Raw genomic sequence first — 288,358 nt, 5'->3', positions numbered from 1 at the left:
ACAGTAAAAACATGGTAAAACAGTAAAAACATGGTAAAACATGGTTAAAACATGGTAAAACAGTAAAAAACATAGTATAACATGGTAAAAACATGGTAAAACAGTAAAAAGATGGTAAAAGATAAAAAACATGGTAAAAGCATGGTAAAAGAGTAGAAATATGGTTAAACAGTAAAAACATGGTAAAACAGTAAAAAACATGGTAAAAACATGGTAAAACATGGTAAAACATGGTAAAACAGTAAAAAACATAGTATAACATGGTAAAAACATGGCAAAACAGTAAAAACATGGTAAAACAGTTAAAACATGGTAAAAACATAGTAAAACAGTAAAAACATGGTAAAAAAGTTAAAACATGGTAAAAACATGGTAAAACATGGTAAAAAAGTTAAAACATGGTAAAACGGTAAAAACATGGTAAAAACAGTAAAAACATGGTAAAAGAGTAAAAACATGGTAAAAACATGGTAAAACATGGTAAAAAAGTTAAAACATGGTAAAACAGTAAAAACATGATAAAACATGGTAAAAAATTTAAAACATGGTAAAACAGTAAAAACATGGTAAAAGAGTAAAGACATGGTAAAAACATGGTTAAACAGTAAAACAATTGGTAAAAACATGGTAAAACAGTAAAAACATGGTAAAAACATGGTAAAAGATTAAAAACATGGTAAAACAGTAAAAACATGGTAAAAGAGTAAAAACATGGTAAAACAGCAAAAACATGGTAAAAACATGGTAAAACATGGTAAAAGAGTAAAAACATGGTAAAAACATGGTAAAAGAGTAAAAACAGGGTAAAATAGTAAAAAACATGGTAAAAACATGGCAAAAGAGTAAAAACATGGTAAAACAGTAAAAACATGGTAAAAGAGTAAAGACATGGTAAAAACATGGTTAAACAGTAAAAAAATGGTAAAAACATGGTAAAACAGTAAAAACATGGTAAAAACATGGTAAAACATGGTAAAAGAGTAAAAACATGGTAAAAACATGGTAAAACAGTAAAAAACATATTCACGGCTCTGGATGGAGGGGTGGATCTACTGTCATCATGCATTCTGAACTAGATCTAATCTAGAATAATAATAATACACACTTCAGCAGGTTTTTAGGAAGAATTTCCTCTTACAGCAGTTGGTGATAGTTGGTAAATAAGTTTGGACACTGACCCCATGGTTGATTAAGTGTCACAGAAGTGTCCTCTAGAATGATAAAAGTGAAATGAAGAGCAGTATTAACTGCACTTTACACTGGAGAAAATACTGCAATACATTCTGATGCTGTGTCTGAAAAATTGATAATGTGTGTAATGGTTGCCCTTCAAAGGGAAAAGGTTCCCATTATGAAGTGCCCTCTATGCCCCATATACTTCCCAATGGATGCTTTCCAGGTGGGAAATGCTTATACGCTGCTGTATATGGTACCAATACAGAATATAGAGAAGTTTTCCTCCAGTGGACAGAATGATGCAGTGCTGTAAAAACTCAGGAAATGAGATGCAGTGCTCTACAGTGTTCCCCTCGACACAACCTCTAGAGCAGACGCTTCCTGTGACCACAGTTTTTCCTCTAAACACTGCGCCTCCATGTACAGCTGCTAACAAATCATTTACCACTGTCAAACATTGCTGAACATGGAAAACAGTGAAAACATGGTAAAAACATGGTAAAATAGCAGTATCATGGTAAAATGATAGAAACACAGGGCCAACTATAAAATATGCTAAAAACATGAAGAAAGAGTAAAAACAGGGTTAAACCCTGTAAAAAAAAGTGGTAAAACTGAAAACTGGAAAATGGTAAAATTATAACAACATTAAAAAATTTGTGAAAACAGTAAATCAGTGAAAATATTGTAAATAGATCATAAAATAGTAAAAACATGATAAAAACAAGCTAAAATAGTACAGATATGGTAACAGTTAAAACATGGCAAAATAGTAAAAACTGAGTAAAATGGAAAATACATATTAAAATGATGGTAAATTAACAATGATAAGGTAAAATGTCAAAAAATAACGTTATGAAATGGTGAAAATGTGATAAAAATGTGGTAAAAAACAGATTATAAAATGGCACAACATGTTAAAATGGTGAAAATTTTTAAAAACATGGACAAAAGTCAACATGGCAAAATAATAATAATAACGTAATAAATAAATGATGTGATAAAAAAATGTGATAAAAAACATGACAAAACAAAAGTAAAAAATGGTCAAATAATATTTTGTAATTATATGTTTATTAGGTTTTACAGTTACATTACATTACAGTTGTATCAGAACAGATTTAAAATATCTTGTCATATCAGTATCAGAGGGAGTTTAATATACAGTAGTATATGAACTGAAATAGATATAACAAAATAAAATAATAAAAAATAAGAGTAAGTAAAAATTAAATGAAATACAGATAAAAAAAAATACAGATCGCCCAGTATTTTCCAGACTGATTATCAAATTTTACAGAATTCTTTATGACTATTGTGGATTTCAAAAATGAGTTTCTCCAATAGAAGAAGATTTGATACCTGTATCCGCAACCTATCGAGTGAAGGAACATTTGGAGATATTTACAGCAGAAAATTGCATTTTGTGTCTAGATATGATAAAAATCCAGGCAGATAAGCTTCATTCTCATATTTCTGCACATTTAATGCAATGCTGACTGTATAAATTGAACGATTTTTTGTTGTAAAACAACAAATTTTTTACAACTATATTTTTTTCTTATAAGATTTGAAGTTGTATTTTAATCATTTTAGCATTTAAAATATTCAATTATATATTTCAATTAAAAACAGCATAGTCCACAAGAAAAAAATAAATAAAAAAGAAGATTTCCTTAATATCTTTGTAGAAAAATGAGGTTTTAGCATAACTCTCCTGCTGCTCAAAGTGTCTCCTGAGATAAAGAGCTTGGAAATCTCTCTGGAAACATCTCCTCCTGATGTTTACAGCATCACCTTATAATACTGTTCCATAGTTAACAGGTAACTAAGCAGGGACTCATTAGGAGCTAATTAATAATGCTGCCTTAACACCTAAATCACTCCTATTAAATATTAAGGAGCTAAATACCACACTAGTGTTATCGGGAAGAGAATTAAAGGTAGCAACAAGCTAGCTAACCTTACTGATGAGCTAAATTACATGCTAATGTTACACGGAAGAGAACTAAAGCTAGCAATGAGCTAGCTAACCTTAGTGATGAGCTAGCTAACTTTAGCGGTGAGCTAACTAACCTTAGCAATGAGCTAGATAACCTTAGCAACAACATAAATACCACACAAATTTTACAGGGAAGAGAACTAAAGGTATCAACGAGCTAGCTAACCTTAGCAATGAGCTAGCTAACCTTAGCGACAAGCTAGCTAACCTTAGCGACAAGCTAGCTAAAATGCTAATGCTACCAGGGAGAGAACTACCATTAGTGATGAGCAAACTAACCTTAGCGATGAGGTAGCTAACCTTAACGACAAGCTAGCTAAAATACTACTGCTACCAGGGAAAGAACTACCATTACTGACAAGCTAGCTAACCTTAGTGATGAGCTGTCTTACCTTAGAATCGCAATAGACTACTAAAAGTCTTGGTCTTGACTCGGACTTGACGTGTCTCGATCTTGGTCTTGACTTGGACTCGGCTTTAATGGTCTTGGCTACAACACTAGGGAGTACTGAGTAATTACTCAGTAGATAGTACAGAACTTATGATTATATTAATGATTAACATACATATTTTCTTGAGAACTAAATTCTTACCAATTATGTCTCATTTATAGTAACTACTCATTAAGTACTGCTGACATCAACATCAACTGCTCAGCTGAAAACTAAATCAACATACTCCAATATTTAAGCCCTAGGCCATCAGAAATCTACAGTAAGGCAGTTTTGCATTGGGCTTTTGAGCACTTTTATTGTCTAGTTTATATTATGTCTGTGTTCTTTTATCTTTTTTCCCTTTAAACATTGCATTTAGTGCATTTGGTGCATTGTTTTGTACTTCAGACTAAAGGAATGAAGATAAAGTAACTATGCATAAATCCTTATTATACACAAACTATGTGGATAATAAATCCAGATTTATCATGTCACTTTTTGAGGTAATATCCACTTTTTCCATTAACACATTTTACACTTTTTTTTGTTTTTAATGTACATTAGAATTATAGGTAAAAAATGATGTGTTAATTAATAGACCATTCATTTTGGACATACATTTTGCAAGCGTACTGATCATTAACAAATAAGCAGACCTGACAATGATTCAGATATCAATACAGTCTTTTGGAACATCAGAACAGAAGGAGCTTTGCTCATTTTTGTAAACACATTTTTTAGAAAAAACGAGCATTTGCTTGAACATGACAGCAGAACCGATAGTGGTTACAGTTGCTTTTTGCCTTTGTTCCCTGCAACCTAGCCTGTCACAGGCAATTGCAATCGATAAGCGATCCATATTCATTACCAGAAGGTTAGGTGCACACTGTGCATGGAGCACACTTATTTGTTGCTGTAGGCACGCACCGATTATTTTACTGGATTAAATCTTTTTTTGAAACTAAGGCATTTAAATACATCAAATATTGATGCCTACTTTACTTGTTCGTTTTGGGTAGTGATCTCCTAAAGTGAGATACGGCTTGTTAGTAGTGCAGAGCTTGAAATTGAAGTCAACTGTAGGATAGAGATAGCCTGATCCGTGTTTACGAATATTTTTCCCATTTAGCTCAAAGAGTTGATCGCTGATATTGATCAAGGATGGGGCTGAATGCTACATTAATCTTTCCAGGTGAAAAATGAAAAATTGCTCATTGTGCAGAGCTTCTGTAATGTTTCAGCATTGTCTCTGAAGATGAAATGCACTTTCCTTATTGGAATCAACCACAGCTACACAGTTAAACAGTTACACAGCAGCACTGCACTCTAAAGCTAGAAGTGAAAACGCAACCAAAAAACTTTCTGACTGTAGCTGCTGTACTTTTGGTGGTGGTTAAATGTGGTCCTCACTGTTTGCTTTTTTTTTGTGGTTTGTTAGCTGTACTGTGTTCTGCTACTCACTGTACTGGGCTGATGGATAGACTCTTGAGAGGGGAATCTAGTTAGTGGTGTTCCAAGTCTTCACTTTGCTTCCTGCATGTAGCATATATGTTTTACTCATTCTACAAATGTTTGAGTTTAAGGCAGATACAGTAAATGCTGAGGAATACAGCAATAGAGCAGGCACAGTTGAGTATATTAATTACTCGTTGTAATGGGGTGCTGATTTGTGCTCGAGATTGGATGTTACAGGAAATCAGTCAGATATTTTTGCAGAACATTAGTCAATATTGATAGTCGATTGATCATTTTGTGGTCATTTATTAGTTCAGGGTTATAATGTTTGGCATTGATTGCATACCTTTTAAAAACCATTGTATAGTTTACCTCATGCACCAGATTCTGATCTACATTTACCGCATTTACTTTAGCTTTTTCTCACTTATTTTGTCTTATTCTTCCTTTGACTTTCCTTAACTTCTCCTTTTTTGTCTGCCCCCTAGTGTGACTCATATTTTTGACAGTTGACAAGTCCACTGAGATTCACAAGAACAGCATGAAAACAATGCAACATGCAAAGTTTATCAAGGCTAAAAGCTTTTGGGATATTGTTTAAAGACACTTTGATTAATACATTAAAATTAACCCTTTATTTTTTATAGATGAAGATTATGATTTAAAAAAATTAATATTGTTTAATAGTGGTCTAATGGCTGCTTTCAACTTAAAACTGTCAAGGATTTGGCAGGGGTTATTAGGAATCTTGGGTATTTGGTTGGAGTTTGTGTTAAGTATGAAGTTTTGATGGTCTGTAATCAGATGTTTTACTTGCCACAGCTGGTTAAATTTTTATAGGCACAGGAGGCCTGTTATACACTGAGATGCCAAAGGTCATTAAATAACAGTCTGTAAATTAAAGTGTTGCTTCGGGGAACAGCTTGGGAGATGAGCAGGTTGTGAATAAGATTGACAGTAGGTGCCGGATGGATGGGGAATTCACTGACAAGTGGACATTTCTTAATCTACAGTGGAGTTCCTTAATGCACCATAGAAGGCATTACCATCCCCAGTGGACAGGACATTGGATAGTGATTATTGTGACCGGCAGCAACTGGCTAGAATTGACCATGCATACATGCGAACATGGTAAAAGTCGTGTCTCATAACTTTTGGTGTCTTAGTGTAAGTCAGGGGTTTTAAGGGTATAGTAAAATAGTGGAGTCAAAAACAAACGAAAAGGATATGAACAGAGATTATGACTTTTGACAGATGTGTGTAATTCTGCTCTCTCTAAAAAAAATACTATGAGAGTTTCTGCTAATTTTAAAGTTAATACCCATTAAAACTTCCTCTATCACATGATACTAGCAATGCTAGGGGAATAATGGTCTGGATAAGGCTTGTTGTACTCCTTTGAAATCATTTTGGAGTGAGTCACCACACCTTCTAAACTGCTGCTAAAGCCACAGGACACTGGACAGCATGGAGGAGACAGTTATAGAGTAGATTGCTAACTGGCAGTTCTGATATATTAGCTACATATGCCATACTGGCTAGAATTAGCTTGAGGGATGGGCAGGTGATGGATCACCATAATTTCCACCCAGAGAGAGCAAAGCAGTTATGCTGTCTGGGAATTATGGCTACAGATGGCTGTTGGTTTAGGCCTTGTGTACTCCACACAACTTTTAAAGTCATAGCTGATTATAAACACATCCACATAAATATGCTATCCACCCAATCACAGGTTTCTGACAGGCTCAGGCTTTTGCCCATTCAAAGGCTTCTGCCAGGCATAGGCTTCTGCCCATTCCCAGGCTTCTGCCCATTCACAGGCATTTTCCAATTTGCAAACTTCTGCCCATACACAAGCTTCTTTCTGCCAGGCACAGGCTTCTTCCCATCTACAGGCTTCTTCCATTCACAGACTTTTGCCCATCCACAGGATTCTGCCCATTCACAGGCTTTACTACCCATTCACAAGCTTTTTTCCACTTACAGGCTTCTGCCTATTCACAGGCGTCTGCCCACGCACAGGCTTCTGTCCATTTACAAGCTTTTTCCACTTACAGGCTTCTGCCTAACACAGGTATTTGCCCACTCACAGGCTTCTGAACATTCACAGGCTTCTGCCCATCTACAGGCTTCTGCCCATATACAGGCTTCTGTCCATTCTTAGGCTTCTGCCCATTTACAGGCTTCTGTCCATTCTTAGGCTTGTGCCCATTTGCAGGTTTTTGCCTATGTAGAGACTTCTGCCTATCTACAGACTTCTGCCTATTCAAAGGATTTGCCCATTTACAGACTTCTGCCCATCCCAGGCTTCTGCCCATTTACAGGCTTCTGCCTATTCTCAGGCTTTTGCCCATACATAAGCTTCTATCTGCCAGGCACAGTTTTTTTCCCATTCACAAGCTTCTGCCCATCTACAGGCTTCTGCCTATTCACAGGCTTCTGCTTATTCATATACATCTTCCAGGCGCAAGCTTCTGCCAGACACAAGCTTCTGCCCATCCATAGGCTTCTACCAATTTACTGACTTTTGCCCATACACAAGCTTTTTTTCTGCCAGGCATGGGATTCTGCCCATTCACAAGCTTCTGCCCATCTACAGGCTTCAACCTATTCTCAGGCTTCTGCCCATCTACAGGCTTCTGCCCATTCACAGGCTTCTAATCATCTACAGGCCCATCCACAGACTTCTGCCCATCCACAGGCTTCTGCCCATCTTCAGGCTTTTGCCCATCCACAGGCTTCTTCCCATTCACAGGCTTTTGCCCATCTACAGGCTTATGCGCATTCACAGGCTTATGCCCATACATAGACTGCTGTCTATTTACAGGCTTCTGCCCATTCTCAGGCTTCTGCCCATTCACAGGCTTCTAATCATCTACAGGCTTCTGCCCGTCCACAGACTTCTGCCCATCCACAGGCTTCTGCCCATCTTCAGGCTTTTGCCCATCCACAGGCTTCTGCCCATTCACAGGCTTTTGCCCATCTACAGGCTTATGCGCATTCACAGGCTTATGCCCATACATAGACTGCTGTCTATTTACAGGCTTCTGCCCATTCTCAGGATTCTGCCCATTCACAGGCTTCTAATCATCTTCAGGCTTCTGCCCGTCCACAGACTTCTGCCCATCCACAGGCTTCTGCCCATCTTCAGGCTTTTGCCCATCCACAGGCTTCTGCCCATTCACAGACTTTTGCCCATCTACATGCTTATGCGCATTCACAAGCTTATGCCCATACATAGACTGCTGTCTATTTACAGGCTTCTGCCCATTCTCAGGCTTCTGGCCATTTCCAGGCTTCTGCCCATTCTCAGGCTTTTACCCATTCTTAGGCTTCTGCCAATTTAAAGGCTTCTGCCCATCTACAGGATTTTGCCCATCTACAGGTTTCTGCCCATTCTCAGGCTTCTACCCATTCACAGACATCTGTCCATTTACAGGTTTCTTTCCATCTAGAGACTTCTGCCTATGTACAGGCTTCTGCCTATTCTCAAGCTTCTGGCAATTCACAGGCTTCTGCCCATACATAGACTGCTGTCTATTTACAGGCTTCTGCCCATTCTCAGGCTTTTGCCCATTCTTAGGCTTCTGCCCATTTACAGGCTTCTGTCCATCTACAGGCTTTTGTCAATCTACAGGGTTCTGCCCATCTACAGGCTTCTGCCCATTCTCAGGCTTCTGTCTATTCTCAGGCTTCTGTCTATTCACAGGCTTCTGATCATCTACAGGCTTCTGCCCATTCTCAGGCTTCTGCCCATCTACAGGCTTATGCGCATTCACAGGCTTATGCCCATACATAGACTTCTGCCCATCCACAGGCTTCTGCCCATCTTCAGGCTTTTGCCCATCCACAGGCTTCTGCCCATTCACAGGCTTTTGCCCATCTACAGGCTTATGCGCATTCACAGGCTTATGCCCATACATAGACTGCTGTCTATTTACAGGCTTCTGCCCATTCTCAGGATTCTGCCCATTCACAGGCTTCTAATCATCTTCAGGCTTCTGCCCGTCCACAGACTTCTGCCCATCCACAGGCTTCTGCCCATCTTCAGGCTTTTGCCCATCCACAGGCTTCTGCCCATTCACAGACTTTTGCCCATCTACATGCTTATGCGCATTCACAAGCTTATGCCCATACATAGACTGCTGTCTATTTACAGGCTTCTGCCCATTCTCAGGCTTCTGGCCATTTCCAGGCTTCTGCCCATTGTCAGGCTTTTACCCATTCTTAGGCTTCTGCCAATTTAAAGGCTTCTGCCCATCTACAGGCTTTTGCCCATCTACAGGTTTCTGCCCATTCTCAGGCTTCTACCCATTCACAGACATCTGCCCATTTACAGGTTTCTTTCCATCTAGAGACTTCTGCCTATGTACAGGCTTCTGCCTATTCTCAGGCTTCTGGCCATTCACAGGCTTCTGCCCATTCACAGGCTTCTGCCCATTTACAGGCTTCTGCCCATTCTCAGGCTTCTGCCCATCTACAGGCTTCTGATCATCTACAGGCTTCTGCCCATCCACAGGTTTCTGCCCATCTTCAGGCTTTTGTCCATCTACAGGCTTCTGCCCATTCTCAGGCTTCTGCCCATCTACAGGCTTATGCCCATACATAGACTATTTAAAGGCTTCTTCCCACCTACAGGCTTCTGCCCATTCTCATGATTCTGCCTATTCTCCGGCTTCTGCCCATTCACAGGCTTCTGTCCATTCACTAGCTTTTTTCCATTTACAGGCTTCTACCTAATCACAGACTTCTCCTATTCTCAGACTTTTGGTCGTATACAGGTATTCTGCCTATTCACAGGCTTCCACCCATTCACAGACTTCTGCCCACTCACAGAATTCTTCCCATCCACAGGTTTCTGCCCATTCATAGGCTTTTCTGCCCATTTACAGGATTCTGCCCATCCACAGACTTCTGCCCACCCACAGGCCTTTGTCCATTCACAAGCTTTTTCCACTTACAGGCTTCTGCCTATTCACAGGCTTTTGCCCACTCACAGACTGATTCACAGGTTTCTACCAATTCAAAGGCTTCTACCCATTCACAAGCCTTTCTGCCCAATTATATGCTTTTGCCAGTTTACAGGCTTTTCTGCCCATCTACAGGCTTCTTTCCATTCTCAAGATTTTGCCCATTTACAGGCTTCTGCCCAATTACTGGCTTCTGCCCATTTTCAGAGTTCTGCCCATTTACAGGCTTTTGCCCGTTCACAGGCTTTTCTGCCCATCTACAGGTTTCTTCACTTTCTCACTCTTTTGTCCAATCTTAATCTTTTAACCATTCACAGGCCTCTGCCAATTTATAGGCTTTTCTGCACAATTACAGTCTTCTACCCATTCACAAGCTTGGGCCCATCTACAGGCTTCTGCCCATTTCTTGGCTTCTGCTCATTCACAGGTTTCTACCTATCAAGCATTTTTTACATATGTCATGGGTACTGGGTCAAAATGACAAGCCAGATTAAAGCTATAGCCACATATAGAAGTACTAGTTAATCATGTAGTACTGTAGCATAGTAAGATACCTAGGTTGTGTAACAGCTTGAGCAGACTTGAACTCCAAGGGCAATGTCACCTATATATATATATGCCCGTGCTGAGGCCTGGAGCCCTGGGTCATGTCGTGAGCTTAGTGAATGTGAGTGATGCAGGACAGTGACAGCACAGCCTTATGTCAGCTTGGCCTGATTTCAGGAAGGAAGATGACCAATGATCTGATGAAATGCAGTGTAGTACTGCAATATGCAGTCTCATTTGAATATGCAAAAACATACGTTTTGGGTCTATCCAAAAAATAGGATAGGACATCCAAAAGCAACCTTTCAGATTGTAGGTTGCCCTGGTATTATGTGACTGGGAGTGATATATTGTGAGCTAATTGACTCTGGTGTTCTGGGCATATTGACTAAGAAATTGACTACTCAGAAGAAAGTTTATTGACATTCTGCAGAAAAAAAGAAAACATTTCAGACAAAGGCATTTTAAGGCCCTTCGTCCACCCTAGTCGTATTGTTTTGCGTGCTATAAAAATATATATTAATACTCAAATCATTTTGATTAGAGAAAAGTAGGGTAGACATCAAAACAAAAATATGAAAGCACTGGGGAATACCATCTACTAGTCTAGTTTATGTGTGTGCCGTGTTTAACTGTGGGTGTTGTCACAATGCAACTTTTCAGAGAATGTAGTCCATGTCCCAAATGAGCAAGCCAGAGTCAACAGTGTCCAGGAAGTAAACAACAAAGGAAAGGCTAGACAGTGATGGAAAGAAGCAGTAAAAAGAAAAGAGTAAACATCCTTCGATTCAAACTGATAAAGCTGTGATTAATGTCTTGAGATGCCTAAACAACAAACTGTGCACTATCAAAAAGCAAGCATTATTTGTGTGGTGGATCATTCTCAGCAATGCAGTGACACTGGCATGGTGGTGGTGGTGTGTTAGTGTGTGTTTTGCTGGCATGAGTGGATCAGTCACAGCAGTGCTGCTGGAGTTTGTAAACTAGTACTAAAGTATGACTAACGCAAACTGTGTAGCAACAGATGAGGTTCTTTCCAAGACTTTGCATTATATAAGGTGGAGTAGCTCGGTAGGAGTGTATATGGGCGTTTTCACACCAGCACTATTTGGTCTGGTTAAATCAAATCTAATCAAATTTATTTGTATAGCGCTTTTTACAACTGGTGTTGGCACAAAACAGCTTTACAGAAATGTAATCACAGGACAAAGAGTCAGGCAAAAGATTAAACATAGAAAATACATAATACAGAACCCCCAGTGAGCGCGGAGGCAAGGAAAAACTCCCTCAGAGCTGCAGGAGGAGGAAGAAACCTTGGGAGGACCAAGACTCACATTTAAGGGGGGACCATCCTACCATTGGTCAAATGGCTTTTAAATTAATTTTAAAAAGTCTTTCATACATCCACATAGGTTTTATATATTCAGGAGTATAGCAGCGCCACTAATGGCTTATAGAGTGAGATAGAAGATGAGCGGCTGATCTGTGGTGGGTGGTGGATGGAGAAGAAGGGTCTCAGGGGGTCTCAAGGGGTCTCAGGTTCGTGTGTACCCTTAGAGGGTTGTCATACCTGTAGTTAGTTTCTCTGGTCCGAATCAGTTGATAAGTTATTTAACATGAAGCGTTTTCTCCCTTTGTTTGGTCTGGTTTTACACAGGCATAAACCTAAACGCACCAAAATGCACACCAATAAACCACGTGAGCAGGCTTTGTCCTCGGATTAGTCAGAGCTGTCTGGCACGGGAGTAAATATAAATATACAAAATAAGCAAATATAGCGAGAAGATTCTGTGTTCAAGTGTGTATATCTGTGCTTTAAACAGAGTCACGTGGCTGTGAGCAGTGAACGCAGCACAGACTGCATGTGCATGGACACGGCGTTTGTCCATATCTGTGTTAATTAGCGTTATTTGGCTAATATATTAGTATAAATTGCGCCTTATCAGCAGTTTAGCTTAAATAAATGGACTGTATTTAATAGCTGGGTCGGATTGAGACCAGATTACGTTCTCACTACAAGCAAACCTCTTGAGAGGTTCTTTTGATCCGCACCCAAGTGCGATTACTTTTTTCACACCTGCTCAATTGAAACTGCATTTAAGTTACAAATAGACCAGAGTTCATTTTAACCGGACCAAATAGTGCTGGTGTGAAAACGTTCTTAGTGCATTTCGATTGAACAGGTGTGCAAACAGTAATTGCACTCGGGTGCGGATCTAAACAACCTAGTGGAGGTGGTCTTGTTCCGGTCCCAAACAAACTCTGGAGAGTTTCTCTTGTGATGAGAATGTGATCCAGACTCAATATGACCTAGGTATCAAATATTCTCCATCTATTTGAGCTAAACAATGTTAATTACCACAGCTATGAACAAACGCTCTGCTACTCAATGCTGCTCAATGATGTTCACTGCTCGCAGCCGCACAACTCGGTTTACTACATGTACATGTCTGCGCTGCATGTCCCATTGAAAACCCTGTTTTAAAGCACAGAGTTTCAGCGTTCAGTGTTAAAGCAGTTTCACACTGTACAGATATATGCACTGGAACACAGAATATTCTTGCTTCAATTACTTTCTTGCTCCTGCACCAGACAGCTCTGACCAATCAGAGGACAAAGCATGTTTGCGTGGTTTATTGGTGCATATTTTGGTACGTTTAGGTTTATACCTGTGTCAAACCAAACCAAACAGAGGGAGAAACGCTCCAAACTTATCAACTGCTTCGGACCAGAGAAACGAACTACAGGTGTAAAAAATTCTCTTATAGATTGGACAGTGAGTGAACACAGTGTTCTGTGGTGGTCCTGTGTGGCCCTGACCATTGAAGAAAAGCAAAAAGGAGCAGGTGCTATGGGGTAGCTTGACTTCTCAGTTAGGGTGCTCTACAATTTAGAGTTTTTTTATGAATGAGCTAGTCTATACAGTTACAGTAATTTCTACTGCAACACTCCTGGTGCTCACTCATAAGCACTACCCACTCCACAATGGTTACAATGCCAGTTTGTGTTGAACACAAGGTGTATTACTGAGCTCATGAGATAGGCTTGTGATGCATGGCTCAGAAGCCAGCCTACATAAATTCTAAATATAGATATATATAATTTCACACAGTTATACTATGACCCATGTTTGCACACAAGCAGCAAGCAACAGACACAGCTTAATTCATATTTATGCTGCATATTCTGAAACCACAAACTCATTTCCCTGTTATCAATAGCTTTACTAATGAGTTAACATTATTTCATTCCATAGACCCATTGCTATTTAAATAAGCATCACTTATGATCAGGAATGATGCTTTACATTCATAACAAAACACAGAAAACAAAATCATGCACTTACTATTACATATCTTGTCTATTGTCAAGCATTTTAGCCTTGCTATTTTTGAGCCACTTGTTCCCTGCCTCATCTCCATCCTCTGGCCTTTCTTGGTGCAGGTCAATCACCACAAGCATTGTGTCAGTATGTTCATCATTATCATCATCACCTGAGGCCCAATGCAAGCTTATTATCACTATTTTTTTCCTATTAAAAAAAAAAAAAAAAAAAAACAGAAATAAACATAAAGTCAAAAGGTCAGTGTGTGCTGCACTCATTCAGATCACTTGTGTTGAACTGGCTTTAATTTAGTTTAAAATCAGTTATTTTTGTCATGAATGCAGGGATTTACACATTATTATATTCACGCACTTGTGACGCGCCCTTGGGAATAGGGGCACTTTAACAGAAGCTTGGTTGGCTGGAAGCGAAACGTGACAAATACAGGAATCAAGTGAACTAAAAACATACCTGTTTTGACAACATTGCCCTCCACCACACCCAAAACAAACTTCACGCATTGTATTTTAGTATTTTTAGTGTTTTAGCGTCTTTTAACAAGTACATGAGACAGTCCCGGTCAGCCTACTATTTTGAGTTAAGTGAATGTTTGAGGCTACAGTGCAGTACATTCAAACAGAGCTCTTTGAGTTCAAACAATTTATAAATATTGAAAATAGTGTGTTGCAATTGGCAGCTTCTTTTTCATTGGGTCCTGGCACAATCTATTTGCATAGAGGGTGTCCCCCATTTTCTGACACTCGCCATCAGTGTGTAGTGATAAAAAATAATTTTGTAAATAAAATATATAACTTCAGGAAAATCTTAATTTAACAGCTCTGGAAAAAAAAATAAAGACCACTTAAAAATTACGAGTTTCCTTGATTTTACCAAATTGAAAACCTCTGGAATATAATCAAGAGGAAGATGGATGATCACAAGCCATCAAACCAAGCGGAACTGCTTGAATTTGTGCACCAGGAGTGGCATAAAGTTATCCAAAAGCAGTGTGTAAGACTGGTGGAGGGGAACATGCCAAGATGCATGAAAACTGTGATTAAAACCAGGGTTGTTCCAGCAAATATTGATTTGATTGATTAAAACTTTATTTTCTCATATTTCTCATTTTCTATAAATAAATGCTCTAAATGACAATAATGTTTTATTCAGAATTTGGGAGAAATGTTGTCTGTAGTTTATAGAATTAAACAGCAATTCACTGTACTTACTTATTAATTAATTAATTAATTAATTAATTATTGTATTACAGGAGTTTTTACAGAGGTAATCAGTTACAAGTTGAGTTTAGTAAACTTACTGGGGGTTTTACAGTGCAGAGCATTGCGGAGGTTTTCAAAATATGGCTGGATTGTCAGTTTCAGGAGATAATGACACTTATAGAATGCCTCTGAGCCACGTCACACTACTGGAACTAACCGTGGAATAATGTTAAATAACGTGTATCTAGCCCAAGGGCTACAACTGGCCTCGAGCTACAGTCAGCAGTAATTCTGCAGCAATTGGAATCATAGTACGTGATGATCTCTCTCTCTCTCTCTCTCTTTCTCTCTCTCATCAACTTAATGATATTCCCTCCATAACAGCACACCTGGGAGTATAGCAAAAGGCCATGTTCTCGAATGCACCTGAAGATTCTTTGGTTATGCAGACCGGGTCGCAGCAGCACCTCTTTGAAAGCCTTCCGCTGGTTTGTTTACACCTGGTGGTATAAGTGTGTGTGTGTGTGTGTGTGTGTGTGGAAATGAGCATCGCTATGTGCTACTGGACCCCCACCTTCCTCTCTCTTCTGCTTTTTAAGCATGGTAATACACCTCATTAGTGTGAGTTATGGCAAGCAAGCTGGCCTTGGCAATTACAAAAGTGTCTTTGAAATTAATGTGATAGTTGCCGTCTGTGACCCATTTTGACTCGCGCCTCTTGCCGCCAATTTAAATGAGCCGGCTGGGCCGAGTCGCCGGTGCAGGTACCGGGAGTGCGAGTCGTTGTGACTTCTGTGCAGATGAAGGTTCACGGGGGTGCGCAACATAAACTGGGACTCTGCACGAGTCCCTGAGTCTCTGTAGCCAAGGTGTCTTTTATAAATTATGCACGGAAAATAAAAGGAAGTATTTTGGTTAATGATGCATGTTAATGACACCAGTACGTCTCAGAGCTGTCCGAGGCCGATTAGTCACACACACACACACACACAAGGAGGCTTATAAGTATTGAGGTTGTTTGCGGAAATGAAGGGATCACTGAAGCAGTACATGTAAGCTGACTTCAACCCGATTAGATGTAATTTTCCTAATGTTCCTTTCTTAATGATGGTTTAATGAGTTATGAAGTATGTTTACGTGAGACCCTACTGTTGCTTTAATGAAAACTGATTTTGGTTTGTAAAATTCACTGGTTAAGCATTTTGCCTTGTTGTTTTAGCTGGCTGTAGTTTCAAGGTTAATTTGTTTTATTTATTCTATGCAGTAGTCATATTGTAGGACACTTTTTTCATTCAAACTTAAAACTAAAAGTAAATTGAGACCCTTTTTGTTTTCGATGACATACAGCACCCTCCATAACTATTGGCACCTGTTAGAAATTCGGCTTTTAGGAGAGAGACGGCTTCAGAGATGACTTGAGTTTATTCTCGTGCAGACAGATAATCTACACGGGCACAGCTTAGTTGGTTGTTGTTCCCTCTGTGTATGTCTGACTAGTCCATCTGACTTGTCTGTCTGTGTAAGACTATCTGACTGACTGACTGAGACTAAACTACTAAGACATTTCAGTAGGACTTTACATACAGTAGAAACTGCTTTGAACACAGCAGGGGGAGAAAGGGTAGGGGTTTAGGTAGGGTGTTATCATTGGGGGTTGATGGTTATCAGATGGTCGTCACGTGGTCGTCGCCATGATTTCAAATTACCATACAAATGACTTATAAAAAAAGAAGGCAATGTTGAGACAGATGAGCATCAACTACCTTCAGCAATGATATCAGTGTAAAGGGGAATAGGGGGGATAGGAAGTGAGTAAGTTTAGAACCTAAGGAAAGCACAATTTGTAATTGACAAACTCTCAATGTTGAAAACTTAATAAAAGTACAATTTGTTGTTGACAGAATCTCTCACACCACTGGTTAAGAAGTGTTCTTTTGATACAAATAAATTCTTTTTTTACAAAATAATATACAATGAAAAAAGAGAACAATCTAAGCTTAAATTGAGCTTTAACTGAAATGAAATCATGTGTGCCACTATGTCACCAGGGCCAGGACAAAGTGAGACAAGTGCTGATTTTTATAAAACACAGGTATATTGGTAACACAGACCCCAAGGGATTGGTGTACACAGTACAACTAGTGAACAACAGGGCAGCAATAAATAGCAACATACCAGAACGTAGTGAGCCAGAAGCAGGGTCGGTAAATGGTGAAACAATCAGGAGTAAAGGGATAAGGCAAGAGAGTAGCCAGAGGGTAACGCAAGGTGGGTAACTAAAGATCAACAGCAGAACAATAGGGCTAGAAAAGAGAGTAAACTAAGAGCAGAAAAGGGTCGATAACAAGAAGGCAAGAAAGCAAGAAAAACGCTTTTTAACAGAGCTAGAAAACTAGATGATACTCAGCAAGGAAACAGAGAAGACATTTATTACAATTATACAGGTGACATTTATACAGGTGAACACAGGTGTGGGAAATGAACAATCAGAATGTGGGCTCTATCTTGGTCTCATCTGACCAAAGCACACGATCGCAGTTAACCTATTAAAATGCCTTGTCTCGTATACAGGCTACAGGTATACGTGACACAAACCCTTCTTCTCTGCAGTAAAATTTTTTCTTTACACTCTGAATATTTGAGGGCTTTGAATGAAATCTCCTACAGGTAACTTAGAGAAGCTGCCTCTTTTCTGTCCAGATCAGCAACAGGAAACAACCTAAATTCTGCATGTTTGAAAATAGACGTAAAAACTAGACAAACATAATGAAACTAAAAGTTTGGAGGACAAGAACTGTTTGATTTGTATTCAGGAAAATATAGATTTTAAAATGAAGTTCAGGAAAGAGCCAGTTTTATAATTGTATTCATTCTAATTTGACAGTTGCAGATTTGCTTAAATATATATATATTTTTATTTTCTATTGCAATTACAATTATGCTTTTCTGACTTATCTTTCTTATCAAACCTAAAAGTTTTTAATGTAACGCTTGAATAGAATTCCTCCAGATTTAATGGTGTAAAATTGACGAAAATCCAGGCCTTTTAAGGGGTTAAAGTCCCAGTACTGCTTTTCAAACTCCATCCGGTTTACACTTAAGATTACAACTCAGAAAAGGCTTTAAAATGTTTTTACTGTCCTAGCTTTCTTGCACATGGTTAAATACCTGTACCAGTGAACGCTAAAAGGGCAGGTTCATTTTGTTCATTTATAGTGTTTATACTGGTACTGTCTTATGTCTCACGTATGTCTATATCTGTGACCTTGTTTAGTGTCTATTTCATTCTTATGTTATTTATCATTTCAATTAATTGTACTTTATCCTATTATAGCTTTACGTTTTTCGCTGTAACTTTGTTTAGAAGAGTAACGCAATTTCAATTCTCTGTATGTCCTGTAAATATGCAGTATTGGCAATAAAACGACCTGACTGGACTTGACTAGACTTCATGTACCGATAAACTATTGTCTACACAAATCAATATTATGCTGGTGAGCTCCACAGAGATTAGGTTTAAAAAACACCCTTGAGGATTCCTTTAAGAATTTGTCCCACCGGCAGCCATTGTATCTCCGCAAGGAGGTTCAGTGATGCGGTAAATTATTCAATACAGACCCTTCAGAATGAGAGTTTGGTGTCAAATCACAGCACGGAGCGGACGGCAAAAAAAGCAATTTGGTTCAAAACTACACAACCTGCCCTACAATTTCATTAGACCTGCACAAAAAGAGGAAACGGTATTGAACTGTTATTTCAAAGACTGCTATCATTTCTCCACCCAGAAATAGCAAAGGGCATCAGAGGGGGCTTCTAAAGCTTTACTCAGAACGCGTCTCAGGTGAACGGCGCTGTACAGGGGGAATAAACGGCCAAAGCAAAGGGGAAGTTCAAAGGCAGGCTTGTAAAAACTCGCAGGGCCAGCGTAAAGAGAGCCGCAGTGTTAGCGGCGTGTCCCAGATGGCGAAGACATAAATCAGGCCATTTAAACAGCAACATAAACAGAGACAAGAGTGATTCATAGCAGAGGAAGAATAAAGGTCAGTAGGAAACACAAGACATGAACAAAGAGCGCTACAGCCCCAGTCATCACTCTCAGCAAAGCCGTTAGCCCTGCACCTTCTGTGTCAAAGAGGCCATGTCCTGTATTTTTCATGTGTTTTATTATTTTATTATTTCAGCTTGTGACATTTTGTTATATAGTTATATGGAGCAGAAATCAGTGCACATAGTCAGTGTACATGACTACTTTGAATAGACCCAGTTTTTTTTGTGTGAAAATAAACAATTGTTGCTGTGCTGATAAGGCTGATAAGGCCTCAAGTGATTCCATTATGGTCCAATGTTGCCTCAGGAAAACATGTTTTTTTTTTTTGTTGCTATTTTTATATACTTTTTTAAATATATAGGAATACACACTTTGTAAAATCATTGAATATACATCTTTACTTAGCAAAAAATGTTGCTCTAATTTTTTTATGATTATTTACAGGCTACAAATCAGGAAAAAAATTGCACTTTTATTAGAGGAAATGGGACACTTTATAGTTCTATAATTAAAGAACTACTTTAAGTAAGTAAAAGGCTTACTGAAAGAAACAACAATTAGGTGATCATAGACAGGTTATGCTTTATCTCTAAACTTCATGTTCAGATGTTCACATAAAAATTGTATTCCTTCTAATAAGGTCTAATATAATGATTTTTTTTTATTCTGGGGTTTTAAAAAATATAAATTATAAACTATATATAACATAAGGCACACCAGATTAAAAGGCGCATTTTGTGACATTAGTAAGGAACAGTAGTGTTGCCCCATGTTTTACTTCTAATTTAGCAGGTCTAGCTAACAAGCTAAGCTAATTTAAATAAACCAAACTTTAATAATAATAATAATAATAATTTAAAAAATCTTCTAAAGCCACACGAGTGCTGTATGCTAATCTACAGGCTGATAAGGCCTCAAATGATTCCATTATGGCACAATGTTGCCTCAGGAAAACATGCTTTTTTTGCTATTTTTATATATATATATATTTTAAATATATAGGAATACACATTTTGTAAAATCATTGGAAAAACATCTTTACTTAGCAAAGAACGTTGCTCTAATTTTCTTATGATTATTTACAGGCTACAAATCAGGGAAAATTGCACTTTTATTAGAGGAAATGGGACACTTTATAGCTCTACAATTAAACAACTACTTTAAGTATCTATAAGCTTTGTGGAGCTGAAAAAAAAAGGCTTAAGGATAGAAACAACAAGTAGGTGGTCACAGACAAGTTATGCTTGATCTCTATATTTAATGTTCAGATGTTCACAAAAAAAATGTATTCCTTCTAATAAGCTCTAATATAATGTTTTGTTTAATCCTGGGGTTAAAAAAAAAATTAAATTATAAACTAACTATAACCAACATAAGGCGCACCAGATTAAAAGGCGCATTATGCCACACTGTTAAGAAATAGGGATGTTGTGCCATGTTTTCCTTCCAATTTAGCAGGCTAAAAAGCTAAGCTAATTTAAATAAACCAAACTGCAATAATAAAAAAAATCATTTTTTTCTAAAGTCACTCGAGCACTGGATGTTAATCTACACAGATTTCTCTCCTGAAACTGTTTATTTGGGTGAGTAAAGCTCTTCTGTTATTTACAGTAAGCTTAGATTTCTAGATTTCCACTAAGACTGGGTGCAGCAACATTAGCATTAGCAGCTAACCACTAGTGCTAGCCACAGACAGCACTACACTAAGGGACCCTGAGTGTTCCAGTAAGCCAGGGTACTATAAGCTAGCAATTCTTACCACGTATCTTATTTTATCAAGGTAAACATGCAAGCTACAGTCTGATTTACTCACCTCTGAACGGCAAAAGAACTAGTGCTTAGCGAAGTTAGTGGCAAATGCTAAAACTGTTACAGCAGTGCTAGCCAGGGTTATCAGCAGGCTACAGGCAGATAATACTCACCTTGGAAAGAGAAAAAAAGAGCTAGTGCTTAGCATGATTAGCAGCTAATGCTAATACTGCTCCAGTCTTACTTTTTGGTGTTGGAGTACTAAACTAAAACTCCTGTATAACGCTTTACTGCTCCTTACAACCTGACTGGTAAAATTCATACATAAGATGCACCGGATTACAAGGCGCACTGTCAGTTTTTGGGAAAATGAAAGAATTTTAAGTGCACCTTTTATTGTGAAAAATACGGTACGTGAAATATACACGTACACATGCATAATGTACAAAATACTGTTGGTTTAAACAGCATAGCTTCAGTAACCACATTTTCCCTTTTGTCCTTTGGGAACGCTATGACACAGTTTCGTCTGAACACTGTTTGCCTTCGGCATCACGTTGGAATTCAGATCAGCAGTGAAATGCAGGGAAAATGCTAAACCTGCGGACCACACGCGGCTTTAAACACATTAACTGATTCATTTGAGTGTAATAAATGGAATTAGAGTGGGGAATGTTGTGACATGGCTTTAATATGATAAAGTCCCTTCTAACATCTGCTTCCCTCTCAGTGAGTGTGATTTAATTAGGGCCTGCCACGTGAAGGAACACGCGGTCCACCCTCTCGCTGAGTGAGCTGACTGAAAGTCCATCAACCAGACTGAAAGTGAATGATGTTTCCAGTGACGGCCGCAGCAGGAATGGCAGTTCTCTGGAAGAAGAAATCATTAAATAAACATGAGAAAACTTGGAAAACGTTATGGTTTATTTTGTTTAAATTATATGCATGTATTTTACTGAAAACCAAAAGTAAACCGCAGTGTGTTTCTTGATCATTTAGCCATAGTACTCCATTTATTTGCCTATAACTATGTGATGCGGGTGAGTGGTTGGGGCTGTTGTGGGAATGGGAATTTAGCCAGAAAGCCACAGTAAAGAGCCAGTGTCCCCGAAGCAATTATGACAGAACGCATGGAATTCCCTTGTTCTGTTTGAGAGTCTGTGGCCTCTAGTCCAATTATAAGTATTTTGTGTGCGTTTGTGAGCGCATGAGCCGAAAGCCACTATTAGTTGTGCGCTGGCTAGACAGTACTACTTTAAAACACACAGTGAGCTCCTCTTTCGGGTATTTATCTTTAGAACCTACACGCACAACACAGGACACAGCAATCTATTACTAAAGCAATAAGCCACAAGAGGCCACTACATTTATTTTACCTTGACTAAGCAATAAGTCAGGAGAGAAACAATAGCTTATTAGTGGTAAAATCAGTGTGAAACACGAGGCCTCAAGACACTTGCATTTGTAAATGTTTAGCAAAATACATTAAAACAAATGTTGCATGGATTGAAAAGTGAAAAAACCTGCAAAGCTTAGATTCGCCGGGCCCTGATAAGTCATTATCAGAATACTGTGCCCTCTAGGTTGTGCTTTTTAAATGATTTGGATTATTTAATTAAATGGCTTTTATTGCCATTTCAAGTACAACAGTACAAGTAAGTACACAGTGCAACAAAATTACATTCCTTCATAACCACAATGTAAAGTGCAAACGTGCAGCAAATTGTGCAACAATTATGCAACAACTAAAATGCCTGACCCAAAAAAAAAAAAAGTCGTCAGCCTTTATTTTTCTCTCGCGCATCATCAGATGGCCAACTCAGTGTCTAGCAGCCACACCCTCATTTGTGGATCTAAGTCAAAGAGCCCAGCTTCTGAGGGTGGGCTGTATAGGCGGCAGCCGGAGATTATGTGCTCGGCTGTCTGTTCAGGTTCGCCATACTCGCATGCCGCACTATCCGACAGGCCCCACTCCTTTAAAGATGAATTGAAGCGGCCTACTCCAGTGCGCAAAGATTCAGGGAGGTCCACAAATGCCATGGCAGGTCTTCTCCTTTTACCACACCTCCTGGGTCCTTAATGTGTTGTTGGATGCGGGAGGGCCCAGCCGTCTCCCACATCCGTTCCCAGGATGATGCCAGCCATGCGTCCCTGGACAAGTCCTCAGGAATAGACTGTAGCGTCTCTTGTGCTGCCTTGTTGTAGAGATGGCGAGACATAAGCCTGTCTGGTGGAGCTGGTGTTATTGTGGCTTTGTGCAGGATGTGCCAGTCATATCTAGTCAAACACACTAATATTCCGTTTGACTGCCTTTAGCTTTGATTGACTGGGTGGAGAATGTTAGCCAAAGCTGGCATTTGATGAAAACATGGGTTTGACCAAGAGTCGCAAACGCGTTGCAACTTCACGGCACAACAAGGTGCCTGGCGATAAAATCACTGATAAAAAAAAAAAATAGTAAAAACCAGCAGCACTTGTTGACTGGAGAATTTCCGATTTATTAGCAGCACAAAAAGAACCAACGCGTTTCGGCGCTCAGGCCTTTATCTGGGTTAAAAGACAAAAGTTAATAACATTCCAGCTTTTAAAAACACACACGATTACAAAACAACCAATGAGAACACTCCAAATACTAAAGGTCACATGATCAGCCAATAAGAGGCTGGCAGCTGAATTGCACAGAGGAAGCACTTCCACTCAAATCTTCTTAAAAACCTTGTTCTGTATCAAAGATATATTTTGATCTTGTAAAATACTTGAGAAGGTCTTTAGGTTGTTTAAGTAGGTGGGGGTTATGGGTATAGTTCAGCCTCTTGGTGTTGCGCTGCAGGGTGGAAAATGGTCTCCACCTGTGGGCTACCAACTTATGTTCAAAATAAAGTTTTGTTCAAAGTGGATTATGGCCTCGTTGCCTCATTAATCTATGTCCAATGTCTATACAATATTGTTAATATTATATTATATGTACCTGTTTATGTTATATATATAGTACTGGCTCTTGCAAACTGTGATGAATACATTGTGAATAACCAGCATTTGAGCTCTTCCAAGCACCAAATAGAAAGCAGCTGGATTTCCAGAGTCTTTTCAAACTCTTTGAGTGTAGATTTGGCATAAGTGGCACTACTCTGGAGCTGAATTCAAAACATGAGTAATATGGATATTAAAGTGTGCAATTGCAGAAAGTGCTGAGGCTAGACTTTTTGGAACAGCTTGCAATCTGTAGCCGCTTTCATCCACTTGAATTTCAGCTCATTGTTGTTGTTGTTTTTTTTTTTTTCAACTTTATCGATTTGATATTCAAACGTATAATTGCAGTCTCCGCTAGGACAACAGTAGCCCTGAATGCAGATAATACACAGGAAATGTGCTGTTGTTGTATTCTACTTCAGCTTTATTCAGTAAAACCCTGTGATAAGTAACACTAATTAGAAAAAGCAACAGCCCTTCAACCCTCACCCCCTTTAGCCGAGTCTTGCTTCTCTCTCCTCTCTGGGCACCGGGTCTGAATGAGAGTACTTGAGATGAATTAAGAAGCCAGAGGAGGATGCTCTCAGTGGATTAGCGACATGCATTTACAGACACTGCAGGAGCGAGTCTGAGAGAGAGAAAGAGACAGAGAGAGAGAGGGAGAGGGGAAAGAGTACATGCTGGGTGCCAGTTTATTCTTAGCTCCTATCTTTTAAGTGCTTTTTCTTTAGCAAGCACAGTGTAAACAGTGTAACTCAAGCAGAGGTACCCGTGGCAGAGTAGCTGTGTGGCTACTACATAATGTAATGTTTTCTAAGCGTTCAGTCCAACTATTAGAAAACAATTTGATTCTTCTAATTTACAGTGGTGTGAAAAAGGGTTTGCCTCTTCCTGATTTCTTATTTTTAAGCGGCAGCCCATATTATTTTGTTTCTAACCTGAAAAGAGAAGCATTTCTGAGTGGAGAAGAGATAAAATATTGTGTTTATTGGTACCAGTGTGCTGAAACAACCCTCCCTGCTAAGCTTAAAATATATTTATTCTAAAAACTTTTCGCGACAATACAAGTTAAAGACAATACAAGTAAACACAAAATGCAGTTTTTAAATGAGGTTCTTTATTATTAAGGTACAAAAAAAAATACAAACCCACATGGCCCTGTGTGAAAAAGTGTTTGCCCCCTAAACCTTTTAACTGGTTAGGCCACCCTTATCAGCAACAACTGCAACCAAGTGTTTGCGATAACTTGCTGTCAGTCTTTCACAGTGCTGTGAAGGAATTACGACACAGAGGGTTTTCAAGCAGGAACAGCTTTTAAGGTCATGCCACAGCATCTCAATAGGATTCAGGTCAGGACTTTGACTTGGCCACTCCAGTCTTCACTTTGTTTATCTTCTGCCATTCAAAAAATGGACCTGCTGGTGTGTTTTGGATTGTTGTCCTTCTGCAGACCCCAAGTTCGTTTTAGCTCTTTGGGTGTAAACTGGATCGTGAGAACACAATTTCGTTCCACCTCATGTACCACATGTGATGCGAATGACAATAAAATCTCCTTAAATCCTTGAGTTTGAGGTCACAAACTGATGGCTGGACATTGTCTTTTAGGATTTTTTGGTTGACAGAGGTTCCATTCATGGTTCCATTTATTAAAGCAAGTCTCACACATCCTAAAGCAACAAAACGGCCCCAGACCATTACACTACCACCACCATGTTTTGTGTAGGTATGAGGTTCTTTTGTGGAAATGCAGTGTAGTGTTACTTTAGGTCAGATGTAATGGGACACATAACTTCCAAAAAGTTCAACTTTTGTCTCGTCAGTTGAGAAGTCTTGGGCATTGCCAAAAGTCTTGGGGATCACTACGATGTTTTCTGGCAAAATTGAGTCAAATGTTCTTCTGGCAAAATTGAGGCTTAATGTTATTTTTGCTCAGCAGTGGTTTTCGTCTTGGCACTCTGCCAGGCAGACCATTTTTGCCCAATTACTTTCTTAAAATGGAGTCCTGAACAGTGAGCTTAACTGAGGCAAGTGAGGCCTGCCGTTCTTTGGATGTTGTTTTGGGGTGACCTCTTTTGTGACCTCTTGGATGAGTCATTGCTGTGCTCTTGGGGTAATTTTGGTCGTCTGGCCACTTTTCAGAAGGTTGCCCACTGTTCCACGTTTTCACCATTTGTGAATAATGGCTCTCACTACCAGAAAGAAAGAAAGTTACTTTCTTTCTCATTTGTTCCTGAATTTCTTGGGATATTGACATGATGTCTAGCTTTTGAGTTTTTAAACACTGTGTGCACTCACTGTTCACTGCATTACACTGTAAAAAAAAAAATAATAATAAGAAATAGTGGTGCCAACTAGAAATCTTTAATTCAGATAATTCATTTTTAAATGTACTGGTATAAAAAATTAATCAGCCAAACAATTTACTTTATATTTTTAGTTGGTCTAATTTAAGTTATTTAAAATGTTTTTTTTTTGTGGGATTTTTTAATCAATTGAATTTAGTAACTGGGAACTAGGAATTAATTAATCTTTAATATTATTTGGTATATACTGACATGCCAAATGATTGTATGTGGCCTGGTAACCAAAGCAGTAACAAAAGCAGTGCTGCAAAATGTGCAGTAATTCTGATTTTTATAGTCATTCATTTTCAAATTAGTATCGAGGCCATATGGTGCCCAATTTCTTTCTCAGTTTGCAGATCAAATGTCCCCTTCAACAATCTGTGTATCTTCAGTGCTAGACGTGCATTGTGCAGACTGATCAGAGGCCCATTAATAAACATTCCTCGAGAGACAGGTGGTGGACTGGCATCTAAATTAGTGAACCACATGTTCCTCTGTGCTTCACTTTTGTGCTGTACTTTTTGAAGTAGGTTAACTAGAATTGATTATATATATTTTTTGGCATATGCTTTCTACAGGGGTTCAAAATCTGACAAGTGTGATGTTCAAACGTATATCAGTACTTATTAGAGACACCAATCACTGCAATTACATCTGTAGGTCTTTTGGGGTTTGTCTCTTCCAGCTTTGCACATCTAGAGACTGAATTTTTTGCCTGTTCTTCTTTGCAAAATACAGGTAGCTCAAGCTCAGCCATTTTAAATGAAGAGTAATTTTTATTTCTTACCACAGATACTCAATAAGATTTAAGGCAGGGCTTAGTCACTGTCTTGCTGGAACTCTGTAAACCCATATGTTGTTTAAACTCAAATGATTTAAGTCTGGTTTACATACAATTGGACATTTCTAAACAATACTCAACTATTTTGAGTTAGTTGAAACTTTGTGGGCACATAAACATTCAAACTGAGATCTTTGAGTTGGACCAACTTATAATAACTGAGTTCAGTCTGTTGCCATTAACAGCTTCTTTTCCATTGGCTTCTGTCACAATCTATTTGCATACTGGGTGTGTCCAACAGTTTCTGACAGACACTCAGCATCAGTGTAGTGTAGTGATTCCCCCTTCGCTACCTTAAAAATAAATCAACTTCCCCTTTAGTTGTAATAGCTTGATGTTTTAATTTATGCTAACTCAAGTTTTCATTCCCCATTACTTTAAAAATTGAGCAAACCGGCTGCCTTAAAAAAGTTAAGTAAACTCAACTTATCTGGTCTTACAGTATAACAAAAATAAGAAAGTTCAATCAACTTCCCCTTTAGTTGTAATAACTTGATATGTTTAAAGTAAACTCAACTTATCTGGGCTCACAGTGAAGGTGAATCTACTTCCCAGTCTCAAGTCTTTTGCAGCCTCTAATAGGTTTTTTATCCAGGATTGCCACATTGCACCCTCTAATAAACACCCCCAAATGATTGAGTTCTTTGAAGGTCATTAAGGAAAATCTAACATTTTGCATGGTCAAAATTATTCAGACTATTTATTCTGCTATGATCCTTATAATTTAGCTCTGGGTGCCTCCCATTTATTTTGATCATTTTATCTTCATTTTCTCTTCTTTACCTTGACTGGAGTTAAATTACACATATTGAACATGATCTGGAACACACCTGTTTATATAATGTCCCAAAGGTAATAATGAGATCAGAGTAAAAAAGCACAGAGCCATAAGGAGGAAAGAGGGATAGTAACGTTAGAAAACATGTCTTTGGTTGTATATAGACCAGAATTTATACTGCTATGAAATAAGGAAGTCAAACGATTATCAAATGACTTCACTCAAGTCTTGAAGAACATTTACTCAATATAGTACCATTGTCATTATGTATATTTCAAGTAATACTCTAAAATTAAAAAACAAATGGCTATTTGGTTGTATATAGACAAGAGTTTGGAGTCCTATAAAACATGAAAATCAAAGGGTTATCATATCACACTACAATTTGGTTTAAAGGAAAGTAATCTAGAAAATATATCTATTCGCTCATGCAGCTTTGCCATCAGCTGCCGGTGCTTAGAGGGAGCAAAATTGGCTCTGCTCCCTCTGGGGTGGGTAGATGGCGCTCTCTCCCCATCACACTTAAGGTGGCGCTGGGCGGCACGAGGCGTCTGTGAGCGGATGAATCGGAACCTTCGGTTTTGCATAAAGTTTGCATTAGTTTGGAGTCATATAAAACCAGCAAACCAAACTGTTATCAAATGACACCATTAAATTCTTGAAATATACATTTCATAATATTAATGACATAATTATCAAGTGATTTTACTGTAGCATTTTAGAGTAATGGGGGACCAAACGTAGGAAAAATACCCATTTGCTTTTGCACAAAATATAATTTGACATACTGAATTATTATGTAAGCATTTGAGCTTAGGGCATCCAAATGGCTAGTATCAAAATGGCTAGTGGCCTGATGTCCTGCTTACTCAGGAGAAGTAAAATCTCTGCAGAATTTCACCCATCACAACAGTACTCCACCAGTCTGAGATTTTTTTACCCAAAGGTTCAATCTTGGTTTCCTACAGAAAATACTGTTTTTCACAGTTTTAATGTATTTTACATACTTTTTTCCAAACTCCAGGCAAACTTTGATAGGTTTTATGTTGAGAAAAAAAGGCTTCTGTCTGACCACTCTGTCATAAAGCCCAGATTGGTCGATTGCTACAATGTTGATTGACCTTCTGAAGTTTTCTCCCATCTGCACAAAAGACCTTTGTAGCTTAGCCAGCTCCAATTTATTTTTTTATTTATCTCAAGGTTGCAACATAACAAAATGTGAAAAAGTGAAAGAGTAGTAAGACTTGAATTGACTTGAATGTATTGTATTTACATCCTTTATATATAAAAAATATATAGTTGCAACCCGAGGGAATTAACTGACAGGAATGATACTTGGAAGCTTGGTGGAAAGGTTTGATACTGTAAAACCTGTACATGACTCATGATTCAAGGACTAAAGCGCCCTGCTAGATAATAGAGGTCATGCAGAGACCAGCAACAAAAATGTTCTGGGAGATCTACCCAATCCACAGAGACAAAGAACCAACAAACTGTCTGATATAAGCATGTTAGTGCCAGCACCATTGGCAGATGGCTGCATGACACAGGACCATGCCCAATGACTCCCATGACTCCCCTTTAACCACACATCAACATCACCAAACACTGCAATGGTGTTGCAACAGTCATAAAGAGTCATGGCGTGACTCAGAATAGTAGTGGATCATCTTTAGTGACGAGTCCTGCTTTTGTCTGGTGGAGATGACCAAATAATTTGAGTGTGAACGGTCTGCAAAAGTATTCACACACCTTAAACCCAAAGTTTGCCTTACAACCACAAACTTAAATGTATTTTATTGAGATTTTAAGTGATAGACAAACACAAAGTAGCACACAATTGTGTGTGTATTTTAATCAAAGAAACTCTGAATTTCTGATGTGCAAAGGCCAGATTTGTGGAGTGCATGGCTTATGATAGTTGTCCTGAGTTGTGGATTTCTGCAGCTCCTCCAGAGTGACCATGGGCCTTTTGGCTGCTTCTCTGATCAGTGCTCTCCTTGCTCAATCTGTCAGTTTGGGTGGACTCTGGCCATGTCTTGATAGGTTTGCAGTCGTAGAATGCTTTTCCCATGTTTGTAAGATAAATTGAACAGTATTCCTTAGGATTTTCAAAGCGTGGGATGTTATATAATATTATATAACTTAAACCTGCTTTTAACTGCTGTTTAATGCTATTTGTTTACTAGTGTTCTCTAACAAACCACTGAGACCTTCACAAAACAGGTGTATTTATATTTATACTGAGAATAAACTACACACAGCTGGACTCGATTAACTAATTAAATAATTAGTGCTGTAAATTGTGACAAAGTGTTGGTAATGCACTCAAAAACTGTAATGCAGGATTAAAGTTAGCATGCAATAGAAAAATACACTGGCAAAAGGTAAGCAGGGATGTTTTGTCTTATCTTTATTATGAACCGAAAACACAAGCTAACCTTCCCCTAATATCAATTTTATTACAAATAGTAATATCAATTGACTAATCTTATTTTAATTTATTTTTTTATCTTAAGCATAGCAATTTAGGGATTTTAACAAATACAAATGTGAGTTAAAAAGGAACTTTGGCAAGGTGTTAAGGTGCTATTTTGAAAGCACCTTAAAAAAGAGTGTGAAGCTGTATAAATCACTGGAAAGAGTTAAAATGAACTGAACATGAAATGAGTTAATTCAACACTTGACTTTTTTGCTGTGTATATTGCCTTTTGTTATGCTTGAGACACTGTTTTAAAGCATAGGTCAGTGCTGATAAGTGGGCTCAAGTGTATATTTTAAGAGAACTCCTACTTGGTTGATGAATGATGTACAATAACTCAAATTAATGGGAACAGGAGTCTCAAAACTGCCTGTCTTCAATAAGTGACATGTTTACAGGTAATGATTAATGGACTCATAAACCTGTTGTTGTTTTTTTTTTGTTTTTTTACAGTGATGAGACTGGAGTACAAGGACAACTGGTATCTGGACTCGGCACCTGATTGTTTTTCTGGAAAGATTCCACAGAGCTGGTTTTGACCCGTGCAGCCGTTCTTCACATGCTGCTGGATTTACTGTCAGCTCCATCTATCTTGTGCTGGAACCAATGCTGGGAAGCTCATTGGTCACAGGCAGGCTGCATCCCAAAGTCATGTGAATTGATCCAGTGTGCTAATAGCATGCTCTCTGCACCACAGCTCTGGCAGGCTCCATGTCTCTCACTGGGTTTGGCAGGATGCATCACATCTGCTTTTCTACCACTCTGGTTTCTAAGCCAACCTTTGAGAACTAAACAAAAATACAAAAAAGGTGGATTATATGAAGGGCATTTTGGTTTTTTTTGTTTGTTTTTGTCAGTTGAGGGTTCTGTTTCTCCTTTAACAGTGACTTTATGTTTATTGTCCATGAGAAGATTAGCTTGAACCACTTAAATCCAACGCTTGCTTCTTCACTAGCGTGGTGACGTAACCATATCAACATACATGGGGTTGGACAATGAGACTGAAACACCTGTCATTTTAGTGTGGGAGGTTTCATGGCTAAATTGGCAGCCTGGCCAATCTTCATTAATTGCACATTGCACCAGTAAGAGCAGAGTGTGAAGGTTCAATTAGCAGGGTAAGAGCACAGTTTTGCTCAAAATATTGCAATGCACACAACATTATGGGTGATATACCAGAGTTCAAAAGAGGACAAATTGTTGGTGCACGTCTTGCTGGCGCATCTTTGACCAAGACAGCAAGTCTTTGTGACGTATCAAGAGCCACGGTATCCAGGGTAATGTCAGCATACCACCAAGAAGGACGAATCACATCCAACAGGATTAACTGTGGATGCAAGAGGAAGCTGTCTGAAAAGGGATGTTCGGGTGCTAACACGGATTGTATCAAAAAAAACATAAAACCACGGCTCCCCCAATCAGGTCAGAATTCAATGTGCACCTCAACTCTCCTTTTTCCATCAGAACTGTCTGTCGCCACAATAAATTATTGTGGTCTAAAACCAGATGTTTCAGTTTCATTGCCCAACCCCTGTATATTGCATAAGCAGGTCCCCCAGTCCTGTGAGGGGAGAGAGCAGTAACATAAAAATGATGATAACCATTGAATAATTTTAGTTTAATGTAGATTCAGTGTATTATTGCCCTTTTCTTCATAGCATAGTATATTTCTTCACAGTATGACTTTCCTGTTCCCATGCCTGTCGAGTTTCGGATAAAAAAAAGGGAAATTTCTAACCGTCGCACCAGCCCAACCAAGGTTCAGTATCCATTACAATTTAAGACAGATTAACAAGTAATCTAAAATAACCACCTGTGAACCACTTACAAACTACAATAAGGTGATCAGAATCTGATTGGCTTACCTTTTTGACACTGAAATGCTGTGGACATTCCTACATATGTCATTCTTATGTTTACATGAAGTCTTCAATTTTTTGGCAGGAATGACCTCTATCTCCTTGCATCCATCCATCTCTCTGATTTGTTGTTCCAGGTATGTTCCCACTGTCTGCTCTAACCTCGCCAAAACTGCCACTTGCAGCAGCCTGGGTGGCAGTTCTCGCGAGGTTAGCGACGTTTCAGTTTTGGAGAGGCACAGGGTGTTTTTTTTTATTGTAATACAATACAGGAAATTTACGGGAAAATACTAATACGGGAGGACAGCGGGATCGAGGGGTAAAACACGGTAGCTTCCCCGCCGAAACGGGAGACTTGACTGTTCTAGTTCTTTACTAAAATTGACTGCCAGGCAGGCAGGTAGCTAACATAAACATTACTCATTCATTCTGTTGCTAGCCTAGCCTGTTGCCAGGTTACACTGTTACAAGTACATGACACACAGGCCCAATTTATCCAGTGTAAATGAACACTTACTGTTGTCTTGTTTTTTGTTTTTGTTTTTTTTTTTCTTTTTTTTCTTCTTCCTCCCCTTTCTCTGCTTTCTTTTTTGTTTTTCTGAAGTTTCATGTTTAGGCGATTGATTGGTTTGCTTGCTTTGTTGCAACGGGCCTGTTAGTATTAATCACTCGCTACTTTCAAGATCTTATTCGAAAGCACTTAATAAAACACCTGTATTTTATACTAAAACTTTATTAAAGCTTTAGTAGTAAAGCTTCTATTACTCTAACTAGGTCTTGTTCTTCTCCACGTGTTTTGGATTGCTAAATAATCTCTACATTCAAATTCTAGGAATTGAGAAATTATGTATTGCAAGCAAATTGTTGAAACAGCTTTATTGTGCATCTTATTTCTGGCAGTATTCGAGCTTAACCGTATCTTGAATTCAGGGTTTATCAATATAAGCTTTAGATATTCTAAGTGTATGACTAAGCACTTTTATAAACTGCTCTGGAGTCCAGCTCTGCTAAATGCTGCAAATGAAAATATATACTGCAAGCACAACTTTCTCTGAATTGATTCAGGTTCAATTTTCATCGTACCACAGTAACTGCTTCAGTGCCTTCAGTGCTTTTTATTAAGGAGTATTTTTTTTCTCCTTATTTCTTCTCTTCTTGTTATTTTTAGTAGCAGCAGTAGTAGAAAATAGTAGAAAATGCAGCAGCTGCAGTGTCTGTATGCATTATCACTGGTGTTCCTGAAATAATCAGCAGGTATAAAAAAGATAAAGAATAATAAAGCTGTTTTCTTCTATTAATATTTAATTCAGTTGGGCCTGGAGTCATACAGGATTTAAATGACATCCTGTGGCACATTTGCCCAAAGGGATGGCTGGACAAACATTTATCTATACATTTATATATACATTTATCTCAGCACTGTAATTTTAGTCGCAAATTCACCTCAGTAGTGCTATTCTAATCACAAATGTAGCTACCTCAGTTGTAGTCGTAAATTCACCTCAGTAGTGCTATTCTAATCAAAAATGTACATAAGCAGGGCAAATCTCATCATTCTGAAAGGCAGCCATCACTTAAAGCTCTACCCAAGCAGAACTTTCCTTCACTGACGTCCAGTAGCATCAACCTCCATCAGAAATGCTGTAAAATCCTGACACTGGCCTACAAACACAAAACTCACAATCTCCTCCCTACCTGATGACAATGAAGTTTTTTTAAAGGTGGTGGTATGAACTCCTTGTTTAGGGGCTTTTTTAACCTCCTAGGATCTGGCTTGCACATGTGTGGACATCACATTTTGCGTTATCTAGACCACAGCACTAAATTTTGCTCTACAAAGGCCTGGTGTCCTCTTATGAGGCCATTATACTGTCACCTAGTGGTGGCAGGAGAATTTAACATGTTACAGTTTCGATTTTGTTCAGAAAAGCACTTCAAACGAGCCATATTGTTCAAAGGGGCACACTTGTTTTTACTACAACCTCAGTTGTAGATGTAAATTCACCTCAGTAGTGCTATTCTAATTGTAAATGTACATAAGCAGGGCAAATTTAGTCAAAAGTGCTACTCATGTCACATTAGTGAAATCCAGTGTTGTGCGTGAACGAGTTCAAAAGAATGCGTTCATTGAACATGCTCATTTTTTCATGAACGTTGAACTGAACGCAACACATTTTTAAATAAAGAACTTGAACGTGAATTAGTTCATAGTATGTGTCATGAACGGCAGACATCACTGAAAATGAACGTTGGCTAGTTACTAACATACTGGCAAGGACCGCAAGGGCGAGAGAGAGAGAGATACAGAGAGATACAGAGAGAGAGAGAGAGAGAGAGAGACCAATGACAGGAGTGAGAGAAAGCACTGCAATTTTTGAAAAATGGCTATTTAAAGTGATGGCACGGAGACAGACACCGATTCTCCTTATAACCTGGTAAGAAACCCACAATTGTAGTGTCATGAGCAAATGTCTACAATGAGCAGTTTCAAAGAACGTTTAGTGATTTCTAGCTTGTAGTGTAAAAAAAGTATTTATTTGAATATCTCACGAAAAAGTAAAATGAACTGAACTTTGAACTAGTTCAGAATTAAAATTGTGAACTTTGAACATGAACTGTTCACTTTGAGCATGTACGAACTGAACTTGAACTAGTTCAGAAAAGCTGTGAACTGACACAACTCTGGTGAAATCCACGAAGAGTAAGGCACCCAATGGGTTTCGTAAGCAAACATAAGCCCAGGCTAAGTTAGCCAGTTGCAGCTGGGGCTGTAGATCCTGCACATGCTTAGGTTGCCAAACTGCCATTCCAGCTGTTGTAGACTGGTGTAGACATTCCTGTAAACCCCTTGCTGTGTGGGTGAGCATTATCCTGCTGGAAAATGCCAGTTGGAAGCATTGGGAACCATGAGAAACAACACATATGGCTGCAGGATGTTCTGCACATATTTTATGATCTGTTTGTGTCCCTCGTATCAATGTTGAGTGACCAACCCTTCTATACAACAGCTACCCAGATAATCACACCAGTAGATGAGGCAGCAAAGGCACAGCAACTGCAGCAAAGGAACAACAAATAAAGCAATTTGAACAGCAAAATCTTGTTTGGGTTGTTTTTTTCAGTCCAGATCTCTCACCAAGAGGCATGGACACAGATGGCACTGGGGATGGGGGTGACATGTCCCCCCCAGATTTATAGTGACCTCATCCGAAATTTAGCATCTACAAGCATAAACGTTGGGGTTTTAATTTAATTAACTGTACGTTTGTGGAATTCTGTGTTCCACAATGCCCTCGTTTTTAAACTAGGAAGCCTTCAGTTCAGAGGTTACATTGTTCGGAGCTCCGTGTTCCAGTTCCAATGTAAATTTAACGCACCTTCTCAAGTCCGGGGTTCTAAGGAGCTGGTAACTGCCTGTAGACTACAGACACAGGCAGTTACCAGCTCCTTACGGTACGTGTCCACTGGCACTTTTTTCAACGCAATCCGCTGCGCTGGATCTCCTTGCTCGTTTTTGAATTAAAATGAAGCAACAGAAGTAGACAGTCATAAGTTTAATATTTTTATTTTTTTACCAACCTCACTGTAACCTATAGCTCTATAAATCCATATTCTGCCGCTTTCAGCTTCTCTTCTGTGGTTGAAAGGCGCCTGTTCTGTGTGTGTGTAAGAGGCTTGTGTGTGTGTGAAGACGCAGCCTGCTCTTCCCTCATTGGCTGGACGCAGCCTGCTTTTCCCTGATTGGCTGGACAGGACACAGTGCGGCGGCCGGATTTATTTGAATAAAGTTGAGCCGGAGGGCGGAGCTGCGTTAAACGCAACGCAACCCGGCATGCACCAAGGCATGCAGCGGCTCTCTCCATTGATGTTATGTATGATGTTATTATGATGTTATTTTAGTAAGCATTTGTTCTGGTTCTTATAATCTTATAATCATTTACATGAAGGCATGTTTGTGAATCATTTCAATTTTATTTTGTTATTTTTTGTTATTTTGTTATTATTATTTTTGCACATAGGTTCTTTGATTTTTTTGTTATAATACAGTTTCTTTCAGTTTTTTTCAAGTTTCTGTGCTGAGATTGAGATTTTTCATCTTGTTGACATCAACATATGATACAACATATCATTGTGAATTATTTTCACATTGAAGGGTAAAAAAAAAGAGTTTTTAATATGATATGACACAATATCTGTCTTATTTGCAGTCGCTATTCCATGATAGTTAGCTAAATATTGAATTAATCCAGCATGCCCCTTTAGCACAGCGCTGACAAGGGGTTAGACAGCCATGGCCCCGCCCCCGTAGTGAAAATCATGAATCTGATCGGTTAGATTGTCCTGTCACTTTGCTAACAGACTCATTACTACACCCTTCTCAAAATCAGGAGAAGGGTCCACGCAGTTACGTGGGGGCAGAAGCCATTTTAAGAAGCTTTGATTGGTTAAAATGTGAAAACCGGTAAAAATTGGTTAAAACCGCTGTCAGTCAGATAAGAGTCCTGTAGCAACTGAAAAACACAGACTAATGCTTTGAATTAGTTGCTGTTTTTTATTTTAATTAATTTATCAAATAAATTCTTACACTTACAATAACTATAATATATATATATATTTCCTGATAAAAAATCCTGTAATTATTTACATGCAATTATTGTCACCTCTTCTCTGAAGGGCTAGAAGGGCCTTACTGCACACTGCTGGTATTTATTTAACATATATAATACTATATTTCATGACTATAAGATGTTATGATTTTAAAGACTATTTTACCTGGCACATTATACTTTTTTCAAGTAAAATATTATATGCAAATGCAGGATGAATCTGAATTTTACACGCTGAGTGAGCAGTGAAAGTTCTTTGGGCCGAGTTAGAGATCTCCCTCTGCTCTGAGGTCCACGGGAAAGTCTGTTTGTGTTTCTGTCTGTAAAATTAATGGGGATTTTTCACACCAGTCAGCTGCACCGAGAGGCTAAATCCCATTATTTCCGTGCCTCAAGAACGCCCGAGACCGAGAAAGAACAGGGGGGAAAGTGAAACGGCCATTTACCGAGGCAAGCGGAGGGAACCCGGCTCCTTTGTGGAGTAGATATTTTTAGTTGAGGCTGGCGAGTGCCAGTGTCGATACTGTGCTCACAGTGGTGAAATCAGGACCCGAGCGCCAGTTACATAAGCACATTACAGCGGTTCATAGCCACCCTCCATTTCCACCACATAGAGCACTGCCCCGAGCCTGTCATTAACCTTGACTATGTGTTTTTCCAAACCAGCCCATCTTTAACCACTGTGTATGTGTGTGTGGGTGGGTGAGTGTATGGACTGTGCTGGGACAAGGTCTGTCCCAACACAAAGACTAGATCATATCACATATCTTCATTAAAAATAAGAATGCACAGTTTTTTTTTTTCCCGAAACTATACAAAATTAATCACTTGAGTAAAGGCCAATTAGGAATACAGAATATTAAATACAGCTATTATTTAAATATAGCATAAAACTTCTTAAAATCTGTGTTTGGTAGATTATTTCTTTATTGTAAGAATACTTCTGGGCAATACAACACAAACAGCTTGTTCATTTCTCTTTTAAGTGCTGTGAGGAACATGAATTCGTGGGATGCACCCATGAAAAATTTGCCAAATCTTCCCTGCCAATGCCATTTAAAAGAGAAATGAACAGGCTTTCCAGTGGTATAAGATTTATTGCCAAGAAGCATTAACAAAGAAATAATCTACCAAACACAAATTCACTTCCTTAATAATCTTAGAATTATTTACCTTAATCATTTACATTTATCTTAACTTCTTAATATTCCAGCAGGCAAACCAACAGAGCACAATACATTTACCTCAGGAGCGTTATCCTAATCATTTATGTATTTCAACAGTGCTGTTCTAGTGACACCATTAGCTAGCTTGCTACCTGAGCGGTGTAATTTTAGTCGCCAATTCACCTCAGTAGTGCTATTCTAATCATAACGTGGTTGCTTAAGCAGAGCTATTTTAGTCATAAATGTACCAGAGCAATGTGTTTCTGATCATAAACTTAACTAAGTCATGCAATTGTGGTCATAAATGTACAACAGCAACGTGTTTCTGATAAGGAACTTAACTAAGCCATGCAATTGTATTAGTAAATGTACCTCAGGAATGCAATTCTGATCATAAATGTACTCAGTTAGTGTATTTCTAGCCATAAATGTACCTCAGTCATGCAATTTTGTTCAAACATTTACTTAAGCAGTGCAAATGTAGTCATAAATGTATAACCTTAATAGTGCTTCCTGAGTCACAATAGTGAAATCCACACAAAGCAAGGCAGGCTTTGGTTTGGTAAACAAACATATGCTACAGCTAATTTAGCCAGCTAGCTTAGCTAGCGTTACTGCTCAAGCCCTAATCAGCTCTTATTTTTTAGCTAAAAAAAACTGACAGTTTGTGAAGAGGAAGGAAACTGACACCAAATGTGGCACTCCACTCTTCACTTAATTTAATGTGAGTAATGTAAAGTGTAATAAAAATGACGAAAAACCTGCCATCTCTGTCCTGCATTATACACAGCACCTGCTGAGGGCTGGGGTGTGAGGATGCACTGAATATTTGGCAACAAAAGCACTTTCAGTGTAACTGAATTAGCTTTAATACAGAATAAAAGCTGATTCATCATACTGCAGTCATATCACAGTGTTTACTGTAATGTTTACCGTACTGCACTGCTCTGCTGTGTTTACTGTACTGTAATGTTACTCTAATATTAGGAACATGTTGCAAATATTAGGACACTGCAAAATGACTTAAAATACTGCACATTAGCCATTAGTTAAACCCCAGAAATGCTTTTATTCCACTCACAGCATGGTTTCAGTTTCAAAAGAGGTAAGAAAGGTCCAGGGAGTCCTCTCTTTATTTAAATAAATAAGTAAATAAATAAATAATGAATCCCATTTCCTGCATGCTTACTCCGAACATGACTCATAGCACCTCCAGCGAACCTGGAGAAGGTTTTAAGCCAACGTGCTGAATATGTGTAATAGTGACTCCTTTCCGTGCAAATTAGCAAGCATTAGCAGTTTTAATGCAGTAAGTGGGTGGTTAGCTTAATTAGCAGGGGGAAAAAAAGGTACCAAACTGCTTCTGGGGTGCTAGACCTTAAGTAGGTGGGGTGGTGTTTATAGTACAGGAACACATCTGTACTATGCAGTCCTGTCAGAATAGTATCATTGTTGTCACACACTCACTGTTAGCTTCACCAACTACATACAGTAAAAGCATTATGTAGTTCTATAAATACAGACTGTAGTCCTCTATTTCTCGCATTCTCTACATACTTTATTATGCTCCTTTTACAATGTTCTTTTCAATGCTCAGCACCCCACTATTATTTGGGTGATGATGTCATTCTCATTACTGTATGAGTGGATCAGCCACAGCAGTGCTGCTGGAGATTTTAAACGCTGTGTCCATATCTGCTCCTCTGTTGCTACACAGTTTGTGTTGGTCATGGTCATCCTGTAGTCCTTCATCATTGGTCACAGGATGGTGCCCAAAGAATGCTACCCATAGGATGATGCCCACAGGATGCGTTTGTCTGTATGCTGAGCTTCCTGATCCACTTATAGCAAACAGCACAACACGTACTTACACAACACCACCATTCCAATGTCACTGCTATGCTGAAAATGACCAACCGCCCAAATAATACCTGCTCTGTGGTAATCCTGTGGGATCCTGACCATTAAAAAACAGGGTCGGTAAGCAGAGAAACTACAGGCTTCAGAAATACTATAGCCTGGTATTATAGAAATTCAAAGTGCTTCTACATGGCCAATGGAGCTGATAAAATGGACAATGAATGCACAAACATGCTACAGAATGCAAAAGCTACCGAATTTTCTTAAGCCGTTTAAGGGCTCTGTCACTTTTTTCCAAATTAGCTATTGCTGGCCATCCTATGTACTGTATTTGCTTAGCATTCACCACATGTTAATTTTAGCTTATCCTAAGTAGCAAAACACAAACAAGCTTGTTCATGCTTAACTGTGAAAGAAGCACAAAATTCATTTCTTGAAAGTACTTACATCTTCCCTCATCTGCTGACTTGCCATGGACCCACCCTGATCTACCACAGATCCCTCCCTCAGACAAAGTCTACTGGCTAATCCTGCTGCGTTCTGCCTCTGCAGTCTCTCAACCAGCAGAACAAAATGGCATTTCTTCAACTGATCTTGTGGATGGGCTCATAGAAGCATATACAGGGGTTAGACAAGTACATTACATTACATTACATTTGGCAGACGCTTTTGTCCAAATCGACTTACAAAAGTCAAGTACAAAAGTAATAGGAATTAAGATAAACCATTTTAGATAGGGCTTAAAGGAGGTCGAATGGAAATAAAAGGATAGAGAAGTAAAGGAGGAGAAGAAGGAAATGGGTTTAGAAGTAGTTAGTGTGTTAGAGGTGTTAAGAGAGTAAGTGCTCTTTGAAGAGCTCTGTCTTCAGGAGTCTCTTAAAGATAGCGAGAGATTCTCCTGATCTGGTAGTGGAAGGTAGTTTGTTCCACCATTGGGGAACTCTGTATGAGAACAGTCTGGATTGCTTTGTGTGAGTGTTTGGCAAAGCAAGGCGACGTTCATTGGAGGAGCGCAGCGGCCGGGAGGTAGCGTAAGCCTTCAGGAGTGAGTGCAGGTAGGAAGGAGCCTGTTCTGTCATCACCTTGTAGGCGATTGTAAGAGTTTTGAATTTGATGTGAGCATCAACTGGTAGCCAATGGAGCTCAATGAAACTGAAACACCTGTCATTTTAGTGTGAGATGTTTAATGGCTTCATTGGACCAGCCTGGTGGCCAATCTTCATTAACTGCACATTGCACCAGTAAGAGCAGAGTGTGAAGTTTTAATTAGCAGGGTAAGAGCACAGTTTTGCTCAAAATATTGCAACGCACACAACATTATGGGTGACATACCAGAGTTCAAAAGAGGACAAATTGTTGGTGCATGTCTTGCTGGCGCATCTGTGACCAAGACAGCAATCTTTGTGATATATCACGAGCAACGGTAATGTCAGCATACCACCAAGAAGGACCAACCACATCCAACAGGATTAACTGTGGACGCAAGAGGAAGCTGTCTGAAAGGTATGTTCGGGTGCTAACCCGTATTGTATCCGAAAAACATAAAACCACGGCTGCCCAAATCACGGCAGAATTCAGTGTGCACCTCCACTCTCCTCTTTCCACCAGAACTGTTCGTCAGGACAATAAATTATTTCAGTTTTATTGTGCAACCCCTGCAGATCATAGAGCATCTGATTAACAGAAAACGATGGATGGATTTGTTTTTGTAATTTGAGGGTTTATAAGGGAAGTCGAGAACCAAGTGGGAATACAGAAGCACGCAAAAAAGTGAGTTCTGTCTAATAAGTGAAAGTGGTGCACCTTTGAAATTGCTTAAGGACCATGTTCTACCCCTCAGGGTGCATTTACATTGTTTGTGTCTTTGTGGGGAAAAAAAAAGTGCTTTGTACAGAAGCTTTTATACTAACAATGCGGAAAGCCCACTGTTGACTCATTTCGAAAACACTGAATATGTGCTACCATACCGGGTTAATGATTGTTACGGCCTGGAAAGCCAGACCAGTAACATATGCTAGGACGACACCCGCTCACGCATTTTTAGCCCAGACCAAAGATGATACCAACCACAGAAATACAAGCCAAAATGATTTATTTATAATAATCAGTAGCATTTACGTCAGGGATAAGAAATGCCTAAAATAACAAACAAACAAAACTAACTTAGAAATTTAGAGCTCACTTACCTAACAAAAAAAAAGGAAATAAAAATACATAAATCTTCCCTCCCTCCCTAACTAACAAAACACAGGAGAAAAGAAACCCCCTCCCAAAGAAACAGGCCTTATCCCCTACAGTGCTACCTTGGCTTTTAGTATTATTTGAAGTGTATTTACAGAAGTAGTATAACAAAGTTAAGTAACATATTTTAGTTATCTAAACAGCTCCGTTTTGACTCACGACAGCACAAACAATCAGAATAGTACGACAGGTGGTTTGGTCTGGGCGGCGTGGTGGTTGAATGGGTCGGGTGTCGCGCTGCACTCCACATCGGCCAGCGCTTTATAGTGACGCAGGACCAGGATCAATTAATCAGCTCCTCCCTCTCACAGGTAACCTGCAGGACTGATAGAAAGAGTGAAGGAGAGCGCAAAAGTGAGGTAGCTTAGAAAAAGGAAGGCAACAAAGAAAAATATAAACATCTCCCTCCGTAACACCCCCACCCTTTAGAGCAAACTATGTTTGAGACTAAACCTCTCTATAAGCGCGAGAGAGCGCGTCAGCAATGACATTCTCAGAACCCTTTTTATACCGGATTTCCAAATTAAATCCCTGGACCAGAAGAGACCAGCGCATTAAGCGATGACTGGAATTACGCATACGGTTCAAAAATACCAGCGGGTTGTGATCCGTATATACAATAACCGGCAAACTACTAGACCCAACATATACCTCAAAGTTTTGCAGTGCAAGCAACAGTGCCAATGCTTCTTTCTCAATAGTGCTGTATTTCACCTGGTGTTTATTAAACTTCTTGGAATAAAAAGAAACAGGATGATCAATACCATCCGCATGCTCCTGAAGCAACACCGCCCCAGCACCTACAGCGCTAGCATCCACTTCTAATTTGAACGGGCGTGTGAAATCAGGGGCTGCCAACACGGGCGCAGTACACAATAGCGCTTTAATCGAATTAAATGCAGTAGTACACTCTACAGACCACACAAACTCCCTTTTTGTACTCAGCAGATCTGTTAACGGGGATACCACACTAGCAAAGTTTTTGCAAAACCCCCTGTAATACCCCACCATACCCAGGAAGCGGCGCAGCTCTCGTTTGGTGGTGGGCGTGGGAAAATCAGCGATGCTTTCCACCTTCGCATTCACAGGACACACTTGTCCCTGTCCAACCCGTTTTCCCAAATAAACTACAGAAGCTTTCCCAAATTCGCACTTAGCCAAATTTAGAGTTAGTGATGCCTTACGTAACCGGCCGAGCACTGTTCTAAGCAGCTGAAGATGTTCACCCCATGACGAGGAGAACAAAATAACATCGTCCAAATACGCCTCACAGTGGTCAACACCAGCTAAGACAGAATGCATTAAGCGTTGAAAGGTGGCAGGGGCATTTTTTAAACCAAACGCAAGAACGGTGTACTGGAGGAAATTATCGGGGGTCACAAAAGCAGATACTTCGGAAGCTCGGGGCGTCAAGGGTACCTGCCAATACCCCTTTAGCAGATCTAACTTGGTTACAAAACGAGCACCCCCAATCCTATCGACACAGTCATCCATCCTAGGAAGAGGATATGAGTCTGTCTTTGTTACTGAGTTCACCCGACGAAAATCTGTACAGAATCGGGATGTACCATCGGGTTTAGGCACTAACAAACACGGAGAGCTCCACGGACTAGTACTAGGTACAGCCAAACCGTGTTGGAGTAAGTAATCAACTTCCCCTTTCATAAGGTTTCTTTTATGTGGGTTAACACGATATGCATGCTGTTTAATTGGACGGGAATCACCAACATCAATATCATGTTGCGTCACAGTGGTTCTAGTAGGAATGTCAGCAAAAAGATCCACATGATCTTTTAAAATGTCAGTGACATCCGTTTTCTCAGCCTCGGACAAATAAGACAAGTACGAATCAAGATCAGATAAAATAACTGAGTTTTCCAACCGTGCGCAAGAGACTGGAACATCACGCATCACAATGTCGTCATCTTTACAATTATAATCAGGATTAAAAGTAACAGTCGCAGCTGGAGTTACCTTCAAATCACAGTCAGGCATGTTATCTTTAGCACTTGCCACCGCGCTATTGCTCTCTCTAGATACATACCGTTTAAGCATATTAACATGACAGACACGAGTTTTCTTGCGCCGATCAGGTGTACAAATGACATAGTTGGTTTCACTCAATTTTGAATCAACAACATAAGGACCGGTAAACCGAGCCTGTAAAGCAGAACCCACAACTGGTAGCAACACAAGTACCTTATCACCCTCACTGAACGTGCGGGGTACAGACTTTTTATCGAACCTCTTCTTCATTTTCTCCTGAGCTGAACCCAGCTGTGTCTGAGCAAATTTACAAGCATGCTGAAGACGGTCACGAAACTCACTAACGTAATCCAGCACGTTTGTCGGCACATATCTTTCAGACAACAACTCTTCGCGAAGAAGCCGAAGTGGACCTCTAACCGTGTGCGCAAAAATTAAGTCCGCAGGACTAAACCCTAACGACTCTTGCACGGTCTCCCGGATCGCGAACAGCAACAAGGGAATACCCTCATCCCATTCCTTACCTGTATCTAAACAGAAAGTGCGCAGCATGGATTTTAATGTCTGATGGAATCTTTCCAAAGCGCCCTGGGATTCAGGATGCCATGCGCTAGAGAACTTATGCTCAATGCCGAGCTGTTTTCGAATCTGCGAGAACACCTTGGACATAAAATTTGTCCCCTGGTCAATCTGAATAACTCTCGGCAAACCGAAAGTGGAAAAGAATTTTACAAGAGCTTTGGTCACAGCTTTGGCATTAATTGTGCGTAACGGTATAGCCTCGGGGAATCGCGTGGCCGCACACATTATAGTTAAAAGATACTGATGGCCCGACTTAGATTTTGGCAATGGCCCGACACAGTCCAATATTATACGCTCAAAAGGCTCACCTATGGTGGGAATAGGATGTAATGGAGCAGGAGCTATGTTTTGATTCGGCTTGCCTGCAACCTGACAAACTGAACAAGACCGACAGTACTCCCGAACGTCGGATTTCAGCCCCGGCCAAAAGAAATAACGAAGTATGCGCTCGTACGTTTTATTAATACCCAAATGACCGGATAGAACATGATCATGGGCAAGAGCCAGGATGTGCGAACGGTAAGAAGCAGGGACAACAAGTTGGTGAGTTGTATTCCACTGACGTGCATTACTTTTGGTTGGTGACCATTTTCGCATTAACACCCCATCATCCCAATAATAAGCCAAATTACAGCGATCGATATTTTCTCTCTCTACCACAGAGTCAATACACTTAGTTAAAGAAGGGTCTAATTTCTGAGCTTGAGCCAGTTTTTCTTTGCCAAAATAAGCATTAGAAGTACCGTGCCCTTCAGAATTCAAAGAAGGTTCAACTTTGTGTGATGGCAATTTAATTTCACATTCCACAGTCTCCTGTGGTGAAAGCATGAACGTATCGGCCAAATTAAAATCATTATCCAGCTTACGAGACTGTGCGCGCGTCACAGCACATGCAGGAAACACCGTGGGAAATTTCTGAAACAATTCAGAGGATTCACTCACATTTCCTTCCGGCGAGTCAACCACAACAGGTAAAGGGAACACTTTTCCCTCAGCCAAATCATTACCCAACAACATGGTTACACCATCCACTGGCAATTTGGAGCACACACCTAATTCTACCCGTCCTGTTACGAGCCCTGATCGAAGGTACACGGTATGTAACGGGACCTTCATGCAGCCCAGCTCCATGCCGCGTACCAGCACGCTTACCCCACATGACGAGGAATCAGAAAAATTCAACACACTATCCAGTATAAAGGATTGAGCGGCCCCAGTGTCTCTAAGAATAGTAACAGACGTCCACTCACTACTGTCACAATCAAAGGAGACGAAACCATTTAATAAAAAAGGTGCGTAACTAGGATCCGCTTTACCAAAATCGGCTTGTGGACCAGCTGCTTTCTGCACAAAGCCAACATTTTTAGCACCACTACCACCTCTCTTGGGAGTTTTCTTACTTTGCCAAGCCTTGCAGTCTGCAATAAGATGACCAGGATCCAAACAATAAAAACACACTCGAGAATCACCTGAACTATCACTTTTTCGTGCTGTATTTATTTTAGTAGACGCGCTACGAAAAGTCTCGACTGGAACACTACTCTTTTCAGCAACACGGCGCGCTTTCGTTTCCCTTCCTAACGAAGGAGAAAACTCGGTTTTGTGAGTCAAAACAAATTCATCAGAAAATACAGCAGCATTAGCAACTGAAGTAACTTTTCGCTCATTTAAGTATACAACAATATTATCCGAAATACACTCCTTAAAAGACTCTAATAAAATCAGCTCCTTTAGCTGTTCCATGTCACTGATTTTACTTGCATACAACCATTTTTCAAAAAGGGCTCTCTTTTCATGAGCGAACTCCACATACGTTTGGTTGGCAGTTTTTACATGGGCTCTAAATTTTTGTCTATAGGCTTCTGGTACCAACTCGTAAGCTCGTAAGACCGTAACCTTCACAAGATCATAATTTAAACTTTGTTCAACTGAGAGAGTAGAGCACACCTCTTGCGCTTTCCCAACAAATTTGCTCTGGAGCAACAGAGACCAAACTTCTTTTGGCCACTTTAACGCAGCAGCAATGCGCTCAAATGAAGAGAAATAAGCATCTACTTCAGTCTCTCTAAACGGGGGCACCAAGTTAATGTACTTGCTAACATCAAAAACAGCAGGGGTTGCAATACCTGTTGGCGTTCCAGGATCCATAGCAGAAGCGTTTACAGAACTTGGGGAGCTAGATGCAGCAGGTGCAGGAGAAATTAAAAGCCTCGGTTTTGGGACGGGTTTAACAGATGACGCCACCTCTAACTCAAGCCTTTTCAACTGCAGCATACGATCAGTTTCAAGTTCAATAGCCCGGAGCCGAACTAACTGTGTCTCATACTCCTGCCTTTTAACTTTAAGATCGAGCTCTTTAAGCTGTATAGCTAAAACAGCATCAGCCTGAGATGTTACAGGAGCAGCAGCAAAAAGTTGAGATGGCCCTACAGCCGGTACGTCTTCCCCCGGAGGGATTACCTGTTCCGGAGAAGCGGCTTGATCCAGGCCAGAACTTGGATCCGACACCGCCGCAGACGCTTCTGACCCGCCCACCCCAAGGACCGCACGTGCAACTGATTCAAGCTCTGCAGATTCTGGCAATACCTGCAGCTCCACCAGCTTAGTATAAAGCACAGCTTGGATCACGTGCTTTGACGCTCCACCAGGTACAGAAACTTCAAAGAAGTCAGCAATCCGCAACAAATCCACCTTACGGCACCGTTGGAACTCCTCTATAGAAGGACAGAGAGTGAAAGTGGTCAAATTAAAGGTACCAGAAGCCATAATTAACACTTACCTCTACCGCCCCACACCAAAAAAAAAACTGCCAACCAAATAAAAACGCTCATACAACAGGCTCAAAAGGCGTTTAGACGAGCCCCCAATTATGTTACGGCCTGGAAAGCCAGACCAGTAACATATGCTAGGACGACACCCGCTCACGCATTTTTAGCCCAGACCAAAGATGATACCAACCACAGAAATACAAGCCAAAATGATTTATTTATAATAATCAGTAGCATTTACGTCAGGGATAAGAAATGCCTAAAATAACAAACAAACAAAACTAACTTAGAAATTTAGAGCTCACTTACCTAACAAAAAAAAGGAAATAAAAATACATAAATCTTCCCTCCCTCCCTAACTAACAAAACACAGGAGAAAAGAAACCCCCTCCCAAAGAAACAGGCCTTATCCCCTACAGTGCTACCTTGGCTTTTAGTATTATTTGAAGTGTATTTACAGAAGTAGTATAACAAAGTTAAGTAACATATTTTAGTTATCTAAACAGCTCCGTTTTGACTCACGACAGCACAAACAATCAGAATAGTACGACAGGTGGTTTGGTCTGGGCGGCGTGGTGGTTGAATGGGTCGGGTGTCGCGCTGCACTCCACATCGGCCAGCGCTTTATAGTGACGCAGGACCAGGATCAATTAATCAGCTCCTCCCTCTCACAGGTAACCTGCAGGACTGATAGAAAGAGTGAAGGAGAGCGCAAAAGTGAGGTAGCTTAGAAAAAGGAAGGCAACAAAGAAAAATATAAACATCTCCCTCCGTAACAATGATAATGAAGAGAAAATTACAGTAATTACAGCAGCAGAAGGGTGTGAGGGCTTGTTAAGGCTGCTGTAGTGCTACACAAGGCCTACGCTGCTCTGCAACACACCCCAGTGTTAAATGAACTCTGACAGTGTTCATTCATGTGTAGTTGAACTTAAATGAACGCTGCAGCGGCTTTTCCAATACTGCAGGTATCATTCCAACCCCGGACAATGGGTTTTGCAGTGTCGGCAAGGATCTTTTCGTAATGAGTTCAGAACGTGGCTGACTGTGGGCTTTGATTGCATGTATGTTCGTTCAGCTCGCTAATTAATTTATGCAAATTACCCTCGCAAACACATTATGAAGAACATGCTGTGAATAGCAAATATGAGCATCAAGGCATATCGATACGAGATGCAAGGTAAAAAATACTGTATAATGAAGGGGTGGGAAGAATCTCTTTGCAAGTTACGATTTGATTAGATTATGATTCAGAGGTCTGTGATGCGATTATACAACGATTATCGATGATTTACAAATTATATCTAATTTGTGATATAGGATTTCTTTAGGTGTTCGTGTTGCATGACTACTTGGTACTTTTAAAGTCAAATATATATATATATATATATATATATATATATATATATATATATATATATATATATATATATATATATATCCATAATGATCCTTTCAATTTAATAGGCTTTTTGGCATTATTTCTATTTAATTTAAAAAAGCATATTTATTTCAATTAATCAAATGATTAATACAAATATATAGAATTATTGTTGTTATGGTAATGGTTAGGCAAGCTTCAGCCACAATATTGAATCCAGCAGAAACAAGAAAGTAGGTGATTACAATGTTGTGGCTGATTTATGTTCGATCCGCATATGAATAGGTATATGCAAGATATAAATTACTGGAAGGTTACAATAAGGTTATAATCAAGAGGAAGATGGATGATCACAAGCATTCCATCATCAAACCAACCTGAACTGCTTGAATTTGTGCACCAGGAGCGGCATTAAGTTATCCAAAAGCAGTGTGTAAGTGTGGAGGAGAACATGCCAAGATGCATGAAAACTGTGATTAAAAACCAGGGTTATTCCACCAAATATTGATTTCTGAACTCTAAAAATTTTATGAATATGAACTTGTTTTCTTTGCATTATTTGAGGTCTGAAAGCTCTGCATCTTTTTTGTTATTTTTGCCATTTTAAATTCTCTGCAAATAAATGCTCTAAATGACAATATTTTTATTTGTAATTTGGAAGAAATGTTGTCCATAATTTATAGAATAAAACAACAATTTTCATTTTACTTAAACATATATCTATAAATAGCAAAATCAGAGAAACAATGTTATAAAATGCAGTTATAGCAGCTATAGAGGCAAAATGAGAAGTAAGATAGAGACTGACGAGCAGAGATTTAGATGTTTAAGTGGAATTAAACAGCTGTGATCGGTGTCGGAGGAGCTCCTCGGGCACAAGCCCCGCAGGTAGAGTCACTTCAGGATATATCTGAGTGGGACAGGCTTATAGCAGCGATGCAGATCGGGCAGAAACAATAACAGACGTGCTCTGGACTGAACCAGGCAGCGCTTACTCTGCAATTACTCTGGCAGGTAACCATTCATTTCCTATGCGAGGGCGCGATTTGTAGCTGTTCAGGTTTGTTGGTCATCTTGCATCTCAGTTATGTATTGTGGGAGCTACATTTACTCACCTCCTGAGTTCCGCATTTTGCATTCCGTCGTTATTCCGTAGTTGTCCAACTTTTAAAGCAATGTACCATCAAAAGCATCAAAACAAAACATAAAGGTACTTTCCAAACTGTTATTATTGCTTATTGTTTCTTGTAAATGCAGTATGCCTACTGAGACGTGTTGGGACGCTTCAGAAAGAGTCTACATGCCTCCCCCCCTTGAACCCTAGGCTAATTATTTAGCTATAATTACAAATACAGAGACGACTGTGAATAGTGGAGTTCTGCAGGGTTCAATTGTAGGACCTATGAAACTGTGAAGAACTGAAGTGTTGTATGTAAACTTATATGCAGGTTAAACATTAAACAAAAACACGCCTGATGACTTGAAAATTAGAGGTAAATTTGATTTAATTTACACTCTGAAATTCCTTGCATACCACCAGTAGTATGCATCCCACCGTTTGAGAACCACTGATTAAGAAAACCCATTTTTTGCAGTTTTACTAAAATCAGAATCGTCACCGTCCGAATTGAGATTCAACTAAGATTTAAAAATCTACCCCACCCCTAATGTAATGAATTAACACCTTCATGTATTGATCTAATTGGTTGCATGTAGGAAACAAACAGTAGCTCTATCTTCACAGTCTGGTTGTACCTGCTGGCTAGCTAACAAGCCAGTTAATAGAATATGACCTTGTTAATGGCTTGCAGGTGATTACTGTTAAGTGCCAAAAGCCATAAGATAGCAATATGCAAAATATCACATCATAAAGTGTCACCTCAGATGTCACCTCACGTGTCACCTCTGTAAGTTGTTTGATGTTATCTTGTTGGTGAGGCTGTAAACTGGCCAGTGTGCTCATGGCAAGGCAACATGAATGATCAGCGTTCCAGTGAGTTTCTTTAAGAATGAGCCATTTAAGGGCTCTGTCACTTTTTTTGCAAATGAGCTGTTGCTGGTCACCTCATGTTTGTTTGCGCTTCACTCTTGCAATATGTTAATGTTTGCTTGTCCTAAATGACAAAACACTAACAATAACGTCGTTACTGCTTTTGGATAACTTTATGCCACTCCTGATTCAAAAATTCTAGAGGTATAGCTTGGTTTGATGGCTTGTGATCATCCATCTTCCTCTTGATTTTATTCCAGAGTTTTTTTAATTTGGTAAAATCAAAGAAACTCATCATTTTAAAGTCATCTCTTATTTTTTTCCAGAGCTGTATGTGTGTGAAATGTGCTTCTTAAGTTTCATACTGGAGCTATAAGCTATAAGATATCTCATTTACTTAATGGACATTCATAGTTAAACTAATTTTCCCCACCTGTACATGGTGGGGAAAAAATCTGAAAATGCATCAAAAGCCATAATTTTTTTCTGAAATAATTTTGCCTTCTAAATAATATAAGGATAATATGAGGATATGAATTGAGCCATGCTTAATATGACTAGGAAAATGAACTAACAAGGTCAGATAAATCAAAATCGAATTCAGGTTGGCCTCAAGTAATTGCTTAAATAGCTTATGTCATTTCAGTGTGTATTTTTTGCATACTGAAAATCAAACTAATCAGTAATAGCTTACAGAACTGGAATTGCTAGCAAAACATATGACACTTCATATTAAAGTGTCAATCTGTACATTTAGGATATTTTGGGATTGAGAGACATTTCTGGTTAGAATGTGTAATTGCACACCAGAGCATGTAAAAGAGTATGATTAATTAATATGTATGTATTTTTATTTTTCATTAATTTATGAAATACTGTTGAAATGTGGAGAGCAATTACATCCAATTAAGCTAGCAGACCACTCTCTGTTTCTAAAATGAATATATACAGCTCTGGAAAAAAAAGAGACCACTTTTCTTAGAAGTTTCTTAGATTTTACCAAATTGAAAACTTCTGGAATATAATCAAGAGGAAGGTGGATGATCACAAGCCATCAAACCAAGCTGAACTGCTTGAATTTTTGCACCAGGAGTAAAGGCATAAAGTTATCCAAAAGCAGTGTGTAAGACTGGTGGAGGAGAACACGCCAAGATGCATGAAAACTGTGATTAAAAGCCAGGATTATTCCACCAAATATTGATTTTTGAACTCTTATAACTTTATGAATATGAACTTGCTTTTTTTGTATTATTTGAGGTCTGAAATTCTCATTTTCTGGAAATAAATGCTCTAAATGACAATATTTTTATTTGGAATTTAGAAGAAATGTTTTCTGTAGTTTATATAATAAAACACTAATGTTCATTTTACTCAAACCAATACCTATAAATAGCAAAATCAGAGAAACTGATTCAAAAACTAAAGGGGTCTCTTCATTTTTTCCAGAACTCCATATAAGTTAAAACAGTTTTAAACATGGCAAAGATAGCCGTGGCAGAATACTGATACCATTATTTACAATGTCCGTTCCCTATCCAACTCTATTGCTTTCAATTTAAAAGAAAAACATCTCAAGGACTGCTGCTTTAACAAAAGAGTTAAACAAGAAAGAACTCAGCAAGCGAGAGTGTTAGAAAACAAACATCCACTTTTATTTTTGCAAATAGAAAGGGAACATTTTTGTACAAACTGTAAACTAGGTAATGTAATAAATCTGTTGGGTTTTACCTTGAATGCTCTTCGAACAACAGCAGCACGTACATTTGAACCTTGACGGTGCTTTCACTGCATTTACGAACCGACATTAAAAACAGCACATGTATTTGTTTGCTCTACTCACATTTAAGGAATCTTAAAGATAAAAAAAGCACTTGTGTTCACATCTACATTTTGAAACATTGTACAATACATTTTTCATTTTTCTTCCATTTATGTTACATTTAGGTCTCGCGGTGCTTTGTCGAATAGCTGATGAAACGGGTAGCATTGAAAATGAACCATGAAACCAAAACCAAACCTCCTGGGGTGAGCGTACAATGAGCTCCGGAGTGTGGCAAGCACGTGACTGATAAAGCTTTTTAAAGAAAATGCTCTGCGCCAGTGACGGGGAATAGGAGCGAGCTGGTGAAGAAGAAAATAAATAAATAAATAAAAGAAAGAAAGAAAGAAAAAAAAAGCGGGAGAAAACAGCCATCCTCCCACTGAAACGCTTCTGCCAAAGCTACCACTTGTAAATCTCAATATGAGCAGAGAAGAAGGCATTCGCTCTGAAAAGGAATGGTTTCTGGTTTGTAAACACCTGCAAAATTACATGTTAAAGCTATCGTTCTTTGGCAAGAAAAGAAAGGACGAAAAAAAAACTGGCTGTCTCTAATTTATTCCCACCTAATTAAATGGATTTAGAAAAAAAGAAAAGAAAAAAAAACGTGGTCCTCAGAGTCTTGATTAGGATACCGCAGTACAAGCAGGAACGACAACACCTGGGACTGTTTCAAATGCCATGCCGGTTCATTTTAAATGCTAATCTTGACCATTTGAAAGAATTGGGCTTCTTATTTTTCTCATGATTAACTGAGTAAGGGCAGGGAATGTAATATTTCTCTCTCGTTTTAGTTTTTCTTGTTTTTTTTTTTCGTGCTCATGTTTTATGCGAATTTCCGTTGTGAAGGTCCTAAAAAGTGCCTCAAGAATAAGTAAAGTAAACCAAAAAAAAAAGAGAGTGGGTTACAGTGATCCATCATTTGCTTAAAACATTATATATGAGCTGTAAGATTGTGAAGAGGCTGGGGGTGAAAGGGTTATGGGAAGTAAACAAGGATCTTAATATCTCCATAACAGCTCGGGGTGAACCGGAGGGGGGAAGGGGGGAGGGTGGTAGGGGCGTAAACAAAAGCGCAAATAGAGCCTTTTGGAAAATTGCCTGTGGCAAATAATGTCCAGTTTTAGAAGCGAAAAAATATGTTGACTTCCGCAACCGGTCCCTTACGGCCCACGCTCCCCCTCCCGCCACCGCGTCACTGCGTGACACCCGGTGCGACCCTACATCATTGAAAAGCACACAAACAGTGATGCTTAGCAGTCTGTAGTCTGTAGTTTCCACTCGCTGCATGCATTGGGTGGGAGAGACGTAGAGATGGAAAGAGAGAGAGAGAGAGATAGTGAGAGCTGTGGGAGAGGGACAAAGAGAAAGAGAAAGAGAGAGAGAGCGATAGTAGCAGCAGGAAAGAGACAGACAGGGCCAAAATGGCAGAGGGAGGTGATGTCTGTGAGCTTTAAGGTTTTGGCACACTGCACAGAAGGCAAATTCTGACAGATGCCTGGGTCTCATAAAAATCTTGTATTGCTACTCAGAAAAAAATCACTCAGAGTGGAAAAGACTTGGCAAAAAGGGGCAACGGATGCCAAAAAATCTGCTCTGTCAAGTGGCATGGCAAGGCAAGCCGGCTTATTGCAATTTCTTATGGAAACATACAAGCCTGTGTGTTCAGCACATACAGTCCAGCATGTGTGTGACCTCTGCAAATCCATGTTCGCGGGCAGCTCTCGCTGCATTCATAGGGCCCGGAATTAACTTAGATCTAGGCCACTTGCATAACCAGGCACAAACACAGCTCGCCGAACGATTAGAAGCAATACGCCCTCAGCAGCCCCCTGTATCTCTGCACTGTCCCTGCTTATGTTTACTCATCTGGGCAGAGGTAAAGAAACCATTTGTTTGTTTGCGCGACGTCTCGCCCCTCCTGCTCCGGCATCCAATTTACTGGGACTAATTTACTGCCCTTAAAAGGTTGAATCAATGTATGACTCATTAGAAGTCAGTTGTGTTGCGTGAATGGGAGTTTAAAAAGTAGGCTCTCCGCCACCACAGCCACGCCGCCTGCGTACCACGGAAGAACCGAGGGTCCAAAACAAACAAGGGAAAAAAAAGAGGAGTGAATGGAAATAGGTTTGAACAGAGTGAATGAAAAAATGGATTTGCTCAATGGCTTAGGTCTGCTTCAGTGGAGATGCTAGTGGACTCGCCCATATCCGACTTTCCACTCGCACAAGCAGATGTAATCTGCAACATGAAGTTTTGGCGGGTTCTCGCAGAGGTCACAGCGAGTCAATTGCGTTCCGGATGGATGGGCCGACATGTTGCAGGGACGCACAGTGATTACATTTTTCAATTATGTATTGATGGCATTTGGCTCTAACCAAGGTCACTGTTCTCGCACAAGGTACTGTCAGAAGTCAATACCTGTGCAAATAGCAGCACTACGGACACAGTGTACATACAGCATGCGTCCGCATCAGGCAAGCAGGATAGCAAACGTGACCAAATGTCCATCCAATATCCCATATCCCATCCAACTGAGACGGTCTCCTCTGGGAGATGGCATTCGTCTGGTGTGGCAGGCCAATCAACATGGAGAGGGAGGGGGAGTGTGGAACAACTTGGAACTTGTTTTGTAACCTTTCCTTCAATTTGACAAGGTGAACAACAACAAAACGACAACATGAGGATCCTCTGAGGTCCTTAAAGCATCTCACAATCTTACAGGTGCCAATCAGATTACAGATTTCTAATGGAGGGCTTGCACTGGCACTAAAACTAAAAAAAAAAAAGATGAGAATGAGGATAAAAAAAAAACGCTACAAATGTTTGTTTCCCTAAACCAAAGTACCTGATAACATCAGCTGATAAATCCAATTCCAATTGCACAGAATCTTTGTGACCTCAGGCTCATGTCATAGCAATGCACATTAAGAAGGAGTAGCTGAGCGACGCCACTGCTCTCCATGAACAACAGGACATCTGAGCAGGCTTGCATCTGTCGAAATAACATTAGCACAACTAGCAGCATATGGAGCTGTCAACTGAGCCAACTCTGATAAACAGTGAAAAATAAAAACAACGCTATATACACATTTCTGTTGACAGTAATGCAAACCAATGTCTCTACTTGCGAGCGGTACATAATCTATGTACAGAACTCACCTACAAGTTTTTTTAACTACTATTCTAACACTCCAACATCCATTTTCCATCAGTTTGAACAGTAAGTTGAATAGTGTTTCTCTGCCAGGACTGAACTGGCACGCATATGTGAACACACTTGTGCACACAAATGCAACAGAAGTGTGCACATATGAATGCGTTGGGTTATTCAAGTTATTTAGCGTATACATGACTAACCTGTCAACTTCACCAACTCAATGCTGTATTTTGCAGATAGTTATCCAGATAAAGTGCCTTCTATTTGAACATTCTTTAAATCTTCACAATTTTTTTTATTATTAATCAAGATGTTGGTTTTAAGGTTTTCAGTGAAACTCAGTCTTCAGATTTTTCTTTTTTTTCAATCCCAAACTCCTTTTAAACCTGGAAAGTTTGTTTCTTTGTGTACTTCTCCCCCTTTTTGTCAGTCGCTTGTATGTCCCATACAACAAAGTTCAGCAAGGTATGGATTTATGCTGTCCATTCTGTGTGATGGGATTGATCTTTTCCAGGGAAATGTCAGCATCGCTGTCCATGTTGCCTGACATGGAGGGAGAGAGCTTCTCCAGGGTCTTAATCCCAGAGTCATCTTCCTTCTTTTGCGCTTCCTCATCCTGGCACAGAATGCTGTGTGGGATCACATAGTTGCTGTTGTTGCCCTCTTTGGGGATGTGGCCCTTGGGCTGATACTGTGAGGCAGGCTCCGAGGCTCCATTGTTGTTGATGCTCACAATCTCAATGGAGTTGCTGCCAGGGCAGAGCTGGTGGCAGCCAAGCAAGATGGAAAACGCCTTGCGGAAGTCGGCGTTGAAGGCATAGATGATGGGGTTTAGTGAGGAGTTGGCCCAGCCGAACCACACAAAGACATCAAAGGTGGTGGGGCTGATGCAAAGGAAGTCGGCGCTCTCTTTGGGCTCGCAGAAGGGCACCATGCAGTTAAGGATGAAGAAGGGCAGCCAGCAGCACACGAACACGCCCATGATGACCGAGAGAGTCTTGAGGACTTTGGTTTCACGCTTGAAGGACATCTTGAAAGAACTCTCGGAATCCATGCCGCCGCTGTTGCCCATGCTGCTGTGGCGGTTCTTGGCACTTTCGGCCGCTCGCTCCAGAGCAGAGATCCGACGGATCTGCTTCTGGGCGATGCGGTAGATGCGGGTATAGGTGACGAGCATGATGGCCACGGGAATGTAGAAGCTGATGAGGGAAGAGGAGATGGCGTACGTCCGGTTAAGGCTGGCGTCGCAGTTGTCAGGGACCTCGTCGTAGGTGCCGTTTAGCTCCGTGTAGCTTGTGCTCTGAGCCTTGTGCCAGTTCAGCTGCACAGGGATGAAGGAGATGAGCACAGACAGCGTCCACGCCAAACTGATCATGATGAACGCCACCTTTGGCGTCATTTTGCGCTCATAGCGAAACGGGCTGGAGATGGCCCAGTACCTGTCGACGCTGATGACGCACAGGTTCAAGATGGAGGCAGTGGAGCACATGATGTCGAAGGCCACCCAGACGTTGCAGAATTCGCCAAAAGGCCAGAAGCCCATGATCTCGGTGGCCGCCTTCCATGGCATCACCAAGATGGCCACCAGGAGGTCGGAAATGGCCAGCGAGATCACAAAGAAGTTAGTAACTTTGGAGCGCAGGTGGCGGAACTTGGTGACAGCAGCACAGACCAGTGTGTTTCCCAGCAGAGTGGTCAGGATAAGAAGCGAGAGGAAGCAGCCGGTCAGGACGCGCTTTGACGAGCCACGCGGCGATAAATTGCTGTCAAGGACTGTGGAGTAGTTCACATCCATGGCTTTTTCATTGAGTGGCAGCGGCAGTCACCCCATAATTCCAATACTCCAGAGAGTTAGGGATTACACAGGAATCGGAGCGGCAGCATGCGGCTGAAAGACTTGATGACCAGTGCGACCCATCGCCATGCTCACCGTAGCAGTCATTTTGCAAAAGACTCCACATCATTATTTGAACATTACCTCCTCCGAAGCAAGAAAAAAAGGGTATCCCATGTACAAATCTTTAAATCTCACTTCCACAATTAGCATGGTTCCACCATTAAAAATGTTCTAGAACTTAATAAAAGAAACTTGCAAATTTGAATCAGTTACTTGCCGTTGCTGATGTTGTTTTATCTTGGCTACAAAGAAATTATAGAGTTTTCTCCTTGCTGTTTTCATGTCAGTACCTTGTTCTCTTGCAGCTGCTGATGGATTTTACAGCATATTCTCCCCAACATGTTAAGCAAACCCAGGCAGGCGCGATCATTAGCCTTATATATGAGCTTATCGATACAGTCTATTGATTGTGTTGGTGCGCTGGTCTGATTCGTCCTCGTTAATGACCGTCCAAGCGTGTCTGCTTGATTTTGTCCAGTTGTGGTGGATGTTGTGGTTGTTCCGGCCAGGACGGGTACCCACCGGTTTAGGCATCTATAGGAGGACATCTATAGGACAAGAGTATACAAACTGATTCCCCTGTCTTCTTTTGGCATGAGTTGCCCTATAAATAAATAAATACATAATACATAATAATTAAATAAAAATATAAGAAAAATAATAATAAAAGATTAAAATATCACTCTGGTCCAGATTCTCGCGCGCAGTCAGAAGGGAACTGTTGCTATACTTCAGACATAGTGCGATCGATTCCGATGTGAAACGACCCGCGCAGACGCTCCGTTCTCACGTTTCACTTTGGGTTGCCAAAAAACGCATTTGCCTTGTCCTAAAGTGAGCATCCTCTCCAGGCTGGAACCTCATATGCGAAGCTCATCTATTCCAACAGATTATTCATTTTTCCCTTTGTTAGGTTTTTTTTATTAGCAATAAATTCCTCCGTAACTCGTCATCGTCCCGTTCGCATTACCCGAAACGCACCCAGGCTCCTCTTCGAGGGGCATCCGCCGCTTATCGCGTGTGCGTAATGAAGCGCATCATTGCGCATCACTGCGCGCAGCGTTCTTGAAAGGTTCTCTTCGTTTCCTCTCCGAAAACGGGCTCTTTACTGCAGACGCAAGGTCCTTCTCGGTGCTGACGCGAACCGAAACGCGTCCTCTAAACGCCGACTGAGTCAGACTGGCGACAGGCTGCAGTCCCGCGCTGCTCTCGCTGCTCTCGCTTTACTCGTTTCCCCCTCCTAAGTTTCCCTCGAGCGTGATTCAAGTTTAGAAGCAGCCTCGCGCCGCTGTCCTCCCAGACGGTGCTGACGCGTCAGTGTTGCTTTGGGTGAGGAGGATGATGATGGTGATGAAGATGGTGATGATGATGATGGTGATGATGATTATAGGCGTGTCTAGCCCATTTTTAGGGGTGCTCAAACACCCCTAATTTAAGTCCCAGCACCCCCAAAATTAAAATAAAAAAGTCGGGTTTCTGGTGTTGACAGATTTTTGATGTTGGACTATATTATAAGCTAAAAAATAAATATAGCAAAAAAAAAAAATAAAAATAAAAGTGTATGGCTAAAGAATATTTTTGAACAACTTCTAATAATATTGCAAAAGGGTATCATGCGTTTGTGCGCCCAACAGCTTTGAAAAAAAAATAGGCGACCCCCTTACTTTCTGAATCAGTATTTTATAAACTACAGACAACGTTTCTCCCAAATTCCGAATAAAAATATTGTCATTTAGAGCATTTATTCGCAGAATAAATTTTAGTGGCTGAAATAACAAAAAAGATGCAGAGCTTTCAGCTTTCAAATAATCCAAAGAAAGAATTCATTCAAGTTTTAAGAGTTCAGAAATCAATATTTGGTGGAATAACCCTGTTTTTTTTATCACAGTTTTCATGCACCTTGGCATGTTCTCCTCCACCAGTCTTACACACTGCTTTTGGATACTTTACGCCACTCCTTGTGCAAAAATTCAAGCAGTTCAGCTTGGTTTGATAGCTTGTGATCATCCATCTTCCTCTTGATTTTATACCAGAAGTTTTTAATTTGGTAAAATCAAAGAAACTCATCATCATTAAGTGGTCTCTTATTTTTTTTCCCAGAGCTGTATTAACTTTGTATCTGCTAAAAAGATAATAAAGAAAACAAAAGACAGGCAACTATCAGAAAAAAGACAAACCTGTGAGACAGCTGATTATCATAATTAGTGAGTCTGATCTTAATCTAAATTAAGATATAAATTAAACATTTTCAGACATTAAACTCTCAAAATCAATATTTTGTTTTGATTTAATTGATTTTACAAAGAGTACGACCAAAACCTTTTTTTATTAAAAATAATTTTAAAAAAGTCTACCTAAAGTTATGGTTGTGATCACAGAATTGTCCAAGATGATGATGATGATGGTGGTGGTCACCAAAGCGTAAAATTGAGTGGCAAAAAAATAAATCACGCAGCTGCTCACAGTAATTTCAGTTTATATATTTGAACCAGGCACCATCATATTATTCGTTCTATCCAAGCCTCTTCTTCTTTCACGTGATCATGGCTGTGCAGATATTATTCGGGGATAAACTATGGCTTAGCCGCTTTTGCTCTGTATTATTTCCATACGTGTAAATATGACGATCTTGCGCTTAATACCGCGCTGGGTGAAATATAAGAACTGTAATTATTGGAGCATAACGTGCCCCAAAAGCCACGTCGGACCGACTCGTATTTGCATATAAAATGGCTCAATGAGGCCATCTACTGGACTAGACCATATCCACTACAGGCCCATTAGATTAGATTCATGAATGAACCTTCTCTGGCTCCATGGAGAAAAAATAACATTGTCAGATGTTTCATACAAGACTACCATTCCCATTATCTGAAGCGAATCGCCCCCACACCGTACACTTTTTTCTCTTTTGTTGTTGTTTTTCGTTTTGTGAAGTAGCTGATGGTTCATGACTTCTAGCCTCCCAGCAGTGTGTATGTTAATGACAGAATACAAAAATATAAAAATAAATAAATAACATTTCTCCATGAGTGTGTATGTGCTAAGGTAATCCATGTAGACAAGCAAGTGCAAAAGTCCTGGCAGCTAGAACACCCACATCTCCTTTTCGGATGAGAATGTGTGGGCATACGCTTAGCACGAAAAAAGCCTTTGGGAATATAAAATGTGCCTGAAAAGAAAAAGATATAAGGGCAGTCGAATTGTATTGTATTGTATTGTAGCACATACTTAAGTTTGTTGCCCACTTTTTTTTCTTGAACAGCTCTGGAAAAAAATAAGAGACCACTTAAAAATTATGAGTTTCGTTAATTTTACCAAATTGAAAACCTCTGGAATAAAATCAAGAGGAAGATGGATGATCACAAGCCATCAGACCAAGCTGAAATGCTTGAATCTTTGCACCAGGAGTGGCATAAAGTTATCCAAAAGCAGTGTGTAAGACCGGTGGAGGAGAACATGTCAAGGTGGATAAAAAGTGTGATTAAAAACCAGGGTTATTCCACCAAATATTGATTTCTGAACTCTTAAAACGATGGGAAAAAAATTAATATGAACTTGTTTTCTTTGCATTATTTGAGGTCTGAAAATTCTGTATCTTTTTTACTATTTCAGACATTTCTCATTTTCTGCAAATAAATGCTCTAAATGACAATATTTTTATTCGGAATTTGGGAGAAATGTTGTCCGTAGTTTATAGAATAAAACCACAATGTTCATTTTACTCAAACATATACCTATAAATAGCAAAGTCAATTAAACTGATTCAGTAACTGAAGTGGTTTCTTAATTTTTTCCAGAGCTGTATGTATGGATGGATGGATGGATGTATCCATTTACGTGCTTATTTAATCATGAAAGTAAACAGCTTCACAACAATAATTCTCAAATTATGGATGGTTTCACTCTGGACCCCCTCTTGATCCCCTCCCCCTTTATTTCCCTCCCCTCTCATCGATATAATCAGGATGAGATTAAACATGACCAGGTCTGCTGGCATCCTGATTAAAAGGGTATTCCAGCATTTTCAGCTAGTATTATACAGCCGATTAACACAGATATTGCATTGAATTTCGGTTCTTAGAAAAATGGGCACACAGTGATCATGTTCATAATAGGAGCCAATAGGTCAGTAGGCCATGGTGCCTGTTATTTGGCTTGTATTAGAAATATATTTTCTGTTCTTTTGATAATGAATGTTCTACACAATTTCTCACTTTTCACAATGTTTTATATAACAATGTAGTTGGCCTCTATACAGTATAACATTTCACACATAACTACTGCCTTTGTTTTCATGGTAACCATTTAATTAGAGCAGTCTATTTTTTAACGCCCTTTTGTATGAGAAAATACCACAACATACAGTATTTTCTATTAGAATAAGCATATGTTTTTTTGCATAAAATGTGGCATACTGTTAAAGTGACAGAAAAGTATTTCTAAAATATTATATATTGTATATAGTGTGGCAGTCACCTTTTAGAGTGGAGGAATATGTTGGTTTCTATATTTGGTTACTACATGTTAGATTTATTTAAATATAATGTCATGTTTAAATAATCTATTATCACTACTGGATCAATATAAAATAGACAAGGCAACATATTTGATTGGAACAATATGTGTGATATACAAAGATACATAATACAAATTAAAGAAAATATTATTTCATGCTCTAAAAACGTGTAGACAAACTTATATGTGTTAATTAAAAACTTTTATTTTCTTTACAAAACCAGCACTAAACAAACGTGTTTACTGAGTTTTATATGTTAACTACTTTTCCTTTGAACCTGCATGTCCATGTGGATGTAATTTCAACCCATTTGCTTGTTGCTTGGTAACATGGACAATTCTAGCCAGACAAGGATGGTCACGATCATTCTCTCCCACTGCACTGTCCACTACACTGTCCACTGCACTGTCCACTGCACTGTCTACTGCACTGTATTCACAGTACAGTGTTACACTGTGGATTGAGGAATGTAAAATGCCTGCACAACTTCAGAAATGGAATGTCTCATCCATTGTACCCACTATCACGCCAAGTTATTTATGTTGCCTTGCCATGAGCACTTTGTCCAGTCTTCAGTCTCGCTGACAAGATAACACAATACAACTTATACATGTGTGGACATTTCCAAGCTGTCCCCTAAGGATAACACTTCTATCCTATAACTTAATTTCAATGCATTACTCGAAGGTTAGTACTCTTTAACATGTTTTACTACACCAAATTTTACATTTTACACCAGAGTTCTCCTTTAAGGACTGCTGCTTCAAGCACAAGCATTAAGTCCATATCATTTGGAAGTTTGAGATCAAATCAATGAATGAATCATCATCAGCATGAAATAGAAATGTGATAATATGATATCTCCTGGCTGACTGGCTGAACAAACATCCTAACCTGCTTCAGGGGACTCTTCAGCACCACCTGCTCCGTCTGACATGCTGCAGCACCTTGGAGAGCGTCTCCGCCAGAAGATCCATAGCTACATTTCGGCAGGTGAAACAGAGAAGAATATAATGTTATATTTGGCTCGAGGGTCCCTTAGCAGCCCAGCCATCTTACTGTTTGTATTCAGGACAAGGCATTGACATCCATTGGAGGGGATTTTCAAGCTTATTGATTTGCTGACATAGTTGGTGAGTAACCGCCATGGTCTTGGCTTCTGGCCCGAACCCAAGGTGAGCTGTAATTTGTTCCCCTGATTGCCACTTCACTGCAAGCTACATACACACACATGCTCAGAACAGAACCGCCATTGTAAAGGATTAGGGTAAAGAACTGCTTCATTTCCTCCATTGTATTAGAAGCTTTCATTCAGTACAGCGAAGAGAATAACTTGTGAATGCCAGCAAAACAGAAAGCAGCCGTGAAGCCTCTATTACGACCTCAAAATGAAAAGAGAAAGCTTCTTTTTCTCCACCTCACTCAGTCTAGCACTCGGCTTATCCAGCTTATTCAAGGAACACAGGCAGACTGGACGGACCTAATGGCTCATTTTCTCAATTCACCACTCATATTGCAAACTCATATTGCCGTTGATGAGCCGCCTCCCCGGAACACAGGTGTGAGACAGCTGGACAGGTGTTACTGTCTGTTCAGAGACATGGATATACAAATTTACAATATCAAATCCTGACCTGACCTGTCTGGTGACCTTCTCTAGACACAGTCTGGGATTTACTGCAGGAACATGACTTTTGACCCATTCGCTTGTTTGTTCACATCAATACCGTATTTAAGCAATAAAATGCTGTTCTAAATTGGTCTAAATTATTGTCATTTAGAGCATTTATTTGCATAAAATGATTAAAAATGGCTAAAGTAACATAACAGATGCCGAGCTTTCAGACCTCAAATAATGCAAAGAAAACAATTTCATGTTCAAAAAGTTTAAGAGCTCAGAAATCGATATTTGGTGGAATAACCCTGGTTTTTAATCACAGTTTTCATGCATCTTGATATGTTCTCCTCCACAAGTCTTACACAATGCTTTTAGATAAATTTATTCCACCCCTGGTGCAAAAATTCAAGCAGTTCAGCTTGGTTTGATGGCTTGTCATCATCCATCTTCCTCCTTATTATATTCCAGAGGTTTTCAATTTGCTGAAATCAAGGAAAAACATCATCATTATGTGGTCTCTTATTTTTTCCAGAGCTGTAAAGGGCTTTTCTAGAAACCCAAGGATGCTTTACAATCACGTTTTTTTACACACAACTATTTATACTCAGCACTCATCCACACACCGCTGAGAAGCGGCAGACAATAGAACACAGCATACTCTCACCCGGAAACAACGTCCACTTTCCACTGCTCCCACTCTGTGAAGACTGTAACTACATAACACATTACTGTACTTGTACTTTCAGTACTTGAGTAGTACTGTAATTTTAGAATAAACTACTTGCAGCAATACTTAAGTACAAACAATGTTGAATACTTAAAGAACACTTTAACTTCTCGTACTTTTGCTCTGAAAGTCTGGGTCCTTAGTGCTTAATACATTTCTATCATATTGACAATTCTAGCCAGACACAGCCGATCACGATCATTGCCCCCACTCTGCTGTCCACTTTGGGTGGTAACTCCATCTATGATTTATTCTTGGTACACACGGGTGACTTGTGACAATCAATGCTCAGATATCTTTGGAAATTAAATGTCCCATCTATCTGGCACAGACAATCAAGCATCAAATGAACTCACGCCGTAATTAAGGTCGGTGAGCACTCTGGTTGCTCAATAAAACTGGTCTGGTTTTAGACCACAATAATTGATTGTCCCGACAGACAGTTCTGGTGGAAAAAGGAGAGTTGAGGTGCACATTGAATTCTGTCGTGATTTGGGCAGCCGTGGTTTTAGGTTTTTTGGATACAATCTGGCTTAGCACCCGAACATTCCTTTCGGACAGCTTACTCTTGCGTCCACAGATAATCCTGTTGGATGTGGTTGGTCCTTCTTGGTGGTATGCTGACATTACCCTGGATACCGTGGCTCTTGATACATCACAAAGACTTGCTGTCTTGGTCACAGATGCACCAGCAAGACGTGCACCAACAATTTGTTCTCTTTTGAACTCTGGTATGTCACCCATAATGTTGTGTGCATTGCAATATTTTAAGCAAAACTGCTCTCTTACCCTGCTAATTGAACCTTCACACTCTGCTCTTACTGGTGCAATGTGTAATTAATGAAGATTGTCCACCAGGCTGCTCCAATTTAGCCATGAAACATCCTACAATAAAATGACAGGTGTTTCAGTTTCATTGTCCAACCCCTGTATGTTTGCGTCAGATGATAAAAGTATAGGAAAAAGAAAGACAGAGAGTGAAAAGGGGGAGAGGCAAAATAAGAAAGCCTGAGAAACAAAGACAATGATACATGCCTTTACAAAAAGAAGATGCCCCACCGACAGAGACAGAAGCCCACTTTCTTTAGTCATGCCCCCAAACAGGCAAAAGTATGTCTCGCTGCAGCCTATAGGAAGGTGGGCTTGTACATCCAACTCCGCCCTCTCCTGTGCTCTGTTCATTCAAGGCACTGTATGGCGATTAAAATATACATATAACATCTATATTATTCTATAGTTAAAAAAATATATTTGAAATTACTATCATTGTTTTTTTTCTGTGTTGGCTGGATAAGTATATAGTATATTTGGTGTAATAATACAGCTACTGACTGTAAAGCAGTAATAAAATCATGTGCTTTTAATTATAGATTGCATTGCAAAAAAACAACTTCTTACTTTTAAAATATATTAATCCTTCTAAGTCTAGAGACTGACCACGTTAAGTACATCTTTATGTTGAAGCACATACACTGCCTCACAGTTTATTAATGTGGGCAGTTTCCTGCTGTGAGATGCATTCCCTATTCCCTATGATGAATTGTGGAGTTTATAGTGCCTCAAAATTACCTTCTAATCACACCTCAACTCGGACACTCATAGAAAAATGGCCGACAGACTCATTAGGCAAGGCAAGGCAAGTTAATTTATGTAGCACCTTTCATACACAACGGTCATTCAAAGTGCTTGACAAATAAAAAAATACAAGGAGAAGTCAAATTACAAAAACATGTAAAAGAATAGCAGTAAAAATGGAAATAAAAACTAAAACAGAATAAAACATGACTGATTCAAACATGATTAAAACAAAGAGAAGAAAACTTAAAAACATGTAAAAGAACAACAAAGAATTGGAAATAAAAATACAATAAGAATTAGAATTAGAACCAAAAACATATACATTTAGATCATAGCCAAAGCCTTGACAGCACACTGAAAAAAAATAATGAGTAAAATGTACTTAACACTTTTTTCGCAACTTTCTGCATTTGCTTTTTTTAAGTAAATTTAATTTACTTCAACTCGGTTTCAAGACTTAAATGTAAATAAGTTAACTGAACTTTAGTCAATCCTTTCTTTTAGTAAACTTTACTTAATTTATTTTTGCTGAATCAATACTTTCTTTTAGTAACCTTTACTTTTAGTTTCTGCGTACAATATTACCTAATTACAATTAATAATTTATACAATATTACTCAAATAGTTTATGATACATCTATTACATGCCATCCATGTGCTGAGACAGTGTAATATGTGTGTATTACATGCCATCCATGTGTTGAAGTTACTTAAATTTAATTAAATTAAATTAAATTAAATTTACTTGAAAAAAAGTTGAGATTTTGTTTTCAAGTAAATTTTACTCATCATTTTTTTCAGTGTAACGGGCCTGGGTTTGTGGCATAACTGGGGGCCAGGCTGGATGTGGGGCAGAGTTGAATTTCCAATTCTGACTTCCTATAGGCTCCAGCGAGAGGGTTCTCCAAACAGAGCCACTCAATGCTCAATCAGACCAATCAGGCCCAGCCCTGGAAGTGCACCGGCACACTAGTGCCTGAAGGGGGCCCGAAGGGTCAACACAACAGTGTCATGAATGCTCAAAGGACACGTCATTTAGTGTATTGTGACCGGCAGTGTCTGGACACAATTGTGTGTGTGAACAGACAACATTTAATTCAGCTGATTGGCGTAGCGTTCTTTAGCTTCCATTAGACATGTCAACGCCATTGGACATTTGGTTACTAATTCCTGTATCATGACAGAAGCACGTCTAATCTATATTAGCACACAATAAAATGACATTTTCTAGAATAAAAGCATGCTTTTTATTTCTTACACTATTTTTTACTTGAAAGTATTTTTTACACATGTCAAAAGCCACAGGATTCTCTTTTTTTTTTCATTTTTCTCCTGCCAATCAGTCAAGCTTTAATGAGCTCTTCACGAGTGATAAACTGAAACTGTCCCAGCTTTGCTAATTCATCACTTGTGCAAGGACTGGTGCTACACATTTGTCAGCGCACCACCCTTGTAGCCTCCACTGCTGTGGAATATGAGGAGCAGGAGAGAAGGATGCATGTTGACAGACATAGATTGAGTGAGGGGTTGCTATTCATGCGTATCAATGTGATGGTTATAACACATATATCACATTATGTATAAATGTACTTATCCTCCTAAACTTACATTTTTGCAAATATGTAAAGGTGAAATCCAGTGTGAAATTGACTTTTGGTGTAGTAAAACATGATAAAGAGTACTAATCTTTGTTGAGTAGCCCACATCCGTTCTTCCGCAGCTTTCTGATGAAAGGCTAATGAAAGGCTTATTTATTTTTTTTGAATAATGCATGTGCCATGCATGTAAGCAAGGAAGAACCTAATGGTTGCCCCAAAATATGGACTTTCCATTTTGACCTACACTGCTTTTTTGTTGCAAAGTATTCCTTCAGAGAAAAGTTTGAAACCAATTTGAACAGTCTGAACCTTAGGTGAGGTCACATTGTTGGGCTCCGGAAAGCGAATGATATTATTAATGTCTTGCATGCCATATCGATCATGCAGATATTACCATAAAAAAAGAATTTGGAAAGAGAAAGGCAAGCACCAGAAAAACAAACCACTGAGAGGTATGGGGGGACCCAACAGCCACGATTGCGGACATTCAATGAGCAGTAGTTGTTATTATTGTGTCAGACAGATGAACAATGCAGGACTGCATGCACACAGATCAATACGAGCACAGTCCTTAACACCTTCAGCATTGTTCTGAGACACTGTGCTTTGTGCCAAGATAAACTTGTTTTTAAAGTTTTTTGTCCAGTGTCATACACAGCATTTTCAAACAGGGACAGGTTTGGTGATGCTGACGGCATAGAATCTGTATCTTCAAGGCAACATCTTCAGACAGCAGCTTTATGCGGATGAGCATTGTCCTGTTGGACTAGCACACCAGAGCGTGAGTTTAGAAAATGTAGGGCCACTGGTTACAGGACCTTATTAACGTAATAGCATTTTCAATGAGGGACAGGTTTGACAATGTGTATGGCATAGCATCTGTGGATGACAGTCATCTCAGCATGCCCCTTCCGAACAGTGGCTTGTGGCTTTAGAGTGACCCAATATCCATCCTTGCGGACATTCAGTGAGCAGCAGTAGTCATCCTGTTGTACCTGCCAGCACCATTGGCAGACGGCTGCCCAAATTCAGGACTGCATGTCCACAGATCAATACGACGACTGCAGATTGCACACTCTGTTGCGCTATTCCAACAGGACAACGCTCATCCACATTCTGTTGCTGCCTGAAGAGTTTGCCTTGAAAACACAGATGCTCTACCATCCACATTGCCAAACCTGTCCCCGATCAAAAATGCTGGTAACCTTTATCTTCCTTCCGAATAACATTGCAACCCAACAGTATCTCTCATGCCTAATATTGAGTTTGTTTGTGTGTAGAATGAATCTCACAATCAAGATCATCAATCTGGGCATTAAAACTGGCCCTTCCTTTACATGCCAGCATCTGAAAGTGTTGAAAATGTCCTACAACAAAGCATGCTGGGATGATCTGAGGGCTCACAAATCATCCCAGCATGCCTCTTTAGTGACCCAACATCCATCATTACAGACATCCAGTCAGCAGCAGTAGTCATCCTGTTGTGCCTGCCAGCACCATTGGCAGACGGCTGCCCAAATTCAGAAAAGCATGCCCAGAGATCAATACAATAACTGCAGATTGCACACTCTGGTGTGCTATTGCAACAGGACAATGTTCATCCACTTTCTGTTGCTGCCTAAAGAGTTTGCTTTGAAAGCACAGATGCTGTGCCATTCACATCACCAAACCTGTGCACGATTGAAAACGTTGTCTGTGGGATGCTACTGGACGTGCCGAAAAATCTTATTACCATTTATTTTTTCTGGTAACTTTTATTTTCCTTCCAAATAGCATAGCAATCCGACAGAACCTCATGCCAAAATTTACTTTGTTTTTGTGTTGAATGAATCTCAAAATCAAGATCATCAATCTGGGCATTGAAACTGGCCCTTCCTTGATGTGCCAGCCTTTGAAAGTGTTTGAAAATGTCTTACACCAAAGCGTGCTGTGATGATCTGAGGGCTCACAAATCATCCCAGCATGCCTCTTGTTGAAAGAAATTGTCAGCATGAATCAACTGCTGAGGGGAGTCTAGATCTCATTTATTTGGCTCTTGCTAAAACCTCCCCTCTGATGATGTGGAGTATGGTTTTGGGTTGTTCGGGGAGGATTTTGCACAAATAAAAAGCCCCAAATTTGTGTTGCCCCCCATCAGTAGAAGCAACACAGAGCTTATGGGTTGAGATGTGCCGCACCACAAATCCTCTTTATCATCATCAGCATGAATCAGACTCGGGGCAGGGTTGTGTATCAGACAGGCGGGGAAGGGGTTAGCGTCGGCTGCTAATCCAGCTATTGAAAGCTGCCAGAGGATAAGGAGTCAAAAAGCGTCCTCAGCTCTCGCTAGCGCTAAATGGTGGGGTTAGTGTGAAAGGACTGGGTGATAATCAAAGGCTCTTTGATGTTCTTTTGAGGTGGGTATGACTGTGGATTTCTCAATGCTGCTAACATTCTGGAAGCTAAAGTCTCAGCTATGAGATTTGAGACACAAAGAGCACCTTAAGCAATTAAGAAAAAGGGGAAGTTGAAACTTTCTCTTATACTCTATAGTCTTCTGGGTGTGTTAATTCTGGTTATAGTTTAGAAAAGAATTATTTTTTATCAATTTTTCCCCAATTTACAAGGCCAATTACCCAACCCACTTATTAAAACTCCCCCTATCACTAGTAATGCCCCAACACCAGGAGGGGGAAGACTAGCACATGCCTCCTCTGATACATGTTAGTCAGCCACCGAGTTGCAGAGTAGCCTTCTGATACATCAGCTCACAGATGCCTTGTGCTGAGCGACATCACCCTTTGGACTGATGAGGGGAACGAAAGCTATCTACCCACCCAGATAGAGAGAGTAAGACCAATTGTGCTTTCTCTGGGATCTGGTAGCTGATGGCAAGCTACATGAACAGTATTCGAACCAGTGATCTCCCAGTCATAGTGGGAGAGCTTAGCCCGCTGGACCACTCAGAGCCCTGAAAAGAAGGATTTTTATAATTCTAGTATAAAAAGAAATGTTCCTAAATCAGGGATGCCAAATTTTGCCAATTCACACTTTTGCATCCCTGATATTAGCCTAATATAGCTTATAGGAAATCCTTAATAATATTGGAGCACACACAGTAGCCCCCAGCAAGCTTGGTTGCTTTCTTTTTTGTTGGGGTTATGTGGGAGAGGGCTTTACTTATGTTGTTGGGGTGGAGGATTATGGGTGTTTATGTGTTTGTTTAGATAAACAAAATTAGAAGATGGGGTTTATTATGTTTATTGTTTATTCTCTCGTTTTAAGAGAGAACCCCTGCTTGTAGCTGGTTATGCTCTCTCTTTGTTTAAAAAAATGCTAATGCTAATGGGACGAAGTTCATGGTCAAGTTCATCATCAGATGAATTGATTTTTCTAATAGAGAAGTCTTCTAAATCGGCCAAACTTCACTGGAACGCAATTGGAGGATTAATCAGTAAAATCTGGATTAATGATATGGAGGGGCACTCTTTAACATCTTTAACACAAATATGCAATTGCTGGTCCAGAATGTTTAATTAGTATAATAAAAAAACAACAGCTGTAGTGAAATTCATCCAGGAACTGTTTTGGAGGGAAACGAAAGGTCATTAAAAATGTGTGAAAAATAGCAGGTGTGGTGTGAGAATAGAGCTAAGTGGGTAAGTCTCATGGCCAAAGTGTGAGACTTGCCAGACCTACCTTAGATGTGCAAAATTATTGTACAAAATAAATGCTTATAAAACAAAAATGTTGTACTTAGGATCAAATAATTAAAATTAAAAACTAAAATTTGACAATGTATATAGTATTTTTACTTATAGAAATACTAGTATGGATGACTAAGATTTATGCATAGTATGTTTTAAAAAGGTTTTTAACATATTATACTTCTTTTTACACAAGCTAGAATAGAATTATGGACTATACATAACATGTTTATGAAGTTCGTTACAATAAATCACTCCTTAATAGCTCTATTCTTGCCCGTTTCAGTCCCTTTCAGAATGGGCCTTTTAAGGGCTCTGTCACTTTAATGCAAATAAGCTGTTGCTGTCCATGCTTTATGTACAGGGGTTGGACAATGAAACTGAAACACCTGTCATTTTAGTGTAGGAGGTTTCATGGCTAAATTGGAGCAGCCTGGTGGCCAATCTTCATTAATTGCACATTGCACCAGTTAGAGCAGAGTGTGAAGGTTCAATTAGCAGAGTAAGAGCACAGTTTTGCTCAAAATATTGCAACGCACACAACATTATGGGTGACATACCAGAGTTCAAAAGAGGACAAATTGTTGGTGCACGTCTTGCTGCGCATCTGTGACCAAGACAGCAAGTCTTTGTGATGTATCAAGAGCAACGGTATGCAGGTTAATGTCAGCATACCACCAAGGAGGACCAACCACATCTAACAGTGGAGGAAGCTGTCTGAAAGGGATGTCCGGGTGCTAACCCGGATTGTATCCAAAAAACATAAAACCATGGCTGCCCAAATCACGGCAGAATTGAATGTGCACCTCAACTCTCCTGTTTCCCCCAGAACTGTTTGTCGGGACAATAAATTATTGTGGTCTAAAACCAGGTGTTTCAATTTCATTGTCCAACCCCAGTATATGCTATGCTTAACATGCTTAACTTCCATAGAAACACAAAACTGTTAAAGAAATTATTTGAAAGTGCTTACATCTCCCTGCTTGCATCTGCTGACTTGCCGCGGACAGAAGGTACAGATCCCTTCATCAGACAAAGTCCGCTGGCTAATCCTGATGTGTACTCTCTGAGGATCTCAACCAGCAGGCTAATAGAAGAATGTGATTCCTGACACCAAACTCTTGTAAATTGATTCACATAAAAAAGATGGATGGATAATTATCTAAGCACTTGGAGTGTTTATAGGGCTGTCAAGACCCAAGTGGAAACACAAAAGTGAGTTTTGCATAATATAATCCCCTTTAAATTAGTGGTGGCAGTCCAGATACTGAAGTAAGCTATATCTGTTTCCTCCCCCTCTCTCCCAACCCACCTGAAACAATTAACGATCTAGGGTGAGTTTCCCAGAGAGCAATCAATCTTAATGACAGGCGTGAAGAAATACGAAATCAATTCAGTGACAGTTTCCCAAAGAGCTTCGTAAATCTAAGCTAAAGCTTTAGGACACTTTCTCATTTATTATTTATTTCAGAATTAAAGCATTAAAAAAGAGTAAAAAATTGTCCTGTTGGAGCGTCCAATTGTTTTCAAAAGATTACACTGTTTAGCTGATGGTAAGAGATAATGCATTATGAATTCTGGGGGAATTCTGGAATACTTTACGGTCAAAAGATATTCATTCTTTGTTTCTTCTAAAATCTAGGGTATTACAAGAGTTTGTTCTGCTTTGTTGGAATAACTGTCTCTAGTATCTAGCGAAGTCTTTCTACTGGAGTTTGAAGCATTGCTGTGAGGATTGAGTAAACACATAGTAAAAACATAGTAAAACATGGTAAAAGATTTAAAAATGTGGTAAAAACATGGTTACAGAGTAAATCATGGTAAAAGATAAAAAAAACATGGTAAAAGATTAAAAACATGGTGAAACATTATAAAAGAGTTAAAAACACATTAAAAACATGATAAAACAGTTAAAACATGGTAAAAACATGGTAAAACAGTAGAAACATGGTAAAAGAGTAAAAACATGGTAAAAACATGATATAACAGTAAAACATGGTAAAACAGTAAAAACATGGTAAAAACATGGTAAAACAGTAAAAACATGGTAAAAGAGTAAAAACATGGTAAAAACATGATATAACAGTAAAACATGGTAAAACAGTAAAAACATGGTAAAAACATGGTAAAACAGTAAAAACATGGTAAAAGAGTAAAAACATGGTAAAAACATGACAGAACAGTAAAACATGGTAAAACAGTTAAAACATGGTAAAAACATGATAGAACAGTAAAACATGGTAAAACAGTTAAAACATGGTAAAAATATGATAAAACAGTAAAAACATGGTAAAAGAGTAAAAACATGGTAAAAACATGATAAAACAGTAAAACATGGTAAAAGAGTAAAAACATGGTAAAAACATGACAGAACAGTAAAACATGGTAAAACAGTTAAAACATGGTAAAAATATGATAAAACAGTAAAAACATGGTAAAAGAGTTAAAACGTGGTAAAAACATGGTAAAATAGTTAAAACATAGTAAAAACATGGTAAAACAGTAAAAACATGGTAAAAGAGTAAAAACATGGTAAAAACATGGTAAAACAGTTAAAACATGGTAAAAACATGGTAAAAGAGTAAAAACATGGTAAAAACATGGTAAAACAGTAGAAACATGGTAAAAGAGTAAAAACATGGTAAAAACATGACAGAACAGTAAAACATGGTAAAACAGTTAAAACATGGTAAAAATATGATAAAACAGTAAAAACATGGTAAAAGAGTTAAAACGTGGTAAAAACATGGTAAAATAGTTAAAACATAGTAAAAACATGGTAAAAGAGTAAAAACATGGTAAAACATGATAGAACAGTAAAAACATGGTAAAAGAGTAAAAACATGGTAAAAACATGATAGAACAGTAAAAACATGGTAAAAGAGTAAAAACATGGTAAAAACATGGTAAAACAGTTAAAACATGGTAAAAACATGGTAAAACAGTGAAAACATAGTAAAAACATGGTAAAACAGTTAAAAAAACATGATAAAAGAGTAGAAACATGGTAAAAAGTAAAACCACTGTAAAAGAGTAAAAACTGCAAAAACATGATAAAAAGGGTAAAATCATGGTAAATTTGTAAAATCATAGTAAAAACATGGTAATAGAGTAAAAACATGGTAAAAACATGATAGAACAGTAAAACATGGTAAAAACATGGTAAAAGAGTAAAAACATGGTAAAAGAGTAAAAACATGGTAAAAACATGGTAAAACAGTTAAAACATGGTAAAAATATGATAAAACAGTAAAAACATGGTAAAAGAGTTAAAACATGGTAAAAACATGGTAAAATAGTTAAAACATGGTAAAATAGTTAAAACATAGTAAAAACATGGTAAAACAGTTAAAAAAAAACATGATAAAAGAGTAGAAACATGGTAAAAAGTAAAACCACTGTAAAAGAGTAAAAACAGCAAAAACATGATAAAAAAGGGTAAAATCATGGTACATTTGTAAAATCATGGTAAATGGGATGGAGTGCTTAGACAGACTAGTAGCTCTCCAGTCAAGAAGACTGTTAAACTCAACTGCAGAACAGTTGATCTAAAAGCAGGTAGACCCAAGAAGAAATTACATTTTTGACTCACATTCTTTGTCTACACTGCCTGGCTAAAAAAAAAAGTCTCCACCTGGATTTAACTAAGTAAATGATGTGGGGTTAAAGCTGCAGTTTGTCAGGTTTAGGTTCAGCAACAGTATGTATGTGCTGAAAGAATGAGGTCAGCTGACTACCTGAATATACTGAATATAGACCAGGTTATCCCATCAATGGATTTTTTCTTCCCTGATGGCACGGGCATTTTCCAAGATGATAATTTCAGGAATAATGGGTCTGTAATTGTGAAAGAGTGGTTCAGGGAGCATGAGATCATCATTTTCACACATGGATTGAGAGTTCACTACAGAGTCCAGACCTAAACTCCATTGAGAATCTTTGGGATGTGCTGGAGAAGACTTTGTGCAGCGGTCAGACTCTACCATCATCAATGCTGCTGCAAGATCTTGGTGAAAAATTAATGCAACACTGGAATAAATTAAATCTTGTGACATTGCAGAAGCTTACTGAAACAATGCCACGGTGAATGCGCTGCAATCAAAGCTAAAGGCAGTCCAACCATTTTTTTTTTGGCAACATAATTTAGCCAGGCACCAGAGATTCACTATAATCCAAATGTACTTCTTGTTTGTACTCTATAACTCTGTATTGGTACTAGATAATGATAATAAAGTTAAATTAAACTGAAAATGACCAAGCAAACTTTATTTATTTTTTTATTTTATTTCAAAAGGTCAGTTTCCTGTCTGGCTTTAACACTGGATAGAAGCCCAGCAATCTGACGGACAGCTTGACCAGAAAGAGGTGCTATATTGGGATACTTGTTCAGCTTCCAATGCTTTGTCCTTCAGCACTTAAAGGACACTGCTAATATTTTTGGCAAATAAGAAACTTAGCGAAGCAGAATCTCTGCAAAGCCACTCATAGCAGCTGCCAAGGGAGCTAAATGCCCTTTCCACAACAGTACATACAAAGCACCTGCTCTGTAGAAACAGAGAAAGCTATCAGTATGCTGTGAGAGTGCAGGAGAAGTAGAGAAGTTTCTGGACTTCTGGGATGCCAGTGATTTGCAGAAAATTAAGCCCGAAATTAAGAAATATTATTTCAGAGCATATTCACAGTCCATATTCGTATTAGAGATAAGAGACCCATACTTGAGTAAAAGTGCTCTATCAAAAAGGTGAGTTAAGTAGAAGTTGGAATTTTATTAAGTATTAAGTATTGCTGCAAGTAGTTTATTCTAAAATTAAAGTACCACTCAAGTACTGAAAGTAACAGTACATTATTGTATTATGTAGTTACTTTTTTACAGAAAGTAGTGCTAAGTAAGCAGAGAGAAAGGCAGAATGGGAGCAGCTTGATTTATTCAATGATGAGCAGCTTCATCAAACCCTGTGACAGTGCAGAGCATCTAACTCTCTTGTTTTAGTGATAATGTGGGTTTGAAATGTTTTTTTTTAATAATTTTTAGTTATAATTGTAACAAGTAACGATGCAGCACATAAACAATGTATCAGGTGTATTAAACTCACTGTAAATATGTAGTGAAGTAAAAATATATATATACTCCAGTAGATAGAGATTCATACTTAAGTAATTAGTACATAAGTATGGTAGTGAAGTAGTTCTACTTATTTAATCTATATCTTTGGTTCCTATGCTTGAAATTATATTTTTTGTGAGCTTTTGTGACATTTAGGAAAGATCAGTGTGATATTTGACAGTAAAACATTTTGACTAAATAAAAAAATGGAATATTGTTTGTAAAACCTCATTATTTCATTTTTTCCGCAACCCATAAGGTGGGCCTTTCTTTGTCCCTGTGGGGTTGCAAGAGTGATGCTATATAGTGTATGTGACTGAAACTCTTTAAACTTGTCAGATTTCAGTTGAAACAATGATACTGAACAAACAGAGCCAGCCCAAGCCATTATTGGGACCTAAGCAGAATTTCATTTTCTAATAAATGTTCCCTTTTCAATACAGAGTGGTTAAACACAAAGTGCGACATATTAATTTAACTATTTGAAAGTGACATCAGCAGACAAGACACAAACCTCCCTGAAATCAACTTTTGCAACTTGGGATGTCTGATCTAATATTGATATGCTAACTATGAAAATAATTGTAAAAAATGCATTTACATGTGTAATTCCATTTTGTTTGCATTATTCATATTCATTCTAATTATTATACTTTTTTGTATATATATTTTTTATCATGATATCTTGGTGCTCTTAGGGGCCCCCTGGTGGCATGGGGGCATTAATCACTTGCATACTTTGAGCATGCTTTATGCCAGCTCTGACAACAAACTATGAACTGAAAAAAAAAATGAACTGAACTTTAATTTGATTAAATTTGACCAAGGTAGAGGCGCAATATTTCTGCTTCAGCACTATGCAGCACTTTAGGGACAGTGGGAAAAAAATGTGCACATACTGTTTCTTTGTATTTCTCTGTTGGTTTGACTTTAAGAGGTCACATTTTAAATTCTTTTTTTTGGGGTGTGCAAAATATTTTGTACTTTTAAGGGATTGCATAGTAAAAAAGAAACTTAAGAAATTGGTTCTCATTTACTATTCCTTTTATTTTATTTTTGTTTTTCATTGGTGTCCCTCACAGTTACTTAATTATCTGATTTTGCCATTTTTGTACCTCGTAACAAAATAATAGCATAATCAAACCTAATTTTGTTACAAGATGTAAAAATGATCAAATTGGAATTTATAAATAAGATTCATATTTTTTCTTACCAAAAATTCATATTGAGAAATGAAAACTACAACACTGGAAAAAAACTGATTAAATCCCATTTCTTTTTTTTTTTACTGTACTAAATGAAAAACAAACAATTAAATGTTTCTATTTTCAAATTTTACCACACATTGTTAGTAAACTGAACTTTTTATGAAGCTTTATGCACTTCACAATCTTGGACTACCAAGATGATGTAATGCTATACTTGCAAATTCCCCTTAGACCAGTTTTTCCTAGTTTCCCAGTTTCCACGAGAAAAATTCACTTCACATTAAAGCACATATCACAAGCCAAAACATGTTGCCCGTGCTGTAACGCAAGCGTCTGAAATGTGCTGCAGGGGGCTGTCCCTCAAACTGAGAAATGTGTGTCGCTTAGGGCAGAAGCACTGACTAAATGGCATAATACATAATAATACAAAACTAGCAGCTATATACATCCTATTCAGTTGCGATTACAGTTGTATAGCTGCGGCAATAAAAAAGATGAGGACATGCAGAGAGTAAAAGGACTTAATCCCATTACACAGGAATAAAATATATATATATATATTTTGTTGTTGTTGCATTGGTAAAGCAAAGGCATTGGTATATGGCTTTACGTCTCTTTGAAGCAATATCGTCTCATCCACACTATTCTAATTTTTTCCTGAAAATGCTCCATGAAGAGACTCATTAGAGCCTTTGAACAATACTGCTCAGATTCTGTTAGATGCCAATGCATACCATCAGATCCTATTATAGATGAACACATGAGTAAATCAGTAGGCTGGCAAAGGAAATGAGTGAATGCATTAGTCTTGGACTCTCATTGGCCGGTTGATGGAAGGCTGAAATGGAATGAAATATTGTAGCCAGAACAGAACTCAAAGAATCGAAGTTGCGTCAGCGGCGCAAAGAAGCAGAAAATGCCCAACAATTCCTGGAGATCAGGATTTCAAAGCCTCTGGAAATTTCCCACCATTCAATAAAGCCTGAGACTAGAGGGAGAGGAAAGTAATTAATTTCTCTGTCTCTCCGCCTGTTCTCAGCCTGCTAATGTCTTCCACCTTATTGTAGTAAAGTATTATGCAGGCGAAAAAAAAATGTGACTGCCATTAAAATTGACTTACAATTAGAGGCTCCCAGCGACGACAATGGTGGTGGGGTCTTTTATTTCCTTCAGCCATTATCTCAGCAGACAGCCGCAAATCCCAAACAGCCCATCATTTTCAATATGGCACTGAAACTACAGCGCCGTCGTTCCCATCATTAAATGAAAAAGTTCAATGAATACAGAGTCATCAGTGCCACTCCATTGCCTCCACGAAGGACTCCTGGCAGCTTGGCGTCTGATTAGAAAGTCAAGATAATTAAAAGTTTCACAATGCAAACAGTGTGTCTGGTCATCTCATCTCTCTGGATCATCTTTATGAGTGTGCCAATTAGAGAAAAGTCTTGTCAAATCTGTGTAAATCATCAGATAACTCTAGTTATCTTCACCTTTCAACCAACATAGACATATAAAGACACATATTCCTTGTTGAAAATGATGAGTTTCTTTTTGATTTTATCAAATTAAAAACTTTTGGAATATAATCAAAAGGAAGATGGATGATCACAAGCCACCATCAAACCAAGCTGAACTGCTTATTTTTTGCACAAGGAGTGGCATAAAGTGCCAAAAGCAGTGTGCAAGACTGGTGGAGGAGAACATGCCAAGATGCATGAAAACTGTAATTAAAAAACAGGATTATTGCACCAAACATTGATTTCTGACCTCTTGAAACTTTATGAATATGAGCTTGTTTTCTGAAATATCTGTGTCGTTTTTGTTTTTTTGTTATCAATTTCTCATTTTCTGCAAATAAATGCTCTAAATGACAATATTTTTATTTGGAATTTGTGAGAAATGTTGTCCGTAGTCGCTGTTTAAAAATTACTCAAACATTAATGGAACACATAAGGAATCATGTAGCAACTTAAATTTGCAAAAAAAATACTCTGTGAAGCATTTAAGTGGCTTTTATCTGGGGTAAAGCGCAGCGACTCAGTTCCGTCTTGTGCTGATCAAAATCGCCCTAGAAGTGGTGTGGGGGGAAAATGGTGCCACCTACCCTTTCAGAGAGAGCAAGGCCAATTGTGCTTTCTCAGGGCTCCGGCAGCTGATAGGAAGCTGCATGACCGGGATTCGAACCAACAATCTTCCTATCATAGTGGCAGCGCTTTAGATCACTGGACCACTCGGCACCCCCAAAGTTTTTTTGTTTTTATATAAGATTAACATTTATCTATATTTATAATAATGTGTTTATTTTGAGTAAATCTTAAAAAAATATATATATATTTATATATATATACGTTTTTTTTAAGATGCTCTGGACACAAATGGCACATTTTACTAATATTAATCCATTTCAACAGTGGCGGGGAGTATGGGGTCAATAATTACAGTAACAGGTCATGTACAACGAAGTTGTTTTAAGAAGAAATGAATAGAGGAATACTAAATATATTATACTGCAGCCTGTGGATCAAAAGCTTCTGCGCCATTCTTATCTTCATTGTTCTCTACCATACATTACTGTGAGGCTTAACTCTTATCTGCATGTGCCACTGTGCGTTTCACAGATTATGGGAAGAGAAATATTAAAATATATATATTAACTTCAAAGCTTGAAGCATGGGCAGTGCTTAAGAGTACTATATAATGCCTCATTCAGATCGCTGACAGCTCCACCCACCTTCACTCAGTCAAATCTCTTTCAAATCCTCTCTGTCTAATGCTAAAAGCCTTTGATGCTCAATGTGAACTCTCCAGCATGAAGAGCAGCGATGTACCGTCACAGAAAAGCTGTTAAAACAAGAGAGCTAGAGACTCTGATATTCTGATATTTCACAAACAACATGCGTTTATTACCTTTACAAAGGGTTTTGCACAGAGTGGGGTGAAAATGTATTTGCCCCTTACAGATTTCTTCTATTTTTGCTTTTTTTGTAATTCTTACATTAGTAAATATAAAAAGCACTTTTTAAACCTTGATTTCATTTATGAGTAAAAAAAAAAAATAATCCAAACCAATCCAGCCCTGTGTACAAAAAAAGTGTTTGCCCTCAATACATTAACTGTGATTAATTACACTTTTTGGAAAGCTGAGTTCAATTTCGATACTAACCACAACCAGGCCTGATTACTGCCAGTCCTGAAGAATCAATAAATCACTTAAAGAAACACATTATGCTGTGATTTGAACAAATACAGTTGAGAATACAATGTCATTAATTATCTTTCAGTCTGAAAAAGTTTACAAAGTTATTTCTAAGGCTTTAAGACTCCAGCGGACAACAGTGAGAGTTATTATTTACAAATGAAATAACAACAAACATGGAACACTGGTGAACCTTCCCAGGAGTGGCCGGCACCCAAAATTATTCCAAAAGGGCATGGACAACTCATCCAGAAGGTCACAAAAAAGAACCCAGAACAACATTTAAAGAACAGAGTTTTTGGGATACAATAGTTAATGAAAATGAAAAGGAAAAATAAATTGAAGTTAAAATTTTTTTTTAAAAATCTCAAATTTGTGAAGCTCCAGATTTCAGGCTGTGCGAGATAGTGGGATCAAACCCTCTGCCTGATCTAGCTAGGGCTACCAATCGTACGGCTTTGGGCGTTTCACTGCTCTCAGCCAGCAATCCCCGGTCTTTTCTATCTTCTGCTCAATTTGTATAACATCTTTCAGACCTCAACCCACACAGTTCCACAAATCAGTGGTGAGTGGTGAGCTTTGAGGTCGACTCGCCTCTTAGATCACAGGCTGTTTTGAGATAAAACAGGCTCCTTGTGTTACTTTCCATTAAACTTGCACAGACAGCACTTTGGAAACCTACATATATTTTCAATAGCCAACAAGAACACGTATTGAAAGTACAGAAACTATCGTGATTATTTATTTTTTACTGTACATCCTGTATATTTGCACCCTTGGACACTTTGTGACTTTACTGTACATCCTGTACATTTGCACCCCTGGACACTACACTACGCACCTAACTTAAATACAATACTTGCACAGGTTTATGTTTCATATTTGTCATAGCTGCTGATACCTGCTATCTCCTCTACTTAATTTATTCTTTTACTGCACTACCTCATATCTACGACTGATTACTTCCACACTTTGTATAGTTTTTGTATTTTTATATTTATGTATATGTTTTAAGTCTCAGTTTAGAATTTTATAGTTTAGAGTCTTATTTTCCTTACTGTGCTCTCTTATCATACTACCCATATTGTTTGTTTCAAGTATCTATCTATCTATCTATCTATCTATCTATCTATCTATCTATCTATCTATCTATCTATCTATCTATCTATCTATCTATCTCTCTATCTATCTATCTATATATTTCATAGAAAATGACATAATAGTATAAGGCAAAACTTCTCCATATTCTTTCACAGAAAATGATAACTTGCTTTTACAGTCTATAACATGAAAGCCAAGCAATTCACCATTAGCTCTGACCTGCTGTAAAAGTTACCTTAGTAACTAGTTGTTTCAATACACACAAAGGTAGAAAAAAAAGTGTATAACAAATCAAAGTCAAAGTCAAAGTCAAAGTGGTTTTTATTGTCATTTCAGCTATATACAGAGTACACAGTGAAACGAAACAACGTTCCTCCAGGGACCATGGTGCACATAAACACAGTGTAGACAGAACAATAGTGCAACAGTACAAAAGTGCAGACAGACAGTACAACACAATACAGACAAAGAATAATAAATAACAAGACAGTGTGCAAATTATGCAGTGTGCAAAAATGATCAGTGAGGTAGTAATTACTCTATTACACAGTGTGCAATAGAGTCCAGTGAGGTAGTAGGGTTTTTAGTGCTTTCCGTTTTCTGGGGTAAGTGGGGTAAGAGTGTGTGTGCATGTACAGAAAAACTTGTGTAATTGCAACAAATTTTGGGGGGAAATAATTCAGGGTGCCAACACTTTTGGCCATAGATCTATACTATAAAGCTTGTTTCTCCTGATAACAGCTGCCACAGAAAAACAGAGTGGAACATAAACAAAGAATGTCAATTAATTGCAGTAAAATGTATTATTCTAAATATTAAGAGAATAGCAATGGTACCACTGTGAAATTCTCAAGCCCTGCAGCCTCTCTGGAAAAGGAACACGGATGCTGTTTGATGATACCTGCAGTGTCACTGAGGCTGTGTGTGGTGCATGTGTGTGTGGAACAGCATGTCTACTACTATCTGCCAAACACCTCTCTGGTCGCTATACTACCACTTGGACTCCACAGCCCACCTCAGTTTCTGAAAATAACTCACCGCCTACATTCCACACTCCACCTGCCTGCTCTTTTTGTTCAGATGGGGAATGTGTGTGTGTGTGTGTGTAAAACCTGCTGCAGAGCTAGTTTTGTGTGCATATGTGAGTACATGTTCCTCCCACAACCAAAATAGGTCACAATCAGTGGATCTTTATGTACAGAAGGAAGACACAGGCATAATAAGCCTTCGTCTCGCAGTCAGTGCTTCACTGTCGACCTTGAGCTGCTGCTGCTACTGCTTCCAGCATGGAATTCCCAGAGCTCGTCAGTGAATTCATTCAACTTCCTGCCAAAGAATATAATGAGGGTATAGTTGATGGCAGAGGCTGTTCATTTACAGCAGGCTTGTTTCTAGAAATACTAGAAATTAAATATAAAAAAAATCATAGTATTCATAGTAAAAAGTATTTGCCCCCCTTACAGATTTCTTTTAGTTTTTGCTTTTGTGTCATATACATATACAAATTTTTCAACTTGTCAAACAAACTTTAATGTCAGACAAAGATAACCTGAGTAAATATAAAAAGCACTTTTTAAATGATAATTTTATTTATTAATGGGAAAAAAGCAATTCAAACCTACCTGATCCCCCTCTATGAATTAAAGGCCAATTTATACTTCTGTGTCGAACCTACGCCGTAGCTTACACATATCCAGTGAGAATGCACTATGCTGCAAAACACGTTTATACTTCTGTGTGTGTATCATTGGCTGTGTGTGGCTCTGCAATTTAAACCGTGAAGGCGGGAATGTGTGGCCAGGAATGCGAGGCCCCACGGACTAATCAAAGTTGTGGCTGTCCGCGGATTCCGGATGTCCATGGATTTACATTTCCAGGGAGGTGCGCATCAAGCTACGGCATAGGCTATGATGTTCAAATTTAGCCACAGCTAGTTGGAATGAACAGATAATATAATTAATGAGTTTCACCAAAATGACTCTATTATTATAAAATGGGTTAAAAATTAGTAAAAAGTTTATATTTTTGAAAAAAGGTTAAAAAATATTTTCATTTCTTGCTTTGACGGTCCTGCAGTATGTGTGTCCCTCTGCTGCTGCCGTACCTCCACCAGACGAGTGAGAGCTCCGAGATGGATGGTGCGTAGCTGCTGCGGTTCCTCTCTAAAAAAAAAAAAAAAAAAAAAAAAAAAAAAAAAAAAATATATATATATATATATATATATATATATATATATATATATATATATAGTCAAAAACTTTAAAACACTGTTCTATAACTTTATAAAAATATCTAGTGCTTTATTCAAGAAATGCTAACTTTAGCGAGTTGTTGTCTAGACACATGCTCCGCACGTGCGAGCTGTGTTATATAATTCATGCTTTCAATAGTAAAATGTGAATTAAGCTAATCCCTTTTTATTTAATTTTTTTTACAACCTCAGTGTGTTATACCTGCAGTACATTGCAAGATCTGAAGATTTATTTGGTTTAAAATCAGGTATGTTTCAGGTATGTTGCTCCCTAGATTTTTCCTCCAAAAATGCTTTATAAATATTTCTACATATGTTATGAATGAATTCTTCTAATCCTGTTGTGCGATAAGATAAAAAAAAATGCTTTCGTCTGTAAATTTTTTAATTACTTTTCTAAAAACAGTACATTGCAAGATCTGAAGATTTATTTGGTTCAAAATCTGTTTCAGAATAAACAGAGTGCAAAGAAGCCCTGGTGTGAGACCCATTCAATGGCAAACAGTGGTCGTTACACTAGCCAAAACCAGGCCTGACCTTTGGGAATCCAGCGGACCACAGTGAAAGCTATTATTCGCAAATTGAAAAAACATGGAACACTGGTGAACCTTCCCATGAATGACTGGCCTACTAAAATGACTCATAAAAGGGCATGGACAACTCATTCAGGAGGTCACGAAAGGACCCAAGGGAAAGTGGTATCCATTAGAGAATTCCAAAACAAAACTCCTGCTGATCAAAAAGAACACGAAGGCCTGTCTAAAAAAAAAATTCAAACAAACATCTTGATGATCCCCAGGACTGTGGGAAAATGTAGACGGACATGACAAAGGTGTCACTTTTTAGAAGGTGTGTGTCCTGATATATCTGGCATAAAACTAATACATATTTTCAGAAAAAGAACATTATATTAAAAATCATATAAATGAAGGTGTTGGAATGGCCTAGTCATTGCCAAATGCTGTGGCATGATCTTAAACAGGCCTTTTATGCTTAAAAAATTCTCTATTGTGGCTAAATTAAAACAATTCTGTAAAGAAGAGTGGAACAAAATTCCTCTACAGAGATGGGGAAAAAAACATTGCCAGTTATCACAAATGCTTGATTGTAGTTGCTGGAAGCTCAACCAAGTTAGAATGTGTTTGCTAATTTAAAAAATGTAAATATGATAAAGCATAAACTAAAGAAACATGTAGGGGCGCAAATACTTTTTTACTGCACTGCACTGATCCAGAATGCAGCAGCATGTCTCGTCTTCAACCTGCCAAAGCGGGCACACGTCACCCCACTGCTCATTGAGCTCCATTGGCTCATTTCCTTCTTCCCCTCCTTCACTTCTCTATCCCCTTATTTCCCTTTGACCTCCTTTAGGCCCTGTCTAAAGATGTTTTACCTTTAACTTCTATTACTTTTGTACTTCACTATTGTAAGTCGCTTTGGACAAAAGTGTTTGCCAAATGTAATGTAATGTAAACTGTAGTTCCAAAACAGAGGATTAAACTCAAATGCTGGTGTCGCACTAGTTACTTCAGTTTTTACTAGACCGGATCTGATCTCACAGATCAAATAACGTTTCGCATTTTGAGTCACGGACAAGAGCCCATAGTGACATACGTGGAGACACAGGCCCTTTAAAATATGTTTAAAGATCCTTATAGCATTATGTCCTTCACTTTAACTAATGAAGTCCCTAATTGACTAAGTGACATTCAGTGAACAGTTGGAGAGCATCGCTACAGGACAGTGTGTGAGTGTGTGTTCCTTTATCTGACCTCATTACCTTTTTGTTGTGTAGTGAAAACTTGAAAATAATGCCTTTTGTTTACAAAAAAAAAAAAAAACATCTCAGGGAGAGTAGAATTTTTGTATAAATAAAACTACATATGTTAAGATGTAGGCCGAAATTGAGCTTCCCCTCCTTGAAAGACCAGCATCCGCCACTGCTGCATACGTAATGACTGTCAAAACTTTTCACACCTTTCTCGAGCTTTCTCAGCGCGTTACCAGTGATAAGACGCTGATTCTGAACTAAGTTCAGCGTGTTGTAGCGCATATTTATTCTGTGACATGTACACACAACAGTATATATTTAATCACTTATTTGCTGAGCTTCCTTTGCAGTCTTAGAGCAATCGCCACTGGTATGCAGATGTAGAAGTACTAGGGTTTAAAATATTTCTTTTGAAGTTGAAGTATTAACTCTTTTATTAGCTTTTTACTCAAGTAAAAGTACATATTTCAAAACAAATAAAAACAATGTAAGGGAAAGAATGGCCATGCTACATTGCATTAACACCCTCTTCAAAACACATTTTTCTAAAAGTCATAATGATTGTTACATTAAAATGTAAATGAGATGCACTAGGCTCCCTGTTTCAGCTGCATGTATGCCCATTGAAAATTAATGCATTTGAGTACAATGCAGATTGTACTAAATGTCCCAAGTAATAATTTTACTATTAGTTGGGACATATTGAGAGATTGAGTTCTCTTGTCTCTTGAGTCTCTGACTGGATCATCTTCATACTAGGCTACATACATCGCCTATTAACCAATAGGGTGTCGGAATGATATATTTTCATACTTTTCATCCAACCACAATTAGATTCACTCTGTCTGGATGGAGAGATTTTTTCTGGACAGGGCTTTTTAATGATGAGAAGCCAAAATGAAAACAGGCTAAAATGTAATAGGAGTTACAAAGCTATTTTTAAAATGTAAGGACATTTTTAAAAATGTAAGGAGCAGAAATAAAAAGTCGTCTGGGAAAAAAAAAAAAAAAATCGGTAAAGTATAGAAAAACATAACTTCTATATTCGTAAGGTAACAAAGAATTGGTTACTTGACATCGTTACTTGACACCTCCGTGTAGGAGTGCTGGGTTAGTGCTAGAGATAAAACTAGCTCCTTTTAAAAAGTGCATTGTACTTTTTGCCTTTTAGATCTGTTCCAACCCGTTTAAAAATTAAAATGCTTTAATGAAATGTTTTATGCTCCATAGAACCAGTCCTGCTATGTTAAAATACAGGTTATGAAATTGATTTTGTAGCACTTATGTTACATCAGGATTCAACCCTTAAATTATTACCTTATATGCCCACAATAGGAAAAAAAAACATTAAATGAGCTGCTCCCTGAATTTAGCAAATTCAATGAATGAATTTGGTATCAATATTTAGAAATGGGTATGGGCTCTTATGGGTTAAAAAAACATTATAATACATGACAGTTATTTTTTTTTCCCAGACATGTTTAAGACTGTTAATAAAAATGACTAAACATTTAGAGAATAATCCACAGACCCATAACATTTATCCACGTCAGCTTCAAAGTAAAGCATTGTACTCCAAGTAGTCTAGATATCACAGTGAAGTGCACTTTTCACTGGTTGTCATACAGTTCTCTTGGGAAATACTCTCATTGATAGGCAGAACATTCGAGTACAGCTGTGGTCTGATAAACACTGCAGAATAACCTCTAGTGATACATTGCCCTCTTCTGCCAAAACGCAGTTAGTACAGCTCTTAAAAATACAGTTTTATACTATAAATGCCATTATGCCATGAATAAGCTATTTCACATCCTGTGGTTGAAAAAACAGCATCTGTGACGCTCAGATAAAAGAATGAGACAGGCCAAGACGAAAAGATCCATCATCACGCAGCTTTAATTTATTAAACAAATACACTACATGATGACATTACTAGAGTGAGCTGGAGTGACCTATGAAGAAGAATCAATGGTCATAACTTCTCACACACAATTCTCAACCAAGCTCGAAAAAATGTGGTCCACTGCTGTACAAAGTGATCAGCTGTCTCCTTTCTCCTGCTCGAACTGACCATCGCCACTTTATCTCTGGAACAGTGTTCTTCAACGTTCTACAAGTGGAAAAAAGAACAAAATTCTTAGTGGACCTGAAATTAAAATACAGCTCTGGAAAAAAAAATAACAGACCATTTAAAAAAAGTTTTTTTTTTTAATTTACCAAATTGAAAACCTCTGGAATATAATCAAGAGGAAGCAGTTATCAAACCAAACTGAACTGCTTGAATTTTTGCACATGCGTAAAGACAAAGTTATTCAAAAGCAGTGTGTAAGACTGGTGGAGGAGAATGTGCCAAGGTGCATGAAAATTGTGATTAAAAAACAGGGTTATTCCACCGAATGTTGATTTCTGAACTCTTAAAGCTTTATGAATATGAATTTGTTTACTTTGCATTATTTGAGGTTTGAAAGATCTGCATCTTTTTTATTTGGAATTTGGGAGAAATGTGGTCCTTAATTTATAGAATAAAACACCAATGTTCATTTTACTCAAATATACCTATAAATAGCAAAATTAACTGAAGTGGTCTCTTAATTTTTTTTTCCAGAGCTGTATTTTGACATACTTTATATTGCCAAAAGTATCTGCTTGCCTGTATTGCTTTTGGTCATATGAGGAGAAATTCATTTTATGAAGCTCTCTATTTTATGAAGCTAGTTTGACGGCCACATTAAAGGTCTGTAGTGATTGACTCTACAGAAAGTTAGAGAGACCTCTATTCTATCACAGTGAAAAAAAATAGATATATTCAAGTATTGCAATATTTTTTTTGCAATACTGAATCTTTTTTTAAAAACACAGCATTAACATTTAATTATTAGTTAACTGTAAACTGTAACTGTAAGTACAGTAGATAGCAGTGTTGTACTCTTTAGTTAGATTTCACTGTTCTGATTACATACAAAAACAATCAGATTTTATAAATGTGCTTTTCATACTATAACATTTTTTATAAAATGCAAACAATTTAAATATATCATGTAACTTACTGTTTTGCAATAAATCATGATATATTAATTCATAACCCCTTAATACATACTGTATCGTAGTTTTTCTCAATACACAGCCCTAATGCCTAGGTGCTTGGTTTATACACCTGTACCCTTACAGAGATCAATAAATTGGACTTGTTCAATTTAATAGATATTGAGATTGTTTTGTTGTACAATCTCTGATCAGAAAAAGTGAAAACAATGCAAGTTCAATTAAAAACTCAGTATTTCTTATGTAACATTTCCTTTTATTTCAGTGCAATTAATACAAACCCAACATACTTAATGTTTTCTCAAGTCAAGTTTATTTTAATCCTTGTTAATATACATTCATTCCTGTATTTTAGGCCTGGGATACATTCTAAAAAAGTGGGGGTGGTAAAGCATTTACCACATTGTAATGTTGCCAATCTTTCTCACAACATTTAAAAAAAAAGATGTTTTGGTACTGAGAAAATTAAGTGATGAGGTTTTTCTCAGATGATATATTGTCCCATTTAATCTGCAAACACATCTTAAGGTGTACTTTTCTATTTTGGACAAATCAGAACAGGCCAATCAAATACCGGTGTCCGATTTTCTTACACATATTTGTAATGTGTGCAGCATGTGGTTTTGCACTGACTTAATACAAAATTTATTAAAAACCTAGTTAGATCTTGAAGTTAGCATATGTTGTGCTTTTATGCATTAATGCAGTCATTACAAAAGTGTACTGATACACCCTCATAACAGACCCTGGCTTTTGCACTTCTGGCGCACATGTTGCTCCAGAATGTTTTTTTTTTTATATTTCTGTATGTGTTCCTGTATAGCTTTGATGTCTTCAATATTAAATTTACAATGTAAAAATCATAAAAATTTGCTAAACACATTTAATGAGAAGATGTGTGTCCAAACATTTGACTGGTACTGTATGTAAATAAGCAAAAGGTTATTTTTGGTCATGTGCTGCAAGCCTGAAATACAAGAATGATTCTATATTAAAATGAAACTAATTTGAGTAGAAAAAAAAACTAAAATATATTGGGTTCATATAGTCTGCATATAGTCTATATATATATATATATATATTATATATATATATATATATATATATATATATATATATATATATATATATATATATATGTATAAAAATATACACACATATAAGTACAACTTTAAATTAGAAAACGTCCAAAAAATATATATATATATATATATATATAAATATTTTTTTTTTTTTTTTTTTTTGTTTTCTAATTTAAAGTTGTACTTTTGTTTAAATATACATGAAATGTAAACATTTAAGAATTTTGCCCACAAGCCAAATATCAAATAACCTTCATTTTTCTTACAGTTTAGCAGTTATGTGGGAATTAGGTAAACAAAAAAGCAAAAATCGTACTCACTCTTCCTTTAAGTAGTTCCCTAATATTGTATTTTAGCTTTCGGATGTGTTGAGCCATGTGATGGTCAGTTGTCTTTATCAGCAGAAGAGTTTTCTGAAGATTTTGGGCCATTAATTCTTTACATTTGCAAAACTGCTGAAGAACAAAACAGAAAATATTTTCAAACTGTTAATAATGAGTGATTCATATTCATATCATATTCATGATTCATATTTTCACACTTTAACATATTAATGAATCAGAGCTTTTTAAAACTTAAACTTTAGCTATTTACCCCACCCACCATACCATTCCCCCCATCATATGCCGTGCTTTCTACTAAGGCTGTACAACACTGGAAAATATATATTACACATATTATTGCAATATACAGCTCTAGAAAAAAATAAGATATAACTTCAGTTTCTGAATCAGTTTCTCTGATTTCGCTATAACTATATGTTTGAGTAAAATGAACGTTGTTTTATTCTAAAAACTACAGACATTTCTCTCAAATTCTAAATAAAAATATTGTCATTTAGAGCATTTAGTTGCGGAAAATGAGAAATGTCTGTAATAACAAAAAAGAAATAGGCAGAGCTTTCAGATCTCAAATAATGCAAAGAAATCAAGTTTATATTCATTCATTCAATGTTTTAGGATTTCAGAAATGGTGAAATAACCCTGGTTTTTATCACAGTTTACATGCATCTTGGCATGTTCTCCTCCACCAGTCTTACACACTGCTTTTGGATAACTTTATGCCGCTCATGGTGAAAACATTTAAGCAGTTCAGCTTGGTTTGATGGTTTGTGATCATCCATCTTCCTCTTGATTATATTCCAGAGGTTTTCAATTTAGTAAATTCAAGGAAAATCATTATTTTTTTCAGAGCTGTATATTACATGATATAGAAAATACATGATTTTTTTTTTACAATGAGACTGATGTGAGGTAAATCATATTGGACAGATATAATCTGCTTCTGATAGATTTATCACGGAAAGTATGAACAATGCTGCAATGATACATTTTATGGTAGAAAGTAGAGCTGTGCTTAGATATTGAAAATGCTTCCTATCAGCTGATATGTAGACTTTTTCAACTTACATCACTATCACCCATCAGAAAGTTTGAGTCACTGCCCTGAAAAAGAAAGACAAACATTACCAACCATTACAATCACGATCACCATCACAATTACAATTACTTTCAACACATTTTCCTCATCGCTGCTCTACATTTAGGCCATTTGGAGCTGTTAAATATTGCAAATTATGAAGGTACATTACTTACAACGTTAAAGCTGAAGTTTCCTCTGAGAGATTCAAGATTGTGGAGTATTTCATGGATTAGTTCATCCCCTCTAGCCATGTCCTGCAATGCTAAGCAAAGGAACAAAACACCTTTATACAATGTGAGCATCATGATTGAGTGTCCTAAGCTTGCCAAGCACATCAAGCTATTTATATTCTAAGCTTGCGGTGGGGAAATTTGATGGGAATCAGTATGACTTGCAGTTCTTATACGTGGCCTGTAAATCTAAAGTGCATTGAGGGTGTGAAAAATCATAACCAACTTATGTAAATTGCATGTGGTTAAGGATCCGCTTTTAATGTCTAACGTGGGGATCAGATTACTGACAGCTAAACAGTAAATACAGTAAAACGAAATTCATTCTTATTATCAAGTGAAATGCGTGACTTAAAGGGGAAATCCCAACAGTTAAGGTGTGAATATTCACTGCGAATTCAGTAGTTTGGGGCAGAATGCTTAATTCTTTGGAAACTTGTCAAGTGACATTACTAGTGCATCTAAAAAAATGTAATATCATTGGAAAGTTACTTGTAAATTACTAGTACTGTTACTTCATTGACCATCAGTAAATTTTACATTTCATTTAAAAAAATCAAGAGAGCAGATTCTGAAGGAAGAGGTGAAAGGAACGTAGTCCAAGCTGCTTAAGGTCTAGTGTGAAGTTTCCACAATTTGTGCTTTGTGATTTGCTTTTGAACATTTAAAGCACCACTCATAAAGCTTTTCTACTGGCAGGCAACCGGCACCGTTCTAGTTTGCGAACCAAATTTTGAACCGGTTCCACCAACAAAAATCGGTTCCAGAACCAGAAACGTTTGTTCGTAGTGAACATTTTTGGGCATGTCTGTTTGCACTGCAGCTGTGCAACGCCCTCAATGCCCCCATTTTGCTCAGCCAATTACCCAAACCACTCAATAGGACTCACTAGTGATGCTCCAACACTAGGAGGATGAAGACCAACACATGCTACCTCCAACACATGCTACCTCCAACACATGCGAAGTCAGCCACCGCTTCTTTTAAAACTGCTGCTGATGTAGCAGGGCCAATTTTTCCCTCTGAGTGCCGGCAGCTTGATGGCAAAGCTGCATGAGCGGGGGTTCAAACCTGCGACCTCCGGACCACTGGACCATTCGGTGCCCCCTTGGGCAAGAATTTTTAACCAGATAAAATTAACCCTAATGCGGATTAAGGTGAGTGTTGACCCAGCCCTTCTAAAACAGCCCCAGTGTATTATGCCAACCTTACACCTAACGATTGTTGCAGATAAATTTCGGAGAGTCCGATTAAATCACGAGAGTCTTGCTAGAGTCGAGCTGCAGACGAGTTGCGGCCGCATCTTCTCGATCGTTAGGTGTAAGCTGGTTAGGACTGAAAGTTTTAGTCAGTCGGATTCGCGTCTTGGTGTTCAGATGAACAAATTGTGCAAATTGTGACGTGAACAATGTCAACAACCAATAGGGGAGCTATGGGAAGCTGCAAGGCAAGATTCTTTTACGTGACTGTTTACAAATGATTTTTTTTTTTAAAAGAACGCATTTTGCTGTTAATATGACTTATATGGTTCTTACTTCAATATGTACAATATTCTAAACACAGGTAGCACCTTAATGTAATTAATTTTAAAGTTATTTTATTGTGCACTACTTTGTCTTCTTGTGCAGTGTTCATTTTGATACAAAGAAGATTAATAAACACACACTTTGCACAAATTATTTCATGTATTGCATTAATTCTATCTAAACAAAGGCAAATGTACAACAGTGAAACTGTAATTCTTTGCAATACAAGGATGTAACAAAAAAAGGGGGGGGAAAGAAGCTTATTGTTAAACACAAAATGTATTCTATTAAAAAAATATCAAGAACTAACAGTGTGGCAGAAAAATAAACTGTTGATGGGGACAAAAGCTGTGAGTCTCTAATAAATCACAGTATTGATATACACATTATTTATAACTTAATATGCAATATATGTTGTATATAAACTCCACCAGAAGCATGATGGGAAATAATCTAAGAAAGAATCTAGTTGCAGTCTTGCAAAGATCCCCAGTCTTTGTCAAATCTCAAGTCTGTGACTGAAATGTCTGCGGCTGAAAAGTCTGTGACTTGTCTTGAGAAGGTGTCAGACTGTTAAAATTTTAAATTTTTCTTTTCAGTCTTTTCAAAGTCATGTAGTGTATGGACAGCATTACCAGCATTAAAGAAGTGTGATCATATTAAAGAATTAACGAATACTAAAGGTGCGTTTTCAATTAAGTATACCTTAAATAAACTTCCATAAAATGTATTTTTAAGAAATATGCTTTAAATTAAACTATGTGTTGTTTGAAAGTATTTATAGTGGAATTAAATACTGATTAAAGTGCATTTTAGTCCAGTAGCATTAAGGTGTGCACAATATGTGCATCTAAACGCAAAGTAGTACATTAACAATATACTTCAAGTGTATTGTGTTTGCAGTTGTACAAACAATTAAAAAGCAATTTAATGCTTTATGGTGTGTTTAAATATAGCTTAATTATAACTGAAATATATTTAAATTGACATAAGTTGTTCCAAAACAGTACAGTTAGTATGTATTTTAGTTTTAAAAGTATGTACTTCTCCAGGTTATGTATACTTAATAAAAATATACTTAATACACTTTTCCTTTACAAGAGTTGTCTTTAGATGTGAGAGAAAGTCAGAATTTAGTCTGTTAAGTCTTTTCAGAGTCTTTCCAGTCGTGTAGACGTGCAGTGTATGAACAGCATAATTTAGCTATGTAGCAGGTTATTAACTGTCCACCACAGGTTTAGACCATTAGTTACATAACCTAACTGAACACAATTCATTTAGCTGATTAACACAGCCAATAATACTCTACTTACAGAAAACCCACAGCACCAGCAGCAAGAGGTCGCAGAGTTTGGGTATTTTGGAGGCGCTTTCATGCTTTCTAAATGTCTAAATTTATTATAATGGCCCTTTTCGAGAAGCCCTTGCGGAACGGGAGTTTGTTGAACACCATAAGCGCAGGACTTTAATCCGTCTACATTTGCTACAGCTGTTTGCTCTGGGCGCTGGTGCATTATGGGACATGTAGTCTTCAGCGTGCCCTGGAGCGTCGCGGAAGAACGTCACACCGACGCGGGAAAGCGGCGAGTCCGAGAGGAGAGGACTTCAGCACTAACCACGAGAAGTAACTGCGCTGTGAACGTATGAAGCGTTTTAAAATATCATATGATATGATCTGTGGGGCGTATTTGGCGTTAGAGCTTCATGAGGGAGTATTTGGGAGCTGGAGGGTTAGCTGGAGCTTAGCTAAGTTAGCTGTTTAGCTAATAATTTGGGTGCTTTTCGCTGCAGCAGTTTGTTTTTGTTGTGGTTGTGTTGACTAGCCGGCAAGTTAGCTGACTTAGCTAACCTATATTTAACTAGTTAGTTAGCTTAGCAAGCTAGTTAGCGTTAGCTGACTTACCTAACTTTGCTCTAAACAATAAAAAACAGTAAATACGAAGCTCCTGTTTAGTTAGCTAGCTTGGTAGTTAACCTAGCTAACTTAGCTAGTTAAAGTTTTAAGGTTAACCGTTGACTACCTATTTAAACTGTTTAGTTAGTTAGTTAGTTAGCTAGCTTACTTAGTTGAATTGCTTGGGTTTCTCTATGTGCTTCCTAATAACGTTATTTGTCTGCTTCACGTTTCTGTAGTAAGTTAGCAGTTTACAGTAAGTTACTTGTCAAAAGTTTGGACACACCTCCTCATCCAATGTTTTAAGTATTTTATTTTTTCCTACATTGTAGATTAATACTTAAATCATCCAGACTATGAAGGAACACAAGGGATTATGTTGTAACTCAAAAGTGTTAAAACAAACCAAAATACTCTGTGAATCATTTATCTGGGGTCCTGTCAACTTACAGTTTTTGAGGCTGGTAACGTTAACTGATAAACTTATCCTGTGCCACAGAGGGAATTCCTGGTATTCCTCTTTTGGGGTTGTCCTAATAAGAGCCGGTTTAATCTTTTTTTTTTTTAACTAGACTTGTGACTACCCTTGAGGATACTTTAAAAATTCTTGAAATCTTTCAGATTGTCTGACCTTCATTTGTTAAGTATTTTTTATCTTTACTTAGTTAAATTGTTCTTATTATAGTATATGTATTAGAGCATGACTTAAATAGAGTTGTGTACTGTAAAGCCTACTACCAACTCTACCTCTTCACAACACAACTGGTGCTTTTAAACACTTTAAGGCAAGAAATTCAAGTAATAAACTCTTAACAAGTTCAGCACAGCTGTTAACTGAAAGCTGATAATTCCAGGTGACTCTGCCTTATAAAGCTGATTGAGAAAATCCAGCCAAGATGTGCAAAACTGTCATCTAAGCAAGAGGTGCTACTTTGAAGAATCTAAAACCTAAATCATAATCTGTTTTTTTTTTAACACTTTTTTGTTTACTAAATAATTCCATATGTTTTTCTTTACATTTTGGATGACTTTTAAAATTAAACTTCAATGCAGAAAATGTAAAAAAACCAAAAACAATTTAGGATGTATCCAATCTCAACCACAAACTCCTTTTTATCAGTGGAAATTGTTGTGTTCTCTATAATAACCAACTTTCCAAGTTTGTGGCAATAATATAAAATGCAAATTAAACAGCAACTGAGTCAGTGGTTCATTTATCAGTTTATTTTTTTCACTGAAGCTAAATTAGCAAATAGAAATTTGTTAAAAAATATATCTTTTTTTCCATTTAGTACAGTTTAAAAAAGAGGATTTTTTTAGCCATTTTCCCAATTTTCTATTTTTTCTTTTATGACCATCAAAATCTGAATGTAAAAATGTAAAAAAAAAATATTTAATCTTTAGATTTATTTAATTTAATTTTCAGGTTTTTCCATTTTTTTGCATATTGTAACAAATATCTGACAGTATAATCGAACCAAGATGCGAAATGGGAAAAATCTGAAAGTTGAGTTGACACTTTTTTTTTAAACATTAAAGGCAAACAGGTTCCACTAGGCAGAATTAAGTGGCTAAAATAAGAAAAATGTTGCAATGTCTTGTAAACTTGTCTAAACACATGTTTCTTTTTTCTATACTCTACATTAGCTATACTGTACATTCTATCATTGCTTCCTGATTGTTGAGCTTGCTTATTGCATCTTTTGTTTGTACATTGTACATTTTTATGTTCACATAGAGTACCAGTCAGAAAGTTGGACACACCTTAATATCAGTGACTTTTTATCGTTTAAAAAGTTAAACCTATAAAGAAAAACAAATAGTTATTTAGTAATGAAAAAAAGTACTTTAAGAAATGAAGCTCAGTCAATCTGAAAAATTTCAGGCACTTTGAAAATATGCTGAAGTGTAGATGCAAAGATCATTAATAAAGTTGATGAAAATGGCTCTCGTTAGGAAAGAAAGACCAAGAGTTTCTTTTGTTGCATAGGATACATTTATCAGAGTTACCAGCCTCCAAAACCATTAACAACACCACATATTTTAGTGTAGTATTTAACACATTTAAGTTGATGCATGTTTTAAGTTGAGTAAAGGATTTCTTATATGTTCCTTCATAATCTGGATGACAAAAAATTAAAACATGAGAAGGTGTGTGCAAACCTTGGGCTGGTACTGTAAACCAAAAGTAAATTTGCTCAATGTAGTCAAGTAAATAGTGACATATCTGACTTTGAAATGTAGTAGAGGTAAAAACAAAAAAAATATCCCCACAATTTACAAACTAGTAAAGTAAATGAGTTAAATAGGTATACAATAATTACCTAAATTTATTTTTTACTGCCCAACACTGTGTTAATACACTGAGCTGTAATTCTTTTACATCAATAACTATAAATACTGAACAGTATTTAAGGGCACATGTTTTACATGGTTAAGTTACTAAAGTATCTAGTTTTTTTGAAACAATATTTAATCTTATGCTTAAAGACCTGAGATAAAAATATTAGTTTGCTCACAATCTAACAGGAATTGATACTGTAATTGAAAGTGATCATAATAACGATTTTCTTTTACATTTTACTGCAGGTATAAAGAGCAAACATGTCAAAAATAGAGAAAATGAGCATCCTCGGAGTGAGGAGCTTCGGCGTAGAGGACAAGGACAAACAAGTGATCTCATTTTTCAGTCCTCTGACAGTGCTGGTCGGTCCGAACGGAGCTGGCAAAACGGTTAGTACCTCTACTAGCTTATTAACTGTTGGCCCTTTTTTTTTTACTCTCAGATATCCTGTCATTTCTTTGCACCTTGCAAATTACACCACTGGCCTCCAGAAAGATGGTGATAAAGATAAAAGCTGGGAGACAAGTGTTGTGACCTTTATCTGTTAAATGAAAGTGCAATATTTACTGAAATGATGATGATAATTTTTCACTCTTCTTCACACTCTTCTCCCTCCACTGAAATTTCCCTACCTGTAAGAATGACAGTGTTGCATCTGCTTCTCTCTCATGAGAAGCAGATGTTGAACTGTTTTGCTGACAGGGTCAAAAGCTAATGCATTACCATTTATGGGTCTAAGCAGCTTCTCAGTGGTGTTGAGACCTGTAATTTGATTGGGCCATTCCAGAACACTGCTACTTCTTTTAGAAATGATGCACTATACAGTGTGTCATCCATTTTGTAGTGTTGTTTGAAATCTCAACTAATCATTTCACTGCCAAAATGCTGACATGCCAAATAAAGTCATCATGTCAGTGTTTATTGTGGTAGGACTGTATAGGTTCAGGCTAATCTTTGAAGTTCTTCCCCTCTTACATTTCTCTTCAGACTATCATCGAGTGCCTGAAGTATGTCACTTCTGGAGATTTCCCCCCTGGAAGCAAAGGGAATACATTTGTTCATGATCCAAAGGTAAGAGGTTTGCTGAATAGCAGCTCAGACATATTTAAAAAGTGTCAAGTAGCAAATGAGCTTAAAACCAGCAATTTCTCTGAACAATATTGACTAAAGTCTGATCATTCTTTGAAATTAGGCATCAGCATTAACAAAAGAACACACAAATAAACAGTACTGTTCTTATACAGCTCTGAAAAAATATGAGAGTGCTAAAAATTGATAAGTTTGTTCGATTTTACCAAATTGAAAACCTCTGCAATATAATAAAGAGGAAGATGGATGATCACAAGCCATCAAACCAAGCTAAACTGCTAGATTTTTGCACCAGGAGCGGCATAAAGTTATCCAAAAGCAGTGTGTAAGACTGGTGGAGGAGAACATGCCAAGATGCATAAAAACTGTGATTAAAAACCAGGGTTATTCCACCAAATATTGATTTCTGAACTCTAAAACTCTTAAAACTTTATGAATATGAACTTGTTTTCTCTGCATTTTTTTTTCAAACATGCAAATTTTTTGTTATTTCAGCCATTTCTTATTTTCTCCAAATAAATGCTCTAAATAACAATATTTTAATTTGGAATTTCGGAGAAATGTTTTCCATAGTTTATAGAATAAAACAACAATGTTCATTTTACTCAAACATATACCTATAAATAGCAAAATCAGAGAAACTGATTCAGAAAATGAAGTGGAATCTTATTTTTTCCAGAGCTGTATGTGTGTATATAACATTTACAATTTTCTAGGATGCCCATGAGACAGATGTGCGTGCCCAGATTCGTCTGCAGTTCAGAGATGTAAACGGCCAGGCTGTAGCTGTTCAGCGATCCATGCAGAGCACACAGAAGGGCAAAAAGGCACCCGAGTTTAAAACCCTTGAAGGAGTCATCACCAGAATGAAGTGAGTTTCAGGAGAAGAATTATAGTTTCTATTTGGTGTTTTACTATTTGATTCAAGATTCAAGATTGTTATTCTCACGTCACAGAGTACAGGCGTACATGTGAGTGAAAAACTTGGGTGCAGATTCCCACCAATGTGCAGAGAACAATATTTACAAGAAGAATAATAAAATAAAATATAATATAAAATAAGATATACAGATATCTTTACAGTATAAACAATAAACACAGTAGGGGTGTGCCATATTGTATCATACACAATAATATCGTCAAATTCTTTAAATACCGTGAACGATATTATACCCTAGAATATCGTACCATATCGCCCATCCCATTTCCCATTATATAGCTGCTAGAGTATCATTTATTTTACTTTAATTCTGGATACATGGCGATATTTTGAGTACATTATTAGTATCATAACATTCTGGATAATTGACCTTTGTAACAAATCTGATAAAACTCTTGTATTTTTAATATCTCACTTAGGGGTGTGCAGTATTATATTGTATGTAATAATAAAATATATTTTTCTATAATAATTTTATAATAATAAAATATATTTTTTCTTGCAGTGTATAGTGTATTTTTTTTTTAAGTGTTTTGTCATATCGCCAAGAGTATCGTTATCGCGAAAATACCATGAAATATCGTGATATTATTTTAGGGCCATATCGCCCACCCCTAATACACAGTACACTCAATAACAATACACATAATAACTTACACTATAGACAAATATTGCACGGAAATATGTTAAGAAAGACTGAATAAATAAATATATGATGCTATGTAGTTATGCAGATATCTAGAGTATGTGTGTGGAAGTGAGGAAATAGTCCAGTAGGTGACAGAATAACTATGAGTAAGTGCAGATAAGGATTGAGTTGAGTGGAAAGTACAGGGGGCAGAATGCTGTATAATATGGGAAAGTCTGATAGATGCAGTGTTTTGGTTTCGTAGTGTGCTGCATTGATTCCTGCATTTCAGGCCTGCAACTTATTCCAAAAAAAGTTGGGATGGATCAGTGTTACCATTCCTTTTCACAAAACTCACACATTTCACCAAAATCATGTTTTAACAGAGTGATTAAGTTTTAGGTGCTATTTTGGCTTATTGCTCCTGCAAACAGTATGTAACAGAACAGTGTAATAGTTGTTCAAAGTTATCTAGATATTCTATATTGGGGACAGAGGAGGACTGCAGACTGGCCAGTCTTTAATGTGTAATATGTGGAGCATGTGGTTTTGCATTGTATTATTGAATATTGCATTGATGTTTCTGAAAAGATGTTATCGAGAATTCAGCAGATGTGTATTTTTCTGCTTTAATGCTGCATCACAGAAGTGTTATTTGCAATTTCCATACTGTCCTAATGCTCACTCCTTTTTACCTTTACAGTTTTAATTCATGCTAAAGCATTTGTAACATTTAATAAAAATAACCCATCCCTACATCCATTCATTAACCCCTTAACAGACCTTGGCCTGTATAGGGACAACAAGCGTAGGTGATTAAAAAAAAAAAAAAAACATTTTCTCTGCAGTAAAATGCATTTTATTTACAATTTGGAGACTTTTTGGACATTAAATGATTGATTTGCATTCAAGAAAAAATTTATTTAAAAAATGAAGGAAAGCGCCAATTTCATGAATTTGATTAATTCAATTTTGACTTGCAGATTTACTTCATTTTTTAATATATATATTTTCTATTTTACAATTACTTTTAGGATTTTCAGTAACGTTTCAAACATGACATAGGCGTGTAATATCAGGCAGAAATTTGACATAAAGGCCTGCCTGTTAAGGGGTTACAAATGCAATGGAAATGAGTTTAATTTGAATTGGTTTGTTTTCACAGGCATGGCGAGAAGGTCAGTCTGAGTTCTAAATGTGCAGAGATCGACCGTGAGATGATCTCAGCTCTGGGTGTTTCCAAAGCTGTCCTCAACCATGTCATCTTCTGCCACCAAGAGGAGTCCAACTGGCCTCTCAGTGAAGGAAAAGCACTCAAACAGAAATTTGATGAGATTTTCTCTGCCACAAGGTAATGAATGATCTAGCAACAACAACACACATGTTGGGTATTGAGAATAATACATATAGCTTATACATTTATTTTATATTATGAATTTTTTGAATGAAGTCATTCTCTTTAAACAATTGTTTTCATTAAGGTACATCAAGGTGCTAGAAACCCTGCGGCAGTTGAGGCTGAAGCAGTCCAACACTGTCAAGTCCTGTCAGATGGAACTGAAGTATCTGAAGCAGAACAAGGAGAAAGCTCAGGAGATAAAGGATCTACTGTCTACTAAAGAAGGCCAGCTAGCAGCTTCTAAAGAGAGCGTGCAGCGCATCGAAAGCCAGATCGACCCACTGGAGGTTAGATCGCACCCCTTAAAAACATAGTCTAAAGCAGGGGTCGGCAATAGGCGTCTGCAGGCCAGATGTGATCCGCAAGCATAAAACATCTGGCCCGTGAGGTTGTTTGAACTATAATGAACGGTAATGAAAAAAAAAAAAAAAGAAAAAGATAATGCTTCTCTGGCGAACTTTAGTTTACACGCCTCCCCTGTCTCTCTTTCGCCTTCAGCATGACTATAGTTTCCTCTCGTTCTTGGACTCTCTATCTACTTATAAGGCATTTTTTCCTAGCCGTGTCCCAATTCACTAGCTGGGGAAGTGATACTGCATTGGACCGCAATCTTGATGACAGGGGTTCGATCCTGCGTGAGGAGCAGTGTGTTTGTTTATTTATTTTTTTTCCCTTTCTTCTTGGGTTTACCTGCTTCATTTTCCAAAAACATTTTTTTTTGTGGCCCGCCACGTAATGGCTTGGAAAAAAAACTAATTGCAGACCCCTGGTCTAAAGCATTGGTCAATGGGCTCTTTCCTCTTTTACCTCATACTAACACCTGATGTTCCTTATGTTATAGTCAGGCATTAAGCTAAACTGTGCAGGAATGTGAATCACCATAAGAAGAATTAGTGGACAGTGTGATGCTTACATTTGTTTATAACACATAGGGACTGCAGTGCTGTGAACATATATGCGCATTTTGCGTGACTGAAAAAAATGAGCAGTGGGACAGGTCAGTACAGTGGATGATGTGAAACACAAATGAAGACCAAATACACAGAAAAGTAGAACATAATTATGCTGAACTGAGATTTAGTATAGGGAAAAGAAAAAAAAACACAAAATCAAATATATAATTGTAGTTTAAAAAGAAAAAGCCTGTTACAAAAAAAAATCTAAATTGGTTAATAATAGCTGCCCATATATTAATGGTTTATCTGAAGCTCCCTGAAGTCTAGTGCATGATCGTTCATGAATAGCAATTGACCCAGTATTGGAAATCCAAGTATGAAATAAGGGAAGAGTGGGATTAAACCAGAACTGTAGAAGAGTTTTTTTTTTTTTTTGTAGCTGAAAGAGTAGCAAGGAAGAGTTTGCACTGTGAAAGAGAGAGCCGAAGTGTGCATGTTGTTTGATCTCTCATTTAACCATGCCGTCCCAAGTTTGTAAGTGTGCTTGCGGCCACTTGTTTGTATCAAGTAATTAAACAAAAATGTGTAGATAATGTAGTTTCCATTCATATATTGAGAAACCAATTATTGTTCTTGAAGAAGTACTTTTACATACACTTTTTTTGAATAATGCGATAATAATAATTGTTTATTAGAGTCAAAACTCTTGTTCTTGCCGTGGCCTGTACTGTTGTCTGGGGGTGGCGGTTTGGTGTATTTGGTGTGATTTGTCCAGGACAGGGATTAGGCCTAGTCGTAGACTATGTGCTATGTAGTTAACGAATATGCTTACTCCTTGTTTGGGAAAGTGCAGAGGTCCTAGGCAGAGAAAAATATATTTATTAACTATTAGTCTGGTCTATAAAGAAAATATGAATAATATAAACTATATAAATAGCATTAATACTAAATACCGTTACTCAACTCCAATACATTAGCTAACAGATGCCTGTGCTCACTCACATTACCTTGGGAATGATGTGGGGAGAGAGTGCCATCTACCCACCCTCAGAGAGCATGGCCAATTGTGCTCTCTCTGACTCCGGCTGCTGATGGCAAGCAGCACGACTAAGATTATTGTGTAATTGTTTCTCATTGTGTATTCTTTCTCTGCATTTTCAGAATCGACTGAATGACATTGATGATAACCTTGGCAAAGTTATGAAACTGGATAATGACATCAAGGCTCTGGACAGCAGGAAGAAACAGATGGAAGATGATAATCGTGAGTTAGAAGAGAAGATGGAACAGGTGAGTTTTTATTATTTTGTTATTATTTTATTATTTTAATATTTTTGTTTTTCAAAAATTTAAAACAATGTACATTATGTAAATAAATGTATTGGAACACATCTCTTTTAAGCATGAGCCAGTGTGTCTTTATAAACATTAGTGAAAGAATAAACGTTTCTGAGTTGTATTTTAATAAAATTGGAGTCATTTACAACTTTTAAGACAATGTAAAGTACCAGAGTTCCACACCTGCTGTTAGAGCTGCTGTTTCAGAGCTGCAAAGGATAGGACATCAAAGAAGCTCCTATAGGTGGGATGTATGTGTTGTCATAGCAGCCAGATCTAAATACCAGCAGTAGCAACAGGAAATTGATGTTTACATTGCAATTACGCCTTGCAGGGGAAATCATTGTGCAATTTTCCATCTGTTGGTAGTTTTTCAAAGCAATCTCTTATCTTATCTCTAATCTGCTTGCTTGTTTCTGAAACCATGGTCTGCTTTTACACATGCACAAATGAAAAAAAAAAAATCCAGAAAATTCACGCACACCGGAAAATCCGATTACTGAGCTAAACAGAGCATGTTGTTGAAATGATATCGCTCTGTTCTTCTGCGTGTTTCTGTTTGCACTCTTAACTTTTGTGTGCATTAGAGTGCCTTTTTTTAAAACCTTGATTTGTGTGTCCTACGCGTTTGACATTTTTTGACAAAAATCTTTTTTTTCTCTGTAGTACGGAGACGTTTTGGTCTGTGTGTTTTTGGTATTTAATTTCGATACCCAGCCCTAGCTAAAACCCCATACCAGTATTATTGTTCATCTCTAGTTTGTGCAAGTGTCCATTTGCCTAAAAAAATCGACAAAATGGACATAAAATTCAAAAATTATTACAAAGATGAACAGTTTTAAGACTATGGTGAAGTCAGTTAAAGGCCAGATTGCCTTTTTGTTAATGCTTTTCATAATCGTTTAAAGTACTTCAGTACTACCTTCAGTATTATCATTTATTATTTAAACTCTATATTGCTGCCGTCCTTGGCCAGGTCTCCCTTGTAAATGAGATTTGTAATCTCAATGGGATTAACCTTGTTGAATATAGATTACATCCGTATACTAGGAAAGTGAAGGAAACGCAGGATGGTTGTGCAGCTAAAATTGCTCCCATCGTTTGCTATGGTGGTTTCTATGGTGTTGCTAAATGGTTGCTAGGTGGCAGCTATTACATTAAAAAGTAAATAACATTTAGACATTCCACATGGCTCCTATCCAAAGCATCTGCTCTAGTTATATATACCAATTCTTCTGTTAATTTTCTGAATTCTGCACATTTATTGTTATCTATAGGATCTAACCGCAGTGCGTTCAGCCTCTAATGTTCATATTGCTGATTCACAGAGCAGTTTAGAACAATTCTTCCATTCTTCCATTCCAATTTGTGCTGTGATAAAATGTTATTCCAGCTGAGGGCAGTGTAAGTCCTTTTGTTTAAAAGTCCCATCAGTATGCTTATGTTCAATAATAGAGGTAAAATGTTTAATTAATGCTTATACTAATTTAATATTGTCTAGCACTAGTTGGCTAGTTGTCTTGTTTCACTGTTTTTTATTTTCCCTGCAATTGCACACTAAAACCATGGTATAGACAGACAATTTAGAGTTATGACCACTTATGACCTACTCTTTTTTCCCCCTTTCATTCTGTACTTCAGTGGTCAGGTCCACACAGGATATACCACCACAGAGCAGCTATTATTTGTGTGGTGGGCCATTGTTAGCACTGCAGTGTTGGTTATCCTCTAGGCCTTTATTAGTGCTCACAGGATGCTGCACAGAGCATGCTATTGAATGTTGGATTATTCTCAGTCCAGCAGTTACACTGAGCCGTTCATAAACTCCAGCAGCACTGCTGTGTCTGATCCACTTAGATCAGGCCAAGTTGCAGTAGTATATTATTGAAATGAATCAAATCCTTAATTCAGTGTTTTGACATATCAGCAAGTATCTTTATTATAAAATACCCTGAAATACAGCTCTGGAAAAAATCAAGACCACGTCAGTTTCTGAAAATACAGGCATTTGTTTGAGTAAAATGAACATTGTTTTTTTTATTCTATAAACTACGGACAACATTTCTCCCAAATTCCAAATAAAAGTATTGTTCTTTAGAGCATTTATTTGCAGAAAATGAGAAATGGCTGACTTAACAAAAATGATGCAGAGCTTTCAGACCTCAAATAATGCAAAAACAAACACAAAGTTCATCTTCATAAAGTTTTAAGAGTTCAGAAATCAATATTTGGTGGACAAATCACAGTTTTTATGCATCATGGCATGTTCTCCTTCACCAGTCTTAAACACTGCTTTTGGATAACTTTATGCCTTTACTCCTGGTGCAAAAATTCAAGCAGTTCAGTCTGGATTGATGGTTTGTGATCATCCATCTTCCTTTTGATTATATTCCAGAGGTTTTCTTTTTCGTAAAATCAAAGAAACTAATAATTTTTAAGTGGTCTCATTTTTTTTTCAGAGCTGTATAGTGATATTATTTTAGGGCCAAGTTCCCGCCCCAAATAAAAAATAAATCTAAATAAGTATGATCCAACAAAGATCAGCTGATTGAGGGTGAAGTCGTGTTTTAATTTATATGCTGAAGAATCCTCTAATAATGAGTAATAATTGTAATTTGAATGTATTGATTGATTGATTTTTTTATTATTATTATTGCTTTGATGTGTGTAGGTGTTCCAGGGTTCAGATGAGCAGCTGCAGGAGATGTACCAGAACCACCAGCGTACAGTGAAGGAGAAAGAGAGGAGGCTTACAGAATGTCAGCGTGAACTGGAGAGAGCAGGTCGCGAGTGCCAGAGGATGAACCGCATCAAGGCAGACCTGCTTGTTGAACAAGGTAACTAATCAGAATGGTTGCTAGGTTGCGTTTGCTTATCTAAAAAAGATTATTAATTATATTATTAATGAGCTAATCTGTTTTTATCTTTGTGGCTCTTTAAAGGTCGTCTCCAGATGGAAGCAGACAGGCACGCATTACACATAAAGAACAGGGATGCTCAGGTCAAGTCTCTGGCTGCGTATCTGGAAATGGAGGGCTATGAGAGGACCCCCTTCAGTGAGAGACAACTCCAGAGCTTCCATAGACAGACCAAGGAGAGACAGGACCAGGAAACCGAGGCCCTCAATAAGATTATGGTAGTTTTTTTAAGCAGGTTTTACTTCTTTTAGAACATTAAGGGTGACCCTCATTTTCAGTGTAGTCGAAAACTGAGAGAAGGGTTAGCAAGGACAGGGATTAACAGAGAAAATAAAGTAATATTAAATGAACAAATTAAAACTTGAAATAATTTAATGAAATTAACAAATGATTTAATTATCAAAAGAGGAAAAATTAAGTCACAAATATTAGTTGATAAAACTAAAACGACAGATATAGTTCAAATAAAAATGTAAAACTTGTGTAAGTCATCTTTTAAAGAATTAAAAATGTTTATTGAAGACTTGTGAGGGACCCTACAAGACACATAACCCAACTATTTCAAATATGAGGCCACATCACTAATCAAATGGACAGTGTATCCTCTGCTAAACTTTTAGTTTGAACAGCAGTGGGGCCTTGAGTACCTTGCTTTAGTGCAAAATCAGGACAAGATTTTCAGTTCTGAATCACTAAGCTTTCAGTAAGTAGTAAAAAAAAAAAAAATAAGTATACAAAATTCAATAAACTAATGGCCACCACTTACCTTTTTTGGTAGTAGTTTTGAAAATAGTAAAATGTATTTAAAAATGGAAAAAGCTATGGGCCACCACTCACAAACGCAAATATTTTTAGTTTTATTTTAATGTTGTATTTAAAAAAATGATGTAAGGGGTCACCACTTACAAACATGTTTCTAATATTATTTTAAAATATATATATTTTTCTAATTTTGTAATTTAGTATTGAAAAATGAAAAAGGCTGCTGGCTACTACTTACAAAAATCTTTTTGTCTTTTATTTTACAAAACAGTACAATTTAGTATTTTAAAAAAAGAAAAAAAAAATTACTATTATTTTTAAAATAGTAAAATTTAGTATACAAAAGTTGAAAAAGCTACTGGCCACCACTTACATACATATTTTTTTTATTTATGTATTTTAGAAAATAGTAACATTTTGTGTTAAAAATTAAAAAGGCTACTGGCCACCACATACAAAAATAATGTTTACTTTTTCTTTTCTTTTTTTACAAAATAGTACAATTATTATTATTTATTTTTTAAAATAAATAGTTTTTACTTTTATTTTACAAAATGGTACAATTTAATATTAAAAAAACAAAAGGCAACTGGTCGCCACTTACAAACATTTTTTTATTGTATTTTAGAAAATAGTAAAATTTAGTATTAAAAAATAAAACTGGCTACTGGCCACCACTTACAAAAATATTTGTTACTTTTATTTTACAGAATAGTACAATTTAGTATTTTTTTTTTAAAGAAAAGGCTACTGGTCACCACTTACCTGTTTTTTTTTTTTTTACTATAATTTTAAAAATATTAAAATTTAGTATAAATAAGTTTTAAAAGCTAATAACCACTTACATACAATTTTTATATTTTTGTATTAAAAAAAATAATACATTTTTATTATTACAAAATGAAAAAGGCTACTGGCCACCTCTTACAAAAATATTTTTAAATCTAATTTTACAAAATAGTACAATGTAGTATTTAAAAAAAAGAGAAGGCTACTGGTCACCACTTGCATTTTTTTTTTTACTATTATTTTAAAAATAGTCAAATTTATTATACAAAAGTCGGAAAGGCTACTGGTCACCACTTACATACATTTTTTATAATTTTTTTGTATTTTAGAAAATAGTAAAATTTAGTATTAAAAATAAAAAGGCTACTGGCCACAATTTACAAAAAAGAAATTTACTTTTATTTTACAAAATAGTAAAATATAGTATTTTTAAAATAGAGAAGGCTACTGGTCACCACTTACAAACATGTTTCTGCTTTTATTTTACAAATAGTAAAATTTAGTATACAAAAGTTGGAAAAGCTACTGGCTACCACTTACATATATATTTTTTTTACTGGCCACTGTTTTTCAGCCATATTTCTCACACTTACCGAAGCCAATATAAATATATATTGTCAAAGAAAATTGTTGACAATTTGAACAAATATCATTATATTGCCCACCTTTGATCTCATCATGGATGAATCTTTTTTTTCAGACTGACATGCAAGAAAAAGAGACCCAGAAACAACAGAGCATCGATGAAATCCGTGATAAGAAGACTGGCCTGGAGAGAACCATCGAGCTGAAGAGAGATATACAGGCCAAGAAGCAGCAGGAGCTCAAGAACATTAAATCTGACCTGCAGAGACTGGAGGGCTCTTCCACCAGACTCCAGGAGCTGGAAACTGAACTTTCAAAAGCGGTGAGCGATTTACTCGTATCTCTATTTCTGTCACTGGTAAAAAAAAATTAGAGTAAACAAAAAAACAGCATCACTCTAATGTAAAAGTGTGTTTTTCATAGAAAGAGTTCATTTGGATAAAATAAATATCAAAACAAAAAATTGAGAAGCTATTTAGAAATCTGGACTACATTTAGTAGAAGTGATGATTACTCTGTGCAGGAGCGAGAGCTGGATAACGCTGTGCAGAGCTCTACAGTGGACAGTCTGAAGGCAGAGGTGCAGGAGCTACAGAGAGAGAAAGCAGAGCTGGACCAGGCCCAACGCAGACTGGACCAGGAGATGGAGGCTCTGAACATGCACACCACAGCACGCACACAGATGGACATGCTGAAGAAGGATAAAGTGAGGACATTTGAATTGTGCCTTTATGACATGCTTCTATAGTCATAAATAATGTGAGATAAAAGTTTTTAATTGAGACACATTATAGAGTAAAAATGAAATGTTTAAAAAAAATTATGATTGTGAAGGGCTGGGCAATTTGTATTTTTTTTGTTGTATTGTGATACACTTTCCTGATCATGTTATGGATATTGTGGCAATTAGTCCTGTTTGTTTGCATGACAGACAGCAGGTTTTGAATGTAAATCACTCTAATAGGTATGGAAAAAATATCTTAATGGCTGTTTTTAATAATCTGTTGCTGAATATTTTTTTCTGCAATACATTTAATGTATCATTAAAATGTCGTGTCACCCAACCCTATGTTTGTGTTTGATTTTGGAGTCTAGACGGATAAAGAAGATCAAGTGAGGAAGATTAAGTCCAGGCACAACGATGACCTGGTGTCTGTGATGGGTCATTTCCCTAACAAGAGGGAGCTGGAGGACTGGATCTACAGCAAATCCAGAGAGATCAATTCTCTCCGAGAGAAACTAGGAAAGCTCAAGTGAGTCTATAAAATAAATGTTTGATTTCTAATTCTATTGTTCTATACAGTTTGAATATTAGGAGCATCTACTTCTTTGTATTTTGTTCATTTTTCCACTGACTCTTCTGACAATATAGGAGCACTTTTTAGTCTGTAATGATTATCCAGATCTACGTAATTTTGTTTTCAAAGTGTACTGTATATATATATATATATATATATATATATATATATATATATATATATATATATATACAATTTGTCCATTATTGAGGCAAGATAGTACATTAACATTAGCCACTAACCACAACGCTAGTGGTTAGCCGCTCATGCTAATGCTCCAGCCTTAATGCTGGAGTAAATCGTGAATATTAGCTTACTTCAAATAAACAGAAGCCCTTTACTCACCAAAATTGCCTGGGAACAGAACTGCAATAGGGGAAGGTTAAGGCTGCCTATTCACTCAGCTGCTCATACAAGGGTTGGTCCCCAAAAGTGACAAACACAACAAATTTACATATTCTCTCACTAAACATCAGAACATTGTGCATTAAAATGTTTTCTGGGATTTTAAAGTGGCAGTCTGTATTATTTTCTAGTTTCTAAGCTAAAAGCAGAAGCATTTCTATGTAGAGAAGTGACAAAATATTGTGTTTAATTGGTACCAGTGTGCTGGAAAGACCATCCCTGCTAAGCCAAATATATTCGTTCTAAAAACCACGTCAGGCATATTTACGTACTTGCGTCACAAGTACAGCCTTTAAAAGAGGATCCGGCTCGGTTTTACTGAATGCAAGCGGCTGGTGGAGCAATGGAGACGTCAGAAGAGGAAAATCAGAGCTCAGAAGCTCATTCACTCATAGTAAAAACAAAGTGTGTAGTTGAAGTTTATGACTGAGCGCTCTCTCTCTCTCTCTCTCTCTCTTTCTTTCTCTCTCTGATCATATGGAATCGGATTCATCCGCTCTGAAAGGAGACTGCCTGAAAGGAGCCAGGCTGTCTAGTTTTAAAATGATATTTCCGCATTTTCCTGCAATTACTTATTCTCACCAGAGAGGACCCTAAATCCCAAAACCTACGGACAACAGCTTTAAAGAACATTTAAATCCCAATTTAGCTGTCTCTAAGAGTTCTGTTGCATTGAAGCAATACAGAAAGCTAGGGACAGAAGCTGTACCCTCAGAAAGCAGGTTTGGAGGATTTTTCATTGTATTCTTTATTATTAATTTTTTCCATTTATTTCAGCCATGCTCTCTGTCTCTTCTTCTTGTGGATGTAGCTTGTGTTTTAGTATGTTTTACCTAACCTGTTCAAGTCACCTGTCAAGCACACACAACTCAAACCACAACTGTCTGTTCTCTCTCAGCAAAGAGCTGGCATCCAGAGAGCAGAACAAGAGTCACTTCACTGCTGAGATCCGACGCAAAGAGCAGCAGCTGGCCAGCTATGAGGAGAAGCTCTTCAATGTGTGTGGCAGTCAGGACTTTGAATCAGACCTGAGCAAGCTGCAGGATGACCTGGACAAGTGCTCTAAGCAGAGAGGTATGAGCATCCAGGTCAAATGCATTTTAAATTTGAGATCTGAGTAAAGAAAATAAATCTTACTGCTAAATGTGCTGATAAAAGTAAAAAAAAAAAAGTTTTATTCTTCATTCCCTACCCTTCATCAGCTATGCTGGCGGGTGCTACAGCTGTGTACACCCAGTTCATCAGTCAGCTGACTGAGGAGGGTGAGCCCTGCTGCCCGGTGTGCCAGCGCATCTTTCCCTCTGAGGCGGAGCTCCAGGACGTCATTAACGACATGCAGTCCAAACTGCGCCTGGTTCCGGACAAACTGAAGAACACAGAGCAGGACCTGAAGAGGAAAGAGCGCAAACGGGATGACATGATGGCTCTCAAACCTGTCAGGTGAGACTTTACAGCTTAAGTGGTAAAGTACCTTTGGGCAGATACACAGCCTGTGACAAAAAGTGCAATTTTGCCTTTCTCCACAAGGGAGCATTTAAGACCAAATAATTTGCAGCCTACCACTTTGAAGCATTAAAAAAAACTCTCCACAAGCATTAAAAAGGGTCTGAATTCCAATATATTGTTCATATCTATTTATTCAGTGACGATTTGTTATTTTGCCTTTCTACAGCAATTCGGTGTGCACTTTTAGACTCAATATGTTATAATATATTAGTTTATCAAAAACATAGCTTTGAATGTTTTGCATAGTCCCTTAATTTTTATGGCCAAAATGTAATTTAGACACACTATAAAATGAAATGTGAATTTTTATCTTTACATGGGAAAGGTGCTGCAATATTGTTGGCATTAAGTAAAAATACTGTAACTAGAAAATGGTTGCAGCAAGAACCTCCAACAAAAAAAACTGATGTTGGAGTTAAGATTCAGATGATTTAAGAATAATTTTATTAAATACTGTGATAAATGGATCTCAATCTTCCCGATTGGTGAAACAAGCAAACTAGCACTTTGAAGTAATAAGCACTACGCAAATATATATTTATCTCCCACAGGGTGGTATGTTAATTGGGGGGGGGGATAAAATTAAATGTGAATTTTAAATAAAGTGAATAACTCTGAACAGACATTACAATTAACACTTCATACCAGTTGATAAAATATCAGTTAATACTTTTATTTTTTGTGCTTCCCTTATTTCAATGAGAAACCAACAGTTTTCTGGTACCCTCATGTCTACAAATGCATTTGTGTGCTCTGCAGTTGGCTAATGTTCAGCTCTTGATTTAAGCTTGTGTCAACCCAACCTGATATGACCGGAAAGGAAATTGAGACCGTTTAACCAAATCTAGTCAGTTTGAAAACACATTACTAGCCTCATGCTATTCTCTTACCATTAATAAGCTATACCTGTCGTTCTCACCAGATGATCACTCAATCTCTGCACAAATATCACAGTGTCTCTCAGACATATCCGCATGGATGAAGGAACATCACCTCCAACTAAACCTCTCAAAGACTGAACTTCTGGTCATACCAGCAAAACCTTCTATTCAACACAACTTTGCCATAACCATCGACTCTCTCTCTCTCACCGACAAAGGTTGCTAGGAACCTGGGTGTCATGGTTGATGACCAGCTTCTCTTCACGCACCATGTGGCCTCAGTTGCTCGATCCTGCCGCTTTGCGCTTTACAACATCGGAAAAATTCGACCGTTTCTGACGCAACAGGCCACCCAACTCCTGGTACAAGCTGTGGTAATCTCACGCCTCGACTACTGCAATGCCGTACTAACTGGCCTCCCGGCCTGTGTAGTAAAACCACTACAGATGATTCAGAACGCAGCAGCACGTTTGGTCTTCAACCAACCAAAACGGGCACATGTCACCCCGCTGCTCATTGAGCTCCACTGGCTACCGGTTGCTGCTCGCATCAAATTCAAAGCGCTTACAATCGCCTACAAGGTGATGACAGTACAGGCTCCTTCCTACCTGCACTCGCTCCTGAAGCCTTACGCTACCTCCCGGCCGCTGCGCTCCTCCAATGAACGTCGCCTCGCTTTGCCAAACACTCACACAAAGCAATCCAGACTGTTCTCATACAGAGTCCCCCAATGGTGGAACAAACTACCTTCCACTACCAGATCAGGAGAATCTCTCGCTATCTTTAAGAAACTCCTGAAGACAGAGCTCTTCAAAGAGCACTTACTCTCCTAACACCTCTAACAAACTAACTAATTCTAACCTCATCTCCTTCTTCCTCTTCTCTACTCCTCTATCCCATTATTTCCCTCTGACCTCCTTAAGGCCCTATCTATAGATGCTTTATTTTTAACTTCTATTATTTTTGTACTTAATCTCTTCTGTTATTTGCACTTCAATATTGTAAGTCGCTTTGGACAAAAGCGTCTGCCAAATGTAATGTAATGTAATGTAATGTAATATAGAAGATAAAAGTGAAGCCAGGCTGCATCCTGCAACAATATAAAACAAATACATATGAAACATGGCTGAGGTAGATAATGTTTTTGTGATAATGGTTATCATTTTAAAACAATATGACAAACTGTTTGTGAGTGTTCAAAAGAGTCTGATATCGATGTGCATCTATGTGAAGTTTACAGGGGTTTGTAATGTTAGCTGTTATTTTGCAGTATAAACTAACACTTACCACCCCTCCTCTCTTTCCCTCTTATCTCCCTCCGTACTTTTCCTTCTCTCTCGCTCACACTTGCGCGTAGTGTTCGCACACTTACATATATACTGACTCAACTGTTGTTCTTATCCTAAAGCTTCTGCAGATTCTTAGTTAACAAACTTCAAACCATCCTGAGATATTGTAATAAATTAAGAAAGACTTTAGTCTGCCAGGCCTAAACCACACTACACAATTCTTTTTGTTTACCTTCTAAGAATACAGAAAAATATAGGCATTTATTTATTTGTTTTTTTTTATCATGTTCTAAGGGTGCTTTCACATTTGTTGTTTGGTCCAGACTTGCTGACTTTTAAGTTTGGGTCTGAAATAATGTAGTAGGTGTAAAAGAGGCTGCGAAAAAAGGTCCAGATGAAAGCAACAGAGTTTGGTCCAACCCAGAGAGGTGTTATCTGTCCAGATCTATTAACCCTTGGTCTGGTTCATCTGCAGTGTGAAAACACTTTTCTAGATGGTATATTCTTTCAGACCAATTACAGAAAGTTCAAAGAGGGAAAAAGTGCCAAAATCCGCCTCCCCTTGGTGTGCAGGTGCGTCACGCAGCAGTATGGACACAAACATTTAGACTGGAAAGTACTTGGTTTACTGTAACAGTATATTCACCCTTATTTATAAACAGAAATAGAAGAAATCAGAGGATAATCTTTTTCACTCATTCTGCTGCGGGTGGTGAGTGTATGCGAAGGGAAGACAGAAAGCTAGAATTCATCAAAACACCTGGAAAAGCAGCTGTAGCGATTAATCACAGAATATTATTGTGATGAATCTGATCAATTCTTTAATAATTTATATTTATCGTATCTTATTTAATCTTAGCTAGTTTAATCTACCTTTCTGTCTTGTCTGATCTCTGAGGGCGTTTTCACACCAGCACTATTTGGTCCGGTTAAAACGGACTCTGGTTCGTTTTTACCTTTAGTGCGGTTCAATTAAGCAGATGTAAAAACAGTAATCGCACTCGGGTGCAGATCAAATCCGAACCAAGACCAGCTAGAGGAGGTGGTCTTGATCTGGTCCCAAATGAACTCTGGAGTGGTTCGCTTGTGGTGAGAACGTGATCCGATCTCGATATAACCCAGCTATCAAATATACTCCTTTTTTAAGCTAAATTGCTGATAAGGCGCAGTTTAATCTGATATATTAGCCAGATAAGGCTAATTAGTTACCACAGTTGCTGTCTCTCCTCAATGCTGTTTACAACAGGTGTGAAAACACTCTGTGCTGCATTCACTACTCATTTCCACAAATTTCTGTTTACTACATGAACATCTGCGATATATGTCCTATTTAAAACACTGTGTTTAAAAGCGTAGCATTTCAGCGTTCTGTGTTATAGCAGCTTTAAACTGCACACATATTTGCAACATGCTTGTATGCTTTATTGGTGCGTATGTTGGTGCGTTTAGGTTTGTGCCTGTCTGAAACCAAACCAAACAGGGAGAAAACGCTCCAAATAAAGAACTTATCCACAGATCCAGACCATAGAAACCAACTACAGTTGGTCACTCTTCTCTGTGTTTCTCTTTTGCTCTTGTCCATTGTGTCATCACATGTCTCAACTTCCTGTGTCCATCATTTCAAATTAAAGGCTCTCTGATTTCATGACACATCATAAAATTATGGAATGTACAGCTCTGGAAAAAATTTAGAGACCACCACAATCAGTTTAGCTGATTTTGCTATTTACAAGAATATGTTTGAGTAAAATTAACATTCTTGTTTATTTTTCCCAAATTCCAAATACAAATATAGTCATTTGTATTGCATTTATTTGCAAAAAATGAGAAATGGCTGAAATGACAAAAAAAGATGCAGAGCTTTCAGACCTCAAATGATGCAACGAAAACAAAGTTTATATTCATAAAGTTTTAAGAATTCAGAAATCAACGTTTAGTGGAATAACCCTGATTTTTAATCACAGTTTTCATGCATCTTGGCATATTCTCCTCCACCAGTCTTGCACACTGCTTTTGGATAAATTTATGCCTTTACTCCTGGTGCAAAAATTCAAGCAGTTCCGCTTGGTTTGATGGCTTGTGGTCAACTATCTTCCTCTTGATTATATTCCAGAGGTTTTCAATTTGCTAAAAACAGAGTCTCAATTTTAAGTGGTCTCTTATTTTTTTGTGTAAACAGTACATGTGTGTCTGAGTGTTCTGTTAACTGCTTGTGTGTGTTCTGTATACACAGGCAGTCTCTAGCGGAGCTGCAGGAGAAGGAGCTGCCTGAGCTGAGGAATAAGCTGCAGACTGTGAATCGTGAGATAGAGAAATTGAAGGGGGACATCGAGGAACAGGAGAGTGTACTGTCCATGCTGATGTCTGAGGAGGACACGGCCAAGGCCTGCCTGCAGGACATTTCTCTCATGGACCGCTACCAGGTCTGACCAGTGTCCTGAGCTTATTATACATTGCAGTTTTAGAGAATGTTTGTCTAGTAGGATACAAATGGGATTGTGACATTTATTTATTATTTATTTTTTATCCAACCCTGCTTGTGTATATAGTTTGCTTGTCTGTTTATTGATTGTTTTTATAATGATATATTATTCTTGTGTTTAGTTAATGTGTGTGTATGTTTATTATATTGCAGCTAGACCTAAAAGACGTGGAGAGAAAGATAGCCCAGCACGCTGCCAAGCTTCAGGGAGTGGATCTAAACCGGACAATGCAGAACGTCAGCCAAGAGAAGCAGGAGTCCCAGCATCGTTTAGACACCAGTAAGACCTTGGATCAGTGTTTCATATCAAACCAAACCATCATTATCAGGGACCCCCAGAAATTGCACTTGCCTGGTCAGCCTAAAAGCAAAACTGTGGACAGATTTAGGGTCTCAAGAACTGTGAAAAAATGAATAAAAAATGATTTTGAGCAGTGAAGCTGACAAGAAATTACATTCTTTAATGGCTTCCTAAATTACTTATTTTTCCTTTTCGTAGATTAAAGACTTTTTTTGTTTAATTTATTATCGTAATAATAATAATAAGTAATAATCTGGAAAAAAATCGAAATATACAATTTTGCATAAAAATTCTTCAAAATTACTTTGTATAAAATCTGTTTTCAATCAACACTAAAAAGGTGTTCTCTTTGTTCTGCGAACATTTGCCATTTTGTAGGTACAAGGTTTATGGTAACATGAGCATAAATAGTTTTAGATTAATATAGTTTAATTATATGTAGTTGTGTGGTTGATTTTTTACGTGTAACAATCAGATTCATTTTAGGTTATGTATACACTTCCCCTTTGTTTCAGATCTGCGAACATGTATGCATTTTTGCGTAATGGACATGCATTTTGACCTAGTATTCTTGTACGATTCCATGTTATAAAGTGTGCATATCCTTTGATCTTGCATTTCACAGTGTCATGCCAAGTTTGTCTGTTGTCAGTGTGTTCTCTTTTTTTTATTTTTTATTATTGTAGCCAGTTAGCAAGGACGCTAACCCAGCAATCTGCTTATGGAGCCATCCACTATTTTCATCCATGCTTCATTTCCTTCCAAATTGTCAACACGAATCTCACTCTTGCTCTCTCACACACACACACACACACACCCACAAGTGCGTTGTGTGGGTCGGCAGGTTGGCAATTTCAGGGTTGACAGGTCTGATGATTGTGTAGATGACCAGTAGCAAGAGTTAATTCTTATCTGCTTCTCCCACCACAGCCTGCAGTAAGATGGAGCTTAAGCGCAAACTTATCCAGGACCAGCAGGAGCAGATCCAGACTCTGAAGAGCAGTGTGAACGAAATCCGTTCAGAGAAGCTCCAAATCTCCAGTAACATGCAGAAGCAGCAGCAGCTGGAAGAGCAGTGTGTGGAGTTAAGCACTGAGATTCAGGCTCTGCACAGAGAAATACGGGTAAAGCTTTATGAGCAGTAGAGCCTCTGCTTTTTTACTTTAAGATGGAAAAAGATGGGGGAAGAAATCATAATAGTGTGATATATACTCACATGCCACACGTTAACAGCAACAATTGTCTGGTCCCATTATTTTGGCCATATCATATCATAGCTACAGAACACTGCAGAATATTCATATGAGGTCTCCGGCATTGAATAGGGATGTTCACACAGACAATCACTCACACAAAGCCACCCACTGAGCACATCACTGTAGGTGGTAATATCTCCTATGACGTATCACTCCATCTCCCATAATTCACATAGTCTTAGCCAGAGCCAGTGTTATACCTCACTCACAAGATAACACCACATATCTTACACAGGTGCTGTTTTTGTTTTCACGGGGTTCCTTGAGGTAGCACCTTAATGATCAATATTAGGCCTGTCCCTGACTCCACTTTTGTCAGTTGAATCAGATTCTGCCTTTTAATATAAATATTCAGCAATTTATTCATGTATTCTTTCTTTATTAAATTTATCTATCAATCAGAAAATTCCTGTGCAAGTGCTGATTTCCACCACATTAAGAAAAGCAGCAGTTATTGAGAAAGTAGTCAATTTTTAAATCTAAATGAGATTGATAATGTTAAAAAGTCTTCAATTTATTTTCTGCACACCTGCCTTTATTATTACCTTTATGGTCGATATTAGGGTTGTTCCTGACTCCAATTTTGTCAGTCGAATCAGATTCTGCCTTTATTATAAATATTCAACTATTTATTCATGCTTTTTTCTTGCATAATTATCTAGAATCAGAAATTGATTCTAGATAAGATTGATTTAAAATGCTGCCTGATTTCATTACTGGCCTTCACATGAATTTGTGAAATAATTTGACAGACAGCATGCACATATTTGTGGTGCTGGTTAAAGCAGCATTTATTAGAAAATAGCGTCCACAAACTTTAAGGCATATAGTGACCGCTCAATATATTTCTATTTCTGTCTCTAAGAACGCTTGCACAATAATCGAATAAGATTATTATTATTTTTTTGGTCATTATTTATTATTTGTGTTCTATAGGAAGCGAAAGAGCAGGTGTCTCCACTGGCGACCACTTTTGAAAAGCTTCAGCAGGAGAAGCAGGAGCTGATTGAGAGGAGACGACAGAAGCAAGTGGAAGGTCAGGAAAAGGTGAGTAGCTTGGCTGCTTTTCTTTTCATTAGGCTACAGCTACTATACAGATCAGGCACCTCGCACAAGGGTGTCTCGGGTCCTTAAAAGTATTTAATTTGTTTAGCTAAAAAAAGTCTTATATCTTCTCTTATATCTGAAACAAATCTCCCAAAGGGCTTTCTCTTCCACAACACAATTCTGTTTCGTATGCAAGTTAGAAAGACTAAATTAAGATGATACTGCTGGCAAGGGGAAGTGTTTAAAATGTAAAGAATTTAAAAACTGGATTTCACACTGGACCTTATTTACAGTTCTGTGTTTTGTTGTGCAAAACTGTTCATTTGTTGTTATTAGAAATATTGGTTTGTGAAAAAACAATACAAAAATCAAAAGCTTAGTGTGAAGTCTCTGAACTTAATACTGGAGTTCTGTGTATTTTGTCATTACGTAATTGAGAAAGTGGTCCTATTATTTTCTTTGAGCAATATTTTAAAGGTCTATAATTCAATTCTCCCAAACCAGCAGATACCCTGATTGCAGCTTTTAAGCCAAAAAAAAAAAATAGTGCTGGGCGATATAGGAAAAATCGTATATCACAATATGAAATGTTTTATATCACGATAACGATATATATCATGATGTCATGTTAAATAATATCATTGCTTACTTTTTTCCGACTTTATTTTAAAGTGACATTAAACCAAACTTTCTCAAATGAGAATTACTACCTATTAGTGCAGCAATATCTCAAATGAAAACAGATGAGGTAGATGCAGTAGCAATTTTTTTCTAAAGAACAATGCGTCTCCATTTATGCAAAGTGACCACGCCAATACATTTCATCATAGCCTGCTTTATATATTTGCATGAATTATTGATGAAATTACTGTAGAAACGATAGAGACGATAGAAAATAAGTAGCACGATAGACACTCCCCACCAAATATCGTCCCCACGATATTTTTCGTCATATCGCACAGCACTAATATCAACCATATTTCATTGCATGTTTAATTTTACCTTGCTGTAGTGAATGGGATTGTTTCTTGTTATTAATTTGTTTTTTAAGAATTGCATTAAAAGGTAAATAAGATTGTTTTCTGGGATTTAAATGCGCGATTTTGGCTATAACTGGAAATATCTGAGCAAAACTGTGCCGGAATGAGGTGCACAGCTTTTCACAGGAGCTGTCTGCCGCTGCGTTTACAAGCACATGCCCAGCCATGTGGTTACCACGTGTTTATTCCCGCTCCTTTTAGTAAAACAGGCCGGGGAACCTTGCACTTATTTTTTGCCCATTTTTCAATTGCTTTTACTGTTAATTCAGGGAGGTGTGCAAGGCCACTTATCCACACAGGCACTGCTGATGTAACTGCTTGATATTCTGCCAGCTCCCCTCTCTACCTTGGAATTTCTGTTTTAGAAGCGTACCCCCCAGCCTCGCTATCGTTTCAACACGAGCGCTGAGTGAAAACGGCGCATAGCAATCAGACACTTCTAGGTTTATCTAGGTGAAACAATTTTTACAACTATTTCCTTTATGTTCAGTGTATATACTGTTTTTAGTATATTAGTAAACACTAGTGAAATCACTGTATTTTTATTAGTGAAGATTTAACAGTGCATAATTGAACTAGCTAATGATCAGGTCACATTAGAATTGACTGACATTGACTCAACATTAAGGTCAAGTGTGCAAGTAACATAAAATCCTAATCTGCAGGATCCCATCTAATCTTGCATCATTGCATGTGTTGTCAGTGCTGCTTGAACATATCAGCAGAGAGCGGTGCAGGAGAGCACAGGAAATGTTGCTTTTCTTGGAACATATCTGGGCCCTTTTTTTTTTTTTTTTTTTACTGTATTTATAAGTTTGTTTTTCCATGACTTTATACTGGACAGGAAACAGCTAGCCAGTGTTCTTGATAAAATATCAAAATGTATCAAATGTAAGTACTCTTGTTTTTTTGTTTTTTTTTCTCAGGACACTGCCTGCCTGTATACACAATTGACAGTGTCTGTTATGATGACAGTGAAGCTGCTTAGGTTTGCAAACTAACCCACAGTGATCAGGCTGATAACTGAAATAAATGAATCTGCAAATAGAAAGATGTGTGTTTTTTAACATGGTAATTTGCTGCAATGCAACCCAGTATTAGCAAAACATGAAGTTGTTGGATTTGTTGGAAATTAACATTGAGATAATAAAAGGGGGAGTGAAAGGTAGGGGTGGGCGATATGGCTCTAAAATAATATCATGAAATTTCGTGGTATTTTCACGATAACAACACTTTTGGCGATATGTCAAAACACTGAATTAGAAAAAATATTTAGAATTTTATTATTGCATGCAATATGATATGGCTAACTGAGATATTAAAAATAATAATTTTATCAGATTTGTAACAGTAGTCAATCATCCAGAGTGTCATGATACTAATAATGCACTCCAAATATCTCCATATATCCAGGATTAAAGTAAAATAAATAATACTGGACATATATAATCTGTCTCTAGTAGATATATAATAGGAAATGAGAACGGTGTGAATTTTTCTTTTGCTAAAAACGGCAAAAAAGTAGTACCCTGATGTGATAATTAGGGGTGGGTAATATGTCACGATATTTCAGGGTATAATATCGTTCACGATATTCAACATTTTTGGTGATATTATCGGGTACGATACGATATGGCACACCCCTAGAGAAAGGGATTAGTAAATGTACGTTTTGGCATTATGAGAGATGCTGTTCTGATTTGAGATGGTTTCTAAACAGTGCTCACCAAAGATTGCTGCTTCTCAAAAAGTAAAACGATGTGGGTGTTGGTATGACATTTACAGATTTGCAAGTTAATGTATATTACAATTATGTGTTTATGGTGTCTTAAGTTGTACACTTAAAGGAGAACTCCGGTGTAAAATGGACTTTTGGTGTAGTAAAACATAATAAAATGGCACATCTCCATTCTCCCACAGTGCTCCGAGATCCAGAAATGTTAACAGTTTGTCCAAATACCCTTCAGACTGGGTGACACGGGGCATAATTTGCCGCAATAAATCGCTTTTTTCACTGTTATCCAGACTCAAAGTTGCTCCACAACTTCTTGCTAGAATCCGGAGAGCTCTGACATTTAAAACAAGGCATTATTAATTTCCAAGAAAAAATGTACAAGAAACTTGGCATGTAAACCACTGTTTACATCCCGTAACGCTAGCTTCATCTCCGAGCGCCGCCATTACCCTGGCGCCGGCTGCTACACTATGCAGAGTCTATGTAAAATTGTTAAAATTTCTGGATCTCGGAACGCTGTGGGAGAATGGAGGTGTGCTATTCATCAAAGGTAAGCACTTTTCTTTTCCTGCATTGGATTTAGTGCTGTTGGCCAAGTCAGGCCAAGTCCTTCAGATCAAGAAACCTAGAGCGAGTTTCCCAGACAGAAATTAAGCATAGTCTTATACTACACAGCATTTTAAATAGAGACTAGGCTTCCCATATTTTACAGACTATAAGGCAACACTAGTAAGGAACAAAGGTGTCAGCATGTTCCCCTTCTAATTTAGCAGGTCTCGCCATTTGGGGATGCCTAAGTAAACAAACTGTAATTCTTAAAAAAAAAAAAAAAAAAACATTTTCTTTTAAAGTCAAACGATGGATTTTAATCTGTATAGATTTCCCTCCTGAAAACTGTTTATTTTGGTGATTAAAATGTTTCAGTTTATTTAAAGAAAGCTTAGGTTTCTAGTATTGTAGCTCAATTAGCATCAGTGCTAGCTGCAGTTAGCATCGATTAGCACTAGTAAATGCTGCCCCGAGTGTTCCAGTAACCCAGGACGCTATCAGTTACTGGTTCTTCCTACGTATTTTGTTTTAACAAGGTAAACATGCAGACAACAGTCCGAAATGTTCACCTCTGAAAGAGCTAGGGCTGTGGTTAGCAGCTAATGCTAATACTGCTTCAGCCTCATTTCTGGAGAAACCTCATTAAAACTCACTGTACTTCTACTCACTACTCATTTGTTTTATTTCAAATCCAGTGTGATGCCATGTAGAGCCCGAATGATTGAGAATATGTTACTGCTCAAATATTTATGAACCTAACTGTTTATAATGCCTTAGAAAAAAAAATGAAAAAACTGTACACACTAGTTTACTCCCTTTGGAGTAGTTTTTCAGACAGGATTAATGCTTAGTGTTGCGTTTTGAATGGATTTTTTTTTAAAGAGAAAATATAGTTTAGGACTAGGGTTATGAATATCAGATGGATGTTATTGGATGGATAAATGAGACGTTTCAGCCATCAATGCAGGTCTTCATCTTTAGGAGGCTGTGAATTTAAGTTTTATAATGCAACACAACACTATTTCTGTTGTGTTTGTAACACTGTTTAAGCTAACTTCTCATTTTCCTGCAGTTATTCAGTTATTGTGACACCCTCTATAACTGAACATATTAATATACTACTGATAGTGAATATTTATTATCACTGTGGTTTTAATCTGTATCAGTGGATTCACTATCACACGGAAAGTTCTGACTCACGTAAGCAGTTTTCTGTATAACCACATGCTCTTGCCAGTCTAACCTGTTATGATAAGAATAATGTGGAAATGATGCTTTAAGATTGATCATCTAAAAATACATTTGACTAAGCTAATTGGATCCGATCTTTGGGTTTCTATAAATAATACAGCTTCAAACCAAGTGTGCTTTTACGTAAAAATTAATAAACACCTGCAAAATCAATGTAATTTTTAAAGAACAGTTTATATAATAAGACATTTTGGGATCTATTACTCTGCATCCATTATTGTCCTCCTTTCACCCTGTCCTTCAATTGTTGGGACCACCACAGAACAGGTATTATTTTGGTGAAGGGTTATTCTTCGCACTTCAGGGACACTGACATCATGGTGTGTTAGTAGTGTGTGTTGTTCTGGTGTGAGTGGATCAGACACAGCAGCAGTGCTGCTGGGGTTTTTAAACACCTCACTCGCAGTGACTGCTGGACTAGAGGATGTTTCAAACTATGGCAGCTGAGAATCATGTTTATTAATAGCACCTACACAGCATTTATTATAACCCTTTCTATATAAAAACAGTAAATGAAACATTACAGTGATACAATAAAATGTGGTGGATTACCGTATTTTTCGGGCTATAAGGCGCACTTAAAATACTTATTTTTTCCCAAAAATCGTCATTGCGCCTTATAATCCAGTGCGCCTTGTGTATGGACTAACACTAAAAATAGACCGTTCACTCATCGTGCGCCTTATAATACGGTGCGCCTTATAGTCCGAAAAATACGGTATATAGTTATTGCATAAATGTGATGTTTCAGTTTAGAAAAATAGCACGTTTTTTCAAAGACCAGCATCGCTTTAACTTAATATAGAACAGTAAATGAAACATTACAGCGATGCAATGAATATGTGGAGAACATAATTATATAAATATTTAATAAACATTTATGAAAAAATGTTTTTAAAATGCACAACATTAACAGTGTTCAAAAACTAGCCTTCTTTTTTTAAAAGACCAGCATCACTTAACTTTATACAAAAAATGCTATACATGCATTTATTTATTTTTTTGTTCTACCTACCTTTTTTGTGGTCAGTAAGAGAAATCTAACCTGTTTTGGGTTTGACAAGTGCATTAAAGTCAGGCTGAATATCTGATGTGAAAATGCAGAGGACAGCACACAAGTGATCAAATCTGTTTTATTAACAACTGAATATAAATTTTACCTAAAATGTGGTATCCTATTACTCCAAATTTATACAGAAATATCACTTGTTACATATATTTTAAATACATGAGAAATAGAACTTCATGGATTTAGTGGTGTGATATAATAACCCTTTGATGTTCATGTTTTATAGGATTCCAAACTCTTGTTTTATTTTTCAGTTTTATAAGAGGAAACATACATAATGACTACAATTGACAATGTTCTTTGAATTTTGTGGTATCATTTGATAATGCTACAATTTGATTTGCTAATTTTATAGGACCAAATATTTGAAAATAAAATGTTACACTGTTCTACAGATAGGTAGTTGTTTTTCTGGTGTATACTAGTTTATTAGATCTGGTTAAATCGTGTTTATTTAGCTGTAAATCTAGTTTCTGTTTTATTTTCAGGCTCTGCAGGAGAAGTGCAAGCCTCTACTTGGCTACTGTAATACATAGTTTAAACGCTCACACAAATGTACTGATTTGTTTTTTTTATTATTATTATTATTTAATTAATTTACCAGCAATCTCAGGTCTGACCTAGTGGATGGCAGAGGGTGCACAGATACAAAAGAAAGTGAAAAAAAAACATTAATAATGCCTGCATGTATGAGTGCTAACTGTTTTTCATAACATATTTTTGTATCTCACTTCAGATCACTGCCATCAAGGACAGGATTAAGAGTTTGTCGAGTCTTGAAAGAGAAATTACCAGGTATATTGAAGAGGGAAAAAATGACTACAAAGAGGTATGAAAATCAGCTTGAATCCTAATAGACTTTGTGAATATTAGTGTGCATTGTTTAATGTATATATTGTCATATTATTTCTTCTTTTTTAGCAAAAAGAAGCTGAACTGCAAGAGACAAATACCCAGCTGATTGAAGCAGAGAAACAGCGAGAGAAGATCAACAAAGACATTGGCGATATCAGACAAGATATAGACACTCAAAAGGTATGGAGACCTTTTTTTAATATACTGTATTTTTTTTTTTTGCACTACAAGATCAGGTGCATCTTATGTATGAATTTGACCAGTCAGATTGTAAAAAGCAGTATTAAAAAGTATCATTAGTCTGTAGTCTGTTTCTAACCCCTGCTAGCACTGCTGGAGCGGTTAGCCACTAATGCTAATACTCCAGCCTTAGTGCTGGAGAAATTCGCTATTCTAAGCTTTCTGTACATAAATGAAAGTGCTTTACTCACCCAAATAAACAGTTTTCAGGAGAGAAATCTGTTTAGATTTACATCCAGCGCTCGCTTGACTTTGAAAGAAAGTCTTTTTTTATTAGTTTTGTTTTGTGTAGCTTAGCTTTACTTAGTTACGGTACAGAGTGGCCACGGTTCGGTTCGTATTGCGGTTCTTAAGCCACGGTATCGGTTCGGTTTCGATATATATCAATATTAAAGCTTAGATTCTCTGCCCGAACCCGCCACATTCCCACCACATTCCTCGGGCCGGGTCGAGTCGGGCTCCAGGAACTAGTCTGTGATATAGGCATCTGTTTTTTTAATGCTATTTTTATTTTATATATATAGAATATGAGCGTGAGGGAGATAAAAGCACATGTTCTTTAGTGAAACAGGAGATACAGTACTTGTTGTGAGTAGCTCGTACACCAGAACACCCCACGCGGTGGATAAACTGATAAATCTCTCTCTCTCTCTCTCTCTCTCGCACTCACTCATAGTTGATAATTTTGGTTCGTACGCTCTGTTAGTGTACCGTGGTCCATTTGGGTGTATCGAACTGAACAGGCCGAACTGAAAGGTTCAATAAAATACAGAGGACTGCCTTATGTATGTAAATAGACGAGAAAAGAGACGTTCATTGATAGTGTGCCTTATAGTACTGTGCGCTTTATAGTGTGAAAAATACAGTAAAAAAAAAAGAATCATATTTTCCAAACTCTTTTTTATGTAGTTGTGAATGATGACTGTCTCCATCTGTCCCCTTCTCTTTTTTTCCTCATAGGTCCAAGAGCGTTGGCTACAGGATAACCTGACCCTGAGAAAGCGTGTGGAGGAGCTGAAGGAAGTGTCCAAGAAAAGGGAGGTCCTACTCAAGGAGATGGGCAACATGAAGGTCATAGAGTTACGCAGGTAAGTAGATCTTTCAAGAAGTTGCAGAATATTTCAGGTGATCTGTAGTAGAGATTTAGTTGTGCTAAAGTTAGGCGTGGTAATGATAGAAGAGTTCACAAGTTTACAAGATGAAAGATTGTGTGAAGATATTCTGTGACCTGATGAACCTAAATAGAGTGCTGTAAAGGTTCTGTGTGTAAATGATGTACAGTGCATTCAGAAAAAAAGCAGTTAAGACTCTCAATGAGTCTGGTGAAACCATAGACTGTATATAGCTGGACAGAGCATCGTCTCTCAAAAGTGAAGCCACCACAGGTCGGGCGCCCCCTGCTTTTCGGTTGCAGAAAGCCGTGTAACCCCACCCATTCCCATAGGTTTCAATGGCAAAACAGACAACTTTCAGTCACATTTTTGTTATAATATACTGTAATTCTACCTCCATTATTTAAATGCAGCAGCTAGTGTAGCCTCTGCTTATATTGTCAAATTTTTATATCCCCACAGAATTCGTTTTTAAAAACGCTATTGAGCTCTATTCAAAAAAGGTGTGGTTATTGTAAAAGGGCTGGTTATGGGCAGGACCAATAATAGACCGTCAGCTCCGCTCCGCTCTGCAGTCTGTGACCGCTCTGCAGCCCTCAGGGGCGGGGTTATTTAAATGAGTAGGCTGTCTCTCCACAGTCTTTCTCCCTCCTCTGGACTCTACTGCGCAGACTCGGGTTTCAGGATCACCAGCATGGCGGAAGATTTTGGCTTCATTTTCATTGAATGAATGGGAACGGCGACACAACGTCCATCTTTTTTTTTTATAGTCTCTGGGTGAAACAATACATATCACAATTCAGGGGTAACAATTTATATATGATTACTGCAATACTGTAAGCAAAATTCTTGTTACAGAATCATAACAATTATTGTGACACATTTTTTTTTAAAATAGGAACAATGTCATTGTATAAAAACAAGTTCCATCACATTAATTTGATCATTTTAATTAATAAACAATTACAGAAACATTACTACAGCCTACTGTTGGCTTTGGCTGTTAGCTAGCATTGAGCCGCTAGCTGCATTCCGATGGTCTGAAGTCAATAATTAAGAACTTAAGTCAACTATAGCCAAAATCCACATATCATATCAAACAACAAAACCTACTAACACTAACCAGCACAGTGCCACCCATCTGTTATCAAAATAATAGCGCATAATTCAGTTTGGTAATTGAGTGCTTCTGCTAAATACCTTAAATGTAAATGTAAATTAATTTGGGTTAATTAATCAGTGAACATGTAAGAAATTAATTAGATTATTTAAATTAAAAAATATATATTTGCGTATAAAAAAAAAACATATCACAGACATGGTATAAAAAGTACAATAATGTCTAAAATCTGCAGTCATCATGTCCATAAAATATTTTATGAAAACAGACATGGTATAAAAACACACAATAATGCCTAAAATCTGAAATCAGGACAGTCGGATCTTAAATTAAAACTGCAATCTCAGTCAGGGTTAAAACACAAAAATTGTAGTGGTCAGTTTACACTGTGGGCAAGGGAAACGGATCAGGTAGTGATATACTATGGCAAAACCTAATATTGTGAAGTGTATTGATGTTTTCTTACACTCCTAGTTTGTGTTTTTAATTCAGTTCTATGTTTATTTAACTATTTTGTGTACTGTTTTGGCCTCAATTTTGTTGGGTAAATTACAGTTAGAATTATAACTATAAAATCATAGGCTACTTTTCTCATTTTTAAGCAGTTATTAGAAGTGTCTGCCGTTGTTTATATTGATAACAGAAGACCATATGTCTGTTCATTAGTGAGCGCCGGGAGTTGGAGCGGAAGGTGGAGGATTTGAAGAAGAACCGCAGTGTGGCTTTAGGCCGTCAGAAGGGCTTTGAAGAAGAGATTCTCCGTTTCCGAAAGGAGCTGCGTGAGGACCAGTACTGTCAGGCTGAGGACAGATTCCGGGACAGAATGATCGTCATGAGAACCACTGAGCTGGCCAACAAAGACTTGGACATCTACTACAAGGCACTGGACCAGTAAGTGGATAAACAAAGTTACTTAGATATTTTTTTGTTTGTACTTTTTTATTTATTGTTGTATCTCATTGTTATTCAATTGAAGTGCTGTGTATCCACTAGAACCTGACCTTATATATTATAATACAGAGCTGTGATTCAGTTCATTATATTTATATAAACAGCTCTGGAAAAAGCTGCACTGCTTCATTTCTTTTTTTCACTGGACATACAGCTATGGATAAAATTAAGTTAGTTAATTAGTTTTTCTTTTCAGGTTTTGCTGTTTATAGGTGTATGTTGTCCGAATAAATCAACAATGTTCAACATTTCTCCCAAGTTCCAAATAAAAATATTGTCATTTTTAGCATTTATTAGGCATAACCAACATGGAGAGCTTTCAAAACTCAGATAGCGCAAAGAAAACAAGTATTATCAATTATTTTAACAAGTAAATCATATTTGTGAAGTTCAGAAATCTATATGTAATGAAATAACCTTGGTTTTAATCATAGTTTTCATGCATTTTGGCATGTTCTCCTCCACCAGTCTTACACACTGCTTTTGTTAACTTTATGCCTTTACTCCTGGTGCAAAAATTCAAGCAGTTCAGCTTGGTTTGATGGCTTCAGATCATCCTTCTTCCTCTTGTTAATATATTGTTGTTAATTCAATAAATATTTTTAGGAAAGTTGTCCTAGTATAAAAATACACCCTCATATGCATAAAATCTAAAATATTGTTTTATATAGTCATAAAAGATTAAAACACTGCTGTGTACACTGTTTGAACTCAACACTAAATCAGGCACTGTTTAACAAATGTAATCTTTACATGTAAACTTTTCATTCAAAATGTTGATAATTAATACAGTAATACTAAGCATACTAACACTGTTTTTTACACATACAAATTCTGTATAGCCAAAGATTTGTATTTATTAATTTATTTGAAATATGTTCCTGACATTCTGGCATAAAATCTGCTTAGTTTTTTTGTTCTTAAGAAAAGGGATGAATGACTCATTCCTACTTTATCTTATTAGCTCATCAAAGCTTGGGTTTTGTGGTAGAAGTGAGGAGGAGGGGACGTTCCACATGAGATGACAGTCCCACATGTGATGACAGTCCTACGTGACACCACTTACACCAGGGGTGTCCAAACTACGGCCCGCGGGTCATTTGCGGCCCGTTTCCTTTTTTGGAGCGGCCCGCGATGTATTTTAGAAATAGAATGAAAGTTGGCCCGCTGTTAAGCAGGTTTTTATATTGTGAGATTCAACGTTTAAACGCTAGGTGTCAGAAACTGCCCAAAGAGTCTAAAAAGCGGAGAGAGTGCTCAGTTGTAGCGCAGAAAAACAGGCCGAAGAATCCAAAAGGGGCGTGAGTGTTCAGTTGTAGCGCAAAAAACAGGCCAAAGAGTCTAAAAGCGGAGAGAGTGCGCAGTTGTAGCACAGAAAAACGGGCCAAAGAGTCTAAAAGCGGAGAGAATGTTCAATTTTAGCGCAGAAAAAGGGCAAAAGAGTCTAAAAGTTGCCGTAAATAAGAGTTTAATATTAAGAGACATCATGAAATGAAACATTCACAAGATAGTACGTCAAGTAAAATGGTGTGTAAATGAAAGTAATCAGGAAAATGTATTATTTAAAGTGGTATATTTCATTATTTGTGTCTGTGGCCCGTGACTTCAAATATATTTCTCCTTCTGGCCCCCAACAAAAAAGTTTGGACACCCTTGACTTACACGGACAGTAGTACTGGGACACACCTCTTAATCAGTGAATTCATGCGTTTCAGTTTGTGCCATTGCAACGATCGATTACTCAAGCAAAATCAATTACCAAAGTACCTAGCCATGCAGTCTGCCCATGCAAAAATGATTGAAAGTATGGGTGTTTCTTAAGAATTGACTGAACTTCCTCTGGCATTAACTTCGGCACTAAAACTGTGGGTTGGTAGCTTTGTTGTGGACGTTTCCATGGTTAAGCAACTGCATTAAAAACCTTACAACTGTGTAAATCACACCAACACTGGAATGAAATATAGACCCTCTTAGTTCCAGCTAAGAAACATTTTTAATGCTTCAATGTACCAAGATATTTTGCACAGTTTTATGCTTCCAAAAAACAGTTTAAGGAAGACCCTTCTCTGGTCTAGCATTGTCGCCCCTCAGTGCATAAAGCAATCTTCATAAAGACATGGTTAAGTGAGTTTGATGTGGAACAGTAACATCAATAACTCAGTCAAACATCTTTGTTATGAACTGCTACAGAAATTGGTCCCTTTCATGCAGTTTCTGAACTCACAAATGCGCTTGTAGATGAATTGGGCAGAACTTCTCACAGACAGACTCCAATGTATTAATATAGCTGTAAAAGGGGAACAACTCATCAGTTTTGCCTATGGATCAGCAAATACTGGGTGCATATGTAACACAGGCCTTTGGCCAGTTGTTTGGCAAGTGGTCTTCTGTGCTTTCTGTAAATCTTTATGGTCTTGTACAGAGCAACTCATATATCAAATTGAAAGAACTACGAAAAAGAGCTAGCACTTATCAAGATTAGCAACTAATGCTAATGCTGCTCCAGCAGTGCTAGCCAGGTTTAACAGCAGGCTACAGGCCAATAATACTCACATGTCCGGTAAAAGAGCTTAGCACGGTTAGCAGCTAATGCTAATGCTGCTCCAGCAGTGCTTGTAAGGTTTAACAGCAGGCTACATAGGCCGATAATACTCATCTCTGGACGCCATAAGAGCTAGTGCTTAGCGTGGTTAGCGGCTAATGCTAATGCTGGAAAACTAAACTGAAACTCCTGTATAATTCTGCGCTTCAGCAGAGTGGCTTTACTGCTCCTTACAACCTGAATGGTAAAATTCATACATAAGACACACTGTCGATTTTTGGAAGTGTGCCTCATAGTGCAAAAAATATGGTAAGTTATCCTTTGAAGAAATTGTCCTCTCTTTTTCATCCTAAAATTGTAAGTTCACCATTAAAATCTATAAGGCTTTTTCACCAACCCACTCGCCAGATTTAACATAATATCTTCCATTCACCTATATTTTATTGATAGTTTTTTGTTTAATTTATGAGGACAATGGGCTTTATCACCCATTATGTAGTCATCTGTAGATTTTTTTTGTTAGGATTTTCTCAAGATTTTAGGAAAAAATCACACATTTAAGAAAATTAAGAAAGATTTATATCCATGGAGATTGCAATATGTTTTTTTTTTTTTTGTGAATATAAACTTTTTTATACAAAGAAATTGATATAGGATATGTCGCAAACCCACCATCACTATTATCCTGTCCATTCAGTACACTCATCAAAATTCCAAGTACTATATGGCAACTATATGAAGTTTGGGTTTATTACCCATGGAACCTAAAGTTGCTGCACTGACCTGAGGTATTTCTAGCCCTGAACATTTTAGCATTTCCCGCTCATAATACAACTGATCCAACTAATAATGAGCAAAACCTGCCTGCCTGATGTACACTGACAAATACTATCATGGCTATCATACTATTGAGTCATGTCCCATGACTTTTGCTATGTCCCATGGAAGCTGTGATTTAAAAGTGTATAAGTGGAGTTTCAGTAGGACAGACTTGATTGTGTTTTGTGGTGAACAAAATGTTAGCTATAATGCTAGAAGCAGTTTAATTTAGCAATTTTGTGTTTCCAGTTCTGGATGGCAACTCTAGGATGCTTTTTGTGAACACTGTGTACTATTGCACTACAGTACATTTCCTGAGATGATTGTAAAGAGGAAGTCTAAGCTCGCTTCATTGTTGGCTTAGATTATCATCGCCCAGTTTCTAAGCATGAGATTACAAAAGCATGCGTGGTGTCTTTCAGCACAGTCTGTCGTCATTCGGTTTACCGTCATATTCATGTAGAGTGCATCTGCTTGGATTTAAGCTTTGGCGGGTTTTTTTCCCCCTCAACATACTTTTTGTTAAAGCTCTTATGCCCACACCTTGCCCCAGGTTTTCTTGATATTTCTACACTATGGCTTGGACAGCTCAGACCTAACAATTCTAGTCTTAGACAGAGGCGGTCCAGACTTAAGCAAAATTCTGATACTCTGAACTCTGTGAGCAAATATCTGATCAAATTTGACAGTTGCACCTTTTTGACACTGCACTACTATTCTCCCTCGTTTGTTGGCCAAGGAATAAACAGACTGATACAGAACAAAGTGAGGTACTCTAGACTGTAACTTAAAGAGGTTACTGCTTTAAAGTGCCTCGGTTTAATTTCATGTTGTAGATTCATAGGAACTTATTAACTTATTAATACATTTAACACTGCACAAGTCATTATTTACTAACTAAGTACTATACAGCTCTGGAAAAAAATAGTTTCTGAATCAGTTTCTCTGATTTTGCTTTTTATAGGTTTATGTTTGAGTAAAATGAACATTGTTGTTTTGTTCTATAAACTACAGAAAAAAACTCTCCCAAATTACAAATAAAAAAAAATGTCATTTAGAGCATTTACTTGCAGAAAATGAGAAATGGCTAAAAGTCAGAAGTTCAGAAATCAATATTTGGTGGAATAACCCTGTTTTTTAATCATAGTTTTCATGCATCTTGGCATGTTCTCCTCCACCAGTCTTACACACTGCTTTTGCATAACGTTATGCCTTTACTCCTGGTGCAAACATTCAAGCAGTTCAGCTTGGTTTGATGGCTTTTGATCCTCCATCTTCCTCTTGATTATATTCCAGAGTATATATATATATAATTATAATTTGGTAAATATATATATATATATATATAAATATATCATTTCAATTTGGTAAAATCAAAGAATACTGCTTTTATCACAATGTTACTGTCACTGTCATTGTATATGCTTATGTAATAAGAAAATTTCATTTCTGTTCTGATGATGTAAAAGTAAGTTTGCTTCGTGCCTACTGTACTCCTATGTATGCAGCCCCACTATGGGTCAGCTACAAAAAAGAGACCCTGCGTAAACTTCAAGTAGCATACAATGACTGTCTGAGGATATTGCTGAAAAAGCCTAGGAGTTGCAGTGCTAGTAAACTATTTTGTGACTCAAGACTAAGTACAGGCTCTCTTCAGGGACCTAATGTTTAAGTTCATGTGTCGTCTGAATAAGTCTCAAAACTGTATTATAAGGGTTCTCACAAGCCCTAGATGCAGCTCTGTCAGATATCAATCATATATGTGCAAGCATTGGTATGGCTGCCTTTTAAGCTGTCATGACTGATAGTATGGTTGTACATGCTTATGATTCATGCTTATCATTTTTTTTTCTTTTCTTATGTATATGTTGTATGTCTTCCTATTGGGCCTAGAGCCTGTAATAAAGTTTAATAATAATGTTCATATGATATTTACCCTTGTCAGGCAAGTCAGTTTTTACACCTGTTGGTACGGATTTAGTTTTAAATGCATAGGTGAGTTAATGTGATTTTTACTGCAGATAGCTACCAAATTTTGTGTAAATCACATATAGGAGTGCCTTCTCACATAAAAATAAATTTAAAATAAAAATCTAGTGCCCTTGTTTTTAAGAGTGTAGGGGACTAAACTCTCATGTGACTTCCCTCAGAAGCCTGTTGGAATTTTTTCAAGGTCTGAATGTTGAGTCATGCAGTGCTTGAGGTTCTCCACATCTGCCACAGACTTCTTACAACTCAACTGATCTGTGCTGAGATACCAAACACATACCCAACACATCTAAATGCCTACCCATGTGCCTCCCTGATAATGAGATAAAGTATTTAACATGTCAGTTTTGTTAAATCTGGATTCATATTACATGCGTTATTGATGTTACTTGTCTGGTAGTTTTACAGAAGTTAAACCTTTTTTTTTATTTAAACCACTTTGTTTTTATTAGAACAGTACTACCTCATCTCCTCAATGGAAATGGACCATAATGAAAATCTTTGGCCAAAACCAAACAAAATTAAACATTTTGCCGAATGGCATAATTTCATTCATTTTTGCTATTTTGTAATCACTTAATCACTTAAAACCCTAAATCACTTGAAAACCCTAAATATAGTGTCTTGCTTTTTAAAGAAAAAGGTATTATAAAACTAAAATTGGAAAAATAATTTCTTGATTATTAAACATTTTTAACATTCCAGCAGACAAACCAACAAAGCACACTACATAACCTCAGCTGCTATTCTAATCATTCATTTACTTCAGCAGTGCTACTTCAGCCACACATTTATCTGAGAAGTGCAATTCATATCATATTGAGTCTTAGTCAGTTGCAAAACCATAAAAAGCCTAGGTTCAGAGAAAACATTGCAATATGATTTAAAATAAGTAAATCATTTTGAAAATAAATTATTAAATCTTTTCTTTCATTTAGGCCACTAGCACCATTTTGGTTGCCAAATACTCAGTGCATCCCTACTTCTCGTTTATATTGAATTCCACCAAAAGGATGCTTCAGAGTGAGGAAAGCCAGAACATAGCTTAACACATTTATAGAAAGTCTGTCTTCATGGTGTATAATCGTTAATCGTAAACTCCCCAATGCAATATGAATGAATGAATGAATAGATCAGGTATTTTATCTTTCACTTGTGTATATTTTCTCTTTTTGAGACATGGGTGCACACATCCAGAACAGCAGAGAGGCACTGGATCTCCTCTGGTCTCTGAACATGTTAGACATAGCATGCACATAAAGGACAGAAAGTAAATTGCTGCTTACAGGATTTTGTTAGCCTGCTTGTCAACTCAAGCCAGTAGTTTCTCATGAGATAGCATCACTTCACTTTCAGTACATGCATATGGTCGGAAAGACCCAGCTCAGATGTTTCATGTACTGATACACTTAAAAAAAAAAAAAAAAACTTGCTGCACAGATTTATTTGAAAAATAAACATAACCATATTAGGTTTCATAAAGAACCATAAGTTTTTTTTTTTGTAATTTAAAAGTTAATTACAATTACAGCTCCTTTAAAAAAAAATAAAGGAGTTATAGAACTAAAATTGGATCTTGTATGAAATTGCTCAAAGAACCCTTTGTAACATTATCATCACTATAAGAATAGAGTAGATTTTCCCCCTAAACAGTCACTGTAGAACTTGCAGTGGTATGAGGTTTTTATGGTAGGTTAACTTGTAGTAGTGTATTAATAGTTTTTCTGAGCTGGATTACTTGCTGATATTTGTTGACCCTGTTGATAAAACCTGTGTTCAATTAGGAGGTATCCAGAGTAATCCCACACTGCTGATGTTAGTATTGGGGTTGGTGATGATAAAGGCAGTCTAACTTCTGTCTGCCTTTTTTTCCACTGCTCGTTTGAATATAGCCCCTTTTCTAAGACTAGTGGTGACTAGAGGTGGAAAAAGATGAGTATGCATGATGATGCCGATTTTCCATTTGCTTGTGTTTTCAAAGACCGTATTAATCAAAGACCCACAATATTTTACGCATGCATTTTTATTCCATGGTATTCTGTAAAACCGGTTACCGCTGCATCTCTAGTTTTGATGCTTAATATAAAACAGCCTGTTCTGGTTGGCCAGCAGACTTTCTGAAGCTGTGATCCAATATGATTAGTTTCTCTGTAAAACATGTTTTACACAGTGATAAAACTCTTGTATCTGGATGGTACAAAAAAATTACTAGAGCTAGCAATGGCCAAAAATCTGTTCCACAAATTGGGCGATATAATAGAGATATAAAACTGGATAGAACTACAATTATCATTTTACATATTACAAAGCACTGACCTGTTAAAGAGAGAAGTATCCTATTGCCCCATGTAATCAAAGGTGTTTTTGGTCCGGTTTCATTTTACACAGGGGGATGAAGTAATGTAATTTTACTAAAGGACATCTGTATTATTTATGACCGATTCATGGATAAGAGATCTCAGCATAATTGACTGAGATGGGAGCGGATACCTGACATAGAGCGGGAAATATGGCGTAATTTTATTGTTGCATGATCTTTTTTTCCCTATCAAAGATATTATCATTGCTTAAGGAACACTGACCAAACTGTACATTTCATTATAGAGAGTGTAAAAAATATTCCTATTTAATGCATAATGCAATTAAATGCCAATTAAAGGTAATTGCATACTATTTACCATCATGTAGATTCAAACAAGATATTGTCAGGATATTGAATATTACCTGTGGTAATTCTAATAGGTTTTGTAGCACTTTTATAACGGATGGTTAATTGAAAAATTGGCATTGAAATCTCTATTCATGCAGGAGCATTGAAACTACTTTAATTGTGCATTGTGTTTGCCTTAGGTATGAAACATCCCTGATATTTGAGATATTTGCAGAAAACATTGCACAAAAATAGTGATTCTGTCTTGTTTTTTTTTGTGATTGCTTTTAGAACAATCATGAAGTTTCACAGTATGAAGATGGAAGAGATTAACAAAATCATCCGGGACCTGTGGAGGAGCACATACCGTGGACAAGGTTTCAGTCTTATAGAAATTATTTATTTATTTGTTTGTTTGTTTGTTTGTTTGTTTAGACATATGGTGTTCATATAGATATATTAATAGACAACAGTGAAAACACACATGGACATCCATTTTTATCAGTCATATAATAAATGAATGAATTGGCTAGTTGGTCTTTATACATGAACCTCATAACCATAATAGATCTGAAAAAAAAGGTATGATCATATGCACTATATGTCTAACTTAAGTGGACATTCAGCTATTATAAGTGTACAAATGCAAGCACAGAGCTTATGTAGTCCCTATAGTAAAGTATTACCAATAGAATAGGACTTTTTGGACCAAATAACATAAACCCACTGGTACGTAATCGCTGACATGGGCTGGAGGAGTATAAAGTCACCTAGCATTAAGCTGTAAAGAAGTGGAACTGTGTTCTCTGGAAAGATGGTGCTCCATCAAATACTTCAATAATACTTAAATAAAGTATAAGCTCTTTCTTGTTAATACTTTTGAGTTCAGAAGAAACAATGAATGAACAGGTGTTCCAATACCTATGTTCACAAGGTAAAGCATGTAAGCTTTATTATTTCTTCTTTGTTGTGTCTTCTCAGATATTGAGTATGTGGAGATCAGGTCTGACGTGGACGAGAATGCCTCCGCTGGCGTAAAGAGAAGAACCTACAATTACAGAGTCGTGATGGTCAAAGGAGACACAGCTTTAGACATGAGAGGACGCTGCAGTGCCGGGCAAAAGGTGTGCTGTCTAGCACTTACGTAGGGAAAACAATCTGTTTTTATAATTTATTCATTAGAGATTTCATTTGTCTCCTCACTTTTATTACTTTGCACAGGTGTTAGCCTCCCTCATCATCCGATTGGCTTTGGCTGAGACATTCTGTCTGAATTGCGGCATTTTAGCACTGGACGAGCCCACCACCAATCTGGACAGAGAAAACATTGAGTCCCTAGCCCACGCCTTGGTGGAGTGAGTGTGGATTTTGTGTTCATGTAGATAGAGTATAATCTACATTTCAGAAATAGAACACACTGATAAATATACAGTAGTTACTATTCAGAGTTTTGTTGTGTGGCAAGCTTAAGTGCATTCTATTTAATCACATACATAATGTACGGCTCACGCTCTAAACATACACTAGACTGTGTGTACTGGAAATATGTCATAGCAGCCATTACCACCCACAGTGGACAGCACAGTTTGTTGTAATGATTGTGACTGGTAGCATCTGGCTAGAATTGTCCATGCATACAGACAAGCAACTCTGGCCGAAATTCATATTCATTCATACAGGAGACTTCAGGCAAACATCATGCAGGTTAGAGTTCTTCAGCTTCTATGGTACATGGGACACTACTATTTTTTTTATTTGTTCTGTGTAACAGATAAGCAGGCATATTTATATTCATATTTTAGTCAATTGAAAACTGTTTATTTGGGTGATTTAAAGAACTTCCGTTTATTTACAGTAAGCTTAGATTTATTAGGTATATTTCAAAGCATTAAGCACCAGTATTGGCCGCAGTTGTTAGCGCTTGGCGCTAATAAACGCCACCCGCCAGCGCTACACTGAGACTGAGGAACCCTGAGTGTTTCAGTAAGCCAGGGTGCTATCAGCTAGCAGTTTGTCCCACATAGCTTGTTTTAACACAGTAAACATGCAAATTCCAGTCTAATATACTCACCTCTGAATGGCTAAAGCACTAGCACTGCGGTAGGCGGCTAATGCTAAATGCTGCTCCAGCCTTAGTGCTGGAGAAACTTTACTGACACGCCTTTATAACGCTGTACTTCTGCAGAGTGGCTTTACTGAAATTCATACAAAAGACGTGCTGTCAATTTTTGGGATGAAATTAAAGAATTTTAACTGTGCCTTATAGTGCAAAAAATACGGTACTTGCAGCATAATCACAGTATTACTTGTTTAACATGAAGCATGTTTTTCTCTTAATCTTGTGGCAGAATCATAAAGAGTCGCTCTCGGCAGCGCAACTTCCAGCTGCTCATCATCACCCACGATGAGGACTTTGTGGAGCTCCTGGGCCGCTCCAACTATGTGGAGCACTTCTACAGGATCAGGAAGAACCAGGACCAGTGTTCTGAGATTACCAAGTGCAACATTTCAAGTTTAAACACTTACCTGCACTGATTTCAGTTCATTTGAGAAAAATAAGCTTGTTAAAGGGTTGAAAAGTGTGTTTATACATTTGAGTATGAATACATCAGAGACTGATAAAATACCAAAGTGCAAAATTAAATGAATGTTTATTATAATCACTAATCAAGCAAATAGTACTCACTCTGCACTTCTGATAAAACCATTTTAGGGTAAACGAGAAGATAAATGTGTTTGGGTTTATTGGTTAGCTCCATGTTTACCAAGTCAGAATCAAATCACATATTTATATCAGATTTTCGGTTCTGATTAGAGCAACATTTTTCAGGGGCTTCCTTGTTTTGCTGTTTTTCTTGTGGGGTCTCTCTTATCTTTCATCGTTGGTTAAACTCCTATCGACTCATCTACTATAAACTCACTTCAGCACTCGAAGTGCATTGATTAGCAAAGCTTAATACTGTGGAGGTTTGTTGAACTTTAAAATCTTACATTTCTTGTAAATTAGATGCAGACATTTGCATCTGATTAAAAAAAAAATAAAATGGGTTCCTAAAACCTGTGCTCAAACCTGGTACTGAAGGCACCTTACTCTGCACATTTCAGAGGATTCCCTGCTTTAATATGCCCACAACAACTCTTAAAGGACGTAATAAGCTTAGATTAGTGGAATCGGGTGTGCTGGGAGAATGAAAAGTAATATACATTGTTGGTGTATATTAATTCACTTCTTCTGTAAAATTGTTTTGGAGATCTACGTTTTTCTCTGGACAGTGGCAGCATGCAGGACATGGTACTACCTCCAGGACCAGGGTTGAGAAACAGTGTTTCACAGAACAGAACCAGCCACTAAAAGGTTTATTTCCTAGTCAGAAGCGGTTTTTGGCACCTTATATAGCAGTATTTCTCAGTCCTGGGCCTGATGCCACCCAACCCTGCACATTTTAGTGAATTTCCAACTTTAACCAACCCTCTGCAACTCTGAAAGTGCATGTTAATGATCAGATTAGTTGAACCAGGTGTGTTAAAACAAAGGTAAAGCACTAAAATGCGCAGAATAGGGTGCCTGCAGGGCCATGTTTGAGGATCAAAGGATTAAACTCGAACAATTTAAACTGGTCGATTTACACTTCCTTAGTAACATTCTATGCATAGTTTGAATATATGCAAATACAACATTGTTGTGTAAGACTTAAGTGCCATAGATAGATCAAGTGCTTGTAAAGCCAGCAACTGGTTTAATTAATTAACTAAAAGAAAACAAAAAAGTGAAGCCACTCTCTTACAGTGTAACATAGTGTGGTTTGTTTGTCTAAATGTTGTCCTATGTCTTGTTTAGCACCATACACAGCAATACACTTGTGTAATATTGCCTTTACTGAAAGTTGAAACTTGATGCAGTTTCTCTGTTGTAAAACTGTTAAAAGCTTTATAAAAACTATTATAATGCTTGAGAGTCTCGCCTTTACATGTTCATTCCGTATCATTTGAATCTGAAACTGAAAAGATCCATATACTGTGGTTTATTATTTATTATACTGTATTATTTATTACATAATTTTCTCTCATGATCTGTTTGCTTCAGCTCCTTCCACAACATTGCTTTTGGGTTAAGGTCAGGGCTTTGGCTTGGCAGACATGCCAAGTCTCCTGGAAGTTGCGGGAGTCTACCGCATATCAATTACAGCTCCCTGATGCCCGCAAGTCAGATAAAATCTCACGCAATCTAGCACACGCACGCAGGCGCTAAAAACTTTTTCTTACCCCATCCGTGTGTGAAAGAAAAGGAAAGGGAGAGAAAGGTGCTCCCCGTGTACATATTCATGAAGCACCTGCAAAACAGAGAGGTTCTGATTGGCATGTTCTCTGCAAAGACTCTGCGAGTCAGCAAATCAATTTTTAGTGTGGGCGGATAGTGTTTTTTTTTTTTTTTTTTTTTTTTTTTTTTTTTCTTTCTTTCCTCCTCTCCTTGAATCGTTTAGTGGCTCCCATCAAAAATTATTTCACTACTCCAGGTCAGGTAAAGGGCATGTTGAGGTTAGCTGTCCTGGCCCAGATGCTGCAAAACAGGCCCAAATCATGATGCTACCACCACCATGTTTCATGATAAGATAAGAATTTTATGTGGAAATGCAATGTTCTGTGTTCTCTTGATAGTGGACTTGTGAACATTAATATTATCCAGTGTGAAAAAGGCCTTCAGTTGCTTAGAATTACCATGGGTTCCTTTGTGATCTGCAGGCTATTTCACACCTTTGTCTTGGCATGCTTTCTGTTGACCACTCTTCGGCAGGGTTATAATAGTGTTGAATTGAAACATTTTCAATTTGATTAGCATTAACAGCACTTCTTCATGATCTCATCTTCTCATCTTCTTCATCAGATCTGTGTTTTTGGAATAATACAGCACATCCACATAAACTATTATTTAAAAAATACATATACTTTTGCCACTCATAGGTCACAGTAAGTTCATTTTGCTTATTGAATTAATGATGAAAGTATACACAGTGGGGAGGATAAGTATTTGATATACTGCCGATTTTGCAGGTTTTCCCACTTACTGGAATGGAGAGGTCTTTGGGAATGGTTCCTCCCAAAGTTTCTCCTACTTCAGCTCTAAGGGAGTTTTTATTGTAGGTACAGCTTAACTGTGAGAGACAGAATCTAAAAAAAATCAGAAAAATCGTATGATTTTCTGAATTTGTATGATTGTTAAAAATTGTATGATTTTTAAATGATTAATTTGCACTTTAATGTGTCAAGTAAGTATTTGATCACCTGCCAACCAGCAAGAATAAATTTTCCTTTAAGAAGTCTCATATTCTGCACCCATTACCTGTATTAATCTCACCTGTTTGAACTCGTTACCTGTGTAAAAGACACCTGTCTACACACTCAATCAATTACACTCCAACCTTTCCACCATGACCAGGACCAAAGTCCTATCTAAAAACACCAGGGACAAAACTGAAGACCTGCACAAGGCTAGGATGGGCTACAGGACAATAGGCAAGCAGCTTGGAGATAAGCAACAACACTGTTGGTGCAGTAATTAGAAAATGGAAGAAACACAAGATAACTGTCGATGTTCCTCAGTCTGGGGCTCCATGCAAGATCTCGCCTCATTGGGTAAGGATGATTCTGGGGAAAGTTCAGAAATCAGTCCAGAACTACATGGGAGGACCTGGTCAATGACCCGAAGAGAGCTGGGACCAGTCTCAAACTACGCCGTCATGGATTACAATCCTGCTCTCTGTAAGAAGCATTTCAAGGTCCTGGAGTGGTCTAGCCCGTCTATAGACCTGAACCCAATAGAAAATCTTTGGAGGAAGCTGAAACTTGATGATCTGTATGGAGGAGTGGGCCAAAATCTTTGCTGCAGTGTGTGCAAACTGCATGATCTCGCCTTGTGGGGTATGGATGATTCTGAGAAAGGTCAGAAATCAGGCCAGAACTAAAGGGGAGGACCTGGTCAATGACCTGAAGAGAGTTGGGACCACAGATTACCCTTTGAAACACACTACGCTTTTATGGATTACAATCCATCAGGGCACACACGGGTCTTCCAGCATGACAATGACCTGAAACACAAACAGTCAGGACAGTTAAAAAGTGGTTCTCTGTAAGAAGCATTTTTAAATCTTAGGAGTGAGCTAAAGCTCGATGATCTGTATAGAGGAGTGGGCCAAAATCCCTGCTGCAGTGTGTCAAGAACTACAGGAAACGACTGACCTCTGTAAATGCAAACAAAGGTTTTTGTTTTGTTTTTCTATTGTATCAAATACTTTTTATGCAATTAAATGAACAATGAATAACTTGAAATCATCTGTCTCTGACAGTTAAAGTGTGCTAACGATAAAAATGCTGGACCTCTCTATTTTTTGGAAGTGGGAAAACTTGCAAAATTGTCAGTGTATCAAATACTTATCTTCCTCAATGTAAATGACAAAAATGATAAGAGTCTAAAGGTTTTAGGTCAAATTTATGCATGAAATCTGGAAATCGGATGTTCTTTAGCCATGTTTGTGCAACTAGTGTTATTGGTGCACATCCCATGCATGTCTTCACAGCCAAACATGGTCAATAGATTGTTGTAGTTTGTCTCATCAGCACACTCAGGCCTTTCTGAAACCAGTGCAATCTTTTTTGGCAAATTGTCATTTTACTTTCTATTCCGCTATTCAGAGAATTCAAAGCATCGCGACCAACCACATCAGATCAAGATTGAAAGATTATTCAAATCTGCCTCAAGACCATCGATTTTGCTTGTCTGTTTTTAAACGCTTACAGTGCAAAATGTCTGATTCCAAGAAAGAAGCAAACGGCTTTTTTTTGTGTGTGTGGGCTGCCTGGCTTTGTCTGTGTGCGTATGTATATATAAATACGCTACGAGCAAAGGATACAATCACTTCAGTTAGGATCAAGCACCAGAGGAGACCTTCCTCCTGCTAAGTTAAACTTAACCTAGCTTTACGTTTCCAGCCAAGATGAAGACTGTGTTTGTGCTTCTCGCTGTTGCTGTTTCATGTGTTTTTGCCAAATCCAGAACAGAGCTCAGAGAAATTAAGGCTTCGATAGAGAGAGTCAAGAACAACCTGCCTAAGGTAAGATGCATTATGTTTATTGCTTCTTTTTTGGAGTCAAATTGTAAAATACAGTGCCTAGAACTTGATTACAAATATTTGTTTTTTGTTCTTGAACTAGACACACGTTGTATTTGTGATTGAACCTAAGCACATAAATTGTACGGTAAGAGACACAATTTTGCAAAAGAATGCATGTGATTATTTTTTTTTGTTATGCCTTTTTCTGATCAACACTGCTAAACTGAAAAATATGTTTACATTGATTAATGCTTGTGCATAAATATGTGAATTTCTAATGCAAAATACTGCTTTATGCTTATTTTTAAGAATGTTATTCATCATTTAAACAAAAATTAAAGTAGAAAAGTTGCTAGATTACCGACTGATCTCTTGAATTCTATGTTTTAGGATACATTTTTCTGTCAAGTTCAGAAAATCCTGTCTGGAAACAACGGTGTTTCCAAGCTTCCTAATTTCTCGGATGTTGACATCTTGATCAGAAAGTTGAAAGCATATAACAAGCACCCTGTGGTATGTGTCCTATGGAATATAACATTACTTCACTTAAAAACACAAATGCATAGTGAATTGAGTATAGATAATTTGTTTATCACCACTAGGGTCACCATAATCATAGTTTGAAGATAATGTTTAAGTAGCAGAAAGCTTTTTTTTTTTTTTTTTTTTTTTTTTTTTTTTTTGAGAAGTAGGTCTCTATTTTTTGCACTTTTGTCTAAAATGCAATATGTTCCTTTCTTTTAGGAAAACTGCACCATCGAAACCACTGGAGAGGAAATCGGGCTATTTCAGTTTCTGGACGGCGTGAAGACATATGTACAAAAAGCCATCGCAAAGTCCAGATGAACAGAGCTCTTCTTTGAGATGTTTTTTTTTATTTCTAATTTATGAAAGGACATATTTAAATTGACTTGGATGCCCCTATCAGATGCATTTGTATTTATTTTGTCCTTGTGATGCTTTATTTTGGCAATAAATAAATTGTAAAAAAAATATATGTATATATTTTTTTTCTTTTAAATTTTCAGTTTAGTTTAGAATCAGTTTAGTATCAGTTTGTTTGTAATGTTAATAGTAATACAATTAGCTTTAATAAAAGTGGTAACACTTCACAATGATGCAGTGCATTACTTAACAGAACTTAGCAGAGAATGGCGTCACTGATTAATCATTACAAAGGTTTTACTGGTGTCTTAATCATTATTATTTACAACATTCTTAAGCATGTCTTAACTAGTGTCAATTAATAATTAGCTAAGATACTACTTACCATTATGGTAACACCTTACTTGGAAGGTCCAGAGGTAACAATTTATTCTCTATATACTATATTTTTAGCACTTTAAGGCGGACTAAACGTCACTTAAGGCACATTATGTGACTCTAAAGAACAGTGGTGTCGCCATGTTTTCTTTCTAATTTAGCCTGACCTGTAAAGATAAGCTAAATTAAGTAAATAATGACTAAAGTCATTTTGGATGTTAATCTACACAGATTCCTTTCCTGAAAACTGTTTATATGGGTGAGTAAAGCGCTTCCGCTTGTTTATTTAAAGTAAGCTTAGATTTCCAGATTTCTAATATGGCTAGCCATGGTTAGCGGCTAATGCAGCCGCCAGCGCTACACTGAGGAACCCGTAAGCCACGGAAATATTAGCTAGAGGTTCATTCCATGCAGTCTACAGTCCAATAATACTCTGCTCTGAAAGGCAAAAGAGCTAGCACAGTTAAGGCCCTGTCCCACTGCGATTGCATCTAAATATCCACTAAAGTACGTCCAAATTTATCAGAAAACACTGCGTCCACTGAGTGAACGCGCTGCGTCCAAAATATAGACGCACTGCGTCCGTCCAAATTACGCCCATATTCCGTCTAAATTGAAGTTGGACGCCGACTTCCAAATTTGTACGTCGACATCCACTCTTTTGGACGTCGACTTCCAACTATATATGGTTGTTTTTTCTAGTGAATCATCATTTCTTCTTGAGCTACAAGAGAGAGCACATCTATTCTCTTCTACACAACCATGGACCACAGATTCCTTGCAGTGATGGTGCAGCAGCAGAACATACTCCTCCATGTGCTGGACCAGACCGGGAGGAGGAGGCGGCAATAAATATTTTTATGGACGTCGACGTCCACCTGTACGTGCCGTCCAAATATCCACTAAAATACGTCCGTATTGCGTCTAAATATCCACTAAATTACGTCCATATTAGTCGCCGTCTATTCCGAAAATTTTGGGAGGTACCAAAACCACTTTTGCGTCTAAAGTGGACGGCAACGTCTAAACTACGTCCACTTGGACGGTGCCGTCCAAATATCCACTAAACTACGTCCATATTGCATCTAAATATCCACTAAATATCCACTAAACAGCGTCCACTGAAATTTGGACGTACTTTAGTGGATATTTAGACGCAATCGCAGTGGGACAGGGCCTTTAGCGGCTAATGCTAACACTGTTTCAGTCTCGAGTCTCAGTGCTGGAGAACTAAACTGAAATTCCTTCATAATGCTGTTCTTCATTATTAAGCCACAGAGTGGCTTTACTGCTCCTTACAACCTGACTGGTAAAATTCATACATACATATATATACGCACTGACGATTTTTGGGAAAATGAAAGGATTTTGCCTGATAGTGTGAAAAATATGGTATACAGTACTGTGCAGACATTTTAAAATAATAATAATTTTAAAGCTTCTTTTGTCTTTTCACCTTTTTACTCATTGAAAATAGATACAATAAAAAAATCCATACAAAAAAGTGGTGATTTTGCATCACTGTGTTCATTAAAATCTTCATATTCTGCTCATGGTGTCTACTATAATTTTTAGATATCATGATATCAACTAGGGGTGGGCGATATGGCTCTAAAATAATATCACGATATTTCAGGGTATTTTTGCGATAACGATATACTTGGCAATATAGGAAAACTAAAATAATTCATTAATTTCAGGAATATAGTATAATAGTATGACACAATAATCATAACGTGGGAAAATAAATAACATAGCATAAAATAATATAATGCAGCAAAAATATTGCAGAATATTTAGTGCATGCATATAAACTGCAAACTAAAACAATTATACAATAAATAAACGTAAAGCTTCACAGTAAATAATAGACTACTTGTAAGACAGAACAGCCCTATTATCACAATATGGATTTTTAATATCACAATATTTCTGTGTCACGATATATTGTATACAATAAAATAATGCCCACCCCTAATATCAACACCTGGTTTGGCAAATCAGAGGTTAATATTGTAAAATCTATAATGTAAAAAGTCCATGTAAAAATCTGGAACTAAACAAAACCACTTTCTTAAACACGAGCAATTATTGAAACATGCTGCTATATTTGTCTTATTTTGTTTCTGTTTAAATAATAGATGGTGTTTTTCCAGCTGGCAATTATTTATCTTTGATTTCTGAAATATATGTTTTTTTTTTGTAATATGCTTAGGTGCCTTAACCATTGTCACAGTACTATATGTATGCATTATCAAGGACTTTCCAAAAGGTACAGTTTTACAGGTTGGGGTGTTGATAAGTATCAGTGACCTAATAGTATGACGTAATAATTACCAAGGTAACATTTAGAATGCTTAGTCATTCATGTACTAGATTTTAATGTATGTTCTTGATATTACATTATATACTATATATGGCATGAATAAATCCAGGCCTGTGTCCAAACGATAGGGTCAATTTTCAGGGTTCATTTAAAGTTAGATTTAAGTTGGCATAAGAGTTAGGAATAGGGTTAGATTCCACTGAGAATTATTTACATTCAGCTGGCAGTTCATTTCAATTCAACTATATTATTTTAAGCTGAATATTAAGTAAGCATCTATGAGTAATCTATTATGGACCATCCAAGTAAAATTATTATTATTATTATTATTATTATTATTATTATTATTATTATTATTATTATTATTATTATTATTATTATGTTAAAACACATTAAACATTAAATGACGTTTCAGTTTTCAATTTCACTGGACAGTGGCAACAGTACATTGTTATCCACAGTGTGAAACCACTGTGTTATTGATGTTAGTTAAATTAAAGATTTCATAATTTCTCTAATTGGACTGCACATGAATATCCAAAGCAGTGTTTAATGATGACAGCAAAAAGGCACCGTCACATTTAATCCAAATTGAGATATTTATCACTCCAGTAAAGTAGAGAGAACTAAAATTTCTACTAAAAGTGTAACTAAACCCCGTGATTTTAGCTGACTCCGCCCTTAGCTCAAAGTTTAAAAAAATGTGCAGAGCAGTTTGAGAGGGGCTCTGGGTGATGTATGGGTTTAGAGGCAGGGCAGAAGGGAGAGCTGATTGGGTTGAACAGTGTGCCTCTCATAGCAGTGAGATGCAGATGAGAAAATATTGACTGATTTGCATATTGAGAGTGTCTCGTACCAAAGTACATGGACACAGCATTCACGCCTATAGCACTGTTGAACCTGTGAGGGCACTGTAGAGGAAAAAATAAAAGCGTTTTTTTAAAGTTTAGGAAATGTTTGTACAAATCTGAAGCACGACCGGTCTGTTTATTTACTTCAAAGGAACACATTTTATCTATTAATGAAAAAAAAATGTGTTTTAGGGTTTAGTGTCTTCTTAGGTAAGGAAATAGTATTAAGTATAGTTTGCCGACTAGAGTCAGAAGGCTCTATCTGTATTTAAATCCAATTTTAATATTGAGCATAAATGATCCACAGTGTTTTCAGTCACACTGTAATTCTTTCTGCTCTTATTCTGCATGAATCATAGAAAGAGCTCTTACGTTTCAGCGATGCTCGCCACCTAAAACGTTCAAAAATATTTTCTAGAATCTAAGGGTTAATGCTTATTCACAGAGGTTATGGTTATTAAGAAAACCCCATAGCTAAATAATTTAACTTTGCTGAATATTTAATGATCTATTTTAGGCAAAAAAAAAGGTTCTGTGTCAATTCCTGTGCTGTGGAGTGTCTGTGTGCCACAATAAATTAAACTTCACTGCATCATACACCACATTAAAATCACCAGAATATTCATATAGAGCTACATTGCTGCTGTTTCTTTTAATTAAGAGACCACTTCAGTTTCTGAATCCGTTTTTCTGATTTTGCTATTTATAGGTAAATGTTTGAGTAAAATGAACATTGATGTTTTATTCTATAAACCACAGACAACATTTCTCTCAAATTCCAAATAGAAATTTTGTTATTTACAGCATTTATTTGCAGAAAATGAGAAATGGCTGAAATGACAAAAAAGGTGCAGAGCTTTTAGACCTCAAATACTGCAAAGAAAACAAGTTCATATTCATAAAGTTTAAGAGTTCAGGCATGTTCTCCTCCACCAGTCTTACACACTGTTTTTGGGTAACTTTATGCCACTCCTGGTGCAAAAATTCAAGCAGTTCAGCTTGGTTTGATGGCTTGTGATCATCCATCTTCCTCTTGATTATTTTCCAGAGGTTTTCAATTTGGTAAAATCAAAGAAACTCATCATTTTTAAGTGGTCTCTTATTTTTTCCATAGCTGTGTCTGTTGTTGGACACAGTTGATTTTTATTACTCTAAATAAGCACATTTTCGTAGACAACAATATTTTAAATGCTGTGGTGGATTCATTTGTCGTCATATATAATAATGCTGACTTAGAAATCTCTGCTGGTCTTTTGAGATGAAGAGCAAGCCAGCAGTAGAAAATATCAAACCCTCCCAATTCTCCAGTGAAATGCTAATGACCTAGCATGGCCCCAGGCTATGGAGGCTCGCCTTAAATTGAACTTCCGCCCTCCCCGCAGGTCGGCCTGATTTTGAGTGAGCTCGGATGAAAGCTGCATTTTAAAGGCTGTGTGAAAACCAGGACAATGGCAATAGGCCTGCCTCCTTCAGGTTGAGGGGACTTTCATGAAGTGACTGTGGAGAATTTTGCCTCAGGGCAATCCTGTAGTGCTCAGAAGCAGCACTTGCCTCAGAAGTAGCAGCTGCTGTGGTGATACACACTATTCCACAGAGGCCTCTTCCCCTTTTTTGGATAGTGTCACAGGGGGATGCCATGAAGAACAGTATGAAGAAATTGCTTTCGACAGGTGGACAGGTGTCAAAGCTGAGTACACTCCAATATCCATGATAGATACTCAGAACAAGTCAGGTTTTAAGTGTGCTTTCAAATGTTTCAATGTATTATTTTTTTTTCCTACGTTGTAAATGAATACTGAAGTCATCCAGACTATGAAGGAACACATTAGGAATTATGTAGGGAATTTAAAAGTGTTAAACAAATCAAAATACTAAATGTGAAGCATAAGATGGCATTTTGAGGCTTGTAACTGTGACAGAGGTAACTCTCGGTCTCGGTCTTCCTTTCCTGAGTCAGTGCTGATGAGAGCCAGTTTCATCATAACGTGTCTGATGGTCTTTGAGACTGCACTTGAGGATACAGAACATTTCAAAGTTCCTGAAATGTTTCAGATTGACTGACTTTCATTTCTTAAAGTATTTTTTTTATTTTATTTAGTTGAGTAGTTCTTGCCATAATATGGATTAGAACATTACTCAAACAGGGCTTTTTACTGTAGCTATACCTTTAACTTCATCTGTTCACAACTTTACAACTGATGCTTTCAGACACATTAAGAGGCAAGAAATTCACGTAATTAACTCTTGACAAGTTCAGCACAGCTGTTAACTGAAAGATCACATTCCAGGTGACTCTACCTCATAACGCTGACTGAGAAAATCCAGCCAAGATTTGCCTAGTTTGAAGAATCTAAAATATAAAACATGTTCTGTTTTGTTTAACACTTTTTAACTAAATAATTTCATATGTTTTTTCTTCATGGAACATTTAAAAAAAAAAAAAAAAAAAACTCTAAACACAAAATTTATAATGTGTCCAAACTTTTGAATGTTACTGTACATATTTAAACATACTAAATAAAAAATGTCAATTAAGCTATATCTAAGAGTTGTTATTAAATATCTACGTTTTGGGAGGAGGAAAATGCTTAAAGCTCCTCCCCTTTCAATCTAACATTTGATAAATCCCCTGGACTTCTGTTACCTATCATGACGAGTTTTTGCAACCCTCCACCGCCCCCCTTTTCCTCTTGTTACCTCTGTTTCTCACCTTCCTGACTCTACTTATAGGAGAGAAAGTGAATGGCTTCCTAAGACAAGCAGACGCTGCCTGAACTCCAGCACCAAGTTCTCAGAGATTTCTGCCTTTTTATGTTCTCTTCTTAAATAGCCATATGCCGATGGTGTGTTTCAAATTAGCAAAATACAACCTAAATGCTCTAAGTTGTGCTTTGGAGTATTTTTTTTAAAGTATGTATTTTTGTAAAACATAATTGTTAAAACATTTATGTTATTATTAAATGTATATTATAAATGTTCTGCTTTGTGTATGGATGTGTGTAATTGTGTACACATACATGCTACTAGAAACAAACTACACTTTGTGTAGTGCATTTTAACGGTCCAGGTTTACTCCAAAATGACATGAAAATCTTTAATATCAATATTTTCATTTAAAAATACTTCAATATGAGAAAAAAAATACATTAATGTTTTACAGACGATGACTTTAAAATATACTATTTAAAATAATACATATGACATGAGTTCACCTTTTTGTTTTTTTGTCATTATATTTTGACAGTTGCAGATTACTGTATTTTCTATTACAATTAGAATTAGAATTTTCTTTATTCTTTATTATCAAACATGGTATCTTTTTATGTAATGCTTGAATAAAAATAAAAGTGGTGTAAAATCAGGCAGAAAATTAACAATCATGTTGGCCTGTTAAGGGATTAAGTATACTTTTTAAATCATTTTTTTGTTTGTTTGTTTAAAGGAACATATACTCTTTCAACACTCTGAAGTGAAATTTAATACAGATTGCTTTAATTTAATATAATTTTATATTTATTATGTACTTTCATTAAGTATATGAAATGCAAAATGTGATGTGTTATTATTCTTCACTGGATTTGAACATACTTTTAGTGCCCTTAAGTATATGTCCTTTTCACACTGGTAACTAGTTGCCTGATGAATACAACTCAGACACACTTTGTAATGTAGTCAGTCTGTTTTCCTCCATGCTTTTCTCCAGTTGTTGCTCTAACACCATGTGGTAATAGTGTGTACAGTAAAGAATTGGGGTGCACAAGCAGTCCAGTACCTGCTGAAGAGAACCAAGTCCTTCATATTCGAAATATTGTTATATATATAATCTTTAGAAAAGATAAACAATCTAATATCAGAATTGTCTGAAAAGTATAGATAACACGTTAATAATGAGCCTGGTTCACTGCAGCATCATGAAACACCTGTAGATTAGAACAGGAGCAGCAGCGCCTCCTCCAGGTCCAACCTTAGTATTACTATACATTTATATTAACATGAAAAATACAGTTTTTAGAGAAACACTGTTATTCATATTATATATTGTAATATTTATTGTGAAAAAAATATTAAGAGCAATTGGAGAACCTATATATATATATATATGGTATATTTTGTAAGAGTAGCTAAAATCGAATATATGAAGTTGTATATATTCTGATATATGCAAAAATAAAAGTTTACTCTTTACTGTTATGGGTATATCAATTCAATTCAATTTTCAATATCAGAAAGCTGGCGGAATAATAACAAAGCTTTAGGGTTAAATTTGCCCAGACATCATTATATTTCTTACTACTGGACGTACCTAATTAATTTTCTTTAAAACTAATATTTATTTTAGTCAGTTAGTCAATCAGTCAGTCAGTCACTTAGCTAGGCAGCAAGGGCGTAGGAGCGGGCTTGATATTGGGGGGGACACATTTGCCAATATGAACACAAGCCCACCCAATAGTTTCCTAGAACAACATTTGTGGAAATTACTTTTAATTAAAAGTAAATTATTATTATAAGGTTTATTTTACAACCTAAACTTGTTATTCCACGTTACAGTTACTGTTATGCATGCAATGTCTGAATTATATACATATGACAAAAATTATCAGTTATCACCTAATATTTAAAATAATATAACAGATTTGGTTACTATTATTATTATTATTATTATTATTATTATTATTATTATTATTATTATTATGTATTGGCATGTCAATTCTGTTGTATATTTACATTTTCTCCTGCGCTCTTATTTTTTTTCTACTGAGAGCTCTTCTTATGTAAAAGAATGTAACTTTACGTTGCATACAGATTTTTATAAACATCAGGACATGTGGTCTTACTGTGAACTACAAATGAACAGAAGTCAGGTTAGATCAGTGTTTCTCAACCCTGTTCTTACATATTCTACTGCATATTAACACTGTTCTGCATATTCTACAGCTTCCTCTGGTGGATATAAATGATTAATTTAGGCTCCATAGGGGGCTAAAGGATTTTAACAGGTAAACTCAGTAAATGACTGTTTATTAGCTGACCAGCTGGATCAGCTGGAAAACACTAGTTTAGGGCAGTGATCGGGGTTAAGTAACTGCTTTAAACTACAAACATAAAGTACTGTACTAAATTCTGGCGATCATCTACATCCAGCTTCTAGATAACTAGTTAGTTAAATCAATTTTCGTTCATTATAGCTCACAGTAAGTCCTGTAATCCTAAATGAATAAACAGTTTGAAAATGAACGTGATTAGCTGATCAGGTACAGGGAAACATATATTTTATTTTTTTCTTTAACCCTGACTCCCAATCTAGCTAATTCCGAAGTTAAGCTAACTCACTAACAGCTGCAGTTTATTAATCACAGTGTGTTTAATCTGTGTGCTGATTCAGAGACGTGTATTTTTAACCAGCTATCAGAAACATATCATCACAGTTTACGTGGTTAGCCTACCGTTAACTTTCTGTTAGAAAAATCTCCGTATATCCAGATCTGTTTTAAAATCAGCTGAAGCTGCTGCGTCCCGATCCCGCTGCTAAATCTCACAGCGAGGGGGCGGGGCTTCCCCAACAGCAAACTGCCTCTGCTCCGCGCGCCGCAAAACCAGCAAGCTGATTGGCTGTTTCTACTGAGAGGCGGGACTTAATACCTGAACCGGCTCCGTGATTGGTCCGGTCTGTCTCCTCATTAATAGTACGGCTGATCTGAGCGAACTGATATAATTTTTGGGGGGGACAAATCCACCTGTTTCTAATATTGGGTGGGACATGTCCCACCCATCCCCCCCGGTTCCTACGCCTATGCTTGGCAGTCAGTTAATCAGTTAGTCAGTGAGTTTGCAAGTCAGTTAGATAGTCAGTCAGTCAGTCCATCAGTCACTTAGTTAGTCAGTCATTCAGTTAGTCAGTTACTTAGTAAGTCAGTCAGTCGGTCAGTTAGTTAGACTGTCAGTTTGTCAGTCAGACAGTTAGTCAATCAGTCACTTATTTAGTCAGTCAGTTGGTCAGTTAGTTAGAGAGTCAGTCGGTCAGATGATTAGACAGTCAGTTAGTCAGTCAGTCACTTAATCATTTAGTTACTAAGTCATTCTTTTACTCTGTCAGTTAGTCTGTACGTTACTTAGTCAATTAGTCAGTCAGTCAATCAGTTAATCAGTCAGTTTGTTACTTAATCAGTTAGTCAGTTACTTATTCAGTCATCAGGTCAGTCACTTAGTTAGTTGATCAGTCAGTCATTTAGTTACTCAGTCAATCTGTTCCTTAGTCAGTGAGTCAGTTACTTAGTCAGTCTATCCTTTACTTAGTCAGTCAATCAGTTACTTATTCAGTTACTTAGTCAGTTAGTCAGTCAGTCAGTTAGTTACTCAGTCAGTTAGTCAGTCAGTTACTTGGTCAGTCAGTAAGTCATTCAGTCAATCAGTCACTTAGTCAGTTAGTGAGTTGGCCGTCATTTAGTTACTCAATCAGTATGTTACGCAGTCAGTGAGTCAGTAACTTAGTCAATCAGTTAATTAGTCAGTTACTTAGTCAGTCAGCCACTCAGTTAGTAGGTCAATCAATTAGTCAATCTCTCAGTTAGTCAGTCAATCAGTTAATTTTATCAGCTATTTTAGTAATGTATTAATGTAGTAGTAATTTTAGTAAAAATGTTAGGAGTCAGCAGTTTTAGTAATGTCAGAAATTCACATTGTAAGAAGTCAGCTAATTAAGTTACTTATTGTGATGAGTCAGCTTTTTTATTAACTAATGTGACGAGTCAGCTGTTTTAATAATTTAATGTGGCTGTTTTAATAACTAATGTGATGAAGCTGTTTAGTCAATGTATTTATTCAATGGTACTTAAATCTTGCTTTCTAGTTAGTTAGCTTACAGTGACAGGACTTATTTTTAGGAGTAGTATTTGTTACTGTAAAACAAAATACTAATAATAACTTTTGTCAGCATGGTTGATGTTTTAGTGGCTCAGCTCTTTTTTTTTTTTTTTTTGCTTTAATGACTGTGAAACAGACTAGTGCCCTATAGAGGGAGGTTGGAGGATGAGTGGAGTGATATAACCAGCCCTGCATACATTATTCAGAGGCAATTCAAGAGCCAGGTCTCAACACATCTCATGACCTAACTTGCTTTTAGGGGCATCAGTGGGTTTGGGTTTAACTTCTTCAAAGATTTTCTTGTCAGTTAACTTCTCCTCACATTATCTTCTCTTAATATTTATTTGCCAACATTTTAATTTATTTTTTATGCTTTATTATTATATAAAGCAGTTTTATCCTCTATGTTCAGTTTTATATAACTGTTTTGGTAAATCAACATAAGTTTTGTAAAATATATATTTAAATGTATGATATATTTATAATTTTACACTAAAAAGGTGTTGAGGTTAAGACTTTAGACTTTTGTTAGGAAGGGAAAAAATCAGATATTGAATTTCTTATTTTAAGGGGGCAGATGATGACTGAAACATTTTTTGAGAACTGTGAGGAAACAACAGTAAAACAACCAGTTACATCAAAAAAAAAAAAAAAACACTCACAAAGCAGGGCTTAACATATCATCGTTTCACAGAGAGCAGAAATAAGAAAGAAAAATCAATAACAAGACTCTAAAGCCCAAATCGAAATTTAATTCTGGAGCGTTTTATGGACTGATGAAACCAAACTTAACCTCAAACAAAGTGATTGGAAAGCCAAAATTTGAATAATTAAAGGATCTGCTCATGATCCAAAATGACCTCAGTGTTCAAGCATGGTGGAGGTAGTGTCATGATTTTTGCTTGCATTGCTATTCTTTATTTGTGTAATCAATCTGTTCTTAATTCATTTAGAAGAATTCAGTTTTTCTGTTTTGAAAAGCATAAAGCTATTAATGAAAGTGTTCTTGTTAACACAATATACTATGAAATCACTGTGTCTTAAATAGTATCATGGCATTTCTAACCAGTTTTGCCATTAGGACCATTAGGATTAAGATAATAATAATAATAAACTTTATTTATAAAGCAACTTTCATACATTAAAATGCAGCTCAAAGTGCTGGACATATAGAGAGGTAATCAGAACAATCTTGAAAAGGAAAATGGTAAAAGAAAAAGCACTGTAAAAGTAAAGTAAAATTAACAATTAGGATAAGACATAGTAAAAAACAATAACAAACTAATACAAAGTGTAAAACTGTAAAAAGAGCAAATAAAATAAAAATAATTTGTGACTAGGATATGTTGAAATAATTTTTTTAAACATAAAGTCACATAAAAATGTAAATCGATACATATATGAATGCATAATAAAACAAATGACTCAATTATTAAAACAAAGTTTATAGAAACATGTCTTCAGCTGCTTTTTGAAACTGTTTACTGATGCTGCTTGTCTGATCTGAACTGGTAATCTGTTTCATTTCTTTGGAGCATAAAAACAACTGGAAGCCAGTGTAAGATGACATTTACCAGCCAATAAGGGCATGTTTATGATGTTGTTTATGATTATGGCTCCCGTAATCTCTGGAAAAATTCTGTTTCTGTTTGAATCAGTTTCTCTGATTTTGCTATTTATATTGAGTAAACATAAATATATATATATATTGAGTAAAATTAACATTGTTGTTTTATTCTGTAAACAATGGACAACATTTCTCCCAAATTCTTAATAAAATGTTTGTCATTTAGAGTTCAGAAATCAATAGTTGGTGGAATAACCCTGGCTTTTAATCACAGTTTTCGTGAATCTTGTCATGTTCTCCTCCACCAGTCTTACACATTGCTTTTGGACAACTTTATGCCACTCCTGGTGCAAAAATTCAAGCAGTTCAGTTTGGTTTGATGGCTTGTGATCATCCATCTTCCTCTTCATTATATTTCAGAGGTTTTCAATTGGTTAAAATTAAAGAAACTCATCATTTTTAAGTGGTCTCATTTTTTTCATAGCTGTATGAATGAATACAAATAAATTTATAAGGTGCCTGATGTAAAAAAAAAACGCAAAAATCACTGATTTTTTTTTGTTTGTTCACACCCTTCAATTTCTCCCATGTTCTGTCATTCTCTTGTACTCATACACCTTCATAATTTTCGTTCTTCCTACAGAACGGATGGTTCTTCTCCCGGGGCGACCCCATGTCTCCTCCCAGCCCCCCGGTTAGAGGATCCCTGTTGGCTGGGTGATGCTGATATGAAAGGGCGTAGAAAACAGAGCGCTCCTGTTGCTGCCGGCGCTCCATCAATTATTACTGAGCACAAGGGGAGGCTTATTTCCCCACCTGTATTCCGACAGGCCCCGCCTCTCCATCCCTCTGATTGGATAAGAGTTCAAAATCGCAGCACGTGACAAGTAGTTCAAACCAGCGTTTACCTTTAATTATGGCATTATTAATAACAAGACGTGCAGTGGAGTGTAGTTTAATAGTTTTATTTTACCCTCCGCTGAACTCTCAGCCAATCCGAACTTCGGGGGTCGAGCGCGTGCGGAGTACAGGTGGGATGAAAATATACAGACCCCCCTGCTGCGCTGTCTCCTCCTGCCCTCATCATCCTCATTCTGTCAGTGCGCATCTTTATTACCTTCAAAAGTGAACAGGACACCTTTCCCTTTCTTTCTCTCTCTCTCTCTTTTACACACACATACAAAAAAATCATAACTTCAGAAAATTCAAATACAAAGCAAGTTTAAGTTTATATACGAAAAAAAAACATGTGAATTAATAAATGATTAGTAAGTGAACATCAAGAAAAAGAGTACCGGTCAAGATCTTTTCTCTTCATTTTTTTTCCTGGTGTGTGTGCGCGCTGTTCTAAAAAAATGGCTGTGAACTTTGCTGCTGTGCTGCAGTCCAGTAACCTCCATCCCTCACCAAGCCCTGAATAATTCAGATGTTCTCCTTCCCCACACGGGCCACAGGATTAGTTTACACCTGTGTGGAGATGATTATACGTCCAACCTGCGCACACACACACCCACATATCCGCGAGCTCTCATTGATAAAGCCTTTACAGCCTAAAAACAGAGAACGGTGTCGACGAGAATGCTAGGAGAATTTTTGTTGTTCGCAAACAAACCAAACATAATTTTTTAAATTATTATAACTATTAGTAGTAGTAATAGTAGTTCGAGTTTTAGTTTTAAATAGAATTGTAATACATCAATTTATTTTCAGTTATTTGAGTGCTTGTTTTTATTATTTCTATAAGCACAGAAGGCAAATAAAATGTAGCCTATTTTTAGAATCTTTTTTTAGAAAAATATTTCTATCTATTTCTATTTTTAAACATTTTTCGTTTATTTTCATAATTTGAACACACAAACTGCCCCTTACACCCGGTCAAAATGTCTTGATGAATAGACCAATAGAAATGCTCCAAAAATTACCTAGAATAAACTCTTTTAACATTGACGTCCATTGAAAGTAAACAATTATTTCACTCCCTCTAGTAAAGTTTTTTTCTATATATAGATTTTAGTTATATAATTTTGACTGTGTATTTACTAAAATATAAACTCAGATTCAGCTCAGTGAGAAATCGTGTTAAACAGCTTCTTTCCTTCTCTTTTGTCACTTCAGTCTTTGAAGGCCAGGGAACATAAACATTGATATCTAAATGATGATAAATATTGGCTACACAATATCGCTCAATTTTTGTACTCAGCCACTAAAAAACAAATTAACTTATTTTTTTAATACTCACCCCACTTTGTGGATTGATATGTTAAATCCAAAATGCGTACCAAACTGTACTGCACAGATACATACAAGTTATCTTTTGGGAAAATATAAATCTTAAATTTCTATATTAATTATATGTTTTAATATGTGTTGTATGCTCCGACATTTGATCTATAGTTTTCAAACGCCAGACACTGCAGTTATTAATGTCATAACAGTTTTTCGGTCATTGTATTAATCCGAAGCTGAACACATCTTCTTGTTTGTCTGCTTACAGTAAATGCGTCCTATAGAATAACAATCATTACATTTCTGTGACATGCAGAATTTGCATGGTTAAAACACAGTGTATGATGTTTAGACTTTACAGCCAGTATTCAGATTTTAAGATGAAGTAAAAACGTTGCCAATAAACTTGCCAACCACATATAAAAATCAGTATAAACTATTGACATTTTTTTCCAGAATTAAATATTGAAATATTATTCTACATCGCAGTACTCGCAGGTATTACCTCTACTACTACTACTACTATAACTACTACTACTACTACTTATAATAATAATAATAATAATAATTTTGGCTAACAATTTTCATACGGCTTGTGTTACCGTTATTATTGTACATAAAAAACTGCAGAAGGTAGAGTAAGTGCTGTTGGAATGCAGTGCATGTAGTGAACTAATGAAGGTAATGAAAGAAGAAGCTCGTACCTGTCTCTCTCCCTCTGTCTCTCTCTCTCTCTTTTTCTTTCTCTTTTTCCGAGAGTGTGTCCTGCATCCCAAGAGTGTGCTGCAGCGTTTCCTCACTAATCCCTCTGCCCACAGCCCTCTGCCTGCTTTTATACCAATATACAATTAATATTGCATCGCCATTATTTAATAATCTCAAATCCGGCCGCACAAAGCCGAGACTGAGCATATATTATTCAGCGGTGTCTGATTAAAGCGCAGACAGAGAGAGGGAGAAAAACACACTAAAGGTGATAAAAAACGCTTCAGTTTTCGGTGTTTCCTCTGTCTCTCTCTCTCTCTGTTCTCACGGGGCTGTAATTAAAGAGATATTCTGCATATAGGACACGCTCCGGGCTCTGCCGCAGGGGTTTATTAATAAAACAGCGCGATGAAGGAGCAGATAGAGGATCACATCCACCATCACAATCATTAAACGCTTTAATTGATTTAAGACGATTTTATGGAATCCGTAGATCTAAAATCTGATCTCAACCTTCGACAGAACGATGCACGGTGTACATGTGAATTTACTTCACACTCCCTTTACTTTACTGGTGGACACCATCGAACTGTAGGCTATGTGCATAAACTATATTTTAAATACTATTTTAATATTAATTGTATACACAAAGTACATCTCAATGGTCAGTTTAGACTTCCGAGTATTGATTATTTAAATGTTAATGTAAAGAAATGTCTTGTTTCATTTTTAACATATTTTGTTTAATAGAAAAAAGACAATCACGTGACTGATGTATTCCCACTAAAAAAAAAAAACATTTTTTTATTTATTTGTATTATTGTGTTTTTTGCACTTTCTCAAGTGGCTTCCGCTGTTTAACATGCCGTTAATGTGAATTAGACATTGTCTTGTTTTAACGACTTGCCTATTTAAATAAAATAATAAAATAAATGAATGATACATGTAAAGCAATTCAATGGACGTGTATTATTTGTCTTGTCCATATATTTTATGTGAATTCATGTGTACATTTAAATCATGATAAAATATTTACTTATTCTGCTTTCAATACCAACACACGCAGCTTTGATTAAAAATGCCTGTAATGTATACAGATCATACACGTATAAAATCTCAAGACGCAAACACACACGTGAATAACGTGAGTAAATTTAGAAAGCTCAAGGATACAAAGACGATTACTTCTAATTACATTTAGGCTTATATAATTTCTGTAGCACGGTCTTAAAGTAATATATACTTGCCGAATTTTATATTATAAACAGGATAGAATAAATAGAATGCCTGTAGGATTATAATATAATATATCCTTCTGTCACAACATGTTCAGCTGAACGTGAATGAATGTCTACATTATTTATAAACCACTAATAAATTCGGTCGGGTTGATTTATAAGCAATCGCCATGGTTCACTCCTCCGCGGCCGACTTTAAAAATACTGTAACTGCAAATATTTATTCATTATTGAAGCCGTAATCGTTTCCCATTAACTAGTCACTCGTCAGAAACCAACAACACTGACAAGACCTTAGAAAACAAATCATTTATTAAACAACATTCAACGTCACACACTGTTTAGTCAAGTGCAATCTGAGCGTGAGAAAACGTACAGTGCTCTCAGGTGCACAACAACCACAACAAAAGCAACAACAACAAAATCTATTAAATATAGCAGCATAATCCTTATTTCATTACCCCTGTCACACATATTTGCATATTCATTTAAACCGGTGGTGCAAATACCTCAACATACATAAATAAATTAATACATCAGTAAATAACAACAACAATAACAATTGTGCTGGTGATAATCAGTGAACAGTGAAGGCTTCCTCTCAGAGAAACCAGTCAGACAAAGTCAAGAACACAAAGCCACACTCTAAAACAACGTGGGGTGATAGATAATACTGAGATGTTCAGCTCTCTTCTGAAGTCTTCCCTCCTGTATGAAAGTTTGAGGTGAAGAAAAAAAGAGGGAAAAAATGAGCTGCATAAGTTCTCCTCACGGTTGTGGGGTATAGGATATCAGCGAAGTGATGGACAGATAATATTCAAAGTCTTTCGGGTTCTGGGTAAGACCAGAAGGTTTACATCCCTGCAGTGTTATTGTTTTTGAATGAAAATAAAAAGACAGAAAATATGGACAGAAATAAAGAAGATTTTAAACGTCAGACGTTATAACAAACATTGCTAGAATTTTAATGGATCCTGGCGAAGAGAGGTGTTCAAGACTGTTTGATAAGTAGAGTTTAAGAGTCCTGTGGATTAAAGTAATTTATTTTCTCACTGATTAAAAAAGTAGTGTTTTGGCTAAAAATGCAAACAAAGTCAATCAGAGTGGCTCCGTTTTAACCGAGTCAAAATCGTTCAATCGTTCCCTAAAAGGTTTAATACCTGGCGGAGAGATAAAGGGTGCGGGAAGCTGTGAATCAAAGTAGTCCCCAAAGACAATTCACCCCTATTTTACTATTACCAACATCCCATACAAAATTCAGGAGACGCGTGAAGAAAGTACAGTGGTGGATTTAGATAAATAAATAAGTAAATAAATAAAGAGGCTAATAGTTCCCATCACCAGAACTACAAAGAACAACACCGCTGTAAAAAAAACAAAAATAATATAAAACAAATCCAGGTAAGTTTTTTTCGCTATATTATTGAATCGTTTCGACTTAAACCATTTTGAACGACTTTGTTTGCATCTCAGCCACCGAATTAGTCAGTCCTCCATGTAGAAAAGTTCTTGGTGAGTGTCTTGATGGAGAGATGAGATGGAGTTTGATTGTGTTTCCATCTGTTTTCCCTGTGTGTTTTTTAATATTAATATTATTTTAATGAGGTAAGTTTTTTCTTATTTGTAAGAAGGTCATTATTTTCCTTTGATGGTGTGTTTGTTTAATCCCTGTCGCGTGGTTGATTTGTTTGCTGATGATCTGAAGAGTCCTTGTTGGTGTCAGTGCTGAGTCGCTGAGTACTTCATCCTCTTCTGCTTCTGCCTCTGGTTGCAGAACCACACGCGCACCACGTTCTTTTTCAGCTCGAGCTTCTCCGCGATCGCGGCGATCTTCTCGGACGAGGGTCGTGGCTGAATGGCGAAGTACGCCTCGAGCGAGCGCTTCTCGGGCGCAGCGATGGACGTGCGCTTGCGCTTGCGCTCTGCCCCGAGGCCACCCATAGGCGCGACCCCGTTGGCTCCGAGTGCGCGTCGCCGCTCGGCCTCGGCCTCGTCGAGCCAGGCCTGCAGCACCGGCCGCAGCGCGATCATGTTGTTGTGGGAGAGCGTGAGCGACTCGAAGCGGCAGATGGTGCTCTGGCTCAGTGCGCCCACGCCCGGCATGTTGAGGCTGGCGAGCGCGGCGCCCACGTCCGCCTGCGTCACCCCCAGCTTCACGCGCCGCTGCTTGAAGCGCTCGGCGAACGCCTCGAGCTCGCGCGGGTCCGACTCCACCAGGTGCAGGGAGGTCACTGTCGGGAGCGCGTGCTGCTGATGAAGCTGCTGCTGCGGCGGGGGCGGTGTTGGGATGGGCGTAGTAGGTGACTGTAGCTGCGCGTGCAGGTGATGGTGGTGATGGTGGTGGTGGTGGTGCAGGGGCGCGTGCACGTCCACCAGACTCGAGGACAGGTGCTCCAGCAGCTCCGCCTCGAGCGACGACGGTGGAGGAGGAGGTGGTGGCGGTGGTGGAGGAGGAGGCCCGATGCCTGCGGGCCCGTGCGCGTGCGTGTGCGCGTGCGTCGCCATGGCTGCGGCTGCGGCGGCGGCAGCGGCGGCGGCGGCGTGGCGGCTCGCGTCCGGCTTGAAAGCCGCGTGGCACGACGAGGCGAGGTCGGCGGCCGCCAGCACGCTCTCATCGAAACCCGCGAATATATTGGCCTGGAGCTAAAGAGAGAAAGAGAGAGAGAGAGAGAGAGAGAGAGAGAGAGAGAGAGAGAGAGAGAGAGAGAGAGAGAGAAAGTGAGGGAGAGAGAGAGGTCAACAGGGAATTGTGTCAGGAGCTAGTTTAGAAAACATGTTCCAAAGCAGGAGAGAAAGAGAGAGAGAGAGAGAAAAAAAAGATGGAGAGAGATAGAGTAAAAGAAAAAAAAGATGAGGATGCTCCTCAAAGCACAGGTCATAAAAATTAATATGAAAGGAAAGCAGTGGATGAGAGAGAGAGACAGAGAGAGAGAGAGAGAAAGAGAGAAGAAGATGAAGAAATGAAGGGGTTTATGGTGGAGGAGAGGAGGGGTAAGGGAGGGGAGTTGGAGGGAGGTCTTTGAAAACATGTGTAAAGTGTGAAGGCTGACAGCGGTGCGCACCGCGCACACGTACCTGCGGGCCGTTCAGGCACACGCGCCGCATGCCGTCCAGCGCGCTGCTGAAGTGCGCTTTGCCGTTCATGGCCATCATCATGCTGCCCGGACATGGAGGCGAGGCGCGCGCTCCGCTCTCCGCTCACTCTGTGACTGAGCCCTTTCCATGGGCAGCTGCTCCTCATATCACCCTTCAAGCACAAGCGCGCGCGCACATACACACACACACACACACACCTCCTCCTGCTTCTCTTCTCAACTTACAAGCCGCAAGTGAGGTGCGCGGCGCGCAAGCGCACTACTGCTCCGTGTACTTTTCGTTCTTTCATTTTCCTTTCAGAAACTCAAAAATCAACAATTAAGATTTTTATTCTGCACTTCAAATGTAATGTTTTGCATTACTGTACTGTAGGAAAACATTTTACCTTGTGCAAATAAAATTCCACATGTCCCCTGAATATTATATTTAAAAACTTGACAAAAAAGTCATTTTATCTTCGAAAATATTTTTACAGTGCAAAACTAACAGATATTGAATTAGATTTCTTTACTTTCACTTTCATAGAATGTTTACAGATCTCTTAGAAAGCAGGATGATTTGGGAACCATATTCTAAATTAATTTTACACAAGACGAAAATATGATTATCTTCCACACCAGCATCTGCAGCAGTATCGCATTATTATGGAGAAGATATAAAGGATTTTTGCCTTAAGGATTATTAGAAGATTTTCGCTGAAAATGGCTTAAATCTACTGTCCAAAGCACATTTGCAATTAGAGGCTTCAAAAGCCATAGATGCTGGCAACTGACCCCATGGTTGAAAAAGTATTGCCAAATTTCCCTTTAGAGTGGCAACATACATGTAAAAAGTACCTTGGCTCTATGTTACAACTGAGTAACTGAGAAAAATGTTTTTGCTAGTGCTCCCTCTTGCAATAATTTATGATGTGCCCTCTAGATCAGGAAATGTTCATAATATGTCTTAATATGAAGCATTCCATCTTTACAATAGAAAATGAAGCTGTCATGAAATGTTCTCTTAAATAGTTACTGAGACAAACAAGACTTTTCTACATTCTCAAGGCAAAGTCTATGGTGTAGTCTGCGGAAGTACCCATGGTTGCATGTTGGTGTTTCTGCTGCTCTATACAGTTTGTGAAGGCAGAAATGCAATTACAGTTGTTGATGACTAATTTATGCATATTTCTGGAGAGGTGCAAGTTAAGATCTTTCACATAGCCAGCAGTATGCTGCTTTGCTTTCGCTCTGCTTGCCACTGACCAATTGTGGTAGCCCTGTGCTGCTGCTGTCTCCAAGGGGCATCTGCTACTCTGATGCTGGAGAAACAATTGAACCCAATTATGACTATCCTTCAAGAAGAAAAAGGATGGTCACAAGCCATCAAACAAAGCTGAACTGCTTGAATTTGTGCTCCAAGTGCAGCATGAGGTCACCCGAAATCAGTGTGAAAGACTGGTGGAGAGCATGCCAAGGTGCATAAAAGCTGTAATTTAAAAATATGCGTTATTCCACTAAATATTGATTTCTAAAATCTTAAAACATTAGTATTTTTTAAGTTTATTGTTAAATGAATGTGAACATGCATTATTTAAGGTCTGAAAGCACTGAATCATTTTCATTTGTTTGACCATTTCTCATTTTCTGAAAACAAAAGCTCTAAATGACAGTATATATACTTGGAATTTGGGGAAAATGTTGCAGTTTGTGAGGCTTAGTATTACAACATAGAGTGTGGAGTTATGCATAGGGCATTTTTGGTATTCAGATATTAATATTTAATGTATTAATGTGCCACTATAGTGACTGAAACTGTAGCACCAGGTGAAAGGGCACCAAAGAAGGATTTAATCAGATTTAATTTTTTAATGAATTATTTATTTTTCTGTGATTCCTTAATTCGACAGCCTAGTCATAACTCGTAAGTTATAAAGTTGCTGCCAGAACCTTGTTTCTATGTTTCTTGTCTCTTTTGTCTCTTTTTCTCCCCAATTTACAAGGCCAACTTATTAGGACTCTCTATCACTAGTAATGCCCAAACACCAGGATCGTAATGACTAGCACATGCCTCCTCCGATACATCACCACCTCTTTTTGAACTGCTGCTGATGCAGCAATGTTGTGCTCGGAGGAAAGCCCGGCGATGCGGTTTCAATACATCAGCTCACAGACTCCTTGTGCTGAGTGACATCACCCTTTTGGAGTGATGTGTGGAAAGAGCGCCATCTACCCACCCAGAGAGAGAGAGCAAGGCCAGTTGTACTCTCTCAGGGCTCCGGCAGCTGATAGCAAGCTATATGAATGGGAATGATTTGAGTATATAATATTTTATAAGCTCCTAGAAATGGTTTACAGTCATGATGAATGGATCAATACAAAGAAGTTAAAAATAAAAAAGCTATATTTCTGAAAGGAAAAACTTGTAAAACTTGTGTAGTTCAAAAGCTGTATGTTGTACTCGAGCTCATTTGTGCAAATGCTCAGGTTAAAATATTCATATTCCAAAAGTGTGTAACCGTGTTGTCTCTCTGATATGCGGCTTCGGTCGATGCAAATGCGGTTCCTCCTTCAGTTACAAAGCACTCATATTAACTTCCAAGAAAAGCTGAGAGATTTGAACTAGCGGTAGCGCTAACGTCACCTCAGCTGACCTTTCACAGGCTGACTGTGGGATTTCACGGTGCCTTGTTCTCACCTACCCTTGTGTAATCGGCTCAGGTGAGCAGTGGAAACTACTGCTAGTTAGCGTAACTTCATTATGCTAAATTAAAACATGCTACACTTGTAAGAGTAGAACTCTCAAATATTAAAATTTGAGAGAACCCAGGGAGGAAAGTGGTTAGTTCTTCATAACTTCATTTATTATTCATTTCATGAAGATGAGTTCTCCCAGATAGGTTTCTCATGTCTCACCCCTTATAATAAAGACAGTGCCTCTATATAACAATCATCGAAGTCAGGATAACACCCGCTCTGGCCTGTTCCCTCTCTTTGTACGTCTGATCTAAGCTGCCATCCCGCTGGCTGTAGAAAGAAGAGACATGCAGTGCGGTGACACAACTGCACCACCTGATCCTGTCCACCTCTTCTGTTCCCCCAGACGTTCAATTATTCAGGAGCTATGTGGCAGGCATCCATTACCTTGTTGGCATTTTCTTATTCATTATGGAGATTAACAGTACCAACCTTTTTTTAATTCTCTGCAAAAATGAAGGGGACTTGTAGCAAGTCGGCAATTCCAGCATCTTCCCCGTCTGTCCATTTTATCACACTGTTCTGTGATAATGCCATGCCCCCTACCTGTACAGATAACATTTCAGCACATGAATATTTCAAAAGCAGAACATAAAATATCTCATTCATTCTTCAGTCTTTTATCCTGATTCACAAGCACACTTCCAGCTGCAATTCCAAAATGTGCATTATTTAAGGTTAAACCAACTGGGCAATTACAGCTTAAGGCAAGGATCAAGTCAGCAAGTGATGAGTTTAATAGGTAAATAGTGTATATGGGTCATTATGAGAAGACTTCGATTCTTTTGATTTTTTAAATAATATTTATAAGACTTACAGCTCTGAAAAAATTAAGAGAGCACTTCAGTTTCTGAATCAGCTTCTCTGATTTTGCTGTTGCTTCCATTTTAGGTACTATAGGTTTGAGTAAAATAAAACATTTTGTTTAATCTTAGAAACTACAAACATCATTTCTCTCAAATACAAAGTTCAGAAATCAATATTTGGTGGAATAACCCTGCTTTTTAATCACAGTTTTCATGCATCTTGGCATGTTCTCCTCCACCAGTCTTACACACTGCTTTTGGATAACTTTATGCCACTCTCATTGCAAAAAGTCAAGCATTTCACCTTGGTTTGATGACTTGTGGTCATTCATCTTCCTCTTGATTATATTCCAGATGTTTTTTTTATTTTGTTAAAATTAAAGGAACTTATCATTTTTAAGTGGTCTCTTCTTTTTTTCCAAAGCTCTATATAATATAAGATTGAAAACATAGTTGCCTTAGAGTTGGACATTTTTTAATAGTTCATGTTTACATTGTTCAGTTTTGAAGATTTATTAAAATTTTCTAAAAATAAACACTTTCATATATTTAATATTTTACCATGACAGCTTAAGCTTTACCTCAGCTAAGTGTGAAGACAATGTGAGAAATATTAAATTATATTTATTGTTATTATTATGTTCAAGTGCTGAACATTCAGCAACTGTTGTCAGTCCCTTAAACATAAAACAGTGTGAAGGTGTGATGTCACTGATATTAAAGGTGAAAGGCAGGGTTATGCCAAAATGACAGGTTAGACAGGGAATTCCTGGCTACATTTAATAGCTTGATATTTTTTATGAAAATATCTAAATAAATCATTTAAATTCCTAAAATATTTAACACTTTGAGAAACTATTATGATATTGACCCATAAAAACTAAACTGGCCCTTAGCCCAAGTCATAGCCAAAATCATTTGAAATTTAGTTCAGGTCTGCAGGATATAGAAAAAAAAATCAATGAATTTAAGATTTTTAGAGAGGCACAACAAACCTCCAGGAAAATTGAGCAGAATCTGGATTAGTGGTGCACTGTTCTACTGTGCAGTGACGTGCAAAATAATGACCTTCAAGAGGCATCAGATAAGAAAACCTTCTCTGCACCATCAACACAAAATTTACATTACATGAATTTAAAAAATATATATAAAGCGAGCATAAAAGCATTTTGGAGAAATGTCCATGAGGTACCTCACAAACGGCAGACCACAATGATCCAGCCATTATTTCCAGAAGTGCTAGTTTTTGAGATTTTTCCAAGCTTTTGTTAGCATTGAGGTAAGAACCTGTAAGAAAGAACAAAGAATTCAACCAGCCAGACTTCAGGCTCATGGCACTCCATTTATGCTATACATTATTCATAGGTTATTATTGTATTTGCAGGATTGTCACTGGTGGGCAACAACATGGTGCTGATTTTAGATGACATCTTTTATTGATTTGTTCTTGGCGAGATGTAACAGGAATCTGCTCTTTGCATGAGGCGTAATAGCTGAGCTGTATAGAATGACCCTGTGACTGTTGTTTGCTTTTCGGGCTCCTCCATTTCCGAGGAAGCAGAACGGGATGCAGGCTCTGAGCGCGCTCTGAGTGCTCGTCACTGCAGCAACAAGGGATGGGAGAATGATGAGTGGGTAAGGTTGGTGGTTGACATTCCCTCCCGGGGGGCAGTCAACAGTGCTTGCATTAAATCGAATAGACTTTGAGTGTTTTTCACTTGGCTTCTCAAAGTAAGGGATGTGCATACATTATTCACTACCATTTGAATATGTCAAATATGCTGGAGCCAAATTAACTTCTACACTGCACTGAAAGTTAAAACTTGAGATGCTCCAGTATGAATGTACGTTAGTCAAAAGCTACCTACAGATGATACACCACATTTTATTCATAATACCATATTTTTCACACTGTAAGGTGCACTTAAAATCCTTTAATTTTCCCCAAAATCGTCTGTGCTCCTTGTAATCCGGTGTGCTTTATGTATGAAGTTTACCAGTCAGGTTGTAAGGAGCAGTAAAGCCACTGCGCTGAAGTACATTGCTATCAAGACCACAGCAGTATTAGCATTAGCTGCTAACTGAGATAAGCGCTAGCTCTTTTGCTATTTAGAAGTGAGTATCAGACTGCAGACTGCTGCTAACCCTGACTAGCACTGCTGAAGCAGTATTAGCATTACCCGCTAACCATGCTAAGCGCTAGCTCTTTTGCTGCTCAGAGGCTAGTATATCGGACTGTAGCCTGTGCTATTGTGTTAAAACAAGCTATGTGGGACAAACCGCTAGGTAATATGGCTCTGACTTACTGGAACACTCGGGGTTTCTCAGTGTAGCACTGTTTGGCTAGCCTTAATGGAAATTTTAGTTTACTGTAAATAAACGAACGCACCTTATATTCTGGTGTGCCTTATAGTGTAAAAAATACAGTATTCTAAGCCTAAAAAATTTAAATTCAGTGTGAATAGCTGGATACACCCTACATTGTAAATGAATACTGAAGTCATATAGACTGTATGAAAGAACACATAAGGAATTATATAGTAACCTTAAGGTGTTAAACAAACCAAAATGCTGTGGATTTGCATTTAGGTGCTCTTGAGTGCTGTGAACTTGCAGTTTCTGAGGCTGGTAACTCTGATAAACTTGTCCTGTGCAACAGAGAAAACTCTTGATCATCCTTTCCTAGGGCAGCCCTGATGAGAGCCAGTTTCATCATGATTTTGATATCTTTGCAACTGCACTTGAGGAGACTTTCACAGTTCCTGAATTTTTATCAGATTGACAGACCTTCACTTCCATAATATGTACTAGAACATTACTCAAATAGGGCTATTTATTATTTATACCAACTCTACCTCTTCACGAAATATTAAGAAACCAAAAATTTAAAGTAATAACTCTAAGTCTGTTACTTCTGTTCTTTAGACTGTGCTGTGAACATACATTTTGCTCAATTATTCATTCATAAGTTTAGTCCACTCTTTGGTGAAGGCATTTGTGCAAAAAGAAAAGAAGTTCTAAAGAAGAAGAAGAAGAAGAACACACAAGACAACATTTTCAGAAGGTAATTCTTGGAATGGCTATCAACTTATTCTTTTTTGTCTTTTTTTTTTCTCTTTTTCAAAATCATGTTTTGAATCTTTTTTTATTTTTAGCCAATTGAAATTCTTTTTTTATTGTTTTTTTTTTAACGATGTTCCTTTGATCGCCCCCATTCCTTTGTCTTTATTGATAAGCAAACATGCGAGTGGCAAGTGTTAGAAATCCATCTTACAAACAGAAAACTGAAAAATACATCCATAGAGCTTCAAATATATAAACAGTAATTGTCAAAATCCATTATATGCTATATGTGTTACACTACCATGGTGTGGTAGCATAGACAAGAGTTGTACAAACAAACAATGGAGATCTTTTCCATACTGAAATCTTACTGAAAGTCCTGAGTCTTCAAGACTCTTCCAAACACAAAAACGGAAAAACTGAAGTTACAACTGCTACTCAAATGTTCTACAACACAGCAATATTTCCATTCACAAAACGTCTCTATGGGGGGCTGAAACACTTCCTCCAACTGATGAAGTGTCTAAAGTATTTATACAAAACAAATGAAGGGCAGGACATACAGTATTTAGGCTGTAACATCTAATGTGTCACATCAGCAGTACTTTCACTGTGGGGCAAATTAGATACAATTTAATTTTTTTAAATGTTGTAATGTAGGGACAATAATAAAATATATATATATGTATATATTTTGTATCAGGCTTACACATGCACTCTGCTCTTAAAGTACTCAGAGCAACTCAATGCAGGTTCTTAAAGAATTGTTTTATACTACTTCTTTAAAACGAAGCATTTGAATGTTTGATGTAGTGAGACAAACCGTCTGAAAGAATTAAATTATAATTGTAAGATTAAAATCAATAATGAAATGACAAATATTCTTTAGAACATCACAGAAAAAAATATTGTACATAGAAAAAAAACCCTCAAAAAATAAAATAAACAAATCTGTGGTTTAAGTCGAATGATACACTTATTGTAATTATGTAATAGGTTTAAGGGTAGGACGTGCTTTTACAACTCCACTTTAAAAATAAGCAGACTTTTTTTAAGCACGTCTGTATATGAATAACAAGCTCTATTCACATCAATCTAACATTCACTCGAACAGATAAAAATAATTAACTGAACAGTCATTACTATTGTAGCATTTACAAAATTTACAAAAAGAAGGAAGTGGAAACAACGTGAGAAACCTTGTAAAAAGTCAGTCAGCCATCTGCTGATCGAGTAAGGCAAAAAAAAAAAATATATATATAAACCCAACGTACACATTCAGAATACCCCTGTTGACATTTTCTCCACTAACTATAGTATCTCCTTCTATACTCTCATCCAAAGCTCTCTTTGGTTTCGGATGACTGAACACAGAGTGAGAGAGAGAGAGAGAAATGGGAACAGCTGGACAGGTACACATCTGGCTCCATATTTACATAAGGTGGCACCACAAATCTAGATAGAACAGAAGCAACACTCACTCAAACTCAAGCTGGGGTGTACAAGGTTTCAGACATCTGAAGTTAAATGGGGGGAAAAACCTCAGGAAATGAACTGAAGAGCTTGACTTCAGTAAGGCATTAATTTGTTCTTAAAGAAAGCACACCTCGTATGACGTCCAATCGATAGCATCTCTGATTTTTTTTTTTTTTTTGGTAAGGGGGAAGATTTCAAAAATATCTGATTTCTGCTTAAATCACAGTGAAAACAAAATACAAACAATCATTCGAATTCAATCTCAGCAAAAGTGAGAGAATTTCATTACTATGCAGATGTTTCACAGCAGATAAACAAAGTGAGTCCCTTCAGATACTAGGCGCATCCCTCAAGACTGACCTTCACAGAAAGTGTGTGTTGCTCACACACACTGTAATCTCTTGTCTGTCCTCTACTACTAAAAATACTGGAACTAGTTTAGAAAACAAAGTGATTTATGTCTATCAAACAGATTTAAATTATCTTCTTTTAAAAAAAGACAGTCCTTTTTTACAAGGAGACGAAACAAACAATAATAAAAAAAAAAAGTTATGTTGGACTTCTTTTTCATCGTCTCCAAGAGCGGCTCTCGTATTCGTCGTCTTCGTCATCGTCGTCGTCCTCTTCTTCCTCTGGCAGCAAGAAGGGGCTAACTGGCTCCTGTGAAGGCATTGACACAGCTCATATTAAAACACAGACAATTATTGGCTTTGGGTTCTGTTAGCCTATATCAAACTGATAATAGGTTTTTGTACCTAAAAAAATACTATATTTTTCGCACTATAAGGTGGGTTAGTATAACGTTTAGCAGTTTAATTTACTGACCATATGAAGCTAAATTCGAAAATAGAAAATTGGGTATAAAATCATATATAATGATATATATAGATATATATATATATTCCAATTTAGTATAGTAAAGAGGAAAAGGGTTTTAGTCCAAATTTTCAATGATCTAGTTTTTCATTTAAGATTTTCGCAAACAGAATAATAAAAAAAAAAAGTTGGATCTTTTCTTGATTTTCAGATTTGTCCATTTTTGTATGTTGTCACATAAATCTAATGGTATTATCCTTGCAAAAGGCAAAAATATATATAAAAAAATGATTCCTTTTTTCATTTTTCCTAAAATTTCTATTGTGGGTAGAGATAAAATAAATCAAATTGGAAAAATTAATGAAAACGTGTTGTAGCTGCACTACATCATAAAAATTTTAATAAATGAAATAATCAGTTTCTAAATCCAATTTTCCTTTTTTTTTGCATTGCATGTAATTAATAAACATTAAACTGACAAAGGAGAATTTAAATACATTAATTTTCCCAAAAATCGTCAGTGTTCCTTATAATCCAGAGCATCTTTTGTATGAATTTTTCTAGTCAGGTATTAAGGAGCAGTAAAGCCACTCCACTGAAGTACAGCGTTATACAGGAGTTTTAGTTTAGTTCTCCAGAACTGAGACTCAAGAGTGGAGCAGTATTAGCATTAGCCGCTAACTGAGCTGAGCACTAGCTCTTTTGCCGTTCAGAGGCGAGTATTATTCGTCTGAAGCCTGCTGCTAACCCTGGCTAGCACTGCTGGAGCAGCATTAGCATTCCCTGCTAACTGAGCTAAGAGCTCGCTCTTTTTCCATTCAGAGGAAAAATGTAGTCTGTGTGTTTACCGTATAGCTAATATTGCTTACAGAAACACTCAGGGTTCCTCAGTGTAGCGGGTGACATTAGCTGTTAATGGCGGTAAAATGTTTTTGATGCACTGTTTACGCGAGGCCCTAATCAAAGCAGCAGGCACTTGTATTTTACTTGAAAGCAGCAGGCATTTGTATCAATATCCTTATAAACACGCAATTTTTATTTGCCAAAATGTGATGAATGTAAAGAGTGATGTTGAATGAGGCTAGCAGGTGTGCCATCATCAAGGTTGCAATGTTGTATAAGGCTGCTAGCTGTCGTGCTAACACTGAAACAAGGATGACAGAAGATGTTGGTAGTTACTGTACCATCACGGCGGTAGCGACATCAGATAAGCCTGCTAGCTCCAAACGTGCTATTATTGAGGTAGCATTGTCAGATAAAGTCACTAGTCAGTGTAATGATGCTGGAAGAAGCTGCTAACAGGTTTTCTATCAGGGAGGTAGTGACGTTTTAATGAGGAATCTAGCTGGTGTGCAATCACACAGATAGAGATGTGGATTTGACATGCTATTACTACAGATTTAGCAAAGAGATGCAACATCAGCTACCTCTATAATTAAATTTCATTTCTGAAACACATACATGTGTTAGCTTTATGATGATATTGTCGCTGTCCAATGAAAATCACGCATATCCGTTTTTGTTGATTTTTACTTTACTACATATTTTGAACAGACACACTCTCTTACACTCTACCAACATTTCTTAATGAATGGACCAATAGAAATACTTTAAAATCACCTGAAACCAACTCTTTTTACATTGACTTCCATTGAAAGTTTAGAAGGTTTTTTCTCTCTCCTGTGAAGTTGCTGTATTGGAGATATGTTTTTCATTGGACAGCGACGATATGTAGTCCTCAGGCAGTCAGTAAGAGAAAACGTCTGTATTCACTTAAAATGTTCAACTAATGGTGGCAATCAGTGCGTCAGTAAGTGAAAACACCTCTTCTTGGACAATTTTCTAGAAAATAATGACTGATTTAAAACTGGAATATTGCAGCCATTGACATGTATCCAATCTGGAAAAAAGATAAATAAAAGCACAATAAAAATATAGACAATATAGAGTGAACCATACCGTACTGACGTCCTCCTTTGACTCCTCTTCTTCTGGTTCAGTTGAGATGGACGGGGTTTTGGGTTTGTACCATGATATCTGAAGAATTCGACCTTTGAATTTTGCCCCTTGATTTGCAGCCTAAAAACGAAACAGAGAAACATAAAAATCTCAAAAGATTAAAATGCATAAAAAATTGATGATACTCAGGTTAATCCAGAGTAGAATCCAAATAACAGATAGGCTAGTAATGCATTTGGTCAAAAAAAAAATAGTTCTGAAAGCTGATAGAAAGGTAGTTTACATTCTCTGCTTCACTCCGGGTCTTGAACGTCATCACAACACTGTTGGCGTCTTGGTCACGAAGCTCTTCGATCTCACCAAATTTCTGTGAAAGCAGAGAACACACTTAAAATACCACCATGCACTTTGGATAATTATGCTTTCTTGTCCTCTGAAATTTTGCATCTTACCACAAAGTGCGGCATTAGCTCTTCCTTCTCCTCCTGTGTGACTCCCAGGATAGCGAGGGCTCGAGGCCGGTGGTCCACCACCATATGATTGCCCAGTCCTCTGCCTCTCATGCTCCGTCCTCGGCCCCTGCCTCGACCCCGGTTTGGAGGTAGCGCTGGTTTGGCTCGACCAGTGGGCAGGAGCCCTAACCGCTTGGCCTGGATGAGAAAGAAAGGTATAGGTTGTGATAAAGCAGCAAAGTGTGAGAACTGGTATTTGTAGAAATGAGGGTCCCTAAAGACAGACATGCTTTACACATGCATTTTTGGACAAGCTGAGAGAGATACAGAACTGTCACTGATATGTAGAGGTAGATTCGAAGTACAGTAATAGTACAGGATTTTACAAAAAGCTACGCAAAACGTTTTAATAACGCAAAGATACAACATGCAGTTAGCAGTGCACCCAGTCAAATGAAATAAAGTTATTCAAATGTATCTATATAGCGCTTGTTGACCTCCTCTGGTCAACAAGCTCAAAGCAGCATCAATACAGATGCTATTCTACCAATTAAAAAAAAGTGGATCTTCAGGAGGAATTAGTATAATGTCCCATGACTTTTGCCATTTCCCAAGAATAACGAATGCTGACCTGTGGGACATATAAAAGAATTGCTTTCTGCATTGCATGTAGATGTGCCTTCTGCCAATCGACAATTCTAGCCAATGTTGCTGGTCACAATTATTATCACCCACTGCACTGTCCACTGTGGGCGGTAATGCCTTCAATAAATGTATTTTTGTTACAACTGACACTGTACACCTTGCGTTAACACTTAATAATCAGTTTACATAATGCTATCCCATAAACTTGAGACATTCTTCTTTCTTCTAGATTAGGAGCTTCCAGTGGTATTTCTGGAAACCCCATACTCTGCACATTTTTGTGCTTTCCATTATTTAGAATACCTGATTCAAAGTACAAGCTCTACAAGTGCTCTAATGTTGGAGAAGGGAAAACACAAAAATGTGCAGAGCGTGGGATTCCCTGAAACCCTCTACTGTATACAGTTACTACATTGATGATAGAAGGTTTGGCTGCTAGATACTGGTTTCAAATTACGTATTAAAGTAAATGGGACTTAAAGAACCTCAGTAGACAGATTTCAAATCAGCAGTGACTCGAAGCAGAGCGGTTGTACTGGATTTCTTGAAATCTTTTGGAATTTGTGAATTATATAACTTTTTCTTACAAATCAGACAACACAGCACTGGTGAATAATAATAATAATAATAATAATAATAATAATAATAATATTATTATTATATAATATAATCTTCAAAATGGCAAAAAAAAATTAAATTAGGCATTTTATTCTCAACACCAATACAGGCCAGCAGGCAAATACAGTTCTGGCCTTAAGGGCTTTAATGCAGGGAAGTCACCTCCTCCTTCTCTCTGCTCTACTAATTGTTCTTCCCTTTCTCCACAACGGGAAAAGAAATCAAACTTTAATGCAGTGAATGCATCAGCAAGAGGAGCCGGTGTAGAGGCTGGATTCGTTAGGCCTCGTCCTCTGGGTCTGGTAAGTGCCTTCGGTTTAATGTGCAGGAGATGGGTAATGGCGTGCATTTTTCACGCCGACTAATTTCAGCGCAGCTTCACCGGCTTTAAGCTTGTTTTGAAGGATGGTTGTGTTAGGACAGAACGTGTTTTAGCTATGTGTGCACTTGTGTGGTGGTCTTAAGGTCTCAAGTGAGATGGGACATGGAAGTGTTGACAAGAGTCAAAGCTGAGAATTTTCCTTTTTTTTGCCACTTTGGTCAAAGTTTTCTTTTTTCTTCTTTTAATTTTTATCCCATTTTCTCTCAATTTACACGGCCAATGACCCAACAGACTCTTTAGGAACCCCCTATTACTAGTGAAGCCTCAACACCAGGAGGGTGAAGACTAGCACATTCCTCCTCCGATACATGTGAAGTCAGCCACCGCCTCTTTTCCAACTGATGCAGCATTGCCAAGTAGCATCCCAGCGCACTCTGAGGAAAGCACAGCAAATCAGTTCCGATACATCAGCTCACAGACGCCCCATGCTGATTAACATCACTCTTTGGAGTGATGTAGGGAGAGAGCACCATCTACCAACCCAGAGAGAGCAAGGCCAATTGTGCTCTCTCAGGGCTCCGGGAGCTGATGGCAAGCTACATAAGCAGGATTCAAAACCAGCGCTCTCCTAATAATAGTGGCAGTGCCTTAGTTAACTGGACCACTCAGAGCTGAGTTTTTAACAAATATTAATAAACCAGATAACATTACTATGATTTTATAAACTTGGTCCAGGATAATCAAATTTAACCTAAAACAAAGTAGGACTGTACTTTAAGGGCGTTTTTATACCAACACTATTTGGTTTGGGGGAAACAGACTCTGGTTTGTTTGTACTCTTAGTGTGGTGCGATTAAGCAGGAGTGAAAACAGTAATCGCACTCGGGTGCGAATAAAAACTGGACCGAGGTCAGTTAAAGGTACAGTCCCAAACAAACTCTGTAGCGAATTGCTTTTGGTGAGAACGTGATCAGGTCACGATCCAACCCAGCTATCAAATATACTCTTTTTTTATAGCTAAACTGCTGATAAGGTGCAGTTTAACATGATTTATTAGACAGATAACACTTATTATAACAGCTATGAACAAATGCTGTCTCTGCTTCATGTTGTTTACACATGTAGTCTGTGCTGCATTCACTGCTCGCAGCCGTGCAACTCCATTTACTACGTGTACATCTGCACTGTACAACCCATTTGAAAACACTGTGTTTGAAAGTGCAGCAAAATCTTCTTGCTAAATTTTACTTCCTTGCTCCTGCACCAGACAGCTCTGGCCAATCAGAGGAGACAATGTGCTCATATGGTTTATTGGTGTGCATTTCGGTGCATTTAGGTTTGTGCCAAACAGATGGAAGAGTAAACTCTTTAAATTGTATCGAACAGAATCGTATTATGACATTCATGACAGGTATCAAACATTATTATACCATTGATTAAAATAACCGATATAATATCTAACCATCTTACCAGTGATTTACACCCCTATTGTCCATATCAAGCATCTCAAACATGTAGTACATTGACAGAGCCACTTGTACACAGTGCAATGTAGGTAAAACCAAATCAAGACAGCTCACCTCCACTTGCAGCTGACCCAGCCTCCTCTTCAGGTCTGTAGTGTCCTCTGCAGTGGTCAACTGACAAAAAAAATGAAGCTACATTATAAACTACTGTGATATCAACTGTAGTAAGGACTGTTTTATGGTTACACCAATCACAAACATATAAGGTGTATTACTGTTTTTCCTTGTAGACACCCTGCACTGTAAAACTAATCTAGATAGAGGAAGCAGTGTAAAGACATTTAATAGCACTAACTGGATAACCCTCTTGAGAGTACATCACTCATCATCCCAGTACAGCAACTGTCAAAAAAGCTAGTCAACACATCTAACACCCTGAGCTTTACAGTGCAGTACTTCACAAGCGCAGAACATTTACCGAAGCCCTGCACAATGATGCATTTTCAATTTTGCCTGTAAAATTTCATATGGCATGCATTTCCTCCCAGTACAAACCAAGCTGAAAGACAATCTATGGTATTGACCTAAACACCACTCATTGGTTCATCTGTGCTATAATCATGTCCCTATTTTCAACATGGTCTTACTTCTGTTTTGGTCTTGGCCTGTGTATTGCTGGCTGTGGAAGCAGAGGCAGGACTGATCTCGTTCTTCAGCTGTGAAATCTTCTCAGTGAGTTCCTTCAAGGTCTTCATGATGTTGGCCCTCTCTTCAGGTTTCATGCCTCGGTTTTTCTCCAGACGGGCTATCAACACCTGAAAATTATGAAAAAATGATAACAGATTCAGACACAAGATAATAATAGGCCTGTCAAAACATTACTGCTTGTTTGGTTTAATATTTTGCTACAAAAACAACAGCAATAAACTACATCGTTGTCGTATTAATACCACTTTTTTGCATTAGTTAACATTAGTTAAACTAACATTGGCTGACTAATGTTTGGCAGAAACTCTGTACACTCTATAAAAACGTAATTATACAGCTCTGGAAAAAAAAATAAGAGACCACTTCAGTTTCTGAATCAGTTTCTCTGATTTTGCAACTTATAGGTATATGTTTGAGAAAAATGAACAATTTAGTTTTTTCTATAACTACAGCAAACAGAAAATGAGTAATTTCTGAAATAACAAAGATGCAGAGGTAATAAGCTTAAAATCACCTTTTAAACATCTTACCTTTTGACACTCTATCTGTTTCTCAAGCATCTCTTGCTTCTTTTTCCTCATGTCTTGCTGTAGTTTCAAAGCCTCCTAAAAGGAACAAAACAAGACAGATGAGAAATTTGTGTGCGCAATCAAAAAGTCGCACCACTGATCTTGCCTTACAAAGTTATGATGTTATGATGACAAAAGTAAAAAGCTTGCCTGCTTCTTTTTCAAAACCTCCTGAGCTTCCAGAGCTTTGGTTGGCTTCCCCAGTGCTTTGGGAGGAGGAGGCTTGAGCACTGTTCGTGAATAAGGTCCTTTCTGAAGACTGGAGGCCGGCGTGATCGCCTGAAAACAAAGCGCAGCAAATTACTACAATGCAAATCCTTTAATTTTAGAATCAGTCTCTGGAATCTACAGGATACTCATGCTCCTCACCGGTGTGGATTCTGCATTGGGACTGAGTGTGTCGAGACTGCCAGCAGCTCCTGTTCCAGAAGGAGGTGGGGGTTTGGGGAAGGTTTTATTCAGCACGTAAGCCCCCGGGGCATGCTGTTTATTAATGACCTAAAGAGAGAGAGAGAGAAAAAAAAACAACAACACTAAGACCATTTAATCTAGTATTGGCAAAATTGACAAAATTTTATTTATATTAGAGAAGTCAGTCGTTTAAAATATATGTATTGCAACGTTTTTCTGATTATTCATTATTAAAATAATAACTAAAAAAAGCCAGGATTTTACTGTATTTTGAAAGGTAGACAAAATAATTGTGTAGTGTGTATGTGTGCGCCCAACAAACAGACCAGAGCCCTTTTTATTTTATTTTATTATATAATATGATATTATAATATAAGGGAAGTTTTGATCCCCCTTTATATAGAACATTTTTACATAGAGTTTTAGGGGAGGGGAGAGAGATAATGAGCGAGAGAGAGAGAGAGAGAGAGAGAGAGAGAGAGATGTAGTGTGTTAGTTTTGAGATTTAAACCATATTTCATCATAAATAAAAAGTAATCTAGAAAACTGAACTCAGAAGTAGCAATGCTATTCTACAAAAAAACTGTTATAGTCTCTCTAAATGTGACATCATTAATTTGCATTTAAAAAAATAAAGCTTTAAAATTTTCTGATTAATCTTGTCTGCCATATCGTCTCGCGTGCAATATTGCAAAAATTTCAGATATGATGAAAAAAAAAAAACAATGCCATGTCGTGATATTATAGTGTTCTTAAAAGCAGTATTTTTTGTATTTATTTCGCTATTTAATGTAATTCATTTAAATAATTTACATGTAGTAAACATGACAATGTTTGTGGTAGATTTTTATTGGTACATTATTTTTGTTCTATTTATTAGTTTATTCAAACTCATCGTCTTTGCAAGTTACTGCTTACAAAATAGACAAAATATATATATATATTTTTTATTACAAAATAAAAAACGTTTTTTTTGTTTCTCCTGAACGTATAAAATCATGTTTATACTAAATAAAGCTAGAACATTTCAAGGTTTATCATATTTTCAAGAATTAAGTTGTGCAAAAAGATCCTTAAATATTGTGATATTATTTTAGAGCCATATCTCCCACCCCTAGAGTTAACACTGACAGTACTATTGCTAATGTTATAATATGAACATATATTTTCTTCCCTTAGTGCATGGCCAAAATCTGCACTCTTGTGCACTCTTATGTGAAATGCTTTTTGGTTGTCAATAAAATATGACACTACAGAGATGAAGTGAAAACACACCATGCATACTGTATACTAATTCAGAAATCACATTTTGCTTTGTGCGTTTAATATTTTAAATCATGCTTATAGTGTGTGACAGCCCCTATACTGATGATTACTGTAACATTACATCATCTTGAGATACTGTATAATCAAAATGATGTATAATGATGCCTAAACTTAATGTATCCATCTCTGTCTCTATATATTTTTTTATCAATAATTAAAATGTATTCTCTCATACACACCCCTATACTTTTAATTCTCATTTAATACAATCTCACCCAGTATCACTCAGAAGACTGACCTTGTGAGCTGTGTTGTGCTGAGGGCCGAGGTTGGAGCTCTGGCTGGGGCCCTGCTCCTGGGTGGGAGCAGTGGCCTCTCTGTGCCAGTACACTCTAATGAAGCGGTTGTTGAGCACAGCCTCAGTGCTGGAGATGGCACGGCGCGCCTCCTCATTGGCTGTATACTGGATCAGAGCTGCCTCAGGGTCACCCCCGAACACCACCTAACACGACATATTAACACAGTCAACTTTAAAAACAAATGCATGTCAAAAAAACCCTAAAAACATCCCATTAAATTACACAGCAGTAGATCAGAATATAAATTAAACGTATCATAGAATTCTAATTACAATAAAAAAAATAGTAATAAATGTGTAACATTATTGGTAACACTTTACATTAAGTGTTGACTAACTAACATGAATTCATTAATTAGTTACAATGAATAAAAAAATGAGGTAATACATTAACAATGTTAATTAAATATGGTATATAGAGATATATTTCCAATAAAAGCAAAAATGTTAAATTTTTAATATTGTATTAGCTGAATGACATCAGTAAATAAAACAAGTAACTGACTACCACTGCATTAGTCTCATCACAGTCAAATATATTTATAACTAATATTTAATTAATACATATTTAACAATTACTGTATGCATAGCTGCAGCATATAAGCTAAGGTCAAGAGGAGCAGTTGTTTTTTGTTTACCGAACATTAGTTAACGATTATAATTATTAATGAAGTGTATGATTTATTGTTCATCTTAACAAATGCTTTACTTCTAACGTTAGTGTTAATGTGAAAGTAACGTTAATTAATGCAGTTGTTTCATGTTTAATTAACATTACCTAAGCATGGTTAATGTATAACCTCATGTTTAACTAATGCATTAATTCATGGTAGTTAGTAAACACTTAATGTATAGTGTTACTACATTATTATACATATTATTAATTTGGATAATAGGTGTAGCCATTCAGAATAGATAGTTATATAGACAGATTAAATACGTACCTGAATATTTACTATCGTCCCAAACTTGCTGAAATGCTCATTCAGTTTGGTTATGTTGTTGAGGTCTCGAGGGATTTTACGCACTTCCAGTTTGGTGTTGACGTAATTCTTCTTGGGGAAGAGAGGCTTGTGCTGGCTATTGAAATGTTGCCTAGGAATAAAATAAAAAAAAAGTATTTAATTAGAGCAATGGAAATCAAATAAATGATAACCTAAAATGTTCTTTCAGGACTCCAATAGGAAGTTAAGACATACACATTGTTTCTATAGAAGAAACCCATAGTGTTTCTACTGATTAATTTCATGAATCAAATTACTGTTGTAATGTCAAAAAAAAAGAGGGGGATTCACAATTGTGCATCTTTTCATACGAAATCTGCCAGAGGAACTCTTAGTAGACTGACATTTGCTTCTGTCAGAAACCTGTAATAATTTTTTTTATGTGGCAGTGATTTTCATTTTGTACACTTTTTTTGTTTTTTGTTTTTTCACTGAAATGTAAGGAGGTTATCTTTACATTGTGTTTAATATAAAAGCTACATGTAAGGTTTAAAGGGGCAATAAAATAAAATAAAAACTTTAAATAACTTGTTGCATTACCTTAAATGAAAAACAAAAGTTATGTATATACAGAGAATCAGTTATATATTTGAAGAATATCAAGATTATTAATATGTTATTATCATTATTTTTACAATAATTCACCCAGACCTAGTGTTTGCATGTCTATTCAGGTCAGACTATACATAAGGAGTACTGTACTTGATCTGTTCTGAGCCTCAGTGTCTTCTGGCATTTGCTCCAGCAATGAACCGCAAAACCCGATTTCACGAATTAGGTTTCCCTCATTGTGAAGGAGGTGAGCTCATTAGTGAAATCGGACAGTGCAGCACAGAGATGCAACAAACACCTGTAGACACAGACGGCCTTAAAGGATCAGGTTGAGTACAGTTGTACTCGTAAGAAGATAAAGTGACTGCAAACACATTGGTATCCATGGAAATATTGTGTAAAATGGTCTGTTGCGCAAAAACAAACAAACAAAAAAAAAAACTATTGTGATCTATATCTATTTATAAAGACTGTCTAAATGACTTTTTTATTTAGGCTGAAATATGGACTAAATCTCTAAACTAACACTAGCTCTCTGTAAAACCTTTAGTCAGTACATTTAAAGATTCTATTCAAAAAAGGATCAAACCTAATATTAGATTATATAATACATTAAAAAGGGCTCTGGTCTGGACATACCTCAATATACATTTTTTTGTCTTGTTGCCATAAACACAGGGAAATCCAACCACTTATTTTTTATTACTTGAAATCACAATTCATTTTTAACCCTTTTTATATATTTGGTGTCAATTTGACACTTTTCAGTGATTAACATTTTTGAACAAAAAAACATTGACAATGCTTCTCCTTTAAAACCCTGTCCCGCCTCTTTATGACATAATACAAAAGTAGTAGTGCCAGAATCCCTGATAGAATAACAAACAAACGTAAAATACCTGATGCAAACATTTGCTAACGTTAAAATTATAAATTAAAATTGCTGGGGTCAAACTGACCCCAAGGTATTATTATAATAATAATAATCTTTAAATATATGAGCAGTTTTTAACTTCTAGCTCTTACGTAACTTCAGATTTTTTTATTACTTTAAAATCTTTTTTTAACTTTAAAATCAGCTTTTATATTAAACACCTGCTTGTATTTCAGTTAAGGAAGAATTAATATATAAACACTGCCATAAAAGAGTTCTGACAGAAGCAAATGTCTATCTACTGAGATTTACTCTGTAAGCTTTTATACGTAAAGATGTACAATCTCCCTTATGCCATTTTGAAAATCGCATTAAAACAGTAATTCAGAATTAATACATTTGACAATACCAGGAGGGTTAAAATCCAGTGTTGCTGCAGGATTTTATTTTAAACAATGAGCAGCACACTTGATTCCTCTTATTTAAATCAGTAGGTTGGGCTTAAACAACTGATGATGTGCTTCTGCTTGTTTAGAAAAAAGAAAAAACCTTTAGTCACACCGACCCCTGTGCAAATACACAGACTAGACACCCATGACCCAGAGTGCAACCTTAACTCGAGCTTACACACACTCAGCCTACAAATGTAAACAGTATTTAGCGCAAAGGTAACTCTATATACGTGGTAACTGCAATAACTTGACTATGTTTTTTGGACAGATATTGATGTAGACACTTACTTGTCAATCCATGGCTTTTTGACTGGAGGACCATCGACAGAACCCAGTGTTCTCTTCCTGTTCTCTGCCTCCATGCCGTACCTCATCTCATTACTGGAAACGCTTGTTATCAATGGCTCGGTCTGAATGACTATATTTGCAGCTACAGAAAAAACAAACCAACAAACAAAAAACAATATTATTTTTTCATTGTTTGCTATCTACAGTAGGAGTAAGTAGGGGTGGTGAAAAGTATTGGTATTACCATATATACTGTATCTAGGGCTGCAACTAATGATTATTTTTTCTATTAGTCAACAATTATTTCTGCCATCACTAAAAACGATAGAAACAGCAGAACATGAGATTTAATTGCCATTTAAATATCTGAATGTTATTTAAACGTAGAAATTACTGATATTTAGTGATTAAATATGTAATCTGTTCTTCTGGAGGCACTTCTGGAGACACAAACTAAGTTGAGTGTAAACTGTGTGAGCAAACCATTTACCCACCTCCCAATGCGCTTTTGTCTCCAGCACAAAATAACGATTTGTCGACAATGAAATTTGTAGTCAACAAATTTAAATAACCGACAATGTCGATAATATCGACTAATCGTTGCAGCCCTAATTGTATCCATAAATTATAGAAACATAGCATTGTTTTAAAAATCACATTTGCCATTTGTGTTAAACATAGGCACTCTAAACTTCCTAAACTCACACACCAAAATAATTTAAAAAATATAAAAAAAATCAAATGATGTATAGCAGACAATGACTTTTCTTTATAAAAACAGACAAAATATAATATAATGACTATATATTTTATCATAGTGGACAAAACAGTGACAGTTCATGTAAATCTCAATAAATAAATAAATAAAATAATAATAAATAAACATAAAATAAAAAGTGTAATTTTAGTGTATTCCTAATGTAAAGAATTGTGTGTTTTAAGAAAAATAGAAAAGTAACAATAATAATTGTCCATGTTTTGCTGAGAAGGCCAGTTTTCAAAACAAATCAGCATTTAATTTCTATGTTGAAATGAGAATACAGTCCAGATCTTGTATTAATCCCAGTAATCCCAGTATCTAGAGAAATAAGCAGATATTTGAACAGCAGCGCACACACACAGAAGTAATGTTCTATTTAAGGTATCATACGGTGACTACTATTGAACAACTCAGTTAAAAAAAAAAGTGTACAAAGTAAAGACTCAAATTATAATCTTTCATACCTCGGGAAGTCGGTACATCCCCTGAGGTGAGTCCAATAAGGTTGGGTCTCTGGGTCTGAATGCGAGGGATGAAATGACGATACTGGATTCTGCCTGGCCCTGTGAGACCTGGAGACTCTGGGTTGTAAGCCTCAGGGTCATAGTTATCTGTTGAGTTAAAAACAAATAAACAAACACAATTATTGAATTCACATCAAACAAATCAATCCATTGCACACCATTATAACTTAAATGCTCATTAATTCAGAAAACACGTCAAATACATGTAACGTAGGACAACATTTGCTTTGCTTTCAGACATGAACACACATCTTGGAAGGCCCAGTAGGTTTTATAGAGCTGTAATGACAAAACCAATACAATAGCACCACTAACTGGTGAATGTCAGTCATTACAGTACTCAAAGATAAAAAGCAAGAAATATAAGCTGATCTAAGAATAGAATAAGGTGTAATGAATTCTGTATACTGCACTATATACAGCACACCAGTCATACCACCACATAGTGCTGATATGTGTCTAATATGCCACTAAGCCCTTCCAACAAATAACCATACATCCATTTCCCATACATCAACCAAGAAATCGGTTATTTTCTTGACTTTTGCATGTTGCTTTACTTTAAGTGAATTAATGAATGAAGATATAAGTTTAAATAAAGCAATAATAAACAGTGATTAACTGTAAAAAAAAGTCAAATTAAACAAAAAATATTAAAAATGTATAAGATAATCATATAAAAAGGATAACTGATTTCTCCCGAAAAGGAAAAAGAGTCAATATATTGTTTGTCTTTGGAATGGCTTAATTAACAAAATCTAGAAAATTCTAAAGTTTCATATACTTTTAAGCATCACTACATCTTTGCACACTATAACTACTATAATCTCTTATTTATTACACTACATTTTTCTCCATTTTCACAGATTATGGGCAAACACTGTATTTTTTAATGCTGAAACTTCACAAAAAGTTATATATTCCAGTTTAAATATAGCTTCTTCAAAATCTGCTGTTTGGTAATGTGATTTAAAGAACCAGGCAGAGAACCCTAAGGAAACTCCCTGATATTTACTTACACAGAAAACGTATAACTACTTAAGCCAGTATACACAGTATACGCTTTGTTTGACAGAATCCATAACATACATGCTTACATTGTTTAACTTATGTAACACTGTATAACTTGTAACAAATGTTTCTATTCCTTTTAAAAATAAAAAAAGAATGCTAAAAGGATGTAAAACTGTAAACTGCAAAGAAAGATATAAGCAGAGGCTTACATTCAGACAGAGTGTACTGAGGATGCAGAGAAGTGGAAGAAGTTGAGGAAGGAGGAGGAGGTGGAGGACGAGGAGGTGGTCCCACTCCAGGTGGGGCCAAAGGAGAGGCGGTTCTTGTCCTTGCATGGGGCGGAGCCTCTAGCCCACTGGCAGGTATTAGAGGAGGCCCTAGACAGGACAGAATATGTAGGAAATATAAATTGGTCTTTACAGATTTGACAGAGATGTACACAGATAGACACATACACACTAGTGAGCTCACACAGTAATATAGAGAGATTTGCAGGTATCACATGCCTGAGGAGCAGAGTGGGTTCAAGCCCAACAGACTAAAAAAAAGTGCATTAAAGAAAAAGCACACAAAGATCTTAACATTTTGAAGGCCCAGTCAAACTGTAATGATCCTTTTTTTTCCAGCACCCTAGTTTTGGATTATTTTCTTAAGATATTGAACTCTTTCACTTTAGATATTAAACTTTAAAAAGAAGTGAAAACAATTAGTTGCACTTATAAAAACAAAAAGGAAAGGGGAGAGCATAAAGGAACACTTTGTAGTTGTATAATAACAGACTGAAACTATTTTTCCCTCCATCTTTTTCTCTCCATACTTTATTATGCTCCTTTCACCCTGTTTGTCAATATTCAGGACCCCACAGGACCAACACAGAGCAGCTATTATTTGGGTGGTGGGTCATTTGCAGAACTGCAGTAACATTAACATGGTGGTGGTGTGTTAGGGGGTGTTCTGCCAGTACACGTGGCTCAGATTTGTGTTTACTCACTTTTCACTTTATTAGATGCAACTATGTAGCTGTTCTACCTCGTAGATGTAAACTCAGAGACAAAAGCTTATCTGATGATGCACAGCTTATGTTGGACATCCTTTAGTTCTTAATCAGTAACCACAAGACATTGCCTGCAGGATGCTGCCCACAATATGCTGTTGGTGGACACTGCTGTGTCTGATCCACTTCCACCAGCAAACACACACACCAAAGGCCAATTTATACATCCAGCGCGAGAGTGATAAGCACGTTTATACTCCTGCGTGCGCGTATCAGCAACTTTGCATCGAATTGCAGTTTAAACCGCAAAGGCGGGAACGCAAGGCCCGGCAGACCAATCAAAGCTACGGCTGTCCAAGTTGCACGACATGTAGTTACATTTCCAGGGAGGAGCGCATTGAGCTACGTCACAGGATAGTGCGTAGGGTGCGTGAATATGCATAGACTATGGCGTAGGGTACACAGTGACATGTAGATTATGGCGTAGGTTTGAAGCCGAAGTATAAATTAGTCTTAACACCTAATACACCAACTTGCCAGTATCACTGCAGTGATAACACACCACCCAAATAATACCTGATTCTGTGTTGGTCCTATGGAGAGTCTGACCATTAAAGAACAGGGTAAAAGAAGGATAATAAAAAGTATGCAGTGAAACAGTTACAGGACGACAGTCTGTAATTATTTAAAGAACTATAAATTGCTACTATATGCTCAGTAAAGCTGAAAATGGATATTGGGAAATGTTTTGCTTGACAGGTGTAAATCATAGTACAAATACTAGGTGTATAACATTGACTAGGTTAGGGCATCTGAGACTAATCTGTACATTTATTTTATGGGGCTTTAAACAGTCTAGTATCAAACACACCATCTGTTCATTTCCTTCCCTTTCTCTGAAATGTCTTTGGCAGGCTTCTGTTTTCATGCTGCAAACTGTTTCGCTGTTAGGCTACAAATGCTGATACTTGAACACCTACTTAAATTGTGCATGTACAAAAAAAAAGGTATAAGTAGGTCAAACTGCAATATGATTTCCATTTTTAAACACCTCATATCTTTGTTCAGTTTATTTCATATTTGTTCTGTCATTGACTGTGCATAAATTGCAGACATTAATCTCCAAAGAGAAATGACGCTTTGTATTAAATAATAAATTAAAAATTTAGATTAATATTAAAGCTAATCAGCTAACTGTACTGTTTTAACTGGTCTGAGCCAAACCCCCCTTGTCTTCTATCAGGGGACTGTAGACATCTACATACACATCTACTCACCTGGCATAGGGTAGAGGCCTGGAGGTGGAAGCTGGCCGTGAGGGGGCATAGGCATGGGCATGCCAGGAGGAGGTTCTGTCATGGGGCGAAGAGGCATGCGGACAGGGGGCATGCCAGGAGGTGGGAAAGGAATCATGGTGGGCAGGGCGACGTCGTCCACAATCAGAGGGTCGTTGCCATGGTCAAAAGGACAGAGGTCACCACGCACGCAGAATCCTTTCTCTGGTGAGAGACAAAAAAAAAAAAAACACGTATAAGATACAGGACAGCGGACGGACAATAAACCAGTCACAATAACAGTGTTATACAGGAGTTTCAGTTTAGTTCTCCAGCACCAAGGCTGGAGCAGCATTAGCATTAGCCGCTAACCGCACTAAGTGCTAGCTCTTTTCTCGTTCAGAGGTCAGTATTATATAGACGTTTATTGATAGTGCACCTTATAATCCGGTGCGCTTTATAGTGCGCAAAATATGGCAATTATCAGTACTTTGTTAGATGCATGTTTTTTTTTCCCATACATTTTGACTTTCAAAAGTTCACAGTACATTTTGCTAATGTTCAAACACTCAAGTAAACACAATGGTGACTTTTCGAGTGACCACTTTCACCGAAATGTGGTGTTCGAATAAAAATTCAAAAGACATTTGGTGAAGGCAGATTTAAAAAAAAAAAAAAAAAAAAAAGGTTTGTTTTCTATTTTTCTCTTAGGAAATTATAAAAGAGAATTGATGACAAAGAACAAACAGTACCAGTCAAAGGTTTTATACACAACTTATTCATTGTGTCTTTATTTCTTTTTGTGGTGTGTTACAGATGTTTAGATTCTTTTAAGTACCACATTTAGCTTTGTGGACAGATCTGCACACTTTTGGTATTTTCTCAGTGTCTTCATAAGTTGGAGTCACCTGGAATAGTTATCTTTTTCCTGGAGGGGCTGGACAATGGCTTTTCCCAAATTTCCTCATCCCAAATTACCCATTTTAATTGGGTTTAGATCAGGGGATTGTAGAGACTGAACACTTTTTTTTTGTACGCAATTTCATATGTCTCCTAAAGTATTTTGATGTCTTTAATATTAATCCACAATGTAGAAATAAATGAAGAAATAAAGAAAAACACCGAATGGTTTTTCCAAAAATTTGACTAGTACTGTACATCTTGACCTCGTTTACACCTGGCCACTTCTTGCATCTTGACTACCAGAATTGTATCTGAATTTTGCTAAGACAGCTAAAACAGAAAAAAATCTTTTTTTTTATTAATCTGGTCCCTCAAACCACTTCAGGAGGTGGTCCAAGACCCATTTGATTCACATTAAGGCAGTGCAAAACACATCCATGTCTTCTAGACATATCTGACAACTGAAACTGAAAAAGACCTCCCTTTTCCTAATCAGCTGTATCTGTCTAACAAAACATCTGTACCAGCATAATTGCAAGCTGTTTAACAGATCATTAAACACCCTACTTACACAAGATATTCTTCTGTCCCCACACACAGCCTCAGCCATATCCCACCAGTGTGAAAAATACCCCAGCTCCACAGAGACTGAAGGGTAAATATACACACTACCTCTTTATGAGCGCTCCTCTGAGACTGAGAGTGACTGAAAAATAGCTCTACAGAGAATTCACTGGAAGGATCTTACACAAAAGTCATTAGCAACCGTCATTAGCAGAGCAGGTAGATTCATTACCAAGCCAACATGAAAGACAACAGTCTTTTTACTATACTGATAGAATGATGGCCTTATCTATCAATAACAATCACAATCAAGCTGAATAACTAAAAATTTGTGGTGTCAAATCGAACAAAAAATGTAATCACGCACTTGTTCTTCTTAAGACACAAGTTTTTATAGTGGATATTTAAGTGTAAATAAACAAATGAATGTAAGAAATGTAAAATGCCATATTTATATTAGTGGTGTTAATTAAACGACTAGAGTACATACGTCGTATAAATAAGAGACCACTCAAAAATGATGAGTTTCTTTGATTTTACCAAATTGAAAACCTCATGAATATAATCAAGAGGAAGGTGGATGATCACAAGCCATCAAACCAAGCTGAACTGCTTTAATTTTTGCACCAGGAGAGGCATAAAGTTCTCCAAAAGCAGCGTGTAAGACTGGTGGAGGAGAATATGCCAAGATGCATCAAAACTGTGTTTAAAAAACAGGGTTATTCCACCAAATACTGATTTCTGAACTCTGAAAATGTTATGATTATAAACTTGTTTTCTTTGCATTATTTAAGGTTTGAAAGTACTTCATCTTTTTTGTTATTTCAGCCATTTCTCATTTTCAATAAATGCTCTAAATGACAATATTTTTGGGGGAATTTGAGAGAAATTGTTGTCTGTAGTTTATACATTTATTTTACTCAAACAACATATACCTATAAGGGGGGGATAAAGCCAACGTGGGGCACTAAAATAAAGAATGCGTGACTAACTGGATAGAGGAAACTTTTTTTTTTTACTTTATTGTAAACATCTTAGATGGGTCATAAGGACTTTTTTTGGAGCTTTTCAGTCATTCAGATTATGGAGGAAGCTGGAGTCAAACTTGGTGGCGTAATTAATTTGCGTAAAAGAAAAATTAATAATAACGCATTACTGATTCCAAAATAATCACGTGCACTAACACAAACATTAACAGCCCTAGCAAAAACATTAACTAAATATTTACATTTGTTTTGCGTTTTGCTTAATGTAGATTAGGCTATAAGTTAGGTCGGGGCAAGATGACATTTTATCGTTATCATCATAAATGATAATATACAACACCATATGTAATATGGGTGTCATTACTTAATCGCAAATTACAGATCATTTGGTACAAAGTTGATACTAAAAATTTGATAAATACTACAGTACCTGTTCAAAACTACAGCAGCCATGGCAAGAACATAACACAAGATTCCTCCAGAACAGATTATGGAATTTATATTAGAAACCTTGTAAGTGGCCTTCTTGTTCTAATTAACAAGCAGACATAATTGCTTTTAATGAACATGTTGGGTATCACTGTTGACATGTTGGGACATAACAGAGAAGTTTCATATCTCATTCTTGTTTATTTTACTTTTAGGCTACATCCCTGGTTTTGTAATATAAATATTTTGCCTGATGCCTGAAAATTCCATAAAATCGGTTTGTTCTGAATGTGTTTGGTTTGACATTGGTTATTTAAAACATTATTTTTTGCCAATGTCTATATTTCTGTGTCTACAAGCAAATGGTACATATTCTACTCATGTTAATGAGAAAAGGGAAACACGAAAAAAAAAAAATCTTTAAAATGTCTTAAACTGAAATTTTGTTGTGGTATTGAAATTGTTATTGAGAAACTTCAACAGGCACTCAAATTCAGGTAGCAAGACAGCCCTAGAATGTTACTATATCCTCTGTAAGTAAGGGTTGGGACAGTATGGAAAAGGCCAAATTTATATGAATTAATAAGAAAGTAAACAGGTTAGTAAGGCAATTTCTTTCATAACTTATTTAAACGCAGGAAAATTGTAAAAAGCCAATATATATTTCATGTTTTGTCTGAACATTTTTTATATACATCCACTCCTGCATTTTTTTCAGGCCTACAACACATACATACAGAATTTTTATTTATTTGTTTATTTTTATCTTATTTATTTTTAGCATTTTTCACACTGTCCTCTTTTTTGATCGGGTTGTACATGATTTTCAGAACATTCTGTAGATAATTGTCGGTTCTCTACAACACTATACAAAATATGATATACATAAGTAAGAAAAAGCTGACCTATCCCCTATGATCATAATTTTTAAAGCTTTGAAATATTTTACTAATGCGACATCATCCACATGGAATTTGAATCTAGTTTGTATGGTCTTGGACAACTGGCTGATATCATCTTGTATCCACTGATTGGCTCAGTTGGAATGTTGACTCCTGAATGTTGAACACCTGGACTGTCTAACCAGAAGTCGCAAGAGCATCTTGCATCTTCAGTAAAGGCCCATTGGACACAAGACAATGTCAACACTGTACACTTTCTCTAAAAGTCTTACTAACATCCAAACCATTCCATTCTAATACTCAACCCAGCTGAACACAAACACACCACAACTAATAGTACAATTTAAAGTAAAGCTCAGCTCTTACCGTCGTAGTCTCTGCAGCGCTGTTTGAGTAAACTGCTCTTGCCCTCGCTGTGCTTGGCGAAGTAGGTGGACCAGCTTTCCGTGGTGCTGTCAGGCAGGTGAGCTGGAGCCACCGCCGTTACCGCACTGGGGACCCCAGGGCTTCCCGAAGGGGGGAAAGGTGGCTTGGGGTTGGGCAGAGGGAGAAGAGGGGCGGGATGCAGCGGCTTCTGCTGGTGGTGAGGGTTACCCAGGGGGACTGGAGAGGGAGTGTATGGCTCCAGATCCTTTCGCTCCTGCTCGAATTTGGACCTATGTTCTGTGGGTAGGAAACAGTGTCAATGACAATAAACCACCACAACCCAAAGCTACTAAGTTTGAGTCAGTCAAAAAAATGGGTCTACTTCTTTCCCAAAATGCTTGCAAATGTATTTATAAAGTTTACATCCCCCTAATCAGATCAATAGAGGGGCATTTTGTTTTATTACAGTTTTTCTTTAGACATCTACAAAAACAACAACTACACAAACAACATGAACACTGCACTGTAGAAAGAACACTGTATTTATTAAAATAAATTTTGATTACTAAAATATGAAGATGTTCACAGAAGTGTCATAGATCTGTAGAATTGCATTCTACTGTAGTTTAAAAAAATGTGAAGGACTGCTTTAATTTTTTGGCAATGCACATTGATGCACAAGTGATTCAAAAGGATTACAAATCTCACAGACTGGATAAGATCACAGATTATAAGTAGGGGTGTGATGAGATGAGACGAAACGAAACGAGATGAGACATGATACTGGGTTCAAGACAACCAGATGAGAATTTAAAATATTTTAAAGAAAACTTAAAAAATAAAAAAATGACTTGAAAAATAAGAGTTTTATTTGACAAAATCATAGAACGCAAAGTCAACAGATTGGTTTCTCTCACAAATTGAGTATATAAACTACTCAATAAAAACAATAAATAAAAAATAAAAATAAAACTTTTCTTGGTCCTATATAGTACAAACAATAAGTGCAAACCACATCCTATTCATCATATTAATCAGTCATATTAAGACTATGGTTTCTGTTTTTTATATTTTCTACTGAGTATCTTGTAACTTGATGAGAAATATCATCACATTTTAATCTCGTCACACCCTTAATTATATGCTACAGATCTAAAGCTTTTAACTTTAAAGTAACATTTTTTTTTTATATTTAATTTTTATCCTGCTTTTCCCCCAATTTAGCTATGCCGAATATCCCACCTACTCAGCTGCACTCCCCTATTACTAGCACTGCCCCAGTACCAGGAGGGTAAACTCTAGCACATGCCTTCTCCGATACATTTGAAATCAGCCACCACCTATTTTCCAACTGCTACTGATACAGCATTTCTGAGTAGCATCATAGCGCACTCGGAGGAAAGCGCAGCGATTTGGCTTAGATACATCAGCTAACAGATGTCTGTGCTGACTGACATCACCTTGGGAGTGATGAGGGGAGAGAGTGCCAACTACACTCCAGCTGCTGATGGCAAGCAGTATGACCAGGATTCGACTGAGCGATCTCCTGATCATAGTGGCAGCATCTTGACAGCATTTTGACTTTCATATTTGTTTATATTAGTGATCATTTTGACATGGTCTGCTTGTACATTTTAACTGACTCATTACAGTTTTTGGATGACAGACTGTATTATTTAATTGGATCATAAAATTTTAACACAATCTGCTGTATTGAAAGTGATGCTCACCCCGTCTCTGCCCGTGCTCTCGGTCTCTACTCCTGCCCCGGCTGCTGCTGCGACTGCGGCTCCGACTTCTGCTCCTGCTGTGGCTGCGCCCTCTGGACGTTATTCCTCGACGCTCATGCCTCTCCCGCTCTCTGTAAGACTCGCCGACCTTCCCGTGCCGCTCGGGCTCCCGCCGTTTACGGTCGTCTCGCCGCCGATCGTCTCGACTTCTGAATTAAGAAGAACACGGGTTAGAAAGTAGGGCTGTCCCTAACGATTATTTTTTAAACGATTATTCTAACGATTATTTTTTTCGATTAGTCGACTAATCTATTTATTGAGAAACATATTTAAATAATTATTATTTTACGTTTTAAAGCAAACGATAAAATACTATATTTATATATAATAACAACAACAGCAACACAAGCCTACTAAACCAAACCCCACACTTATAATCACTTACATGTACAACACGTTTAGATCTATAACGCTAAAAATGGATAAGCTCCCATACACCACAACCGTGTGTTGCACTGTTTTCTGTGACCGCTAGATTTTGTGACCACGGGCAAGTAGTTCTCAGCAGACCGGTGCACTGGCCGATTCGAAACGTGTTCGTTTCTAATGTTTACCCCGACTGGCCAAAACGGTTAAGTTTAGGGCTGAGGGTAAGGTGTAGGTATAGAAAGCTTCCGTTTTGCCAATGAACGCTCATAACCGTGAGCACTGGTCACAAAATTCCGACGGTGACAGAAAACGGTGTAACACCGCAGCGCCGACGGCGCTAGCTAAAATAACTTAAGGCAGCTAGCTTAGCTAAACACCTGAACTTATGAATAATGCTACTGTTTCTGGAAACTGTGAAATGCCATGCACAAATATAAACCAAAAATGTATAATTTCTGCCTGTGGCAGGTTTAAAACCTTTGGTAGACAGCCTTAAGTCCTTTTAAAGACACCCGCGGAGACCCTGATGTAAACGGTAACTTACTGTGTGACCCTGTTGACATAGTGCTCCTGGATGTTTGCGCTATAGTGCTCCTTTTGCACATATGGCAGAGGACCACATTGTTGCGTGAAATGCTCCCAAACTTTAGATGCCCGCTGGCGTTTTTTTGTAGCCGTTTTCACTACCGCAGTTCTACAGCGGGGGTGTTGTGCCGATTCTGTCCGCTAAGCGGGAGTCAGATTCAGCAGAGAGTCGGATTCGGCACAAGCGCGGCTGCACCTCGCGGTCCGCGGTGTCAGTTGTAAGCGCTCGCGCTAGCCGCAAAATACGGCGGAAAACACTGAGGGAGCTGCAGAATTATGTCTGTGTCTCTCTCTCTCTCTGTGTGTGTGTGTCTCTCTCTCTCTCTCTCTCTCTCGCACGTGAACTCCTCCGCGTTTGACTTGCAGAACTGTGTTTAGCTGTTCTTAAAAATCATTTTAATTAAATAATAGTTCTATGCTTCTATGTTACCGTGTTAATTAACATATTTACGACGCGCCGACGCACGTTATGCAAATCGATGTATTTTCGTAATCGATGACGTCGATTATGTCGACGCGTCGCCCCAGCCCTATTAGAAAGGGTAAATAATATCATGGACCAATCACTTTTCTGCTAGTGATCAGATCAGATTTATCTGTCTGGACCTCACACACGTATCTATATCAGTGCAGAATAAGAAAAGAAAAAAAAAAAAAAAAGACACTTACCGTGATTCATTAAAGTCAGAACGATTCCTCAATGGACTTCTCCTTCTTCTGTTGTCTCTGTCATCTTCAACATGACCAGCCTGAAAACACATTAAACATATTTTACTTAATCTAACAGGATTATATGCCTCATAATATTCCTGATAAAACATACAAGACATTTCAAGGCAAATTGAAGGAAGACAAATCCGCAAATCCATACCTCCTCCTTCTCATCAGGCTTTTCAATGGGAGGTTTAGTCTCCTCTTTAGGAACTTCTTTAGCGGGTGGGTTTCCCAAGTAGTTTTTGGTGGTCAGACATTCAAAAAGTTTATCCACAAAACCTGTAGTTTCTGTGGACATAGGACACAGAAAAATGTACACTTCAGTTCACTATGCATCATAAGAGTTTCAGCATATACAGTCCTATGTCAAATTGTGGGCATCCCCTATTTAAATAATATTATATAAAAATAAGATTTTTTTTTAAACTTAAATATCGCTTTTTTCCCTACACATTTTGAGCCCAATTTCTGTTTATAGCTAAATACAGTGGAATTGTGTGTAATAATCTTAATGGTGAGAGACATAAAATGTTCCATGTTGCAGACTGGACCTGACAAGTCAAGTGACTGCACATGTTACTCTTGGTGATATGACAAAACACTAAATTAAATAAATTATTTCAAGAATACCATACAGCAACACACTAGAAATTAAATATTATTATTGCAATACAATATGATATGGAACACTAACTGAAATATTAAAAAATACAAAAACGTTATCAGATTTGTAACAGAAGTAATGGACAGATGATGGACAGAATGTCCTGATACTAATAATGCACTCCAAATATCTCCATATATCCAGGACTAAAGTAAAGTAAATGATACTGGACAGATATAATCTATCTAGTAGATATATAATGGGAAATTAGAAGAGTGTGATTTTTTCTTTTGCTAAAAAGATCAAAAAAGTAGGACCCTGATGTGATTAAAAAGAAGCACTGGGACTTTTGAGGACACTTGGAAAAATCACAATATTACTGTGCCAAAGCATACTGTATACAATACAAATTGCACAACCCTATTTTAAAACTCAAAGATTTGCTCCAGCAGTAATTTGGACAGTATTTAACACCACAAGTCATTTTATACGGATACCAGTGCAGTGTAGGGTTGTAAGCAAGTATCGATTTTTAATTATTAGTTTTTTAATTTTTAAAATAGATTTTTAATTATTAATTGGTGGCAGACGCTGGTTCATTTTGTGTTGTGCTTAAACCTTGACCACTAGACAGCAGTGTAGTACACTGTCGTTAGTAAACTTCTAAACAATCCCAAAATTGCTATACTGCTGTACACATTAAATCATAAGTCCAGTATAAATGCATTTATCATATCACCAAGTTTAGAAAGTCTTTTACAGACATCTTGAATATGAGAAATTAAGTTATTGCAGGATTGATACTGAATAAGGGTTCCCCTTCCCGCTCTTACCAATATGCATCCCTATATTCCCCCCAAAAATGTTGATATTTTCTCCAATAACAGAGCATTTACTGACTGCACCAGGAAAGCCACTACAGAAATAAGTGTGTACTTTCATTTTGCTCACCGGTCCTAAAATATGAAAACAGATCTCCTTAACTGTGAACAATACTTACCTTTTTGCAGGAAAACGTCCAACTGGTCAGCACACAGGGCTCGCAGATCTTTTTCAGGTTTATCCTTCTTGACTAAAGCCACCACGTAGTTTGCCAATGCAGAGGGGTCAGCATCACATCTGCATGAGAACACAACACGTGAGGTTATTTTCATATTCCAAGCATTTGTTTGTGTTGGAACATGGGATAATAGACTTTGTTGTTTTGAATATGCTGAGCAGTGCACGCAGGACAAACATTTGGGAACAGGCAAGCTGCAGATCTCCTCAACACTTGTTTGTATGTAATTTAGAGCAGGCCTGATTTCTCTCAGCATCTTTAACCTTAATCACCGCAACTGGCAACCCTGCCGTAAGTTTTATTGTGCTAACTATCAGCAACACTTTCTACCAGTCTCACTTTTTCATTTTAATTAGTGTGAAGGCAGCTGGGCCATCATTTTGAAAACTCAACCAGTGGGCTTTTTTTTATTACATTCCACACTTTCTGAGCTACAAACAGTAAATCCATTGCAATTTTAAAGATGACAGCTTAGGTTTATGATTTATGATCTAACGATTTACGATTCTTGTAAGAACTTCCACAGGAATAAACAGCATTACACATACCATTTAGCCAAATGTATGCAAAGGTTATTGTATTCCAACATTTAACCAAACGCTTGTGGACACAGCTGTATTGGTCAAAATATATGCATTACATCATTCAGTCAAATGTTTTTTTTTTTTTTTTTGTAAAATCATCACTATTTTTCCCCACACTCCAACTGAGAGAACATGCACAGCCTTCTTTTTCAGCGTTCCTCAAAATGAATGTCTGAGCAGCTTTTGGACCAACTAGTTACCTTATTTGGCCAATGTTTTGCACAATGAAAATAAAAAATAAAAACAAATACTGGTGGACAAAACTTTGTTTGTTAGAAAATCTGCATTTTACCATTCAAACTTTGTATACCAGCACTGCCAAAACTTGATGTTTGGAATGGTTTTGGACTTTCAGGCAAATGTTTGTGGACAGACCTCCACCAACCAAACATATCTGAATTTGACTATTTAGCCAAATGTATGCAAAGGTTGTTGTATTTCAACATTAAACGCGTTAAAAGCTTCTGGACTTGCCACATCTCTATTAATATTAACAAATATAGTGCATTCCACAATTTAGCCAAAGGTTTGTGGACATAGCTCTTTTAGCCAAGCATATCTGTAGTCCATAGTATGCAAATGTTCTTGGGCTCCAATCCACCATTTAGCCAAAATCTAATAAACACATTTCTAATGGTATTTTACCATTGAGTCAATTGTTTCTAGACTCAATTTGCCAAAAGCTTGTGGACACATCGCCATTAACAATATGTAATGTATTCCACCATTTAGCTAGCCAAGTGTGTGGACATAGCTCTATTAGCCAAATATATCTGCAGTCCACATATTATACCAATATTCCTGGTCTCCATTTTACAGTTCAGACAAAATCTAAATAACAGTTCTAATGGCATTAAACCATTTAGCCAAATGTTTGAAAAAATTCTTGCGTTCCAACATTTTACCAAAAGCTTCTGGACTTAAACAATTTGTCAAAAAGCTTGAGGCCACATCTTCATTAACCATATTTTATGCATTCCACCATTTAGCTAGCCAAAGGTTTGTGGACATAGCTCTTTTAGCCAAGCTATCTGTAGTCCACATATTATGCAAATGTTTTTGGGCTCCAATCCACCATTTAGCCAAAATCTTATAAACACATTTCTAATGGTATTTTACCATTTAGCCAAATGTTTCTAGACTCAATTTGCCAAAAGCTTGTGGACACATCGCCATTAACAATATGTAATGTATTCCACCATTTAGCTAGCCAAAGGTTTGTGGACATAGCTCTATAAGCCAAATATTTCTGAAGGCCAAATATTTTGCAAATGTAACATTGAGCCAATATATTTTGGATACCAACATTTAGCCAAAAGCTTAACAAGCTAGTTACAACAGTTACCACCGTAATGCTAATTTACCATTAAGCCAAATGTTTCTGGACGTCAGTATTGAGTAAAAGAAAAGCTTGTGGACAGAGCTCTGTCTCTCACCATTTAACCAAATTATTCTGAACAATGGCTTTTGACAACATCTCCAATAACCACCAACAGTATTGTGTATTCTTCCATTTACCTAGCCAAAAGTTTGTGGACATAGTTCTTTTAGCCAAATATACCTGCAGGCAGCATATTTTTCAAATGTTCTTGTGCTTTATTTGACCAATTAGCCAATTTTTCTTGGACACCAACATTAGGCTATTTACCACAGTTCTAATGCTATTTAACCATTTAACGAAACGTTTCTGAACTAGAACAATTTGCCAAAAGCTTTTGGACACATCTTCAATAACCAAAAATATTGTGTATCCCTCCATTTAGCTAGCCAAAAGTTTGTGCATGTAACTGAGTTTTATTAGCCAAATATATTTGCAACGCACATATTACATAAATATTCCTGGGCTCCATTCCACAATTCAGCCAAAATCTGAATAACACCGTTCTAGTGGCATTCTACCATTTAGGCAAATGTTTCTGGGCTCCAGCATTTAGGAAAAAAAAGATTCGCCCAAATTATTTAATTTCACAAACTAACTAAAGGACCTGCTCATTTGGCCCTCTCTTGGCCTAGCCAGAGTGGGACCCCTCGCGCTGCTGCCTGGATATCAACAGTACAGTCTATGGGCTAGCTTAGCTTAGCTTAGCTGGGTAAGCTAGCTTCAGGCTACTGAAAAGTGCAGAAAGTGACACACTGTGGGCCATGAAAACAGTTATTCAGGGTTTTTACAATCTCGCTTTAAAAGCGAATGTCAGTACAGACTAATAAATAAGCGCTAAAACATACAAGTGTGTGTGTTAGCTAACTAACATAGCCCGCTTCAGGCTAGCTAACTAACTATCAAGCTAACGAGCGAAAGCGCTAGCAAGTGGAAGCTAGGCTAGGCTATGCTAAAAATGTCATTCCCAGTGCTCACTTACATCGGCTCGAGGAGTTTAGCCAGCCATGACTTCAGAGCGTCCACATTATCTATAATCATCGTGCCGAGCACCGAACAACACTGACTAGACGTGGGTTTTTTGTCAGCGCTATTCCTACTTTCATCCTCTACAGAAATAACGTTAATTCAACATGGGCCTCCTCTTAATCACTCGACCGTCTGACGAACTGCACTAGCTCCGTTCAAACCAATAGACTCATTGGTTCAAACACACTGGAAACAGCGAGGTCCGACTCACAAACCAACGAATCAGCTTTACTGATCCGATTCTTTTCAAGACGATTCATAGTTTTACTTTGACAAAGCTATTTTCTAGCATTTTCAAGCAACTGAATCTGTCACAATAAGTAGAATACGTTTTAACATCTTACCGTATTTTATATAGACATAAAAAAGTATTTTCTGACCTTAATGTTGCACATTATTTACGTTGTATTACATTAATATATTTTATTTAAATTGTCTAAATATTCTTAATGGTTAAACTGTCATTATTTGAAAAAAAAATGTGCAAATGCATTATTATACTGATTAGGTCAGTGGCATAATATGGTCCTAAAATGACAATAATATTTTAATAAAAAAAATAAATAAAAAAGTGACCACTTGATTTTACAAAAATTGAAAACCTCTGAAATATATAATTAAGAGGAAGATGGATGATCACAAGCCACAAAACCAAGCTGAACTGCTTGATTTTTTGCACCAGGAGTGGCATAAAGTTATCCAAAAGCAGTGTGTAAGACTGGTGGAGGAGAACACGCCAAGATGCATGAAAACATAAAAAAACAGGGTTATTCTGACAAATATTGATTTCTGAACGCTTAAAACTTTTTAATATGATATTTATTTATTTATTTTTTGCATTATTTAAGGTCTGAAAGCTCTACATCTTTTTTGTTATTTCAGCCATTTCTCATTTTCTACAAATAAATGCTCTAAATGACAATATTTTTAGTTGGAATTTGGGAGAAATGTTGTCCGTAGTTTATAGAATAAAACTACAATGTTCATTGTACTCAAACGTATACATATAAATAGCAAAATCAGAAAGACTGATTCAGAAACTTAAGTGGTCACTTTTTTCCAGAGCTGTATTTCTTGCAAATCATAGACTGTTGCAAATACTTAGATTCGTTAAAGCGGGCGAACGTCGAAAGAATCGATTCAGTGATTCAAACTTTCCGTCACTAATTGGAAACCACTGTTGAAACCATAAACATGCTGCAAGGCTGCGCTTAAACAGTTAATGTTTACAAACTGACACCTTTAATAAACAGCTTTAAATCACGTTTATTATGACCCCATATTATCACAGTTTACAGTTAGGGGCTCCAGTGTGTCGTTTCTGCGCTGGTGGACGTAGGTTAACCTACTGCTGTGCGTAACTTCTTCACGTGGCCATGAGTAGAACTACACTTCCCAGAATGCTCAGTGCTCAGCGGTCTCTTGCTGAAGGTGTCATCAGCTCTGTGCAGGAGCCGGCGGCGGCGTGGGTCTCCAGTCTGATTGTGCAGTGAAAAGTTGTTCCTACATTAAAGAGCAGGATGACGGTAGGTCTGGCGTTTTCTGTACACACATGAAAAACTGTAAATACACTCTGTACCTTCTGCTACAGTGAAAGCTGAACCTCGAAGTCATCCTAATCAACTCTCATGCTAAGAGTAACCCTAAAGCTAGCTGTTAACCTAGCTAGCTAAATAGCTTCTGTGCTAACTTTGTATCAGTGTTTCATTTCTGATCAACTCTATTTATTGCTGTTCTGAATGTTATGTTACAAGTGTTTAAATGTTTCTTAGCTAAGTTAGGTCAGTTGTCTTTTAACTGTGTTTTATTATTTGTGAAAGAAGCCTGTTTATTGCTTTCAGCTAAAGAGAGAAGCTACAGCTGTCACTCACAGAGCAGTGACCGGTGTTCTGTCGAATTGTGCTACCTTGTCAAACCGTGCTTCCATAGTGTATATTTAACTGGAAAAGCACAAAAGAAACACTATATTACAGCATCTTTCCAGTATAAGTCATACTATATGTAGCTAGCTAGCTAGCTAGTATATTTGGATAGCATAAATTACTGTATCATTGTGAAGTTATGGCAAAGAGAGGTTATTACAATTTTGTAATATTTTGTAACAGATTCATTAACTTTAATAAAAAAACACGATAAATAATTTTAAAGTGTAGTTCAGCGCATGCGCAGTGCACGCATCGATGGGTAGAATAACTCTACACAACACCCCGGTGGCCGGTTGCATAAAACATCTAGCTTAGTGTTTTCCTTTAAGATTGCCCTGAACATTCCCTTAAAGATGGGCGTCTTTTTAAGGAAAAAGTACCTTAATTGTTATGTAAGGGCTTTCTTAAGGAAAATCCTTAAATGTTCGCTTAATGACAATAGTATGATAATAATATGACTAATCTAATTTCTAAGACAATAAAATGTAATCTTAATATTAAGTTTGTTATAAATATTTTTCACAATTTACTAACACATTAATTTAACCTCTACCCATTTTTTATTGTATTATATTTGTACACATAATAGTTTGTTCATCTTAATTTTTTTCTATTTTTTTTCATTTGAAATCTGCTAGGCTTGAGACTTGCTGAAATAAGCCTTGCTGTATTTCAGATTCTTTTTCGTAGATATAAATATTAGAGCTGTCAATGAATAAAAAAAATTCTGATTAATCACAACATAGATCTGTGAATCACACTTTTTCTTTTTATGACTAAGTATTTAATAGTGGGTATTTAAATGTCACAAACACATTTTTATAATTTATATTGGCGGAATCAGTTGTCTCTTTTGGGCTTCTTCATCTACATTTTGTGTTTATTGATCACTCCAGGAAAGAAAAGGAACAGCAAAGCTCGACTTCTTGAGGAAGATTGAGCAGGATATCCAGCAGAAATGGGAGAAGGAAAAGGCCTTTGAGTGTGATGCGCTGACCACAGCTGAGGAGATTAAGAAGTGAGTTTGGTTTGCTTGTTTTATTGAGAAAATATAGTCTAAAATATGATCAATAATCTTTTTTTTGTTCTTTGTTTTACAGTAAAAACAAGTACTTTGTTACCTTCCCTTACCCCTACATGAATGGGAGGCTGCATCTGGGCCACACGTTCTGCCTTTCCAAGTGTGAGGTAAGTCTGCTGGCCAGTTATACTATAGAACAAAAGTTTGATGATGAATCTTTTAATGTAAATGTGTGCAAATGTATGTTATCCTTAATGGCTGACGTTTAATACAATGTGATTTCTGTAGTTTTCGATGGGGTACCAGCGTTTGAAAGGAAAGCGATGCTTGTTCCCATTCGGACTGCACTGCACAGGAATGCCCATCAAAGTAAGTGGGGGCCATCCGTCTTTAAAGTGTTTTTAAAAAATAAATGTGTGTGTGTGTGTGTGTGTATATGTATGTTCACTCAGTCTTGTGAAAATTGTTGTGCACCCCTTGTCAGATTACATGTGATGTTGATTTTCTAAGTGCAAATAGTGTCTTATACAGAACATACTTTCTGAGGTAAAAGTTTCGGTTTCGTTTAGGCCAGTCAAAATAACTAATTTTTGCAGACAATATATGGTCCTTGAATCTATTACAATACATTATGTTATCGATATCATTCATGTTATGATAACATTATGGCATAATAATACCATTACATCTAGGGGTGTGTCATATTTTTGAATGTCGTGAACGATATTATACCCTGAAATATCCTATCAAATCACTCACCCCTAATTATCACATCAGCAGGGTTCCCACGGGTCCTTAAAAAAAATCTTAAAATGTATTAAATTAAAATCTTAATAATTAAGGTCTTAAATTGTCTTAAGTTACTGTAAATTTGCTTTAGGTATACATTTTTAGATGGTGCATTTAATGCCAGTGGGAAAGCACATACTAACATTACCGGTGAGTTACTGGAGAGAGAAATAAGGTTAGCTGAGAGCTAGCTAATGTTACTGGAGAGGAAAGCTAGCGTAAAGCTAGCTAACATTAGCGTAGATCTAGCTAACATTAACCTTAACGGGGAGAGAACTAAGGTTAGCAGAGTTAACATTAGCGACGAGCTAGATAACATACTAACGTTAGCGGGGAGTTAGCTTTGTTACTGGGGAGAAAACTAGGGTTAGCGGAGAGCTAGCTAACATCAGGGGTGAGTTAGCAAACATGCTAACATGTTCTACAGCACAATCAAACAAAATTGAAAAAGAAAATTTATAACAAATGGCAAATGTTACGTTTTAATTTTCAATATAAGAATTTATTTTCTACTTAAGAAGTTATGACTACATTTTTGGGCATTAAATTATATTTATTGGGGTCTTAAAAAGATCTTAAAACGCATTAAATTTGACTTTAAAACTGGAGAAAGAACCCTGATCAGGGAACTACCTTTTTTGCTGTTTTTAGCAAAACAAAAATGCACACTGTTCTCATTTCCCATTATATATCTACTAGAGACAGGTTATATCTGTCCAGTATAATTTATTTTGCTTTAATCCTGGATATATAGAGATATTTGTAGTTCATTATTAATATTAGTGCATTCTGGACCATTGACTTCTGTTACAAATCTGATAAAATTCTTTTTTTAAATTTCTCAGTTAGAGGTGTGCCGCATCATATCGCATGCAATAATACAATTAAATTTTTATTTTGTTGCAGTAGTGTATTTTTAAAATATTTTTTAAAGTCAGTGCTTTGTCATATTGCCAAGAGTATCGTCATCGTAAAAATACCATGAAATATCATATTTTAGGGCCATATCATCCACCCCTAATTGCATCCTTAGAAGGACAATAAACATTTAATGAATCATTGTTTTCGTCTTCTTTTGCCTTTTACACTGCTCTCTGTATGTTTGGATTTACAGCTAAAATAATGTTATAGTTAATTGGTATTTAAATAAACGCAGTATGTGGTATCACAGTTAGCACAAACGACTGAGCTTGTTTCCATATATTGTACAATAAGTCGATAATATAATTATTGTGATATTTTTCATTGTTTTATTTAATTAAAATTCTGCAAAAAAATTTAACTGAGAAAATAAATGGTCGTTTTTAAAATTTGGAAGTTTTAAAGAGCCACTTAACCCTAATCCATATATTTTTTCCATTAATAGCTGAAATGTGTTGGTTTTGAAGTAATTGAACATACCAGTCCTGCTTACCATTTTTATAAACATTTTTTAACCTTCATAAACACTTTTATTGTTGTAATTTCTGCCTCTGCAGCATCCCTCTCAGGTTCACCTGTGCTATAGGCAAGGATGATGTGTTTGTGTACTTGGGTACAGGCACATTGCAATATGGTGATCAGTTAATCAATAATACCACCCCCCTGCTGACATCCAACCATTTGCTTCTCACTGCTATTAGAGGCACAACCAATCAGCACTCCCTCAATCTCCGCCTCTAAACCCATACATCTCCCAGTATATATGTATATATTTGTGAATGTTGGTTTCAAAACCCAATTGTATTATTTAAATCCAATCTTAATCTAGGCCTGTGCAGATAAGTTGAAGCGAGAAATGGAGCTCTATGGAACCCCACCCCAGTTTCCTGATGAAGAGGAGGATGGAGCAGAGGAGAAGCCCAAGACGAATGATGAGATTATCATCAAAGATAAAGCGAAGGGCAAGAAGGTAACAATTTTGTAGTGATCTTTGAAAACATAGTGCTTCACTGATGCAACTGTACATTTAATTTACAGAGATTGTAAAAAAGCATGTTTAACTGGATAATGTGGAGCAAAAAAAGAGAAAAAAAATGACTGTACTAAGCATGAAATAGTACTGGAATTCAGTTTTTAAGAGTCCAGTGCATAATAGTTAGTTCTGATGCAAAATCCTAGTTCTGATGTCCAAAATCAAATCCTTGTTAAATACTGTTTTTTTAATATAATAGTAATCTTGTACAGGTATATAAAAAAAAAATTAATAGTTACTTTAAGTTCAGTAATTCAGTTCAAAATGTGAAACTCTATTATATTATATAGATGTATTACACACAGAGTGATCTATTTAAGTGTTTTTTTCTAATATTGTTGATGATTAAAAAATCAGTTTCTCCGAAAATTAGAATATTATATAAGACGAATTGGTACTTTTAGCAGTGTGGACAGTGTACCAAGTCCTGCTGGAAAATGAAATCCGCATCGCCATAAAAGTTGTCAGCAGAGGGAAGCATAAAGTGCTGTAAGATTTTTAGGGAAAACACTGCACTGACAGACACTCTCCAAACCATCACTGATTGTGAAAACTTCACAGACTCCAGACTCTGATTTCTTGATTTCAAAATGAAATGTAAAATTTACTGATGATCAGTGATGGAGTCATGCCATCTGCTGGTGTTGATCCACTGTGTTTTATCAAGTCTAAAGTCACTGCAGTGTTTTCCTGGAAAATCTTACAGCCCTTCATTCTTCCTTCTGCTTAGTGCTGGGCGATAAAACGATAAGGATAGTTATCGAGGAAAATATATATCGCGATAGCTATGATAAGCCGGACGATAGGATTCGATAAACTTTATTTTCTATTTCCCGTTTAAGTAGCGCTGCGAACAGGCGCAGCACGAGGTCAGGCAGCGCGCTGAACTGCCTCACAGCTCAGCACTTTCCGTGTAAATTAACTTTAACTTCAGCACGAGTGAGGGGTTAGTATATAAACACAAAAAAGCAGCTTCCGTTTTTTTCCTAACTCTCACTGTTTCTGTTAGAAAACCCTGAGGGCAGAATTCTCCTCTGTCTCTGTGTTTTTAGTTTAGAGAGTCTGTTGTGCTGGATATTTTACAAAATGCAGAAGATTATATAATCTGTGTAGCTGCATTTAATCGGAGCAAAACATTGCTGTTACTGAACTGGAGGAGTTTTAAATCTAGTCTACTGAAAGCCAGTAATGTTAGTATAAATCTGTACTGCAGTAGAAGTGGATCATTTCAGAAACTTGACTTTATTCCTCCCACCTCCATTACAGGTCACTTGCTTTAAAATATTTAAATGTTAGCATAATTTAAACGCAACAAAACTTAAAGGCTATTATTTTAATAAACATTAGCAGTAAATAATCTCAAAATAATAACAAATATAAAATAGAAAAACAGTAAAACATATGTAATACATACTTTTATATATATCAATATCGGCTGATATGGAAAACTATATCATGATTAAAAAAAAAAATTCCGTATCGCCCAGCCCTACTTCTACTGACAACTTTTATGGAGATGTGGATTTCATTTTGCAGCAGGACTGGGTAGACTGCCCACACTGCCAAAAAAACAGCTGGTCTTATATAATATTCTGATTTTCTGAGATACTGGCTTTTGGGATTTCATTAACTGTAAGCCAAAATCATCAACAGTAAAATAAATAAATGCTTAAAATTCTGAGTGTAATACATTTATATAATATGAGTTTCACATTTTTATAAAAGTATATTTCAAAGTGTTTTTTTTTTTTTTGATGCACCTGTATAATGGTAGAATGGAGTTGGTTGGAAGCCCCCTCCCTGTCACTCTCAGTGCTACGCTAGCTAGATAGATTCAGAAACAGGTTTGGCAGTTAGTGTTGTGCTGTTATGATTAGATTGGATACAGTAGTGCTGCTGGAGTTTTTAAACACCGTGTCCACTTACAGTCTACTCTGTTACACATTTGCGTCTAGCTTCTCCACCATGTAGCTTTTAATCACATCTCAGCAACTCCCTCTGGGTGCGTTGTTTTAATGATAAAGTTTGAGCTTACGAAGAACACACTGACAACAATTCTCCGTATCATTCCTCATCAGAGTAAAGCAGCTGCAAAGGCTGGAGGCTCCAAGTTCCAGTGGGACATCATGAAGTCTCTTGGACTCCCAGACAAGGACATAGTGAAGTTTGCTAATGCAGAGCATTGGCTGGAATACTTCCCTCCTCTGGCTGTAGAAGACCTGAAGAAAATGGGCGTGAAGGTAAAATATATTAAATTTCTTTAAAAGTTTTTATTACAGTGGCTTGCAAAAGTATTCATACCCCTTGAACATTTTCTCAATTTTCACCTTAAAGTCACAAATTTGTAAAAAAATATAAAAAAAAAGTATAAAAAAGTATTTTATGGAGATTTAAAGTAATAGACCAACACAAAGTAGCACATATTTGTGAAAAATCTGAAAAATGTTCACCCCCCTTTACTCTAAAACCCCTAAATAAAATCTAGTGCAATCAATTACCTTCAGAAGTCACTTAATTACTTCAGCTGGATGTTACTTAGTCTCAGTCTAAATACAGCTGTTTAAAGCAGGGTTAGGATATACAAACATATCCCAAGCTTTGAGCATCCAAATAAGCACTGTTCAATCCATCATACAAACATGGAAAAAGTATTTTACAACTGCAAACCAGCCAAGACATGGAGTAAGGAGAGCACTGGCCAGAGAAGTAGCCAAGAGGCCCATGGTCACTCTGGGGGAGCTGCAGAGATCTGCAGAGATGTGAGAATCTGTTCATAAGAAAGCAAATCTGGCCTTTATAGGAGAGTGGCAAGAAGAAACAGATTGTTGAAAGAAAGATATAATAAACGCTGATTGCAGTTTAGGGCAAAATGTGTATCTATTACATACTGATATGGGCACAATTATAGGCAACGTAGCTCAATTATATTCTGTCTCTTAAATTATCAACAAAATACTTTTAAGTTTGTAATTGTAAGGTGACAAAATGGGATAGTTCAAGGGTTATAAATACCACACACCAGATACCAAATAATATATTTAAATTTTTATCAAGTCTAGACCAGTAAAGTTAATGATGTAGTGTTAAATCTGTGTGTTGTAGGTGGACTGGCGCCGCTCCTTCATCACGACCGACGTTAACCCCTTCTACGACTCTTTTGTGAGGTGGCAGTTTCTGACTTTGAAAGACAGGAAGAAGATCAAGTTTGGGAAGAGGTGTGCTTATTAATGTTTTATGCGGTATTTATTATAGTATTTAGTATCTGTGTGGGCCTGTTTCATGATATTTATTTCTGAGAAATGTATTTATGTCTTAATTGTACAGGTATACCATTTATTCTCCAAAAGATGGACAGCCGTGCATGGACCATGACCGGCAGACTGGAGAGGTGAGAAACTGTGGTGAAGCCAGATGGAGTGCGACCTTGATTAGTCTTGTTTAAAGGAGCTCGTGTAACTGGGTTTCTAAAATAAGCAATTTTCTGTTGTAGGGGGTTGGTCCTCAGGAATACACTCTGATCAAGATGAAGATTGTTGAACCATACCCAGCAAAACTGAGGTACAAAATTAGTTCATTTTTAATAATTATTAACTTTATAGTCATTTCTTTATCTGTACTGTGGAGCTGATTCTTGTAGAACCATATACATTCACCTTTTTTATTATTATTTTATTGTTATTATTTTCACATTTCCTTTTTTCTTGGTGGCTAAAAAGTTCAATTTTGGTCTCCACTGACCAGATCACCTTCCTTCCACAGGCCTTTTGGGAAACTCAAATTGAGTACGTAACTAACTCCGGCCACTCTTCTATAAAGCCCAGCTCTACGGAGTGTACTGTTAATTGTGGTCAGATGGACAGATGTCCCATTCTCTGCCTGAAAATTCTTAAGCTCCTTCTGGGTTAGTCTTCATAGCAAACATGCACTGTCCTTAACGGTCTCATCTTCCCTTTACAGTGATCTGAAAGGCAAGAACGTGTTCTTGGTGGCAGCAACTCTAAGGCCTGAGACCATGTTCGGACAGACCAACTGCTGGGTCAGGCCTGATATGAAATATATCGCCTTTGAAACGGCAAATGGTGACGTTTTCATCAGCACTCAGAGATCGGCTAGGAACATGGCTTACCAGGGATTTACCAAGGAGAATGGGGTGGTTCCTGTCGTTAAGCAAATCATGGGCCAGGTACGAAACACAAACACTCACACAGCAGACCTGCCAGCATGTACGAGTTCTGTGTAATGGGCATACAGTAATAACATATAGTAAATTTCAGTGGCGTGCAGTTAATATAGTGGGTACCCCTTCTGCAACACCACCCCCCGATCCCCCCTCCACCCGCCAACCTACACATAGATTTATATTAGAACTACATATTCTCTGTCTTGACTTAGTTATATGAGCTTAATGCACATTAACAGCCCACAAATACATCCACAAACGACAAAACCAATGCTTCATTTTCCTACAAGTACAGCCGGCCAACAAATATCGCTCATTTGTATGCCAACAAGATGCCAGGTCAGCCAAAACATTAAGTACACACACAAACTCACCAGTCAGGTGGCCTATTATTGTGAATTAGTTTCACATTGAAGGACAGCTTTTAAAAGGCTTTTTAATATGATATGACACAATATTTGTCTCATTTACCGTCACAATTCGTTTGTCAGTTGCTACAGGACTCTTATCTGACTGACAGCTGTTCTAACCAGTCAAAGCTTTTTAAAATGGCTTCTGCCCCAGTGTCTGCGTAATTTTTAATCAACCTCATTGTAATCAATAGTTCTATAAATCCACAGCTCTGGAAAAAAATGAGACCACTTAAAAATGATGAGTTTCTTTGATTTTACCAAATGTAAAACCTCTGGAAAATAATCAAGAGGAAGATGGATGATCACAAGCCATCAAACCAAGCTGAACTGCTTGAACGTTTGCATCAGGAGTGGCATTAATTATCCAAAAGCAGTATGTAAGACTGGTGGAGAAGAACATGCCAAGATGCATGAAAACTGTGATTAAAAAACAGGGTTACTCCACCATATTAATTTCTGAACTCTTAAAACTTTATGAGTATGAACTTGTTTTCTTTGCATTATTTTTTGTTATTTCAGCCATTTCTTATTTTCTGCAAACAAATGCTCTAAATGACAATATTTTTATTTGGAATTTGGGAGAAATGTCCGTAGTTTTTAGAATAAAACAACAATGTTCATTTTACCTAAATATATACCTATGAATAGCAAAATCAGAGAAACTGATTCAGAAAAGTGGTCTCTTATTTTTTCTAGAGCTGTATATTTCAGCTTCACTTCTGTGGTTGAAAGGCGGTGGTTCTGTGTGTGAGAGGCTTGAATGCTTGTAACGTAGCAGTTTGCTCCTTCCTGATTGGCTGGACACAGCACAGCGACCGATTTGTTTGAATAAAGTTAAGCTCTGCTGAACTTTTTCGGCAGGATGGCAAGGCTGTGTTCAACGCAACGCAAATAGGATTTGTGGAGGCTAAGTGCTAGTGGACACTTACCGTGCTGAAAAGTGCTGGTGCAACACTAAAATTTCATTTCAAGTATCAGGCCACAAAATATCGTTCTGCAGGCCGCGAGTTTAAGAACCCTGGTCAAGATAGTAAAATCTGAACTGTGCAAAAAAAAAAAAAAGTTTGTAATGTAAAAATAGACTGTTAGTGCACTTATGATGTCTGTTTATGGTGTTATTCTTGATGCACGCAATCACAATTTTATTTATTATTATTTCCTTTATACAGGACATTCTCGGCTGCGCTTTGAGCGCCCCTCTCACCTCCTACAAGACCATCTACGCCCTGCCCATGCTCACCATCAAGGAAGACAAAGGTTCTTAATAACAGCATAAACCCTCTATTCCTTCCTCTCCTCACACACCTCATTATGCTGCTCTGATGAATCGCTGCTCTTTATTGTCTCTGGGCGAAATCTGCTTGTGTGTAATAGCTTCAGTAAATGGCATTATTCACTGTGAAACACAGGCAAACAAGCACATATATAGAATATGGAGATCTGTGTTATGGATGATGCACACACACAGGCCCTGCAGCTACGCTATACTTTACTTTACTTTACGCTAACTGCTTTCCTGCTGCTGTGACTCAACACAGTGAAGCAGTTATTCGGTCCTGCGCTGCCCCAGGGTGCAGGATCTTCACCACAGTCACAGGATAGCAATAGCTGTATGTCTGAATGTTTTCTTTTCTTCCAAAGATCATTTGTTGTCAATTATTTGCTTGTTAGCAAGCTGGAAATTAGTTCGAGAGATGTAGAAATAATGTTGTTCGTTGAAGCAGATCCATTAAGCATTATTAATTTTGGCAAAATTAACTTTATTTACTCTTAGTCTTAGGCTGGAATGAGAGAAATGGCATCTTATTTACATTTTAAGGCACTATTCAGTGTCCGAATTGTGGAAAATAGTGGAATTAGAACCTGATTTTTAACTCAGAACTCACAATGCACCATAATTTATAGTAAACGTTGTAGCTCACCCTAGCTCACTCTCTCGCTGTCTTTTTCTTACTCAAGCTGTCTTTCCCTCTCTCTCACTCGCGCTGTCTCTCTCTCACTCGCGCTGTCTCTCTCTCACTCGCGCTGTCTCTCTCTCACTCGCGCTGTCTCTTGCCATCTTGCGCTGTCTCTCGCTGTCTTTTTCTAACTCACGCTGTCTTTCCCTCTCTCTCACTTGCGCTGTTTTATGCTGACTAGCCCTGTCTCTCAATAACTTGTCATGTCTTTCGCTAACTTGTGCTGTCTCTTCCTCTCACCAACTCACGCTGTCTCTCGTTAAGTAGCGCTGTCTCTCGCTGTCCTTTTCTTACTCACACCGTCTTTCCCTCTTTCTCACTTGCACTGTCTCTTACTAACCCTCGCTGTCTCTTGCTAACTAGCACTGTCTTTTGTCAACTCGCGCTGTCTCTCGCTAATTAGCACTGTCTTTCTCTTAGGCTGGAATGAAAGAAATGGCTTCTTATTTATGTTTTAAGGCACTATTCAGTGTCCGAATTGTGGAAAATAGTGCAATTAGAACCTGATTTTTAACTCAGAACTCACAGTGCACCATAATTTATAGTAAACGTTGTAGCTCACTCTAGCTCACTCTCTCGCTGTCTTTTTCTTACTCACGCTGTCTTTCCCTCTCTCTCACTCACGCTGTCTCTCTCACTCGCTCTGTCTCCTGCCAACTCGCACTCTCTCACTGTCTTTTTCTTACTCACGCTGTCTTTCCCTCTCTACTCTTTACTAACCCTCGCTGTCTCTCGCCAACTCGCGCTGTCTCTCACTAACTAGCACTGTCTTTCGCTGTCTTTCTCAAAAGCTGTCTTTCCCTCTCTCTCACTCACGCTGTCTCTTGCTAACTCACGCTGTCTTTTGCTAACTAGCGCTGTCTCTCGCTAACTAGCGCTGTCTCTCGCTAACTAGCGCTGTCTCTCGCTAACTAGCGCTGTCTCTCGCCAACTTGCGCTGTCTCTCGCCAACTTGCGCTGTCTCTTGCTAACTCACGCTGTCTTTTGCTAACTTGTGCTTTCTTTCACCAACTTGCGCTGTCTTACTAACTAGCGCTGTCTCTCGCTGTCTTTTTCTTACTCATGCTGTCTTTCCCTCTCTCGGTTACTCGCACTGTCTCTATTCGCACTGCCTGTCGCTAACTGGCGAGCCACCAGGGTTGCCAGATTGTAACCAGATGGGCGTCCAGGTAATGCGTGTTTTTTAAATCCCGCAACATGCAAAGAAACTCGCCCCGCCAAAAAAAAGCATATCAACACACATTACACAGTTCGCCAGCAGTCAGAGCTATTTTGCGTTTTATAGTTTGTGTTAACTTAATAAATACTGCCGTTGGGAATATTATTAATATTTTCGTTTAAATGAGATCTGTACCTGCGGGTTCACAAAATTATGCATCTGTTTTGTGATCATAGGTACGGGAGTCGTCACCAGCGTTCCCTCTGATGCTCCTGATGACATTGCTGCTCTAAGAGACATTAAAAAGAAACAGGTGATGGTTTCTTTGTGCTTCTTCATAATACTAGTACAAAGAGAGATTATACACTAACATGCCTGTTGGATCATGAGGAATGACTTGAATGGACGACTTCAAGGAAAGATCTAGAACTGTATAAGTTGTGATGTGTTATCTTGTGAGTGAGACTGAACAGTGGCCAGTGAGCACATGACACATATTTACAGGCTGTTTTATAGTATATAGCTGTTTTGTAGTACTGGACATCTGCCAAAGCAAAAATGTAGAAAACACATTCACACAGACACACAATCAGAAGGCAGAAAAAAGAAATCTATCACTATCAAGGGTCTTAACAACCACTTACCGTTATCTATGCAAAAAACATACGACACAATACTAGTTCCTCTCATATGACGTTATGCCAGTGTATTCTATTACCATGTGTATTTACTGGCTTGGTTTGTTTCTCTGTAGGCCCTGAGAGAAAAGTATGGAATTGAGGATCACATGGTCCTTCCTTTTGAACCGGTAAACAGCCACAGCATCATCCATCCCATCTGTCCAGCTCTGTCCAGGTCCTGAATAGTCTTTTTAGGAGATTGATGATGTTTTCTTTGCCATACTAGGTGCCCATCATTGAGATCCCAGGCTACGGCAACCTGTCAGCTCCCGTGGTTTGTGACGAACTGAAGATTCAAAGCCAGAACGATCGAGAGAAGCTGGCTGAGGCCAAAGAGAAGGTCTACCTCAAAGGCTTCTATGAAGGGGTGAGGCTGCACCTTTGCTTTCCTGTCTTTTATCATTTATATCACTATGCTTTATCAGACAGAATACACTCATTTTCTCTTTGTTCTGTAGATCATGCTGGTTGATGGGTTTAAAGGGCAGAAAGTTCAGGATGTGAAGAAGCCCATTCAGAAGATGATGGTTGAAAAGGTGGGGAGTTCAATGCTGATGTTTGTTTGTTTGTTTGTTTGTGTGTTTAGAATGTGCAAGATAGGGTTGTGCATGTGTAAGCGCTCAGAGGAAGCAAAATTGCCCCTGCTCCCTCCGGGTGGGTAGATGGCGCTCTCTCCCCACATCACTTAAGGGTGATGTCTGCAGCACAGGGCGTCTGTGAGCTGATGTATCGTAACCGAGCCGCTGCGCTTTCCTCCAAGTGCGCTGTGATGCTACTCGGCAATGATGCTTCAGCAGCAGCTCGAAAAGAGGCGGTGTATCAGGCGAGGCATGTGCTAGTCTTCACCCTCCTGGTGTGTTGGGGCATCATTAGTGATAATGGGAGTCCTATTGAGCGGGTTGGGTAAATGGCTGTGCTAAATTTTGAGAAAATGGGGGGAAAAGTTAGAAAAAAAAAATGTTTTTTAGAGTTCAGAATCAATATTTGGTGGAATATGGTTTAATGTTTTTATGCATCTTGGCATGTTCTCCTCCACCAGTCTTACACACTGCTTTTGGATAACTTTATGCCACTCCTAGTGCAAAAATTCAAGCAGTTCAGCTTGGTTTAATGACTTGTGATCATCCATCTTCCTCTTGATTATATTCCAGAGGTTTTACATTTGCTAAAGTCAAAGAAACGTATTAATTTCAAGTGGTTTCTTATTTCTTCCAGAACTATATATAAAATTAATTGTAACTGTTTCAAAATTGTGTACTTTTTTTATTTTATTTATTAGGGCGAGGCCTTGATTTACATGGAGCCAGAGAAGCAAGTGATGTCTCGGTCAGCTGACGAGTGTGTGGTGGCGCTGTGTGACCAGTGGTGAGTGGAATGTCTGTAATATAGAATTGTACACTTTTTATTATTGGTCATTTAAGCCAATGTGAACAGAATTAGCTGACTTGAACCATACACTGACATGCTATGTGACATGGGTCAGAAGCTAGTAAAAATCCATAATGTTTGCCATGTCCTCTGGAAGCTAAAGAATGCTGCACTGACCTGCAGGACATACATGTTGGGTCTCCAGCATTAAATCCTGTTAAACACACAATACTGTGGACTGAGGAAAATGCTAAATGGAAATGGAATGTAACCTCTGGCATCCACAATCAGGCCTTGCTTAAACTCTGGCCTGTGTTGAGCCTTACCCACAAGATAACACCTCACAACTTAGGCAGGTGTGGACAAATCATCCCCTGTGGTAACACTTCAATCAGTACGTCAACACACTGCTATGCCTTTGTACATCTAAGCATACTGTAAATAAAAGGAAACTCTTTACTCACCCATATAAACAGTTTCCAGGAGAGAAATCTGGCGACATGGCGATACCCTTTTTTCTCACGTTTGTCGCATAAAAACCGCCGTATAATCAAGTGTGCCTTATGTATGAATTTTACCAGTCGGGTATTAAACAGCAGTAAAGTCGCTCCGCTGAAGTACAGCGTTATAAAGGAGTTTCAGTGAAGTTTCTCCACCATTAAGGCTGGAGCAGTATTAGCGTTAGCCACTAAATGCAGTGCTAGTTCTTTTGCCGTTCAGAAGTAAGTGTATTAGATTGTAGATGTTTGTCATGTTGAAACAAGCTATGTGGGAAGAAACACTAGCTGATAGCGCCCTGGCTTTCCAGTCCCTCAGGCGGCAATTACTTGCGCTAAGCGCTGCTAACCACAGTTAGCATCAGTGCTAGTTTAGCGTTAGTAAGTGTTGAAATATTGAAAATCTAAGCCTACTGTTATACATTGTGATAGTGCGCCTCATAGTCCGTAAAATACGGTTACCCATATTAGCAAGCCTTAGCTTTTTACTAAATTTCTTATTTTCTTCAAACTGTAACATTAAGTAAATGTAAACACAATAATAATTTATGCATACGCACTTAACCATTAAATTACATTTTTAGTATTTTCTACTCAGAACTTTGTGGTCATTATTGGGCTGTACTGTTTCTTGCATAAACTTAGTGTTGGTTAATAGATGAGAAATAATATAATTTTTTTTTTTTTAATTACTTTGGTATTTTTCTCCACTATCTTCTTATGTTGAAAAGCCTTGCTGAGGAAAGTCTAAAGGAAGAAGTAGGAACTCTTCTTAAAGTAGTTTATACAGTTTCTCTCTCAGCAGAATGATTAAGCGAGAGAAATCCTCACTTTGATAGCGAGTGAGTTTCTCTTCTGCTGGTGTGATCCAGACGATCAGGCTGAATTAGATCTTGACTGTGTGTTCCACTGGGGCTTCATCCTGCCTGGTAGCATCACGATGGTTCCCGCTCGTGTCCCCCTGGTCCCTCCTCTGTTCCTCCAATACTGACTGGGGTGTTTTATCTGTGACAGGTATCTGGATTACGGAGACAAAGAGTGGAAGCAGCAGGCTGTGAATGTCCTGGAGCCTATGGAGACGTAGGTTCACTGTAGACACTGTAGAGGGTTTTATGGACTTTGTGGAACTTGGGGGTTTATTTAATTTGGTTCCCAGAAAACTTTTTTATCAGAGTAAAGATACAATACATTTCAATTGTACATGTATGGCTAGATATCACTAACACAATCTGTGCACAGTTCTGAATGGAAAGCTTAGCTTGGTTGACTAGAATACCATCTAGATTATTAGTAGAATAGCATCACAAGCCCCCTAATAAGTATTGCATGTATATATGCAAGCTTTTTTTGTGTTTAAGACTTAAATTAAATTCTGGAAAGCCATCTAATTTAATGTATTGTGAAAGGCTGTTAATATGTTGTATGGAAGTTATATAATATTCTTATAAGATTGAAATATAAATATATCAATTACCTAACATAAACTAAACATGTATGTAAGTTAGATTTGTAATTTTTTACAGCATTTGAGTCAGAAGAGAAATTCATTACTGTCCTGTTTTTTTTTTTTTTTTTTTTTTTTTTTTTTTTAACAGATTTTGTGATGAGACCAGAAAGAACTTTGAGGCAACATTAGCTTGGCTTCAAGAGCATGCCTGCTCAAGAACCTACGGTCTAGGTAAGTCCATTTCCTCCTGTCAGTGTGTTTAGATTACCACTGCTTAGGTTTTTTACCATCTAAAATCTAAAAAGTGGTCTGGTAGTTTTAATGGTTTTTTTTTTGCCACTAGGGGTGGGCGATATGGCTCTAAAATAATATCACAATATTTCATGATATTTTCACGATAACGATACTTTTGGTGATATGACAAAATACTGGATTCTACAAATTATTTAGAATTTTATTATTGCATGCAACTCCAAATATATCCATATATCCAGGATTAAAGTAAAATAAATGACACTGGACATAAAAAGTCTGTCTCTAGTAGGTATACAATGGGAAATGAGAACAGTATGATTTTTTTCTTTTGCTTAAAACAGCAATAAAAATAGAACCCTGCTGTGATAATTAGGGGTGAGTGTTACAGCACGATATTTTAGGGTATAATATCGTTCACGATATTCAAAAATGTTGACGAAATTATCGCATACGATATAATATGGCACACCCCTATTTGTTACCATGTTAGACTGTTCCTTTGTTAGACTGTTCCAAGGGCTATGTTTACTTTGTTACTCTGTTAGACTGTAACTCTTTTACACTAATCCAAAGGAATTACTTACTACTTTACTGGTTAGACTTTTTTTCATTACACTGTTCCAGAGGCTTTGATTACTTCTTTGCTCTATTACTCTGCTTCTACGTTACACTGTTCCAAAAGGGTTTGTTTACATTGTTACTTTGTTGGACTGTTTCTTTGTTAGACTGCTCCAGAGGGTTTTTTCTTTCTGTTCTCTCTCCTTAAAATTGCTCAGATTGTTTGCTGTTTTCTCCCTCTGTATACGAAGGCTCCTCTTCTTTACAGCCTACTATGATGTAGCACCTGAGAAATGAAGAAAACTAGGCTTTGGGACGCAGTACTAAAACCAGGTTTAGTACATTAAGTGCTGCTTTCATTAGTACATCATCATCAGTGTGTTCAGAGTTCTGTCCTCTCTCTGGATGTTAATGATACGAGAGTGATTTTTAAATAAGCTGTTTCTAAATGAAGCTAATCACTGCTCTCACCTGCTCTGAAGTGCCTTATCCGCTCATAATGACCCTCTTTATGGTCCAGAACCACTTAAACACAGACCTGCAGTTTTCCCAGAGTACCTGTTGGTTTGAGCTCTTTTTCTGTGTGGGTTTCCATAGGAACAAGGTTGCCATGGGATGAGCAGTGGCTGATTGAGTCCCTGTCGGATTCCACCATCTACATGGCATACTACACTGTGGCCCACCTGCTCCAGGGAGGTGTTCTCAATGGGCAGGGGTCTTCTCCTCTGGGAATCAGGTACTGTTTTACAGGCCCAATCTTGTTTCACCCCTTGCCCCTGCTTCTCTGTTTTGTGAGTTCATGCCTCGGGGGTAGGATGTTGTGATTTATGTTGGTACAGAGGGGTAGGGAGAAATTGTAGGGGTACATGGCACAGACACAAAATCGTCTAAGTACATTTACTTTTTTCGTATATTTATATTTAATGTACTCCCACACCCGACAGCTCTGACCAATCAGAAGACACAACCTGTCTGTGTGGTTTATTGGTGCGCATTTTGGTGCGTTTATGTTTATGCCTGTGTGAAACCAGACCAAACAGAGGGAGAAAATACTCCAAATAAACAAACTCATCAACTGATCCAGACCAGAGAAACGAACTACAGGTGTAAAAAAAAAAAAACAAAACTTAAATTTAAGTCACAATAAATTAAACACCCAAAGTCCATTTTACATCGGAGTTCTCCTTTAAAGTGAAGCAGGAGAATTTGAACAAAAAGCAGAATCTTCTCGCTATATTTTCTTTTTTCGTATATTCATATTTACTCCCACGCCAGACAGCTCTGACCAATCAGAGGATACAGCGTGCTCACGTGTTTTTTTGGTGCGCATTTTGGTGCATTTAGGTTTTAGCCTGTGTGAAACCAAACCAAACAGAGGGAGAAAACACTCCAAATAAACAAACTCTTCAACTGATCCAGACCATAAAAAAACAAACTACAGGTTTTTTTTTGTAGTCAGCAAATTATGTTCTAAATCAGAAATTCTTACAATCAAGCTGAGATGTTAACAATAAAGTAAAAATTTATCATGCATTCTTTATTCCAGCGCCCCGCTTTGGCTTTATTTCCCCTCAAATATAAAGTATATGCTACTATTTTTGTGTGAAGTATTTAAATAGCTGCTATAATTTTTAATTAATTGCAGTTGATCACAGAATATTGTTGTGATTAATTGATTGACACCACTAGTTTTTAAATGTGTTTCTCGATGCTGTAGACCTGAGCAGATGACGAGGGAGGTGTGGGACTACATTTTCTTCAAAACGGCTCCTTTCCCCAAAACGACGATTCCCAAGGAGTGCCTGCAGAAGCTGAAGGGGGAGTTTGAGTACTGGTACCCTGTGGATGCTCGTATCTCTGGAAAAGATCTGGTTCCAAACCATCTCTCCTACTACATTTACAACCATGTGGCCATGTGGCCTGAAGACAGGTAAGCTGTGGCGTCGTCATTAACAATTCTGAAATACTTAGAATTCTAACAGTTACAGCTCTGGAAAAAAATAATAGAGCATGTAAAAATGATGAGTTTCTTTGAATTTACTAAATTGAAAACCTCTGGAATATAATCAAGAGGAAGATGGATGATCACAAGCCATCAAACCAAGCTGAACTGCTTGAATTTTTGCACCAGGATAAAGTGGCATAAAGTTATCCAAAAGCAGTGTGTAAGACTGGTGGAGGAGAACATGCCAAGATGCATGAAAACTGTGACTAAAACCAGGATATTCCACCAATGTCTATCGGTTTCTGCACAGCCTAGACAGCCAAACAGTGTTTTGTACTGCACCTAGTATCAGTATAATGACGATTAAGTAAAAATGAATTATGTTTAATCTATACAACACAACAAGTGTCAGTCTCTTTTGATCACTTACTCATATAAATGGCTTGTCTGAGAATTTTTTTGGAGCCGTTTTGCAGAATAACTTATTCAAAAGTTTGAACAAACTTTTTTTTTTTCTTTATTCCTCCAGTGGGAAGTGGCCAAAGGCTGTTCGTGCAAATGGACATCTCTTGTTGAACTCTGAGAAGGTGAAGTTTTATTATATATATTTTTTCTGTTACTAGTTTGTTGTTTCGTTTGTTCTATTAGTATGTGTTCAGGTGACTTAACAATCTCTTCGTGTGTTCACCAGATGTCCAAATCCACTGGCAACTTCCTCACCCTGAGTCAGGCTATCAATAAGTTCTCTGCAGATGGTAAGTCCTCTAAAGCATGCCAGCCACACTTGACCAGAGCACATGTTTTGGCCTCAATTGTCCTGCTTTGTGCCAGTTTTTACGGGTTTGCTTTCAGATACAAAATCTTTTTTTGTTTTTGTTGTTTTTCTTAAAACATAAGACAAAAAATATTTTTAGTTTTTTGACGTTTTGAGGCTGATGGAACAAAATAAGATTCCCCCCGGGGAAATGGATCTTAATAACTTGAGTTTTGTTCAATTTCGTCAGAAGTCTTAGAATAGAAAAGGGTCCATCTGGAGAAAACTGTGGACGTCTGGCGAGTTCTCACCAGTGTGTGTGTGTGTGTGTGTTTGTGTGTGTGTGCTCAGTTGTGTTGTGTTGCCTGCCTTGGTTATTTTTGGCTGTCTAATAGAGCTATGCAATATTGTATTAGCACACCCATTGCAGTTTGCACTTTCTATGCACCAAAGCATTTTACAAGGACATAATTGTTCATAGTTTGCTGTAAAGCAGGGGTTCTTTACCTTTTCACTTTGCAACTTTTTTTCGGGATTCCAAATATTCAATTCTTTCCTTCTTTCCTCCTCCAAAAGAATACAGAATAATAGTTTGCTACATTTACTCACTTCATGTAATAGTCTTCTCTGCAGCTATTCTTTTATATCAATTTTGATATAAAATTTTGTTTTACTGTTTAGACTTTTCAGATGATTCAGGAATCGAATGTTTTTGCAGCTTTAAAAAGTAGCTTTAACTTTTGTAATTCTGTTTCCATTTCTCCCTTCGTAAAGCCTTTGTATTTTTAATTTTTATTTTTTATAATTTTATTTCTGACTTAGCTAGGCCAATTGTCCCACCCTTTCAGCTGCTACTCAGCTCTGTACCCCCCTTGGTGAGTGATGCCACAACACAAGGAGAGTGAATACTAGCACATGCCTCCTAACCCTGCGTTCACACTGGAAAGCGACAAAGCGACAGGCGACCATTCATTTCCTATGGCAGGGCGTGATTTGTCGCCGCGACACGCGAGAGGCGACAAAGCGACAGAGCGACAAGCGACACGGAGATGAATTTTTCTCAACTCTATGCAAATGAGTTATGACGCGGTGAAGCGACATTCTAACCCGATTGGCTCCTAGCTTTTCTTTGGACCAATCACAAACAAGGCGGTTCGACGTCCTCTGAATTTCTAGTTTCTTTCCCGGTTCTTTCTGTTGAACGGGGTGGACCCACATCAGTCTGTGGGAACGGCTGCGTTTCCAGCACAGTTAAATCACAGAAACGCACAAGAGTCCAGCAAGTTTGGGAGTTATAGCTGGAGAATAAAGTGGCCAAGTGATTCCTTTTTTGTGCCTTTTTTCTTGTCGGAGGCTGGACCATGATAAACGCGGGCGTTGAGCTTGACACGCCCACAAGCGACAAACGCTGGGCGACACAAGCGACACGTCGCGTTCCAGTGTGAACGCAGGGTAAGACATGTGAAGTCAGACTCCGCCTTTTTTCAAACTGCTGCTGATGCAGCATTACCAAGTAGCATCACAGCGCATTTGGAGGAAAGCGCAGCGACTCTGTTCCGATACATCAGCTCACAGACGCCTTGTGCTGATCGACATCACCCTTTGGAGTGATGAGGGGAAAATGTGCCATCTACCCATCCAGAGAGAGCAAGGCCAATTGTGCTCTCTCAGGACTCTGGCAGCTGATGGCAAGCTGCATGACTGGGAATCGAACCAGCCATCTCCCATTCATAAAAAAGACAACCAAAGGCTGGATTGTATTTAAAGAAGAAATCCAGTGTGAAATGGACTTGTCGAATAGCCCACCTCCATTCTAACCCCCCAAAGAATTCTAAATACATCGCTTTTAGCCGCTTTTAACAATGCAAGTAAGAGGAGCATAGTGTTACCTGTGCAAAGTAATCTGTGTTTTTGCTCCATTAATGAAAATCAAAGTAGCTCCTCACTTCATTGGTAGAATTCTGAGGCCCCTGCCATTTAAAATGAGGCACTGAGAAATGTAAAAGTGCACAGGCAGTTTATTTAAAAAAAATGTTTATACACACATTACCTTCAGGTAGCTCTCCTGGCACCGCCATCATGACATTTCATCATAGTGGGGATTGACAGTCGGTGTCAGATAGATTGAACGTTTCAATTTCCAAAAGTTCCAAAGTTGTGTGGGCATTTAACATCCAAAGTGTCACATTTCATGTATGAGGAAATTCAACTGTTTTTTTTTCTTTTCATATTGTTGAGCCCTTCTCTAATTTTGATTATCTTCCAATGTTTAAGTACACAATTAATAATTAAATAACATGCATGCGTCAACCAATATAATTTTCAGATATGCTAAACTGTTCTTCCTCTCTCCTGCAGGAATGCGCCTGGCCCTCGCTGATGCTGGAGACACAGTAGAAGATGCAAACTTTGTGGAGACCATGGCGGACGCAGGCATTCTGCGTCTGTATACCTGGGTGGAATGGGTCAAGGAGATGATCGCTAACCAGAACAACTTAAGAACCGGTCCTGCTGACACCTTCAACGACCGGGTCTTCGTTAGGTAAACTTCGCAGTTCCTCCATAGCACCTTTTAAGCTATTTGCAGTACATTTCACACATTAATTTATATAGGTAATGGTGGGTTGACCATGGTGCCTATTGCTATCTTGGTGGCAGAAAACACAGGCGCACCACTCACTGATTTGAACCTTGAAAAACTAGTGCTGGGCGATTTTCACAATTAATTTGGTTAATTCGAATTAGTTTTAATGCTAGTTTCAGAATGGAGTAATCGCGATTTTACATGCAGACATTTTATCTTTTTAACCTAAAATACCCAGAAACGCTACTCATTTCTGAAGTGTTTATCCGTCTTATCCGCCCCGCCAAGAACCAAAAAAAGACTGATAGACACTTCAGAAATAAGTAGCGTTTCTGGATATTTTAGATAAAAAAATAAAATGTCTTTATGTAAAATCTCGATTACTCCATTTTGAAGGTGCGCAAGCAGGTGATTTACAGGAACAGCAATGTGATTTTATTCAGTATTCTGTTTACTGTTGATGTAAAAGTTGGGTTTGTGCACTGCTTCATGTCCCTGTGTGCGTATGTAATGAGCGGCGGTGTTGCACCAGCATTGCCAAGATAGTAATGAACGTCTGACAGTTGACTGTTGCCATTAGTGCAGCGCAATTATGGCCTAAAAAAATATTTCTTCGTTTTTTTGTTTTGTGTTTTTTTTTTTTTTTTTTTTTTTTACCAAAAATCTGAATTTTAAATGTAATTGATTTTTCCCCCTACTAAACATCAAATTAAAAATGACAAAGAAATGGTTTAAATGTTTTTATTACCTGTAAAATAAATAAGAGAGAGAGCGACAGACAGACCAACCCACGCATATTAACTAAAAACGTTACGCTCAGTCACTGTTCCAGCACTTTAGACACAAACACCTGGTGGGATAAAGCTAGTTATTTCGTTTTTTTTTTAAATCTTGTTTATTTATTTATTTATTTATTTTACAGGTAAAATCCATTTGAACCATTTCTTTTTTTAGTTTGATATTCAGTAGGGGGGAAAAATGTATTATAATCGAAAATCTGATCATATATATATATATATATATATATATATATATATATATATATATATATATATATATATATATATATATATATATATATATATATATATTTCTGCCATAATCGCGCTGCACCACTGAACTTCATTACTATCTTGGCAATGCTGGTGCAACACCACCACTCGTTACACACGCACACAAGGACATGAAGCAGTGCACAAACCCAACTTTTACTTCAACAGTAAACAGACTTCTAAATAAAATCACATTGCGCACCTTTACAGCATGAACAGAAACGCAGAGGCACTGCACCATTAAAATAGCAATCTGCCAAAGTCTGAATGCACCTGGCTCTTAAAGTGAATGGTAAGTGACACGCTGATTGGTTTATTATATGTTACGTCCAAAAAACACCTATGAATAATCAAGAGAATTGGTACATACCATAGACTGTATATAGCTGGACAGAGCATCGTCTCTTAAAAGTGAAGCCACCACAGGTCGGGCGCCCCCTGCTGTTCGGCTGCAGAAAGCTGTGTAACTGCACCCATCCCCATAGGTTTCAATGGCAAACCAGACAACTTTCAATCACGTTTTTTTCTAATATACTGTAATTCTACCTCCATTATTTAAATGCAACAGCTAGTGTAACCTCTGCTTATATTGTCAAATTTTTATATCCCCACAGAATTCGGTTTTTAAAACTTTATTCGGCTCTATTAAAAAAAGGTGTGGTTATGGTAAAAGGGCTGCTTATGGGCGGGACCAATAACAGACCGTCAGCTCCGCTCCGCCCCGCTCTGCAGTCTGTGACCGCGAGGCAGCCCTCAGGGGCGGGGTTATTTAAATGAGTAGGAGCTCTCCACAGTCTTTCTCCCTCCTCTGGTCTCTACTGCACAGACTCTGGTCTCTGAATCGCCAAAATGGCTTGAAGATTTTGGCTTCATTTTCATTGAATGAATGGGAACGGCGACACGGCGTCCATCTTTATATACAGTCTATGGTACATACAATGCATACTTTTCCCATTGTTATGATAGCCAAGACACAATGATACTCTGCCCTAAATCAAGCTGCACGATGAATGGTTGAGGGCTCCCCTATAGATTGCCAAAGTTGGACTCTTAAGTTTTTTCTTGAGACTGCTTTTTTAAAAAATCAGGGCAAGGTGCTGCTACAGCTTTACCTGTAGACTTCTCTGCAATCCTATTACTAAGTAATCCTGTCTATTAATTTAGTGTGAAGTATAGGGTGGATCTCATTAAGCTCTGTTGTTCTTCTTACCAGCTTTGCAAAGCTGGTTACAAGTATAATGCTTGTGCTTCACACCAGGATTTCTTGCTAAAAGCTCTGCTCCATCTGAATCTGCTCTCCTGAGTTCCCATTAATGGTCTGAGAGCTGCTGATGTGTCTGGGATGTATCTACAGCTGGTTTGAAGATACTAAAGATGATTCTTTCTGTGTCTCCAGTGAGATGAACTCTGGTATCGTTAAAACTGAGCAGCACTATGAGAGAATGATGTACAAGGAGGCATTGAAGAGTGGCTTTTTCGAGTTCCAGGTAAGAGTTGCATGCGGACACTTACTGTAGATACCTGATATATATATAAGTATGGCTGGGTAAAATGGGGGAAAAAAAATATTTTTACTAAAATATGGATATATACCCTATTTCTCTCCTACTCACTCACTCATTCATTGTTAAAACATGTCCTTTGCATATTCTAGTTTAAAAAGCTTCAAAACTTTTTTAACTAGAATGAAGACTAGCATTAAAAATAGCATTAAAAATGACAATGCACCATTGATGTTATTATTATTAATTTATTATATTTGTCTCCCTTAAATACAAGGAAGTACCAGCATTTTAACCTTTTAAATCATGATTTTTAGTAATGATTATTCACAGAATCTCATTGGGATTAATACAGTTATTTCACTAATATCTTTGCCAATCTTAAAATATTCCATTCAAATATCCACTATAGCATGCTTGTCATAATAAGAACAAGTGTTATTATTCACAGTTCAATATTCTTGTGATTAATCAGATTTTTTTTTTATATAAAGTTCTTAGTATTTATGAAACATTACATTACACAGCAATTATCAAGCGCTTTTATCCAAAGTGACTTACAAATAATTGTGTACATTTTAGTAATCGAGGACATACACGTTCAAGGCAAAAATATTTTTGTCAGGACCTAAAGGAGGTCAAAGGGAAATAGTGGGATAGAGGAGGAAAAGAGGGGAAGAAGGAAATGAGGTTAGAAGTAGTTTGTTACAGGTTTTAGGAGAGCAGGTATGTGAAATTATGATATGTAAATTATGTTTCCCGTATTGTATTATAATAATAATAGTGGAATAAACTTATGAGCAAACTCGTGTCACTAAATCTTCTTCTTCTAGGCAGCGAAGGATAAGTACAGGGAGCTGGCAATAGAGGGCATGCACAGAGACCTCGTGTTCAAGTTTATTGAGAACCAGACCCTGCTGCTGGCCCCCATCTGCCCCCACCTGTGTGAATACACCTGGACCCTGCTAGGGAAGGTAAGTGTGCACCTCCAGCTGCTTTTACACAGCAGAGCTGAAAGGCTGTAAGGACCTGTGAGGAAATTTCCGCAATGTCATTGCATCCCCTGCAAGATTAGTGACATGGCCTTGAAATAATAATAAAATATTTTAGGGTATTTTTGTAATTACTATACATCAGTAGCAAAACATAAATTTATTTTGTTCCAGTCGTATATTCTTGAAATTAATAAAATATAGTATAATAATAAAATATAACAGTTTCAAATATTCAGTATAAACAAAAACATCTAAAAGCTTTGATAAGCATTTTTACAACTATTTTATAAACAACCTCTTAATGTATTTGAGAGCATCAGTTGTGTTGTGAAGAAGTAGAGTTGGTATACAGTGAATAACCAGCAAAGTCAAGATGAGTCAGTATCGTCAAGTGCAGTTGCAAAGGCAATCAAAATGGTTAAGATGAAACTGGCTCTCCTCAGGACTGCACTAGGAAAGGAAGACCAAAAGTTTCCTCTGCTGCACAGACTAAGTTGGATGGATGGATACTGACTGACTGACTTACTAACTGACTGACTTACTAACTGACTGACTTACTAACTGGCTGACTTACTAACTGGCTGACTTACTAACTGACTGACTGACTTACTGACTGACTGACTGACCGACTGACTGACTGACTGACTGACTTACTGACTTACTAACTGACTTACTAACTGACTTACTAACTGACTTACTGATTGACTTACTGATTGACTTACTTACTTACTGACACTTACTTACTTACTGACCTACTTACTTACTTACTGACCTACTTACTTACTTACTGACCTACTGACTTACTTACTTACTGACCTACTGACTTACTTACTTACTGATCTACTGACTTACTAACTGACCTACTGACTTACTTACTTACTGACTTACTTACTGACTTAGTGACTTACTTACTGACTTACTAACTGACTGACTTGCTGACTGACTTACTGACTGACTTACTGACTGACTAACTGACTGACTTACTAACTGACCTACTGACTTACTTACTGACTTACTTACTGACCTACTGACTGACTTACTTATTGACTTACTTACTGACTTAGTGACTTACTTACTTACTGACTTACTTACTGACTTACTTACTAACTGACCTACTGACTGACTTACTTATTGACTTACTTACTGACTTACTTACTAACTGACCTACTGACTTACTTACTTACTTACTTACTTACTTACTTACTTTATTTATCCCGAGGGAAATTTAGGCATCCAGCAGCAACAGCACAATACAAGAAGAAACATATTGAAACATAAATGAAAACACAGAAGAATAAAAATATATATAAGGCTATAAAAAACTTGCTATACAAGGTAACGATCTATCTGTAAACAGAGCAGTGCAATACATGTTGCTAATGGTCATTAAATAATTAACAGAGCAAAGTGCAAGGTGCAATGACATTGATTATAAAAGTGACTGATGTGCCATTGGAATATAAATATGCATACGTAACAAAATAGTTAAAGTGAATGTTTGAATACCCAATCATGGGTAAATGTACTTAATGTAAGTGATGTAGCAGCAGCAGCAGCAGCAGCAGCCTAGTTCACCGCAAGTTCACAGCATTCCAGATAAGAGCCACATATACAGCCATATATATTATTCTCTGACCTCCCTCTGCCTCCACAGACTGGTTCTCTGATGAAGGCGAGCTGGCCTGTGGCCGGTCCAGTGGATGAAATTCTGATCCGATCCTCACAGTATCTGATGGAGACTGCCCATGACCTGCGTCTGCGCCTCAAGGCCTACTTGCAGCCTCCTAAGAATAAGGTAGATGTGCCTCTGGGTTCTTCGAAGTTCTACAGTGCTCCTGTTTTAATATGTCTGTCATGGGTTTAACCGTGTCATTCATTTTGATAGTACTTGATAGACTTAAAATAGGGAGAAAAAGGTTTCAGTAAGTGCTGCTCTGGGCTGGAAGGCTGAGCCCATATCATAATTTGTATTTTCAGTAGTGTTTTAAAAGTAAATTACACTCTTTAACAGTAGGGGGACCCCAGGAGCAATTGTCACATAGGGGGGTGAATTGTGATTGGTTGACATGTATTTAACCCTTTCAGACCTTGTGACCATTAAAATACCATCATATATACTTTCTAATATTTTGTTGCACATAGACGATAAACCAGACAATAAAAAAAAGTTTATAAGACAAATAAAAAAAACAGTAGCTTAGCCCCACCCACTGCACAAAAAAAAAAACACTCAACTCAAATATTATGGAATGGCAGCATTAAGCCAATGAAGCAAAGAAAGAACTAATTTTTACTAATTTTATGTGATTTAGAACAGTTTTTATCATGACTAGGGATGTTTTTTAAAATAAAAAGGTATATTAAAATCAAATATTAAATAAAAATGTTGAGCAATGGTCATTAAAAAACACAATTAAATTATGTCAGTTCATTGGATTTTTATATTGAGTTTCTATTAGAATGCTAGAGTCTTCTTTTGTGTTCATCACAGGCAGAAAATAGCATTCTTATATTTTTCTCATATCACAATCATAGTTCAGGTCTCAAAGGGTTAATTATGACTTATTTAAAAATATGCGTACCATTGGCTTGCTATGACAGAGTGGATGCAGGCATGCAAGTGAAATATAAAGTAATTAAGCTGGGAAAATATACTTTCTATGTCTTATAGTTGAAAAGCTCATTTGTTTGAGGCACAGTACTAATAAAAATTAGTGTTTCTATGTATATATCAGTCTAACAGTCTTACTGTTAGATATTTGTGAGTCATTTGAGAAGCTCCTTGCTGCTCCATTAATCTCTGAAATCCAATCCAATCCATTCTCCACTCAGTATTGTTTTATTTATTGATTCCTCAAAAAAATATAAAGAACTGAATCCAGGTCAGCATAATAACCACTGTCTAGCTTTCTCCACCATTTCCACCATCAGCACCACTTTAACACATTATATCCAGCAGCCTCTTATTAATAGTTCATTACACTTGGCGCCCGATTCTGGCAGCATCTCCCAACACCTTACTCTAATGCTTCCATATTTGGCAGCCCAATTCTGCCAGCACACTTTGAGGCACGATGAGCTTTAGCATTAACCCCAAGAGTGCAAGTGTTCAGAGTGCAAGAGACCAAAATCTTCTGCAGTAATGTGAGAGAGATTGCTGACTTTAGACTAGACTTTACCGTATTTTTCGCACTATAAGGTGCACTTAAAATCCTTTAATTTTCCCAAACATCGTCAGTTCGCTTTAAAATCTGGTGCTCCTTATGTATGAATTCTACCAGTCAGGTAGTAAGGACCAGTATTAGCATTAGCCGCTAACCACAGCGCTAGCTCTTTCGCCATTTAGAGTGTATCGGACTGTAGCCTGCATGTTTACCCTGTTAAAATAAGCTACGTGGGACACACCAAGTACTGTTTTAGGATGTGGTGAATGTAGGTCTATTTTATTTAATTTTTTTAATCTTTTTTTTTTTTTTTTTTATAAAGTTGTATCTTAGCTGTAATGATTTACAAGATTCACTAAAATTGGAATGAGCCTATGATTTAAAATTTTTTTAAACTTTTATTTTCAGTATGAATTGTGAGTACAGCCCATAATGGGTTGAGGTTTTTGGTTTCTAGCAGCTGTATTTATTTATTTAACCTTTATTTAATTTAACCTTTATTTAAGTTAACCTTTATTTAACCAGGAAGTCCCTTGAGATTGAAATCTCTTTTTCAACGGAGACCTGGACTATTGTATTTATTGTATTATTTGTTTTCAACTAATTACACAGTTTATACAATTAAATATTTAAATATATATATATATATATATATACTATTTTTTTTTTTTTTTTTTTTATCAAAATCCAATGTGTTCTCTCAATTATTTTGACCAGTGTAGGTTACAATTGGGATGCAGCCAATAAGAGGCAAATTATATCCATATCATTTATTATACTCCTGTTTCAGATGCACATGCATTACTTGCCTACTAAAGTTTTGCTACTATGAAATCTGGTGAAAAATTCTGTATTTTTATTTATTTTTTTATTTATTGAACTATCGCAATACAGAATATTGCAACAACAAAAAAATACTTCAATAAATATCTTTTTTTTCCAATATTGTGCAGCCATAGAGTAGATACCATGTTTTTTCAAGCGAGTACGAGTACAAGTAGTAGTGCAATGTAACAGCTAATTTGTTTATTTTAATTTTCTATTGTAACAGTTACATTATAGAAACATACTTTTCCATACTTTAAGACATTCTGAAATTATGCTTAAATAATAAAAAAAATAAAAATAAATAAATAAATAATAATAATAATAATAATAATAATAATAATAATAATAATAATAATAATAAAAACAGTTTTGGTTTACTCTATGGACATATGTTTATTAGCAGTGTGCACTCTTAATTGGATGTTTGTACCTGAGCCTATGCTAAAGCTAATTTGTAGATATAAATTTACTAAAAAAACAAAAACATATTGTTTAACTACTCTAGCAGGCTCTGGAAACATTAAGTGAGAATGCAGAATGATTCACTACTAGTGAATTCTGTTTAAATTAAATTTTTACTATCGCAATACAGAATATTGCAAAAAAAAAAAGACAGAAATATTTTGATAAATAATTTATTTTTCAGTATTGTGCAGCCATAGATAGATACCGTGTTTTTTTTTTTGTACTTTTGTACTGATACTGATACCAATAGCAGTACATGCTTAGAATTAAGCAGCATTATTAGGAGCATTATATAATAGTTGTAGTAGTGCAGTGCAACAGCTAATTTTTTAGTTTTAAGTTTTGTTTACTTTCCAACAGGCATACTTTTAAGAAATTGTGAAAATATACGCAAATAAAAAAAAAAATACATAAAAAAACAGATATAAAAACAAAAACTTTTTTTTTTTTCCAGCACCATGCAGCCATACATTACTATTACTTGATAGACTAATATATGCGGGTATATTTTAATATCAGAGCAGTGCAGAGCCCACCCCAGTGTCAGTACAGAGAGAGCACACCAGGTCAGGCCGGGGGTCTGAGTAGGGTTGAGATGACAGATGTCATGTAGAATATGCTCAAAGGAGCTCCACAGCTCCCTCGGTGGAGGAGGAGTGCACTGTGCCGTCGCTTTTAAGATGCCACCGGTCTCTCTCAGACATCGGTAACCGAGCCGAGACCCAGGCCGAGGCCCAGGCTGAGGTAATAGTAATAGGAGCGGGTACAGGAACAGGGGAGGGCGGGCTTTTCTCAACCGTGTCACCGCAGCCATGTGGTAATGGACGTCGGATTGGATTAGGTGTTGCCGTGGTGATGTGGAGGTGGGGCTAGTGGGCCGGGCATTAGGGAACAGGGGGGCTTGGGAGAGTTAGAGTGGATCAGTGCACAGAAATAGCAGCAAACAGAAATCTAGCCAGGGCCAAATTGACATTTATGGATGAAAAGCGCCTGTGTCAGAAGCAGAAATGAAAATCTGAAATTGCAGAAAGTAGCAGCACCGTGGCTTTACTGTGAGTTCTGCAGCGGTTCTGCAGATTTATTTGAGTAGCTTGTTTGTATTCAGAGTATAAAGTTTCAGATCCGTGAGTTCGGATTGCTTTTGACCACATAAAAAGCCAGGTCAGGCAGTCAGTAAACACGAATGAGATTAAATCACATAAATCACATTCGGAGGACCATGTTTAACATGGGAAACTGTGTACAAATTATTAAGTGTAAATGCATCTATTAAAATGAAAAATTATTATTGTGACGGATATGGGAATGTCCAAACCAATAATTTCTCGATATATTTCTGGCATTTGATTGATGCTCTTATTCAGTGTTAAGTCCAGTAAGGCTAAGAGTTGCATTAGAAGTCTTGCTCAAGGACATAAACTGAAGTTCTGATACTTAATGTGTGTCGCTTAATGTGCCTTATAATCCAGTGCACCTTATGTATGAAAATAGACCAGAAAATCAGGGGTTGTACAATGAAACTGAAACACCTGTCATTTAATGTGGGAGGTTTCGTTGCTAAATTGGAGCAGCCTGGTGGCCAATCTTCATTAATTGCACATTGCACCAGTAAGCAGATTGTGAAGGTTCAATTAGCAGGGTAAGAGAGCAGTTTTGCTTAAAATATTGCAATGCACACAACATTATGGGTGACATACCAGAGTTCAAAAGAGGACAAATTGTTGGTGCACGTCTTGCTGGTGCATCTGTGACCAAGACAGCAAATCTTTGTGATGTATCAAGAGCCACAGAATCCAGGGTAATGTCAGCATACCACCAAGAAGGACGAACCACATCCAACAGGATTAACTGTGGACGCTGTAAGAGGAAGCTGTCTGAAAGGGATGTTCGGGTGCTAACCCGGATTGTATCCAAAAAACCACAGCTGCCCAAATCACGGCAGAATTCAATGTGCACCTCAATTCTCCTATTTCCACCAGAACTGTCAGTCGAGACAATTAATGATTGTGGTCTAAAACCAGGTGTTTCAGTTTCGTTGTCCAACCCCTGTATATGTTCATTGATATTGCCTTATAATCCAGTGCACCTTTTAGTCCGTAAAATACGGAGCAACTCTATTACGTACTGGTTCTACTCTTTCTCACCCCTGCCATTTCAGCAGTAGGGAGGAGCCGCTAAGTTGGCCTCTAATTTGGGCTAGGTAGCGATCTCTCTTGATGCTGCTTACGAGGAAAATGTTACCAGCACTGTTCAAGCACAGATTGTGCAGTGGGATTAATAGAAGTGTAGTATTGAGTGTTGTGGATGGATTGGGTGTTTAAAATGTTAATAAACTCTGGTGGTGACTTGCATTTGCATTATATCATCTAACATTTTGTTTATCTTGTCTTGCTCTTCCCTCACAGAAAGGAGACAACAGACCTCCAGGCAAACCCTCTCACTGTACAGTCTATGTGGCAAAGAGCTACCCGCCCTGGCAGCACAGCGCCCTCTCTCTGCTGGGCAAGCACTACAAGGTAAACTCCTGCTTTATTTTCTCCACACTTACACTGTGTCCAAAGGTTTGTGGACACTCCCTTAAATTAATGAGTTTAGCTAGTTTACATTGCATGCCTTTTTCTGCATCTCATTATCAATAATGTCTTTAGTATAAATCTCTGAACACTGAGCTCTAAAGCAGTGGAACTTTTAAATGATAGTGGTAAATTAGGGATGTGCCAGATCATATTGAAAACAACAATGTTGCCAGAATGTTTAGAACGAAAAAAAAAATGAGTTTCTTTGATTTCACCAAATTGAAAACCCCTGGAATATAATCAAGGGGAAGATGGATGATCACAAGCCATCAAACCAAGCTGAACTGCTTGAATTTTTGCACCAGAAGTGGTATAAAGTTATCCAAAAGCAGTGTGCAAGACTGGTGGAGGAGAACATGCCAAGATGCATGAAAACTGTGATTTAAAAAAACAGGGTTATTCCACTAAATATTGATTTTTGAGCTCTTTATGAAAATGAACCTCCTTTGCATTATTTGAGGTCTAAAAGCTCTGCATCTTTTTTGTTATTTCAGTTATTTCTCATTTTCTGCAAATAAATGCTCTAAATGACAATACTTTTATTTGGAATTTGGGAGAAATGTTGTCCGTAGTTTATAGAATAAAACAACAATGTTCATTTTACTCACATGTATACCTTTAAAAAGCAAAATCAAAGAAACTGATGCAGAAACTGAAGAGGTCTCTTAATTTTTTCCAGAGCTGTATATTGTGATATTTTTATGTTATGTATTTTGTTTCATAATTATTATTTAACATAAAATCAAAGAGTCTTGGTAAGTTACTGTTATTCACAATATACACAAAAATTTCTTGAATTAATAAAACAATTATTTGTGTTTTGTCATATCACTAAAAATATACTGTAATTATCAATAAAAAATTCTTTGAAATATCGCAATATAATTAAGGACCACAATGCCCACCCCTCATTGAGGATTGTGATGCTGTGGTGATCATTCAGCGTCCGGGCCTCACCAATGCTCTTGTTGCAGAATCAACCAAATTCTCAAAAAATTGCTCTGTGTTTTAGCAAAAAGTTTGTTCTGGACAGTAGATGCAGTTACTCCAATAAAAGCAGGATAATTCAGTGAATGGTCAGGTGTCCCAATACTTTTGTCCATGTTGAGGTATGGTTACTCTCTGGATACCCTGGATGTTGCACAATTGCAGGGCTCTTTGACAATCACAGACTGGAGCATGATTTGAATCACTTGGTATCAAATACATATAACATTAAAAAAGATACTTTTTGTCATCACAAAGTAAAATGCAGTATTCGTGTATAGAAGCATGATTAAGTATGTTCTGCTGTACTGCTCAGCCTGTTTCTTTACAGTGTTTAAACTCATAAATCAAAGCTGTTATTCCTTAACAATAAGGCTGCCATGAGACAGGCTCTTATAATAACACAGGATCCTCTGATCACCCACTGTACCTCTTCTTCTTCTTCTTCTTCTACCATCTGGCCTCAGTCACAGAGCTCTATCTGTAAAAAAGCTGAGTCTGCAGAAAGCTGTGTTCCCTCAGCTGTATCATCTCTTAACAGATTTCCCCACTGAAGTAACAGAGCTACACTGGAGCTGTATGGAAATTTATTGAAAGATACTTTCAATGGTGTTTTCTTTGCTGGTGGTAATGGCAGTAGCTCTGTTTGTTTGCTGTGTTGAGATGTATTAATAGTTGTGCATTGTACATGATTTTTATTTAAACACACAGTATGGATATTTGTTGTTGATGATTGAAATTATTAGGCAGCAGCTGTCCCATCACTTGTGCATCTTCACCATCAAAGACAATTGATGCAATCATACAATCAAATCCAAACACTTGCCGTTTCTCAATCTGCGTTCTAGTCTGTGGTTCCAGTCTGTAGTTCTAGTCTATAATCCAGTCTGTAGTTCCAGTCTGTGGTTCTATTCTGTGGTTCTATTCTGTGGTTCTATTCTGTGGTTCCAGTCTGTGGTTCCAGTCTGTGGTTCCAGTCTGTGGTTCCAGTCTGTGGTTCCAGTCTGTAGTTCCAGTCTGTAGTTCTAGTCTGTGGATCTATTCTGTATTTCCAGGCTGTAGTTCCAGTCTGTAGTTCCAGTCTGTAGTTCTTGTATGTAGGTCTAGTCTGCAGTTCAAGTCTGTAGTTCTAGTCTATAATCCAGTCTGTGGTTGTAGTCTGTGGTTGTAGTCTGTGGTTCCAGTCTGTGGTTCCAGTCTGTAGTTCCAGTCTGTGGTTCCAGTCTGTAGTTCTAGTCTATAATCCAGTCTGTGGTTGTAGTCTGTGGTTGTAGTCTATGTTCCAGTCTGTGGTTCCAGTCTGTGGTTCCAGTCTGTGGTTCCAGTCTGTGGTTTTAGTCTGTAGTTCTAGCTGTGCTCAAGTTAGGGCTGCACGATATGAAAAAAGAAATTCTCTGGAAATATTATTTTTTCAACGATATATATATATCGGGATATTAAACAACGCAGAGCCCATGACGCCACCAGCGCCGCCCCATACCCACGCGCTATCTCGCATCCGGAACAATCAAGAGCTGAGTCAGCGCCAAGCACTCAAAACCTGAGGAAAACAGCAAAACAACTGTAATCGGCCCTTTAATCAGGCATTTAAATGATTTTTTAAAAGGTAAATAAGAGCGTTTTTTTCTGGGATTAAAAGCGTAACTTCGGCTGTAACTGGAAATATCTGCACAAAACTGCTGGACTGAGGTGCACAGCTTTGCGTTTACAAGCACTTGCCCAACCATGTGGATGGAGTCCCTGCGTTTACTTCGTGTTTACTCTTGCCCCCCTCGCACTTCCTCTCGCACTTCTCAGGCAGCGGCAGTCTGTCACTCACACAGACACAGAGACAGCACTGTGTATCATCTACTTGTGTCAAGAATCAAAACATCGCAACATGACGTGTTTGATTTATTTGCCTTAGGTGACATTGCACGTCCTGCGATGTGACTATTGCACATGCGCACATCACAATGACTATGCTTAAACCATATATCGTGCAGTCTTAGTTCTGGTCTGTTCTTGTGGATGTGGGAAACGTCATCAGTCAAAGCCCAAGTACTAATTCTATTTAGAAGCTCACAGTTAGCCAAGTACACTACAAATACCCGGATGTGTTCTTGCTTCTCCCACATTATGGAGGAGGCATGGAAGGTGACTTGTATCGACGACTTCTTACAGTCCGATAACCCAAAATAGTGCTGCTGTGTGATGAAATAAAGTTTTAAGTTAATTTTAGGCGAGAACATAGTGGTTTAGACCTCAGACATTTGGTTTATTTATTAAGAAAGTGGCTATGTGAAAATGAGCTTCTTTTTTTGAGAGGGTGACATCAAGTACACAGCTGTTCCAACTACAGAATAAAAGTCCCACGTCTTTGTTCTTGGGCTTATGTACTCTCGAGTCGAACTGGCCGTGAGTACGGGAGTCCAAACTTGTGTACTCCGTATTGAGAAATGTTCACTGTCTCTTTTTTTTTTTTTGGTTCCTAGAGCAACAATGGAACTTTGCCTGACAACAAGGTCATCGCCATGGAGCTGGGTGCCATGCCAGAACTGAAGAAGTACATGAAGCGGGTGATGCCGTTTGTGGCCATGATTAAGGTACATTTGCTGTTTGGTACACCGTGGTATTAAAACATGAGGTTCTCATCCCATCTACCTAGGACTGGGCGATATGGTAAAAAATATAATATCTGATAATGTCGATATGAACAGTATAAAGGCTTCTTTCTGCCTGTGGGGTATTTAATCACACACTGGCAGAGCTGGGCAATAAGGTACAAGTATTATATCACTATATTTAAAGACCATTTTACAATACACAGTATTCATCCCAATATTTTGACACTTGAACAAAATGCACCAGCAGTGGCAGTTTCTGAAAAACTTCTATTCAGATAACCTTTATGTGCTTAGTACAATAATTTTATAAAATGTTTGGCTGCAAATCATCTAATTAACCACTTTAGACCCTGCGTACTCATATGAGGACGTTACATTTCTGCTTCTCTGCACCATGATACTTTACTATTATTTTTTTTAAACTAAGAGCCTCATGCCTCATATGGAGACACTACTCAACACTCAATTGATTGAAAACACTATGGCAAGAATCCCAGTCAAGCGTTTTTACAGCCAGTCCGGACAGAAACGTGGGTATTTCATTTACTTACTGTAGAAAGCTAAAATCGTTTTTTTGACTATTTGGGTCCTTCTGGTCCCAAATGGCTAGTTAAAAGTTAAAATGAACCGCTTTCTCCACATGAGTACATTTAGTTTCCTACCATTCTTCTTAGGTCCAACTAATATGTTACTATAATCAGACCTTAAAAACCAAACTAAATGATTTAATTGATTTAACAAATGAATTGATTTAATTGAGAAAACATCAGGTGAATCCACAATGATAACAATCTTTATGTAAGAATAAAATGCTTCAAAAGAGCTTCACATAATGTACAGCTTATTTATTTATTTATTTATCACAGCACAAAAAAATATCGATATATTGTCTAGCTCTATGTTAGACCCCAAATGTTTTCATTTTGCTATGGGGTAAATAATAATAAGTGGAAGAATTGTGGAATTCCATATACTTTTATTTAGGAGTGTTAGAAATTTCCTTCGGGATAAATAAAGTATCTATCTATCTATCTATCTATCTATCTATCTATCTATCTAGAAATATTGATGCTGTTTTCTACTTTTTGTATTTTTTGTTTTGCAAAAACACAGTATTGAAAATTAACATGTCAAGATTGTGTCAAGTAAAGTTTTTTTACTTTTTATTCAGATATTATAATTTTTGGTTTGTTTTTATACTGACTTTTTTTTTCTTTTCATTTTATTTGAACAATCGGTTTGCGTCGCATTGCTTACAATGTCACAGTATATTGCAATATATTGAATTGTAAAACCTATATTGTAATATATTCTGTATCGCCAAGTTCATGCCAATACACAGCCCTACTGTGATTTCATTAAATTGTAGGAGCTGCTGTTTCAGAGGTTTGAGCCACGTGCGTGAAGCTGATTTGAATTGTTTGTGTGTGTTTATAGGACAACCTGGAAAAGAATGGGCCGAGGGTGTTGGATCTGGAGCTGGAGTTTGATGAGCGAGCAGTTCTGCTGGAGAATATTGTTTATCTGACCAATTCTCTGGAGGTACGCAGGGGAACAGCTGTGCAGTCTAGACATTTTCACTGATTCAGTACCTTAAATTATAACATAAAACCAACACCCTTTATGTTTATTCACTGACCAAAGAAAATGATGCACCAATTCGTTTTTGAAACATTATAGTAAAATAGTACGTTTATTGGAGAAAATGTAAAATCTTCTAGCATAGATAAAGGAAAACATACAATTTGGCATAAAGACATAAAGACCGTATGGCATGCAGAGGTACATGTGCCCAAAAAATAATGCAGCTGGACCTGTAGATCCTGTACATTCAGATGTTTGCAAAGCTGGTGTACTAACTGGTCTCATAAATGCTTGATTGGCAATACATTTGATAACTTGATAGGCCAAAGAAGTGTTACAATTAGTGCTGGGCAGTGTACCTGTTCATCCGGCACACACATACCGCCGCACCGCTAGACGCAATGCGGAGCGCTGTGTAGAACATCTCCACCAAAGACTAACGCTAACGCTAGCCAGTTAACATAACAACCTAACACACTGGAGTAATGGAAGCTTGGCTCTGTGGAGTAAAATGCTTGTCTCGCTTCATTCTGCTCTAAGAGAAATAAGAACAGCACTTTATCTTAGGAGCTCCTGTTGCTGTTCCTTCCAATATGAGTCTTTTTATCGAGTACAATAGAACCGAGTACAATAGACAAACAATAGCGAACAGCAGTTATTCACTCAGAAACAGAGACGAATGGTATTACGCAATCGTCCCCCCACATGAGCCCTAAATAATTTATTCAGCACAAGTAATAAAACTCCATGAAACGCTGGATATGAGGTGCAAAAAAGCTTCAAAACCAGTAACTATAGTCCTGTTTAAATATATTAATACTGTGGCCTAAAGGATCTTTTAATGCACACTGAATTGAATGAAATTTTTTTGAGACAAAACTGGAGAAAGAAGGGAATTGTGGCTGATTTTTAATACTATGTTATGCCTCTAATGGTTTCAGAAATAACAAACGTCATATTTTATATGTACTACTAACAGTACAGTAAATCACAAACCTATTTAAAGCGCAGGCATGAAAAAAAAAAGCTATCAAAAATAGTGATATATCGTGTAACTGTCAGAATGTTGAAAAATACTAGTTGCACTAGTGGCGTAGACATTTCTGGGAAACTCTGGCTGTATGTGGGGGCGCATTATCCTGCTGAAAAGGCAACACTTGTGGCTGTCCTGCACATATCGCTGAACTCGCTGCCTCGACATACTTCCAGCGAAACAAATTTCGTGAGCATTGCACGAAGTCAAGCGCGCTTTCGTGAACTTTTCGAGCTGGCATACTTTCTCGTGTTCTCCACAACTGCAGGGGGTGCTGTGACATTAGTAAAGTTAAGTTTCATGACTACCGGAAAACGATCACCCATCGCGCTCTGTCTAGACAAGCACCGGTGCGTATCTCTCAATGACTAATCGTCCATGTTTGTTTTCTTGGCACGCCTCTTTTTTAACAACCAATCACAGGCATTGTTGCGTTGTGTGTTCGGGCCGAGGAGTTCGCCCAGCTTCCATGGGCACGACACGGCGAACGAAGCCCCTGTGCGACGTCCGCGGCTGTTCGTTTTCTCCGCAATTACGTCACATTGTTCGCTGAAGCCACGCGAACGTCGTCTCTGCGTGAAGTACGCCGAGGCCTTTAGTGTCCCTTGTATTTCTGGTAGGAGTGATTGAGCGTCGTATGCAGTGGCTTCCCATTGCATCGTTACACCAACGCTAATCTATCAAACACAAACTAGCGATCTCTCACCAGGAGGTGCACTAACCAGAAATATACTCTGAGAGCCTTTTCTAGGTTCGTGGGGGAAGTACTTTTACGCCCTCTTGTGGCAAGATCCAGTGGCTAATCAGACCACACCTCTAATCATTTACGTATCTGCTTGAGACATGAGACATAACTGCATGTTTTTTTTGCCAATTAAAGTACAGTGTGAAGAACTGATATAAAGAACTGGCCTTTTTTCAAGCTTTTTTTTTTTTCAATGTCCGTTCATTAGGCGTAAAAAATCACTCCCACTGGCATAATCAGCTACTGTACAGGCTGCACATAATGGCCTTTTCTGTGAGTGTAAATGATGTAATCAAGCTCTTTAAAGTTTTAACACTTCCTCCCCCTCTCTTTCTGTCTGTAGCTGGATCAGATAGATGTCCTATTCGCTTCTGAAGCAGACGAAAAAGTAAAAGAGGACTGTTGCCCGGGGAAACCGTTCAGTGTCTTCAGATCTGAGGTAAGGTTGTTGCAGCAAGCGCACTCCCACACAAAATAATAGACTTTCTCTATTGTTTCTTGTAGTTAATGGCCGATCAGGCTTCTACTGTACACAGCAAAGCGGGGAGGGTTAATTTTAGAAACACTCTTTGCATTGTTAACGATGCTGAGACACGCTTTCTGATGTCATTCAGGCACTAACGCGAGTCTCTGAGTGCTTGGAATAAGGATGAAACAATAATCACTATACACAAACATGTTCGGATCATGTCCCATGACTTTTGCCAATCCCACTGAAGCTAAAGACCACTGCATTAACCTGGAGGACATGCGTGTAGGAGCTTCTTCTGCATTGATTACATGTGTTATTTTTGCCAGAGTTGCTTGTCTGTTTGCAAATTCTAGCCACTCTACACAGGTGTGGGTATTTTAAACATCTCCTGCAGAAACACTTCATGATCCTTAATAAATGTAATTTACACACTTCAATCGCATGACTTTTGGTTATGGCTGGCCTATGCCATGAGCTGTTTGCCTATATTCAGTAGTATATGAATGTTTGAAGCATAATAATTCTAATTCATGATACACAAACATGTAAATTTTCAATGTGGCCTATGCTGGAAAAAATTGTAGAGCTTTTAAAGCAACAACTGTCTAAAAATCTAAAAATAAAAGTAATTGATCCCACAGTGCAGATGTAGGCTTTCACAAGACAGCCAAGCATTGTTAGCTTATGGGTTACAGTACTGAGTAAGAGATCTGTGGAAGTCAAGATTAAATCAAGAAATTTATTCAGAAGAGCTACTGAGATTCACAATTTACTGCCAAAAATCTACTGGAAGCTGATTTAAGATTTAATAATAATTGAGAAAACTAGTCTTCTGTCTTTCACAATGTCTAAGGAACCAGTGGAACCGTGTCCTCGTCCTCTGGCTCTAATCTGTAATAGGTGAATTTGTGCATCCGTCCATGTTTTGTGTAAAACTGACCAATAGACATTGAAGAATTCACTAGCAGCTTTTTAACGGTCGCGCGGAGCTTTTTAACGGTCGCACGGAGCTTTTTAACGGTCGCGCGGAGCTCAGCTACTGTACTGCGGAGCTCAGCTACTGTACTGCTGTAGCTGCGGGATGTAAATGGCGCCCGATATCGCTGGACTGAGGAGTGTTCCGGTAAACCAGGGCACTATCAGCTCACAGGTTCATCCCACTTAGCTTGTTTTAACACTGAAAACATGCTGACTACAGTCCAATATACTTGGCAATATACTATTTTTAACTGTCGCACGGAGCTTTTAACCTGTCGCGCGGAGCTTTTTAACTGTCGCGCGGAGCTTTTTAACTGTCGCGCGGAGCTTTTTAACTGTCGCGCGGAGCTTTTTAACTGTCGCGCAGAGCTTTATACCTGTCGCGCAGAGCTTTATACCTGTCGCGCAGAGCTTTATACCTGTCGCGCAGAGCTTTATAACTTTCGCGCAGAGCTTTATAACTTTCGCGCAGAGCTTTTTAACTGTACTGCGGAGCGTTTTAACTGTACTGCGGAGCTCAGCTACTGTACTGCAGTAGCTGCGGGATGTAAATGGCGCCCGATATCGCTGGACTGAGGAGTGTTCCGGTAAGCCAGGGCACTATCAGCTCACAGGTTCATCCCACGTAGCTTGTTTTAAAACATGCTGACTACAGTCCAATATACTTGGCGAAAGAGCTAGAACTGCGGTTAGCGACTAATGCTAATGCTGCTGCACCCAGCCTTAGTGCCTGAGAAACTTCACTGAAAACTCACCCTTATAACACTGTACTTTAGAGGAGTGGTTTACTGCTCCTTAATACCAGACTTATGGAATTCATACATAAGGCGCACCGGATTATAAGGCACACTAATGATTTTTGGGAAAATTAAAGGATTTTTTTGTGTGCATCATAGAGAAATCTTTGCAAAATGTTTAGCTGCATTAAGATGTGTGCTAAAGTGTGCATTATTCAGTTAAGATTCTGAGATTTAATTTCTGCACATTTTCTTTATGTTATGAAATAAACTGTGCAATATGGTTTGGTTAGATGAACTACAGATGCTGCAGGTGCTGTGTTTATTTAATAATTTAAGAATAAAAAGGAGACTATCTCATACAGCTGTCCCCATGTTGAGCCTTCAGTATAAACAGGCTCTACTAATAAAGCCCTCAGAGCATTACTAGTAAAGCCTTATGAAGCATTAAGCTGAGAGTTCTCTTTTTTCTCTGTATAGCCTGGAGTGTCTGTGTCCCTGCTGAACCCTCAGCCGTCCAACGGCCTCTTCTCTACCAGAATCGACATCCGGCAGGGAGACAGCAAGGACAGCATCATCCGCAGACTGTCCAAAACCAGTAGAGGCATTAAAGGTAACACTTTATGAAGGAAACTGAGAATCTTTTACCTTTAAATTAGAATTGTAAATGAATTTTAAAAAATCCTTTCACAGCCCCCCTAGTGGCCATTTTAATTTACTGTACACAATTTATTATTTTATTTTTTTGTGGTAAAATCGTTCTGATATTTTGGGGGACAGTCGTCACTATGTGTGTGTGCAGTGGTGTGTGTCTGAGAGCAGGCTGTGAGAGGAGAGGAGCAGTATGGGGGGGAGGGGTGACACCCACAGATCAGGCAGCAGTCAGGAGCTCAGCACACAAATCACCATTCAGAAACAAAATCACCAATTTAACATTTATAACTTTTATAGTTGTGAAAGTCAAACATACCGGCAACAATCAAAAAATTACAATTAAACCCGATTTAATCACTGACTATTTAGATCCTGAAGTTCCCCTTTTGTCCTTTTTAAGTTCTTAGAGTATTTTTAATCAGCACGCTTTGTTTTTTTAGTAATTAGGCACAGAGCGTAAGGACTTTTACGTTAAAAAGCGCTTAGAAAATTATGCAACGTCATTCAAACTGCACGTGAAATTCTAATAAACTGTCCGTCCACTTTGATTGACATCCATATCGTCCAATTGTTGACCCTTTCAGCTTTCATATAAGCCACTTTAAGCCAAAATACATCATTCAGGGCCCGAGATACTGCCGTATGTAATGCAGGCTTCTGCCCCCACCAAAGAAACTCTCTGGCACTAACATCTATTTACGCAGCGGCTGAACAGGCAATATTATTGGATTGGAGGCTGTCAATCAGCGAGCTTAGACAAATCATTTTCTGAGTAAGTTTCTCTGATTTTGCTATTTATAGGTATATGTTTGAGTAAAGTTAACTTTGTTGTTTTATTTTATAAACTACAGACAACATTTTTCCCAAATTCCAAATAAAAATACGGAGTGTCTATTTGCACCCGGGTGCAAATAGCACGTGCCACACAGCAAGGCTATTTTCACCCCTTAATTAAAAAAAAAAGAAAGAGAACTCATCTGCGCATGTCTACCAATGAATGCGAGGGAGCGAAAAGGCGCAAATTCACAGATGGGGAAACGGAGACCATAGGAAATGGTAAGCAGAATTTGGTTATTATTTATGTACAAAAGGCCCATCACTCAATTTAACTCTACATTTTAAGATAAATATTTAAGACAGAGTGTGAGAATTATTATCTATCGAACACTGTTGACTGAAAACGAATAAGCTAAGCTAGTGTTTTGGTGGATCTCAGTTTAAGTTATTTGATTGAATTAAAGTTTGAGGCAGCTAGGTAACTTGTATCTAACCTTATCTTAGTTATTAAGTAAAAAGTTTTGTATTTTGTTGCTTATTCTGATTAATTTAGCTAGCTAGCGAACGATGTAGCAGTTCATGCCAACAATTTCTCTAATTCGTGCGAACGATTTCTTTTATTCCAGCGAACGATTAAGCCAACTCTTATTTCTAGTTCATGCATGCACAGGCAGGATAAACACAGTCTCCGGCGATGTTCATGCCTTCTGCGGTGGCGTTTTAGGGCAACTCTTAATTAGAGAATAAAGTCTAATATAACGAGATTAAAGTCGTAATATTACGAGATTAAAGCCGCAGTATTTTGATTTTAATTGTAACTGCTTGGCCTGCAGCGCAGGGCACGGAGGGAAAAGAGCACATACCGTCAGTTAGAAACGTAGATAAATGACGGTGATCTCAGGATCTCATAACAGATCATGCATGATCACCGTCAGTTATCTACGTTTCTAACCTGCTTATTATTAAATGTTCTAGTGTTACAGCTTTCGGCTCTGCGCTGCGAGATTCCTCTGTGCGGGGAGAGCGCGCGGCGCGACACGGAGGCTTTCCACCGCATTTTAGTTTTTGCTACCAAACGAACATAAATACAGTAAATTCCAGTCATGAATAAAGGAAATAAACCTTTTACTGAAACAAGACGACTGTCTCTGTGTGTTATAAAAACCATATCAAATTCAAATATACTGTGAAGCATGATATGCGCGTCAAAGTTATAATTATTTAGTAATATAGGGCTAATGTATTAATTAAATAAACATAATTCATATTAAAATATTCCCAATATTTCCCAGCAGATCTACCTTATAAAGCACCCCCTATAACTGTACACCCAACCAAGAAATACTTTTAGTACTAGATATTCAGTCAGCCTCCAAGGAAATGCACCCCTTCTTAAATCTGGTTACATCATTATTACATTCATGGTATTTACACCCTCTATATGGGAATCTGTGTAGCAAAATATGGTCACCTTTTACAGGTATATAATGATGGAAACACAAAATTGCATTTCATGTATAACATATGCTGTTTCTAGCTTTTATGTCATATAAAAAGACATAAAATCCAAATAATTATAAAGTAGTTCAAAAAAATATGCACATGAAACAGTGTGATAAAACGGTTTATGTATGTTTCTGAGCTTATAAGTCTGCATTATAATTCTGATAATGATGTATCAGAAAATAGTATATTTAAATGGTTTCATTTTCATATAATTTGCATACAAGTGTAATTTGTAATACAAATTAGTTGGGATAATTGTTATATGAGATAACAGGATACCTGTTTTTGGTGTAATATCATGATATTAATGTCCTACATCTTACAATAACATTTGGTCACACATTTTTATGACATACTGGAATAAATTATCAAATTGATCCAAATTATAATATATACTGCCCACTCAAATAAACATCTTAAAACATTGTATTATTATTATTTTAGGCCAGCTATTTTAATTTTATATAGTGTTACAGATTTAAAGTAGCCTAGTACATTATATGACCCATTCATAGACAAATGTCACACACTGTATTATATAAATTTTTATATCATCTTTATTTCCTCATTATTACAGTGTACAATTGAATATACTGTACTAAGTAAAATATACTTATTTACGTTATATTATTGTTGAACATAAGGAATTAATAAACACAATTCCACATTGATCATAACACGTGATTTATAACACACAGAGACAGTCGTCTTGTTTCAGTAAAAGGTTTATTTCCTTTATTCATGACTGGAATTTACTGTATTTATGTTCGTTTGGTAGCAAAAACTAAAATGCGGTGGAAAGCCTCCGTGTCGCGCCGCGCGCTCTCCCCGCACAGAGGAATCTCGCAGCGCAGAGCCGAAAGCTGTAACACTAGAACATTAATAATAAGCAGGTTAGAAACATAGATAACTGACGGTGATCATGCATGATCTGTTATGAGATCCTGAGATCACCGTCATTTATCTACGTTTCTAACTGACGGTATGTGCTCTTTTCCCTCTGTGCCCTGCGCTGCAGGCCAAGCAGTTACAATTAAAATCAAAATACTGCGGCTTTAATCTCGTAATATTACGACTTTAATCTCGTTATATTAGACTTTATTCTCTAATTAAGAGTTGCCCTAAAACGCCACCGCAGAAGGCATGAACATCGCCGGAGACTGTGTTTATCCTGCCTGTGCATGCATGAACTAGAAATAAGAGTTGGCTTAATCGTTCGCTGGAATAAAAGAAATCATTCGCACGAATTAGAGAAATTGTTGGCATGAACTGCTACATCGTTCGCTAGCTAGCTAAATTAATCAGAATAAGCAACAAAATACAAAACTTTTTACTTAATAACTAAGATAAGGTTAGATACAAGTTACCTAACTACCTCAAACTTTAATTCAATCAAATAACTTAAACTGAGATCCACCAAAACACTAGCTTAGCTTATTCGTTTTCAGTCAACAGTGTTCGATAGATAATAATTCTCACACTCTGTCTTAAATATTTATCTTAAAATGTAGAGTTAAATTGAGTGATGGGCCTTTTGTACATAAATAATAACCAAATTCTGCTTACCATTTCCTATGGTCTCCGTTTCCCCATCTGTGAATTTGCGCCTTTTCGCTCCCTCATTGGTAGACATGCACAGATGAGTTCTCTTTCTTTTTTTTTTAATTAAGGGGTGAAAATAGCCTTGCTGTGTGGCACATGCTATTTGCACCCGGGTGTATGCAGCAGTGTGTGCTATTTGCACCCGGGTGTATGCAGCAGTGTGTGCTATTTGCACCCGGGTGTATGCAGCAGTGTGTGCTATTTGCACCCGGGTGTATGCAGCAGTGTGTGCTATTTGCACCCGGGTGCAAATAGCACACACTGCTATGTACACCCGGGTGCAAATAGCACACACTGCTATGTACACCCGGGTGCAAATAGCACACACTGCTATGTACACCCGGGTGCAAATAGCACACACTGCTGCATACACCCGGGTGCAAATAGCACACACTGCTATGTACACCCGGGTGCAAATAGCACACACTGCTGCATACACCCGGGTGCAAATAGCACACACTGCTATGTACACCCGGGTGCAAATAGCACACACTGCTGCATACACCCGGGTGCAAATAGCATGTGCCATAAAAATATTGTCATTTAGAGCATTTATTTGCAGAAATGAGAAATGGCTGAAATAACAAAAAAGATACAGAGCTTTCAGACCTCAAATAATGCAAAGAAAACAAGTTCATATTCATACAGTTCAGAAATCAATATTTGGTGAAATAACCTGTTTTTAAATCACAGCTTTCTTTTTACTTTTGGGTCATTTAGAGAGGTTTGGGGCTGTATGGAGAAGTTTTGGGCCTTTGGAAAACTTTATGAATTATGTGTGTTTTTTTTTTTTAGTATTATTCCAAGTCCAGCAGTCTAAAGCGCTGCCACTATAAACAGAAGGTTGCAGGTTTCGAACCCCCTCTCATGCAGCTTTGCCATCAAGCTGCTGGCGCTCAGAGGGAGCAAAATTGGCCCTGCCCCCTCCGGGTGGGTAGATGGCCTTCTCTCCCCACATCACTAAAGGGTGATGTCCGCAGCACAGGGCGTCTGTGAGCTGATGTATAGGAACCGAGTCGCTGCGCTTTCCTCCAAGAGTGCGCTGTGATGCTACTCGGTAATGCTACGTCAGCAGCAGCTCAAAAAAAAGAGGTGGCTGATTTTACATGCATCAGAGGAAGCATTTGTTAGTCTTCACCCTCCTGGTGTGTTGGGGCATTACTAGTGATAGGGGGAGTCCTAATGATTGGGTTGGGTAATTGGCTGAGACAAACTGGGGAAAAAGAAAGAGCTCATGGCCCCTTGGTGACATGACAAGTAGTCATGCAATGAAGGAAAAAGAAATCTAGTATATAGAAGAAAAAGAAGCATCAAGGTGCAGCAATAATCATTTTATAATCGCATCACAGACCTTTGAATCATAATCCAATCAAATCGTAAGGTCCCTAAGGAGATTCCCACCCCTAGAGTATGTGATCTTATAGACATTGACTTACCCCAGCTCTCTCTTCTTGCTCAGATTTGTCCAAGGTGAAGCTCATGCGGTTTGAGGACCCGGTGCTTGGACCCCGCAGGGTACCGGTTTTGGGAAAAGAAGAGCAGGGGAAACTTCCCGTCTCAGACAAGTCAGTCTTCCACATCAGTCTGGAGGAGAAGAAAGTGCACCTGAGTGACAACGGCCTGAAGGTGGACATTGGAGACACTCTTATCTACCTGGTCCAGTGAGATTTGGAACTCTTCAAAGGGGAAAAAACAGCCAACACAGTTTCTACCATTTCTACTCCTTTGACCCCAATTTTAAGTGATTGCCACCAATCTATAATAGCCTGTCTGAGTAAGTGACTGACTGTTGTAGCATTAGCTAGCACTTAGCCTAGAGTTGGAGCGCTAATGCTAAAACAGCCTAGCACTGTAATTATGGTAAAAACAAGGTCGGGTTTATTTCTGTTACAGTGTGTCTACTCTATATGTTCTTGTTTAGTGTTGCAGTCAAATACATTTGGGGGGAAAAGCTAATATTATATTTATGTGGCTTTTATATCTCTGGGCATCACATATTTCTTATGTCATTCTGTTGCTGTTCACATAAAACCCCTTATTTTTGCATTTTTGACAAACATTAAATCTGGCAGTTGTTCTCATCGTTGTTTCGTAACTTTGTGATGAACGATCCAATAGGAAAGCTCCAAAATGACTTGAAATAAATTAGTTTTACATTGATTTTCATTGTTTTTTTTCCTCTGGCAATGACCAGTGTTTGTATATACACTGATATACACAGTTATAACATTACCAACACCTCCTTGTTCCTACAGTCAGTGGTAATTACGTATATCAGCTCCACTAAGCATATATGTTTTAAACACTTTGTTTTTTTCAATGGTCAGAGGCTGCTGCCCACAGAACGCTACCCACAAAATGCTGTTGACTGGATATTTTATATTAAGTTGGTAGACTATTATTAGTCTAACTGTGACGCTGAGGTGTTTAAAATGACCAACCAACCAAATAATAGCTGCTCTGTGCTGGTCATGTGGGGTCCATATCATTGGAGAACAGCAGAGGGGGAAAAATAAAGGAATAATAATTGTAGAAACAATACTATACTATACTTCTAAGCACTATATCAGTAAGGAACACCCCTAACCCAGCACCCTTTTCTTTAAGAGGCATAGGTGTTTTTCTCCAGTTGAATATGATGTAGATGATGAATGGGAAAAAAAAGTGCTAATAAAAATAAAAGAACGTTCATAAGAATTTGCTGTTTTTGTGACTGTTAATAATGAATCCACATGCTGGAGCTTTGTGTCCGGTATGCATGTTGTATGTTATAATAGTGCTATCAATGTTATGCTACTGCTGTCAACACAAACGTGTTAATGCATGCAGGAAATTTGAATACGTTTTTTTTAAAGCAAATTAATCATGTTACAAACTTGACGGAGCCTGGTGACGCATTAGCAGTGTTTTTTTTATTTTTTTTTATGATATAACACAGCAATGCTTACAGTTCAGAAGGTAGATTAGAGCTTAGATCGGGCCCAAAATATTCAGCCTGACCCAGCCCAAGCTCGTGCCCGCTCTGCCCGAGCCCGACCCGCCCTGCCCCGCCCCATACACTTTCCTTTTTTTTTTTTTTAGTAAGTAGAGCGTTAAAATGTAATTTAACAGCGTTCAAGTAAATTTTTTTTATATTGAGCTTATAGCCTATGTGCAAAAATACAAAGAAGAGTCATAAGGCAATGCACTGCGCTGCACAGCGCTGGTGGCTGGCTCCAGTACAGTTTTTAACCTCGCCTATTTCTATTCAACTGAATGAGAGATGACGGAATTTTTTATCTAAATATACACATCCAAGAATGTTTTTTGGAAGTTGGGTTTTGTACATTCTGCAAGCCCCCTCCTGTGTTCTTTACAGTTAATATGTTTTATAGGAGTTATTCCGATATTTAAAGGGGTGTATCGATGTGGTGATTGACAGCTGAGGGCAAGTTGATTGACAGATCGCCTGAGAGCGTGAACGCGCACTGCCGCTGTGGCTCAGTCGCGGAGCTCACAGTCAGATCTTTCTGACACTCGGATTTTACTGTTAAAATTGACATTTCTGAAGTAAAGCAACGGCTTTTTTCCAGCAGTTAACTGTTGTAACGCAACCTCAGGGAAACTTTCTCTGCAGTTTTTTCGGTAAGTGGATAATTTCCCTCCATCAATTTATTAGTATTCATACTTTGTTCTTCTCCCTAATTTTAGTATCTAGGTTAGGTTTTTAACCTAGCGTTAGATACTTAATGCTAGCTAACTCGTTAACTAGGATAGCCAACTCAGATTAGCTAAGTTAAGTAACTTGTTTGGTGACAATGACGGTAAAACAGAGTAATTGAGGGCGAGTATTGAAATATTTTACAATCATTTCACGAGGGGGAGGGCGGGGTTTGGGCGGTCACACGGCCCCACCTCCCACCCCTGCTGCGCCAGTTCTGGCTCCAATTTGTCTCTACTGCGCAAGCGCACGCAAGATGGCAGCGTTTCCTTTTTTGGAGCGGCCCGCGAGGTATTTTAGAAATAGAATGAAAGTTGGCCCGCTGTAAAGCAGGTTTTTATAATGTGAGATTCAAAGTTTGAACGCTAGGTGTCAGAAACGGTCAAAAGTGTCTAAAAGCGGAGAGAGTGCACATTTTTAGCGCAGAAAAACGGGGCAAAATAGTGTAAAAGCGGAGAGAGTGCGCATTTCTAGCGCAGAAATACGGGCCAAAGAGTCTAAAAGCGGAGAGAGTGCGCATTTCTAGCGCAGAAATACGGGGCAAAAGAGTCTAAAAGCGGAGAGGGTGCGCATTTCTAGCACAGAAAAACGGGCCAAAGAGTCTAAAAGCGGAGAGAGTGCGCATTTGTAGCGCAGAAAAACGGGCCAAAGAGTCTAAAAGCGGAGAGAGTGCGCATTTCTAGCGCAGAAAAACGTGCCAAAGACAATACAATCGGAGAGGGTGCGCATTTCTAGCGCAGAAAAACGGGCCAAAGAGTCTAAAAGTTGCCGTAAGTAGACATAATGAAATTAAACATCAATTTAAAAAATCTTAGTTTACACAACACTGTCAAAGATAAAGATAGTAAGTCAAGTAAAATGGTGTGTAAATGAAATAATCAGGAAAAAAGTATTATTTAAAGTGGTATATTTCATTAGTTGTTCTATTACAGAGTGTGGCCCGTGACTTCAAATATATTTCTCCTTCTTGCCCCCAACAAAAAAAGTTTGGACACCCCTGCTCTACACCATTACGGTCCCTTTCCCAAAAATACAGTTAATCATCAGCATTTAAAAAAAAAATAATCAGATTTTTTTTTTTTAAGGATTGGCATCTATAATACAAATCACAAATACTTTTATTCACATTTAAATACCCATAATCAAAAGATTAGCCTAAAGGAAGGAATCATGAATAATCGTTATTAAATATTGTTCTTATAATCTATTAAAACCACTGTTTTATAAATAATGAGATGGAGGTCTGAGGTCTGCCGCTGAGTTGTCTCTTGTGTTGTTGTGAGTTAACCCGCAGCAGATTCAGAGGCAGAGCTCAGTGTAGCACAGTAAAACGGGATGTCATCAGTAGAATGTGCATTGGGCGTGCAGGAGCAGGAAATGAGGTGAGAAGTCAACCTCGACAAGACATGCTCTTCAGCCTCATCTGAGTCTTTCTGCCTGCACCAGGGAGCTGCACACACAGAGAGGAGGTACAGTATCCAGTCCATTGTTGGGTGTAGGGTTTGTGGCACGGGTGATGTTTGATTTTTGGGATTTTTTTTTTCTCTGTATTGTCTGAATGAGGGTCACTCAGTAGGCCAGTTATGTAAGATTAAGAAGCCCAGTGTGTTTGTGTGTGTGTTTTTTTGCACTGAATGCCATTTAATCAAGCTGCTTATTGTGTGTTGAGGGTAGGAATACATTGAACCCCCAAATTAATATAATTCATCACATTATAAATGAACACATGAATATGCTGAAGTTTCTAAAGCCGGTAACTTTAATGAACTTATCCTGTGCAACAGAGGTAACTCTTGATCTTCCTTTCCTGGGGTGGTCCTGATGAGAGCCAGTTTCATCATAACTGAAAGCTGATCATTCTAGGTGACCCTTAATCATAAAGCTGACTGAGAAAATCCAGCCAAGATGCGCAAAACTGTCGTCTAAGCAAGAGCTGTCTAAGTAATCTAAAATAAAAAAAACATGTTCTGGTTTGTTTAATCTTTTTTTTGTTTGCTGAATAATTCCATTTGGGTTTTTTTCATAGATTGTATTACTTTAGTATTGATCTACAATGCAGACATTTTTAAAATAACGAAGCACTGATTTTAAAGTGTGTCCAAACATTTGACTGGATCTGTACAGGATAAGACTATTGAACAGGGATTGTTTTAAGTCATTTTGTTCTTTGTTGGTTTGTCTGCTGGTTTGTTGAATGTGTCCAAAATCTTAAAATATATATTTATAAAGAAGCAGTCCCTAATGTAAACTTTTTTCTTAAAATTGAATGTTGTTTCTGAGTTGAAAGAGGACAGAGTATTGTTATGAATGGTATCAGTGTTCTGGCATTGCCATCCCTTTAGTGTAATTTATAATTAATATATTGATTATAAAAACATAGAATGGTCTGGTAGGTTGGATTGGTGTTGATGGATGGGTGTGTTTTCTCTTTTATTTTTTAGCTGTGTTCCATAGGCTACAGTTGATGTAGGACTGTTTTACGTAGACTTCTTCTCATTAGCCTGTTAATCAAACACTTGGCACTAGCACTGTGTATCGGCCAAACCATGGCAAAATGATACGTATCGCAATACATGATTTAATATATGACCGTATATTGTGATGATTTAAAACTAATTTTAGGAAGACTGTCATGTTATAAACATCTGACATATTTATCAAATCTGAGCAAAAGAGAAGTTAACTTTTTATCCAATCAGAACAGTGGGATCTAGCAAAAGACTACAGCGTTTTAATTACCAATCTTTACATGTAAACTAATAATAAAAAAAATCATACTGTGTTTTTAAAAATGGATCGAGAATATCATGATACTTCATTATATCGATATTTTCTTACACTCACACTTGGCACAGTCTACAAAAAGGATTTAAGGTGATGCTACATGTAAAAGTCATGAGATTATGCTCAAGCAATTATTTTTTCATTTCTTCATCAAAATAATTCATAAATAATTTTAAAAACAAACTATATATTAGAGTCTCTGTCTACTGTTATTTTCACTATCCTTTTTTTTTTATATATAACCCCTCACATTGGACGTGAGCAGTAAATTCTGAAAGATACATCAGCTGCATCCTTCAAATCTCTGTGAATTCCAGCTGCATTTCTCAGCAGTATACACAGAATCCTTTGATAAAGAACGTTCTTCTGTGACGTAGTGGTCGGTAAATGCAGCCCATATTTGGAATGCAGCCTCAACCTTGGAACAAATCTATGGGCAGTAATTTATAAATTAATAAAACTACATACAGTAATTGTCAAAGGTTTGGACACACATTATCTTTCCTCCCATGAGTTTGGACTGTATCTCACCTGACTTAGGGACTAAAGTCTTCAAGAAAGCAAGACAAACCACATTTACTTGGGAATAAGTGATAAAAATGTTCATTTTGTTAAAAATGGTGCATCCCTAGCTGAGGTGGATGTGTTTTTATTTTTGTCACCCTTAAACCAGTTTAAACAAGTCGCACGAACATAAGACAAAAAAGGTTCCCCCTTAAAAAGTTCTGTAATAACTTTACTGGTGTAGTAAGCATGAGTTGTTAACGTGTAACTACACAGTTATTACAGACACTTTTTATGAAGTGGGACCATTTTTTTTGTCTTTTTTTCTTCTTCTCTTGAGTCTCTTGCAACTTAACCAGTTTATTGCAATTGTGAACTCAATCTGGGCTGTGTTTCCACAGTATAAGACGTACCACCCTTCTTTCCATTGTTGTGTATTTACTGTGTGTGTAATTTTTTTGGTCTAATTTGAGTATGTGTTCGTGTAGACGAGGCTGCTCTCTTATCAGTCCAGAGCAGCTGTACGGTTTAGCGTCTCGTCCACGCTGATATCAGAAGAGCACACTGTCCCGTCACCCTTCTCTTGTCTTGTCTTAGCCCCCTGTCATCCCGAGGAGTTTGTTACGTGACCACGCCCCAACAGCCACTACCATGTAAGTGTTCGACCCCCCTACCCTCCTATCAGGAGTCATTACTCACATGTTGTAAGCGTTGTAAGCTCTGCTGCTGTTTGAGTATTGAAAGCGTACCGCTTGGTTGTGTGTCTATGGTCTCACCATGCAACAGCTGCCTCTCCTGTCGCCTGAGCACAGCATGGAGGACTCAGGTGAACGTTTACCAGAAGGCCGTGGGGCAGACGGCCGCAGAGACAGGGTGGAGCTTCCTGTGCTCACTCAGCCAGGCCTGGGAGAGACCACCACAACGGTGACCACCATCACGCAGACGGGGGGCGACTGGAGCACGGGGATGTTTGAAGTGTGGAGTGACAGCAGCACCTGTAAGAGGAAATGAACCAAACGCCGGTGTTGTCTGCGTGAGAAAAGATTAGACTGTGGTTAAAAGACGTGACAGACGTGACAGACGAATGTAGAGTTAGCTCACAGCAGCCTGTGAGAATCGGTTTTGTGTGGGCTCGAAACTGACGTAGCCGAAACTGGTGATTTTAATCTACCTTCTATATTTAATTACAGGGACATTTACATGTGTGCTTGATGTCTTGGGCCAAAGCTATTCTAAATCATATAGACAAGAGCAGTTAAACTGTTTTTTAAAGTTAATTGTTGAGATTTTATTAAAAAAGAAACAGAGTAATGGGAAAACACTGAAGACATGACACTTTGATACAATGTATACATGTATTGTGAAGTAGTCAGTGTACACCTTGTATAACAGTGTAAATTGGCTACCACAATCTGATCCTTTCTTACAACAAAATACATTATTGACACAGGCAGGCCTTTAAAGGAGAACTCCGGTGTAAAATGGACTTTTGGTGTAGTAAAACAAGATAAAAAAAAACAAAAAAACGTACCTTTAATTTATAGCACATTTCTGTTCTTTCGACAGCATTCCGAGATCCAGAAATTTTAACAGTTTGTCCAAACATCCTTCAGACTGGGTGACACAGGGCATAATTTGCCCCAATAAATCGCTTTTTCCACAGTTATCCAGACTTAAAGTAGCTCCACAACTTCTTGCTAGAAACCAGAAAGCCCTGACATTTAAAACGAGGCATTACAATTTGAGCTTCAGCTCCGAGCGCCGCCATTACTCCTGGCTCCGGCTGCTACGCTATGGGGAGTCTACTGAAGTTCGCATTATAGGATATAAACAGTGGGTTTTAATATGCCTCTTGTGCACTTTTTAAGTTAATAATGCCTCGTTTTAATGTCAGGGCTCTCCGGATTTTAGCAAGTAGGTGTGGAGCTACTTTAAGGGCAAATTTTTAATCATCACCCACGTCTAAAGGGTGTTTGGACAAACTGTTAAAATTTCTGGATCTTGGAACACTCTGGAAGAATGGAGGTGTGCTATTCATCAAAGGTAAGTACTTTTTATCATGTTTTACTACACCAAAATCAATTTTACACCAGAGTTCTCCCATAAGTTTTAAAGAAGAATATTCTAAACTAAACTCAAATACCATATTTTCCGCACTAGAAAGGCTCACTTTAAACCCTTTAATTTTCCCAAAAATCTTCAGTGCGCCTTTTAATTTGGTGCAGCTTATGTATGAATTTTACCAGTCAGATTGTGAGGAGCAGTAAAGCCACTCTGCTGAAGTACAGAGTTATAAAGGGGTTTCAGTTCTCCAGTTCTCCAGCACCGATACTTGAGCCTGGAGCAGTATTAGCGTTAGCCGCTAACTCTTTTGCCATTCAGAGGTGAGTATTATCAGCCTGTAGCCTGCTGCTTACCCCAGCTAGTGCTAGTGGAGGAGCACTAGCATTACCCGCTAACTGTGCTAGGTCTTACGTCGTTCAGAGGTGAGTATATTGGAGTGTAGTGCGTGTTTACCATGTTAAAAATTGAGCTACGTGGAATGAACCGCTAGCTAATATAGCCCTGGCTTACAGGAGCGCTCAGGGTTCCTCAGTGTTGAGCTTTCAGGCAGAATTTAGCCACTAACTGCGGCTAGCCTTAGTGGAAATCTGGAAATCTAAGATTAAAAGCTGTAACTAAACAGAAGCGCTTTACTCACCTAAATAAAGTTTTCAGGAGAGAAATCTGTGTAGATCCAGTGCTCGTTTGACCTTAAAATATTTTTTTTGTTTGTTTAAGAATTACAGTTTTGTTTATTTAGCTTAGCTTAGCTTTACAGGTCATCCAGCCACCCAGCAGTGAGACCTGCTGATTTGGAGGAAAATATGGCAACACCCCTGTTCCTTACTAGTGTCACAAAATGTACCTTATAATCCAGTGCACCTTATGTATGAAAATAGATCAGAAAATAGACAGTTATTATTGACAGTATAATATTGACAGTTATATGACCTTGTAATCTGGTGCGCCTTATAGTGCGAAAAAAAACTTAAGATAGTTTCTGTTGCTGCTGAATAATGATATACAGTTAATGGAGCATCTTTCCTTCTTTCACCCTTCTCTGATTTTGTTTCTTCACCAGGTTTGATGGGTATGTTTGTGCCCTGCTGTTTGGATTTGAGTTTGGCTCATCAGTATGGAGAGTGCCTGTGTCTGCCTCTGCTGCCCGGCTCCACGTTCGCTATGCGGGTTGGCATTAGAGAACGTTTTAAAATCAGGGTGAGTTATACATATATATATAATATAAAAGTCAATGCAATGTTGCTGCTTTAGTCTGGGGTCTAATAGTAGGAAGCTAATAGTGTTTAAAATAACACCTGACTGAAGTTGTGCAAAAGTCTGGCCAGCAAACATTCTTAAATATTCATTTTGTATATTTCGTAATAGAATGAAGTTACATGTAGTGCCTAGAATCCCAAGGATGCCTTACAATCACATTCTACCCACAAATATTTATAATTAGCACTCAACCTGTAAAAAGCGCCAGCCAATCATACACAGCGTACTCTCAACCAGAAACAACCATGCCAATCCATATATGGGCATACAAGCATACACACAAACACACACCTGGGCAATATAGAGTATCCAATTTACCTGACCTCCGTGTTTTTGGACTGTGGGCGGAAACCCATACCAACACATGGGGATACCGAAAACATGGATTCTCCACCCAGATAGGGACTTGAACCGAAGACCCTAGCACTGGGAGGTGAACATGCTAACCAATAATCCACTGTGTGTCCTGTTACAGTGCTGAGCCTTGTCACAAAGTAGTTGGACCCCACTTGGTTGCTGTTGGGGTTATTGTTCTTTTTGGTAAAACTATTGGTTTGTGAATGCTAAAAGGCTTGAGACAGGAGCTTTTGTGTCCCATGACTTTTGCCATTCTCTATAAATGCTAAAAAAGGCACTAAACTGACCTGTGTGATATGCGTGTGGGACACCCCACATTAAAAATGGATGTGATTTTTTGCATAGTCGCTTGGACACAGTTGCATGGCCAGTTTTAGCCAGATGCCTTCATTCACAATCATTATCATTTACTACATTGTTCTGTACAATGGATTATAATGTCTTCTATGACAAAAATCTACATGCCCCTATAGACTAGCGAAAAAAAAAACATTCATCCATTTTCTGTAAATGAGTTAAAAGAGTTTGGTGTCAGGACTTGTATGTGATGTCAGAATAAAGAAAACCTGCATAGGACCATCTTGGTACCACCCTTCACCCTCACCCACTGGATCAGTTTTAGAAACATCATTTTAGTCTGCTGGTTGAGAACCGTAGAGAGCAGGATTAGCCAGCAGACTTTGTCTGAGGGAGGGATCTACACCTACTGTGGCAAGTCAGAAATTGAGGGAGATATCATTTAACACCAGCTGACAATAATAACAACATACATGGACGATGAAACTGAAACACCTGTCATTTTAGTGTGGGAGGTTCCATGGCTAAAGTGGAGCAGCCTGGTGGCCAATCTTCGTTAATTGCACATTGCACCAGTAAGAGAGTTCAATTAGTTCAATTAGCAGGGTAAGAGCACAGTTTTGCTCGAAATATTGCAATGCAACAACATTATGGGTGACGTACCAGAGTTCAAAAGAGGACAAATTGTTGGTGCACGTCTTGCTGCGCATCTGTGACCAAGACAGCAAGTCTTTGTGATGTATCAAGAGCCACGGTATCCAGGGTAATGTCAGCACACCACCGAGAAGGACGAACCACATCCAACAGGATTAACTGTGGACATAAGAGGAAGCTGTCTGAAAGGGATGTTCGGGTGCTACCCCGGATTGTATCCAAAAAACATAAAACCACGGCTGATCAAATCACGGCAGAATTCAATGTGCACCTCAACTCTCCAGTTTCCACCAGAACTGTCCGTCGGGACAATAAATCATTGTGGTCTAAAACCAGGTGTTTCAGTTTCATTGTCCAACCCCCCAGCGTATACATGGGGTGGCCAGCAACAGATTATTTGCTGCTTATTTGCTGCTTATTGTTTAAAAGTGACAAAGCCCTTAAACGGCTCATTCTTCATTCTGAAAAAGGAATTGAAACAGTCAATAATAGAGCTAGTGGTGGGATTTTTTTTATGATGCGAGAGTGATTTTGTGTAAAGAACTTCATAAACATGTTTTTGTGAAGCCCATAGATCTGTTCTAACCTGTGTAAAAAGAGGTATAACATCTTTCATCTCATCATCTCTCAAGGCAACACCTTAATTTCATCAACTTTTACCGATGTGGGCATTGCTAGGTTGTCCCCTGAAGTACATACAGCTCATACTGCTATCCCATTAGATTTGGCCTATAGGTGTAATCATATGGGTTGTTAGCTTTAGTATTGGTTCAAGCAAAGGTCACTAGTTTCATTAGCGGTGGGTGTAGGTCTTCATTCCAAACAAGCACACCTCATAGAACTTATCCGCTGTGGAATCTGCTGCACTATTGATTGGTTGGAATGAAAACTTGCAGCTATATCAGAACTGTGTGGATGTGAGTGGTGGAAGCTGGGCTGCAGAGCCCACCATAGTAAGTTCAATACCCCCCATATACTAAACTCAGAATCAGATATAGATACAGTATATGGCCTCTGGAGTATTAGATTTGGAGCCATGGTCTGAAATACCTGGAATAACCTCTGCTTTTCTCTCTGTGTGTGTTTCTTTGTGCACTATCTGTATCTGAAGGGCAATGTGTGTGAGGACTGGGCTGCAGTGTACTTCTGCTACCCTTTGGCTCTTTGTCAGATGATCCGGGAGATGAAGAGGAGGCTGAAGAGTCAGGTGTACACTGTTTCCACCGCACTGGAGTGTTCCTGAGAGGGAAAGAAAAACAGAAAGGCAGAGATTTCTATATCGAACTCTAAACTCTTAATGGAGATGGTTTTTGGAGAGGCTTACCAGTACTTTTTTTGGATAAAGATTGATATCTGAGGCATTTATAATGGATGGCGGGGTGGGTACCTGTGGGGACAGGGTGGAGGTATGTGGTTTATACAAACTTAAGGTTTGAGAGTTGTATTTTCAGAACAATTGTTCAATTATTTTATTGTAAAGTTAGATTCTTTGTTATTAAGATCTAAAAGCTACTTGTAGAGATTAAGCATTGTGAAATAAATACATTAATGTAAAAAAAAAGATTCAGTACTGTTTTAGTCCTTTTTACAGGTTAGCATATATATATATATATATATATATATATATATATATATATATATATATATATATATATATATATATATATATATATCTATGGCCAAAAATGCATATCGCAGTATTTTTCAATATTCTGACGGTTTCACGGTATATCACGGTATTTTTATTATAATTTTTTTAATCATTATATTTTGCATGACTGGGCTTTAATATAGGTTTGTAAGTTACTGTACTTAAATAATAAAACACTAAGGCTTTAAATTAAGGCTTTGATTAGTAATGGGTTTACACAAAATTACAAAATATATGAAGAAATCAGCTAATTTAACACGGCTCCCTTTACAAAATTAAATATTTTAATAAATAGTTCCATAAACACTATAAACAAACCTAAAATACTCAATGTTTAAGTATTTAAAGACACATTTTTTTAAAAGCTCTATTGCAAAAGTTGATACAAGTTGAATATAAATTTACTATATGTACAGTATTTTAATCAGCTACAATTCCCTTCTTTCTCCAGTTAACAAATACATTCCAATCACCCTTCAAACTACAGTATTAATATATTTAAAAGGGCTGTAGTTACTGCTGTATTTTACTGGGATAATAACACTCATACAGTAGAAACAGCAGCAGGAGGTGTTCTGATTTCTCTGATGGAGGAGCAAGACCAGGGTTTAACTCTCTTCTTTAATGGTTCTGTTCTGCATGGCGCTCCACAGCGCCCTCCAGAGGTATGGTGGTATGAGAGAAATGCATACCGGTTCTAGTTCAATCTGCAGTATACCGATTTAACCGGAACACCGCCCAGCACTAATAATTATACATTATTTTACAATATAGACTCCCCTCCAAACTCAATGGAACACCAAGGCCAACCATTTTCATTCGACATATAAGGATGAATATTAGACAAAAGATTAATATTTTTTAACTTTTATTTCTAGGTATTTACATCTTAATCTGATACACACTTCAGAACATAGCACATTTTGTCGGAACCCATCATTTTTCCTTGTGAGCAAAAGTATGACAAATATTTACCTAGAAAATTCTTCTTCGGTGATTGTGTCTCTTGATGCATATCCATCTTTTAATAAAGGGATTGGCCTCTTTGTTTCACTACTTTTGGAGAAAAAGATACAAATCACATAGACAATAATTCTAGAAACGTATTCATGATTTTATTTAAGTAATTGAAGTTGTTGTAAACTATTTTATTTGCATTCTATTGCATTCTTTTTTTCCCTCATTTTGCTGTGTAGATGTAAAGCCTATTAATCACCAGCTCTTAAATGGGAGCCTCAGCAGATGGCAAAAAGCATTTAAGCTAAAAGCAATTTGGCTAAAAGCAATTGTAAAATCCAGACCAGGGAATGAAACAGGACTAACAAGGCAATTTTTTAAAATGTAAAGAGTAAGTAATTGTAAGTACAGATAATTGTGTGAAAATAATAGTAAAAAATAGAAGTAAAAAGAAGTCTGAAAAATAATTACTCCAGTAAAGTCGAGTGAATTGCCTTATCCAAACCATTTATAAAAGGTGAAATATAAAATGTTTTATAGGCATTGTTAGTTTCTCCAGTCTTGTCTTCATGACATGTGATGAGTGTGACCAGTCTGTTTTCATTCATGGAGGAAATATTACTTTGGATCCGTGACCAGGCCGGATGTTTCTCCAGCACTGGTACCTGATGGTTCCTGTCACTTCTGACTAGGCTTGAAGACGAAGTGCTGAAGAACTCCTCATTGCTGGATAGCACCATCCTTCAGTACCCTCAGGCAAATTCCATCAGCTCCTGCAGCTTCACCAGGCTGGTTGTCACATGCTTCCTATACTGTATGCTATATACACTGACATACCAAATGCCATCAGATAATAGTATTTAAAATTGATTTAAATAGCAAAATGCTACCTGTACATGTCAGTATAAGTTGTGAGGTGTTATCCCTTTAATTCTGCTGTAGACTGAAAACATTTTCGTTTCACATAAAAAGATGAATATGAATCAAAAAGATCAACATTTCAGCTTTTATGTCTAGGTATTGCCATCTGTACCTGATAAACAGTTGAGAAAACAGCACATTTTATCTGAAACCACCATTTTTTTTTCTTGTGAGCAATAGTGTAACAGGTAATCTTAAAATAGATTCAAGTAAATAAGATTTATTTACTGAGTAAATATTTTGTTGCGAGTCCAAATTGGCTTGCAATAACTCCATCAAGCCTTTGACCTTTTACATTTTTCTTTAGTGATGGTGATTGTTTAAGGGGTTACTACCTTCAGTCTCCTCTTATTAGATGCATATCCATTTTTTTTTTTTATATCAAACCCAAATGTTTTCAGCCTACAGCAGAAATAAAGGTATTGGCCTCTCTGTTCTACTATGTTTGGAGAAAAAGGTACAAATCACATAGATAATAATTTTAGAAATGTATACATGATTTATTTAAGTAGTTAGTTGTTGGAAACTATTTTATTTGCATTCCAGACCGGTTTTAGTTTTTTCTCATTTTGCTGTGTAGATGTAAAGCCTATTAATCACCAGCTCTTAAATGGGAGCTTCAGCAGATGGCAAAATGCATTTAGGCAGAATTTGGGCTAAAAGCAATTGTAAAATTCAGACTAGGAAATGAAATAGGAGTAACAAGGCTATTTTTTTAAATGTAAGGAGTAGTAATAATTACTCCAGTAAAGTATAGATAGAAACATTTATAGAGTATAGAAACATTTCTACTTCAGTATGGTAACAAAGTATGAATTGCTTAATTCAAACCATTTATAGAAGAGGACATATTCCATAATTTTTGGACCGAATTATAAGACAGTCTATCAATGAATGTCTATTTTCTGGTCTATTTTCATACACAAGGTGCATTAAGCGACGCTAATATAATACTGAAAATACTAAAATTGATATAAATAGTAAAGTGTTACCTGTACACGTCAGTATACGCTGTGAGGTGTTATCTTGTGTGTGAGGTTAAATACAAAAAAGAGCATTACATTTCCTCAATCCTCAGTGTCATGTGTGCTTCAAATATGTCATGAAAGATAAAATTACGAGAGATGTACTGTAGTTAATGAGGAGATCCAGTTTTATTACATATGAATGGAAAAAAGTATTCAATATACAGATAAAATTCAGCAAATAGGTCCAATCAACTTTCTGAGAGCAGAAATAGATCAGCGTGATTGTGGAGAAATCCCACTTTGTTGTGGAGATGAGCGCAAGTGCAGCAGCCAATTTTTTTTTTTTTTTTTTTTTTAGATTTTTTAAGATATGTTTCTGAAACAGTAATCTCTCTCCAAAATTCCATACATATATCTCGCAGCTCAGGGCAGCGTTCTTCAGCTTCCACAGGACATGGCAAAAGTCATGGGACACTAACTGTAACTAGTTCCTATCCAAGGACATGTGGCACTTTAGTATAATACAGCATGGCTTGAGATACAGGCATCAAAACATACAGACTTTAGACTACAGTGCATGTAAATGCTAATGATTAGCTTGTTAGCTTGCAGTTAATAAATTAGCTCAAGGCTAAGACATTGGTGTGTGGTTAGCATCTTTACTTGAAACTACAAAGGTTTTGGCAAAACTACACAACAAAATTACACGACACTTATATAAAAGGTCTTTATAGAGTATTTCAATTTTCAGTTCCACCTTAATTGATAAAATAAAGTAAAGTAAATTAAACTAAACTTATTCACTATTTAAGGTGGAATAGAAAATCCTAAATGCAGCCAGCTTCACCTTCCTACTTGTCTTTCTGTTAGTGGAGCCAGAAAAAAAGAAGCTTTGAAACAGTTCAGAGCTGTTACTGTTTCCTTTTCTTCTGTTTTTCACACACCACATAATTTTTTTTCTTGATGTCGATTGATTTTGATTTTTTTCTGCTTTTGAAGTTGCTGCCAGTAAAATATTCTTGTTCTATCGATGTTGAAAGAGTACAACAATACCACTGGTATTCAATCACTCATTGTAAGGGCTTTCACTCTATTTTTTAGATATTTATTGTATTTTCCTGGAGGTCTTTTGTGGACATTTGTGTGAGTTTATGTGCTTGTACTTGATTGTAGTTTATTAGAATTGAATATTCTTGTAATTATTGTGTTACTGTACCTTTTAGGTCTCTGACAAATACATACCAACCTCCTGAAGGATGTTTCTAACTTAAATTACTAGTACATCTGAAAAAAAAAAACAGAATATCATTCAGTTCAAAATGTGAAACTCATATATTATATAGATGTATTCCACACAGAGTGATCTATTCTATTATATACGTGTTTAATAATTTTATTGTTAATGATTATAGCTTACAGCCAATGAAAACCCAAAACCTATGTGTCTCTGAAAATTAGAATATCAAATAAGACCAATTAAGTCCTGCTGGAAAATGAAATCTGCATCTCTTTATAAAAACACCAGCAGATGACATGTCTCTCCAAACAATCACTGATCATCAGTAAATTTTACATTTCATTTGAAAATCAAGGGAGCAGAGTCTGGAGGAAGAGTGGAGAGACACACAGTCCAAACTGCTTGAGGTCTAGTGTGAAGTTTCCACCAATCAGTGATGGTTTGGAGAGTCATGTCTGTCATCTGCTGGTGTTGATCCACTGTGTTTTATCAAGTACAAAGTCAGTGCAGTGATTTCCTGAAAAATCTTACAGCACTTCATGCTTCCCTCTGCTGATAGCTTTTTTTATGGAGATGTAGATTTCATTTTCCAGCAGGACTTGGCACACTTTTAGCAGCCCACACTGCTAAAAGTACCAATTGGTCTTATATAATATTTTAATTTTCTGAGACTCTGATTTTTGGGTTTTCACTGGCTGTAAACCATGATCATCAACAATTAAAGGAATAACCACATTTAAAATAGATCACTTTGTGTGTAATACATCTATATAATATATGAGTTTCACATTTTGGACTGAATTACTGAAATAAAGCAACTTTTTTTAATGGAATTTATTCAATTTTTTTGAGATGCACTAGTACTGACTAGTACTGACTAGTACTGACTAGTACTGACTATCCCTTTGCCATCAGCAATGCAGGTTTTCCTTGGCCTATACCAGTCCCTGCCATTAATGCAATTAATTAACTCACCAATGCACATTTTTCTTCATAATAATATTTTACACAGTATTTCTTGTTTCTCAGGATTTTACCACTGTGTCTAATGGTTCGCTTATTCTTCTAATGGTATTATTATAATAACTACTTTGGAGCTCTTGTGCAGACGTTAAATTATTACTGAATTTCAATAATTCAGTTCAAAATGTGAAACTCCTATATTACTGTCATATGAAAAAGTTTGGGCACCCCTATTAATCTTAATCATTTTTAGTTCTAAATATTTGGGAGTTTGCAACAGCCATTTCAGTTTGATATATCTAATAACTGATGGACACAGTAATATTTCAGGATTGAAATGAGGTTTATTGTACTAACAGAAAATGTTTAATATGCATTAAACCAAAATTTGACCGGTGCAAAAGTATGGGCACCCTTATCATTGTATTGATTTGAATACTCCTAACTACTTTTTACTGATTTACTGAAGCACAAAATTGGTTTGGTAACCTCATTGAGCTTTGAACTTCATAGCCAGGTGTATCCAATCATGAGAAATGGAAGACCACAGGGACAGTTCTTGTTAAGCCCAGAAGTGGCAGGCCAAGAAAAATATCAGAAAGGCAGAGAAGAAGAATGGAGAGAACAGTCAAGGACAATCCACAGACCAGCCAGAGTAGCCTGAGGTATGCAAAAGCGACTCTGTATGTGGTACAAACTTTTTCATATGACTGTATATAATATATGAGTTTCACATTTTGGACTGAAAAAGTTACTGAATAAAGTAACTTTTTAACGATATTTAATATTTTTTTTGGAATGCACTAGTATAGACTATCCCTCTGCCATCAGCAATGGAGGTCTTCCTTGGCCTACTAGTCCCTAGGTTTAATGCGTTTAATGAACTCACCAGTGCACATTTTTCCTGCTGGAAAATGAAATCCGCATCTCCATAAAAGTTGTCAGCAAACTGGCCCAAAAAGTGTTTGAAAGATTAGCAGCAAGAGCAGACATCTGTAAAACCAAACACTATGGTCTTTGTATACATTGACCACAAAGTGTTCACGCCTGCGTATGTTGCGAGGTGTTATCTGGTGAACACTTGCTTTAACACTGGCCAGCATGCACATGGCAGATTATTAACATGCCATAACTTATTAACAGATTAGTAACTTAGCAAATCAATATGTTTCAGCCAAACACTTCTTGTCTTTGAGTTCTTTTGTATTTTATTCAAATAAATGTTTGTAGTTTGTAGTTGGATTCGTTTTTAAACACTTAATGGGCAGAGGTGGAAAAAAGTGCTGATAAATTGTAATTAAGTAAAAGTACCTTTACTTTGCTAAAATTCTACTGAAACTAAAGTAAAAGTACCCATCTAAAAATCTACTCGAGTAAAAGTAGAAAAGTACTCAATTTAAAATGTACTTTGAGTAAAAGTTACATAGTTACTCGTAATTATTTGATGTAAAAAAGTACAACAAAACAAAAATTAAATTAACTATTATTCCACATAATAATTTGAACCTTTCAAGCAGTATTTATTCAGACCACCCAAAAAAAAAAAAAAAAAAAAAAATAGAACAAGTGGCATAGGGTTCTCTGATCCATTTTTTTTCTTTACTGTTAAAAATTATGGTCATATAGGTGACTATAAACTGTATTTTTATAGTTTTACAGTTCATTATTATTTTTTAAGTTGCCATTGCTATGCTTTTACTGCTATTTACATGTTTTTTTTTTATTCAAGCAGATTGTTTATGATAAAAGTACTTACCCACACATGCTTTCTCAGGTTTGATGTGGAAGTTTTGAAAGCTGACAGCTCTGTCCGGCAGGGCAGGCACATTTTGTATTGCAGGAGGACGTTATTGCCTTGTTATTCCACAATTATTAATTATAATTCTATAATTCCATAATTTTTTTTTTTTCCACAGTATTTTATTTTTTACTCAGTAACGGGGAGTTTTCCAATGTGGCGAAGTAAATTACTTATGTCAAACTGTACTTGAGTAAAAATAAAATTACATTTTTTAAAAACTACTTTAAAAATTACAAATTACTCATAAAATCTGCTCTTTTCTCTTTCTGCATTGAAGCTTTATATGTGTGTATATTCCATCCAGTGGAGGGCACTGTTGCCACACTCACCCAAACACACACACACACACACACACACACACACACACACACACACACACACACACACACACACACACACACACACCTCTCTTCCTCTCTTTTCCTCAGAGGACCGCAAAAAATGTGTGTATGCTGAAGTAGGTGCAGCTGAGGGCTTTCTCTGAGCCTCCTGGGCAGGGAGACTGATAGAGCCTCTGGTGCTGTTGATTCAAGCCTGGAGAGAGGACGAGAAAAGAGAGGAAAACACAAGAAAAACAACAGCAGATCTCCCTCTTTCATCTCATCCCACTCTTCTGTCCCACACAAGCAGTTTACTACTCCTAGATGAATGTTAACTTAGTACCAAGGCTGATACATTTCAGTGCTTCAGCCATGGAGCAACTAAAGCATGCTAAAAGCTAAAGTAGCCAAAGGAGAAAAACAGAGAAGAGGTGATTTGAGTATGCGTATTTATTTATTTTTATTCATTAGTTTATTGATAAGAACTATCCTCAGCATTCCTCTTTATAACACATGGTGTTACTATGCCTTTTGCAAACTCTGACTGTAATAATGCAACAATTCTGATAATAATGCCATTTAATAAAAGTATTATAATGAAGATTATCATTTTATTATCTAAATGTGACGACTTTTTTTCTCAAAATATTCAGACTGAATTTTTTTAAATATTCTGATTTTATTTACTAAATATTCCAAGTTATTTACTAAATATTCCAACTTTATTTTCTAAATATTATGGCTTTATTATTTTAATATTCAGACTTTATATTCTAAATATTCAGACTTTATTTTCTAAATATTCAGATTTTTATTAAATATATTCTCAAAATGTTTCAAATTTATTTCTAAAAATATTACTACATTGTCTCTTAATATTAAGATTTTATTCTTACAATTTTAAGACATGATTCTCTATAAATTTTGACTTTATTCTCAACATATTATTACTTAAATCCTAAAATGGCATATTGTACGACTTTATTCTTGAAACATTATTATCAAAATATTACACATTTATTCTCAAAATATCACAACTTTATTTTTGAAAAATTACAAAATTATTCTCAAAATATTACACGATTATTCCAAACAAATTACAACAGTATTTTCAAATATTACAAAAGTATTCTCGAAATATTACAAATTTATTCTTAAAAAATTACAAACATATTCTCAAAATATTACAAATTTATTCCAAAAGAATTACAACAGTATTCCCAAAATATTACAAATTTATTCTTAAAAAATTACAAAAATATTCTCAAAATATTAAAAAATTATTCCTAAAGAATTACAACAGTATTCTCAAAATATTACAAATTTATTCCCAAAATGAAAAAAAAAAATCTTAAAATATTACAACAGTAATCTCTAAATATTACAAATTTATTCTCAAAATATTAATATTTTATATTTAACTTTATTCTTGAAGTGTTATATTGTATGACTATATTCTATAAATATTAGGGTTATTCTAGTAGTCTACAGTGTTCATTGTGTAACAATGGTCTAAAGACGTCATGGTACTTTTCCTCCTCCTCTTCTGTTGTCTTCTCTTTCCTTGCTTGTCCCTCGTTGGGAAGCTTTTCTGCCGTGACGTAAACGTGTGTGTGTGTGAGTGTGTGCGTGAGCACGTGTGCGGTGGAGCATCATCCCCCCGGTGAATGTTCCATCCAGGGCAACTGCATGGCCTCGTGGGGGCTGATGTAGCATGCTGTTACTCGGAGTGAGGGCCAATCAGATGTTCAAGCGCCGCGACTAAGCAGACAGCTTTATAGCCAGGGAGAGAAAAAAAACCTTCCATAGCTGGAAGACAAACACTTGTTTGGAATGCACTTAGCTAACAGAGCCAAGAGACAAACAAGGGACAGATAGCCCTTCTGCTCCTCAGCCTGGTCCTGCCTTTAGCCTAAACATACAGTAGATTTAAAGAGCAGGAGGTGGAGAAGAGCTTGAAGCTTGGATTTGGAATGATTTGGGGATTGAGGCCTGTGATCTGTTTGGCCTCAGGTTGTGTTGTTTAGTGAAGAAAAGAGAAGAATTGCTGTATATTATACTGGCTCGAGTCTCTTGGTCCATATACAGAGGCAAGAAGCTTATAATAAATTGGTGATAATAATCCGTGCTCTGCTCACAGATGCTCTTTTTCAAAACAGTCTAACAAGAACTTCTTAAGAATCTGTAGTGACTCAAGTCAGCCCTGTACATCAATATAATATACTACTGTTAAACTTTCAGGGGTTCTTCAATTTGTTCTTTAAACTGTGGAGAAACCCCAAAAGAATATATATTTTTTTCGAATCAGATTTGTGTCACGTTTGTATGTGATCCACTGCAAAAAAAAACTAAATCTTAGCAAGTGAAATTTTCTAAATTTAAGGCAATAAATCTTATTTTCTTCTCTAATAAGACTTTTTGTCTTCCTAAGCATTGTAAGTGTTAGTTTTTTTTGCTTAAAATAAGCACAATCAAGTAGCAATCAAGTTATTCTGATTCTTGTGTCCAAGAAAAGTGACTTTTTTGCATGATTTAGGTGTTACTTCAATCATTTTGAGACTTTGCCATTGCTTTTTGTAAAAAAATCTTACCAAGAAAATTTTGCCTACCCCATTGGCAGATTTTTTTTGCTTAATATACATATATTTGTCTCAATTTGCATATATTTTGTCTAGTTTTTTGCCAATGGATTTTTTGCAGTGTAAATCAGAAAAATCCTTAATCTACATCAACACAAGACAAAACGGTGGTCCCAATCTCATACTTGAATGGGTTCTTCTGAAGTTTCACCCCTAGAAGTTCCTCTATTTTAACAGAGTACACTGTGTGTATATTGTCGCTGTCCAATGAAAAACACTTAGCTTTAAAACAGCAACTTTACAGGAGAGAGGAAAAACCTTGTAAACTTTCAATGGAAATCAATGTAAAATGAGTTTATTTCAGGTCATTTTGAAGAGTTTCTATTGGTCTGTTCATCAAGAAATTTTGGCACAGTGTAAGGGACAGTTTATCTGTTCAAATTATGTAGTAAACTTAAAATCAACAAAAATGGAGAAAAGTGTTTTTCATAGGACGGCGACGATATGCAACATATATGACCATATATATACACCAAGGCCTCCTCCATTTGATCTCACATTTTTGATACAGTAAACCAGTGGTTCTCAAACTGTGTTAGATTATACAAGCAAACACATGGTGGAACCAAGGAAATGTCCAAATCTCTGGCTCCTAAGAGTTTGCCTGCTTTCATTGGAGACATTAGCTACGTTCACATTACCAGGCTGAAGTGACTCAAATCTTTTTTTCTTTTTTTCTCAATGTGTCTCAGATCTGATTTTTTTCATGACTGTGTGAACGTGCCAAATCCAATTTGTTTTTCAAATGAGATTTGAGTCACTTTCATATGTGGTCCTAAGTCGGATACATATCCGATCCACAGACATGCGACATGAATGTGAACAATAAAATCGGAATTCATGCATCTTTTAGCTTTTACGCATGCGCTACGTTCTTCTCTCTTGTAACCAACAACCACATCTCTTGGTGCAGCTGTGCAGCTATAGCTGCAAAAACAGCAAAAGCAAACAGCCTGTCCTTTTTTCACCTCCTCGACTTGAGCATGAACTTCAGATGTGCTGTTTACTCAGATGAGATGCTCCACATATGAACTGCTAACACATCTATTTTCCCCTATATGACCATACATCATATATCCATATCCCCTTTTGGATAACTTTATGCCTTTACTTCTGGTGCAGAAATTCAAGCAGTTCAGCTTGGTTCATTTTTTTTTTCTTTTGATTAAATTCCAGAGGTTTTCAATTTGGTAAAATAAAGGAAAAACATCATCATTGAGTGGTCTCATAAATTTTTTTAAAGAGCTGTGTATCGATGATTTAACCATCTGCAGCTGATTCTATATGGATAGACAAACTAGAAACCAAAATGTTTTTTCAAAGGTTCTATGCAGGCCTCACATATGGATGTCAGTGATTGGTCCAGATTAGATATTTACAGTGAAATGAACCTGACAGTACCAGTTATATATCTTATATAAACCACAGAGGAAGTGGAGTTTGAAGTTGCTAACTATTTCGACACTTAAACTGCTGTGTCCGACTGCGCTGCAGCATGCAGGTTTGTTAGCGCTGAGCACTAGCCTACTTGGTCGCATGTAGTGCCTTTTATCTTTCTCCACGGGCTTCCAAGGTCTTGTATTGATTGATGCTGCGATCCTTTCATCCTCCGCAGTTGATTCATAGCTGGGCGGTAGCTGTTATCTGGGTGGTTCTGGCCACGCAGTGAAGAAAAGGTCACAGAAGATGTACTGAGTCCCACCGTGGAGACTAGAGCAGATCAAGAACCGCTTATTGGTTTATCGTTATTAAGACCCTATGGCAATTCACAGTGGTGTGAAAAAGTAACCTCTTTTTGAGTTCTTATTTTTTTTAAATGTTTCAGATCATCAAACAGATATGTATACTAGTCAAAGTATACACAAAATGCACTTTTTAAATGAAGGTTTTAATTATTAGTTTATCACACCAAAGTTCAATTTCTCTATAGCCACAACCAGACCTGATAACTGCCAATTCTGTTCTTAATCAATAGACATCATGCAAATATCTAAAGAAATCCAGGAACAAATCAAAGAAGATAAGAAAATGTAATAGAGATCTACTGTATCAGTCTGGAAAATGTTATAAAGCCATTTCTAAAGTTTTGGGACTCCACAGTGAGAGCGAACCACAGTGAGAGCCATTATCCACAAATGGTGAAAACCTATAACAGTGATAAATCTTTCCAGGAGTGACTGTGTGGCCAAAATTACCCAAAGAGCGCAGCGAAGACTCATCCAAGAGGTCACAAAAGACCCCACACCAAAATACAAAAGAACTGCAGGCCTCACTAGCTTTCATGATTCCACCTTAAGACTGGCAAAAATGATCCAAGACGAAAACCACGGCTGAGCATAAAGAACATTAAGACTTGTCTCAATTTTGCCAAAATCAACATCTTGATAACCCCAAGACTTTTGGTGGTGGTAATGTGATGGTTTGTGGCTGTCTTGCTGCTTCAGGAACTAAAAGACTTACTGTGATAAATGGAACCATAAATTCCACTGTCTACCAAAAATCCTGAAGGAGAATGTCTGACCATCTGTTCGTGACCTCAAGCTGAAAAAATCTTGGGTTCTGCAGCAGGACAATGACCCAAAACACACCAGCAAGTCCATCTCTGAATGGCTGAAGAGAAACCAAGTGAAGACTTTGTTGAAGAGTGGCCTAGTCAAAGTCCTGACCTTAATCCGATTGAGATGCTGTGGCATGACCTTAAAAAGGCGGGTCATGCTTGAAAACCCTCCAATCTGGGGAAATTTTAATAATTCTGTAAAGAAGTGTGGAACAAAATTCATCCAGTGCTGTAAAAACCTCACAGCAAGTAATCGCAAATGCTTGATTGCAGTTGTTGCTGCTAAGGGTGGCCCAACCAGTTATTAGGTTTAGAGGGGCAAACACTTTTTGACACCGATTCATGTAGTTTTTGATTTTTTCTCCTCAATTTAAAGACTACATTTTGCAAAAAAATAGAAAACATGAAGGGGCAAAGACTTTTTTACACCACTGTATATATACTGTATGTGTACATTAAAAAACAGAGTTTGAGTTGGAATTCCATAGGAGTTCCAGTAGATCATGGCACAGTTTTGGCAGTTCTTGGCTTTGGTCACAACAGCTAAAAATGTTTGATTAGTAGAACATTTTCTGATTGCTACAGTGAATGTCCTTAGTTTTTTGGATGTTCTTAGAACCTTTTCATTTTACATTTTTTTAGCATTATAGTAACATTGCCGCAGCATCATTTGTGTTAATGTTTAAAATGTTTAGTTTTGGGAATGTTACTCATTGTTGATGTTTCCATAATGTTAGTATTCATCCATCTATTTAAATGTTTAAAAAAACAGTATTAATCATTTTATCAAAAATAATAATAAATGCTGGTATTTTCCTGTAATTCTGGGAGGGAAACAAGAGCTTTGATTGTTTTATTTCAATAGATTTTATTGTTTTATTTCATTGTTTAATAATATTTAAGGGCAAGTTTGGTAAACGTTTAATTATGATATTATTATGAATGTGCTGAGTATCAGTTTAACAGAGAACAGCTGAAGTATAGGAAAGATGAGGAACTAACAGTGTGCTTAGATGAGGGACTATCTATCTATCTATCTATCTATCTATCTATCTATCTATCTATCTATCTATCTATCTATCTATCTATCTATCTATCTATCTATCTATCTATCTATCTATCTAATAGCAACACTGTGTTTACATCATTTGTGTGAAAAATGAACTTGTTATTTAAATGCATTCATGTGTTCACATTGACACTATTGACACTATTAATAACAGATTATTAGAATGATTGTGTCTAATTTGAATCTTAATTAGTCTATTTTTCTGACATAAAACACTAAGTCCAACTTTCCTGTACTGAATTTCATTGTATTATGAAAAGAAGTCTGTCAGGCCCGTCCAGCCAAGCCAAGCACCCTATGCCCAAATAAGGACTTCCCCTAATTAGAGCACACACACACCTCTGAGAGGCACTCCATGCCCATATATGGACTTCCTCTAATCAGGGCACGCTCATGCAGTCATCCAGCCCTGATTAGAGATCAGCTTCACCTGGGCAGAGTTGCTTATAAGCACGCTGCTCCTCTCTGCTGTTGCCGAGTATTGGTCGCTCTCATGGTCTGTGTTTCCTTGTGGTTCCAGCCTGTTTGCTACGCTACAACGCGTTCTATCTCCCAAGCCTGTCTTCCCTAGTTCCTGTTTTTTCCTTGGACTCCTCCCGGCCTAAGTATCCCTGTTTTATTTCTTGTTTTGTTTGTTTGCCCTGTTTACTTTCTTAGTCTAGCCATTTTCCTAAGCTCTGCTTAGTAGTTTTCTGTTTGCTATTTTGTAGTCTAGTGCTCCCTTTGTTTTTCCCCATTCCCCTTACTACTTCCTGGTTTTATTGTTTTGGCCGTTCCACTTATTCCTTAGTCCCTGTTTCTTTTGGCCCAGTCCCGTTTACGTTGTCAGTGTTTATATTTGTTTTCAGTTTTGCCCGACTTTAGTGTGTTGCTCTAGTCCTCTTTTATATTGTTTATTTTGTTGTTTATTTCAATAAATTTTACTGCTTCGTTCTACATCCCAGCAGTGTCTCTTATTTTCTCTCTGCCTGTTTACAGTCAGGCATGACAGAATACTCGGCCCTCCCTGAGACCATTGGGATGGAAGCCTTGAGTACAGCTGTTCAGACCCAAGGACGGTTCCTGGGTCAACAGCAGGAAACGCTGTCTCGCGTTTCAGAGGTTGTTGGTTCGCTGGCGCAACACCAGGAAGGCCAACAACAGCAGGTTGCTGGACTAGCCAGTGAGGTTCGAGACCTAGCGACACTAATCAAAACTTCGCTAAACCTGCCTAGTGTCCCTGACCCTGTCCCAGTCCCTGCCCACACGTATCCGGTCAGTAGACCCGATACATATAATGGTGATCCTGAACTCTGCGAGGGGTTTCTGCTGCAGTGTGCGGTCTATTTTAAGAACCAACCCACCGGCACTGATGAAGCTAAGATCGGCTTCGTAGTCTCCTGTCTCGAGTCTTCCAGAAAGACTGCCCTGTTCCCTCTAGTTGAGCGCCCATCCTGCCCCCCAGCGTTAGCATACAGGCTATCCAGTGGGACCTGGACACTGAACCTTCCCAGGCCCTTAAGGATGTCACTATTCCCCAAGCATGTCCCCAGGGTAGGACCTATGTCCCGGTCCCCTTTCGGGTCCAGCTAATCATTTGGGCTCACACTTCACCCTCATCAGGTCACCCAGGAGAGAGGAGGACCTATCACCTTCTCTCTCAAAAGTACTGGTGGGAGGGTATGAGGGCTGATATTCATAAGGTAGTGTCATCTTGTAGCGTCTGTGCAAAATGTAAAACCCCAAAGACTCTACCCACAGGCAAGCTCATGCCACTTCCCATTCCAGAACGCCCTTGGACCCATCTTGCGGTAGATTACGTAACCGATCTCCCCAGCTCCCAGGGCTATAACACAATCTTGACTATTGTCGATCGTTTCTCAAGGGGGGTTCGCTTTGTACCGTTTCCTTGTATGCCGTCCGCCCTTCAAACTGCCCAAGCCCTAGTCGACCAGGTGTTTAGAAACTTTGGCACTCCTGAGGATATCGTATCCGACCGTGGACCCCAGTTTATATCCGGAGTCTGGAGGGCTTTCTGTCAACATTTGGGGGTGAGTGTCAGCCTTACGTCAGGTTATCATCCCCAGAGCAATGGCCAGTGTGAGCGCACTAACCAAGAACTAGGGAGATTCCTGCGCTCATATTGTCACCAGAATCCAGAGGATTGGTCCAAGTTCCTGGTCTGGGCCGAGATGGCCCAGAACTCCCTGCGATGCACCACTACAGGTCTGACCCCTTACCAGGTCTATCTTGGCTACCAGCCTCCTCTAGCCCCCTGGACTGCTGTGGAGACCCCTGTACCCGCTGTCGACGACTGGATGCGGTGCTGTGAAGAGGTCTGGTCATCCACCCACCAACACATTCAGGCTTTCCTGCAACGCTACAAGGCCCAGTCTGATCGTCGACGGGGACCGGATCCAGACTACAAACCAGACGATCTGGCCCGCGCTCGCGGGGCTCTACACCCAGCTCCACTGGTCCCTACGCGCCTCCTACCCTCGGGCCTGTCTCTGCTTCCGTCGGCCATCGTCCGGGCCGACACGTCCGGGGGTCCTCCCGGCCGCCTCGGGGGGGGGGGGGGGGGGTACTGTCAGGCCCGTCCAGCCAAGCCAAGTACCCTATGCCCAAATAAGGACTTCCCCTAATTAGAGCACACACACACACACACACACACACTCTGAGAGGCACTCCATGCCCATATATGGACTTCCTCTAATCAGGGCACGCTCATGCAGTCATCCAGCCCTGATTAGAGATCAGCTTCACCTGGGCAGAGTTGCTTATAAGCACGCTGCTCCTCTCTGCTGTTTCCGAGTATTGGTCGCTCTCATGGTCTGTGTTTCCTTGTGGTTCCAGCCTGTTTGCTACTCTACAAAGCGTTCTATCTCCCAAGCCTGTCTTCCCTAGTTCCTGTTTTTTCCTTGGACTCCTCCCGGCCTAAGTATCCCTGTTTTATTTCTTGTTTTGTTTGTTTGCCCTGTTTACTTTCTTAGTCTAGCCATTTTCCTAAGCTCTGCTTAGTAGTTTTCTGTTTGCTATTTTGTAGTCTAGTGCTCCCTTTGTTTTTCCCCATTCCCCTTACTACTTCCTGGTTTTATTGTTTTGGCCGTTCCACTTATTCCTTAGTCCCTGTTTCTTTTGGCCCAGTCCCGTTTACGTTGTCAGTGTTTATATTTGTTTTCAGTTTTGCCCGACTTTAGTGTGTTGCTCTAGTCCTCTTTTATATTGTTTATTTTGTTGTTTATTTCAATAAATTTTACTGCTTCGTTCTACATCCCAGCAGTGTCTCTTATTTTCTCTCTGCCTGTTTACAGTCAGGCATGACAAAGTCAAGTATTTCTTCATCCTAGAATCACTTCAGCTTTAAGTTTTATAATGCATGACTGTCCATGAAAAATATGCTTCTTCTGTTCTTTCATCCGTTCAGTATTCTAACAGGACAGAACGCCAAGACTTTTTAGAAGTCCAGATGGAGAGGCATTCGGCGTAAAGGCGTATAAAGTGTTTTTAGCTATTCTGGACCTTGAACAGGGTTGGCTGGGGCACTTGGCAACTTATCTGTTAGTAATGATTTGCCATCGTTTTATCAGCTTTTTTTATTTCAGCACTGTTCTCATTATTCACAGACAATTGCATTGCCTGGTGTGTCAGAACTGTGTGATATCAGCTCATTAATAAGAGACAGGTTTAATATTAAGAAAAATACTCCTCCAGAAGATCACTCCATAATATTTTTGGCTTAATTGACTTTTAGAGAGTTTTAGAGGGCATAATATTTTTTGGTGACAGAGATTCTGCACCCAGGAATCTATTACAGATACGTATCATTATCAGCTATATCCAGGTACTGCTACACATTAACTTCCTAATTTACAACTGCACATTTAATTACATTTAATTATATTACTATAAACTGTTCTATCTATTATTATTATTATTATTATTATTATTATTATAATTATTTACTTATTTATATATATATATAGCACCTTTCATACATAAAAATGCAGCTCAAAGTGCTTTACAATAAAATCAAATAAATCAGCAAAATGTAAAAGTAATATAAAACAATTAAATAGTAACCATTTCATAAAATAGTAGGAAATAAGACATTTATTTTAAAATAAAATATAAAATAAAATAGATTTAAACAAAAATTATAAAATAAGAATAAGAACACACTATCTATATCTGTCTATATATATCTATTTACCTAAATTTGCCAAAAGGTTATGACACAAAAGAAAGTGTCACAACACCATAATAATAACAATGTAATAACATGATTCTAATAACACAGTAACTACAAAACTGTAATAAAATTGGCATACATAATAATAATAATAATAATAATAATAATAATAATAATAATAATAACACAATAGAAATAGCATTGTAATAACATGACAAAATAATGGAATAAATATTGTGTTAACATTGTAATAACCAGGGTAATAACATTTCACTAACAGTAATACCACAATAGCAATAACAGCACAATGAAAAGTAACAACACTGTAAAGAAAACACAATAACAACAATAGAAATATGACATTTGTAGCAACATCATAATCCCACATCTGTTATTAAAATGTTGTGACCATGTTGACCGCTACCATTGTGAAACAGTTTTGTGATCATAATGTTACAATTGTGATATTGCTATTATTATTATTATTATTATTACAGAGCTGTTAAAATGCTCCAACTATAGAAATAATTATGATGATATAGCACTTGTGAGTATGATGTTGTTATAATTGTGTTATTACTATTGTTTTCATGTTGTTTTTATGAGGTTATTACTTTTAATTGCGCTGTTATTGCTATTATGTTATTACTGTGCTAATAAAATATTATTTGATTATTACCATGTTACAATTGTTTTTACAATGTTATTACTATTACATTATTACTGTGTCTTATTTATAATGTTATTAGTTTGGTTATTACTGTGTCTTATTACTGTTGTTATTAAAGAGTTATTAAAATGTTTTAACTATGGCAATAATTACCATATTATACCAGTTGTGTGATTAAAGTGTTATTACAATTGTGTTACTACAGTGTTATTAGAATGTCCTAACTATAGTGATAATTAACATATTATAGCAGTTGTGTGAGTATCATGTTGCTACAATAGTGTTATTACTATTGTTATAACGGTGTTATTAAAAAGTTCTAATTATGGTTCTAATTATATATTATAGCTGTTTTACAATGTTTTTTTTACGTTTTATTGTGCTGTTATTGCTAATATGTTATTACAGTGTTATTTAAATGCTATTACTTTGGGTAATACCATGTGTTACTACTATTAATATGGTGAAAATTACCATATTATAACACTGTTTTAGCAGAAGTTTTAACAGTAGTGGCGTTATAATAACATGGGTTCTTGCATAGTAATTGTAATAACATAGTAATAACACAGTAATATCACTCCAGAGTAAAAACAGCTGCTGCGCTTGGATTAGGTGTGTTTTTCATTATAAAGACGCTTTTCTGAGGAGGATGTTCAGGACAAATGCACCTTTTTGAAGTGGTGAGAGAATTTTCTTGTGCATCTACTGAATGTTTGCTGTGCTGATTAAGAAAGAGGAAGGAGGAGGAGGAAGAAGAGGAGGAGGAGTTGCTGAAGGATGAAGAAGAGACATCGTCTGTATCACACAGAATCACTGCAATCTGATATTACTCCTAAAGCTTTACTGCATTACTGCAGCTGTGCAGAAAGCCTCGCCATTGCAACCAATACGAGTGTTTGCCGCTCAGCCTCACCCCCAGCCTAAACTAGTGTAAATGTAGATGCTAAAAGCAGCAGGGCCCCAATAGTGTGCTGAATCTTACCGGATGCTTTATTTATTTATTTTGGATCAAGCGCAGTATTGATTTTCTGTGCATTTCCACACTGCTGCTTTCACAAGCTGTTTACTGTTGTCCGTTCGTCCAGGAGGCGCGAGAGCACGGCAAACACGGGTATCTACCTTTTGGCAGGGCTTATAACTGGACTCGCGCTCTGTTTCAAGTTTGCTCTCGTGTTGCATCAGAGCAACTGGGCATCAGATGAGAGCTGAAGACCTTTTTTCACCCTGAATTCTGCATTTCAAGGCCAAAATGACATAGGGTTGCTTCATATTGTTATGATTACAGTGTGTTAGACAATACAATACAATATGAGGCTATATAACACAATGTGAAAAATAGATACATTGAGACAATGTAACAGGAAACAATAACATATGCTGTATCAATACAGTACAAAACCAAAAGATACACAGTGACAATGCAGTACAATACAAACCAATAAAAGACACTGATAACACAGTCCAATGACTGTGCAACACAATATGAAATAAGATACACTGCAACAATGCAGTCCAACATGATACTAGATACACTGAAACAATACAATACAATACAATACAATAAGAGACACTGTAACAAGGCAACACAATTCAAAATAATATGCACACCAACAATATGAGCCTAAGCTATACTGTGACAAAGAACAATGTCACACCTTAGCCTGTGTCTGTCTTGTGTTTTTTCTTTTTCCGGTCCTTCGTGCTCCTGTCCTCTGTTCTCTTGTTTTGTTTTCCTCCTCATGTGCTTCTTGGGCACATGGCTCTGTTTTGTTTTTGGTCTTGTCTCTGCCTTAGCCCCGCCCTGTCATCTGTAATCCCTCCCCGCCCCCTTGTTATTTCCCCAGGTGTCCCTTGTCTGTGCCTGTGCTTAAATACCCCATGTGCTCCTTTGTTCTCTATCGTGCTTTTTGTCTGACTCTGTTCTGTTAAACCCTGCCTGGATGTTTTTTATTGCTGCTTGTTGAGCCACTGACATGTCGTGTTTTGTCTACAGAGTTCTGTTTTTTTACGCTGTTTGATTCTTTGTTTGTTCATTTCACTTCTTTGTTTGTTAAGATCTGGTTATCTTTTTGTTAACCAAAAAAGGAGCCACATTTGAAACTCACAGAGTAAGTTATCTCCAAAAGTATTTTTTTTTTTGTAAAAAATGTAACTTTTATATCAGAAGTATTTTTTGGATACTGTCCTGAGATCAAATATCTAGGGATCCAAACAAGTATTAATAGATTCACTGTTTTGTAAGCTAAAAATAAAAATGATTAACAAGCGTCAAACTAGAAGTCAGGCTACTTTACATAAGAAAAATTGATGGCTGGTGATACTGGGATGGTTGTAACGCCTTGTTACAGCCATCCGTGAATCAATTGGTCGATGACTTTTATTTATATTTTAAGATACACTGCAATAATACAGTCTGATATGAGACACAAAGATAAATCACTTTATATTTTGATAAAAAAATAATTTAAAAAGACATATTTAAACAGTCAAGTAAATATACTGACTTATTTACACCAATGGGTTCTTCCTACTAAATATAAAGACATCATTGATGTCAGAAAAAAAATATTGCATTTATGTCCATGTATAATGTAATATAAATGGGGGCCATAATTATTGTGACAGTTTTTACATAACAGCACTTTTTTCGAAGCCATGTCTGTCAGCACTGATAGCTACTGAATTGTGTTGTCTTTCTCTTTTTAAAATTGTATGTAAACACGCTCCATGTCGATTTAGGATCTGCTGAATCTGCCCTGCTCTGTGCTCCATTTCCTCTTTAGAAGCGAGGCTAGCTTATCGCTCGACAGCACCGACTGTCCGATTCTCCTTGCAGGCTGGGGCAGTTTGTTTGAAGTCGTCCATCTTTCCTAAGCAGTCACCGTCTCACCTTCTTTAAAGTGGACGCTGCAACACCCAGCTGCTACATCTTCATACACAGTGAAGAGGACTGGAGGTCAGGAACTGTGGGTGATCCCATGAATATTCCACTCACTCCTCTGGGTTCTCCGGCCGCCTCTTCTGAGATCAAGGAAAAAACGCACGGCTTTGAACAATTTCAAGAACAGTCGTGGGAGGAAGTCAGTGTGACAAACGCTTCAAAGGTTGAGGACTTTTTCAGGGTCTGCCTCGAGCCCAGAGGTCCGTACAGGTGGGAGTTTTGGCGCCCATGCAAAGGATTGTTGCAGATTACTAATTACTACCTGTTAAAAATGAAACATGAAGCTGAATCCTTTATTTCTATAGACTCGAATATTTGGGTTTGACCTTAAAAAATTAAGATCAACATCTTAAATTTTATTTCCACATATTTACATCTGAATCTGATACACAGTTCAGAAGATAATACCTTCCATCTGAACCCACACAAAAGTATTGGAAAATGTTGTCTGTCAGTTAGAGGAGTAACCAGAGAGCTGTTTTTGAGTAAAAAACAACCAATCGTGAAGCTGAGAGAAGATCAGAACAATTATACCAGAATTATACCAGAATATTTGCTATAGCCAATAGTATAACTGTTTGGAATGCCCTGAAGAAGAAAGTCATCACTGGTGTACTAAGTAACAGATTCTGAACCTAGACCGAGTAGACAGAGTAAAACCACAGCAGTTGATGACTGAAACATTGTGCATGTTGATCAACTGCTGTGGTTTTCAGTATCTGTTACTTAGTACACCAGTGATGTCTTTCTTCTTCAGGACATTCCGAACAGTTGTACTGGCTATAGCCAATATTCGTGCAATGGCTCTGATTGATTTTCCATCTTCTTTCTTCACAATTGGTTGTTTTTCGCTCATAAACAGCTCTCTGGTTTGGTGTCAGAAATATTGTGCATGTTGTAAAGAAAGACCCTAAAACAACAGTTAGTGACAGAAAATTTAGACACTCTAAAGCAGGGGTTGGCAATTAAGCTTGTCCGCGGGCCAGATACTTTCTAAGTCATTTTGTGGCGGGCCACAAAAATAAATTCTGTTTTGGAAAATTAAGCTAGTAGCCTTCCAGCCCATAGGGTTGTTGAACCCAATTGCAGAACAGTTTGTCTTAAAGCAGGTAAACCCAAGAAGAAAGGAAAAAATAAATAAACACACCACTTCTCACACGGGGTCGAACCAGTTTCATCAGGGTCGTGATCTAATACACTACTGCTTCCCTGGCTAGTGAATTGGGACATGACCAAGAAAAAACACTCTGATAAGGAGATAGGGAGCCCAAAAACAGGTGGAAAAACGAGAACTGGTAAAAACTAAAGTTATGCCAAGCGACAGAGAGACAAAGGAGGAATGTACACAAAAGCTCTCCAGAGAAGCATTTTTTTTCCTTATCGTTTATTATAGTTCAAACAACCACATGCCACGGGAGAAGTGGGATGTTTGTTAACCTGAATAAAATAGGTATTAATGCCACCAGCTTAATGGCCAACCTCACTACATTTCATTACTACGTGTTAGCAATGTTAGCTTCATAGCTCCAGTGTAAAACTACTGAACAGACACATGACTGCAATCAACTGCAATACAATGTTAAAATAAAGGCTGATTATATTGATATATATATACGATCATTAGCAGAACCTGCTTTAGAACAGAGCTTGAAAGAATGTTTTTTTTCTCTTTTCCACGGGAGGATGGCACAGATTGTGGTGGCATCGATTTATCTTATCTAGAGCGAGTGTCAGGGTGCTCACAACGCTTGTCTGCGCCTGTTGAAAAATCCCCTTTCAAAAAGTAGCGGGCCGGGGCTAAACCTGAAAGCGCCAGGCTCTAAAAATAGGCCAGCTCCATCTCTCCAGATCCGAGCGCTGCAGAGATCCGAGCGGCCCGATTCCAGCATCTTCAGAAAACGAGAGAATAAACATCTTCTGCGGATGACGCGTCAATCAAGTGAACAGAACACGATGGAGGGCGATGAGGCGTGGTTGAGCGCGAGCTGCTGTGGATCGGTCATCAGTCACCACGACTGCACTTGTTACTTTCTGAGAGAGAAAAAGAGAAAGAGAGAGAGAGAGAGGGGGAGAGGGGGAGGGGGAAAGGTGATGCCTAGCAAAGAGTGAATCTAGGGGTGGGGCTGGTGACACAACAGAGAGGATAAGTGAGTGAGGGAGGTAAAAAGGTTAAAGAGAGAGAAAAAAAGAACAGGTGAGAACTTACCATAGAAGAACCATTTTTGCTTCCATTTAGAACATTGTTTCCATACAGAACAAAGTCAAAGTGTTTTTTATTGCCATTTCAGCTATATACAGAGTACACAGTGAAACGAAACAACGTTCCTCCAGGGACCATGGTGCACATAAACACAGTGTAGACAGAACAATAGTGCAACAGTACAAAAGTGCAGACAGACAATACAACACAATACAGACAAAGAATAATAAATAATTTATAAAATAAATTAGGTATTAAATTATACTAATTTATATATTATGAACATGTCATAATATATAAATTAGTATAATACCCCATGTCTTTTTCCATGTCTCCCAATAAAAGTTAAAGAACAATGCATTGACCTGTTGGCTCCTGCATTGACTGAAGATGTATTCTGATTTATGTCAGAATCTGTTCTCATGGTCAATTCTAACCAGATACAGCCAGTCATGATCATTACCACCACCCACAGCACATTTTAAACTGTGGGGGTAATGATTTTACAACATATTTTCCAGTACACATGTGACTCTGCGGATCGAGGAACGTTAAAACCCAAAACTTCACAAACAGGAAGTCTCTTCCACTGGCCAGTTTGTCCAGGCTATCAGTCCTTGTTCACAACTATTTGGTCTGGTTAAAACAGACTCTGGTTCCCATCCTTTTTTTTTTTGTTTGGGCAGGTGTGAATACAGCAATCGCACTCAGATATGGACTAAAACAACCATACAGAGACCCGCGAAAAGTCGTTTGTGATGAGAATGTGATCCGACCTCGATCCAACTCCACTATCAAATATACTCCTCAGGTTTGAGCTAAACGGCAGTTCAGGTGCAGTTTAACTTGATTTATTACCCAGATTATTACTACAACTAAGAACACTGTCTCTACTTCTGCTCCACACTAAGTCTTTTCACAATTAAAATTCAGTCATGTGGGCCAAACCAAGGACAGACAAATGCAGAAACCAATCAAACAATTTATTAACAATAGGGTAAGGCTTTCAGGGGCAGTGAGCAGTCAAAAGGAGAATACATGGTAAATTCAACAGGAAAAGGGGAAAGCAAAATTGGTAGTCTAAGTACAAAAATAAGGTTTGCAAAGGTAAACAAACAGTAAAAAAGGGCAAGGCAAGAGAGTGGTCTAAAAACACAAAAAGGAGTCAGAATCAAGGAAAGCTAGCGAGCTAGATTCAAAAGCCGGCAAGGGAACAAAGGAAACAGGGTGGTATATATACAAGACAGACCAGGTGTGTGCCATCAGAAGCTCGGCGAGCATGAACGTCGTAGCGTAACGTGATCAGCAGAGTCAGAGAAGTCAGGTGAGTGTGCATGCTGGGAATTGGAGGCTTTGTTGTAAAGTTCAGAGTCCTGAGCAGGCAGACTGTAAATGTGTCAGGACTGACACATTCAGTGTTTTCACCGTATGCACAGCACTCATTGAAAATGATGTGTTTCAAAGGTCAGCAGCAATACTTTCTTCTTTCACTGTCAAAGCAGCTTCACATTGCACAACTATATGCGCTGGTCTGGAACCAAGGACCCTCTTGCTTTATATACACTTTACTTTTTGCGTTTAGGTTTGTGTCTGTGTGAAAACAAACCAAACCAAGGGGAAAAAAAACATGCTAAAGAAAATGAACTAAACAACTGATTCAGGCCAGAGAAACAAACTACATGTGTGAAAACACCCTTACACAGGTGTGGCTGTTCTAAAGTCACTGCAAC

At 37.5% G+C, this 288,358-nt stretch overlaps 6 protein-coding genes and 1 long non-coding RNA gene across 9 annotated transcripts; 4 read left to right on the top strand and 3 right to left on the bottom strand.

Moving 5' to 3' along the window:
- Nucleotides 1–55,137: 55,137 nt before the first annotated feature.
- drd1b (dopamine receptor D1b) lies at nt 55,138–58,981 on the bottom strand. Its single transcript, XM_007247010.4, has one exon. The coding sequence runs from the start codon at nt 57,553–57,555 to the stop codon at nt 56,218–56,220; it is 1,338 nt and encodes a 445-aa protein (XP_007247072.2). The 5' UTR covers nt 57,556–58,981; the 3' UTR covers nt 55,138–56,217.
- Nucleotides 58,982–94,865: 35,884 nt separating this feature from the next.
- rad50 (RAD50 homolog, double strand break repair protein) lies at nt 94,866–141,238 on the top strand. Its single transcript, XM_022676214.2, has 26 exons — nt 94,866–94,957; nt 97,800–97,943; nt 98,542–98,625; nt 99,360–99,514; nt 101,377–101,562; nt 101,693–101,897; nt 103,668–103,796; nt 106,516–106,681; nt 106,787–106,980; nt 109,014–109,220; nt 109,422–109,604; nt 109,994–110,151; nt 111,500–111,675; nt 111,804–112,041; nt 116,511–116,700; nt 116,913–117,039; nt 117,991–118,184; nt 119,253–119,363; nt 125,744–125,836; nt 125,929–126,042; nt 127,063–127,190; nt 129,001–129,225; nt 137,577–137,662; nt 138,267–138,409; nt 138,507–138,640; nt 139,634–141,238. The coding sequence occupies exons 2-26, from the start codon at nt 97,815–97,817 to the stop codon at nt 139,818–139,820; spliced, it is 3,942 nt and encodes a 1,313-aa protein (XP_022531935.2). The 5' UTR covers nt 94,866–94,957; nt 97,800–97,814; the 3' UTR covers nt 139,821–141,238.
- Nucleotides 141,239–143,725: 2,487 nt separating this feature from the next.
- LOC111193820 (uncharacterized) lies at nt 143,726–145,384 on the top strand. Its single transcript, XR_007425133.1, has 3 exons — nt 143,726–144,536; nt 144,782–144,904; nt 145,136–145,384. It is a non-coding gene; the product is annotated as an uncharacterized LOC111193820 (long non-coding RNA).
- A 16,358-nt stretch (nt 145,385–161,742) lies between these two features.
- On the bottom strand, nt 161,743–164,709 carry LOC103036569 (POU domain, class 4, transcription factor 3). The gene is made up of 2 exons (XM_007247077.4): nt 164,504–164,709; nt 161,743–164,071 (listed from the first exon to the last, which is right to left on the bottom strand). The coding sequence occupies exons 1-2, from the start codon at nt 164,582–164,584 to the stop codon at nt 163,148–163,150; spliced, it is 1,005 nt and encodes a 334-aa protein (XP_007247139.2). The 5' UTR covers nt 164,585–164,709; the 3' UTR covers nt 161,743–163,147.
- Nucleotides 164,710–171,119: 6,410 nt separating this feature from the next.
- On the bottom strand, nt 171,120–202,373 carry rbm27 (RNA binding motif protein 27). The gene is made up of 21 exons (XM_022676215.2): nt 202,147–202,373; nt 199,143–199,261; nt 197,696–197,826; nt 197,494–197,573; nt 195,811–196,019; nt 194,081–194,377; nt 189,934–190,155; nt 187,872–188,039; nt 186,589–186,735; nt 185,365–185,506; nt 183,139–183,289; nt 182,135–182,338; nt 180,529–180,657; nt 180,310–180,438; nt 180,121–180,195; nt 179,530–179,697; nt 178,997–179,056; nt 175,832–176,029; nt 175,663–175,746; nt 175,380–175,499; nt 171,120–173,264 (listed from the first exon to the last, which is right to left on the bottom strand). The coding sequence occupies exons 1-21, from the start codon at nt 202,203–202,205 to the stop codon at nt 173,172–173,174; spliced, it is 2,985 nt and encodes a 994-aa protein (XP_022531936.2). The 5' UTR covers nt 202,206–202,373; the 3' UTR covers nt 171,120–173,171.
- Nucleotides 202,374–203,603: 1,230 nt separating this feature from the next.
- Nucleotides 203,604–252,640, top strand: lars1b (leucyl-tRNA synthetase 1b). The gene is made up of 32 exons (XM_022676216.2): nt 203,604–203,719; nt 205,015–205,136; nt 205,219–205,306; nt 205,428–205,508; nt 207,679–207,819; nt 209,961–210,122; nt 210,985–211,097; nt 211,207–211,270; nt 211,373–211,440; nt 211,840–212,065; nt 213,645–213,732; nt 215,829–215,905; nt 216,347–216,400; nt 216,499–216,639; nt 216,731–216,808; nt 217,552–217,637; nt 219,152–219,217; nt 219,733–219,815; nt 220,995–221,133; nt 222,115–222,327; nt 222,872–222,929; nt 223,034–223,097; nt 225,455–225,638; nt 228,129–228,219; nt 229,068–229,208; nt 230,884–231,024; nt 236,092–236,202; nt 239,724–239,834; nt 241,293–241,397; nt 243,561–243,656; nt 245,885–246,017; nt 251,403–252,640. Exons 1-32 carry the CDS (start codon nt 203,714–203,716, stop codon nt 251,606–251,608), a joined length of 3,537 nt encoding a protein of 1,178 aa, XP_022531937.2. The 5' UTR covers nt 203,604–203,713; the 3' UTR covers nt 251,609–252,640.
- A 2,377-nt stretch (nt 252,641–255,017) lies between these two features.
- Nucleotides 255,018–263,104, top strand: plac8l1 (PLAC8 like 1). 3 transcript variants are annotated; one of them, XM_049466631.1, is made up of 5 exons: nt 255,018–255,112; nt 257,529–257,584; nt 257,718–257,928; nt 260,056–260,192; nt 262,672–263,103. In XM_049466631.1, the coding sequence occupies exons 3-5, from the start codon at nt 257,745–257,747 to the stop codon at nt 262,801–262,803; spliced, it is 453 nt and encodes a 150-aa protein (XP_049322588.1). In that variant the 5' UTR covers nt 255,018–255,112; nt 257,529–257,584; nt 257,718–257,744; the 3' UTR covers nt 262,804–263,103. The 3 variants fall into 3 exon arrangements, with proteins under 3 accessions (XP_049322588.1, XP_049322589.1, XP_007247074.3); XM_049466632.1 differs by lacking the exon at nt 255,018–255,112 and having other exon boundaries at nt 256,705–257,584; XM_007247012.4 differs by lacking the exons at nt 255,018–255,112; nt 257,529–257,584 and having other exon boundaries at nt 257,604–257,928; nt 262,672–263,104.
- Nucleotides 263,105–288,358: the final 25,254 nt, after the last annotated feature.

This window comes from Astyanax mexicanus, chromosome 17 (genome assembly GCF_023375975.1).
Source record: "Astyanax mexicanus isolate ESR-SI-001 chromosome 17, AstMex3_surface, whole genome shotgun sequence".
In the NCBI taxonomy this organism is placed as follows: Eukaryota; Metazoa; Chordata; class Actinopteri; order Characiformes; family Acestrorhamphidae; genus Astyanax; species Astyanax mexicanus.
The sequence above is the reverse complement of the archived record's forward strand: the minus strand, read 5'-3'. Positions and strand labels throughout refer to the sequence as shown.

Bases quoted from the DNA above. Each gene is read 5' to 3' on its own strand.
- drd1b (XM_007247010.4), bottom strand. From the start codon at position 57,555: ATGGATGTGAACTACTCCACAGTCCTTGACAGCAATTTATCGCCGCGT.
- rad50 (XM_022676214.2), top strand. From the start codon at position 97,815: ATGTCAAAAATAGAGAAAATGAGCATCCTCGGAGTGAGGAGCTTCGGC. The intron at 106,981-109,013 runs GTAGTTTTTTTA...CTTTTTTTTCAG, and splicing joins AGGCCCTCAATAAGATTATG to ACTGACATGCAAGAAAAAGA. The intron at 112,042-116,510 runs GTGAGACTTTAC...CTGTATACACAG, and splicing joins ATGGCTCTCAAACCTGTCAG to GCAGTCTCTAGCGGAGCTGC.
- LOC103036569 (XM_007247077.4), bottom strand. From the start codon at position 164,584: ATGATGATGGCCATGAACGGCAAAGCGCACTTCAGCAGCGCGCTGGAC. The intron at 164,072-164,503 runs GTACGTGTGCGC...TTCTCTCTTTAG, and splicing joins TGTGCCTGAACGGCCCGCAG to CTCCAGGCCAATATATTCGC.
- rbm27 (XM_022676215.2), bottom strand. From the start codon at position 202,205: ATGATTATAGATAATGTGGACGCTCTGAAGTCATGGCTGGCTAAACTC. The intron at 186,736-187,871 runs GTAAGCCTCTGC...TTAACTCAACAG, and splicing joins TCAGTACACTCTGTCTGAAT to ATAACTATGACCCTGAGGCT. The intron at 179,698-180,120 runs GTAAGATGTTTA...CATAATTTTCAG, and splicing joins AACAGATAGAGTGTCAAAAG to GTGTTGATAGCCCGTCTGGA.
- lars1b (XM_022676216.2), top strand. The intron at 212,066-213,644 runs GTACGAAACACA...TCCTTTATACAG, and splicing joins TTAAGCAAATCATGGGCCAG to GACATTCTCGGCTGCGCTTT. The intron at 241,398-243,560 runs GTACGCAGGGGA...TTCTGTCTGTAG, and splicing joins ATCTGACCAATTCTCTGGAG to CTGGATCAGATAGATGTCCT.
- plac8l1 (XM_007247012.4), top strand. From the start codon at position 257,709: ATGCAACAGCTGCCTCTCCTGTCGCCTGAGCACAGCATGGAGGACTCA. The intron at 257,929-260,055 runs GTAAGAGGAAAT...TTTCTTCACCAG, and splicing joins GTGGAGTGACAGCAGCACCT to GTTTGATGGGTATGTTTGTG. The intron at 260,193-262,671 runs GTGAGTTATACA...CTGTATCTGAAG, and splicing joins GAGAACGTTTTAAAATCAGG to GGCAATGTGTGTGAGGACTG.